This window comes from Columba livia, chromosome 9 (assembly GCF_036013475.1).
Source record: "Columba livia isolate bColLiv1 breed racing homer chromosome 9, bColLiv1.pat.W.v2, whole genome shotgun sequence".
In the NCBI taxonomy this organism is placed as follows: domain Eukaryota; kingdom Metazoa; phylum Chordata; class Aves; order Columbiformes; family Columbidae; genus Columba; species Columba livia.
Genome location: NC_088610.1, coordinates 18,671,360 through 18,928,895, shown reverse-complemented (window position 1 = coordinate 18,928,895; position 257,536 = coordinate 18,671,360). Strand labels below are relative to the sequence as shown.

Sequence of the window (257,536 nt, the reverse complement as noted above, 5' to 3'; positions counted from 1 at the left end):
TGATGACAAAGTTCAACCTATTAATAAATGCATGGAAAAAAATGTACCAAGGAAAATTTAGTTAGAATCTAGTTAGAATGTTTCACACAGAGACTGGAGGGCAAAAGATTAAGGAAGACCCTCCCTGTTGAGTCATGAGGCTCAGAGTGGACACCCTGGCTTTCTAAACTCCTTATGGAGCCTAGATGCAGCTAGGTCCAATCTTAGTCTCAGACCTGGACAATTATGTCTAATAGAATTATCTATACAAAGTTTATAGTAATTAATATTGAGTAGCTACATGGATTAGTAATGTTTCATTACTATAAAATCAGCATGCTGTCTGTCACTTACCAAAGATCTGCCATTGCTAAAAGGTCTCTCTGCCTTGAGGAGCAATGTTGAGAGGCATCCCAGCTCAGGGGGATATTACCGTCATGTAGCCATGTTGCTGAGCAGGGAGAGCTCAAAGAGCGTTCACTTAGGCTGTCATGTTTGTGGAATAAAGGGGTTGGCTCGTAGTCAAATCACATGCCATGGAAAGGGAGACATGAGACTCCTTGTACCCACAACTTTCTTTGTTCCTTGATAAATGAGTCTTGGAAAAGCCACCTACTATTCATAGGTTAATCACAGGTTGAAACTAGAGGAGTTCTTGGCCCAGCTATGGCTCAGGCCGCTACCTCCTTTGGAGCCTGTGCCAGTTTACTGCTAGTTTGGTTAAGGGGTCGAGTGCATCTGTCACAGAGGCCCATCAGTGCTGTTCTCCTGCCACACAAAGAGGTTTCAAAGTTATCAGGTTCCTGTCTGATGAGAGTTCAGTAGGCACCACTTTGACTGTATGTGCACCATGGGCATCAAAAGCCAGTGAAAGCTTCCAGGTGAACTCAAGGAGGTCTGGTAATACCAGACAAAATACCCAAAGTACTCACACTGTGCCAAAAGGAAAAAAAAATAATTGACTGAAGAAAGAAGACAAGAGCCAAAGTCATCTTGTGCTGGCTGAAATTACAACTGATTGTCCGATTTCTTAAAAACAAAGTTATCTTAGGCTACACTATTTAATATTTACACAATCAGAGTTAATTTCTCAGTTCCAGTGCTGCTCATCTATTGCTTTATTTTTCATACAGGTAACTAGGGATTCAAGATATCTATCAATGGCTCCAAGCCTGTGTGTACCAGCAGAGTGAAGATTAGAAGCACTGATCTGTGTTGTTTCTCTCTCTGTTTTTTGTTTTTTTTTTAATAAGTGTCTGAGGAGTTCCTGTGAAAGCTTTTAATGTAAGTGGGTCACAAAGAATGAAAGCTGTCCTTAGGCAGCCTTTGAACAGGTACAAGTATGTTTTCCTCCTCATTTCTTTTTTTTCAGCAGAATAGAAAACATAAACCCCTTTCCGTAAGCAGTGTTTCATTTTTAACAGGCTTTACAACTCCTCAGAAACCATAAACAGTGCCGAATGTAATGCAAATAGTCTTCAATATACACACTCTACAGAAACTCGCATGTAATAAGAAATTATTTGAACTGACTGAACACTTGCATACCTGGATGAGGCAACAGGGAGAAGACCTTCTCTTCCATTGCTCTTGGCCCAGAAAATAGGTTTGACGGCTCACTCTTACCAGGAAAAAGACCAAATAACCATTTGGTTATTAGGTAAGATGATGTTTTCCCAAAATCTAGTTTACTTCCTTGCTAAGCAACACTGAATTGTGTTTTCAGAGACAACTCTACATCCTTCACCAATGCCAAGCATCAAAATCTCAAAGATAACACATAAGGTAGAGACTTGCATGCAATGCATGCCCTTTGCTCTGCTGCACAAACTACGTGCTCTTCTCAGTACAGTTTTAATGAAAATCATGAGTACGGCTCTTATTCAGCCAAGCACTTAAACTGAAGTATTCACCATAAAAGCACCTCTCTTGACTTCCTCCGGATTATTCGTATGCCTGCCTTTGGCATTTAAGCACTTAGTTGAACAAAAGCCTATAGCATTATCTAATAAAAATAACTAAATATATTAGACACATACAAAATTTGTGATCACCAATCCTGTGGAGCCCATTTTGTAGAATAGACCTGATTCATAGAATAAAACAGGATGGAGGTTTCTATTGTTATATCATCTGAATCAAAATAAAGAGACTGAGGAGTTACAGAGTCACTGACTGGCTGAGGTTGGCAGAGACCTCTGGAGGTCATCTCATCCAGCAGAGTCACCTATAGCTGGCTGCCCAGGAACATGGGTATACTTGTTATTTTAAAAGCATCTGTGAATACTAGCAACATCTTCAAGATAAATACATGTGTATGTATATATATTTATATAAGATTCCTGATAGCACTGAAGTCAAAGCAAAAGCTCACAGGAGATGCAGTAGTAGACTTAACTGAATAAACTCTCCCAAGTCTCTAATCCGACAACATCTGATGACCTTAAAATCATAAGTCATCTTGGCCTAAAGACTTGACAGTGCTATTTTTATGAAATAATGTTTTCTGCAAGAGGAAAAAATCTTCTCTCAGTTTAATCTGTATACCTCTGTTTCAGAAAGATCATGGGGACATGACAGAAGACAGAATTCTGAAGAAAATAGAAAAAGTTGTGCAATATTTTTTTAAAGCAAACTGATTTTTTTGTTTGTGGAAAACTATACATTTTAAAATCAATTATTGTACTATAACAATTCTACAGTACCCAAAAATTTATTGTATGCAGCAGAATAATTCTATACCTTTATTATGGAAGGAAGAAATGACCCTTTGAAGGTATTATCTGGCACAGTACATCACCATGACTGTTGACAGGGACTTTGGAATAGAGACAGTCTATTGTCACAGGAGCAGGAATGCCACCGCAGGTTGTAAAGTTGACAGGTCAATATGGGATCTGACACAGATGGTGCTTGTACCTTCAATGTTTGACTCAAAGTCATGGCCAACAGAACCCGTGGCCAGGCCTGGGCTCTTCCCAAAAACTAAGCAGTTAGAAGAATTATGGGAGTGGAAATATTCATTTCTAGACTACACATGCTCTCCAGGTTCCCTGCAGCAGGTGTTTCTATACAAAGATGGAGTAAGCTACTACTAAAAAAAAAAAAATAAAATATCAAAATCTATATGCTACATAGTTCCTGTAAAGTTTCTGTGAAAATAAGCTTTGGTGGTAGGTTCAGCATACATGCTTTCCTTTTTGTCCCCTCTTCCAAGTGGAAATAAGCCTGATATGTGGAACTGTATTTGAATTTCTGGTTCATGCTGACAGAGAGAGGTATTAAAGTAAAAAACACTCTTAAAACTTCCTGGGTTTCCACACTTCTCCCTTGTTTAAAATACTAATGGATAAGGTACATCTTGTCTGGAAGAACAGCAAGGATTGATCAGTGTCCAGAACATGTTCTCAGGCAAAGAAGAAAAAATCTGGAGCAACTCCACTAAAAATCAAAGAGTGTTCTGGTGTACATGACCAACATATACCTCATAAAACCTTTCCCTGGGAAGAATCAGCATTTCACAGTTTCAGCTCAGTCACTGTAACTTCCCTTACCTACTCATCCAGACAACATTTTTATTCCTTCCATAAGGATGTTCAGTTAGAGCCTGTGGATACGTGTACATAACAGCGATAAAAATCACAAATACATTTGTAATCCCCGAGTGAACAGAGTTAGTCACAATAAATTCTTCATGTTCTGTACAATTCTTCTATGTGTTAAGTAACAGAAGCAATTGTTTTCTTTCCAACTGCACCTGTAAAACAGTCACCACATTCACCCTTGAAAACGTCTGCCTGAAAACTCCACATCTCCCAGGGTTAAAGAGCTGAGGGTTTTGCTGGTTGTTTTTTGATTTTTTGTTTGTTTGTTTTCTCCAGATCAAAATGTTTTTAACATAAAGGGTTCAGAGGTTTTCTTTGAGCTACCTTGATGGCTGCAGCCCTGCACAGGGTCAGCCACCAACAAAAAAACCCACTGTAATGGTGAACTTTCTGCTATTTCCCCTCCAATGCAGAATAAATGTTCTTTCCTCACTCTGTGGAGTGTTCGATTTCCCACAGAATGGTTTATTTCTGCAGAATTCTCCAGGCGCACAGACCATTCTGTTCTGGTGAGCTCTGTACGTCTTATTCATGGTAATTACGCTCACATCTTTGATCTCAGATGAGATCTCTTGTGCATATTTTGTTCTATTTATGTCTTTGATCTTGTTACTTGTTTTTCCCCCTTTTTTCCAGTTGCCTGTCTTTTCATTTGAAAGACATTCATCCTACATCACTTTAAAGACAAAAGGTGAAACACTGCTGCATGTATCCTGAGTAACCTTGCAGAATATACAGTCGTACCAAGCAATTTTTTGAGCAGCGTGCGTCTGTTTGTCTCCTAGTTTAAACGAGCAGCAGCCCTTCATGCTGCTGATGTCAAGAACACACCTAGGCAGCTGAAAGCAATATGTGGCACTGAGAAGAGTATATTAAAGAAAAAAAAAAAGCCTAGTTATTGTGATGACCGCGGTGACAGCAGGTTGCCCTGACAGAGAGGAGACACGCGGGACCCACTAGTGTGCCTGACAAAATCCGCTCTCCATGGCAACAGGCCAGTGGTGGGGGGAGCGCGGCAGGAGCCCTGCGCCTAGTGAGGGGGGGGACACCCATCCCGCCACCTCCCCGCTGCCAGGCTGAGCAGCTGCAGCCGATGGAAAGCTTCAGCCTCTAAAGCTCCTTTACAGTACACTTGCCCTACAACAGGCACTTACAAATAAATCAAAGGGAGCAATAAATATTTGCAGCTTCTCAGGTGCTTGTATTGTCTATACGAAAACACTAAAAGCATAATGGTTGCCCCACCGGTGTCCTGCACGGTGCTGGCTCTGGCTTAGCAAGGAGCTCTGCAGTGGGCTCATAAGCGGGTGCCAGCTCTGGCACCAGAAGTCAATGGCATTTGGATTTATGGTTGAGAGTAAAAATACAATACTGTTTTGCTAAAGCTGGTTCTTCACAAGCTATCAAAGCAGAATAGAGGAGTAAAATTTCCATGTCTCAGAATCACTATAGTAAGATGACCTACATTTACTACTGTGTTTCATGGGGATTAAGCTGAAGGGCTAGAGGGATCTTCAGTTGTGAGAGAAAAAGCATTGGTAGGTAAGAGCTACATAAAACAACAGCCTCAAACCCCACAAACACATCTGTACTGTGACACAATTGACATTTCTCCTTCCCTTCCACTGTGCTGTGTTGGCTGAAATGGCAGAGGACTGACAGAACAGATACATGTGTCAAAACCATGAGGAGTGTCCTCTGCTCTCCTTTGTCACCTCACAGACAAAATCTTATATCAATAATAAATACAGAATCATCACAGGAGGCTACAGGGCTGGCTAAGGGTGAATGACAGTTTCCATCTGATAATTTACATAGATTAATCAACACTTTTGTGCTAGAATTTCTCAAGCTATGGGAAACGTGGATGAAGGGCAGAAGAGTTCATCGGGATAGTTGTTTCTAAATGCCAAAGTCTATTTACCAAATCTCAATGCAAGCCTCAAGTGGCCATCTATGTTCATACTATGTTCTAGCACTGAAAAACTCCTAAATCCCTGTTTGGCTTCCTCTGAAGCACATGGAAGTTATGGTAAAGCTACAATGTTATGGTAACATAAGGCTACCAGAGCCATAGTCTCTGCTTGCAATGTACATGTAATTAATTTCTTTGAGATCTCAATTACCTCTCTACTCATCCTGTCGTGAAAGTGGAGTTATTATCTCAGCAGGGAATATAGCATCACATTGCTTACTTTGCACAGGTTCCTCTCCATGTGACTAATCCTTCACCCATGGATATAAATGTGCAGGTTTTAGTTGCTAAAAGCCCTGTGAAAACAGCAGGCAGAAACTATTATATAACTCCCAGGTCATTTCTAATCTAATACAGGTGTCACAAAAAGTATGAGTAAAATCTGTTTTACTGTTTTTATAATTATGTATAAACAGGAATTCATTAAAAGATGGAGATGGTGGGCAAAAGTTTCATTAGGATAGAGCTAAGAAGATATGCTGTTGTTGGAATATTACTATTTTGAAAAAGAGAAGACAGAAGCTTCAGGTGATTTCACTCTCTATATGATTGCCTTAAATCCAGCAATACAGAGCAAGCGCAGGTTTGCTTTGTACTGGAACTCATCTGACCTCCTCAGCAGCAGTGCTCATATTTTCTCCCACCTTCAAACTAGAAATCTCACTTTCTTATTGTGGATAAGCATTTTCTGGGCTGCTCTCTCTCTCTCTCTTTTTTTTTTTTTTTCCTTTTTAAAGCAGAAGCAGTGAATACTTTGCAATCAACACCTTGCTGCCGGCAGGATCCCTCCCCCAGCAACTGATGTGCCTTCTCAACCTGAGCTGCAAATTGTGCAGCAATTATATCATTCGTTGCCTTTGATGATGTGCAGACATCCCAGGTCTTTTGCAACCCAGCACAATAGGGGAAAATCCATTCTGTTTAAACTTAAGATAAAGGGAAAGGAAGCTCCACCTCTGTAATCCCTTTTAAAAAATAATTCTATGGCACGGGAGCCTGTAAATGCTTGTTTGATTTAAAATTAAAAAAAAAAAAAAAAAAAACCAAAGACGTGTTAAATACCTCCATACATGCTCTTCTATGATCCAAATAATATGGGTTACACGACCACATTTCAGAAACTATTTCATATGCTCAGTCATTGCTTGGCCAGACACATTTTCCTAAATCCAGCCCTCTTGCCCCATTTTAATCACTAAATCATTAAAAATAAATAGGACAAGTGGGATCTCTAGATGTCTAAACTGAGACCTCTGTCCCTTAGCAGGATCGCACTCCTGACAGACATTTGCTGACCTTTTCTCAAGACGATCTGCAATGCCCCATGAAGTGCTGTTTTAATACCGCTACCAACCCCTCTCCCCTCAGTACAGACACCTGCCATTTTTTGTATGTGAAGAACAACCCACTCTTCCAGTTAAACTTATTTTAACTTTTAATCATTGTCACTCTTATATATTGAAATATATATTTGTCTGCATAATACAGATGAACCTATATTCTACATTCATCTATATATTCTATATTCACCTATAAAATCTAGGTTAACACACTGCCATAACTTGCAAGTATTTCAGCGTCATTTTAGACCTTTGCCATAGTAGAATATTATCAAGAAACTGAACTCATTCAAATGAGAGAGAAAATTTAAGTGAAGCAGCTATTTTTTTTTCTGCCCAGGAAGAGTTGTGGTCATTTTAGACAAGATGAAAAACTTCAGTCTTCTCAATATGAAATTTTTTTACTTTTTCTCTTTTGCAGAAATATTCAGTCAAAACATTTTGGCTGCAACAAAAGGGGTTAACCACTGTTAATGCCTTTCAACAGCAAAGATTTACATCATGATCATTTCTTCACTAGGCAAATTTCATATCTTAGAAAAGTATCTTGATTTCAGATTGAATACAATGGTTCAGCACTATAATTATCCCCCCCTTTCCTTCTCTTATGGAAATAAAATTCATAATTCTTCCTGTCATTTTTACATATTATACTCATGTCATCAGGAGTTTTAAAGATTTTTTTTTTTTTCTTTTTTAAGGTAGTTACTGGTGGTATAATAAAAGAGAGAAAATTAATTTCCTGTAGTTAGAATCAAAGTGCCCCAGTGTCTCAAGATGCAATGTTATAGTAACACTGTAGAGTTAATGGAATATTAAAATCTGTCAGTTGAGCTTCTCAGGGATAAATAGTTCATCGTCTGAGGATTGAGAGCATGATGGTAAAGGGGGTATGGAAATCACCAATTAACTACTCAGAATTAAAATGCAAGAGGACCTGTCCTTTCTGTTTGCAGAAATGAGAGCTGTATCGTAACAATCAAAAGCTCTTTCTAATTTTTAGGTAAATAACAATTACCGAATCCTTTTAAATATCACATGGCAATAACAGTGTTCCAAGCACAAACAGTTTTTCTGTGCCTTTGCTGGGGTGATTAAAATGTTGAAGGCATCACAGCAAGTCCCTGAGCTCCTTGACAGCTGTCATTGCTATTGAACACTTCTATAACAGCCAGAGAGAGCTTTATTGGTAAACTGTTCTGCGTTGCCACAAAGGCAATCTCACCATTTCACACAAGCATCTGTTGCCATACTTTGGAGCTTTATTCCTTCCCTCTCAGACGGAGCCAGTGATTTGGTGCCATGTGCAATTTCTCCTTCTTTATCAATACCATTTGGTGAGGCTTGTGCCACCAGGGCTTGGAAGGTTTTGTTTCCAGGAAAATGAGCAAGGAAAATACATTTTTTCTGAGTATCATGGTCTCTTTTCTGCACTAGTCACCTGCAACAATAGAGCTGAGGGCTTTTCAATAGGGAATGGTGTGACTTCAGTGTTTAAATATAAATGCACAGAGTTCTTATGAGAAGTGCTGTACCCTTTCAATTTACATCTTTTTTATGGTAGGAAGAGGAGAAAGCTTCACCTCAATGAGCTGTAGCTTCAACAAAGACAGCTCAGACAGCCCCCACGTCTGGCTGTGCACAGCCGCGGCAGCACCAGCGCCTCTGCCAACAGCAGCTCCTCTTCCTCACTCCTCCAGCTGCGCTGCCCATCACGCCCCGGCACCCCAACACCTTTCATCCTCACAAATGATGCCCCTGGGTGGATGGAAGCACATTTTCTCTGCTTTCTGTATTTTACAGACAGCAAACTAAGGCAGAGTGAAATATCTCTTAAAATCCCCCCAGCTGTCTGTGAGAGTGGAGAGTGGGGAACTCGCTGTGATGCCTTCAATGTTTTAATCACCCCACATCCTCTGTTTCCTGGTGGGGCATTCCTGGCCTCCCTGCCAGCCTGCCCCAGCATCTTACCAGTGCCCTGGGCAAGCCAGACCTCAGAAATGCCCCCGTGCTGGGCAACTCTGTACTACGTGTCCTACCCCACTGAGCCACCTTCTGCGGGTCCCCACGTCCTCCACAACCACATCCCCAGTACACAGCAGTGGCTCCCTAGATGTTTACAGCACCTAGCCCAGGTACATTTAACACCCCTTCCTTCCTTCCCCACAGCTCCTCTGCATTGGGAGAGCCACGCAGCTGTAACAGGGAGGTACCTGCAGAAGGTGCCTTCGGGTAGTAGAGGGGACACAGTGCCTCAAGGAGGCTGTGACAAGAGTTGCACTGAATATTCTGGCCAGAGAAGAGGTGGTGAAGCCCAGAGGTTTCAAAACCGTTTGGATGTTTGTGCTGGATGCTCCTGGAATGATAACCAGGTTGTAGGGCGCAGGTTGCATCTGCTAACAGCGGCAGTACTCCTTAGCTTCCCCCGCTCAATGGAAAATTGGAAATGAGGAAAGAGCGATGTCAGTCACAAGACAATATCTAAAATGTGTATACATCTTTGGGTGCTGAAAGCAGTTAATAGCAACCTGTATTTATACAGCTCAAATAACCCAAAAAGAAATCTTAAGAACAGCATGATTTGAACAGACATAAAAGTCATTTTTATTCTCTCTGTTCAGATAATGCACTCCTTCAAATATCTTTGCACAAGGTAATAAGCAATTCCCTTTGCTGAAGAAATCCTCACTGAACAACATTTTTAAGCTGGAGAATTATGACACCTTTTCTATGTTCTGCACCTTTAAATCTGTCAGGCTACTACTATCCATTTTAGACTCATTGTGTTCATTCATGTGTGCAGACACACACATTGTGTCACGGAGACTGCAGCATGTTCTTGCCTGTTTACTGTTTTTAAATATAAAAGTTATTTGGATTGAAATGATCTATTTATTCTTTATTGAAATATGTAAAGCTTTATCCACCACTGCAATGCATCCGTGTTTGAGGTGCAGCGTGAGAGCTGCTCAGTGGCACAAAGGAGCACCAGAACTAGAGCTGGTTAGAAAATAGATTTTCTGTCCTGCAAAACAGTCCAGGATTTCTTCTTTGTTGTCGCTGTTCTGAATCAGGACAAAGAGCTACATTTCTAAATGTTTTCACATGCTGCATTTCTAGAGGAGGAAAATTATTTTTTGTTTGATATATCTTCATTTTTATGTAAAATGCACATTTGAAACCAAAGGCATTTTACAGCCACACATTTGCACTTCAGAATGACAAAACCCAGCACACTGATTCCCACTAAGTTCCCACTCCCTTTTTCTTCGTCAAATCCCCATTTTGTGAAGAAGGGCCATTTTGTCAAAGCACTATTTTCTATATAGGAGATGTTTTTTTCAAAAGAGAAAAAAAGACCAGATTCAGGTAAAAAGAGTCTCCGGAGAGTTAAAATTGTCTATTAACACAATTAAAATGCAAGCACGGGTCCTTAACATTCACTCTTCCCTAATTGCCAAGTGCAGCCCGCAACTTCTTACAACCTGCAAGAGGTATCTCCATGTTTTATGGCCTCCCAAGAGATCCTCTAACCCTGACTTTCAGATCTGTTCATTTTACTGTTACGAAGCATCATCTTAAATTTCAGACTATCTCAAAAAGCTCTAGGAAATCCAACACTGTTCCGAAGACTCAGCCCCACATTGGGTTAAAAAAAAAGTGAACAGAAGTACTGTTGCATTAAACTAAATGGCTAGCAAGTGGTCTAAATAAAGCATTGCTATCTGATGCCTGAAAACAGATTTGACTGAAAAGGTATGCTTTCAGACTAAGAAAGCAGAAAAAACTAATTAGACAAGAAGCAACCGTGAACAAACATGTTAGCAGAATCAATAACTGGAACTGATCAGCTATTTCTTTAATTGTGCCAGCTGGGCTCTAGCGATGTGCTTAGAGGAGCATAATTACTCGTTTCGGTTGTACAGCAGAGTTCTTTTTCTTCTCCTATCCTTTTATTCACCCTACTTTCTTTTCTTTTTGCGTTAGGAGCTGGTCATATGCCATTAGAGAAAGAAAAACAGGGTTGAGAAATTAGTGGAAAATGGGCCATCCTCATAGGTAAGATGATATTATATGAATAATTAGAAATAGAGCTGAACAGTTATGCCAAGTGTGACCTAATAAGAAAGTGAGCCATCAAGGAAATGTAACTAATTTCTTAATGTAAAAGTACATTGTGTGTGCTGTGTGCAAAGCAGCACGGTAAAATAAAATAAAATAAAATAAAATAAAATAAAATAGGGACTATTGTCTTTCATATTTTGACATGCGTACCAGGAATTGTTCTAATTTGTAAGGCTGTGACTGATGCGGACACAGGGTTCTGCTACTAAAGCACTGAAGTCCACGCTGTACAGCTGCCTGCTACTATTAGAAAGAAACCAGGACAGACATAAAATAAAGCACAGAAAGGAGAGGGAAAGCAGAGAGGAAAGAGAGAAGGAGCTCACTGATTAATTACCAAACCGAAAAAAAAAAAACCAACCCACCCTTCCTTGACTGATGTTTACCCGTCTTTAATTGACAGCAAAACAAAAGGATTTAATAACTTCAAGGCTCTTATGGGCAGCTCCATGGAAAATCCATAGAGGTGCAGAGGAAGCTTGGCTTTTTTGATCTATAGCAATAGCTAAATGGGTCTCCATTAGAGCAACGGTTACCCTAAAAAGTGAAATTTAAAAAGTGAAATATACATTTAATCAGATACAGGCTAATATATCAAAAGGGTTGGCCTATCCCAACAAGACGCCTGATTCAAAACACATTGACGTGAGTAGAAAAAAGATTCATGCCCCACAAAAGCTTAAGCTCAGAAACTTGTCCAAAGCTGATCTAAACCCTTTATACAGTTGAAAGCCTCAGAAAATCAAGACTGGTCCTATTTTCTGCTTGCAGGCAGGTCACCTCCCCATCATGGAACAGTCCTAATTGGTGACATGACCCAGCGAAGCCCAGCGCTGTGAGGGGACAGGCAACATGGGGCGGCTCAGCTGCCCGGCAGGGCTCGGCAGGCAGCTCCCACCGGCACCCAGCCACCCCGCACTGCGGCATTGCCTCCACACCCACCACTGCTGCTTTCCTCCTCTTTCCCGTGCACCTCCTCTGAAGCTGTAAACTGCACCCCTAAAGGGAAAACCCCTTCAGGAGTGTGGTGGGAAGCTGAAGAGACCTAGAAAGAAGTAGAGAAGAAGTGTGAGGCTTTGGACAGAGATGTAAGAACAGACCCTGGTAGCAGCCAGCAGCCTTAACCCACAACCTCCACAGGCCAGAAGGCAAATCAGGGCTATTTTCCCAGCAAAGCCATGGAGGGATGCTGCACATCAGGGTTCCTACAGCTGGGGTTCATCCTCAAAAGCCATCAAAATGCATCTAAGTGCCAGCAGTCCAGGGCTGGCTTGTGTATGCCAAAGAGGTTTGCATAGATTGGTATTTTATCTGAGGCAGTATTTCTTTAATTTCATTTTTCTAGCTGCAGTGATTTAGCTTTATCGTGTGACACATATATCTTTTGATATGGAAAAGAAACTTTTGTGAGGCGATATCCAAGAGAGTCTGCATTTCTGTGGGCAGTTACTTCTGGCAGACATCAATTCTTTACAGAGAGGACTAGCAGGATTTAGAGCTAATTAGTGAAATTATAAAACAAAAACGTATTATTTAACAATGAAAGATTCTTAAATCAAGATCAGTCAATCATCCTGACAATGAAAATAATTTAAGATTACTTGGTGAGACAATAAAAATGCATTACATTTGGTTAAGTCCCAACAACGTTCATGTTATCTTTTAACGTAAGAGTCTGTATAGGTACTTAGCATTATATAATACACATAAAACACTATCACAGAAGATCTCAGTTTCATCCTTCAGTCTTTCAAAAAGTATTTAAGTTTCTGATCATTTAAATTGTTGCTGATTATTCATCACTACCACTTTTTCAGACAGGAGATGGTAAATTAGCTACTTACTATGGATGATATTCACTACACTGCTGAGCACAGCCACAGAGCAAGCCTCACAGATGCAGTGGATGATAACGCACCTGTGCTCATCCTAGGTATGATGAGCTCCATTTTGGCACCAAACAGACCAGCACAAAAAGTGGTCATGAGGCTGGGATGAGGAAGAATGAAAGTATCAGTTATTACCAACAGCTATCAGCCCTAATACAGGTGATACAGAGCAATGTTCCAAGGACTTAGTCTTCAAACCTCCTGATTATATCAAAACAAACTCAGAAGGGAGAAATTTGCCCCAAATTAAATCAAGGCATTCATTAGATTTCACCAGAACCCATTTTTACACTAGCAACTGTCCTGGTTTGGCTGTCCATCCCTAGACCAAGCTAAAGCTCATTTCCACAAACATTTTAAGGGATGTCAGGAGAGCAGAGCCCAGAATAGCCTGAGCTCCAGGAAGACCCCACGTCCCCACTGACACACATGGGCCCTGTTGAGGTGTCCCAGGCAAGAGAGGATGTTGACAAGCTCAGAGCAGCCTGGAGGAGGATGTTTAGGCACACAGGGAAAAGGAGATAAAAGATTTCTCACTCGTCCCTTTCAGCAAAGATTCCTCTTCACTCTTGTTATGTGGGAGCTGACTTTACATGCAGGGAGGAGATGCCCTTGGGCAGAAGTCGTCCCCGGGAAACCTCATGCAAGGTGGCAGGCAAGTAGGATGCTGGTCCCTAGGTCCATGTCCCAGGAGAGCAGATCGGCTGACCACTGCTACAATGTTTCTGCAGAAAAGTGACACTGAAGGGTCTCGATCATGCAGTATCACTTTACCTTTGCAGTTTTGACTTTGAGTCAAAATTTCCTCTTTGACTTCATATCATTGCTGTTTGTATTGCCATTGTCCTTGGAGGCTTCGGCTGAAGTCAGGTCCCCACTGTGTCAGGCATTGCACCAGCATGTGGTTAGACACAGCCCCTCTTCCCAAGGGTTTCCAGCCTAACTGGGCTGGACAGACCAAATTAACCTCATTCCTACTTTCCAAGCAGGAAGCTGTGACATAGAAGGATTTCAACAGGAGCTGGGAACCTAAATGTTTACTAAAATATGACTTTCAAGCTTTCTGGGTCTCAGAAGCAGAATTACTCCCTCTCCCACTGTGAAAATACAGCCTGACTTTGGGATGACCTTCAGAGCCCGAGACACAAAGGAGCATTTGGCCATCGAGAGCATGAAACCCAGCCCTGGTCACACAGTCTCTGTAACAACCTGACAGGCTTTTACACCACTAAATGCCAAGGTGAGCATTTACTTTGAAAGGGAAAACATTTTAAAAACCAGAACAGCTCTGAGAACTGTTAAGCAAAGCTGTCATCAGTAAATTATTCCTTTCTGCTGGTACTTTTTTTTTTCCCCTCCTGTAGTATGATCTGAGAGCTAAGTACAGCAGTCAATATGTAGTAATCAGGCTAATGATTGTCTAATAGCTAAACTAGGAGAGTGACTCTTAATCATGCAATATGATGCCAATAGTCTAGCACCGAAATCCAGACATGAAGCAGAACTCTTTGATTACACTTCAGGTTTTAAAGACCTAATTAACTTTTATATGACTTCTTGATTTTTAAAATATCTTAAGTGAACCGAGTGTAACATCAAAACTCAATAGAAAGTGGCAAATGTGTTTCTTTGACATATCACTTGCTAGGTCTACACAGAAGGTAGACCTCTGTACAGAACTGTTAAAATTATGGAACCCACAAACATATATAATGTTACAAAACTTTTGATATTTGTATTAATTTTCTATAAAACTAAACTCCCTAATAAATATAACTTAAATGGTCTTGCAGAAATACAATCCATTAAGCACTATGTAATGTACTCCAGGACCATCTTACAATAAACTCTAAGTGAATTTGTCCAGTTGGAGTTCAGAGAAAAGGTAAAGGAAAGAAAAAAAAAGAAAGTAAAATATAGACAATATAAAACATGGACAAAAAGACAAATGAGCCTATGCAATCTCCATTCTGTGCACTAGTATATTTGATTAGCCATGTACCAGTTCTATCATTCATATTAGGAAAGAGCTTCCATTAAATTAGAGTGTTTTCAAATCCTTTATTACAAATCTGTTGAACTACTTCTAATGAAATAGGAATACAGAGGTTCTAATTTTAAAACAACAAAATCCCAAAATCTACTTTGCTGAAATTACTGACAATGGAACAGAGGAACCGTCTGGCCTCAAATAAGATTATAGTTCCTGATGCTGAAAAAAAAGAAAGGTATAACTATCCTACCAGAGAGTTACTTGCAGTCTGGATGAACTTGCAGTCTTCCTGCCAGAGAAGCAGCTCAGAAGCCAAGCAGAGTTTACCATAGTAAAAAAGAAATAAGCTATAAACCCTTCATCTAATGCTCACTGAAATCAGTGGACAGTCTTTTGGATGAATATAGAAAAAAATGAGTGCAATTAATGCAGCTAAAGACCATTTTTCTTACTTAGAAAAAAAATGCTGTTGGCTTCAAGCAAACTAACTGGATGGCTGCAGCAAGCGGGATTTGGCCCGTCACTGCTGGACAGACCCAGGGACCACGACGGCATCTGAGATCTAACGTGCTTTTCCCTGCCTACACATTGAACTTGCTGAAGTTTTGGCACTCCCTTCAATCATGTCCAGTACCCTTTCCATTGCGGAGAAGCTAAATGCACCCTCCCATTTTAAAGGAACTTTGGATTCCTCTCCATCTGCCTAGATAATGAAAACAAGATCCTCAGGTACCACATTTCAGAAATCAGATAATTAACTGAAATCATATATTTCAAGGATTAGACTCTCTCTGATTGAATTTATATAGGGTATTTTGCTGGGAGACTGACCCAGATTCCATACATTTTTTTAATTACTGGAAAATCACTTCAGCCAATTCTCCCATTATGGACGACATATTTCATCGTTGTTCAATATTAAATCATAAAGGGAAGAAAAAAATGAAGAGTGAGGTGTAGGAGTTAGCATTTCAATTCCCTGCACTGATGGAAGAATTCTACTGGATGCTTATACCTAGTCTTTATACGCAATTAGTCTGATGGGTCACTGAATTGCCTTTAGATTACTAGGTCCCAAATTCAAAAGCATTTCTTCTATTATTATTACTTTAAAATTCAATCTCCTATTTTTTTAACAAAGGTGCAAGTCAAAATAGAGTTTTATAATATGTTATAATATGTTTTCCCTGGCGCTCTGCCTGCAGTTGTTTGGATAGCTGGCAGCATGTGGTATCTGACAGTGCAGGAAGAGTGTGGATAGTTTGCCATTCCTGTGGGGATCTATCTTGGGTAATAAATTTGGACGGGATGTCTGTTAGTAGAGTGTGTCAAAACTGTGCCAAAAGCACTTTTGGATGTATAATAACAATAATAAATGAGTGTTGCACAGCATTAGTAGAGGAATTCTAATACAAGTTGTCCATCATTTCACAGTAAGTTCTTTACCATGTTACTGAATTTATGTCTCATAATAAATTAACCGTATCAAGTACTTCATCCCATAGGTTCAGAAAAATAAACATACATTAGTCTGGGTAACTTCCATGCCAACAAAACAATGCCCACATCCCTGCACATTCCTTTAGCCTACAACTCAAACAAACACCAGTCTAAAAGCCAAATTCATGGCTGGGGCAGGAGGGCACATTCAAGCACAACCCAACAGAGCCAGGCACGCTCGCACCAGCCGTCAGCCTCCCGCCAGACTGAAGGTCTGTAGAAATCCTCAATAATATACAAAGGTTTGTTCCATGTTACACTATACTGAGTCTGTACCAGCCAATCTAAAAGGGCTTATCTTTATGTAGTTTTCCAGTCTGATGCAGAAATGTAGACAATAAATCTCAGTAGGAAAAATATGACTTAATTGCTGTAAGAATCATGCCAACCCTTTATAGTACAGCAGTCAGTGTTTATAAAACAGCAGCTACCGTTCCAAGCAAACAAGCACATAAGAAATGTGTGTTTAGTGAAAGGCTTCCTAAACATGAGAATAGGTAAATATCCAAAAGGATTTTGGCGTCTTCAAGTTCTGAGAGCGTTTGTGAGAATAGGTGTTTTGGTATGATCAGAATTTCCGAAGATGCTGAGGTTTGGTACCCATGATGGCACCACCATGATGATCTTTACTACCCAAGGAGGTGCACGTGGTAGCCCAAACATTTGTTATGCTGAAGGAAAATTTAGACCATAATCTGCAGGTGAAAGAGTCAAAAAGAACTTAACTGAGAAAACAGAAAGTCACAGAAATCAAAACTTTGCAAATGAAAATACACATTAGTTTTAGCTGTTTTTTAAAGAACACTTAAGGAATTTGCTCTTTTAGAAGGAAGGACAGTCCTGAACAGGCTGTTATACCCATGATATAGTTAGTAATCTATGATTCATCTTTCGCCCCATAGCTTTCCTATCATCCGGTCTACAGACATGAGAAACATTTCACAACATTAGGTTTGAAAATGCTGGACAAATCTCAGGAATCAAACACTAGTCCAATGTCAAGAAACATCAAGAACTCATCCTTTCAAAGCCAATAGAAGCTACAGGTGAGCCTGCTTGCCAAAAAGCCTATTTTTTAAGCTGCTTAAATATGGTTAGGAAAATGCTCATGTTTGGGCAGTGACTTGCAGGCACTGACTCCCCAGGGGTGGCCTGAGGGGTGCATGCAGGAATGCGAATCCGCTGCATCAGAAATGCAACGTGTGCTGTCTTCTGCCAAGAGGTGTGTCTTCTGGAGGTATAACACAGCAAATAACAGGACAGGATGGCGGGTCTAAGATGCTATAATTCATACAGCAACATGGCCTATGGACAGCAAAGTTATCTGGAATCTCTGTTGTGCTGTGTAGAGCAACACATTTTTCCCAACCTGAAGCACCCAAGGAGGGAATTCCTTTCCACTTCATTCACAGTGTTTCAAAAACACTCTACATGACCTCTGAGGAAGACTCACTGCCAGCAGCTCCACACGGTGTATAAGACAGGCTGTAACTCTCCTCTACCCAGATAACAGCAGATACCTTCTGAGAGAGACTGCACACTGCAGCTCTCTGAATGGAGCAGCAGGTAGGCACCGAGCCAGGATGCAGCTGTGATTGATGTGCACTTTGTGTGCTTTGTGGCTCCCTCTATGATATTTCTAAAGGAAAAACTTTGGCAGAGTGACTGGCACATCAGTTGTGCAGTTTCTGTCACCAGCAACAGGAGCTGCACAGCTCAGCTCTTTCAGACCCACTGAAGCAGCACACCATGGGGCACAGTGACCCTCAGGCGAGATGGTGCCAGCACCCGGGCTTGGGTTAGCAAGCACTATATTTCGGAATAACAGCTCAGCACCACATAATTTCTATTTGCATAGGTGCTTTTCTTCATTAATTTATTGCACCAAGGAGGTGACGGTGAGGGCTGCACTGCGGCAAATGGCACCAATCCCAGTGAGAAAGGCAGAGCTGGGACCTCCCTCAGCAGCTCACGCAGCAAAGGGCCATGCACGGCAAGTTCAAAGGGGCTGACACGGAGCAGAGGGAAACTACGGTTGCCATTAACAGCCACCCAGCAGCCACCAGCAGCAGGAACCCACTGGCCAAAACACCACCACAGCCACTCAGGGAGCAAAATAGTTACAACTTTCACGTAACCCTGATTTTACTCTAGGAGAACGCATCTCCCAGGTCTGCTCTGGGGGCAGCATAGTTGTGTGCTGCCTCCTGCTACAGGGAAATGGGGAAAACGTAGTTAAGCTCTCTGCTAGCAATCATGTTTGGTTTTGTTATTGAGACTAGAAAACATCCTTTCTCTTCCAGTAGGAGTAAATGTACTTCAGCAGTTAAGATATTGGTTCAGCAAACCAAAATAGAGTAATTTTATTTCAATAAATGCTATTTTCCAACAGTTTCAGAGGGATATTTGTATTTCTCATAATGGCTTAGGAGAGAAAAGTCAAAATGTTATACTGTGAAAACACTCTCATTACCTTTATTTACTGTAATTTTAATTGACTTACAACTTCCACACTTTCCTGCAGAAAAAGCTACACATTTCTGAAATACATTTTTTTTTTTTAATGCTGAAGGACAAACAGCAGACATCTGAGCTAAAGTCACATTATTTCCACTTTTTCATCTAAACACGTATACTGGCTTATTGTGCCTTGAGGAGAGGTACGAAGCATAGAGTGCTTTGGCTCAGATGTTCCTGAGAACTCTTCTGGACATCTTTTACAGAGTTATTCTTGATAGCAGAGGATTGGTCTCGCAGTAGCCCACCTCAGCTTCAAGGTTAGTATTTTCCATAATCACTACGTGACCAATTCCTTTCTGTAACGTTTGTGTTGTGACCCCAATTTGAAGGGCCTCTGGTCATACCAACATCCACAGCAAGAGCAGGTTCTGGGGAAACCTGTCCCTCTGGGATAGTAATACAGGTATCAGCAAAGCAAGATTAAGATTCCCCCAGCAAGCCCTGTACAAGCTGCTTCAGGAAAACAAAGTTTGTACAAAGAGCCCACTCTACACTTGGGCTTCTGCTAGTGAGGATCTGAGTGCTTCGCACTCCTGACCACTTCGCCTGTACCAACAGAGGTCAACAGGAGAAACCCAGTCTTTCCTCTATTTTTTCTCTCTAAAAGAGCTGTGGAAAAATAAGTCCCCCAAAATCCTACTACATCAAATCACCCAAGCATTTTGTGAAGGAAGAGAAGGTCAGAGAGCTCTTTGCAGTCCCTCCAGGGCTGATGCAGCACAAGCCCTCCTGTTGCTGCCAACACTCCATCTCCCACTCGGCTCTGGTGAGACCAACATCTAATCAGCACATGCAGCCAACCGCTTGCTTGGGGTGCAGAGCCACTCCATCAACAGGACAGCCGCAGACCCAAACACCTTTGTGGTAGGTGTCTCTAATTAATTCTGTATCCACATGCATAAGCACTTTTTAATTCAAATCCCTGGTAGTTTGTTTTTCCAGTCATAAACAGAATTATGTTCTTGGGCTTGTGTCCATTTTGGTCTCTAGTTCTCTCCAGTTCCAGTTCTCAGGGCACCCGCATGCCCACTGACAGTGGGAAATGGAAAAACCTAAGCCTTGCTTCATAAATTTAAAGCCTGTAAAGGCCACCTAATAGCATTACAAATTTCTTAACATAATTCGATTTGTGTACAAGCAACTCTTAAAAACTCTGATCTTCCTGACAACCAGAGCTGATGTGTTTTGATTCTGCTTTTATTATGTATACTAGCTTCTATTAGTACCATCATAATAATATATGCAGAACAATTAATTCATGAAATAAAAGCTTTTCTTCCTTTTTAAAAGGCACTCAATGTAAGCTGTAAACATCACAAACACACTCATTCAGACTGATTCAAAGTTCTTAGTTGAGGCTGAGAGGCACAAGATGAAATATCTGCAAATGATGATGGATGGCTTTAGGCATGATTGCTCAAATTTGCACTGGGAACACTCCTAGCACCTTACTAGGGTACAGCAAGCTGAAAACCACCAGTAATCATCCCTGATAGGTACAATGCCTTGAAAGATCATGGAGTTTTTCTTAGTACAGCACCTGGTGTTAACAGGAATACTAAAAGCCACCTCTTCTCAAAGCCACTAGTCCTTTGCATCATTTGTGCATTCAGAATAACCTTAAGCAAATCTTGGTATTGTTCTTCAAGTGTCTCAGCATGTAGTGTCACAATGCCTCTAATTGTGGTCAAACTTGCTGTGTTTTAAGGAATATTCAACATAACAAATATTGTGAACATAAGTGGTTTTTGTTTACATGTAATCAGAAATATGGTTTCCAGTGATATGCTTTCCAGAGACACTTAATAAACTTGATCGCTTTAGCCAGAGATCAGCAAGGTACGTAAGAACAAGTATAACTTCAAGCATATGTGCTTCACCCTGACTACAGCTGGGCAAGTCATATATTTAAGTTAAGTACATACTTAAAGGCTTCATGGAAACATGAGTTTAATGCATGAGAGTTTGCAGTTGGGGTTTGTTTGGGTTTTTTTACTCCTCCTGTTTGGACTGATTTCTTCAGTACTTCTATCATTTTTGACTGATTATTACCCAATTTATTTTTAATTTAACTTCATACGTACCATATTTCCTTTCAGACAGAACACTTACTTTCTGTTTAATAGATTTCTGTCTTGAAATATTGACCTATTTACCACTGGAAAGAAGTAAAATATAGGCACTCGTATAATGCCTACTGAAATCGGTCTTGAACAGGTGCGGGATCTGACACACATAGAAGCCAGTAAAATGCAAATGGTATTTAGTTATTGAGGCAAATGGCAAGCTTTAAAGCACCACCTGTGTATATTTTGCAACATATCATGAAAGTGGTGAGAACCGTCCTCATTTATTCGTGCATTAACTTGTGACATTTGGCTCAGAACAAAAAGCTGTAGAAAAGGGTAAGTTATGAGATGTCAAGGAAAAATGATATGTCACACTGTAAGATGGTGCACTTTATATTTTACTGTTCACTTCAGTGTTATTCTCAGCCCTGTAGCAAGGAATGGGTCTGCACTGGGGGGAAGGACAGGTCATTTTCCTTACTCACTGAGAGAGCCCAGAGCTGACTTTCCCCTCCTCTTTGTTAGATCAGCACAGAACCAATTGCCTTTTTGTTCTCTAATTTCTGCAATGCAAGCTTTTCTATCTACCATCGCCCCCCAGGAAACTCAGCAACAGAGCAATCCGGTCCCTCCAAGAGGCCAGTGCCAGGCAACCCGCACCCAAAACACTACGCGAGGTCTGTGACCAGCGAGACACGTCCCCGCTGGTGCAGAACGTGCCAGGGACACCCGACCCCAGCCACCGGCAGACTGTCCCCACCTTGCGCTGACATTAATGCCACAAACTGCCAGAGAGGCAAACAAATCATCTCCCATGTCAGCATTTTATATAAAGTTGACTTTTATTTACTTATTATGTATTTAGGCTGTTTTAATAGCTACAGAGGCATATTACCATAAGAAATTGCAATGCTGCTTCACTATTTACTTCAATATATTTACCAGTAAAATCTGACAGCTGACAGCTTGTGAATGTGATGGTAATGTAATCATTACATTGATGCTGGATAGAACACAACTTTCTGAAATCGTGTGATATTTTCAGACTTAAATGATGGTTTAGGAATAAAGACATAAGTATTTGTTTATGAGTAATCTATCTTGAATATGTTCATTAGTAATATTCCTGAAGGCTTCCAGTAAAAGTTATTTGAGATTAATTAGAATAGAAACAACTAATTTGTCTGCCCGAGCAGTTATCACATAAACCCTGACTTGAAATAGCACCTAAATAAAACAAATATAAACCTGCCACAAAGATGTGAACATGCTGTCCCAAAAGGCACAACCACTTAACTTGTGTAATTGTCAGTACAGTCAAGAAAAGCTGTTCTAAGATTCGTTTTTCAACACCGGATTATACAGCATGTCCAAACAGAGCAAATTAAATTAGGCTGTGTCTAAATTAGACTTCTTCCAATGGCAAGATTACTTTACATCAACAGAAACATTGATCTGCATCAGCAACATCTACTAAAAATGACAGCAAAGCCAAGAGGATAATTTAGAAAGCCACTCTTAGATCTGATCCAACTTCCCTCATCTTTAGAATAAGACCACACACAACTCACTCTCATTGAATTCAAGGGACACCAAACAACCTTGTTGTTCTTGTAATACTAGGATGTTTTCATGAAAAAATTGCCTATTATAGTCTATTCTGTTCAGCTTATCTCTTCTTGACATAAGCCAAATCTCTCTATTACTGCATTTATTTAGAGTACTTGAGCAGAACTTTATCACCTAAAAACATCTCCAGAGTCTCAGCATCATAAACTCTAGCATGTAGAGATCAGTGTCAGTTCATACACTTATCGTTAAAACATTTTAACAAAAAGAAAAGCCTTTAAAGGCCTCTGCTCTTCAGCTTATTTTAGGATATAAAAAGATGACCCAAAAGGATTTAATTTGAACAAGTTTTGTTCTGGTTTTCTGGTAAGGTGCTGGAGGTGAACTGCGTTGCATGGACTTATGTCTCATCAGGCGGGACACAAAAGGCAACAGGTAAATGAGCCACAGGAATCATGCTCTATTTTCTTTAAAATTAATGAGTTTTTTGTTGATTAAAGCTTCATCTGACTAACATCCGCTTTCTTGTGTCCCTCTTATATAAAGAATACAGGTGAGATGAGGTCAGCTGCTCACAGTTAATTAAACAGCTAGCTGACTGCTAAGTATTATGTAAACGGTGCTAATGCCCAAACAACCTTGTAACATTATTCTTGGCACCATGAAGCCCCCACAAAAAGGCAGATCCCTCCCCAGCAGATGTATCACAGGTGAACGTAACAAACAGGCGGGGAGCTAAAATGGTAAAGCATTCAAAAGAGCATGTTTTGCATATATGAGAAAGGCACAAATGTTTTGTATACTGAGTATTACTGAATATCCGCCAGGGATCAGTAGATTGCTGTAAACTGAAAAAATAACGAAATATGAGTTTGCAGTAAATAGTCTGCATCTTTTCCACTAGCAAAAAAATCTTCTTTTTATTAAGTACAGAGCTTCATTATGCATCTAGGTAATTGCCTGGATAAATCTGGGACAAACAGAAAAGTTAAGAACTATTGGAAAGTTAATTTGAACATTCAGTGATGGCTCAGAAATATGTTCTCTAGTTTTTGAAACAGATGTTTCTTCAAGTAGATGAAAATCCCTCTTCATCGAAAAATAGGTCAAAAATAATCCAGGAGAAGCGCAACTGAACAAAAGGTCAATCTTTACTCAGTTCTGTCACCCCTGTTTTGTATCATAAAGAAAGAGGTGGCATAACGTGTGAAAAGAGAGAAAACATCAGAAATCTGCCATCAGAGCAGCCCAGAGATGTGCCATCCCCGCTCAACAGAGTCGGGTGTTGCTGCGCTCCAGACTGCAAACACAACCATCAAATGTACATCGGTGCTTTCTCCCCAACTTTCCATATTGCCAGGGATAAATAACAATCAATTAGCACTGTCTAAATCAATCACTGTGGGAAAATAATGCTGTATAACTCTGAGACTCATGTACAAGAAAATTTAAACTATTATTGTATTCTGCTATAAAAATGTTCATTATATTATTAATGAGACAATGGCTGAACGACTTAGTATAGAAAGTTGACATGCAGGTGAAAAGGAGGGGCTGTTGCCAATAATTAATTGTGCATATTTGGGGGGTGGATTATGAAAAAATCAGGGAGAGAAGAATAAGATAAAAATCAAACTACAAAACCATAATCAGAAAGTGAAAATGGCACTGGCTTGTAAATAAACCAAGAAAAACAAATCAAACATTCTTCTGTGCTATGGAAAAGATATTCAAAATGAACAAAAATATATATGGTCTCAAGAACTAACTGAAACCAACTGAATTCTCAGCAGATTTCTTCTGAGAGAAAATACAGCACTTCCTGACTTAGAGAACAGTATTTGAAAGGACAATTAAGGCAGCTCATGATGAGAAGTTCTATAGAAATACAGAGACATTAGACTGATAAATAATGTGCTCATGGAGATGTGTCTTATTTTCTGTGGAACCTATAAATTTTCCACTCATTTGTCATCTTATTTTGTTTCAAGAAGTTACATTTGTAATAATAATTTTATTAAGCACATTCAGAAAAATACCTTCTCTGCAAAAGGAACAATGCATCATATTGCATCTCACAGGCTACAGGAAAATTATTTTCAGGTACAAAAACATATCCTGTGAAACATTTTCCCATCAGGTTATTAGCATAAGTACATCAAAAAGGGGAAGAAAATGCAGGTTTGGGACATGGATCAGAAAATAACTTAAGCACTGCCTTAACTGAATTGGGATCTTAAGTTTAACTTTGTTGCTGTTGTTGAAGGAATTGCACATTGTTGTGGGACCTATGTAAAGCACACCAAGATTAATTCTTATTTTAAGACAACTTTTGCTTCTGCAGATCAAAACACAGGGTGTTACTCGTGACAAATCTCTTGATGATTTAAGTTAACTCTTCTGTAACCATGCGATGCCTCTTACTCCAAAGAGACACAGGAGAGGCTTGGGGCAGGATTACTACTGGTCAGAGCAAGTTTTAGCAGAGCAATGTGAGGTCCTGATTCAAAATCTCTATGCAAATGAGTCAATAAAGTGAATTAATCAATAAAAGAGCAAGAGCAAGAACAGTGTGTCCCCCATTCTAACAGTTGTGGAAACCAGCACAGGAGTCAGAGTGCATGACTGCTTTCTTCTGCAAAGGCAGGATTTGCACAGACCCATTAAGGAAGGCAGCCTGGGAACCTGCAAAGGAAGATCGGGAGTGCATAAAAGATTAACAGACTGGCCCAGAGCTCTTTGGCAGAAAAGATGCCATTTTCTCCAGCCCTGCAGAAGGAATATTTTCCCTTTGGTTTAAAATTAGGCTTCAAAGCCTTGATATTTGTAATACCTAACCCCATTAAGATCACTTAACTGTCACTCTCAGAGATCCTTCCTCCTGTAACCTCTGCATATTCGCATGGGCTCTTTGATGCCTCTCCAAAAAGGGCTGAGGACCAGATGTGTGGGCTGGCGGGCAGAGGCCAGCTGCACAGGGATTACCCTGGATTACAGCTGTGCTCCTTGAAGGCAGATCTTTGGCTGCTTACCTGCACTGTGGGGCTGGGCCCAGCCTGCCAGGGACACGCGCCCAGTAATTTCCCAGAGGAACTTCACAGAGTGCCTTGTCCTCAGCCTGGGTGTCCATTGCAGCGGTGACTGCTCTTCTGGCCACCCAAGTATCTAATGGTGCTTTATCAAGCTGTAGCTGAAATCTCAAAATACACATGTTTTTTAAACACAACTGTGCTTTAATTCCTTTTAACTCTACAGACAGCACACAGCTGTTTTGAGCTAATGGATGTTACTTCTATTGTAAGATTGCTTGAAAATATAACAGATCATTTAATGGCAAATGAACAAATACATTTTTATCAACCTCTGAAATGAGTCATTTATCTTCTGGGCTATGTACTGAATCATGACACCAAGTGATAAGTTTTATCTCTTTTACTGTCAAACTCAATCTCAGTCAAGCCCTAAATTGCTGAGAATACAAGTGAAGACCAAGCTTTACTCCTGAGTGAAAATATAAGAAGGGCTGGCTAGCTGGCCTTTCCCTAAATGGCTTTAATCTCTGGGAGGTTTGGCTTAAATGAAAACGTATGGCTGTGTCATCCTCCAACAGTAAAGCAAGAGACCCCAGCACAATTCCATGGGCTGGAAAGGTTATCAGTGAGCAGAGCGCCTGTCTCCCCTTTCTGCCTTCACCTCCTTTCTTTTCCTCGAAAAAACATTAAGCATTCTCTAGTTACCCAATCCCACATTGCTATTCAGTTAAACACATAAATTTCCTTTTATTACCTCTTTTAAACAAATCCAACTTTCCATCATACTGTACAATTAAAACTTAATTTTGTGTTAATCCTTGATAGATGATACTTAATATAAAGGCTGACCCCTTGGAATAGGCTAACATTTAAGGCTTTGATGAAAACCAAGCACTTATGACCTGTAAAGTAATGGCAGTAATATCTTCACTTAACTTATGGATAGCTGGCTCATTTAAAAGACAACATATCACAAAACTCAATCATTTCCTTCTGAATTGCTTCAGAAAGACCATGGAAGTTTGATGGTGACAAAGGTACCCTATACTGACATCCTAAAAATGACACTGCACGAAAAAATAGAAGCAACACAGCAAACATACTTTTTAGGTATGGGGCACAACTCCTGATGCTAGCCATCCCAGGAAAGATTCTTCAGCAATGTGAAGCTGAATTTAAACTCCCATGGTAATCTACAAAAATTCCTCTATGTCTATTTAAAATAAATAAATTTTTCAAAAATCGAAGACCACTTACATGGAAGTAAGAGCCTGTGGCAGAAAAGGAAGGGAAAGAAGATTTATGGTAGGCTAATTTCATTTGAAATAACCTGGTTTCAGCCAGCCGAAGAAAACAGAACCCAGAGGAAATTTAGAGGAAATAACCTTCAGGTCAATTTGATATCTGTTTCACTATGTGTGAAGAAACATCTTTCACAAAGCCTGGGCCCTCTAGTCATGGGAGAACTGATAATCAAAAGTAATGTGAAGGAGAAATTGTTGACTGTCATCCCCAACAAGAAGGGACAGTCACGGCTGCCACATCAAACCTGCAGCCATGGCACCGCCTGACCAGCTGCGACCCCTGGGCTGCAGGAGAAGGTGAGCAGGTGGGCGCTGGGCTGTGCCCTGGGCAGGGAGCTGGGGGGCACCACACGAGCACCGTGTCTCCAGAGCATCACTGCCCTGCCAGCTCTGCACCCCAACACACCTCCTCACCTGGGGCAGCTTTCCCTGCCCTCACTCTCTCCTCCCAGCCAGGCCAAGCCCGAACTGACCCCTCACCTCACCAAACGCGATGCTGTAATACCAGCACGGCAAGCGGCTACTGCCGAGCACAGACCCAAACTGCCCATTTGTGAGAATCCCCAGGTTTGGTGCTGCCAGAGGCTGGCTGAGGGGTGGAATGGGGTGATTGGCTTTTAAGGGGCAGAATCACTGATTTTTCCATCCTTGATCAGCCCTATACTCGATGTATAGACTTGTTTTTGGAGGGATGTGGGCTCCTTAAAGATTCTGATCAATGCAAGAACAGAAGAATCCAGTCATGAATGTTTTATTTTAATAAGTCACAATTTTAAATTAAGAATATTGCTCCTTGTTTTCCTCCTAAGGATTACAGAAGTGCTTGGAAATGATCTAGAGTTCAAAATATCTTCCAATGACATTTTTTCTGTGTGTTCCTTTATTTGTAAAATAAGAAGTAAATAACTTATCTGATCTTTCTGCCAACAACACCAGAAGAGAAACATTCTCCTGCTAATTTGTTTGTTTTTATCTTCCTGTAGTTTCTACAGAAACCAATGTCACCTGTGATCTATCTCTGTTCTAAACTCTTGTGGCAGTCTGTTTTGCATTTTTTGCCATAACCTTCCACACAAAATTGATCTGTCATGAATAATAGAAGTGCCACCACATTATATAACTCCATTTCATAACATGTGATTCTATATCAAGAATGTTGGCTTTCTAAAAAATCCATACCGTTTTAAAATGGCAAACCCTTGAAAACATTTTCAACCTGGATTTTGAGTGCTGCATAAGCCATTGCAAAACTTCTGATTAACTAAATGGACAAGAAATGTGGGTCCACACCAATGGGGAAATGGTGAAATGCAGGAAAAAAAAACAAAACAAAACAAACCATCAAACAAGCCTGTGCAGGAAACAACAACAGGTAACATATAGAAAAAGAAAGCAAGAACATTCCACAAACTTCTAATGAGAAACACCTTTACAATCATGCACTTAGATTATGTAAAGTAGCTCTAATTATTGATCTCAGTTACGTACCATGTAATTTTCAATTTTACCTACTTTGTAAGTACTGCTTCATAAAGAGGAAGTAGAGTAGAAGCTATTTTAAGTCTAACTATTTTAGGGGAGGAAAGACAGAGAGAATGAACATCTGAAGTAAGCTGTCAGGTTCTGCATGCTTAAAAATAACTGTGGGCCAAATTCTCCACTCATCACATGCTGTAGAACTTTGTTCTTTCTACACATCCCATTTCGTTAACTCTGCACTAATCGTGAGCCATCCATTGAATAAATGACTTTGGACTCAAGCATTGAAATTCCATTTCAGGTGATGCCAAAATGTCTATCCTGAAAGCCTTTATTCAAATATAATTTAATCTTTATAGTAGCTTCTTTGAGGAGAGATGTGGGTAGGATGCGCCTGTTCCACAGCCTTGCCTTAACTGCACATTTATTTTTGCATGAGGGAATTCCAAGCTGCACTTGCCTCCTGCTGGGAAATTCCTAATCCTGTGTAAACATCTTTCTCCCAGGGTCAGATTTTTCCTTCTGTAAGTATCCCAAATGCACCATGATTGGGATGGGACAAGGGAAAGGGGACTGCTCATCCTTCCCTTTAAAAACAAATTCAAGAGCAAGATCTGAGAGGTTCACAGGATCAGAGCTGCTGGGAAAATCCAGAGAGCAGGAATCCCACTGCACAATCCGCACCAGATCACAGCTGCAGTCCATGTCTAGCCTGTCTTCCTGATCCCAGTAACCTCAATTTCTTTCCCCCACAATTGTCTACAGAGCATCCTTCCAGAAGATGTGCAGCTGAGTATATTCTGGCAGGAGGAATTGATCATGGTTAGTCTGTTAAACTACTAAAGAGTGACGAGGCTCACTCTTCCTTTTCCTCTTCTAATTGCTTTTTTTAGAAGAAGAAAAATAAAGCAAGAAAAGGAGAGAGAAACCTGTTTGGTTATCTGAGAAGAGGCCCCTACCTCAGGAGGAGTTTCCAAGCTCTGGATAATACATTGCATGGAGCCCCTCTACAACTGAAGAAAATTACTGAAAACTCACTCCTTCTGCCATTTTTCTCTTTAAAGAGCTGGGCTTGGCATGTTGTCTGCTCCAGAGCCCGTTCTGAAGCAGCACCATACTTCTCCCATGAAATATCAGGGAGCCCGAGACATTTCAGCTACTCTGGAGCGCCTTCCTACTTCTAGTCCTGAGCTGAGAAAAGCTGCACCAGTGTTTGTGCAAATCAGGCTAATCACTGCAAACACATGTTGATTCTGCAGGTTCTAGTTAGCACAGACATGACAGGAAAAGCTTTAAGTGGCATAGTAGGAGATGAATGTTCAGCTTAAAAATTTTGTTTTACTGTTTCTTGACAATTTTCTTTTATAACATCAACAACCCTACTCCAAAGCAAACACAAGTTTTACTTCTCCTGTGCAATGCAGAAGCAGCTGGTCTGTGTTTCTTTGATGAGCTCTCACCACCCCTGGACCTCTAACCCTTTCTGCCTGTTTTCCTTCTCTGCAGCAATCAGAGGAAGATGGTTTTCAGCAGCCCGGTTACTCAGCCCCAGGGCTCACCTCCCGACTTCTCTCACTGCATGGGCAACCTCTGCCATCTGAATATTCCCATACACAGTTTTGAACTCAATTTCACCATGCACTTACCACATCTATTCTTACAGGTCAGGCATAGAAAAACTACCAACCTCCCTCCTCACAGCAGGCAGTACTGTGTTCAGTCCCAGGAATCACACATGTGAATTATGCATACCAATGGGCATGTATTTTGGCACAGCAGTTTAAAAAGTCGAAGAAAGCATATAGAGCCTAAGGTCATTGCTGTTGTAAAGCAAGCTTCAAAGATACCCATCAAAAGTCACAGAATAAACAGCAATGGAACTTGTCCTGCCTAAAGAAAAATGAAAGAACAATGATTAATATGTTGTAATGGACCTTTTCATCCTTATCGCTTCCAGACTGTGGAATGTTATTTCTGGCACAGAGATTCTTGGTCAAGTATGAAGAGTCATCGATTGGATAAAGTGCTTGATTTAGCCCATTTTTATTCTATTACAGAATGACAGAAAGAGGTTTTAGACAGGAATAAAATCAATAGGGGGAAAAAGTAGAACTTGGCAAAATAGCTGTAGCTGGAAATGAAAATTATATATTTGTAGTGTTGAATTTTAGGGTAAGGATTAATTTAAAAAAGAACTAGAAATCTACTGTCAGGCATCAAATAAGTATGACCAACAATATATTAGTTTTTTAAAAGTGTCTTTTATCCTTATCCTCCCTCAAAAAATAGCTTTGCAAACTGGTGCAAGCAGCTTTGATTTGGACTGTCATACGATGGTTCCTTCAGTGAAGTGCAAGAGGCAGAATCTCTGCTGGTCACCCCATTCATATTCTCACTATGAGACCTGGGTCCCATGAGACCCAGCAGGTCTGCACTGCTCTCCTCCCTTCCCAGACAACAGGACATGGTACATACCCCTCCACAGATGGAATGTGGAGAGGAGATTATCTTGACCACAGAACTGGTAGAAAAGAGGGACAAGACAGGGAAGAGTTTCCCTTTATGTGTGCAAAAAATCACAGTAACACTCAACAGGCTGAAGCCACATTTCTGGTCGTACATCTGAGGTTGAGAATATTCTCTTCCTCTTCAAAGGTTATTCATTGTTATTAATGTGAAATAATATTACAAGGTCCAGGTCAGATTTAGGGCCCCATAAAGCTATACACTCCACATATTATACCTTCAGTGGCTTTAAATGTTCAAAATGTATTTTCTAAGGAAATTAAATTAGAGCAGCGGTAGAAGTGCAACGTTAACAGTTGCAATACTCTAGGATACTTCTCACTATAATTTATTAAACAAAAACTCTCTATGAAACGTGTTGTATCCCAAGTACTACTAATCTACACAGAGTTAACTGGCTGCCCTCTGGTGCACAACACATTACAAATGTTTCTTGAGGCAGGATTTAAAGGTGGAGATGATTCTGCCTTTTCAGATCACCAGAGGAAAGGCATTCCTTTTGGCATGGACAGATCGGCAAGAACCAAGTTAACTGGATATTCCTCCCACTGAAATACATGATGGGAGGATATGATCTCACCTAGAGCACCAGAAAGCAGCCTGTCTTTAGAGAAAAGATAAGAGCAGTAAAAGTAATGTATTTCTACTAAAGGAAGAATCATAGCCTGGTTATGGTGACTAGGTTGCCATGGTCCCCGTGGCAGGCAGGGTTCACCGTCAAAGGAACCATCCTGCTTTGCCCCTGCAGCTTCTCCCTACTAAATGTGGGTGGTAAAACTGCACTGTGACCTCTGCAGGTTTTTCTCCCAGCACTCCCGGATGGGGGCTTTCTCCTACTCGTCTTCCCCAGCCTTGCACAGCCAACTGGGGCTGTAATGCTTTGGCACAGAACCAGCAAGGTAAACACTCTGCCAAACGTCAAGATCCTCAGAAAGAGTCAACACAGGCTTATTCTTCCTTCAGTTCTGTGATCAGAACTTCCACAGGGAGACTGATAAGGCAAGCGGACTGTTATTGTTAAATACAGCAAGTACACAAGGGGTAGATTAATCTCCACTTTACTCCAGGGTAACTGATAGCCTGAGTCAAGTTAGAGAGATAGCAAAATGAGTTTCTTTCTTTGCTTAATGTTACATTAAGTTTCTTGTTCATCAGAACAGGAATGCAGCTCACAGGGGAAAAACCTACTTATGAATAACTTAAGGAAGGGGATATATGACAAGTGGTAAACTCACAGGAAAGGGTGGAGAGCACAAATATCCCATCCATGGAAGACAGGAAGGTTTCTAGTGAATGCACGAAAAATTACTCGAAACTGGAACCACTCTGAAGCAGAGACATATTTGAAAGTCACAAAGAACTGCTTTTGCCCTTTCTTCCATGCTGCACCTTGAAGCACTGAGAACATTTCATTTTCCTCCATCTAGTTGTCTCCATTAATTGAATTTCTCCATAATCACAGTCCTCTGTCCTGAGAGCTCACTGGACAACCTTTTGCCCCCAGGCACTTCCCTGGGTGACAGAGGACAGCTTAGAGGAGCCCTGCAGGTCCTCATAGGTGCAGGTGAGCAGGGTTCAGTCCCAGCTCTTTGCATGACAAAGCTGTGGCCCTAGGATGCCATGGCTTGGTCTCTTTCAAACGCATTTGTTAGTGATTTTCTGCCAACCTCTTCTTCCCTACACTTCTCCTTCCAAGCTTTTGCAGCCTCTGTCCTCCAGCCATCCTTTACAGGAGGTCTGGGAGCCCTGAAGGTGACAGTTTGCCCTGCCCCAGAAACTCCACAGGTAAATACCACCACTTTTTTCTGAGGGCAAGTAAGAGTCCATATCATGGCTCTTTTCATTGTGCGCCAAGGCCAGAGCCAAGGACAAACTGCTTCTTTGTAAAATGGAGACCCAGGGGAGAGGGGGGAGAGGGTAAGTCAAGCTCTTATTGAAGTCAATGAGCAGGATCAAACCACTAATCTGGGTAAACAAAATACAGAAAATGACATTGATTGCAGATTGGCCTTAACAATGAATAATTGTGCTTTGATGTGCACATAAATGTGATAAAAATCAAGGCAATATATTCAAAACAAAATAAAAGAAAAAATACAAAGGGATATTTTACAACTAGGCTCCATTACCATCTATCCTAACAAGATTAAGTAGTAATTGCTGTGTCAAGAAAAAATATAGTGCGTTCAGTGAACGAAAGATCATGATAGGATCCCATTTTATTACAGGCTCAGATCTAGCTGGAGAGTGGTGATGGGTTTTTTCCAACATTGCTCTAACAATTTTTTAAAAAAAATTTTTATTTTCATTAGTATCAAAGACCCTTCTCTGGAGATATAATTCTTAACACAAAAAAAGCGTTCCTTTATAAACGTAACTATAAGCCCTGCTGAAGCTAGCAGCAGGCACTTCATCCCTTCACTTTAGTATAAAAGTACCTTGAAATCAGCAGTGGTTTTCAGCAAGCTTTTCCAGCTTCTTTTCTTTCTGAGGATGCAAGGTTTCTAGTAGTGATTTTGTTGTTGTTGTTGTTGGTTTTGGTTCGTTGGTTTTTGTTTTTAAGATATTGCACTTGGTCATCTCAAAGTGCAAATTTCAGTACCACCTAACATTAATAAACATAATAGTTTGCTAAAGTTATTTGAACTTGCATTGCCCTGAATGTGATACAGGTTTGTTTAGGCTCACAGGCTTCATGGAGTCTTTAAGAACCAGACACCAATATCACACTAGAATGCAACAAAAACTAAGAAATTACACTTTCAAGGTGTCTTTGAAAGTTTCTGGCTTAATACTTTCTTGGACCTATAGGTTGAGTAGAAGGTGAACAAAGCACAACAGTTGAACTGATGCATTTTCTAAAGTGACAGTATACTGGATTTCTTTTTTATAACATTTCATTGCATTAAAATAAAAATAGCAAGTATAGAATTAAATAGCAGGTAGAACAAATTCACATTTCCTCCTTGATCTCTTTGTTACTGAAATCCTTTAGGCAGGGGAAAAAATAAATTGTGACTCTCTGAGACACTTCCATGTAAAATAATCTATTCCACAGAAGGTTTGATGATAATATTAACAAGTGGTGACGTTACTTAAATCAGTAAAGTGAATGCATTTTGACACTAATGGAACGCTCTCTCTTGAACATGGTGATGGACACTAGTTGTAAAGCTCACCTTAAGACACATTCTAACAGCCCATTTGTTATGTCAATACAGTGTCAGCCAATGCAAATGTGGAACATGTTTCTACCATAGCTGGTTTCAGGCAGCAGGAGCAGTTTGGAACAGAAAGACCTGAGGAAAATATAGAGTGTTGAGCTGGTACAAAAGAGGAAACGCAGTTTAGGTTTGGCCCTCCTTGTTTAAGGGATGAAAGCTTCAGTGGCAAAGGCAAATAGAAGAGGAAAGAAGCAGAGACTGCTTCTTTTGTTCTACTGGGTCAGCTGGCACTGATGAACTCACCTCCCTCCCATTGTTCTGCTGGCTGCCCCTAAACAACAGTATTTGACAAATTATGTCAGCAAGTCAAATCTCATGCCTCATGCGTGAGGCTCCATCATTTGATCCAGTACAGCTGCTGCAGGTTGTGTTCCCATCTGCTCCCTGCTAAGGCTTCATGAGACAACAGGCTCTTCGTGGGCAGAAGCACCACTCTGCCAAGAGCCACCACGTCTCACAGTCGTGAATACTGGCACTTCTGGGCTATGAAATGCCAAATAAAAGAAAACCAGTCTCCTTATTTCTCATTGTGGTCCCTTCCTCATTGTGTGACCATGCCTGGTGTGTTGTGGGAACACACCTGTGGAATTTTCCCCTCTGGGAAAAATAAGTATGAGTGGTCTGCCTCACTGTACCAACATCCCTTTCAGGAGGTGTTGCATTAGCAGTGCTCCTTCTCATTCCATTAAAAAGCAAGACTTACAAACTGCTAAATTCACTCATCCCAGACTGCAATGGAACAACAACAGGCAAGATAAACAGATTATAATGGTGTCCTAAGAGCAACTTAAACCACAACAAACGAAAACAACTTGTCGCTTATTTGTTTTAAGGTAGATATCACAGACAGACTGAAGAGACAATGCACCTCCAGTCTACAGTATGGTACAAGGTGAGTGAAATAGAGCTACCTGCCATAGTTGACCCAACCAAGAACTGTAAATTGTTTGGGAAACGGGAAACAAAACACCTTAAAGATTCAGGGTCATGACAATGACTGTAACAAAATAATGTATGTTTTCTGTTATCCTAAATATTCTTATTGCTTATATACTTTTCACTAAGACACTTACATGATTTTCTATTTTTATGCACTGGTAATTGGAGTTTATGATTTACATATTACAGTGCAGTAGAATCCAATTATAGCAAATCTACAGAGAGATTGTATTTATTTCAGGAGAAGATACTGAGGAACCATGTCAACACATAGCAACATAATGACCTGCTCACTTTCTGGCTTTCATGCAAAACATTGTCATGATTAGGTTTCAGACACTGCACGAGGATACTTAAGGATAAGCTATAAAACCATTCCACATCTGTATTTGTTTTATTAGCAGAAACATTCCTGGGAAAACCAGGAAAGCAAATACTGATCCAGCTGCTAATTCTGGATAACTCTTTTATGTCACTAACTGCATTACCAAACACTACTTCTTGTAACCCTTTCTCCATCTCCTCCTTTCTCCATTAAATATACATTTCTTGTCATTTTCTCTATCAGTGCTGAAGTATAATTATAACTAATATTAATTGCATAGGTTTTGCATGTAAACTGAGTTATGGAGAAGATAGTTTGTCTTTGGTAGATTGACAGACAATATGTAATAAGAGAATGAATAAAAAAATAGAGAGTTCATATACCTTCTGGGACTGGCCAGGATGGAAAATAGTAAAATATTTTTATTTTTTTTTTTACAGATAACCATTCAGTTTATTGATAAAATTATCACAAGTGACAATCATCTTGATCTTAGTGGAGCTGCTCATATGCAATTGGCGCTCCATACCACAGCTATTACTAGTGCTCATCAAATCTCAGACCCAAAACTCTGTTTCTCACTGGACCAGTAACCGCAAGTCACCCTGCGTGAATAATGTTATGCAGGTATATTCAATGGGACTATTAAGTCTGCTCTGAATTAAGATATGCTTAGCTGATTTTCTGATGGACTTTGTGTAAACTGAGATTACCAAAGCCACTCAGAAAACGTGGGGATGCAACACCTTTAATTCATTTCAGGCTAATGACCTGAATATTTCAAATCTTTCATTCCCCATGTACCTGCTGTCTTCAGGAAAATATTTTCATATGCTACTGTTACATTTTTACATCTCTCTCATCCTTCCACAAAAAAAAAAAAAAGCTGGGATGATTGTTCTTTTGTCAGTCATTGTAACAAGCTTATGCTTGATTAATTAATAACCCCAGTAAAGGGTAATCAAGGAAGCATGCTACTCCCCCTCTTCTATTTGAAAATTGCAGTTCAGCATCGACTGACTGCAAAGCCAGATTGAACAATGACACTTTGAAGTCAATAACTGTCTGTGCTCTATTCCAGGGTAGCAAAATTAATCATGCTACTCCTAAAAGCTCTGTTGTATCTTTAAAGTACCAGAAAACATATAGTATTGTGAGAAAAATGAGTGCTGTTTCTCTGTCTCTGCCTTTCAGCATCCTGATAAAATTAAGGTCCTGTAGCAAAAGTGGCAAGGGAGCGCCTGTGGCAGGATTCACTAGAACTCATGAACAGCTGTGTGCACTCCCACTTCATGTACTTTTCCCACTAAAACTGTGCATAACTGAAAGTGATGCAAATAGCAATAAAGCTTGCATTCAGGGAGACTGTCATGTCTTCATAGACAGATATATCTTCCTCCCTGAGACTGATGAGGAATGACTATAAAATACAAATCTGATTCATTTCTATTACAAAAAAAAAAAAAAAAAAATCAAACCTGATGCTGCCAGCTAACCATTAACTGAAAAATAATGAGGGCTAATGAAATAGCAAGAGTCCAGATCTTTCAGTGCTCAGACAGGTCTCTTAAGGGAACTGAAAATGAATTAGCCTGAGTTTGACAGCAGAAAAAAAAAGGCACCTAAGACACTGGAAGGTGGGGATGAGGCTGTCAGAGAAGGAATAGAGAACAGATTGACAGACAGCCTTATATGAAAAAAAGGGTAATTTAGGGGTTAGAGAATAACTCAGAATAATGTTATAATAGTTAGAATTAATTTTAGAAAAGTAGCACTAAGCAGGCTTTTTTAATTCCAGCATTAGGACTACTCAGTAGCCCCATATCACCATGAAGAGGGTCAGAACAGATTATCGTAATGGTCCCTTCTGGCCTGGAAATCTATGGCTTTATTAAAACCAGCCAGACTATACACTGCTGCAATTCTGTGTTCCCATGTAAGTCAGTAAGGATTCTTCCTTTTCTGTGTTACATAAAGCTCATCCTACAGCGTTGTTAATACCCCACTCCATCTATTTGCTGGTACAAACGTAACACAATGGTCTAAACAGCTGAGCTTGGGCCTCTCAGCTGCTTAAAATAAAGGTCCAGCAAAGAGTATGGAAACTGATACAAGGATCTGTGGGCTATAAGCACTTAACCACAGGATCCTCTGACAGTAGCCCTGCTTTGAGTAGGGGATTGAACTAGATGAGATCCAGAGGTCACTTGCACCTGCATTTTTCTAAATATCTCGACCAACATCTCAGCACAGGAGCAGATAAATGAAACATCATGCTTCTCTATTTCACGTGAAAGTGGTCTCACTCCCCACAGTCTTGCTTCTACAATTATTCAAAACTGATCCAACCTGAACAGTTAAGGACCTATCCCACAGGCAAAGTCTGGTCAAGATCCAAGAGCAGACAGAGCAGCATGCCAGTCCCCCAGAAGGTGTCCCTTCCACTAGTCACATTCAGAGCATGTCTAAGGAATGAAGCCATCACAAAACTTATCTGTAATGGTTTTGTTTTGCAAACAAAAGTGGTCAGAGGGGAGGTAGTGTTACTGTCATCTGCAGTTTATACATCAGATGAGTGGTTAGAGGGCTTGCAGGACTTGAATATTAAGCCAAGACCTCCCACTTCCAAGGAGAGCACCGTAATCCCTGAACAACAGTCTGAGAAAGCTTCATTCCCACCCCAGAGGTTGTGGGACAATGCAGAAGAGATGGTGCAGTTCGTGGTGTCAGACGACATGCAGGATGTAGCAGGGTCCTGTTATCAGGGCCCTCAATTACTTAGGGCAGAATCACATTTTGGTGCTTGGACTTGAATGGTGGGTGCAGAGGAAACAGGAACTGGGGCCAGGACACATGAAAAAACAATTCTGGTTGTTCTGGCTCTATAAGATGTCTCATAAATCTCTGTCATTTCTAAAAGTCTGTCATTTCTAAGATATCTGACTCTAGGCAGGACAGCAAAACTCCAACAAACAGAAAAAGAAAGGATTGTAAGTCTACCTAACACGAAAAACACTAGGCAGCACCAGGTACTCTGGTGAGAGCAGGCTCTGTTTTAGATGGAGGTGCATGCAAGGAGGCATACACGTTCAAATTAACAGATCCTCATTAGCACAGAGAAGCTGTTTCAGAACAGATTGAGGCCTTGGAAGGATTGGCTCAGTACCTTCCAAGAGAAATAAATGGAGTACCAAACAACACAATGCATACAAATCTCTTGGATGAGACCCGAGAAGACTAAGAAAGGCAGGTCCTTTCAGCTTAACCTCTTCCTGTATTTTTGATAAGCAAAGAATATTACATTCTTGTGTTTGGTTAGTAAAACATCCTCTGTCACTAATGGGGCTCATTCATGACTTTTTTAGTGCCTACAAGGCTCTGCTTTTCAATGATGGGTATAGCATTTGCTCATAAAATACCTTACAGTCAGTTTTATTAAGAAATGATGCAGATACACAAGGCTACTCCTTGTTTATCGTGCACGCCCCCATCCAAACCTATCGGCATCTGAGTCTGTGAATTCCTTGGGAACAGCTGGGATCACTGAACAAAGCTCAGAAACCCTCTTGCAGCATACAGGGAGCAAAGAAGAAAACTGAGTAGGTGTAACCTTCTTTCAGAATTACTGCCCCGCATTATGGCTATTTCAGTAACTCCTTCACCCGTGGCAGTTTCATGCTTATTAGAAAGGTCATGCCAGTAAGCTCAACACCTTTTATTCAGATTCATAGGTCAAGATGTCTTAGCTAATTGAGAGTCTGCCTGGATAATCTGCTTGAGTACTTTATTATGATTTTGTATAAAGCTATCAGATGTTGCTCCTGCAGAAGAAGATTATTGCATAAAAAACTGAAATAAAAACCTAACTGTTCTGTTTAAGCACTTAGACACCTGCATGAGATTGCTATTGTATTTCCAATAGTTCTTGGAATTAGCTGATACTGCCATACCCTCTACTTGGGAGGTTCCAGCTGAGAGCCAGTGGGTATCCCATCTTGGCATGCACTGTGTTTCCAAGGTCCAAATGTACAAGTGGAAAAAGCTCTCCCCAACATGTGTTCCACTAAACTGGCAAGGTGATTTCAGTTTTTGGTCTCTTCTCAACACAAAAAACCCGATGATTTTTACAGAAAGACAAGACAGAGCAGATGACGGCACACAATTTGCCCTGTCCACACGGTGCTCTTAAGAGAGGTGCAGAAGGAGGGTGGAAGCATTACAGTCATCCAGACATGGGGCTGTTAGGACCAGCATGTTTTCTAGAAACCATCACTTGCTATTTGTGCAATGCACTCAGTGCCTTCTCTACAAGGCTTGCAATAATTTCTGGAGCTGACAAGTTTGGGATGCATGGTGTATGAAAAAAAGCAGGGAAAGAAAAATGGAAGATAAGATGCAAAAGGCTTAGGTTATCCTTGGTTTGAAGAAACAGTAGAAATTTCTATGATATCTTGCATTCTCAGTCCCTGAAATTAAGGCTTGCAATCTTTTATTTGTCATCGTACCTGGCACACAAAAACAGCAATTACTTTTAAGAGCATAAACTTGAATAGCAGCATCAGAGAAAGAGCAACATCTTGGGGTTTCCAAAGCTCCTCTGAAGGAAGGACCTGAAGTACAAGCCAGCTCATGCAGATGAGATGGACTGGCTTTCCCCAGAAGTGCTCTCTGCAGGGAATATCTACACACAGGTACAGAACAGGCACCCCTGAGCTATTACTTCTCCTCCTCCCTGTTCCCCTCTTTTTGGAGTACAGCCATGTCTTGCCCTTTCCAAGAGAGTTTGCAGGATGCCAGTACAGACTCACAACAGTATTTCAGCCAGAATAGCACGTATGGCAGATTTAAAATTCATTGCCAGAAGAAGGAAAAATGCAAAAAAACAGGATTATTCCAAGTTAGTAATTTTGCTTCGTGGGTACAATTACTAATCACTGGGGGAGGCAGAGAACAGAATGAAAGAAAATCAGTTATTATCAGCCTGCAACGTGTGGGCAGTTTCCACCTTCACAACCAGAGGGTGGCTATGCCAATACCTGGTCTGGCATTTGAGTCAGCTGATACACAGTCTGAGGTTAAAAAATGTCAGCATCTGTACGTAAGCAATTCTCCTCTTCACCCTTGGCTGGGCATTCCCAGCCCTGCACCATCCCCACAGCTGCCAGACTGCCACAGGTTTTGAAGCCCTTTGATGATGAAGTGCATGGCAAGATATTTTTAATCCAGATCATTCCCTTACCTGGTTCACCAGACAGCCCTGTAAACAGTAACATCAGTACAATCAAGGGGGATAAATAAGACAACTAAATTATTATTCTGAGGGAAACAAACAAGCAAAAACCAGTTACCAAGGAATAACTCTAGTTTCATGTGAGATAATTGCTGCCCAAATTTTTGATAAAATGTTTATGTTGAAATTTTTTAATGAATACTAAAGAAGTCTCTCTATAACAGTTCCAGGTCATCACATTTGACATTATCACTGGGAAGCACACCCACCAAAACCAGAGTATGCATCTCCATAGCAAAACCACACTCAAGTTAGGGGGTAGTTCTGAGGTACTTGTTTTCCCTTTTAAAAATACCTTTGTTTTAATAGCAAGATAAAAGACTGTAAACAGTACAGCACAAATCTTCCATGCAGGAAAGAATCAATGCAAAATCTCAGGTAAAGTCTGCAAATAGCAGTTGCGTTCCTCAGAGGCAAGTCCTGCTTGCTTTTACACAACAGCCTTATTGACAAAAGCAGGATTTTTGCTGTGAGAAAAGGGGATTCCAGATCTTCATTTAGAATATCTATAATTAAGTTAGTAGCAAATTATATATTATTACAATTTTATTGTCTTTGTACGTATCTATCAATTACATTTATCCCTGATGGAATCTTACTTAGAGATTCCAATTTTCGGCAACCTCAAGCCATTTCAGTGCTCCCATTGACTCTAACAACAGCAGGACTGGGTTCATGTATAATTAGAGATAATAACACAACAGGGCCATGCTGGAAGTGGGAGCTGCATGTTTGTTCCTAGGCCAGACTCAGCAGGGAGAACCTGAAATGCACATGGAAGAAAGCTGCTTTCTTAAGGATACCAGGTGTTGCAAGTGATAAAATCTCAGGCAAACAGCACAGACTGACTGCCAGCCTTCAGGTGAAGGTATTATGGAACCAGTGGGCATCACAAGTGCACATGTGTGGACAGAATTAACTTGTTTTATACTACCACAATACTGAAATCATGGGGGACTCAAAAATGGACTTCCTGGAACTAAAGTGAGAGTCAGATGAGGACAAAGTAGAGAGCAGTTCTCTTTTTTTAACTGGAAAGGACTAATTCTAAAAATTAAACATATATATTTAGAGTAAAACCTCTTCATAAAATATTAATGTTTAAAAGAGTCTTCTGTGATCATTTCCACCAAATAAAAATATCAGAAAAAATGTTTCCACCGGAAACTATTTTGGAAACCTCATAAATAAAAATTAATTCACAGTACTTAATGTTTCAGCTTAAAATAAAAAGAGAGGAAATACTAATGAAGCAAGCTCTGGTCTACAGACAAAAGTACAAGCTTGCTAAAACAGTCTTTATGTATCTATCAAAAGTACATGTGTCTCGGTGCTAATTCCTGTTCTCTCTGCTAAAGGAACAAAAGCATGATTATTGTTAGAATTTATTTCTAAATAAAGATGAGTTGCTAGAGATGCAGGATGCCCAGCAAACCATGTTTCAGAAAATAATTCAAATTACTTGTTTTTTATTGCCTTTTTCCCCCTCTTAAGTTATCCTAGGCTGACAAAACATTTCCCAAGATAACTCTGGAATACAAGGTGATATTCAGTTAGATCTGAGTCCATCAGAGCTGCTGTCTGCCTCCACTGACTTTAGTAAAAGTGCTAACTAATGCGTAATTTAACCTTCACATACAAAGCAAGGTGTTTGCATTGCATAAACTCTGGAACAATGTTTAGGGATGGTGAGGATGATTTACAGTTAAATAAAACACCAGAGAACCCAAAGTGGTCTCCCCTTGGGGCATTACTGGGTAAGTAGATGTTTGATGGTTAGCAGTTGTACCCACAGATTCACTGGTCCCAGCTGGCTTTGTACAGTACACTTCAGACTAAGTTATTTTGAAAATGTCTCTGTTCCCTATGAGTAAAATCATCTGTCAATAGCATGAAAGAGTTCTTTTTTGTGTGCATTTGCATTGTTTAATTAACTTTCTTCAATATATACCACATTCCTCACGCTGTGAGATATATGGGAGGTAAATCAGTACAAGATGGCAGTTCTTTTTCTCTCCTGGAAAGGCAAATTGCTTCTCTCAATTACAGGTTTTCTTCCTCACTGGACCAATACACACAACTAAGAATTAACTTATTGCAGATGTAAACACCATTGTGCATTCCCGGTCGGTTCTCTGCCCAAATCCCAGGATTTTGGGCTTTGTCACCACCCAGGTACAGAAAGCAGAAGCCATTGTCTCTCCCCATCTAATCAAGGTAATAATTACAGGCAGTGGATCTGGAGCTAAGAAGAGGGAAAAGGCTTTTCAATCACTGCCTCTGCATTTCAATCGAAGCCCCATGCTGTACAACACTGGAGAACAAGGTGTAAATCAGCTTAAGAACATAGCTCTGCATTCAATGCGTTGTGGTTTACAGCTCCCAAATGACCTTCATCTATCTTCCTTAGCTGTAGAGGTGTATAATTGAACTAAAGAGAGGCTTGAATAATGAGGTTTAGAGTGGCAGCTCCGCTGCTGTTGCTTAATAGTGTACCAGCCTTGCACTTTGTTTTCTGATATGTAGCAAAATACTGTAGTGGGTCCAATTCTTCAGGGTGACACTTGGTGATAGTCCCTCTTAAAATAGAAAAGAGCAGGGGTTTTGCAGGCAAAAGAACTATAGATCTTTGGCAGCAACTAGATTCCCAAAAATACAATTATATGAACCGTTTTCTATTCAATATCTGTTCACAAAAGCTCAGAGAGACAAATTGCAACTGTCTGCCCTTCTTTCAGTCATGGAATCTTTCTATTTTTTTAACTTTTCATCTTTCTTGTGAAAGATTCCCCTCAGCTCAGAGCAGTACAGCCTGACACGTTCTAGCAAGATTTCTGTACTGGGACCTTGACAGAATGAGCAGACATGAAGTCAGTGAGAAAGGCCTTTTAAGCAACAGGCCCTTGTTTTCAGATGATGCTCTTCCTCGATTTATGGGTGCTGGAGCCATCCTTTCTTGCTGTTGGTGAGGTTAACATTAGAGGGCTTCAGTTTTTTTCAACCCTTCTAACTCCTCCTGATCACCAGTTCATTACTGATAACTACACTGGAAAAAAGGTCTAGCAGTCCAATAATCCTGGATCAATGCAAGATGTCTCCCCAGTCAAACGGCTGTTAAAAACAAATGTTCCTCTTGTGGTATTTTTGTTGATTTCATGGACACTAAAAGACTTAATCATGCATTTACAGCACCAATTAAGCAGTCAGGCTGCTAACTGCCTCCCTGTTACACCAACAGTACTTCCAAGTCAGTACATGATCTAACCCTGACTGAGGAACCCAGAGGAATCTGGAGCAGGGGGTCCAGACCTCACAGATGTGTCCCCAGAAGCAGCCAGTGTCCCCAGAAGCAGCCAGCACCCTCCGTGGACCATGGTGGGAGCAGGATGATGGAGGTGCCAGCTCTCAAGCCAGTGAGGAAGGCCACAGAACAGAAGGAGCATCAGATGCAGCAAATGACTTTGGTAGAGGCATCTTCCCTGGCTGAGGAAGCAAGTTACAACCTACTTTAGTCATGTTTACATCTTGTGAGGGGAAAAAACCCCACTCTTCAATCCCCAAATCAAATCTGCAAGACCCCAGGAAATGGGGACACCTCATGTCTGACATGCAATGTCAGACAGAAAAAATGACAACATGCACTGTCTCCAGGATTTTCATTTATTATTTTTCTCCCCTCCACTCCGACTGTTGTTTACTTGACAGGGAAGTCTATTCAGGGTTGCTGGGCTGGCATTGTTCTTTTGCAGTGTTCGCAGAGATCACAGGAGAGAAGCGCTGCCTTTGAGAGCCCCATAACTGATCTCTCAGAGAATCTGATATCTCACTGTTTCATCCACAGTGAGGCAAAGATGGTCTGGGAAAACAGCAAGACTAAGTCCTATTGTCCAGAATAGCACCAGGAGGCAAAAGTCATATGGGTTTTCTAATGCAGCAACATTTCCTAAAGTGAGAGCCATATACACTTCAGAAACAGTCACAAGAAAAATAAACCACCAACCATTTGGATATTCCATGCAAATATCTGCCAAGCAAAATTGAACTTCAAAACTGAAATAGATTTAATATATAAATGACCTTGTCTGGCCTTGTAGAGGTCACTATTGCTTCCTAAAATGCACAGCTCTGAAAGGAAAAAAATTAGACTTGTCACATTCATGATTTTGCTGGCTCTAGCATTTCAAGTTGCCATTCTACCCCATGCTAAATACCTCCCAGAATATTAAGTGGTCATCATGCCTACATAACTTTATTGTACCTTGTAGAAGTAAGCTCCAGTTGGCTTCATTTGACTCATACATTAAACTGTTCTTTAAAATAAAATAGTGGCTCCAAAGCTTGCAGATGTATGAAGTTGTACTGTATGAAGCTGCAAGTGAAGTACTGTAATATGTAAATGTTTGGGAGATTAAGTAATAGTGAATTAAAGCCTTTAAGAGCAGTTTGATGTAAGTACTGACTTAAAAGAGTAGCTCTGATTATTTTAGTGGGCTTTTGTTTGCAAGTAAAGGTTGCCCAGTCTAGTCCTAAGTCTTATCTAAAACACAATTCTGAGCAAACTTCCCTCTTACTGAGGACCTGACTGACGTAACAGTTTTGTCAAGGCTGAATTTTTCCCCTTCAGAAAGGGCAGCATTTCCATGTTAAGTTTTAAATGCATTAAAGAAAGCTGAGAAAATACAGAAAGGCAAGAGTTACAGCTTCTGCTTCACTGTAAGGCACGTTGACCCATGCAGCAAATGTTGGTATCTCATTTGTGACATGAGATGTGGTTTTGCCACAAATCTGAAAAATCTGATTAGAGAGAAGGTGATGAAGGTGGTAATACTGTCCCTTGGGACTCTCGGCCTTTAAGTAAGTACAAGAAACCTGTCTAGAAAGAATAAGATAGGAAGCACTGGTGACTTTTTCAATTTCACACGTCCAGCACCTGCCTACTCTGGTTAAACAAAATACCGCACTCCAAGCGTGCTGGTCTCCTTGCACTTATTCTGGCTGATTCTCCTTTATAAGAAAGCATTACTGGATGTAATTTTTTAACACACTAACACTGGTGCATCTGCCTGGGAATGACAGAGAAACTGTCACTTTTCTTTTGGCTTATGTTACTGTAAAGCAGTGCAGAGGTAAACTTTATTTACCTTCAGATATCTGCTTGTGAGACAGATTATTCTCTCAGCTCTTCCCCTGAGAGTCTGCCACAGGACCCTTGACTCCAGCTCCGTGGAGTTACTTTGGGTGGACACCAGTTTACCAAAAGCACAAACTCTGCCTGTGGGCTGCTTCCCATCAGCCTACAGCCTGAGGAGAACTTCAAAGAAATGAACAGAATAAAACCTCCTGTCCCTTCCTTCATCACCAGCACCACTTGTGACGATAACCACCAGGCTCAGACACTGCAAATCTCACAGATCACAGTGAGTTTCTGAAGAGAAACTGTCCTCACAAAAACACTGGAAAGCTACTTGTAAGTTCAGGCACACAGGGCAAGAAACACATTTGAGTTTGCAGGACTGCACCTTGAACTCAAAAATAAGAGAGAAAGACTTTGGTATCACCACTCTCCCACACACACAAGGACCTCAGTAGTTTCCAGAATCCTGAGCATTGTAGATACTGAAATTACCCCAAATACAATGATACTGGAGAGGCTTGTGCTCTCTGGGATGACTACATTACCACCACTACCTTATTACTCATTAAGTTTTAGGACAGACCTTTAATTGGTCCAATTTACTACAGTTCTCTTGAACTCAGTGGGAAAAACTGAACAACTACAGAGGACATAATTCTTCTCTTTCCTGACAGAGGCAGGACACCCTGCACAGAGAATGTGAATCATGAAATGGGAAAACACTCCAAATTTGCAGAATCAAGGTGGATATTATATTGATTTGACTTTGGTCCTTGAAAAGTCTGTCCAGCTGCAACAGGATGCAGCAGCTCAGAGGATGTGCTGTGCCCCCAGCAAGAGGCTATTCTCTTTGCAGCCTGGCAGTAACGATCTTTAAGTCTTGATTATCAATACAGCACCCACATTCAACACTTCAGCTATACAGGTCACCTTAAGACAGGAGGGAAAGAGGGCTTGATTTCTAGCAGGCAACATCCGCTGACCACAGAAAGCAATTTTGCAGCTGTTGCAAGCTGCTCAGACCCGTGAAATCTCAATCAGCAGACTTGCTCTGGCTGGTAGACAGCTGGGTCACTGTCACAGACACACACATCTTGTTTAGTTGCACCTCACGTGAAGATTTTTCATTGTAGAAGTTGTTACCAGAGACTTGAGAAAGCTTTATATACCCACACATACATATTTCTTGCTTGCATGGGAAAAATACAGCAAGGGGAATTTTGGTTCCTGCTTTTCCCCTGGCACAAGCAGAGATACAGAGGACATGTCACTGCCCAATGAGGACATACAAGCAAAGATGTACAAAATAAATCTGGTCATCTATACAGACTGCAGCCAGGAACAGGAGGCAGCCCCATCAAACTGCTCTTTGTCACCCAGCTTACCCTTCTCCATTCTCACCTCCCGCATTGCATGTCACGGTGTGGTTCTCCTGAATGACTGAGCTGCTTTCTCTCAAACAGCCTGACCGTGACACACGAGCAACTCCTGCCTGCTCCCACCAGGCCCTATCAAGGAGAGGATGCCGGTGAGGTCTGTCACTACAGCTGCCCCTCTCCCAGCTTGCTCTTAAAAAGCCCACACCTACATTCATGTCTCCCTTGGCTCAGCGCTCACAGTAAGGCACAGAGGAGCATTACTCTTCCGACATCTCCCCCTCACTGGAAGAGCCACCAGGATCCAAACCCAAAGCTTCCTGCCTCCCTGCCAGCTGCACGCACTTTCCCTTGGTGAGCAATAGTGTCCCTTTGAGCAGTGTCATATCCCAGGGCTGCAGCCAGCCACCAGGGACTCCCTAGCACAGAGTAGTTCCCCTCTTTTTGCAGGGTGATCTCCATGTCTGAGCAGAACAGTTCAAACCACAGTAAAAGAGAATAAAACTTTATTATAAGCAGCCAATACTGTAATCAAAACCACCAAAATCTTGCCTCCTCTTCTGTGGAGAATCTTGTGATTCACTGCAAATAGCTACATGGGTTTGGGGCCACATGGGATAATGAGATCTAGTTATCTGAAATAATTAAAAACACCTCTCCCCTGCAAGGTCATCTATAAAAGAGTCACCACCATTTGGCAAATTGATCAAGCTTTGCCAAATGCTGAATGCAGGCAACTTGTCAGCAGGTCTGTCTGTTTGTTTTTGTGGGATGGAGACTCTGACTCAAGTAAGGAAGAAAACACAAAAGAATTGTTATATCTTTCCCTAGGAATGCTTTGAAATTGAGTGCCTTTTGGTGCCTTTTGGGCCTTTCCAAAGGCAAACAAGTTGCTCCTGAAAGGAAGTACCACAAGCACTCTCTGATGATTGTGTTTCAGCTGATTCCAGAGGCAGCATGAGCTACTCCAAAGGCAAGTGACACACAGCCCTCTCCATCCCCCCTTCACACCACACCCTTGGGCACCCAGAGGCCAAAGGGACACCATCCCACTCATTTCAGCACAGCGACCTCACAGCCAGAGCCATCAACTGAGTGGGTGCACTGGGTTCAACTCACACCACAGACTCACGACTTACGGGTGAATAATGTGCACAACAGGTATCTAGTCCTCTGAACATCCCAGGCTGATGGAAATGTGAGGAAAAGGCAGATGATTAGCTGACACTGTTAAAACCATACTCTGCAGCAGCAGATTGGGCAGGCCTGGTTAAGCTAATATTCTTTCAAAACTATTGTGTGGAGACTCACTGCAAAATGATTTATCTGGGAGATTACATAAGCAAACCACAAAAACAAAAGCAGCTAGAATGGTGCTATAAGATTAGGAAAATCTGATTTAGCAAGTCAGATCCTGAATTGCTGCTAAATTCAGAAATTCTACAATAGAATCTCCACAGTTTTACTTAAAATCTTTTCCTTGTTTGAAAAATCCACAGAAATAGAAAAGTCCTGTGTGCAAATTTCTCAGAGTTTCTACTTTCACTAAAACTTCTAAATAATGCTTGATTTCCAAATTACCTTCCCGTCTGGCAACATACTTTCAAATTGAAACCAAATTCCATGTGATCTTCTTGGAAAGAGCTACCATGCAAGCTAAAGCTGCTCTCAGCACTTGGTAGTGTCTTAAACTGTGCACTTAATTATAGAAAAGAGAAAAAAATGACTTTGCATAATGTAGGCGAGAGTCATATAGCTCTGCTTCTCATTCTAATTATAGAAAAAAATAGAGATCTGCATAGTTTAATTGTAGACGACACAGGGTCCTGATTGTGTTACTTGGGTATTAATCTGGACTAACTCTGTGCTAAATTGGCTGCCTGAAGTCGCTGTTTTCTAGCAACCCTCCCTCTTTTCCTCTTCCTGTAATTTGAAGACCTAAGCTATAACCTTGGAGCATCCACACACAGTTAAATATAATTTCTAAAGACAGAAAGGACTGAGAAGGGATTTAAATAATTATTGAGCCTAATTCTTCATTTCATCTCAGAGACACTGATCAATTTACTATTTTTTGAATGACTAATTACAGTTCCATGCCTAGAATTTACATAGCGCTCACAGACAGAACACTAAACCCCCCCAAAACATCCATAATCTTTAAATATTTTCTTATTTTCTTTAATGCAGGTTTTTTTCTGCAATCAGTTCCACTGAAATCTTCTGTTAAGCCCAGCAATGCACAAACAGGCCCTGCTGATGATATTTTCCCACCAACTAGTTTTAGTAAAGAGAGGACAGAGGAGTTCTCCAAAATCAACTGTGACCCATCTTTTCTCAGTGTAGATCAAGAGCAAGTCCCCCGGAATCAGAGGTACAAATTTCTAATTTATATGCTGGTACAAATTAGAAGAGTAAAGGTCAAAGATTATGAAAAGGTGAAAGTTATCAATTAACTCTCAGTGAGTGATTATTTGTACTACAGTAGTCCTTAGAGGCCAACGGAGACAGGCATTCCTTGTGATGAAAATCACACATTAAGAAAACTGACGATTCCAAGAGCTTAAATGAATTCACCATTATCAGGATTATGCTGTCTGAACTTCTATCACATTTAAACAGCAGCAGTTGTATGGCTTTGTTTACATTTTCTGAATATTTCCTCACTTTTTTTTTTTTTTAAATATGGACCATTGTCATTTCAGAAAATATTTGTCCTAGTTCCAGCGTGTCTGTGCCCCACCACACTCAAGCTCCCAGCAGGGTTGCGCAGACCTCAAACAAAACTATTTTGTCACATTTATCTATGAGCTTTCCAGCTGATGTTCACCCTGCCATAGGTAGCCTCTGTGACACAGCGTAAATCCATTTGCACCTTTGTTTTTCCTAAGAAATATTAAGATTCAGAGAGCAATGTCGTATTGTTATGAAAAGCAACATGTAATATAGCATTATCGTGGGAAGTCAGAGAGGGACACTCCTAACAGAGTATGAAAACAGCCTTCCTAGAATGTCACTCACATTTTTGATTCTTATCCACACTTCTGGTTAGACATCAGCAACAATTTTGAGGTGGTGCACAGACCACAATATAAAGATTGAAAGCAACTGATCTGAACTGATTGTTCTCTGGAGACTAAGCAAACAACTCTGCAGAGCAGGCTTTCAATACCAATGATAAAAAGTGCAAACATTTTATTCAGTAGACAAGTTTGTGAAGAGGCTGCCACATACATTTGTCAATTGTTAAAATTTCTCACTTAACTGTTCTGCCTCTCTCTGGTTAATATTTTCCCAGAGCAGTGAGTGAAAGAATTTAATGATCACAATGTCCTTTAGATCTTCTGAACAAACCAAAATTCTTGCCAGGTAATGGGCATCGGCCCCTGTTTACCAAATGCTCTTCAGCCTATAACCAATAAATGATTAACAAGGAACTTCTCAAGTCACTTTCCAGATGTTGTTTATTGAGACATCCTTGTGCTGCAATGACAAACAGGGCAGAAATAAGCAATGCGCAGCTTGGCAAGGTCCTGCCACTCAGCAGAACATCCCCAAGGCTGAATAATTTGGGTGAACACCACTGTACAAAGGTTAAATCTATTTCCCTTTATATGAATTGAAATGTGTCCCAGCTGGTACTCATTAGGTTTGAAGAACCCAATACTTGTATTTTCTAAAAACAAGTAGTAACAACAAGCCTTTAACACAAGAGCAAAGGGTAACACTTCAAGTAGCTCTTACACCGTTTGATGTGCCTGATGCTTTATTCTTTTTGCTGCAGAGGAAATCTTAAGATACCACAAAGTTTCCTAGAATGAACTGTGAAAAGTTACACTAACAACAAGAGTGGGAGGGAGGCTACTCTCTCCATTCTTTTGCACCTCATTATACTCCTAAAAATAACAGTGTTGCTATAATGATAATTCCAATACAAAGCAACTTATATGTTACAAAGCTACAAATGTACTGCACCAACATAAGGATAACTCTGTATTACCAGGAGCAGCCCAAGTGGCCACTAAAACCAGCAATACTTGGTACGGTTAAAATATCACAGTTCATGGTAAGGGCCATAATGGATTAGCATGTACACATGTACAATGCGTGTCTGTAACTATTCTGTATACACGAAGGGTGACAGAGCCCTAACCTCAGAACTACTGTGATGAAAATTCTGAAATCCATCAACAATTTTTTTTCACAGCCTATCAAATGAGATTGTATAAAAACTACACTGCATATGTACAGATTAAAAAAAAAAAAAGCAGACTCAGAATAATAAAACTATAATTGGAACTGATCTAAGAAAAAAAAGGTACGTTTTAGTGACCAGATTTGCAGATACAGCGTTACATTAAGAGAAGAAGTTGAGATCTGCTAGCTGGTTTCAAAAAATCTAAGTCTCAGAAGCCTGAAATCCTACAAAAATTTGCATATTTTTCAGTACGTTATGTTAAAATGTATAATGATTCAGGCACATTTGAATAAGAGACAAAAAGAAGGATAATAGAAACTGTCTGGTTTGGGATTCAGTCAAAACCTGGGACCCGCCCTTCAACTGGGATGTGATTCACTACTGTGCATCAGCCGAACAACTGTAACAGTTCTGAGATAATGGGTGTGTTTCGGCAACCAGAAAACAGGAGGGAAGAGCAGCACAATATAACAAAAAAAGAGGCTTTTCCTTCCCCTCTCCCACACCCTCCGTGCTAACACTTTGTATGTGACAATGGCCGTCTCTTTCCAACAATTACAAGTGACCTGTGGTGATGCTCTAACAAACCTCACTCTTATTTTGTCCCGTTTCAAATCCCTGTGACCCTACAATAACAAATAAGACTTGGGAGTGGGAGCAGCTGGAGTGGTGGGTGAGCCCGTGCATTCCTGTTCTCCGGATACACCATTATTTGCGTCCTGCTCCCCGTGGTCCCAGCCATATCCTGGCAGTTCCCCATCAATTTCACTGGCACACCCTAGTCCCAGAGGATTTAGGATTTAGTTCTGCTAATCTCTGGATCCCATATAGCATTAGATATTTAGGCTGTGATCTCAGGCAAGGATTTTTCCCTCGAGTCATATTAGATTACTAATATGCTGGGAAACCAAATAATTAAGGAAATCCGTAATGAGGAGTATTAGCTAAAGAGGTATTCCACGTCACAAAAAAAAAACAACTGAAAGGCACAAAATAATCTTGTTTAAAAGGAAGAAGAATTTCCTTCAGAGTGGCAAAATGGCCATGTCAGGCTGCAGCATCAGCTGGAAACGGCTGCAGGTCACTGGGCAGCAAGGGCGACTGCAGGACGCTGGACCACTCAGCTCAGCTGAGAGCCTGGTTTTCTGGGCTCAGTGGGGAGATGCTGGTAAATCCTCTGCTGCCCAGACTGGAACTGGGTAAACTTTACTTATCTGCATTCATTCCCAGCTACACCACCCTCCTGCTGTAACAGTGGTGTCAGCCTGCAGTTAGATAGGGACCTTAAGGAGGTATCACCCTCTTCAAAGTTAAGTAATCCAAACACCTGTTCAGCTCTTCTCCATCCAAGCAGACACACCACAATAAATTAGGCTCCAGTCCTGTCTTTGCTCTACCACCAGCTGCAGATTTCTTCTTGTTCACGCTAGCCTTAAAAGGCACTTGTACTGAGAACTGGCCCTTTCTCATTTCACTCCTGCAAACAGGCCCCAGGCACAGCCAAGGTCTCCCAGCACATTATTTATCTGGTGACCTCTAGATGTTGGAGTCTGATAGGTGATGATTTCACTACAAAGCAGTTAATTGATAAATCAGTTCAGCTTCTTTCCGAATCAGGTACTGACACAACAGCACACTGCAGAAGGACCTGAAAGAACTGAGCAATAATATATTGATTATAAACAATCCAAGAGCCATTGTCAAAAGCAGCAGGCATTGTTCTTCCCAAAAATCAAATCCATACTGTAACGATCTGTTTTCCCTCATTAAACATTTGAAAGGCTTTCTTAACAGCACTTTCTACTACACGGATGCCCTATTTCATTTTGACACATACAACATGCTCCTGTTATTTTCTTCATCGTATAATAGCTTGTTTTGTTTACTGTAAGACAGAGAAGTTATTTTGTGCCATATCTTCTCCTTTGTAGTGCCCATTTACAAATAGAAAAATCCATGTACATCTTTGTCTCATCTCTCTTTAGCAATGAAATGAACCAAACAAAACCTCTGAGCAGCAAAAGGAAAGTCACACCAGAAAGAAACTGGGGAAAACACCAGAATTTGGTTGAAAAATATTTGGCATATTCTGTTCTGACTTTTCTTTTGAGGTTCACATGATTCACATCTTTGACGGAAAGGTAATGACTGCAAACAAGCATGCAAGCAAATGTGATCCAAGCAGATCACTTTACTTTGATATATTCTCTTAAGAGTGTTTTCAGCAATATCACTCGAAAATGGCACTTTGGAAAGGTTGAAAAAGCAGGTTTCATTTCTTGCCTCACATAAGACTAGTCATTTCACATTGAATAGCTTCATGACCCGTTGAGGGGCCTTCAATTTTACTTACTGACTCTTTGAATCTACAATAAGAAGTTATTTTCTCTATGGAAACAGATCAGTGGGAATAAGGTTCTTGGAAAGGTAAGTGGATTTGGCATTAACAAAACATTAATTCCAGTATCAGACAGGACATCTCTCTCTTTCTGTTTAATGTGAAAATTCAGGAATCATCACAAGTAAAAAGTCCTTTCTCCCTGGCAGAAGCCCAGGTCACGCTGGGCTGCATCAGACAGAGCTGGATACTCTCAGCACTGTAGACCACTTGTCATTTCCACAAGAACTACGGCTGCCTTCGGTAAAAACTTGTATTGTGAACAGCTTAGACAGCTCTAATAGCCAACACTGACAAGAGAATTTGGTTGATACAGCTGCAGGATGTTTAATACAAACTTGAGCTGCTGCCACCTAATTACCCCTTGCGTATTTCTTATATAATGCTCTCAGGATCAAGGGCTGTTCCCCAGAGCTCCTGCTGAGATGCAGCCTCCCAAGTGTTTTTTGAAGTAGGCACATGTTGAAACCTGGTTTCCACAACCTTACGGATGAAATGGGCTGAAAAGGTACTTTATCAGCACAAGACATTATTGACCCTTACAACATATCATGCTATTTTATGGTGAAAAAAAAAAAAAAAATGCTAATTGTGAAATGCATATGGCGTGGTCAATAGAGTTACAAGAGTTACATCAGTACAACCAAGATCATGGTCTGGTCCATTATTATTAATTATTTCCAGTAAGATAGGTTTGTGTGTAGGAATACATTATCAAACACAGCTTTCTATTTGCTGACTTTATGTGCAGTGCACACAGTCAGGTCTGGCAGAGCAGCACAGATAGAAACAGAAAGGCTGAACGAGAGCCTGGGAGCTTCTGGCTCTGTTACCTGCTCATCACAGAGCCACGTGGAAAGAGCATAACAGCCTTTGTTTATGGATTCAAAGGCTTTTCTTTCCCATATATGAAACACAAAGACACTGAATTATTTTCAACCACTCCCACAGCTGTTCCAGAAGGGAATTAGGTAATGTTTGAAGGGATCTTAGGAAACAAAGCCCTGCATAGGTGCTAAGTGCTATCTTTATTAGTTTCACAGGCAGGTCTGCAGTAGAAAAGCCTTAATAATTTTATTGTTCATTCCTGCACATTAACTCTTCACTCCCATTTTTTCCTCACGGTAACGTAGCTGCTCACACTGCCCTTGTATTCACTGACTTTCCTCAAAGAGCTGAACAAACAAAGTGGCAGTGTTTGCCACAGTCCTGAACCTCTTGGGTTTACAACCTCCGAGTGGGCTGGCAACGCTGCCTTGAAATTATTCACTTTCCACAAGCACCCCAGAGAACAGATTAAGCCAGAAGAAAGGAAAACTGAAAACCAACATCCGTTAGTGCTTTTTTTTTATATTATTATTTCAAAAGTGTTTGAGAGAGTGAGTGCAAGGAAGGAGTCTAAAGCTCCCAAACTACACTTTAAAGTATTTTACTTAAGTGTCAGGGACCAAAGCCCAAATGTCAGCTCTTCAGGGCTTTTTTCATGAATCACTGCAAATAGAGCCTGAGACAAGAAGGGAAAGACAGTAAAGAGATGTCAGAAACATTCTCACGAGGTTTGCACTGCTTTTCTCTCTTTACGTGATTTATAGACATACCAGAGCATGATTTTAAAATAGTTTTGATTTGGTGCACTATTCGTAATACTGTTCTGCTTATTATTCTTAATTAACCAGTAATTCCTTCTCTTGGAATTTGCCTCAACTCTCCCGTCTTAGGAGTTAACTACATGGATATTTCCTAATAGCTTGTTCCTAAGAGCTGAGAGGTGCTCTACTTGATGAGCTTCCCAATGCCCCTTTGTGGTAAATAGCTACTATTGGCTTCATTTTACCCTCATACACACCAAAAACTGGAAACATTCAACCCTGCTGTCATTCTGATGTTAAGGAGCACTCCACCCAGGAAAAAAAGATCTATTAAAATCAACATAAAAATGAAGCAAATCAGCACCACTGCTGGGATTTAGCTTTTTGGGCCACAGAGGACAGAAAGCTATGCCAAGAACGAGGCTCCACTAACAATGGACAATTCAAGTCCTTCTCCCCATGGAGCATGGACAGCTCTCCAGGTCTTCCAAAGAGCTCCTGCAGCCTAAAATCCCAAGGACAGAGAGACTCTCAGCTCTGTTCCCACGACATGGAGTCACCAGTTCTGGTGGGAGCATGGTCTAGTGGTGCCAGCTCCTGCTCTCATCAATACGTGGGGACACAGTTACTCAAACTAACCTTGCTACTGCAGAAGAAGGAGTTGGTTACCCTCTGGAGCCCATCCTCAAACACTCCCAGGAGGCAAGGCCAGCTCCAGTGCTTGTATACACACCACAAAAGGTGCAAAATGGTATTTAAAAGGTTTAAGTTGGATCACGTTACAATTTAGAGAGGAAACAGAGAGAAAGAGACTGAGAGTGAGAAAGGAAATGCCACACTTCAGAAACGAAGATTTCAACATCAAATTGTAAGGTTGGCATAAAAAGTCTAAAAAAAAATAAATCAAAACATGATAAATTATCAAAAAAGCTAATCAAATTCCTGTTGGCTTGTAACAAGCTACAAAGGCTTCTTCTATTCAGTTAAAAAAGAAAATCTCTGTTACTATTTTACTTTGTATCTGCCTTATTTTGGCACATGTTGCTGGAAACTCAAACACAGCTCTGTAACCTAGATAGTAAATAATTTCCAGACTTTTCCTGAGGTCATGCAAATAATCTGTGTGTAACAGAAGTCAAAGGTGCTTTTGTGAGAAGAGCACTTGGTAAGACTTATTCAAACTGCACTCCCAGTTTAAAATTCTTTTAAATTCTGCAAATTCAGTATTCTTTCAGTAATATCAGTAAGAGATTCATTGCTTCATGTGACATAAATCAGAGTTATCAGTATTTAGCGAGAAACCAGAATTCTTTTTTAATATTCATTACTGGACTATTATCAGTCACATCATGTGTTTATTTGAATAGATCCATCTGTACAGTATCTATGGGCACAAACACAACACTGAAAGCAACTGTAATATGTACCCTGCTCTTCTATCCATCCTCCTCATGGCTTCCTGAGGTAGACAGGTATAAATTTGTTGCAGCATCACCTTCAGCTGCTCAAGTGTCAGACTGTGAGTTCACACTTGAGGAGTTTCCTTTAAGCTTTTCTGGCTCACTCACCAATATTATCAACTACAGAGCGTAGACACCTACTTCAGGATTGAATCTCGCCTAAAGACCTCTAACACGGCTGCTGGGACAGGACACAGCTCTGCTTTGTGACTGCAGAGGAAATATCCAGGAACCAAGCCAGGGCATTTCAGTGCTACCCAGGTATGTCAATCCTGGTGATACTTTCGATATTGAAAAATTAGTAGAATTGAAATTATTTTGATAAAACAGCTTGTAGATAAATTCCAAAGTATATTCTCATAAACATGAACTAACCTCAGTCTGCTAATCCCTACCTGGGCTGAGAAAACTGTTTTGCTATTAGCCTCAAAAACAGCAAGTCCTATACAGGGCACAAAGCTGCTATGGGAGGCAGGGGGTATGAAGTAGGTAAGAGGTTGTTCTGGCCACACACGCCATCTCCCTCTTCAGCTCCAAACCAACATACCTGGGGAGTCCCTGGGACAATCTCTGCCAGAGTCTGGAAGCAGAGGAGAGGGAGGCAGGAGTCCTGCGGAGGCAGACGCTCTGCGGACACACCGGTGTGTGCTCTGCAGGGCTTGGGAAAGGAAGTAAAAAGGGAGCAGGGCTGCAGCTCTGAGCTGCCTCAGCAACCCAGTGAACTCAAAGACAGCAGAAAATAGCACCGGCTAATGCATAGCAACATGGTCCTCTCCACAGTAAGAAGCATAAAGAGAGGCTGCACTAGTCAGGACACAATTCTTCCTCCGTCTTTACTGAGCATAATTTTGCTGTGAAGGGCTGTGGCAGGATCTGTGGCTGAATTCCTGGCTCTCAGTGGGAGCTGCACCAGCACAGACACAGCTTTCATTCCCTCACTTGGACTTTTCCAGACTATCTCATCCCAGCAAAATTAAATTGCACGGAAAACAAAAGCCAGTAAAAACATTAAACACAGTAATTAGTCAATAGAACCAAGGGTAGGAAACCATTTATTATGAGAATTAAGTGAATGATTCACAATGAATAATTTATATAGCAAATTTAGGTTTGGGTTGATGCTTTTTTCCCTGCTGAGAGAGAATTCAGCTGACAGTTTTGCAAACTGCCTTAAATATGTGGTTTGCTCCCCAATATTCAGCTGTTTAAATTAGTTATGACTAAGCAAAAAGTCTAGTTAATACAATGGGGCAGATGAAACTAAAATGAATGTTCTTATGCACCTGAATTTAACCATTTATGTTTATTTTGTAGGACTTGCTGGGCACAGGTATTATCTCATGGCCACATTGAGCATGACATGCCAGCACTCCTCCCTTCCCCTTCCTTCACTCAGAAAATGAGTGTGATGCTCAGCAACCTTCATGCCAGATGAAACACTGGAACCGAAGAAGAGTCATTATGATCTGCAATATTGAACACAAGGCACAAATAACTCCCACATAATAACACTATAGATCCCAACCCTTCCCTCATATTTCACTGCTCAAATGACAAATAAATGAACCTATCAGAGTTCCTAGGATGTATCATAAAGCGAAAATATTGCAGACAGAATAAATAAAACATTTTTTGTTGTAGTTAATAGCTAGTGGCTAGAGTTACATTTTAATAAAAGTGTCTATTATTTGAATCAGTATCGGACTCCATATGAGCGTGCTCCACCTTTCTTTTCTGCAGACACACTTTTCCCTTTGCAGGTACTGACAACTGCCTTGTACTTAGACACAGAAAAAAAAATCCCTTACATGTACAAATCTTGTAATAATCACTGCTGCTCTTTAGTAAGCACTCCCTTTTGACTGGCATGTCTGAAAGGCACATCAGCTTTCATATATGCTAAGCAGTCCTTATCCTGATTAGTCTTTTTTTTTTTTTCTCTTTCCCTATTCATAGATCAGATAAAATTGAAAATACCTGCACACAAACTGAAAAGACATTTGAAGGTTTTAGCCCTGCTTACCCGCCTACAAAGGTGATAAACTGCAATACAGCATTTCATTAGTAGCCTCAGCACATGTATTCCTGTATCAACAAAATGTTTCTGAAGTAGTAGAAGTGTACAGTTTTTATATATTCCCGCGTCATTTCTACAGAAATTTACTTCAGGTCAAAGAGTGCCTGGTTTGAAGTCCTCGACCTATGTGGTGTAATTTGCAACAGTGTCTTCATGTCAACACTTCAGTGCCACAGGGCACAAATGTATGGCTTGGCCAGACAAACTCAGCAAAATAAATTATTCCACAGCAATGCTTAGAAAAGTAAACACAGAGCAGCAAGCACTAGAGTCTCCTGCAGTGGAGGGTCAGACCAGAGTGTCCTCTGCATGCATGGGGCTTGGTGGGCTTTAAATAACAGAGACACAGACAGTGATTCTGCAGCTACACATCTGCTGCATCTGGCTTCTCTTCTAAGATTATTTTTTTCTTCAAATTAAAGGGACCCCTGTTGAAATACAAGGAAGGTGGGAAAGGCATGGTTAAAATGCAACGAAACGCACCTGCAGAGCTGCACACGAGTCCAGCAGTCCAGGGCAGACCTGTGGGAAAGAATGTCATTTTCTACTTAGAACTGAAGTTTGAGCCAAAAGATTGCTTTTGCTTTTAGGACTCAGAGCATCTTTTACCTTCTGAAATGCCACAGTTTGACCTTGGACTTTTCTCTAGTATGAATATTGTTAAAGGCAGAGCAGAATTGCTGCCAGATCCTGTACCCAACATGGGATGTGTCAAAGAAGGATTACACTAGTTACCCCCAAACTCTGTCTGAGGTCAGAAGATCTGCTTGAAAAATACTAGGAGAAGAACAAAAGACACTGTTTCAAAGAAACCAGTCACTGCAGGTCCAGTGGGATCACAAGGATCACTGTTTGGATAGCAAAGAAAAGCAAACCACTGCAGAAGAGGGAAGCGGAGATTCGCACTGAGCTAATTCAGTCAGAAGCGGAGCCTGAGATCCCAGGGAGCCGAGCTGTGCGACGCTGAGCACTCCAACGTACCCATGCCTGGCAGGCTGCTGCTGGCTGCAGGGTGCACAGGGCTCCTTGTCTGCGGGATAAATCATCGGCCAAAAAGTGTACCAAGAATGCCCATCAATTCACTCATCTCCTGCCATCCCAGGGCTGGTTTACCCCACATCAACATCAACTCTTTTACTACAATGGTGGAACACTTTTAGCCTGAGATTAATTTAAAACAGACACACATAGATGCTTTTGTGGAGACAAAGGAAAATAATTAGGTGATATCATCAGAGTCTTTTCCACACCCTCCTCTTTACACTAAAATGACAGTGCCTTGTTTTCATTTGGGTTTTAGCAGGAAGATTGCTGACACATGCTGGTTATCCCACAATGAAATAAAAGTAAACAAGGTTACCATCTTAAAAACAACACTGATACTTGGAACAAGAAAGTTAATTATTTAATTTCCAATACTTGCTTTCAAAGTGTTAAATGATGAAAAAAAAAAATCCTTTACAGTCAATGAAAGAAGATGGTTCTGTGACAGGATTCCTATGAGGCTCTGGGGAAAAAAAAAGTTTCTTATTTTTCTTATTCCCTTTGTGCCTCCCATTCTCGTAAAACATAAATCAAACCTTGGCACCCTTAACACAATTAACATTAGATACAAAAATAAAAAATGCTAATGCTTTAAGGCAGTTCTTAGGCAACTTAATCATGGCTATTGCCTCCATTGCCTTCTAGAGACAAACATACAGTTAGAGTTTATCAGTGCCCTGAGAATTAGATTTGTTCCCATTCTCATGGCAGCATGATCACTGCACGGTGTTTTAGCTGTCTGCCAAATCATAGACACTTTTTATTCTTCTATGTTATTTTATTGTCATGGTTGGTTTTTTTTGGTTTGGGCTTGGTTGTAGCGCCGTGTTTGCTGATCACACACCAGTTTGCTGTCTGGGCGTGCATCATTTGATTTAAGCATCTGCTGCTATTCAGAAGGGGTCGAGGAGCAACACATGGCTGCCAGGGATCCTCCTCTAGGTACCAGTTCCCCAGGAGCCCAGCGGGGCCATGGCAGATACAGGAGAAGACCAGGAGGTGGTCACCACCAAAAACCCGTGTGCGGGGGCTGAGACCCACTGGATGGGCACAGGATGCAGAGGAAAGGGCGTGGAGGGGATGGGGTGCATGCAACTCTACTTGGCCCCACCAGCAGCAGGATGCTGGGAGACAAAGGGATTCTTTCCACCAGATTAAACTTGCAAATCTCCTACCTTGCAGGACTGGCATTGTAATTCAAACTCTGTGCCACCGAAACTTAATGATTTACCACTCCTCACAACCCACACAAACTGACACCAGAGATTTGTGAGCAATTAATTGATAGCGCATTACAATCTGAGATAAGTAATAAGCACTTCTGCTCACAAAGCTGCCAACGCACATTGCATAGCTTCCTGATTTGGCCCAATCAGTGAAATATGCACCGAACTGCATCTGTAATAGCGTTATTCACTATCTAATTATCATTATTTGCATTTATTATAGGTTAAATGCAGTGAATGGGATCAGACACACAGGAAGCACTCAGCACTGGGGATACAGAAATAGTAAAAGAGAAATCTCAGTTTTGGAAAGTGACACCGCCAAATAGAATAGGTCCAAAATTTGGCCTAAAATGCAATGGTGGAGACAATAAAGCCAGAAAATAAAGCAAAAAAAAAAAAAAAAAAAAAAAAAAAAAAAATCAAGGAATGCAATACCTTGGGATGTTAGTATGCCTCTGGTTTTAATCAAGAGATACAGGTGGAGAAACAAGAAGCAAGCAAATGGAGCAACAGCCTAGGTCTTAACATAATCACCCTTGATGGCAGCACCAATTCAAGGAGTTCCCACCTACCCTCCCTCACCCAGTCCAGTTGTTGCTCTCGGGTCTCTATACAGCTCCCCTGTAAGAGATCAAGAACAAGTACTATAAACTCCATAACCCAGTAAGCATATCATAAAACTTATATTGTTCTTAACCATCAGAGTGGTTAGAAAATTATAGAAAGTGCAGCTTGGGAATCCCCTCTCCAGGCCTGAGGGCTTCCTGAGCAGTAGGGGTACAACAAAGAGCCTGGTGTTACAGCAAGAAAGAGGGTTTCGTATGTGTTCCAGTATGTAGCCTATATTGAACAATTTTGAAGAAAACACATAGGAAGACCATGAAGTGGGGACCAGAGTGCCCCCCGCCAAATAAAAATTCCAAATCACTTGGGCACAGAGCAATTGCCACTCTGTGCCTACCCCTGTGCATTGCAAATCACCTCCTGCGCACTTTAGTTTAAGGTGCTGAGGCCAAGGCTGAGGAGACGGTGGGTGCAGTGCTCCCTGTCTCCCCGTAGCCCCTATCAGGAAACCTGCTGAAATGCACCTCGTCTGCCTCACTGCACCCACCCCTGGATTCCCCATGAAGGAAACCAGAAGACAGGAAGAGACGGGTTTCATCCCCATGTATGGCTGCAAGGATGCCTGTGGAGTACAGGACTGCAAGGCACAGCACAGAGCATTCAGCAGGCACAGTCCAGTTGCCCTGGGCTGGCCCAGGAAAACACACTCAAACCCCTGAAAGAGAAATGTGAACTTCTGACTTCCCAGCAAAAAGAGAGAAACAGTCATCTTCCTCAGCCTAGCTTTCTAGCCACTGGGTTACTGTGCAAAAGGTCCATACCACCAACTCGACTCTTTTGGAGACATATTTCTGCAGGAAAAGGCTAAGGCAATTTCCTTCATGGGCCATAAATCCCAAGTAGAGAGAGGCACCTCCTGGTAGTTCCGAGAAAAGCACCTGTATGTCCTGTCTCTCAAGAGCCTGACTCGCCCTCCATGACTCGACCATGAATTTATTTGGGGTTAATGTTCACTCTGATCCCATGAAATCCATCCTGAAATATGCCCCACCCCCCGCCCCTTAATTCCCAGCACCTGACCCAGGGCTCTGAAGCCCATCACTGACCCCCGCTGCCCAATAATCAGTGGCTCCTGTACTGCTGGGTCTGAGATCCAACCTGCCTGCCTCAGTTTCCCAGCAGAAAATAGGAGTGACTCCATTCCTACCTCAGAGCAGTTTTGTTGCACAGATGTATATTCAAAGACTACTGGCCTTACAAACAGAGTAGTAATGAAAACTCTGCAGACACCAAGGGTAGCTGTCAAACCATTTTCATAAAATGCAGAAAGATTTCAGCCCCAAACCTGCAGAAAGCCCTGCAAGCAGGCAGTTTCGTCAAAAGCTGAAATTGCTATGGACAGGTCCAGTCAAGTTTCCCTCCAAGAGACCTCACAGAGGCAGCTGAGCAATGTTACATGACAGAGTGTGGACACAAGAGCATCCTTCACCAGCAACACTAATGAGACAAACAAGCGAGTCCACTGGGCTGACCCCAGCGCACAGGAGCCGAGACCCTGGAACACATCGCCTTTCTGATCATCTTTCCTTTCAAAGTTTACTAAATCAAGCAGGATTACCACGACAGGGGCACAACACCTCGAAACAAACTGCTTTTCATTTCTAGCTAGTCGCAGCAATCTTCACGGTTCTAAGGTATCAATTATGCAGTTCCATACTAATTTGCTTTGCAGGAGTTCTGCACTAATCTGTGTTTGATAACCGAGCAAAATAAATGCCTTTAAATATCCTCTCACCACAGATTCTGCTTTGGTGGTCAAACCTGCCATGGAGTTGTGAAGACAACTGTAAAAAACAGTGGTAAATACTACAGCAGGACAAATTCATCCAGGCAACAGCATTGATCCTACTTCAGCTCCAGCCAGTGACTACTGCCAATAATTTCAGTGGCAACATCAAGACATGTATTTCAATAGATAATCAGGTCCAAGGAGTTTTCTGTGGATCTGGATGCCAGGAGGCAGGACTACACCTGACAATCAAGGAAGGAATTGTCATTACATGTTTTCAGAAAGCAAAGCTTACCAGTTGGCATTAAAGAACGTGTATTTAACTCATTTTGAATTTTTACTTACAGAGCCAAAAAGGAAAAAGAAATCCAAAACCTAAACCAAAATACTGAATTTATTCCACTCTGGATAGTATAAATTATTTTGAAGTATATGATCAAGTCGTAGACTCTTTTCCCATCTTCACCTGAAATTTCATTCTTCCCAATAGCAGATAGTAGCAAAAACCCTGAAGAGGGTCTTCATTGTCATAGTAGGTCCCTAATGAAATCACTACAAGAGAATAGCTACAATTCACAGAATTAACCACCATCTGCTAGCAGCAGCATCTCGCAGTGATGGACATCCTTCTCATGCCAAGGTCTGAAGACCTGAGCCAGTTGCTGCTCTGCAGGCTGCCACATGCCAATAATTAACAGTTATTTTAAAATTTGCTATTTCTCATTTACCTTTGACTTTCAGGACTTCCTTTGATTCAGACACTTTCTCACAGCACTTTTTATGCAGCTAACGATGATGTAATTTTATAAATTTGAGATTGCCCACCTATCCAAATGTTTCCAGTTTGACTGTATTGCACTGTGGGGGTACATATGTGAAGCAGCTTACTTATCAGAGAGATACAGCTCTTGTCCCTTGGCGTGTTTACAATACTGTCCTAAGTAGTGGACCAGCCTCTGAAGCAGCAAAACCCAAGCTATTAGAACTCTGTCATGTTTTTCAGCATGACATGGTTTTCAGCATGTTAATTATTTCACTTTTAGGGATAACCCTGCACGTTCCAGTTTGCATCTGTGTTACATCATCTCTCACACAAAAACGCCCATGTCAAAGCTAGTGTGCTCTCTGCTTCTCTTTTGGAAGAGAATCTGTGTTCCTCCAGTGCAGATGTTCCTCTTTCCTTCCATGAAATCTCTGTCTAAAGAGAAGTCACAGGGGAAAAGGAAGAAACATCATAATTCTATTTTTTTTATTATACAAGAAGCCAGCTCTCCAGGATTACGGACTAGCACTCACCACTATAATGAATTATTTATCCTAGGAAAACAAAAATGCTTTATTTAAGGTGACAGAGAGCCTGTAAATTTGCTTCTTATATATGCATTGACTAATTAGATTAATTAAGCATGCATACACTTCTGAACAATCAAGCAGGTGGCAAATCACATTTAAGATGACTTATATGATTTATTCTATCATCCTCACACTTCACAAATTACATCCATTCCAACATGAAACCAGGGCAGAAAATACCCTATTATTTGTAATGTACAGTACCATTATTTTCACATTTTGTTTACTTCTTTAAAAAAACTGTAAGATAAATAAACAGTTCCAGCAGCTAATCCTCTTTCAAACAAGCACCCAGAAATATAATTCACTGTACTGCATTAAAACAAAATCTGGTAAAGCTATTAACACCATGACTGCAACTGAAATCTGTGAGACAAAGGAACTCTGTTGTAAGGCTAAAGAACTGTGCTGAAGCTCTTACACAGAGTACCGTGAAACTTAGCTATTTCAACCTGCAGAGATTCACACAACCTTTCATTTTTCTCTTCAAGCAATAAAACAAAGGAAGGGTAATAGCTGGAGATTTCTCCACTGAGTCTGCAGCTGTGCTGCTGCAGACAGCTGTGTCACACTCGGAGAGCCCAGGACGCTTTGCAGCCTGGAGCAGCAGCCAGCCTGGAGAAGAGAAACTGCAGCCCAGGGAACAAGCACAGAACTCCTCTCTCCTGTGTTCCAAGCCCTGGGAGATGAAAACCCTGGGCTGGTGCCCTGGCACGTCCCACGCCAGGAGAAGACGGAGCATGTAGCATCAATAAGCTCTTTGCTGGCGGTGCCGCAGCCAAGATCCACCTGTTCTGTGCTGGGTGAGTACCACCTTCAATCCAAACCTCAGGTATGTTCCAGGCCCCCCACGTCCACAAGTGATCAGCCAAATGACAAAGCCCAGCTTTGGCAAGCCTAAACCCCCAACTATGTCACCAACAATGGGGCCTGCAGCAGAAACTAGAGCAGCGATACCAGGAGCAGAAAGGTAACATAAGCTCAGCAAGACAGGAATATAAGCACTTCAACCAGTTATTTCCACAAAACAAGGCAGGCATCAAGACAACAACAACAAAACACTAAACAAACAAAAAAAACCCATCAACCTAAAACAGCCAAATCTGAACAGAAAGGATTTAACAGAGTCTTTCCTCATCTTTATGAACTTAAATGCTGAGGCTTTCACTATGAGTTAATGACTGGTTTGCACTACTCCTTTCTCTGTGCTCCCTGTCACTAATCAGGAGCAGTGAGCTACCTCAAAGCCTCATTACAAGCCAACAAAAAAAGCCAATGAATCCTCTAACAGAAGTTTTGCTGCAGTGGCATATTGCCATTTAGCTAGAGGGAGGCAGGAGAAAGCAAGTCAGCAACGACATATTCTGTGCATCCAGCTGGGAGAAAAAGAAAACCCAAGTATAATACTGCATCTTATCGGAAGTAGTTAATCTGACAAAACTAACTTAACAAAAATTACAGTCTATTAAAAAGGCATGTAAGCAATGCAGCTGAAAACAAGTCTACACGGGAATCAGCTAGCATAATTGTAGCTGGCTAAAAAACAAGAAAGACGGAAGAAAAAACTGCATAATTTACCAGCTGACAAACGCTAAAGACAAATAGAAGAAAACAGGTCCTTGACAAAGAAGGAATAATAGTTGCTTACTTTGTAGTCTGACTTCAGAACTCAAATATTTTCATCCAAGAAAAAAAATAAATAAAAACCACAACCAAAACCTTTGTGAAACTAACAGATCAGCACAAAATGGGGACGTCTCCACAGCAGGGGTTAGTAGTGGCTTCTGTTTGCTTGCTGGTTACACACATGTAAAGAAAATACTTTTTTTCTGGAATCATATTTCTCTCCATCTCCTAACAAGATAAGCGCACGCATTGCGTAACATTAAGCATATAAGCAGTACTTCTGGAGCCAGGCTTTAAATTCAGGACACGCTGAGCTCCTGTGCTGAGCTGGAGCGATGGGGAATGCCACAGGGATTGTGCTGTATGTCCTCTGCAGATGGATAAGAGGGCTGTGAGGATTTAAGGTCTACATCCCACTATCCACAAATATCTCTCCTAACAGTATGGGGAAAAAAAAAAAAAAAGTCATTGCCATTTTCAGGTGTTACATTTTTTTTGCTTAGTTTTAGGATTATTTCAGATATATTGGAATCACAACAGAGTAGTTCTAACACAACAGCCTTCAGATGAGCAGCTCCAGTATGGCCTGCGCAGAGGTTGGAGGTCCCGTGCTCCTTATTAAACCCTTTTTTCCCCCTCACATTAAAGGCAGTCAACATTATTCATCATAATGGTGTAGCTGCCACATGAAAATTAATCCTGGATGGGGATCAAGGCCACGCATTTGCAAGAGGAAAAAGTGTACTGCAGTTGAAGATTCTTGGGCATTAGGCACTGTATGAGACTGGGGTGATGTATGGGTATCAAAGTAAGAGAGCAATCGATTTCATGATACGGAAAACCCACAGTTATCATGGGAAGGAGACATGCTAGAAGAAAAAAATCTCAGGCCTGGACTAACTAGCAGCCTGATTATTAAAGCTATATTGGTGCCTAAGAGGCAGCTAGTAGGATTTTTTTGCATCATTAGGCCTCCAAACACCATGGCCTGAGGAAGCAAATATGCCAGTTGTGATCTTGAATATTGTCCATGTGCTCCGCCCTGGAATGCCTCCACAATCTGACTCCCACCTAGATGAACACATGCTTGGAGTAGATTTCCATTACATTTTCACATTTTCATCTGGTAGATGCAAGTGATTTGATAATACAAAAAAACAAAAAGGCGGGGGGGGGGGGGGGTAGACGGACCATTGCCTAGATATCAGTGATCAAATAAAAATTACTAGAACCTCATTTGTTATCTGAAAAAAGAAGAATCTCTTACGGCAAGTAATTATTTTACATACTTACATATTCACATGGCCTTACAGGGAGTCAATTTTCTATAGCCAAAAACAATTAACAATATTCACAAATGCTATTCATAATTAGGGTTTGTTTAAAAGTGTGTTATTAGGCACTTAAATGCACAGTTCTGTTTATAGGAAACACCTTTTCAGGTAAGAAATCTTGATTAGGAAAGGAACAAGGAAATAGGACTAAAAGCAACATGAAACAACCAGAAAGTCTGGAAACAAGTGCTAAGCAGAACAGTCTTTTATGAAATGTAATTTGTAAAAGAAAAAGCTGTCAATGAAATTTCATAACCAGGGGAAAAAAAGTAGCTGAAAAATGGTCCAGATCTGGTACAAAGCACAGCAGGCCATGGAGAGAGGAAAGGGCTGCAAGGCAGCAACACCCAGCTCAGGATCACAGTGTGGTTGTGTCTACCCAAGCCCCTGGACTGGCAAAGCAGCTCAGATCCAGCTGTGTGCACTCAGCCTGCAGCCTCATGTGTAGCAGGGCTGTGACAGTGTGGGTTAAATCACTCAGCTTCATTCTTCAGAAAATTCACAGCATTTCACACTGCTAAATCAGAGACTGAGGATTTCCAAGGGTACTCCATGCATCAGGAGAGAAATACATTGTCCAGTGTGCTTTTACTGCACAGTTCCTGTCTACCCTGGCTAAAGAACTGACCCTTTACTTTGTATTTTCAAGAAAACAAAATATGTTATTTATCACCGAAAGGTATTTTGGCAGAATGAAATATCTGATGACCACAAGAAGGTTTTTCTTGAACAAATGCTCCTCATGCACTGATTTGCCCAGCAAAGAATGAGGTAAGTAGGCACGGGAAGAGGAGGCTCTAGGTACCTGGTACCATCCTCTTTACCATCTTCTGCTTTGCCTTACTATTCTCATACTGCATCTTCAACATCTTTACCAAATACTTTAAAGTGTGTTTTGACAGCCCCTGATAAACACAAGCATTACAAATGTATGTCGGCACAACATGTGAAACAACACGTATGTAATAACCTCAGCAATTTCACTTAATATACTCTCGCTTTCAAATGTTGTTTCTCCATCTTCCCTGGGCAAGCTGACTCCAGCACAAGCACTGCAGGTTTCACTGGTTGGGATTTTTTTACATTCCTCCCCCCCACTCTCCTTTAGAGGTCATTCTCTCAAGTAATAGCTTCTGCATTTTAGCTGTCAGCAATATTTCCTCTTCTTTTCTCCTGCTGCTCAGGTCAATCATCCTTTTCCCACTGAGGTTGGAAAACCTGCCTGCTCCTTTGCTTTCTAATTATAATCTGCAATTCATCTTCCTTTACTTTCATTCAGTTCTTGAACCATGTTGGTCTGTCTTTCTCTGCCACTTGAATATGCTCTTTCCCTTGTCTCAAGAGTTTTTATGCAGCTAACCAGGATGATACAGAACCAGTAACTAGCATTTAGGTCTATTCATAAGATGCTTGCCCCTTCCTGAGTGTCACCCTACAGTGTAAGCACACACAGCTGCAAGTTCATTATGTGGAGAGAGCTGCTGGCAATTTCAGCCTGTAGCAGAGGACGACACATGTTATGTCTTCCAAGTCTCGCTCCTTCCTTCCCAGCTTCCTAAAACAACCACAAGACTGCATCCTACAAGCCCAGGAAGCATCCTGCCTTTCCGTTACTAACAGTGTTAAAAGCAGTCTTGCAAGAGGGGTTTAAAAAGAAAGAAGATTCAAGAAACCTCAATACACAGCAGCTATCTGTGCCAGAGGATTTAATGGTCTGATTTTTTTTAATAACTTTATCAATATAGATGTGTATTAAAGCTTTCCTGGGTATATACACTTCCATCTCATGAAGAAAATTAGCCTTGAGTATTGCCAATAGACAAATAATTCCTTTTAATCCTTGTCTTTTCAAGTTCTCATTAGTTGTTATAAATAGCACTACCAAAACATGGGTGTTATTTACGGGAATTTAATCCCTGAGTATTTCTCAAAGACATGTTATGTTTAATCAACTTCACGCATCACATTCAGAGCTCTCCAATATTATTAGCAGCCTGGCCACAGAACATTTGCTAGAAAGACTCTACCAGAAATGGCAGCACTACCCCCATGGCTGTCAGGTCCGGATGAATGCCAGGATTTCTCAGACAACTGTCATTAAGTGCTTCAAGTCTCTTCAGCAGTCAGTTTTCAAGCAGCTGAATCAATTCAGAGAGTGTGTGAGGGAGCTGTACTTTTAATGACTATTGCCTGAAAACCTTGGTTCTGAGGACTTGCTGGAAACTAAGATGAATTTCAACATCACAGATTTAGCCTAGCTACCCATCAAGGGACACAGAAGAAATTTCTATCATTTCCTCCTATGAACGCTATAATACCCACCACAGGGCAAGCATCTTCTGCAGGGCACGGCTTCTCCGTGAGATGTGCTGCTCCTCCTCACCAGCCTTATGAACCTGGTCCCAGCCAGCCCAGTAGGAACGGGCAGCGACAGCATTGTCTTGAGAGGACAGTCAAGAAACACCATGTCTCTATTCAGAGCTCTCTTCTGGAGCCAGCTGGACCAAGCCAGAACTCACTTTTCAATCTGCTAGGGCCGTTTTTCCCCTCCTGACAATTAAAGCTAAAATAAAGACTTTTATTAGCCCTTTGGAGCCAACAAGTCCAGAGATCTCAGTGTTATGACAAATACAAGATGCATTAGTGTGTCTATATGGATTTAAAGCAGTCAGAGAGGTCGCATGACTATCAAGAATCAGGAAATCTAGCCACAAGGGTTTCTTTAACCCTTTTTATTAAAACCCAAATTCTTTCCATGCTGCATTTTTCCAGTAAAGCAAGCAGAATAATGACACCAAATGTGGCCATAAAATGGAAAAGAGTGAAAACAAATTACATTTCTCTCATGGGTTCCCTTTCTGTCCTACAGTTTTGCACAAAGTTCTCATTAACACTCAAAGATTTGAAGTAACACCAGTTCACAGAGTGAGGGGAAACCAGAATTCATTCCATCAATTGTATTCATGAAATACAACATAACTAGACCTACAATTACACAGTGAGTACAAACTTGCAACAAGAACAACATTCCTTTGGTAAGGCCTGAAACAAAAATAGAGGTACAGTCTGCCAGAGATCAGAAACTCTAGAGAAAACCATGGAATGCACGTTTAAGTGAAAACTGGTGGACTGTATGGGGACACTGAACTAAAACATCACAGGGAGGTAATGATCCTAGTCCCAGCCAAGCCAGTAATAACATTCCTGATTATTTCAGTGGGAATAAGTTTCCACCCAAATTCTAAATGTTTCACAGATGCTAAAAATGAATATACATGTAAAATTAAAGAGCTTATTTTTGATTGACATATTTCAATAGTATCTTGATCAGAAACTTCCAACAGTTTCCTCATCACAAAACAGAGAAATAATTATCAAAATACATAATAAACTGGTCATCACAAGTTACAGAAAAGAAGCAAAGAAGAAACTCCAAGGCAGCATCCAGGAGATCTGCTCACATAGCAAAGAAAATGGAGAAAATTACATCAAATGCCTGCTGAGTTTTTCTAGTGGGTTAATTCTGAATGATACTAGAATTTCGAAATTAGGTTGTGCCGGCAGGTGTAATTATTACCAAGACTGATAGACTGTAAAGCACTGGTGTTCAAACCATCATTTAAATCTCTGGTAGAATTCATATTAAAAGACATATTAGGTGGTCTCTGTTAGACTGCTATGAACTTTCCATTATATAAAGTAGTCTATAAAATATTTTTCAGTAGACTGTTTGCTGTCTTTAATTATACAGTGTGATATATAATCTATATCATTTGTAGCTCATTCTCTCCTGGGCAATCTTCCAGCAGTAAAATAATAAACCCGTTGTATGTTTTCAAGTCAATAAATAGCTCAAAAAATAAAATTAAAAAATCTTTCACTTTAAAGTTCCATTTCTTCTCTTTTGTTTGTGTTTCTTAAAAAGAAAGCTTTTCAGTCTGATAGAGATTAAATTAAAACCAAAATCAACAGTTTTAAGTCTATCAAATCTGGAAAATTCTCTGATATTATAAAATATGATTTTGGGGTTTCTGCTTAAAGCTGAAATTGTTTGGGTTCAAAGGACAGTGAATTCATTAAAGAAGCTACTAATAAAAATCATTCAGGCCTTTTATTTAGTTTTAGTATAAAAATTATTTGACATTTGCATTACAAGCTCTGACCTCCCTAGGGAGGGAACGGTCATTTCTCTGTATATAGGGTATGCTCTCTGGAACACAGAAAGGTTATTGTGCAGGTAATCAATCACGCCAACAGCCCAGCCGTCTTGTAAACAGGGAGCAAAACTGTTCACTCCAGGCTCCCTTGTAGCTGTTTTTCCATTTCTGCAGTGTATAGATACGTAAGTATAATCAATATTGTAATCAAATTCCCACCCTCTAATACTACTGCAATTCCTGGCAGATTAATTACTAAAGTACTGCACCTGAAAAGTATACAGGATTATATTGATAGCTCCATACTTTTTAGGGCCATCAGAAAAATGCTGTCAATCATAATGGACTAGTTGTGCCACTGTGATGGCTGGTTAGTGGCTGCCTTATAGCTGTCAGGTGTTTACAGCTGGTCTCATTTCACGTAGATGCTAGGACTGATCACAATAACATTCCGATAATGATAATATTAATAATAATGGAAAAACAGGAAACACCCCCCCGGCCCAGGCTGTGTGAGTGAGGTGGCCGTGCTCCTGCAGCCACCGATTCCTGCGGCTGTGATGGAGGGAGAAGCAGGGAAGGAAGAAGCACTCTGCTCTGTGCCAGATAAAAAGCTTGTGCAAGTGGCAGTTCACCCTAATTTTTCAGGCAGTTTCTCAGTCAATAGTTCATGGTCCTAGCTCTGCTTGGCTTCCGTGAAGCTTTGTCAGGACATGCCTCACAGAAATGTCAGATTGTCTGCCAGGGTCAGTTTTTGGAGAAGCAAGCACTGTTTGCTAGCACACCAACACTACAGAGACAGAAAAGTCCACTCTTTCCAGTAAGGTTTTCATGAATCTGAAAGTAAACACAAAACCGTAATTACTTGAAAACAAAAATATTTGTGACACTATTCTAGGGTATCAGAGTAAAGAACAGTAAAAGCAATAAATATTTATTCTTCATGGAGGCAGTTGTTTTTGTTTAAGATAAAGCTTGTTTGAAAAACTCAGGAAGAAAACTCCTTTTCAATCCTAGGTCTCAAAGTACCTAATAAAAAGAAAAATCACCATTCCTTATTTTACAAGTAGGTAAATAGAGGTGTAACAGACTTATTGAGATCCAACATACAACTGAGAAGAGGTGGGAATAGAACACATTTCCCAGATCTAGTAAATGCTTTTCCAAAACACAGAGCTCTCAGTTAAATAAAAAAAAATAACCTACAGAATACTCTTAGACCTGTGTAAGTCTGTCCTAATCCTACGCCTTCTTGTGTCTCTTAGAGCCTACCCATAAGTGATAACAGTTATAGAACAACCTCAGCAGGTGAAACACATATGCTGAACCCAAGAATTTCTGCAGGTTTAAGTAGCTGCATTCTGATTTCACAGAGCATGAATGATTTGAAAGAACTGGGGATTCTTCTCATGTTACATGAATTATTTACCATGGTGGTGACACAGACTCAGCTCTTGAAGAGGAATTTCAACTTCTTCAGGTCACTGTCCTTAAGTTACTTTTATTTAAAAATAAATAAATAAATAAAAGAACCTAGACAATGAATATAAGTTTATTTCACTAAAAGTTCCATTAATGTCAACGAGACCATTGTGAAAATGCTGTAGATTTTCCAAAAAGGTTCAGAGATCACTGGGCTCCATTCAGTTCTAGGATGCACCTGCATCTCTAGGCATACGTAGGGCAATAAAGCCCCCGGTTACTAAAAATATGTAATATATTGGAGCAGGAGAAGGCATGCAGTGGTTCAAAGCTACACAAACACAGACTTGCCTCTTTCTCTCCTTCCTACACTGAGCTCAACTTTCTCATTCAACTCACAAGCAGCCTCCTCAGCTGAAGAAATCAAAGAACAGCACAACCATGGGTAATTTTCCATCAACAGATTCAAAAAAGCAACTTGTGAATCAGAAAAACCTGCATATGTACTGCTTGCTCCTTTTCGTACTACTCCTACACACACACTTATTTTCTATTCAGCATTACCACAAGCATTATTTTAAGAAGTGCCTTTGAACTGACCCACGTGATACATCTAGAGAACAGAGGTGGACAGACTGACCGTCCAAAGAGGCGACAGCGAAGCTGGGCAGCTCTGCTTCCCTGCGGGTAATGAGCTCTGCATTGCTCCAGCAGGGTCGCAGTGAAGTTTACGGCTGGTTGGCACCCAGCTGTGGTAGGCATTGAACATGTTTGCACTGTTAAGGCTGGAAAAGGCAGCTTCTCTTTCCTTTATTCCAGGAGATTCATATTCGTTAATTATCTTGGATTATTTACGATGCTGATGTGGTCATTAGTAACAGACCTCTTCACTGGTCAAAAACAAGACTCTACTTAGTTACGAAACCCAAAGAATCTCTCATGTAGGCAAACACCATTTTTAAAAACTTCTCATTCTATAATAGTTTTTCTCAGCTGACAGGAAAGAAACCATCCCATGAGTAACACCAGGAAAGAAACAAAAGGGTTCATCAAATGAAGGACTATTACCATTTTTTTTCCACATTAATGCCCGAATTGTACTAATTCATAAGGCCTCAGCATTCTGCAAAAGAAAACAGCTACAAAGAAAATGATCTGTCTTCTGCCATTCTTAGCCATTATCAGAGAGATGATGTTTCTCCCAATAAAATCAATAGAACATTCTCATTCATAAGCACTAACAAAGGAGTAGATTCTTCTAAAGGTATCCGAAAGAGCAGAGGAACAAAGAGAGCACACCTTTCATTACAGATGAGGCAAATAAAACACATTCATGGCTGCAGCAGCATTCTAACTCTCATCTCACCTGTGGCAATTGCACCTCAGAATAACTCAATTCCCTTCAGAGAAGTTTCTATAGTGTATGTCAATATAAATGAAATCAGAAACAGTGTGACATTGAACAACAAAACAGACTGGTGCCAACCACTTTGAATTACTTGTTTAAATTTACTTCTGGGAGTATGATTTTGCATCATGTATAATCATTAAATAGTGTTTTACATATTATTTATATTTTTTTAAAACTGTTATTTAGCTTTATACCAAAAAAAAACAACCCACAAGTAGGAATGCTATCTAGACAGGAAATGCCTCTAGAATTACTTAGAAAAATAATTTCTTATCTTTTCTCTATCACAAAAAAAGATACTTCATTTTAAAGGGAGTACATTCAGGTGATGAGTCACTGCATCAGCTGAGATTTTACAGTCCATGATTGAGTCATAAAAGAGAACAAAGCTGAGAACTGAGCCAGGGTAGCTGGCAGTTGAGCTGGGACAGAGGCAGCAGGCTACGGGTGGAAACAAACCAACACCGCACAAAGGATGAAAGAACAATGATCAAGGCCAAATAGAGACATTCAACTCTGGCAGATCCAACCCTGTGAGACTGAACATAAGCTTTTCCTTTTTTTTTTTTTTAATGATTCATTCTAATCTGATATTGACAAAGATTTTTATGTCCCCTGAAGTTTCACCTGGAAAAACCTAATGCTCTTTCAAAATTATTGTTTCATATTACTTATCTCTGTATTTTTCAGGAAACACAGAAATTTTACTTCTTCAAAAGCTTCACATGGGCTTTGCATTGTCCCAGATTTCAACTTTCCCATCACTTGAACAAAAACCAAGTGCAACTGACTTTTTTTCTTGTCTGTTTAAGTGATGTTTTAAGAATTGAAAGTCTGTCTTCTTCATGGGGTGGGGGGGGGTGTGTGTAAATTTTATATTTATGTCTTCTCAGCCATAGGCCTTCTCATTGCCCAATTTATTTTTCCACTTACTTCAAGCCATCAACCTATCTCTGCCATTAGCTCTGATTTATAATGCCTAGGAACTTAATCCAATCATGAATCTTCCTTGGGAATGCTATACTGGCATGAGAAAAGAACCCTGTTTAGTCCTCTTCCTAGGGTAGAAAACATGAAGTTTCCAGAGTTTCCAAAAACATGAGAGGCTCTTTTGTCTGATATTCCCATTCCAATCCTTGCAATGCATCAGCTCGGCAGAGAGCAGGTCCATTGGGCACTCACAGGTAGGGAGGAAAGGGATTTCCTGTACGGCACAACTAAGATTTCAAAACACTACCTTCCCACTACCAGATTTAGCAGAGACCTTTTAAACCTTTTCCCCAAAAGAAAAGAGAAAGACCAGTTTACCAAAATAACCAAAAGCTGGGATAGGGAGATGCAGAGTTCAAACTCGCAGCCTGAACCGGGCAGAGTGGGTCTCAGTTCTGCAAGTCAGGCGAGCAGCTCACTTGGGTCAATGTGAGGTCCCTGTGCAGCCACCCTTGCTCACATTTCCAACTTCAAATTAAGACATCTTACCATTTCCTGGCTTTTACTGGGAGCAAATAACTTTAACAAATCACCATTTTTCCACCCAAACACCTCTTGTTAAAATTCCACATCTTGCTTGTTGTCAGCCCGTGCTTTTGTCACATACTTCATAGGATTCCTATGGGGTGGGATATTCCATCTTTTGTTTTAAAACAACGCAGAGAAAGGCTGGAAAGCATTTCCCCCACTGGACCTCAAAGCTTGCAAAATCAGGATTGCAAACAAAGAGAGCTGGATTTATTTATTCAGTCCATTTCACGATCTCACTCATGTTATTGCTTACTTTTTCTTGTCTTTATCGGTTGGCCACTTCTGCTGTAAATCGTCTAAACAGAGTGGAGGAGGGCTGTAAAATGATCTCAGGATTTATTACACTGCTTTGCAGGATAAGGTTCTGCGATGCAGAATACAGAAGATTCCTATGGAAACACGAGCCCTCTTCAGTCATTTTGATCTTTTCAGCTAAAACTTTCTGAAGTCACATAAGTGACATCGGAGCCTAACCCCATTAGCTTCCAGTACAACTTGTGCCTAACCATTGATGTTGCTTTTGAAATGGGAGTTTAGAATAAACATATAGTCAATGCTACATAAAAAAAAATATCAAGTACAGTTCACTTAGAAGTTGTTAGAAAAGTTTTGCAATGTAGTTTTATAGCCAGGAGTCACCATTTCAGTCTGAAAAATTTGGCAATTTTATATAGGAAGTGTCCTATATTCCTGTGCATTTTCACATCTTGTTCTCCTGAATATCAATGAAGATTCATCTTGGAGACTGTAGTGCAATGGACAGCAAATTAATATGTACTGATATGCCACTTGTCATAAAAACTCTTGCCAACCATTCTCACACATCTCTATTGTTTTGTCTAATCAATAAAAAGACTTAGCTCTGACTTTTACATGAAAATGGAAAAGAGCGAACACTTACCCATCTTGCACAGCACAGTGCTCTTCTGAGAAATGTTTGGCAGATACTGCTTCTTACAGTAACACTTTGCTTTAATGGCACTTTAATGCTGAATTGACAGTGGAAGTCCCATAGAAACGTTCAAGGCATCCACATTAATGCTAAATAAAAGTCATTATGATTTTAGATGTATGCCAGGACAGAAATATCTAATCTGGCAGATTCCCTGTGAGCATGAGTGGGAGATGCTTGCTAACCTTTTGAAAAGGCTGTCAGCCTTTAGGTGCAATGATCTCTTACATGTACACAAAAGACCCCAACTCTCCTTACAGGCTGCTTCAGGTTCACCATTAAAATCAAAGTTTCTCTCAGGTCATTTTGGGGGTGAAGGGGCAGCAGACAGGCAGGCAACAGGAACATGATACATAAACAACACTGGTGGTAAAAGAGACATTTTGCCAAGGAAGAGCTCTGTGAAGGCTCCTTCAATAGCCTCAGAGCAGATAGAGGAGATTTTGCTGTTGAAAACTAATTGCTTATCTTGAATGTGCAAGAGAGAAATACAGCATAAAATTTGCTGAGATTTGGGATGGGATTCAAACTTAATGAGTTTAAATCATTCATGGTTTGAATCCCTTACAGAAACCCTGAGTCAGTTCCTGGATTTATTCCCTGCTCCTGCCTGCCTCTGCTTTCTCCCCAAAATGAGACAGTCCTTCAGATTCCCTCCAGCTTCCACTGCAGGGAGGGGGCATGTACCTTCCCAAGATAAATAGCAAATGTAACTCTACTTTCAGAGCCTTGCACACAGAAGAGATACATTAACATACTGGTATGCTTATTACAGCAGGAAAAAATATAAAGAGCATTTCACAGATGGTGAACTAAACTACAAAGACCAAGACTAGAGCCACTAACTGGTTGTCTGCATTTTACATCTACCTGTATTTTCCTTTCCCTTCCCTCCACAAACACCAGCACATGCACAAAGAAGAAAATGGCTTCAGAAAGGACCAGACAAGCAGGTGGTTCTCTCATTTCATATTTTCTTCTCCCAAAGTCAAAGGCAGATTTTCAAGACGAGAAATTGTAAATGCCTGCAACATGCAGAAGTGAGATCATGTAGCTATGCAGGGGAATCCTACCTTTGGAACAGAGATCAGGCTGGACCCAAAGCAGGAAAGTCAATTTTCCTTCCAAAACTTGTCCTTTAAATGCTTAATGTGATTAACCCCGACACCCATGTTTATATTCAATTGCACTTTTAATCTTACTCATCTCCTACTTTTTATTTAATAGTGCTTTGTCTTAAGCCAACCCTAAACAAAGCATCAGTCTTCTAAGTAAGCCATGTGTAAAAATCACCAGTGGAGAGCAGAAAAGCTCCAGGTGCTTGGAGCATATCAGCCTCATGTTTCAGCACGACTTCATGGGCAGATAATAGCCTGATGTGGGGTTTCCTATCATTTGCCTGCCCCATAAAGCTTCTCCACTGAGACTGCTGGACATTTATAGCTCAGATAAACATGAAAAAATAATCCCTACGTTTCTTCCAGGCAAATTTCTGTACCGAGAAAGAGAAAACTACCCAGGCAAGGTGGACATACATAGCCCTCACTTCAACAGTATTCAACACTATTTGACATCATTGGCTGCTATGAAAATATTGCCAGTTCTGAAGATCCAAGCAGCTTAATTAAACCATTTCCATTTCAAATCATCAAGCTCAAAAGTAATTAATAAAAAGGATGTGGCAATCTCTGCAATAATATTTCATATTTATTGTTGGAGAAATAAGCCCCTAAAAAGGTTAAATGGGCTCCAAAGGTGCAATACAAAAAAATAAATTCTTATGCAAGTTCAAATTCATTTATGGGCTACAGAGCAGGTTCCAGGCAATGTCTGTAAGGCCAGACAGCTTCCTTGCTTGCAATAACTACAGAGACAGTTTCTTCGTCTGCAAAAGAGATAATGGTGTTGACCTTCTTTGTGTGTTTCTGTGACATCTGATTAAAAAAACCTCCATAATAAATAGACTTTCTTCTTTGGCTATAATCCTGTGAAGTTTCTATACAACAGAGCAACAAGAATATAATCTTTTTCTGTCCCAGCATACAGAGACTGTCCTTGAAAACAGAGCAAGGAGTACAGAAAATAAAACATCTTACTAGAGAATTTAGATACGCTTTGTTAAACAACAAATAACAACTGGGAAGCTAGCGATGGGGGCAGCTGCCACCACTACCAGAGCTGAACCATCTCCATTTCCCTGGCCAAGCCTGAAAGTGAACAGCAGCTCGTGACTCATAGTTTTAGCTCCCTATATACTTAGCAAATGCTTGAATTTTAAAATACACAGAAGAAGTTGGCTGTTCTTTTCTGCAACCACAGCAGCCCCCAGTAGGTAACATGAGAGCTGTGCCTCTCACTGGACAGATTAAGGAGTAAAGGCCAGAATATCATTATCTTTCGTTTCATGAGTAGAAAACCAGGGCAAAGATTATTAGAAACATTTCCCAAAAGCAAAGCGTGTGTCTCTGGGGCATATCCACTGCAGACCAGGACCTTAGATTTGCCTTCAGCACAGGCCCAGGACTAGAAACTTCTTCACAAAGACAGAACTTGGTGTCAGGTATTCTATAACCTGCCTTTCTATAAATATTTTAAACATTTTTCTTTACTGAAAGGCACAAATGTCTTGCATCAGGGACTGACCATTAGAGTGCTGACTACTTTACAGACGTCACGACTAATTCCGTTTTTCTAAGCAGGCAACAGATATGGATTCAAAGGTTATCAAACCTCTATTGTCGTTAAAAAGTTGAAGCCACAAAGCAAGTTAATAGCCTAAGAAATAAATCATAAGTGTCATTTAAAATATACATGAGAAACTTCTAACTTATTTGCAACCACTCAGAGATAAGATCTCTCAGGTTGTCTTGCTGACAGCACAATCTTCCTTTGCCTTACTACTTAGGTGAAAAGTTGAAGCACCCAGTGATGGGACTAAAACTGCCTCTGTGCCCAAAGCATAGAGCAGCACTGACAGCAGCGGGGCCCGTGCTCCCCCACGGCCCCAGTGGGGTGTGCTTTAGCTGTGAACTGTAAGGGATCAGCACTTCTAAAGCAGGGAGACTAACCCATTCTTCATGCCTCTCCCAAGCCACAGTATACTTTTTCTGAGGCCGCCAGGAGTGGAGTCTTGCAAGTCACATTTTGTTATGCCCACCTAACATTTCTATTAGAAATGTAGGGCCTTTGGATACTGTAAGCCCAGATAAATTTCTCCTCTGAAAACTGCATGATTAATTTAACAGGAAACAATCCCCCCAAAAAAGCAGTTTATTTTTGCCGTGGCTTATTCCAGTCTATAGGATTTCTTCCTTCTATTTCAAATAGAAGGGGTCTAGGCTCCTAAGGAGAAAATTTATTTGCTAAGAACCTGACTTCTAAAGCTTTTCAAGACTTGAAGAAAAAAAAAGCCAATAGCAGAGAAGATGGAGAGAAAAGGCAGGCAAGCAGGCAAGTTAGCATATTTGGAATACTACTATCCCAAAGCATAGTTCTTACATTACAGTATTGCACGAATCCCATCCAGCTTCTGTGGATTATTAGGCCAGAATTTGATAGCTTAATAGCAGAGATTAGAAAAACTCACATATGAAACCAGCAGTTGGAAAGTACAGAAATTCATATATAGTCATTCCTTTCTAACATTAGCTACATTCTTGCGGAAGGTAATGTTAAATCTGCCAGGAGAAGGTCAAGACCACACAAAGAAAATAAATCATGACATTGCTATGTGGACCTGTCTAAAGGTTAAGGATCTAAAGGACAAGCAGATACTCTAAAATATAAACAGCCCCTAGGGGATAATTACTTAACCAACTCCATTTGAGCAGTCTTGAACAGATGGTTTAGTAGGTATATTGACTAGTGCTGTGTTTTTTGAAACTATTTATTACCCACTAAGACCAGGAACAAATGATACTGTAGACACGTAGCTGGTTATCTCTCTAATCCTGTGTATCCCTGTAAGATCTACCGACCCAGAAATATATTCCCAGAAGTACCATCTCCCGCAGGCAGTAACTACATGAAGTAACAACAAATAACTTGCTGTAGGTATAAAGCCTGAACAGATTAAGCACAAAACAAGTTGTTTGGCGGAATTGTCTAGCTGCTGTAAATTATAGTGACTGTTGTACAGTTAAATGCACCTGAGATAATACTGAAGCTGCTGGAAGTGTATAAAAGACTCATCAAGTTTATGCCTGGCTGTGAATGCAGATCTCGTGTCTTGCTCAGCTATTGGCCTGAGTTTCTTCACAATACTTTTCCACTTCTTCCAGCAGCACACATACCAATGTGTTACATTTTACCTGAACTTCTTCCAGTTCGTGCTAGGAATAGGCTTACACCAGTTTATGCGGGGTGAGCGTGACCATGGAGAGCATGCAACAAGGACAAGCTCTCCCTGCTGACCCTGGGAAGGGGCCACAGAGACAAAATGGACTCTGGTCTGTGCAGAAGGCCAAGCCAGGTTTATGCATCACTGACTTCCCACCCTGTTAGGACAACGCTGAGTAGTAAATTGGGTTGTGCTCCTGTCCACAGTGTAACAAGCAATGATGCTTGAAATAAACCAGCATTTTAAAAAGGGTGTGTGATAACTGCACTTGGTAGAAGCTCAGAACTTGTCAGCACAGAGAACTCTTACTGGGACAGTGACTTTTCAGCAGCGCTTTCAAAAAACCTGTACCAATATCTTGCAATTCAACCCTACAATATCTTTCTAGGATCAGGTCTTTTAGAATTACTAATTCTCATGAAATTCCTACCATATGCAGTTTTGCTCTCTTTTATCTGTGCTTCAGGTTTGCAAAACTACACTGCACCAAAGTTCACCCCTCCCCAGCACATCCATGAATGATACTTTACCTCCTGACACAAAGCCAGCTTTCCCAAGGGAAAATTTTGATCCAATAATATCTGAGAGCTTGATATTTGGTCGGGACTTTTGGACATCTGGCCTGCATAAGGGTCTGCCCCAGACCTGAGAGCTCTACAGCGTGCACACAGATTGACTGCACACAGCGCACCTGAGCCTGTCCAGAAGCACTGGATTTACTGTGCGAGTGCAAAACAGATTCACGTGAATGTCATGATCTGACATGTCCCAAAAGCATCATATTCACAGCACATGTGTTGACCATATGTGTTGTGTGACAGTGGGACCAGTGCTCCCTGGAAGGGTCAGGTCTGCTACAAATGAGCTATACAACACATGTACAGAAGTACCTGGACACAGCAGCCCCAGCCTTCCTCCTCTCCCAGACCTCACTCCAAGCTGCAAGTTAGCCAGAGAGATGTGCTAGTGATTGCAAAAAGAGCCATACTGTTGTCCTCTGTCACACAGAGGAATGATCGCAAGCTGCAGTCACTTAACCCCTGAGGCACTGGATCAAGTCACCAGAGAGTGAACCTCACTGTCATTTCATTTGCTCCGGGGACAAGGCTTGCTTCTCACTACAGCTTTTGCATCTACAACAGGCCCAGGCCTGCGAGTAACCCTCCGTGTTCCCCTGAACAAGGAGCAATCAGCAGCACTTCTTAATAAAAGAGAAGTGGTAATCCTGGCCCTTTCCCAGTTACTTCACTTAATCAGGGGGATCGTTACACCGTGGCACGCCAAAGCGTCACTGCGGGGGACAGAGGGGAACGAGCAGAACCTGTGAGGGCAAAAAAAAAGAAAAAACAGCCAGAGGATAGTTTGGATTAGCAGGAGAAAATAATTCACAGCTGGAGAACAAAATAAATGTCTCCAAAAACCACCCATGTAATCAATGTAAGATGAAAAGATACATAGTTCATTTTGTTAAACCTAGAGGAAACGGCACTGAGAAAGAAGATCTCATGGAGTATTTGGGTTCCTTGGTTTTAGGCAAGTACTAAGAACAAAATATTCAAAACTCATGACTTAGGTCTCAAAGAGCTGGGTCAGACACTCAGGTCCCGAACTGAGAAACTGGGCTCCACATAGGCTGCAATAAGCATCTTATACAGAGGGAATGTCACCATTCCTGCCTGTTTATCCCCTTACCCCATAAACAGACTTTCCTTTCTCTTTTCTAAGCCTATGCAAGAAAACGGTTGCTTAAAAAGAATTCATAACCCTGACAATTTGCACAATCTTCCACTAATCCTCCCTTCAGGGTGCCCACAATCCTTTAAAGCATGACAAACTGACAGAGAGAGCTCTTTTATAGTGGCTGGGCTCTATATCTTTATAAACTGGGCTCTTCTGTATGCAGCAGAAAACCTGGGAAGGCAGACACTGTACAAAGGAAGGTGGAAACAGGCATTTTAAGAGTGCTTAAGGGGCAATCAGATGAAAGGCAAAGATCTGGGTGCAATAATAGCCCTGGGTATAGCACAAAAAAAAGCTACTATGGCCTTGTTGGAAAAGAATCCCACATGCCTGCTAATCTACCCACCAAGGGTTACATGACACTTGAAAAAAAATTTTGGAAGGCACTCAAAGCAAAAAAACAGCTTACTAGAGAGCACAGCCCTGCCCTCATCACTTTTCTGCTGGTTTAGATGTTATTTGTAATACAGCCAAACTGATATACCCTTGACACGTGCAGAATGTTGCAGCTCCAGGCAGCTTTTGGTTAAGTGGGGTTAAGAAAAGTGTGTGTGCGTGTGTGTGTGTAAATTCGTTCTTCCCATCTCTTTTTTTTTTTTTTTTTTTAAGGTTTATCTCTGTTTTGACAATGCCACCCTGACTGCTTCCAAACTGCCACTGTGGGGAGAACACACAGCAACACATCAGCCATTAACAAGCTCATTCTAAACTATAACCAGGCTAGATAAATTCTTCTACAGATCGACAACATGTATGTCAAATGCCTCATCTAAGGAACCACCTCTGACATATTTCCAATTACAAATTTTACAATTATTTTTTTACTGGTATTTTTAACTCAGACCTCAAGAACAAATGTTTTACACAAATTAAACATTCTCTGTCATTTCCAACAGCACATTTGCAAGAAAAAAAAAAAAATCATATGCCCAAATCTGAAAGCTTTCTTTCCCACCCTCAATTTAAGATTAGGATTATCATGCACACACTTGGAGGACCAGAAACAAGATATACATGAAACTCAGAAGTTGAATTGTACTACTAAATATGTAGTTTTTTCAAGTATTACCACATATAGTAAAGTACATAGTACAAAAATCATACATAGTACATAAGAGTAAAATTGTTTCCAAATGGACTCATATCTGAACTCTAATAACATTCCCAATTGACACGATTACATATTTTATTACAATAGGCTTAAACAAAAAAAAAAAAACGAGGACACTGATGTCTGAAAACAGGATCTCTTGGTTAATAAAACAATTTCCAAACCTATTCGTTTAACTTGTCTTTTTTTAATTATCATGGCAATAAATTTTAAAGTATGTCAGTAAACACACGTGCAGCACTCATGAGAAAGCAGGATTAAGGCGAACACCTAATGTTTAAAAAAAAAATCCTTTTCAAGATTATAATTCACAAGCTGTGCATACTAATGCTACTCCGTCCTTCTCGGCAATTAACCGAGATGAAAAGAGAGACTGACTAAACAAATATACTTTGAAGCATCCTTTCATCTATTTTAGAAACTGTTGGGATCTTATTGCCATCACTTTGCTGTGTTTTATAACTTCCTGAGATTCTTAAGTAAAATATCAATCTGCTTGGAGCAAGTCCTACAGGTATTTTTCAAATTAGAAATACCTGAAAGTTTATCATATTTCTTATTCATACAGCTCTTGACAAACATGATTGGAAAAGATTGATGTTTTGTCTCCTTGTTTCCTGTATGTGAAGATGTTTTCTCCATGAGTCACTATATCAGTGCATCACTATTCCACTCTGAGGCAAGAAGGAACAGCTCAAGTCATCAGCTGGCCCCTTGTCCCAAACGGCTGGGACTGGGACAGGCATCCACAACAGGGATTAGCGGGGAGGAGCACACCGGGTAAAGTCACCTGGGAAAGGCTACTGTGAGCCAAATCAATCCTGAGAGAAAACAGTACTACTATAGCAAATTTTTTAAATGTTAGCAACAACAACAAAGTAAAGTCACCTGCTTTGTGTTCCAAGATGAGCAGCGATTAAACTACCATCAATTAGACTAGCAGTAACCACTGTACATGCATACACACAAAGATACGAGTAGATTAATGGCAAGGCATAAATATCCATCTCAATGGGAAAGCACACCACAGCTGCTGCTACCCACCCGAGAAAGTAATTAAAAACCTTAAAATGCATTGCTCCTATTTGCCTTTGTCCGGGAAACTTTTTGGTTGGGATTTGGGGAAAATTAGCATTGCAATCCATGTAAGCAGTTAACAGCAGAAAAAGGGGAAATAAAATTGTTCTTAAAAAAAAAAACAACACCTAACTCCCTTAACCTCTTCCCTGCTCCCACAAAACGTAAGAAGACTTGAAATGAATCTTCAAGTTCACACTGTATGTGACTGAGAGAGAAGAAGGGAAAATAAAATAGAAAGAAAAGCCTCAATGGACTCTGACACTCTTCAGAAATTCAAAATCTCTGCAGTCTGCCCAGGGATGCCAAATGCATGTTACCAGTGTGACAGGTGACCCCCGTGCACCTCGGAGCGCAGGGCAAAGCCCAGGTGAGAGCTGGGCAGGGCTGACACAGGGATTCAAAGCTGGGCACTGCTGAGCTGCTCCAGCAGAGCACTTCGCACTGAGAACAATTTAAGCAGTCCCACATTTAAATGCTCTGCAGAAAGAAGGCTTTTGTTTTGAAAGTTCCTGTCAGTGCTTTCTTTTAATAGGAAATCAATATATCATTTGTTTTCTAGAAAGTAGACACCTGTCCTTCAGGACTTGTGCAGCCAAGTTTAGCTCTGGTGGAAAATTGAGTAGTTTTGACCTGACTTCTTTTTCTGTGAATGTCACTTTCCTTGCCCTGGGGACAGGAGGTGAATGAAAAGCAAAGGGAATGAACATTATGGTATAAGTTACACCTCATACTAACTATGGCTGAATTATCAGCTCTTAATTTTTTTCAGTGATGCTGGAAAAGCAGAAATCCCAATGTGACCTAAAAATTGATAAAAAGATAAGAAAAATGTGATCTCTTTCCCTGTGTTTGGCTTTTAGACCAGCAGCAGGAGAAAGAAGAAAGTTGGCAGGGCTGGTTGCCAAGAACCCTGCCCTGCAAGTAGGGACAAGTGAGGTTTGGCAAAGACTTGGTAACAGGAGGACCTTGGGGTCATCTTTTCCCTTAATATCAATTCAGGTCACAAGAGAACCTTGACCCAGAAAATAAAGGAGTGAAGTGTCTTACTCTTCCTCAGAGTAAGGCGAGGCATTCCTGGGGTTTCTAGAAAGAACTGGAATTGCAAGAAACTGGAAAGGAGACAAGGAGCACAGTCTGGCCTGTTCCCAGGTACACGCAGCTGGGAATCACTTAAGGCAGATTGTACCATAAAAGCAGCCTGAAGAAAACAGCTTGAATCCCTCTTCTCTTCCTTCCTGAATTAAAGACGAAAACACGGTCATGTTGCAAGATGTTTATTTACAGCTGCTTGGAGTAGAATGCAAACAAACATCTCGTAACAAGCTGCTTGATGGCTTTCCCGTTACATGTACAAAGCTTAGCACTGCTTCAGCAGGTATTCAGCAATGCTGCTGGAAGGCCAAGTCACTGGGAGAATATTCTGCTTTAAATCTAATGGCATTTGCCCACCTTCATTCCTCCAACAGAAAACTAATATTGAAGAAGACTGAACATCTGATCTGCAAAATTAGTAAGAACTAGAATTAACAGTAAGTGATAAAAGAGGAACAATTTCAAAAGCTGCAGTTTGCATTCACATGGTACTAGAGTTGAAGGAGTAAAAATACAAACAACAACGGTTCCACAGACACACTTAGGAAATCCACGCTTAAAAAGAAGACACTGAAGATTAGATTCAAACACTGAGTAACTAACACTGAATTGTGTACATGGAGTACTGGATCACTCTTCAGTCACAAGCTATTTGCTTGCCTGATTTTTTTCTTTTTATTATTGATACTATTGAAATTCATAAAGCAGGATATCCTGCTTTGGTATGACTTCTCCCTTTACATAAAAGCAAGTATGCCCTTCTATGACACCAGAATGTCTTTGAAGGGAGAAAATTCAGCCCTTTGATCAAGAATGACAGTCCCTACAGATGGGCAGAGGCTGTGCAGACAGAACATCTCCCTTTGGTTCACTGACCACATCATGCCCCTTGTGCAGCAGGTGTAAATATCTGCTGCTACTTGTGCTACTGTTCACAGCATGAAGCTCCCATTGCCGTACACTGTGCAGCCGATGGCGTTACAGCTGCTGTGAACTGCTCACAGTCCAGGTGCCAAGTAACTGACATTTCCAAATGCCCTAAACCTTGGCACCTGAAGGTATCTGGGTTTCAGTATGAAGACACCGACTAAATTCCTTGTTTTGAAGAAACTTTTCTTACAATTAGAAAATGCTCAAGAGCAAGACATTTCACCATTAGAAAGCATATCTGTTTGCTACACAGTTTGTGAGAATGTGTATCTTTGCCTCCCCCACAAAAGCACGACAGGGAAGGCCACCTGATGTTCACTTTTTGCAGCTTGGAGAAAGGGCGATGCATGGCAGCAAGGGGGAAGGGGTTTCGTAGCACACACCAGACACCTGAAGGGGAGGCAGCAGCACAGATGGGTGACCCTGCCACAGTTCTGCTGCTGGAGATGCTGCAGCACCCAGCCCAGCACCCACTGGTACCTACTCAGAATGATGGGGGGTCTGCATGGAGCTGAGACGAGCCAGCTCAGCAGCTGGCCTGGATCTGCTCAGGGAGAGAGCAGACAAACTGAAACACCTTGCAGCATCACCTTCCTAAGAAGCCCAACCTGTGAACGTAGGCACATTTAAGTATCACATAAAAAGGAGGTTTAAACCATTAGGGTTAATTTCTGGAGCTGAAGTTGGCAAATCTGTTGTGTTTATGTGGCTGTACCAGCAGGATTGTATCCATTTAGCCCAGTAATTTAAGAGTCAAACTAGTTAGCTTGTGTAAACACAGATGCACCTAAACGGTATTGAAACAAGCTTGGATTTGTTTGTCAGAACAAGTTGAGGTATTTAAATGCACTGGCACTAATGATCCACACCAGTTTACCTGGATGAGTTTTTAAGCCAATTGTTAAACTAGCTTCATTTTTTTTTTTTTTTTTTGCATACCTACTATAAAATATACATTTCTTTACCTTTCCTATACAAGCACTTCCATCACTCCTGGCAAAAACCTGATTAACATGCCAGGACTGCCATGTTTCTACAAGCTTTTTTTGTATGGTCTGATTGCAGCTCTTAAGTATTTAGCCTGGGTTCACCTTACTGCTGCCTTGCTCTCGGCTGTTCATTCCCAAAGTAATAATCCCTGACCTGAACTTGTTCCAATTTCTTTCTTGTTTTGCCTCAGGTTATTCACTTTCCACTGCTACACAACTTCTCATGGAATAATTTCCCCTCCCAAATGTCTTCAATAACACCATCATACAGTAATTCCAATGGAGAAGAAGAAAAAGGTGAAAGTGCCCTAGATGCCATACAGTTGCATTCTAAATAATAAAGAATGATATTTTCAGTATTCCAGAAAGCTACCATTCAAGACTATGACCTAATTTCCTTTTCAAATGGACAAATAGAACTCCCTTTGATCCTCAGAAGAGAGGATGGATCCAAACTGTCTTTGAGAATTTTAATCATATCAGCAGTTCCCACAGAATGTGTTTGTTTTTTATATTGTGGACAGTTTATTTTTAATTTCGACAAAGACTATTGTAATTAAGACTCAGGGGACTCTGAACAGGCCCTTAAATACCTGCAAAGAACAACTTTTGGAAAAGGTCTTTCTTTAACACTATTTCCTTACGCACACTGAAGAGGAAAAAAAAACTAAAATATTTTTTTGTTAGTTGGTTTGAAAATCCTTAAAACAAACAAACAAAAACAAAAAAACCCCACCAAACCTGTAGAAAGCAAATTGTTTAGATTTACGATACAAGTATCTTGTTACATCATCTCACTTGATTAGAATCACACTGCTTCAGACATGAGCCTTGAGCGACTGACTTCTACGGAAGTAATTTCATTTTTCCAGTAATTCAAATAATCCATTTTATTTTTGTCTTTTTTTTAAAGGACTACTTCAAATAGAAATCAAAAGCAAGAACCCAGGAATGCTCCTTCCTGTCCCCCTCTCTACTGTGTACTCAAATAATCAAGTATTGTAAATTGGCAAGTATATCATTGAATCATAAAAACAGAATTCCCCACTGTATATGGAGAAACAGAGAGAGAAGCTTCCTACTGTTGCCTAAAAAAAAAATAATTAAAAAATAAAAAATATACACACCACCAAACCACCTTCCAGAATTTAATAAGAAGATAACAAAAGGAAGCAGGCAACTGTCTCCTATGGGGGGGTGAGGGTGAAGTAGCAATGAAACAGTTCTCAGGTCTTGTTTTTAGTGTACAAAGCCAGGAAAATCTCAGAGGAAATGACTTCCAGAGTCCCTGATAAGTGTTGATACATTTCTCTGGTGGGCAGCAGGATACAAATCCTTATTCTTTTTCTTTGTAGGTGAAGAGGTCGCTATCATGCATCCAAACAGCCTCTTCTTAAGCAGAATGCTAAGGAAAGACACTAAGATCTCAGGAGTGGTACTCTCCTTTCATGGTTAAAGGAAAGTGGCTCCTGGAAGCAAGCCTCTTGTTAGGAGCAGGTTCAGATGTCTGTGTGCATAACAACTAGTTTCAGTCTGGTGCATTCGTTTACTGGGGAAGGAAAAAACAAAGCAAAAGGTTCTTTCCCCAGAAAAACATGAAACAGAAAGAAAGACTATTTTTAAGGACCAATTTGTTGTTCCTGCTGCAACTTGTGAAGCCACAGCCTCTGATCAACATTGCCTGCAGCCTCCTGATGGGAAATGGAGTATCAGTAACGGAGAGGTGAGAGTAGGAGAGCACGCAGATTAAAGTGGAAGTTCCTTTGCTGCCCAAAATGCTAGAAAACGAAACAACAACAAAACAAATTGTTCCAAAAACTCTCTGATTTGTGGCAGACATTTAGCTCTGTATTTAGTGCATTTCTGCCTTCCAATTCATTCAAGAAAGCTTTAAGATCTGTCATGTTTCACCCAGCCTGAGCAACGCTGAAGGAAAGACACCTTTCATATGCCTGAACAAAGAGGCAAGAAAGCATTTGGTACCCCATGGCTCCTGTATAGAGCTCGTCTTCACCTCACAACAACCTCTCACTCTACAACTTCTCATCTCAGAGGTACTTGCAAAAGAATCCAGCCTTTGTTGGCATTTCTTGTTTCCTGCAGCTAACCATACCCGTACCTGTAATGCTTCGGCTGACACAGTTAAAGAGATGCTGAAAGAGAGTTGAGCAGATAAAAGCCAGGAATATATATCTTCCCTAATTTTTTAAAAAGTTTTGGAACTTGGGTCAAAGCTGATACAGTGGATGTGAATTGAGAAAATAGTCTCTTAAGGGGGTTCAGTCCTCTGCACAGGCAGCCACGTAAATGCGGACCAAAGAAACAATCCAGAGCTGATTAACTGAATAATCTGCAGCTTTGAACAAAGAATCTCTACATAAAGGTGCAACAGGGATGTCTAGTGAACTTCAAATACTTCTATCAGCAGTTTAACAAATGATTCTTCTGTTTCTACAGAACTTGATTTTTCCAGGTTTGGAGAAGGGACTAATTTTTGGAAAAATCAAGACAGCTACAGAGGTTTTTCTGTGCAGGACCATTCAAGCCACCAGATTTGGGAATTAGTCTTCACATAGTTTTTCTGGAGAAGATTCATGGTCAGATGGGTTGTTTACAGACCCAGGCAGAACAGCAATGCTAGAAATCATTCTGTTTTCAGAATGGTTGCATTTGCTTTAAGAAAAATGCAAGTTGAACAAGAATTTGTTGTTTTTGTTTTTGGTTTTTTTTTTTTTTTTTTTTTTTTTTTTTTTTTTTTAATTCCCACCCAGGAAACCTAAGAAGAAAATAGCCATGTCTATTATCTGATGAAAATTATTCCTTTACACACAGAATTAAACTGAGAGTCATCCAGTAAATCTTGTCAGTTTTTATTGGGTCTGTTTTCAGAGGCTTAATAGATACTAACTGCAGGGCAGAATTTACACCACATTTAGTTATTTATTTTTCATACTAAAATCAAAGGCAGGGAGAGTAGAAAGAAGAATTAGAGGACTTCAGAACGCTAGGTAATAGCCAGATAAGCAAATCCCTTTGCCTGTGACATGCCACTATCTGAATCGTAAATCTTCATCATTCTTAGCCATGAAAAAGATCTAAGCATGAGAATAATATGAGGAAGCAAGACAATTTGAATAATATCTCTTTAAACAGAAGATGACACTGTCAAATCAGGCTGTAAAATCTGGACTCAGCTACTGCTATGCATACATGCCAGCACATCGCCACAGAGCATTTCAGTTCCTCAAGCTCCCACATCCAGGAAATGTCAAGGCTACAAGTTCTCATGCACGCAACTGTCCAAGGCAGCATCTTCCTAGTCACCCACACCAGATGATGTGGATTTTTGCTGGGCCTATTCTTTGCACCGTGGTGCACATTTAAACTTACAGGCAGAGCTGACCTTGGCCCCCATTGAGCCTGCCTCCAGAAAAGGGGCTCACCAACAACTCAGTGATCAGCAACAAGGCAGAGGAACAGAAAGAAATGTTAGTGGAACCACAGTAGCCCTGGCTAGTGCCTCTGAGCTGCTGACTGAGTTGCCAGCAGAAGCAGAGTGGCAGGAGAGATGGGCATCACACTTATGTCTTTGCTTCATCTTTCACTGGGAATGTCAGGCCTTTAGGATGCCCATTGGCATCTCCAGCCTCTGCACTGAGTCAGAGCTTTCCAGCTCTCAGCTCCCAAGCATAAATGGCATTTTCTTGTAACATTCTCCTTGGACTCAGGAAACTAAGACACGTACAGACAGGAACCCCAGCCATCCTTCACAAGAACAGTTTGGCTTGTTGTTTTTTTGGATATTGCTGCATTATAAACAGGTCTTTCCAGGCAAGTCCTGTTCTATTCCAGACCTCATTGAGCCTATTGTCTGCGGTGTTTAATAAAAACTTTGGTTTATAAAGGCATGACCAAAATTACAGACCGTTGAAATGGTCTGAGAGACCAGTCCAAAGCTAAGGTGAGCAGAGGGGCAGAGCACTGCAGCCAACAAAGCACAGGCTCTTTCTGTGCTTACCCAAGAGTGCTGGGAATCAAGAAAGTGCACTTTACACATTTGCTGTGCTATGGGCCCAAATGGCAGCATAGTGTCTAGAATTCCAATAATTTTAGAGACCCCTTTTCGTTTTCCTGGCTTTTTCCCCCCTCTTTTTCTTCTTCCTTGTAAAATCATCTCTTGTCCACAACTTCTTACATCAGATTTGCAGGAACAGAACACAACTGAAAACATAAGGCACAGGAAAAATGTGAACAAGTTTCAAGACCTTCTGTATGCAATATAGAACAAAATTAAGTAACTATGCCAAAATGTGAACTAAATCCCACCAGTTAATCACAACCAGGTAAAGTTTTTGTGATGTAATCAAAATAAAAAGATCAAACGAACAAACAAAAAAATCACAACATATGTAAACTTTGAAAGAGAAACGTGCACAGAATTTTTGATCCAGTTCTGTAGCTAACTCTTGTAGCCTGGCTTTTGATTTATTCCACATTTTCTGGGAAACTTCAATGTTTACTTGATTGTATTGACATAATAGGTAAAATCAGACGTAAGCCTTCCGGTCTGTTCTGCCATCACTCCCTTAAGAAACATGACTCGACTGTGGAACTCTAATGCCTGAGCTCATAGAAAAGAAGTCTAGGCAGGAGTTCAAGAGGTCTGCCAGTCAGTCTCTGTGTTTTATTATTACAGGATCAATTATTCCACCATCATTCTTGATGAACATTTAAGAACAGGTTAGACAGATCTCCTTTGGGTGGGAGCTCTACAATTTTTCAAAGTACTCTATTCCTGCCCTGCAGATGTTACACTGAAACCAATGTCATTGCTACCAAATGGCACAAGTGACAGAATGAAGAGCCATTTGACAAATGTAAGTGCAGTTCTTGTTAAAAAGGCTCTTCATCTTACTATTTTAAGAGCATACTTCTTGCTTTGTTATGCATTTACAGCAAGACAGTTATGCTTTATCTGAACAATTCATCTGGTTCTCAAGTCAGATTGATAGTGTAAACTTGAAATAGTAATAAAAAAACGTGAGGACGATGTCACTCTCACAGTGTTACTATAAAACCAACATCTTAAACACCGTACTAAACTGATTCTGCAACCTTCTCTTGTGTAAGCAGTCCCAGTGAAAACAACTGAGGGAAGAATGTTGGTGTTATTAAATACTGCGTCATTACACAGCAGAGGGCACGGTAACTGTGGTCTATCTGATCAGGAAGGTTAGACCGAATACATCTTCAAACATGCCTTTATAACATCCTTAAATAAATAAATAAACAAATAAAAAATCAGTGTCAGAAAATTACACTTTAGTGTAACAGACTTTTTCTCTTTTTTTTTTTTTTTTATAGAAGATATATAGCTGTTTTGTTCTTTGCAGAACTGCTGTACATCTTTCTGACTGCTATAAAATAAAGCCCGGTTTTTGTCAGTTTGCTTATTACGGTTCTTTCCTCCCCACCCCCCCCTCCTTTTTTTTTTTTCTTTTTCAGATTATTCAGAACATTTTAGCTTCAGGGAAACTGTTCTCATCATCGTTCTTTCCACGTGGAACTAGCTGAAAGATATTCATGAAAGATTCACTAGGGCCAATTTTCTATGAGTATAAGCAACAGCAACATCAATATTTCAATGTCTAGAAAATGTGGCTATTCTCTTGCCTTGAGTAGATTGTTAGAAATCATTGTATTTTAATGAATTCAAAATTTCTTGACAGATTCTGTAGGTACCATGCTTATGAAAATTCATGGGGGGACATTTTTTTCTAAACAATATTTGGGGACTACGAACCTGCTCATGTTTTACAATATACTGGTGGTGGTGTAGGTGGAAATGTGACTGCTGATCTTTTCATCATGGTCCTTGTAGACTGCTAGTTTCCCAGACAGTTTCAGCTGTCACAGTTGCTTAGAGTCCACTGAGCTGTTTTTAGTTACTCATTCAAATATTCATAAGAACCGAGGGCTGCAGTTTGCTGTCTGGTAACAACTTCATTTTCTGCTCACACTGAGCTTGTCCTTGTGGGCCGCCTCTTCCCACTCACATTGGCTTTTTCGCAGCCACGTGACCCTTGAAGGATAATGGAGTTTCCCTGGGAGAAGGCGAAAGAGGCATGTTCTACCTTTTATCTTTGCTTGGCTGGACGATGAAAATAATTGCAGAAGACAGTTATGGATTGCTAAAGAGACATGTGAAATGATCAAACCTGTATCAAGCACTGGTTTCTGCTACTAGAGAAAGAACATGCTTTAATTATTTACCTTCTGGGACAGCTCACACCTTAGGATGGCCACATTTTTGTGCAAATATTTACTTAACAATATTGTACTTGAGCAGAGTAATGAAAATAGGTGTAATTTCATGTAATGTTCCTGGGAAAGACCAATGGACTGTGACATTTCCCTGCATGGGGGAAATCACTAGAGTGCAATGTTTCTATTATTTCATTAAAACTCTTGCTAAAGAACCCTTCAGGGCAGCACAATTTTGCATTTTTAGCTGAAAGAAATAGCTGAAGAAGAGGAACCCACAACTACTGCCAGTTAATAATAGTGTGTGGTAGGTTTTCGAAGAGAAAATACTACTTAAAACACATGAATGCCCAGACACACTACAATTAAAGCACTATTTACAGGAAGCTCAGCAACATCCTGCCGTCAATGAGGGCGGCTTCCAGTGCCGGGTACTTACAGGTCAGGAGAGCACATGAAGGAGGATGCTCAGGCACAGCCTGTGCCTGTCTGAGCCCATTGCTCCCCTCTCGCTTCTTTGCGCCAGCTCCTTGCTAGGAAAAGCTCATGGGCAGCCCCAACATTATCGGCTAAACAGGACAGAACACGTGCCTTCTACCTTCATCTGTCCATGTGATTGCAGCCCATAATATGAATTTTATAGAGCTTGAAATGAATGTAACGGGTGTTGCCCTGAGAATCAGTTAAATAGGGTTTATAGTGCTCATGTTTTATGGAAAAAGGCTTAGTTTCTGTCAATACAACATACTAGATACATAACATCTTAAAATGAACATTCTTTTAATTACACTGTCACGGCACTTTCTTTAGATTGTCTCCTTCAAGGCCTAGATTGAAAGTGTTTATTTACACTGCCTGTCCTTTTCCACTCCAGATTCAAAGAGGAAAAAAAAGGGAAAGAAAAAAACCCACACCACACACACCACAGACAAACAAAACACAACAGAGCAACAAAAAACAAACCTCTGTCACAGGTTAAGCAAAAAAGATGACAGTTTCATAACTAATGAATGATTAAACCGTCTTCGGAAAAAAGCAGGGAGAGTAGAAAAAAAAAGAACCCAATAACACCATTTGTTTACATTAGATCAACACCCACTACTGCAGACATTGTTAAGATAATGTCAGTGTTTCTACTATGATCCCATATTTCAAAAGCCTATAACTTGGCCATGAGAAGTCACTTTTAAAATTGAATCCAGAATATAGAGTGAATTTAGCTGCATTCTGTATATTATTGTCATCAGGTAGACACCAAAAATATGTAACGAACGTAAATAAAATTTAGGGGGAAAAAACAAAACAAAACTAACAACAACAAAATAAACAGCTACAGCTAAATCAAAGCTACATGTATTGATGAGCTATTGATGGACATCTAAGGCTCCAGTCATTCAGGTCCCCCTTGTGCCAGTGTCTTTAAAAGAAAACAATGGATTAAAAAAAAAGAGATACATTTCGGTCCCGATTTTTTGTTTTGCTGTTAAGTCATTACTATAGCTTTCATTCAAGAACAAGAAAAAAATCTGAACAAGCAAATCATGCAAGACCACTATAAAATACATGAAAACAAAGAGGAATAAGCACTGAAACAATCTCTGCTTCTGCAACACCTGCAAGACCTACTCCTTTCTTTGTGGAGACACGGAGCAGGAACTGTCTGGTTGAGCGGGGTCTAGAGTATCAAACTTCATAGATTCTGACCTTCCATGAAACCTCTTCAGCTTGCTCCCCCCAATCTATTTTTCCTTCAAATATTTTTCCTTTCCAAGGCTTCCAAAGAGCAAAGGTTAATGAAGTAATCTATGACTGAATGCTAACATATGCAACGTATGTACAGAAAAATGCACGTCCCATTTTTAACATTTTTCTGGAAACAACTATGGTCTCTTATAGCTGCAATTTTGAAAGAATGCAATTATAGTATAGAATTTCAGCTACCTTTGGGCTGAGGCCTCTGGAGACACACAAAGAATTAGTGTATTGTTGTGTGATACACTTGTGAAATCATGTTCCTCTAATATTCTCCTCTAAAGCTACAGTGCAATCTCTCTCAGCTAAAAGTCATGTCTGTCTTCCCTTCTGTTTGTAAAAATATCTATTAACAGCCTAAAGGCTAATTTTCTCTTTCCAAAAATCAAAACTGTATAGCAGCTAAATTAGCATTAACTGAGAAAAGAAAATAACTACTCTGCTAATGACAAAAGCATAAACTGAGAACCAAGCACTGAAGGTAACAGACATGGTGATGCTGGTCTACTGGAAAAGAATGAATCTGAGAGATGAGGGTTCTCCACCAACGTGCTTGCACACACCAGCCAGCTCCGACAGTCTTTGCTGAGCTGAGGTATGAGCTGAGAGAAAACATGAGGAAAGAGGCTGGACCCAAGTCAGCTGAACATATCTAAACGACAGGCATATCTAATGTGCAAAACTGCATCTTCCATCATGATCTGACATAGCTTCTAGGGTGTTAAAAACAAAACAAAAAAAAAAAAAAATCAATGACCTTTTGCTGCTTTCCTTAATGTGAATAACAGTGTATCCAGTGATTAAGGTCACTGGCAGGAAGAAAATCCAGGCGTTCCTCTCTTGCCTGTGTAACCCACTCTATGAAGCTACATCAAGAATATATTTGTCTCAGAGAGGTCCAAGTCTAAGACAACTTAGGCTTATCATATTGCTAGGGCAAAACAAAGGTGGGCTGGAATCTGAGAGGCCAGATATATTGATCAGAATAGCCTGAACCCCAACCACGGAAGCTGGAAATCCACTTCACAGCCAAATTATTCCTGCTACCTGTTTTAGTTCAGCTAAGCTTCAGCTCAGGATGTTTCTTCAAGCTTTTATGAACAACACTGATACTTATGCTGTCTAACAAGGCTAAGTCAATTACTACCATTTGACTGATAAAACTTCAAGTCAGTTCCTTAACACAGTTTTCAGTACATTGAATTGCAAAGTAACTAGAGAAATTTTTCTTTATCATACCGAAAAACATGACTATTACAAGCAGTTAGTCAACTGCCAAGGAGAAGAGACTTGACTGCTAAAGATACCGTACATGTTATAAAGCCCCAGAAGAGTGAAACCAACATCTAACAAAAAGAACTAAGAAAAAAAAAAAAAAAATTACACTTTCACTGAGCAGTATCACTGATCGTGCTAACACTTTGCCATGCCTAAGCCTGAGAGAGCTGAAAATAAAGCCTGGGATTCAGACTAAGGCACAGCTGCTGTACTTAAGCCAAATGCCAGCACACCAGTGCTTTGCAAGGCACGGCTGCCTCTGCTTGCTAAAGATGAGATGAGCTTTCTATTTTGCTCAGTTCCCTGTGCATCAAGTCTTCAGAAATTCTCCAAATCTGTTCCCCATTCCTCCAAACTATGAAGTGTTGCAAGTTAGGTGCTGAATTCAAACCCATATTATTGATGTAGATTCTGCCAACCAGTTTTAGCCAGACCCTGGTTTGGTCAGAGCTCCTCTTTACACTGGAAGAGCAAGTTTACAAGCTTTAAGGAAATTTTCAACAAACCTGACAGCTTGTTTAAGCCTGAAGATTTGTGGGTAAACTCTAGCATGTATCTTCTAAGTGAAGTCTTCTATATTCTGAGGCAAGACTATCTGAAAATTCATTTGAGATTTCTGAGTTGCAAGACCATAAAACACTCAGGTACCCACAGCCCAAAACACCACACTAGCAAAACTACATCACTTTTCCTCCGCTTCTATCCTGTAGTCACTCCTATAGTCTGAGCTCATGCAGAATCCAAAGCTCTTCCTTCCTTCAAGTCTACATTTTTCCACATAAATAAAGAATTCCCCTTTCACTCATTTTTCAAGACATATCCTCCTCCATACTTGTATGAGGTCCCAGATAAACCCTGAGTAGCCTAATCGAACAACTCTATAATTCATGTTTTACATAGTAAAACAGCCTTATCGTATTTTCAACAGTCACCTGCAAGACCCACTATATTAAGAAGCAGAAAATTGCTCTCCCTTCACTCACCCAACTATGGCACAACATCTGTATTACATCGAAGTTTCTTCCTGTAGCGCCTTCCTTCACCCCTGCCAGAATTATTTTATTAACAGTAGCCCAGAAAATGCCTTGTTGCTCTTTTCTACTGTTTTTAAAATAAGAAATGCAAAATTATGCACTGGCAAAATCCCTAAAAAATAAGTATTTGTATGTAAGACTCTTGGAAATTTTCATCAATAAAAATCTTCATAGGGAAGGCAGTGTCAGAGAATGTATACATTGTAAGCAAAACAAAAGAGCTCTGCATTTTTTTTTTGTTCCTAAACTATAGACATGTAGGTAAAGTAATTATCAAAATTTCCTTGCTAGCAAGGATTTAACTTTAAGAACTTACTCCCAATAGCTACATTTGTTTTTTATGTACACTTGGTCCTGAACCGCAACATTTTATCACCACAGTATTACTGTGTTTAAAATAAATAAATAAATAAAATCATACTTGCAATATGTAGAATCTTCCTAGAAATACTATATGGGTCAGACTGCAACCCTTTTGTTCACAGCACACAAGCTGGCCCATGGCAGGCACTGTGCAATGGGCACCCACAGCCATGGGACAGGTGCACATGGGCTGAACCTGCGCTTGCACCTCACTGTCCTTACAGGTATGGGAATCGACACCTGGAACAGAACACGCCACATGTCCCTGCACACCCTTGCTCCCCATGCTGGCAGCACAGAGCACAGACACACAGCCACACACCACTGTCAGCAATGTCAGACAATTCTAACAAAAATAAAATAAAACACATAACAGGGAAAAAAAACCACCACCCCCAGACAACGCACCACGCCACCAGCATCTCTGAACAACCATTAAAACCACATTTATAGTAAATACAGTTGAACCCATTCCTGTAGAGGAAGCACCTTGTGCAGAAACAAGGCATTTTCCAGCACCACCAGTAAATCCTCCAGCACTACCTAAACCCAGCACAGCTGCCAAACATTTCCCTTCTCCTTTACAGAGTTTTCCAGAAAGAGATGAAGCATTTTCAGCCAGACAGCCCTAACCAGAGTAGGAGTTCCCCTGCTCCCTCTTAGTGTATCCTACAGCTGGCCTCACACTTAAACACACTTTTCCAAGAGAGACGACGCTTTCAGTGCATGTTTGTTTTCCTAAGAATTTTACTGTTCGCTGAAACCCAGCGGCTGCAAAGCTGTTCACCTCCCAGCGCTGGTTCTGGGGCCGGCAGGCGCGGTGCCGGTGGTAGCGGTGACGCTGGCGGTACCGGTGATACCTCCGCTGCCGGCGGTACCGGTGATGCGCGGCCGCCCCCTGGCGCCGGCCCGGGGAGGTGCAGCCCCCCGCCCCCCTCACCCGGGCTGAGCAGGTCAACGTGCCAGGAAAGCAAAACAGCTCCAGACAGACACTGCCCTTTGAAATGCCAGGCTGTCGCGGGGATAGCTGCGTGGATAATTACTTGAAGCGTTTTAAGCTTTTGCCCTAAAAAAGGGGAAGGAGGGAGGGGCAAATGGGAAGAACAGCACAAAAGACTCCACAGAACGTCTCTTTCCTGTGTTTCTATTCATTTAGAGACTGAATTTCAAAATAATATGGGAAAGCAAACTTCTGAGAACTTTACCTCCCCACCATGCAACAATTTCAGATACTTCAAACCACAACCAGAAAGCAGCCTTCCCCCTTGTGCACCCTGCTGTGCCAAAAAATCCCCAAAATCTACATTAAGCAGCCTCTTCTTGCATTTCTCCATTAATAATTGCTAATCTCTCAAATGATTTTATTAGCATATATTGAATTTTATAGCACTTTGATTAAGACAGATTTCTTTTTTTTTTAATAATAAAATCAGTAGTCAGAACACTGACTGCAAGATGGAGCAGCCTTACCAGAATGACACCTTATTCCCCAGGGAGAAGCGACCCTTTGGGACTCTCACTTGCACATTCTCCAGAGCAGCCCCTCGGCAGTGGTGTTACAATAGGGAGCACATGTTACTCTCCTCATCTGCTGCACTCCCTGAATACACACTTTATGAACCCTAGTTCTAATCACCACCTCAAGGACTTGCACAAAATAAAACTCTTGACTAAATGATTACACAAATCTCTGATTTACCTCTAAACCAAGCACAAACAACTCCCAATCTTGATAAAGTTTGTTAAAGCCACCTTTGAGGGCTGCTAATCAATCTGTCCCTGCCATTCACTAGCTGCAATTAATTTCCTGCAACATGCAGCTGACATGCAAATTAATTTAGCCCTGGCACTTCATTTCCCTCCCTGCCGTCAGATGTGCCCAGGGCTCAGCCTGCTGGGCTGCCCAGCCAAGGGGAACACCCGGGGCACTGCTGTCAGCCCAGGCTGGAGGAGGAGATGACTGGAAATGAAGCAAGAGGGTCCCTGTGCTGCCCCTATCCGAAAAGGACAAACCAAACCCCTATTAACATTCTGCAGGGAATTTTTCCTCTATTAGAAAGAAGGTTTCAAGGAGATTGATCACTTTTGTGGTTTTCAAGCAAACTCTATTCTTGCCCTCATTTTTGAAAGGCTGTGAGTTATGTAAATAATTTTTAACAAGAAGCAAGAAAAGCAGGGTTCCCCACCCACCCCCCCTTTTTTTTTTTTTTTAAATAAAACACAGCAACCTCTGATAGAAGACACATCTTGACCTCAGCAAAAGGATCTCTTGCCTCCCATACTCAGCATGGGAACTGAGCTTTTTCCCCCATTTCGAAGGATCAACACAGTTACAAAGAAGGAAACCTCAAATTACCTTTGCGATGAGTTCTGTTATTCTAGGGGATGTTTTCCAGTGGCAAAACACTACAGGTTGCTCAGGTTTGATGGGCTGAGGTGAGAGAAGGGCAACTATACAGATAAAGAGATGTTTGCTCTGAAACAGCAGTGATCCAGGTTTCTAGAGCAGCCTCATTATTAGCACAAGAAGCAAAGAGGATTTATTTAAAATTACCTGAAAATTTGTTCTGAGGTTTGATCTTCCATACTTCAGTTAAATCCACTTATTTTAGGCCCATTTTAAGCTGATTCCACACGGACTAATAAGAGGCTTTCATCCCCTTCATTTTACACATTTTTGGATTACACTGTTGCTTTGTTTCTGTGTCTAGTGAACTGAGTCTCATCTGAATAGCTTAAAGAAACCTGACAATAAGAGAAAATTTGCCCTTAAATCACTCTAAATATACTTTTTTAAGAGTTGGTCCTCATAGCAGAAATTCCTTTCACAAAGGATACTAGCAGACATCAATGTCTCCAGCTGCAAGAGATACATCCATGTTTTTCACTCTGCAGCATTAAAAGGCAATAGACCCACCAGGCAAAACAGCTAAACTCTTTCAAAATTCTTCTTTCCAACTCATAATTGCATTTGAGCAAACCTGCAGCAATGCAGCACTTACTCAAGGAGCCTTCTTGTTTGGTCACTACTCCGAGGAGCAAAGACAGTGGCAGGGACACAGCTCTTGGGCAGTGAGCCTCTGTCCTGGGCTGATCTCAATAGCAGAGCGTGGACCCTTCTGCGCAGCAGAGCACGGGGTCCTGCGAGGCTGCACCATGGCTCTCCCTTCCTTCCATGTCCTGCCAGCAGGGCTGCCATGGGGAACAGCACCCTCACGTTCTTGGCATGGGCACCCTCCCTCCCCAGGGCAGGACAGCCTAGTGAGGGGAATCTTCATCACGCTGATCCCTTACAAGTGAAGAATTTGCCAAGGAAACCAGGTTAAACTGAATTAGAGGGACCTGCTCTGAGAATCAGATACAGATCTGACACTGCCTTCCTCTGAACAGGTTTCCCTCCGCTACTGTGCACTCAAATATGAGAGAGATGTCCAGTCCTCCTGGCCTTGTGCAGATCTGGCAGGTCAGCCTTCAACTCCAGCCTCATTTAAGCCTCAGCTCTTTTTCCCCTCATTCCCCCTTTTCTTGTATTTAAAACAGAGACAGGAATGCTCCGTTCAAGGAGTATTTAACATTTGTAAAGTGCTTCAGGATGCTCAGACCATAAGGGTTACAAAGGACAAAATTTCATTTTATTCTCCATGTGTTCATTTGATCTCTGTGTACATTTGTTATCCTTGAAGTGACAGAATATCTCCCATGCAAAAAGTTATTTGGGGAGACCAGGATGATATAGGATTTTAATCAAAACATCTATGATTCTAAGAAAAGGTTCCACTCTGGGAAAATCTTTGGTACATCAGCAACAGCAAAAGGAATGAATAGCTGAATGAAGAGCAGCACTATTAGGGGACACCTAATTAAAAATAAAAATCTTGAAAAATGGACTCTTGTTACTGGTCTTCTTACCATAGGAGATGGGTCTTTCCAGCAGCATTGCCTAGGCAGATGAGATTCCATTTGTTTGTCATACAAAAGACATTCAGCACAAGATAGTGCTATGAAAAGAGCCTTAGACAGCTTTGCTTCAGTATCTCTATGCCATTCATCAAGTGTTTTACCACTATTGCCATCTGTGCCAGCCATCTGAAGCCCCTACCCAGGTCACAAATTCACTTCTGCAAAAGACCAGCTCGGTCTTCATCATGAAACATTTCATCAGCTGAATATTTCAAGGTTTTCATTACCGTCATAAGGAAGCATTAATGGTGATAAAATAATCAGTCAGCAAAAATTCTATTACTTCTCTCTTAGTGAATGTGATCATTACATCCTCACTCAAAAGTTTCTCATTTCCTGAGGGATCAGAACAACTATTAGCTAAAAAGCACAGAGAAGGTACAACTGACACCCATTAAATGCATAATCCCATTGCCATAGAGAAACCCCACTGAAATTGCACCCTGAATGTCTGTTTCAGGTAGGTGGCTCAAAGCCTTTTGCTTTTATTCAGATTAAGAACAAAAAATGTAGCAAAGATGTAGCTGTATAACACAACCCTTCTCTTCTGCTTTCTTTTGTATTTTGTCTTTCTGTGCACTGAAAAATCTATTCTTTAAACTGGATTAGTTAAAATGCACAGTATTCTTTTAAAATGGCTCTCCATATTTCTCTCCATGGATTACGTTGAGGCACAGCATGACTATTCTTTTAAACAGGTTCACTCTCTTCACAGGTGTTCATTAAAGTGTGCTCAACTCTAATCCCCTTAGCACTGAAGTATGCAGCTTTTAAAAAGGACCTGTGCTAAACCAGCATTGCCAAACTCTCCAATGCTGTAAAATTCAGACTTTCAAAAAAATAATTTCTTCAGTGTCTTAAAGACCACACATGCTCATCCTGGAACAAATACTGACCTACTTAGTTAACCCGCTTTTAAAATGGCATTTTATCTCTGAAGTTCAGAGAGTAGAAACGGCCACACCAGAACACAGTCAATTTGTGTATCTCTAGTTGTCAGTGAGAACACACATTGGAAAACCCACCACCCTATAAATAATAGAAGTGATTCTCTCAGCAGCTTGCTTACTGAAAAACTGACCTCATGGAGGAGAAAGCTTGAATAAACAACCAGCTTTTTAGGTGCTTTCCTTTGCAAAACAGTCATGGAGCATTTATAAGAATGCGGTTTCTCATCTACCACCCTTCACAAACTGTCCTAGATTTAGTCCAGACATTAGCATTAGGCTAGGTCTACATCAGCAGGTACTTTGGCACAAAAGTAATGGATCAGTAGGTGAAAATGTTTGGTGCTTGGCCACCTGACATTTCCACTGTATGTATCTCAGATTTACTTATGATTAGATTTAGTCTGGCCCCTGGACTAAATGCCCTCAGTGCTCATGTGGTTTGATTCTTTCACCTCTTGAGTCTCCTTCTCTGGAGCAGCAACACACAAATGACATTCTGGCAGTTTTTCTCACGGCTGTGCTGCCAATGGACAGCCAGAGACTTTGGGCTCAAGAGACAAGCTCAAACTGATGGAACTGCAGATGCAGCATTACCAATAAGGGCTTGAAAACTTCCAGCTTGGGGGGAAACACTGAAGCCTCTACTGTGAGCTCAGCCAGTGGATGAATAATACCTCCCCAAGACAGCTATTATCAAAGGACCCCAAAAGTAGAAAGCTAAAAACACCTCTTGCCCAGTTTTGCTCAGATATTACAACTTTTTGCAATACAGGCATTTTTATTGACAGAAAATAGTGAAAAGTCAGACAACACTTTGGAAAGTTTCCCGTCTTTCGCAACTGTTCCAACATCTCCTGCGTGTGCCAGTTTACTCAGGCTGGCAGTCTGAAACATGGCAGGAGGCACCTGCTACATGTGCCAGTGCAATTCTGCACTGCAAATTCATTTTATAATTCAATAAACATTCATAGATCTTAGTGAAGTGCATTCCCTGTAGGCAGCAGCAGGAGGCATCCACCACCAGCTTTCAAAATAACCCTTTGTAGTGCACAGGCGGTGTTGAAGCCCTTTAAAACTGAATTTGTCTCACTTCAAGTTCTCACACCTTTCTTTGAATATTTCAAAGCACTTTGCAAACATGAAATAAATTTCTCTTATTTAGGGGAAGTATTAAAGTCCACTTTTGCAGAGAGGCTGCTAATCTTGTCGCATTCCCAAAACTGAAGGCTAAAAGGTTAATTTTTTCTAAGTATTGCATATTACTACAGGCCAAGAAAGGTGACTATCTTGTTTCTGAAGCAGAGTGTTGTGCTCTGTTATTTCATGAAAAACAAGCAATTGACATTTCTTAAATCCATGTATTTCATTGACATTTTGATGAACTGACTTAACCTTATACTGAATTGTGACTCCTGAACTTTAAGTCCCATAAAGCAACAATTTTCTTCACAACCAGTTAACTTCCCAACACAAACTGCCTCTTGCCCAGTGCACCCTGTCATGCTTCTCTCAATAAACTCAGAGAAATCAGCGCCTTTCTTGCCATCAGACTCCATTTTCTTTCATGCACTGAAAAATACAATGTCAATGTTTCCATAAGACAATGTCTACAAGGTAAACACATAATTGTGGATACAGTCAACAAAACCTTTTGTATTAGATCAGATTAACTTAAAAATAGAAGAACTCACAAAACACCACAACCTTTCTGAAAACAACCCAAGGTAAATACTTCTTTTTACTCAACAGAAATGTTTGCAAAAACATACAGAGGAAATATTGACTTTGACAAAAACAGCTTTCCAGCATAAAGTGCACAACTGTACCCGCTAACCGATAGCTTACATCATAAGGATGCATCAAGGGCTTTTATTGTATTAAGAATTTTCCTAACAAGGTTGTGCTTTTGTATTGTAACCCTCAATAGTCTTTCTGCTTTTTTTGTTTTATCTGATTGCTGAAATTAAAGTGTGAAACCATAATTCCAACCAGGAAAGATGTATAAAATTGAAATGCCTGTTCCACAACACTGCTAGTTCACAGAGCTCACTCTTATGAGCTTTCTTCACAATTTTGCAGGCTGTAGAAGTGCAGAAACATATTAGGATTCTTGATGTTAAGCCAAAATCCCCGATCCGGGGTGGGAGAGGAATGATCAGCAATTTGATGCATCAAGGCTCACATATTTTCTAACTTTAAAATGAGCACATTGTTTTTGCTTCTCAAAAATGATACTAATTCTAATTCAATTTAAAGCAATCCAGATTTTAATTTGAAAAGTAGGAAGGAAAAAGATCTCTCCATAATGATACAGGTTAAAAAAAATCCAACACACACCAGTACAGAAGAAAAATACCCCAAATCATAGATGTTGATAGGCCTCTAATTTCTAATAGACATTGATCCAAAAACTTGGCCTAAGTCTAAAATAATAAGCGTGGATCTATTATAAATGTGTCAATAACATTCTCCAGATAAACGTGTTTCTAATTACAAAAAGTATTTGAGTCACTGCGGGATTTATTTTTTGCACCAATTAGTTTGAAAACCAAAAAGTATCTGCATTTTGTTTCTCATCTCATTAACACAGGGTTATTAATAGTTGCAACGTATGCTGGTATTTAAAATATGTAAGATGATTTAAATGCACAAGCTTAAGCAAGACAAAATACCAAGACTATGTCCTTTCACATGGAATTTTGTTCCTGTAGGTACTCCTTGAAATTATATCGCTTTTTAACATCTTACTGAACAGCAAATTAAACCATATCTCCACCGTCAACATAAATTAAATCAATTTAACTTTATGCTCTCTTAAAACATAAAATATCAATTTGAAAATATCTAAGAAAGCAAAAGCCGTGGATTCTGATGGTCTGTGTTTAGAACCACAGGCAACAGAAGAGTGGCTTTATATGTATTCATTCAGTAGTTAAACACTAAACTATGATTACTGAGCAATTTTTTCTTGTTTTGCAATGAAGGTGGAAAAAAAAAAAAAAAAAGCCAACACATTCTTTAGTAGGACCAGACAAAAATACTACATATGCTTTATTCACAGAGTGAGTGCAAGTCTTGTACAGTGCTCAAATTCTATATGCACCTTCAAATTAAGGGTTAGATTAGACTTCAATGGGTTTTCGACTCTATAAGGTCCTTCTGTCAGAACACAAATTTTATGATGATAGTAAGGTATGATCTCAAGTCTGTTCAAAGAGAGCATCTGCAGAGGGTCCTAATCAGATCTCAGCATAAACCAATATTTTACCTCATAGGTTAACTTAAGAACATATTTTACTTAAACAGAGGGAAAACAGGTGGTTTTGTGTTCACATAACACAGTCAAGTGGGAGCCATCTCCTCCCCAAATTTACAATACGTATTTATCGGGTAAAATAAGGGTAACACACCATTGTGACTATTGATTTAGTTAGCTGAAATGTCCCTTCACTAAGGAATTTTTAGATTCCTTTCGGAGTTCACCACAGTCAGGTGTGCCACCAGAGTCTGCAGTTCTTAAGCAGCTTTCTGTACACTGTAGAGGGCAGAGTTAACAGAAAGCATCCTTCACAAAGCAGCACATTCGTTCCACACTGGTGTGGTGCTGCACGTTAATCTCTGCTCCCCAGCAAAGAGCCAGCTCTGACATCTGACTAAGTTTGCATAGGACATCCTTCTACAAATTGTTTCATGAATTCTTACAAAGGACATTTACCTTTCCACACTAGTATGACAAAATCAGACCAGTCAACATTTAGCAGACATGGTTATAGTTTTCCTAAGGAAACTGAATTCCCTATAATCCATCTTCACTCTATGATATGCCCTTATCCTCTCCTTTCCCCCAGCCTTTTCCCCATGGTCTGCAGAAGGTTATAAGGTTACACTGACTGTAAGCCAATATATTACCAGTATACAGCTTCCATGGTTTCTGCACTGGTTTTGCTTCTCCACACTTCCGACACATGGCAAACCAAGCAGCTTCCTTGAAGTTTATTCCATGGATATATAATGGTTTCAAGAGGCAGCCAAAGAGCCTGGAACTAATCCCAAGCCAGATACCTTCAGATTTTCTACGGATTGCTTTTCTAATTACGGTAAGAAGTAAACATTTTCCTCCTGGCGCTTTCCCACCAGACACTAAGACACAGAACTGCTAATGCTAATGTCACCATCCACTAATTCCACATACTCTCTCATCCTTGAAATGAGAAATAAAATTATCACATACCCTTCTTAGTATAAGCCAGGTCTGTGCTCCTTCTGATACAACAAGTAGCTTCGCTCATTAGCTTTCCCTGATTCTAAAGAATTATTGAAATTGTTTATGAAAAAGTATTTCCTGCCCACACTACCTCCAATGCCATTAATGACAGTAGCCTTGCCACCTACCATATGCAGTACCAGAAGGTTCAGAGAGTCCACCAATTTCTGTCTGAGCTGAACTGAGTTGCTTGAAGACACTCTGTTCACCCTCCACCTCCTGAAGGCAAGTGAATGGGAAACTTATTTTCTACAAGAGAAGAAAGAGTCAGCCTTGCTGATGAGTGGTGTCAACTCCAGCCAGGCCATGCAAACACAAATAAAAAGCTGTCTGTGCGTGTGGGAAACCAGGACAGAGGGAAACTATTAGCCAACTCATTTCAGCAGAACATTTGTGCTGTTTTGGTGAGGATACTCTATACTCCCTGCAGCTGCTCAGACGTGCTCTCCCAGAGCTCTGGTTCTGCATGTTGTTTACCCGACAAGTCCAAACTCCTCATGCTACCTCCAGTAAGAGGGGAAGCCTGAGCAACCCCTGCCATCTTCTGCTTTTCCAGCTGTCAGTCAGCAGCAGGAATCCCCTCTCTACAGTTCTCTGTGGACTGGGATTTTGCACCTGGTTGACTCCCAGGAGCCCCCATCTCTGCTCTAAGCAGGAAGGAAAGCAGCAGGAAGCAGCTCTTCCTTGTGGATTCTTCTCTCAAAGATGCAGGCATTTTTTAACTACATGTATTCCTATGCCATCAGAGCCTGCAGGGCAAAGCCTAAAATTATCAGAAAATGATTCCTCCATTCTCTGCATGGCCAGGAACACACTAGCTCCACACCAATCTTCTGCTTCACATGAACCAAGCTGCAATTTGACCAGCTTTGTTCTTTTAAAATGAGAGGTTTGCTGGTTTTAATCTGTTCCATACAACAAATGACTTGAAAGCAAATGCATCTGTTTCTAGATCAATCTGGAGATTTTCTTGACTTGTCCTAAAAAATTAACAGACTCCTTTTCTGCCCCCCCACCACCAGACAGGGTCCCACACATGCTTACAATCTCACCCAAGAGCTCTAATCTTTCTAATTTACCTGACCTCTAACTCCTAATATCTGGCTTCACACACATAACATCCCACACATGCAAAAGCACCACTCTTCCAACAAACACCCTTTCAAAAAGGACAACTCCTAAAGTTTTAGAATGAGCACCAGGTAAGGGGTTTCAATGACCATTTTAGCCACTTCTTTTATTATTTGGGTACATGTCATTAAAAATCTTAAAAAAAAAAAAAAAAAAAGAGAGAGATTGAAAGAGAGAAAAAGAGAAACAACACTACCAGTTACAAAGCATGTGTCCTTTCCATTAAAACCACAAGTGCTCAGATACTCTTTGATATGTTGCTGCAAATACTGCTGGAAAATGAGAGAGAATAAACTGATCTTCACACCTGCAGGACATAACAGGCCTAATGTATAGCAAAGGTGACTTAAGTTAGCCATCAGGAAAAGCTTTACAGTGGTGAGGATAATCAACAGATCACTAAGAGACTGTGATGTCTCTGGCTTTGGAGGTTTTTCATTACAGCTTAGACAATATTAGACAGGGATGGGCCACCACTGCCAGTCCCATTTTCCACAATTCTGCATATCTGTATTTGGATACAGAAGCCACATTACCTCAATTTATCTAGTAGGCATTATGGAGTATCACCAAGTATGATATGATATGAAGCATCATCAGATTAATACATGATAGTTCAGTAGCACTGAGTAGTCATGGGAAAAGTAGACTGATGCGTTACAATGAGGACAAGGCAAATGTGCCTTTATACATGGCTCATCACTCCACTAAACTCAGCTTAATTTCTGCTTGGGCCTCAAAATGCCCTCTGGCCCCACAGCAGGGTAAAGAAACACTGTATCTGAGACCGATGTGCTACTTATGGCTGTTATTTAATAAGCATTTCTCATTTTTATTCTTAACTTGTTTGTTCATATCAATTTATAGCCACCAACACAGAAGCACCAGTAAAATGCTTGGACCAAACTAAATCTTGTCCTGCAGTGAGCATTGCAGAGGCGTAAGTGAAAACTTACACTAAGCATAACTTTGGTCTTTGAATGTGACAGGCTTTCTTCTGCTAGAACAGCTTAACTTCTGATTCCCCTGGAACTCTGTCTCTCTGCTGTTCCCTGCCCTGATGAAGAGGATTTCTCTCATACAGAACTTTTAATCCCTGTCAACATTTGCAGGAATGATATGACACTTTGCTTTTCTTTTTGCTTACTCCTATTAAAAACAAAAGGAAAAAAAGTTTCATCTTGGCATGGCCCAGAGCTTCCAGTCACATTCTAGCAACTTGTTGAGACTGGCAGGAGGATTTAGCTTTTGCTAATCGTTCAGAGATGGATTACCACCAAGTAGACAGCAAAAATCAAGTAGAAATCGTAAAATATCTCAGAGTCTCAACAAATATATCCCCTGAAATTCCCTCCATCAAATTGTTACCACCTTTGCTAGTCAAATAAGCTTAAATCAAATTCAAGTGATGACTGTCTGCTGAAACGTGCAGGGTCCATGACATCATTTCCAGAATTACTCCATTCCTGACCACTAGAGAGCAGCCTTTCTCCAGCATATTAAGAACTGCACACTGCTTTTCCCTCTGCCTTCTGAAGGCAAAAGAAAATTAACCCCTATGATGAGAATTCAGTGTATTTCACAGACCAAAAAATATTCAGAAGTGTGATCAGACTAAACTGAACTATAAATATGCTAGATAGCATAATCATGGCATTTCTTATGGATACCAGCTGCTGATAGTTTGCACCCAGCCTTCAGAGAGTCACACATTTTTATTGCGGATTTTATCTTCTCATCTGGGTTATTTGTATTACTGCAGCACTTAAAACAGGCATGACTCCAAAGAGAACTTGAAATCAGTAGGGAGATGCTCATGCCTGTTTACAGCCTGCAGCCTCACTTTTAAACGGTTATGTAGTTAGTTTACAACAACACCAGGAATTAGACCAAAATTTCTTTAGCGCTAACCCTTTTCAATACTGTGTGTGTCGAGCCCACATAGCTTAGACCTTGGAGTACTTAGGCTATGCACTGAAATAGCAGCACTGGAATCTAAAATTAATTTCCTACCTGCAGGATATCTAACCATCAGGACTGGCAGAGAAGCAAAGTTTCTTCCACAACCCCCACCAGTGCTTGGGCACATCTCTGACAAGGCCTTTTGTAAATCTGGGGGAGACTGTTGTATCATACTCTGCAGAGATGGCAGAAAAAGACACCCATTAGTCCCGCTCACAACAGCAGGTCTGTGACATGTAAAGCCTGTCTCCTGAGCAATGCAGCAGCTCATCTGCCAGAGCCCTCAGTCACCAGGGTGAAACACCACTGGTTCCGCTGCTAAAAATCTACTGGCAGCTTCATTGCATTTGGAATAGCTTTAGTAAATGCCATTCAGTTCAAGACACAACTTTAAAAGGCACAGAATGGAAAGACATGTCCCTTACTTATCATAATACACAGATGTTCTATCCCCAGGTGATAATATTTTTTAATATATCTGGTGTGAGAGCCCATTGAAATAAGATGTATAAATGTATGCTATGGCTATACATATGTATTTAGAGCAATATTTTCTACAGTTCTTCACACTTCATCACTTAAAGAAAATCCCTGGTGTTGATAAGAATGCTTACTGACTTTTAAATTATGATCATTGTACACAATTCATCACCATGACCATCAGATAACCTACATTCAGGCAGCAGCAAAGCGTGGCAACACTAAGATAGAAATAGAGATTTTCAATAGCAAACCCACAGGTCTATCACTTCAGTTCAAAGGGGGATTATCAGATATAGACTTATTAGGGCTATTACTCTCTTTGGGGTTAGACAGCAACAGCAATTCCTTGAACCTCTGCCCTTGCATCTTGTCATTATTTCTATTTGTTCTCTTTTACAGAATTGAAATGTTCAGTACAGGGCAGCGTATTTTTGCTGAGTGCCTATAAGTTGCCTAGCACAGGGGACTCAGGGGGTCTCTGAGTACAGCTGCAATACAAATCCTTAATTGTATATTTGGTAGAAAGAGCACTAGCCAGCCCTGCTTCACAAGCTTTTCATGACATTTTTCAGGTTAACTTATAACCATCTGTATTTAAAAGTAAAACTTTCTATCCAAAAGTTCATTTAAAAAATAATAAACCATGAACATCACTAGCAGCTAAGTCATAGAGCAAGGCCAAATTTTGCCCATTTGCAAAGATATGTAACAAACCACATAGGATTCATTGTAGACTGCACCTGACAGCCTTTGTTTGCCAACAACAGCTCAGTTTAATTGAGTGATGTATTTAGAAGTTTCTCTCTTGAAAATAAATACAGCTAGTCTATTCTGTGATCCAGCTCCTTTTTCTCCAGAAGACAATCCCTGCTAAACCCATCTCACTCCAGAGGAGCATCCAAGACTGGCCCCAGCAGAGTCCCTGCCCACATCTGGCCAAAGGAAGAACCACTGACTGCATGTCATGCGCGGTACAACTGCCCGTGAAGGTGCCAAAAAAAAACTGTGAGGCAAAACAGGTATTGGAGGTTCATAACTGAAGACAGAAAACACAAACACCGAAGAATTTACTGATGGTTGAAGTCTGTGGAAAGTCAAGACCAGAACCAAAGCTTTCTAGACACCAGTTTATAATGCTGCTCACAAGACCTTTGATCCCTTTGGTATTATTGAGCCAGTAATATTGATAATATTTAACACTCATCCTTTTCTTGCTTGAAATACTTAAAAGTAAGAAGATATGTTGCATGCCTCAATAAGCAGCATTCTTTACTTCAGAGTTCCTTGTATCTTCCTGGTAGCAAAACCAATGGAACTCAACTCATCCACATTTTTACTGTTCCAACATACAAAGAAATAGAAGGAGGAAGGAAATGTCTAATTTGCATAATTTTAGTTCTACAGTAATTACTCTATGTGAGGAAACATTGTTTGAGTGTAAATATGAAGAACTGTGGCTATTTAGTTTGAAATATGGCAACAGAAGATAAAAATGGGATACAAGAAAAAATTAGCTTTAATAAAATAAGTTTTGTCTTGATTATTCACTCATTGAAACACAGATGTTAAACATTCCAGATTAGTCAAGTTTCAAATTCAAATAAAACTTTAAACTAATTCTACAACTGTAAAACACAAAACAACCAAAGTTGATAAGAAACTGTAAGTCCTCTTGTGGCAAATGAAGATAGCAGAAAACAGCTACTCATTTTTAAAGTGTTGTGAAGTGGGTATCGGGAAGGGGGGTGAAATTTCTTTCGTATGGTTTGTTTTTTTTACTCTGAACAAAAGAACCCAATAACTCACTTTTGTCATTTTCTTTCTCTCCCTGCTCAGCACTTTTGGTGCTAGATAGCAGAAACTCTGAACCAGAACATCACTAATCCAGTCTTATTTTCTTAAATTACAATGTTTTTTAAAATCTCAGTGCTGAGAAAAAAAAGAGACTGTACACAACAGGTTTTTTGCAATGAAAAATGCAGATTTGATTAAGTTAAAATATCCCACAAAAAATGTCTTTTCATACTTACAAGGGTGAACTGTGTCACTTTTTAAGTTCATGTTATATGAAAATAACCATAGCAACATTATCAAATATTCTGATAAGGATGAAAAAAAAAATGTCTGACTATTTCTTTTGGTAAACATTAATTTTGCTTTCACTCAGGTCGAAACCAGTGGACAGAAACTTGAATTCTCAGCCACTGTTAGCAATAACTTCGCTAAATTTTTATTAGTTTAAAAAGCTCCAGATCGGGGCATAGAAATGGAATACAGAAGAACTATGTAGTGCATGTCTCAGTCTTAAGGCTCTTCTCCAGAGTTAAATCCTCTCCAGTATCTGTCCAATACAGGACTACAAGGTCCAGGCTACCCATCTCAAGTTCTGCTGTCAGTTCAGTTCTACAATCAGCATAGGGTCTGATCTTTCTTAGGCAGTTTTTGCACCTAAAATATTACAGGTCTGATAATAATGGATGGGCAAGATCCTGGTCCTTCACTGCTCCTCACCCAGTATACTGAAATAGAATACCATGCAAGATCCATCAAGCAATATTTAAATTCCTACTCTGACTTTTTCTTGACCTCCTTTCTTGCCTTTACATATCACTCATTGTCCATGTTCTCTTTTTCCTAATTTGGTGCCATTTTACTTCCATGTGCAAAAAGCTAAGGACATGTAATAACTGTTACAGGATCAAGCCAGAAATGCTAAATTTTTTTCTGTAACATCCAGATTAATTTCAGTAGGTCTTCAGGACCTTTGTCACTGCAGGTTCTTTCAGCAGACAGAAGAGATGTACATATGTGCAGGGAATTATTCAGTCCTCCTTAGGCCGGAGTAGAGATCTTTTATTGCTTTGTCAAGCGGGAAAAGCCTGGAGAGACTTTCCACATACTTTAGGTGCCTCAGTGTGTCTAAACTTAGATGGGATCTCAACTTAATGCCATTATCTCAGTGTAGTTCAAAGCACCAGTCACTGTATCCTGCAGATTGCCTATTTTAATCCATCAATATCTGAAATCTGTATACCAGAGCAACAACACAGGAGTAAAAGAGATGTCCTCTTATCAGATGAAAAGAAAGACAGCCCAACCAGATACCACTTATAGAGAGTAAGCTTCAGAAGTGACAACTGAAGCCAAGACTCCTGGGGCAGGGAATGTTGCTTTGTCCTATAATTAAATTGACCCTGCCTTTGCCAAGCTTCCCTAATCCTGTTTTGAGTGGGAGTCACTTTCCGACAGGGAAAATAATATATATGGAATCAAGCAAGTTGCTTCAGGCAGAGCAGAGCAGGAGGGAAGGGTGGGAAGCACACTCTTCAAATAGTTTCCACTCCTGCTTTCTGCCCACTGACCACAAGCTGTTGCGATGTGAACTGCACAAGGGGCTGCAAGGAACTGCTCCACCAAACACCATCCTGCTGGGGCCTCCTTTCTGCCTGCCTTGTCTCCACCGAAGGACATTTCAACACAGCAGAAAATGAGGCAGCCTGACAGTTTAGGTGCTTAGTTGTTTTACCCAAAATAGCCTCACCCTTCACAAAAAAAGGCATGAGACCTTTCAATACAAGGGTATAACCAAGGCCCCTGAAGTTCTTCAGGAGCCTCAGGATTAGGCTTTAAGACTGGACACCTATTCCCAGTCCTCAACTTGCCACTGATTTCCTCTGTGGTTTTGAAGAGTCTTGTCTCCATTGCCCAGCTGTATGACAGCACTGATAAAATTTCTGTACGTTAAAGAGTTGATACACAACACTGATATTCTAAATCCTACATGATTCTCTTGTCAGGGAAACACATAAACACATCTGAAAATACATCAGCTTTCCTGCTAGGCCAAATTTAAAGTTCAGTAGCTCATAATAAAAGGATTGAATGCAAAACTCGGGTTAAAAATTTCTCCTCTAAGTTTGAGCACATGCGGTTTTGGGTTTGGCCATTATCTCCAGCAAAGCTTCTCTTTGCTGGCTAAGTGCAAAATGCTATACAGGTGGTTGTTAAGATGGAGTTAGATGGCTCCCCTTCTTTCCTCACAGAGAAGCTTCAGTAGAGATTCTTGTTCCAACTCTGAAAAACGCTGATCATTAGATGCTTCCAAACAGTTTTATGGAAGTGTAACAACTTATACTGAAACTCTACTGTGGGAGCGCTCCATCTAGAAACCTACTGCTGAACTGAGGACAGTTCGGAGCTTTTCCTTGAGTCAAAATAGTTTGAGGATCCTTTCGAGATGGCTCAGATACTTCTACTGCTGCTTAACTGAAAAGCTAAACTTCTTCAAGTCCATCAGATGACTTGGACAGTGAGGCAAAGGCAGAAAGACCAGATTCAGAACTGCTTTCCAATATTAACCATCTAACAAGAAAACAAGTTGGGTCCTCGCTTCACGCATGAGTTGTTCCAACTGTTTGTTGGCTAACATTTAGTTGTTTAAGAGTTATTTGGCATTTTTCCAATAGAGCTGACAGCTAAATAATATATAATCTGGTTTTCAGCAAAGCAATTACTAGGTAAACCTGAATACACTGAAGGAGTAAACGACAGGTTACAACACCTAGAACAAGACACCACACCTGAAAAAGCTAATATTACCTGAATAACTATTATCTATAATCACCAGAATATGCTGAAATTATTGCTTTATTTAGCAGAAGATTAAGCCACCTGCTCTTAAAAATACATGCTAAGTACTTGTTTACTGCTCTTCCCCCCCCTCACAGACAGTTAAGAGATTCCATAATTATTCTCATAGCACATTACTGGAAATGATGCGTGAATGTCAAGTTTCAGGGACAGATTGTACATAGAGACAAAGTACTCTTAATTGAGCTACTCACCCCTCTTGAGAAGCAAAGCAGAGAATCTGATCCTGTGTCAGAGCTCGTAATTAGAACTGTGCAAAAACTAGATTTTCAGAAAAATAAAAAGATAATCTAAACTTAAAAGTGTTCTGTCTTTACACTGAAATGAACACTCCGACTCCTCACTCTCAACAAAATATTTTGAAAGTGAAGTGAAATATTACATTTGAGACAAAACTCTAAAGTTCATGTCCTGTCCAGCTAGATGAATAGAAGTTTAAAATTTAAATTAATTCATTCAAGTATTTTTATTTTCTCCCTCATATTTGTTTGAAAAAATAATAGTTAAAATGTCTCAATGAATTTTAATCCATGTGTTCAGGAAGAAATGTATTTAAGTACTTTCCCACCACTGAATCTTTTTTTTTTTTTTTTTACTTGTTACTATCATACATTATTTTCTTGTGATACTTAAAATAAGCATGATAAAGCCACCAAGATTTTTCTTTAAGCTACCATCTCTGCTTTGAATTTCACAGTAGCAGTATTGAAAACAAGTAATAATAACCATTATCAATGGATCTCCCTAATCAAAGGTGTTCATTTAGAAACAAATGGTAACAATTATAACCACAACAACCAGCTGTAGATGGAGAAGGCACAAATGACTCCTTCCCCTCTATCTTCTGTGTTAGTCCAATGTTTGTGATAATGTTGCATCCACCATTAAGCCGTAGAAGAGCCCAGAACATCTTAAGACCATGATTACGATAACCGAGCTATTTGAACATACTATATGTGCCCTATAAAAAGAGCGTCTAGTTTCATTAAGGTATTGTTATGTGCTGTAGGACTTTACCGAAGTTATGTGTCTGCAATGAAATTCACTACAAAGTAGTGGTGAATACATCTTAAAACAATTAAATGTCTTTGTGCAGTCTTCAAAAACAAGATATTCTATCATCTCATCCATAAAATAAGTATCTGGAATAAATACATTATTGGAAAAGGAGTGGAACCAAAACCAGATCCCAACATCTAACCAGGTCCAGAAGAGTTTTAACCCAGTTTTGCAATTCCCAGCAAACATCATATCTCTAATAAGCCAGTCTGAGGATATGTGCACACAGCCTTTTGCAAACAGATATGAACAAGCTTTGCCTTCGCCTCAAGCAGCTTCCACACTATTCCTGTGGCATAAGCAGGATGCAGTGCCAGTACAACACCTTGCCCTTCAGCAGCTCTCATCTCCTCGGTGTGAGCGTGGTAATAGCCGTGGCAGCACCACTTCTGATCCAGGAATTGTGCGCACAGGGCTGAACGCCTGAGTGCCTGCTCCACATCACTGCCAGACCCGCTCTTCGGACTCCTCTGCCAAACACCCTTGTGCTCATAAAAAGTTCCAGCTTACATCCAAGCTTGGCTCTCAGCTCAAGCCTGCTTCTGAGTGACCAGAGCCAAGTGCAGGACACAGCAAACACAGCGTACATTGGCGCTAATCCTGCACGCACTCGTACATGGCTCCACCAGAGTCAGCTCTGATCCCCCAGCCAAGAAAGGAGGTCAGGGCACGTGAGCCTTTTCTGTCAAAGCTGACAGTGCTGGGAACCTTACTTCTGAGTTGTTATCATTTCTTTGTATGTCTTTACGCTCCACTCACTGCAAGCATCAGTAACAGAGTTCCTGCATTTATATATATATATATATATTTTAATTCTCTGCTATTGTGGCCAATCTTTCTATTCCTCATGTGCTATTTAATAACCTATTTTTATTTGTACACCCTCCAGGGGTGCATGAGCTGCCATTATTGGGGACTGAAGGAGTCCTTTCTCCCTTAGACCTTTTAACTATTTTCTGTTAACTTGGATGTATTTACAATGGGTTGAAAGGCTGAATATTACAAAAATTATAGTCAATAAGCACCAGTGTGGGCCATTTGTTTCAGGGTATCTAAACAGTTATGTATAAAAGTTTTATTCTATGTATTAATTATTGTGTGTATTGATGTATTTTTTATTGTATGTGTTAATGTTTTATTGCATGTATTAACGCATATGCACATAATTCTATATTAACCCAGATATATTTATCTTAAGGGAAGCCTTATCTTTCCTATGACCAAATTTCTGAATGTCACATATAAGCCACTGTAATCAAAACTTTTCAGGCTTTATTGAAGTAAGGTTTTATCAAAACTAACAAAATCAAAAGCTTGACATGCCCACGTTTATACACAAGTCAGTAGGGCCGCTAAAGGTTTTCATAAACCCCTAGCAGAATATCAAAGCCCCCTTTGTCAGAATATTCCTTTTGACACAAACCTCCTCACCTCACTGAGGTCTTCACAGTGCGAACGGGAACAGTAGATGGTGCTGTTTGATGCTGTCTGCTCCTCTCAAATTTTGTTATCACTGGAACTAACACGTTACTCTTATTGCATTTTTACAACAGGTATTGGGGAAATTTAATGTTGGGACCTTACTGTTACATCACCATGTCTATGAAATATTTATTCTATAATGATATTTCTCTACCGCTGTCCAAACTCCATTTCAAGGTGTATTTCTTAGAATATCCTACCCTCCTCAGAAAGTGAGGATTGTCTGTTTACCAGTCAGAACATCATTATCAAATGCACAACAGAAACAATCTTCGTCATAATTTTGTCATGAGAGAGACACATCCTACCAGAATTAATTTATCTTGGGGCTGGGGGTCTAGGGAGCAGGGCAAGTCATAGAAAAGCCCAGCAAAAATATTTAACAGGCATTTCAAGATTTTCAAAACTGCCAAAATTATACCAATTTGCAGAACTCCTAGTACATGAACCCTATAGAAAGTAAAATTAGTTGTAAGTTTAAATCTGACAAGCAAATTGTTTGTTCAACCAAGAAAGGCAAACAAACAAACTTAACCATATAAAATATTCCAGATTTCAATGCTGTTGGTTTCCACGAGGTAACACTTCTTCCTCACAAGGGGAGGAGGAAGAAGAAAAGGTGCCAAACTCCTCTCTTTAGCGACCAGTGACAGAACCCAAGGGAATGACAGGAAGATGTGCCGGGCAGGTTTAGGTTGGACATTAGGAAAAGGTTCTTCAGCCGGAGGGTAGTGGAGCACTGGAACAGGCTCCTCAGGGAGGTGTCACAGCCCCAAAACTGACAGTGTTCAAGAAGAGAATGGACAACGCCCTCAGACACATGAACTGTGGGGTTGTCATATGCAGGGACAGGAGTTGGACTCAATGATCCTGTGGGTCCCTTCCAACTCAGGACATTCTATGATTCTATGAACACTTTATTTCTAATCAAGTGTAATTGTTTTTCTTCCTATTGTTAAAAATACAGCTCCACTCTCTTGCCTGCTGGACACCGTCCTCTATTTCTGTCACTCTCCCTTGACTGCCTTGCTCAACGTCATGTTCAAGCTTCTTGTCCTCACATTGAAGTCCTTCACAGAAATAACCTTCTGCTGCCACTTCTATTTATAACTACTTCTCTGACTCTTAACGATTCACCAGCTAATGGTGAATTCACCACTTAACGGATGTGCCTGTTTTGCCCCTATCTACTCTACACTTTCCTCTGGGCTGCCTACAGAATCTGACATATCTGTACAGCAACACTTTGGTCTCTTCTACACATTCAGTTGTCTCTCCTTGAATACCAAGTCTTAGCTAAAAAAAATAAAGAAAGAGACAATGTGGCTGAAATATGTCTTTTAAGACTGAAAACTTTTGTATTTATGTAATATTGACATAAAAATACTATGAGCTTGGTATACACACATGCATGAGTGTGTCAAAAAAACATTCTAGGACTATCCACTTACTTGAAAACAGATATACACAGAAGTCTTTATAGGACCAACTGCACAGCTTGAACATCATCTGCATGCTATATGCTACTTGTGCTTCTAAATCACAACAGCAGCTCAAATTGTGAAAAGCAGCTGAAGTTTTAGATGCAGAATTTCTTTGAATGTCAATGCAGAGAACAAAAATCCCCAACAGAAAGTTTGTATGGTCAAACAAACAAATCACCAATATTGCACAAGGCAATAAGCAAACAGGAACCAAGTCTTGCATACAACTTTTCCCAAAACATAGCCAGGTTTTATTTTCAACATGCATATTTTTCCACAAAGATTTCATGTCTAATTTTCCTATCCCGGAAAATGGACATTTGTCAGCCTCCCCACCATTGTTTTCCCTCTCTCTATTGCTATCAGAACTTTTCAGCAGTGAAACCATTTGGAAGCACTAGTGTTGGACCAAGTAAAACAACCCCATTTCTTTCCTTCAGTGCAGGGAAAGGAGACACCCAGGACAAAAAGAAACACCCCCACGCACCCCTATCCCTACACACACACAAACCCCCAAGCTCCTAGCTGCATTCAAAGACTGGCAAATCTTTAGAATCTCAGAACAGCTTTTGCAAAAGTCCTCCAGCTTGGGAAAAGCAGAAGCAGCATTCCTGCTGGAGGCAAGGACCTTCCCACCGCTTCCAGTGCTGTCTCAAAGGCAGCGACACAGCAGCTGAGCTGGGGAAGCCCCTGTGGGGGCTCTACCCCAAGCAGCCTGCACAGCCTCCGCCAACAAGGAGCATGAAGGCTCAGCACAATGAGAAACATGTGGCAAAAACAGTGTCAATGTTTTTGAATGAATGCTGGTATCAGAGAACTTCTCCAGCCCTTGCTGGAGATTTAATTGCATAAACAGAAACAGCAGGAAGGTCATGAGGAGCCGCAGTGTGAAGAGAGAAGGAAGAAAATTGGATGAGGGGACACCTGTGACTTGCTATCTGAAGGACAAGGGTGATCACCCTGTACGTACAGCATAACCACTGAGCCATGTCCCTGCCAGCTCCCCAGAACCTCAGCAGGGAGGGACTCCTGATACTCTTACACCATCAGCCAGAAAACCGCATGTGCTGCACAGTGGTCTTAGTCATTTACTAGCTCTAGGGTTGGGGTTTTTTTCAAAAAAAAAAAAAAAATGATGTTTTTCCCCTATAATTTTTTTCGTGCCTTATAAATAAGTATGAACAAATTCACCCTCTAAGACAGAGACACATATTTCAACTCAGGCAACCACTGTGAAGAAGGGTAGGGAAACAGCTCTTCTTCCCAAGGAGGCTCCACCGAAGGAAGACAGCTTTAAAATTAAGCCAGGGCTCCAATCTATTCTCAGGACATACATTGAATTTGCAAGCAAGATCTGACACCACCTCCATTTGTAGCAGTCTCCCCTCAGCAGCCAAACACATTTAGCATTGCAGACAGCTTGAATCAAGGTGGTTTTTTTTCCCTACAACTACCTGGACTGCAGCCACTTCAAACCAACTAAATGGCAGGTGACATCTCTGCAAACAACTAAAGAAACATTGGCTGCTTCTCCAGTACAAATATCCTGTTTTCACTGTCATCTTTTGCATATTCATGCTTTGTAATCATTCTCTCTGTCTGTCCATGCAAATTCCTCTTGCACCCACTGCCACACAAAAGTTCAACTGAATATACTGCACACATGAGTTAACCGGCAGCATGGACACAGTTATTCATATGAAGGTGAACTCTTCTGTGGTAGGTCCTGCTAGGGTGGCTCAGTTTACTGCATGGGGCTTGCCTGCCCTGCCATGACATTCACCATGTTCCTTCCATAGCCTGTGGACTGGATGTTGCCTTACGACATGAATGCAGGCAGAGTTTCTCCTGTGCTTTGCCAAGGCACTCTCACTCTTAACAGAAACACTTGAAAGCTGCTATATCAGAGAAGGCTGCAACTATCTCATATTCTTCATCCCCTATAATTCCTGGCAGAGGAAGTGTCTATTGTCCTGTTGTAGGAATAAGGCCTTGTTGTCTTGCTGTTTTAAGACACTAGGCACAGCCATAAAACCTCCAACACCACTGCAAAACATTAAGCAGTTTCCCAGAGTTTCATCCTTGCCTGCTTTTTTGCTTTATGGTTCCCTTCTGCAAAAAATTGGAGCAGAATAACACACAACCTGACCAGAGGCTTCTAGCTCTGTTATTCTGTCTGATGGAAAGCACAAGGATTTTAAAGATTTGGTGTTTTATATATATATTATATATTATATATTATATATTATATATTATATATTATATATTATATATTATATATTATATATTATATATTATAATCTTCAGTCCTACATTGACAGCCTCAATTTCCTCATCGTGGAGTGCTTACTGGGATTTGTTTGGAGTTTTGTCAGGCATTAAGGATCCTCCTTCCTGGCACACACCTTCCCACTCCACAACAGGGAGGTCAGCCTCCCCTCCTTTCATCACAGCCTGCTGCAGCGAGGACAATCCCTTCTCCTGCCCCTCCTTTTTCTTCTCCCAAACTTCCTTGTTTTTCAAACCCTTACTGAGACACCTCTGCCAATTGCTTATCCCATTTGCCACTCTACTCCCCACTCTTCAGAGCAGGCTTTAACGTATTGCCTTTGTTCTTTGCCATCTTCACACACCCTTTAATAATCCAGGCAGATTTCTTAAAGTTTCGGTGTGTCACGCGAGCCTGCCTACTCACTACCAGGCATAAACATGACTCCCACATCTCCTGAGAAATACAAACTCAGAAAGCTGGACATGGAGCCCTGCCACATTTTTGACTAGAGCACCTCTCCAGCCCTGCTCACTATGTAGCTGCCTGAAGGTGTGTGGCACGGGGGTGGCAGGAAAGAAGAGCAGTTCTGTCCCTGTGGCAGCAGTATCTATTGGTACTGGCTGAAACAACTCCATTAAAACCCTTTCAGACCCCAAAAATGGACAAGTGCAAGCAACACAAAGGTACATTGACACACTGCAGACAAACACACACAGCTAAACTTTGCTTTTACAGTGCTGCTACAGATCCTGGGTGCTTCCTACCTTTCTCAGATGATTCCTGCCTACCTCAGACATTTTGCTCTGAGATGGAAAGAGGTGATTCCTCTCTCAGCCAAACTGCCCAGTATTACAGAAAAAAAAAAAAAAAAAAAACTCCACAATATTTTTAATCCAGTCAATGAGAAGCAACTTCTTGTACAACTGATTCTTATTAAGTGCCTTTGAGTTCTCCCTAGAAAACCACTGAAACTAAGTGGCTGTGACATTTGGTCTTTGCATGTTTTGCTGGCATTTCATCTTCTGATTATTACATACCTTCTTTAGATAGCAAAATGAAGGCCATGAGCTCTCATCAGCCCCCTGTGCTCTACCACAATCAGGAAGAACACCACTGCACATTTGGTGGTGTTCCCTTCACTGAACAAACCCAGTGTCCATCCTGGAATTTCCTGTAAGCTCACCGCCAGCTGCAGTGCCGCAGAGTAACTCAAGGGTGAATTATGCATTGCTTGGCTTTGCTCAGCACAGTTCTGGGACTGCTGGTGGTGTGCAGCACTTTAGACTGCATGTGGCACTCCAGCACTTGCAATGTGAAATGCTGTAGCAAAAACATGCTGACAAGATCTGGCAGCTGACAGGATGGAGGCCAGAAAAAAAGAGTGACAACCTTCTCTGAAGGTAAATTTTAATCTGATTCTAGGAAAATATTTGAAGTATCCAAGACATATTGAGGGTTTCAAGCAATACTATACTCGGTTTACAAATTAAGTCCTTCAGCAGGGTTAACTGTGAACTGTGTAGTCAGTAGTGAATTTGTGACTTCCTTAACTTTTCCTACCAGAGCACTACAGAGATGAGAATAAAGGAAGAATTTCTGCTCCCATAAAGTACACAGGTATTTGTAATGGACACCTGCCTTCCTCCCGAGACCTTCATAAAGAGCAATCTGCTAGTATCACTACAGTAATTATCCCAGGAAAAACTCATGCAGGCTGGCATCTGGTCCAAGCACCATCTTTATTCAATTTCTTGGAGGTCATCTATATATACTTACAGATACATGCACCTATAGACTGCTGCAATATTGCTATCCAGTAGCAGCAGCGCTTTCTGACACAGAACTGACTAAACACTGTGTCCAAGTCCCAAACATTAGCTCCTGGTCAGCCAGGATGAAGTTCCTTTGAAATGCTGTCACTCTGTCATCACTGTTCACTGCCACTCTGCCCTAACACACCCCAAGAACGAAGTGTCAGACTGTACTTTAGATAATCTGTCACAAAGAGAAATCTTTTTGGAAGAAGCAGTCAGCAATTCTTTTACCTTGTTACAGAGAGAGTCATGAGACATTCATTTGATTCTAGTGACAGCTGAACTTTGAGCTGCAATTTTTAAAGTATTAATTGATAATGGGATACTTTCTGCTGTACCATATCCATTATAATTGTTCATATTTTTATACATATGAAGTAGTACCTCATCAGAATCCACTAGAAGTGGGTTAGGAGGTACTCACCTGTGGCAATCAAAATTTCTTATTCAGAAAGCATGCACAAAAATAATGACTCTGATAATGCTATTTAGTTTACAAATCATTCCCATAAAAACTAGGGAAAGTGGAAAATGTCAATTTTAGGCTGAATTCTAGTTAATTTCTTTATTCAGCCTCTCTGAGGAAGGAGGAGAAAGTAACTCGTGAATATGTATTTAAAGATCATCATTTTGCATATATGCACCTGGGAAAGTTAAAACAATAGCAAATTCTATTATATATCTGGAAGCCACTCACCACCATGAGCAGTTTTTTAATATTAAGTTATTATCCAGGACTAATTATGATAGTCAACAACAGGGGAAAACCCCCCTACACTATTGCAGAAACAAAACTGTGCTGACCTCCTTACATTGCTAAATCTGAGATTTAATTTAATGAATGTGGCCAAGATCTCCTTTGCTTTCTTCTGTTCCCAGCTCCTCCCAAAGGATCTCATAAGCGCATCCAACCTTCAGATGTAGGTAGCACTTGAAGATCCTCTCTCTGTAGCTACATTAACAATTTTCAAATACTGTTAGGCAGTACCTGTTGCTGATGCCACTTTCAGGTAACTGTATTTGTCAGGATATTTGTAGTCTGTTCTTATACAGGCAAGAAGCCAAAAGAAAAACAAACAACCCACCTACCACTACAAACTGATCCTGGACAGGAAAAACAATTGTCAGCGTTACATAAGTAAAGGAGTATTTTCCTCCTGCCAAATTTCAATCCTGCTAAACAACCCAAAAACTAACAGATTAAAACTAACATAAAATTAAGATGCAAGAATGGAAAACTTGAGCTCATCTAAATATAGGTGTTTTTTACTGCATCCTCGTGTCACAGGTCTTTCCAGACACACACACACACACACAGGAAAACCTTTCATCTCCCTCCTAACTCACAAAGTTCTCTAGTTAGGTAAATGAAGACTTCTACAAAATTGAAGAACAAGCATTGACCTATTTTAATTAAATACAATAAGCGTTGACCCATGCAACATCACTGAACATAAAAAAGTGCTGTCCTCTGAGAAACTAGTTCGTGTATAACAAGTGTCCTTAGTGGCCACAGGGAGTCAGGCCAGTCACTGTAAAAGCTAACGAGCCTGCTCACAGCTCTTGCAGAAAAAGCACCTCATGTGATGTTGTTTTGCTGCAAAGAGAAGTTGCTGCACACCAGCCGGAGATTAAATATGCCCCATAATGCTTCCAACAATTAAAACAACTGAGGCCTCCAGTCCTTGCCAGCTCCAACAAAGATTTACTGGGAGGCTGCACAGAAGTGTTTCCAGGGAAGCAGTTGTGATTACATAGTTTCACAGTATCTATAGACTTCCACCCCAAAAGCAAGCCCACCCTCGTGTGAGTGAAGGGCCAGAGCTTCCACAGATATTGGCCTGACCCTGACTGCTCTACTACTTCCCATAAGACACAAGGGGAAAAAAATAATTAAAAAAAAAAAAGTCACCATACTTGCATGTTCAAATGAGATCACAAGGAACAGGACAGGGAAATATTGAATATTTCTCTTTAGTCAAGGGAATCAATATGCTAGCCCTTTTACTGCATGGGTGTACATGTGCAATTTCTCTGGCAGCTTAAGCATCACCATTCATCTAAGAAGATATTCATTAGTACTTCAATCTGTACCAATCAGCCAACTGGGAGATGGGTCTGGGAAATGCTGCAATAAGAAACTCTGCAGTAGAAGACACAGAACAACTGCAGACTACAAACTATAACAAAATCAATAAAACCTGCATTTATCTCTTGTTTTGCTATAATGTGACTGCTAGGATTTATTACCCTGGGCATATCTCATGTCATGTGAGAATCTCTACGCCTGGGAAGAACGTGGCTGTATGGTACACCACAAAAGCACAATGGCTGATGAACTGATTAGTCAGAGCACAGCATTTTTGTTCTTTTCCCTGAAGCCTGTTCTCCACTTTTCCCAGACACTTAGCACCGTCCACACTAGCTTATCTAAAGATCATAATCATATGTTGCAATGCCATCAAATACATGGTCTATAAAGTTAAAATGCCTTATCATAGCTTTTACAGAGCTACTCAAATATAAAACATTCAGAATCTATCTGTGCCTCTGAAAGTTTCTCTGTCCTCAGTGAAGGTAATTCCACACAGGCCATGGAAATACACAGACAAGTTTTATTTGTAACTGTCTATGACACAGGAGTGAGATAATCAAAACACTCAGACTTTTTTAATGATACATATTTTTGAATATTTAAAAATCTTGTAAAGATTTGAGTTTGGCAAATATGAAGTCACATTGCCCACACGGATATACTTCTGTGAAATAAATTTTCCCATCATCTGAACTGAAAAACCTCAGTTGGTTCATATGTTTCACCTGCCTTTCCTCATGAACTTGCAGTACCCACCTCGCCCTTCTGAGGTCCAACTGCTTTTAATCTTCAGCAAGTAGCAAAGTGACCATGGGTACAGAATTTCTAAAACACATTTCCAGTGGGATTCGGTATATTGATTTAAATTAAATCTGTGTTTAAACTTATCTAAACCTATTCAAACATTTGCAACTACATCATAGATGCTTAACTCAGATGAGATTACCCACACTTACCCAAATGCAACTCAGTTCTGGTGCCTTAACAAGCTGTCTCTTGCCAGCAAAGCCAAAGCCTAAATTCCAGTCACAAAACAAAACAAACCTGTTCCACCTCATCTCATAATTAAGGAAACAGAGAACATAATGGACAGTTACAAGAGCAGGTTTTTTGGTGGTGGTAATTTGCTTAGAGACTACAATTATATCAGGTATGGTTCCGTGTCTAAGACACCAAGAAAAAAAACAAAGCCACCCAGGCTTATAAGTGAAGCAGCCTTCACCACAACTTCATTGCATTGGTTAAAACTGTGTGCTATACCAAACCACTGCCAGCTGCTGATACAGATGGGCCACTGATTTTCAGATCCCCTCTTCACAAGACAAACAATTTTTTTAGGGAAAACAATTCTGTACTGAGAGACCTTGACAGACAAATGAGGTGCCTAAAGTCCTACTGCTAGTTTGGAAAAACATTTATCTCTAAAAGCAGGAAGGCACTGAACTGCTTATTACAAACACAGGGATTTACGATGATTTTTTCCCTTCTGTTAATAATGCAGATCCAACACATCTTTGAGCCACTGAGACAAAATTCACCCTGTTTCCTGTTTTATCATCAAAATCAACACAAGAAAAAGCTCTCAGAGTTGCACAAGTACAGCCAGGGCTTGGAACAAGCTCTTCCAAGCTGTGGTAAAACTAACAGGATGCCAGAAGGAGCAGTTACTCTTCTGCCTCCCAAAGCAGAATGTCAGTGTATGTGGAACCAACGTACAATATTTGCAAGATCATTTTTCAGCCCTGAAGAGCAATACTTCCCATCTCCATAAACTTAATTTATGATCACACAGAGTATCTGTCTGAAAACCCTACTAAATGTCTTTAGAAAAAAAGAGTATAAAACAGTATCAAATTATTTTCTAGCCACATACTAGAACTTGATTTTGGGGTTGTTTTTGTTTGTTTGTTTTTAAAAGAGTACAGCCAGCCAGTTCTGCTATTTGAGCACAACGTAGCCATCCAGCCCAACACACAAAATTAATAGCATACACTTATGTCTCAGAATATTGGTAAATATCAACATCTTGGTTCTTTTATCCACTCTTTGGTCTTCAACCTTCACATTAAAAAGCAATGCAAATCTTCCAGACTTTAATAAGAGTGAGAATGCAGTGAAAATGAATTAATTGTTGGATTTGGCTCCTCTCTATCATTCAAAATCACTATAAATTTTCTGATTTTACCACACTACAGGAAAATGTGATGTTAAGTAAAACTAAATATTATTTTGGTGAATTTTTTGTACAGAAAACTTTTCATTTTTTACAAGAATCATTCTAATCCAAGTTTTAGTGAAAACAACAGAACCGCTCCTATTGACTTCTCTCCACTTTGGCTCTCATCTTAAGTCCACAGTTTTCTTCTACACTGTGAAAAAAAGACTCAAGATAAAGCTCTCTGCACCTCTATTTATTCAGCTTGTGTCATGACAGCTTGAGGGAAAAAATCCTAGTCGCTCCTCCAGTGAGGAAATAAGCTGAAAATAAACAGCTCACCAGAGCACCAAAGCAAAAGGAAAAATGAGATTAAATGCCAGCATTTTACACCTCTATTTTCCCTTCCTAAAACCACAAAGATTTTCTAGCTCAGCAGAGATGCTTCCCTTAAAAAAAATCAATAGAAGTATCACCACCAACCTTCGGGGGAAACAGAGTTGGGCCTATACAAGGTTCTTTAGAAAATCCCATTTTAAACTCCAAAAGAAGCGTTGACAGCTTGGGTCACTAGAAGCTTGAAGGCCACTTTTGAAAAAGCCAGCCTTGGTATCTAAATACACTGCAACAGGAGTTGGTCTTGTCAGAAGAGGAAAGGTAATTCCCAGTTACTGTTTCCTCTGTCCCTCTCTGCAAACAGCCAGCGCAGTGTGCAACCCACATGCAAACAGAATTGTTAGCCAAGGGCCAGGAAACATCAGGACTCAAGGTGGCCTCAGACTTCTCTAGCCAAAACACTTGTAATTCTTCTGCCTAACATGGAGTTGCAAAGCTAGACTAAAATCAGTGATACTGTTACTTCTAGTTTTCTTTTATTCAGTAATTTGAGTGCTAATACTTTCCCCTTTCTCTTGTACAAAAAGGAGTTTATGACCAGTCAAGCACCAGAGACAAGGCTGACCTGTGTGCTGTAATAAATCAGGTGCCAGGACCAGATGGAGAAGGGTTAGGAAGAGTACTAAAGTCATTCTTGAGTTACACCTATGGTATATGGCCTGCTCAAAAGATTTTTGACCTCATAGCACAGGCATTTGTTTTCAAAGCCTGCAACAACAGCAACAACAAAGGGGGGCAGAGGGAGAGAGAACATGAGCTGTTGTAGGTCCCGTTTAACAAGAGAACGCATAGTCTACAGATTTCCATGGCAAGGATCAGTCATTCCGCATTTTTTTTTTCCCCTCAATGTCTAAACAATTATTAATCTGATTCTTATTTTCTGTATATTGTTCCTGTTGCATTATGGAAAAATGCTGCTAGAACTAAATTCACCCTTTTGTTACAAATTCCACCAGAATTATATCAGGAAGTTATAACCAAGCTTTACAGATTATGGGATTGGTGTGATTGCTCGAACTTAGCATTTCCATTGTGGTCTAAATTTATACAACTTATTTGGTGTCCAGACCACACTAATTTTCCTACATTCATTTCCATCTGTCATATCATCTCCATACGTGACATTGAATATCGTTGTAACTTCGGAATACAATGTTTCTGTGATATTTTCTCAGGCCCCTACTTAAAAATGTATTTTTTTATGGTCTTCAGACAAACATGAGGCAGAACAGGCAAGCTCCATACTCCCACAAACAAGACAAACCAAATACTGAACCCAGAAGCTCATGAAGTTCCACTGAGGTCAATAGAAGCCACGTTTGGCCATTCACCTGTGACTTGGCAAACGTTTCTCTTAGTCATTATCAGGATCAAAACAACATAACCACCCTGCATTTGTCATAGATCAGCTTCTAGCAACAGAAAGTGTAAAGCGAGTGCACGACAATGACATCTATGTGAAGAGCATCTGTTCAGACATCACTAAGCAATCCTTCCACTGGCATCACACTCAGCACTCTTCAATTCTAATATAGCCTCTGACGATGCAGGTTTCCTTTTGCAGTGTCTTATATTTTCCACTAACTTAGGACATTTAAACAAAGAGGTTTGCTTGACTTTTGGCCTGAATACTACTTTTGTTTCATTTGAGTTTTTGAAGAGAGTATGTTAGGTTGTTGTTGTTTTGTTTTAAGGAAAAGAACAAAGGAAAATAATTGTATTTGACATCTGTTCTTTTGACTTTGAGCTAATTACAAAAGCTGTATTGCTGAGTGTTATTTGTTTTCTGTTGTTTTTCTTAAATATTTTCCATAAAATCCTAGTCTAAAACATCACTTAGCACATCACGGAATCTGCTCATTGCTAAGAAGATGGCATTCACTCCTTAGAGGAAAAAAGACTGCTCTGCTTTAGATATGTGCATATAAGCATGACAATTAGAAGTGACAAAATGTATTGAGATAATATTTAAAAGGAAATAGCATATTTATAGCAGAAAAATATGGTTTATTGTCTTGACTGTCTTGATCAGGACCTGTTTTCTGAAACCAACAGGAGGCTAAGTCCATGTTGCCAGTAGAAAAGTTGATCTTACGTAACTAAATGGTCCAATAGACAGCAACACTTCCTTGCTGTTTTAGGATAAACCATTGCTGATATTAAGATACCAATGTTATGGCATGCCTATGGTAGAATGGAATTGAAAATAAGCGAAAATAAGATTTCTAAATAGATTTATCTAAAATAGGTAATTTAAAACCACATTTGATTAAAAAAAAAAAAGATATTAAAAGCACATGAATTCTCCTTTAGCTCCATTAATAAAAAGAAATACATTATCTTACGAATGCACTGGCACATTTTGTCAAACTGCAGTTTCTTCTTTCTGCTGCGTTTACCACAAAGAGGGCTGGTCATTCTAAATTTGCCAACATTTTGCTTTTGTGCTTAAAGAGATGAGCTGAAAACTCAAGAGACCAAACATGCATTGTTTAAATAGACGTAAATTAACATCAACAACAGTATTACAGGTTTGGAATTTCTTGAAGGTATTGCTTTGGACAGACTTTCTGTACTTACTCAGGTTTTCTGCCAGGGTCTGCCAAAAAGTTTGCAAGTATCAGCTGTGAAGTCAATGGCAATTATACAGAATAACGACCTACAGGATTTGACCTGCCAGTACCAAAACATAAGTGCCACTGCATGGTAAGGTGCGCGTGTTTGTGTGTGACAGCAAATTCTAGTAAGTCATTCAACAGTGAAACAGCTTGTTCAGATTACTATGTCCCTGCATACAAGGCAATTTTTTCAGCACCTGAAGCACCCTTATACTAGAATAAGTGCTATTCTTACTAATGGCGCATGGCTAATATTTACAACAAATTTAAAACAAGATGTTCTCAAACTAGCTCTTTAAAGTAATGATTCCTTTCCACATTAATGATACATATATCTCTGCTGACTGACATGCAGACATTGAGTCTAGTGGTTGTTCCTCTTATCTCTGTTTCTTATTGACTTATATCCTAGCTAAGTCACTTATATGATTTTCATACAAATATAAAACACAGCGAGGGCCTAAAATCCAAAACTCACTCTTATTGTCTGTCCTTTATTGTTGAGTTTATAAGAGATAAAATAATAGGCAGCAAATTCAGCGGAGCCATGAAGAGAGACATCAGTTACATAGATTACATCACTGGCTGATTTCATCTTCCCAAAACCAGAGTATGTTCTATTGAGTTTGATGTGCCAGGACCAGAAATTGGGAAACATATCAAGGCAAATATTTTAAAAAGCAAGTACACATTGTTGCTCTGAGATAGGATTGTTTTAAATATAAACAGTTATGCAAATAGGAAACATATTGCCTGAAATACATGAAATGCAATGCATAGTAACCAGAAAAAGTAAAATCAGGCAGTCGGATCCTTACTTGGATCTTCTCAGCCTAGCTACTTTGGCATCATGCAGCTAAGCCCTTTCTACGTGAACTAAAGTTTTGGCCCAGATGTGAGTACAGATATGGTGTGACTATTCTTAGGCAATACTGGAAACCTATGATGACCAGTAAAACTGCTGGTCTACATTTGCAGTTTCTTTCTTGCCTTTTTTTTTATTTAATTATGCTTTCTTCTCTCTCTTCCCAACAGAATTCCCTTGACTCCAACTGAAACACAGACTGTGATCCACAGTGCATCTGTACAGCCAGTCAGAACTACAGGACTTGCTGTATATTCAATAAGTTATCCCTGATTTAAGGCAAATGACGTTTATGAGACAGTTCTTCCAGGATAGCAGTAAAGCCTTGCAGAGCTGCAAGAAAGTTAAACATACACAATTCTTCTACCTTTCCTTGGAATTTGGCACTCACTAGTTTATCGTGTCATTGAAAATCTCCACCAGTACACACAGTCCCTGTAGGCTCTGTAAATTAGGGAAAGTGTCAGGCATTGTGGAATAAACAGGAAGAAACCAGGAGAAATTACTGGTCCTCACTGCAGCTTCCTTGGAGCTCTGGCTGAAAGGCTGAGCACACCACAGGGGACCACCTGAAACACAAATGTGAATGTTCAAACCTGATTCAACTGGATCAGCACCAAGACAACAGCTGCCAATAAAGCCATGGTGCTCGTCTTGTACCCTGGCCGCTGCTGGAGCTGATCTCACTTGCTGGGCTGAAAGGGAATTCATGAGTGTGACCAACTCAGGTTAACTCTGTGGTGAAGACTTATATCCACATATAGCAAAATCATATGAAGAAATGAACACAGCTTCTCTGTGTGAATACCATGGTATACATGCATTAAAGGAAGTTAACAAATTTATGCCAGTAAGTTGTTTTAATTAATAAAGGAGAAGACAGAAAAGTTAAAGATGAGGCTGTAACACACAAATCAGACAAAATTTATCCACCCATCAGGTAGCTGAGATGGGCAACAAATGAACATGCCCAGCAATGAAAGTAAACAACAGTCAGTTCAAAGGAAGCTTGGATCCATGTTTGTGGAAGAAACCAGAAGCCACAGCCACCAAATGAACTTGTTAGTTCACAATGGTGATGGATTGGTTGATTAAATTTTTTCAGGGTTAATAAGGGCAGGCCTCAAAGGGTCCATAAGCTTCTTTCATCTTGTATTCATTCTCCTGATATGTAAACTAACAACATTGAATAGTCAAAGCAACACAGGAGAGAGAAGAAAAAAAAACAAACAAACAACAACAAAAAAACCCAACACACAAAAAAGCCCATATACACCCCACAAAACACACAACAAAAAACTGCAATGAGGCTCATTGGTTCCTCCATAGCTGCTTTTCCTTGTCATAAGGTTGATGTGATAAGCTGTGGATTCTTCAGCAAAGCTTGAATGCACAACAGTGAAGGGCAAAGTGTTCAGTTTTGACCTAGGCACATTTGGGTGGTATAATGGTGAGAGACAAGAAGTAAAACTTAAAATGAAAAGTAAGGAGACAACTGAGAAATATAAACACCTAAGGTCTTCACCTTTCTCCTCTCTTTTCTGAGTAATGAAAAAACAAGTCACAAAGAACATGACACCATTCAAAAGAAACATGCCCCACAGCGCGTCAGGGGAATCAATATATTTTACTGAAGTCTTGCCTGACTGTAAATGGACAGAGTGTGAAATCAAAGCAGAACTGCAGCAGAAGATTCTCAAGAGGGCAAAAAGGCACAATGTGCAGAAATCACTTGTCCAAGAGTGATCAAATACCCCAAAATTCAGACCTTCAGGAAGATGCAGATCCTTGTATCCTCCTGGGAAGCAAGTCTGCAGTAACTTTGAAAAAGAGAAGATTAGTGCAAGCAGCCTTCAGATAGGTGAAAACGAGCAGAAGACATACATCCTTCTGGCACTGAGAGTGAAAGGAGAACAGGCAGGAAAGCAAAAGGGCTGAAATTTCTCCATTGTACAGAGGTAATAGCAGGTGGTAGAAGCTAGTCAGATACTTAGGTCATAAAGAACTAGACTCTGTGCTGATTTTCAGGGAGAGAGGCACTGAATATTGGTCTTCAGTGGCAGAATTTGCACATAAATTAAAGATCGAAGCCCGGTCAGCGTAAACAAAACTTCTGTAACTGAAACCAACTGCAAGCCTGTGTAACATAAATGGACTAAGCGGATTACATGGCTCATAGCACGTGTGAAACTGGAAGGATTTTTAGAGGTCCATTCCCAGCTCTGGTCTACCCAAAGATTACCAAATGTATTCTTAAGAGACTCCAGAGAAGCAGATTTTTAAGTCTTCCTCTGTTAGCTGAACTATTCCTTGTATTGGGAAGTTTTTCAGAGTATGTAAATCTTTCTATTAAAAATCAAAATACAATAAAACTTTACATTCAAAGCAGCCCAAAATTTTACAACTATAATCCGTTCACCCAATCGGCTGTTACACTTTGCACTGTAACAGGTAGCTCTAAGTCTTAAAAAAAAAAAAAAAAAAAAAAAAAAGTAGTTCTGTTAAAAGTAACTAGATTCAGTGACCACACTTCTGCAGTTGATTCCAATTTTCTATAACAAGGAAAGTGTTCCTGGAAATACAATTCTTATTGTTACTTAATGTTGATGAGTTACCCAACCAAAACTAATTAGTTCTAGAATGGAAAAGTTGTATATGTAGGTTAGGCACGGCCTCTGGAAAAAACACTGGTATGGATCAGCCCTCCTTTGTGCAATAAATGCAGGAAAGGCAGATAGACTATTTTTGGAGTTTAAAAAGTCTGTCTGGTTACTACTGCATCTTCACCCTTGCACTCTGTATGAATACAAGGAGAGCAGTGTAATCGCAATTATTTTTAAAAGAGCAGGCAGCAAGAACAAAAGAACTACTTCCCAATTTTAGAACAGCCTTTGAATTGTTTATGAAATGTAGGTCTTTCAACTTCTCTTTACTTAGCTTAAGCACCACAGGGCTGATCTGCTGAAGTGATTTGTGTCAGCAGGTAACAACAGCCACTTTGGACTGTCTTCTGCTTTGGCCTTGACCACACCATGGACTCAGTCCTATTTGAACAAAACTAGTCATGTGTTTAAGATACTCTGCAGTTTGCTAAATTACAGTGGAATGAAGAGGCATAAAACTAGACAACAGCTAGTGGATATTTAGCAAAATATTCTCCTGTATTAAAGATGCACTGTCAGCTCTCAAGAACCAAGCAAGTGCAAACTAGTGTTCCAGATCTCAGAAGTCAAAAACTGACTGTATTCCTTAATGCCACAAGCAATTACTATGTTGATTCAGTTTAGTATATAAAGGAATGGATTATGACTATGAAGCAATCTTAGACAAAAACAATCTGCTCTTTTAATTGTTACATACTACTGCTTACTTTTTCATATATAGAATTTCTTTTTATCAAGTTGATGAAATGAAGTAAAGAGATGTTAACCTAACTGATTAGTGGGCAGAGAGCCCCCAGAAGCTGATACACCAATCTTAAAATAAATGTTTAAACAAGTAGAGTTTAAACACTTTCAGGAGCACTCACAGTTCACTTCATTAACCACAGAGGGTACCTAACCTGAGTAGCTTTGACTGCTAAGTGCTGAGCAGATGAAGCCCCATCCTAATTGAAGGAAGAAGGAAAAAAATAATATATTTTTTGAAGACTCAAAACCTACACACAGACTGAGCGACAAATTTTCTTGGAAAGCCTAGAAGCTGTAGCTCAGTCATCAAGATGATTATCAGGTTATTTTCTTTGTCATTCCAGAGATGCTTTAATTTGGAACAATTTCTTCTACATTGCATGTAAAAATCACCATGGAAACTGCAAGAAGACATTTTATAAATGGCAAAACTTGCTACAGGCAAAGTCACCCATTTGCAGCCTAACCCCATCCAGGGACAAACAAATACCAGAGGGAGATGTGATTCCAGAAGTTGAGTCAAACTATTGTTATGGTTATTTTCTCTTGCCCAAAATTTTCCATTTGTGGGTTTTCCATTTTTTCAGCAGGTTTGAAAGGTATTGTTTTCATGGCAACTTTTTTCAGGGGTTGGGGAAGGGACACTCTTTTACCAGCTCTCGCTAGAAGGAAGGAAAGAGAAGAAGAAAAAAGAACAAATTCCCAAAAGATCTAGACAAGTTTAGCTAAATTTAAACACAGTTGAATTATATTACATCACTGAAACACTGAGAATTGTTCATCAAAGCACAACCATGAAAGATTCCTGAAGCCACAGTTCTGTGTCTTTAAACACAGATTCCAACATGAAGCACCAAACTATTTGAAGTAGGGGTGAACACAAATTTAGAGTCCCTGAGGTTCACATTTCATCCAGCAATACCATGTAATGGAGGAACATTAGATCTGAAACGTGCAAACAAGGGTAACATCCAAGTGGAGAAGACTGATGATGAACAGACATTACAGAAACAAATCCTTTTGCATCAGGGACTAATGTGATGCAAGCACAGAAAGAGGTCTGCGTATCCAACCAGCAATAAACTTGGAGGAATTTTGAGACTTTTGGAAAATGCTGAGTGTCTAAACCTGAGCACAAAACTAATTGAAGAAATTTAATTTAAGAAGTTCAAACAAACAAAGCACAGACTCTCCATATTTTTAATTTGTGCAAATGCAGAAAAACACCGTGAAATTAATCTGTTCTGCACTGGGTGGTACCCATGTCCCCAGAGCTTTAAGCACTTTATGACCAGTCTTTCTGTAAATTATAGAAATTCAGCTCACAGTTGGCTGACAGGTGTCCTGTTTACTGATTCAAAAAGGATTTTCAGATGTAAGTTAAAAAAAAAAAGAAGGAAGGAAGGGAGAAATAAAGGATGGATATATTTTTTTAATAAAAACCAGCAACAATTACCTTCTAGCAATGGTGAAATATGATTCAGATTTGATTTAATTTTTCTATAGATTCCTGCAAAAGCAAATACAATCCTTTTTTCTCAAAAACATCATGTGATGTTTCATTTTCTTTCCTCAAAGGCCATATACAGACCTATATAAAATAATTAAATTCAATGGAACTGAATGAAATTTCTTACACATGCATATAAGGAACACTGGGCAGATCCTTAACTGGTATAAATTGATGAAGAAACGTTGGCTTCAGGAAAAGGAGACTGATTTGTAGTAGGCATGGATTTGAGCAAAAGAGATACCCCTACTAAAATAATCGTAGACATACACCTTTAATAAACTTATTTTAGACTATTTCCTATAGTAGGTATTTATACAGGAAGACATTTTCAATCTATGCTGATGAAATCTAGTGGTCAGCAACAGATCTGGTACATAAAACTCACGGATCAAATTCCTCCCTCAATCACACTCCATTAGCCGAAATGATTAATGTTCTGGATTTGAAACCCTCACGTTATCTGGCACACATAATCCTACATCTCATCCCTTTAATAAGTACCAAATATTCCAGGAAAAAAAAAAAACGTACAAGAAATGTGAAATTTATATTAATTGCAACATGATAGAATCAGACAGAGATGACCTCTCGAACTCACACTGTCCATTCCAGTAGAAATGTTGAAAGTTTAAATAAAAAAAAAAAAAAATGAAAGAATCCAAAAGCACTTCATCAGATTAAACAAATGAAACTGACACAGACACAGTCCCCTCTCAATTCTCACATGGCTCCATTGACTGCAGGGGAGTTTGGAAAATAACCAAATGATAATAGAAAATCATGTTAACCAAGTCCAGTTGGTTAACTGATTAATCAGGATAACCAGTCCAAGTTTAATCAAGGTGGCAATGAGAGCAAAAACTGCTGCAGCACTCCTACAGCTGTGATCTCCTACCAGTGAGCTGCTCAGTTCAAAAGCAGTAAACAGTGTTTAAATCCTCAGTTGCTGTTCACATTTACTGTAGGCTGTACAACTTAGACACTGCGATTGCACACAAAGGACGTTTATACACATGACATTGAAAGAGTCACAAAGCACTGGGTTCCCAAGCAAGTCACGTTAAGAGCAGCCTCACAAGCTTCACTTCCCAAGACATGATGTTGCCAACCCATCTCCAACGGATCAAGATAAAAAGAATAAAAAGAAACTCTCACACCTGTAAAATGTGAGTTGCAGTCCCACAATCGGTGGGATAAGTTTTCATTCCAGCTTGGGTGATACTGACTGGGAGAGAGGCAGGTAGAGGAAGCCCAAGTCTGGAGGTGACCTCAGCTGTGGACTCACACAGAATCCCGGCAAATGCACAGGGAAGCCATAACAGCACTGCAATCAGTTCTGAAAGAAATAACCAACATTTTCAAAGATCTCTGTATTCCAAACACAGGAGAGGACCTGAACATACTCAAATCTATGAAAAGATAACTAACCAGCAGAACTGTAGAAGCACGGAACTGTGAAATCCCACGGTCACACACATAAGAGGCAAAGGTCCCATCCAGTCAAAATATCTCTTTTCAGTGTGTATATTTACACAATTTTCATCATGACTCATGCCAGGACATAAACACAAGCAAAAGAGAAATTAATTTGTTTAAATTGTTTTAAAAGGAGCAAGAACACAATAGAAGTGTTGGGATTTTTGTGCTTCTTCTCAGTGTGATTGTGCCAGACACAAATCATAATACCTGTGCAATGGTTCCCTTTCATCCTGTCAGTGTCCAGCTGTTGAATTCTCTTGAGCAAAAGGAAATTTGTTTTCTCCATGAGACAATGGTGCAATTTAGAGCTGGCACATCATTCTCACAATAATTTTTGCTCATAAGCTTAAATGACCAAACATGTTCCAAACAGCACAACAGTGTTTTAGGTGGCATGGCTTTCTGAAATGAGGAACATTTCATTTTGTGCAGTTGACTGCAGTCAAACAGTGTCAGGAATGAGAGTCTGGAGAACTTTTATTCGGTGAGATTCTTTTGATGCAAAGTTGCTTGCTTGCTTTTTTATTAAACCCATTAGTGTATCTATATATATATATATATAGATTTAGAATAGCTATGTTTAACAATGCAGGTAAAAGCACGTCACATGCAGCAGGATACAGATTATTTTTAAAGTATCATTTTAAATGTCAATCATTAAAAAAATAAAAATATGGATATAAAAGTTTAACGAAAGGAGCTTTATCTGTATACTAGCAGGGATATATTTAAGTTTAGGCCCTACCTAGAGAAGTAAACTAGTAGGTTTTGTGGGCTGTGTTCCCAAGCTGATGTCAATATAAAGCTAGAGAAAAAAGTTCGTTTATATCCTCTACATCCTAATCTTGTAGGCAATGAAACAAAAGCTCTGTACACACACAGAAGGAGGATCAAAACACAGAGATGAAAGTTAGGGGGAAAAGAAAAAACACAAAAACACCACAACCAAACCAACAACAACAACAAGTTACTTGAGAGGGCAACTGGGGTCAAAACAGATTCCGTTTTGCTCATGATTCCAGGGCTGGAGCCAGACTTCACAATTCAGCAGAGCAGTTTTCTTTAAACGACGACGAAGTGAGAATTGTCATTTTCTAGAGAGCTCTGGTGAAAGCCAGGAATGCTGCCAGGCTCATGGCCTCATTGCTGAGAGCAGATCACACCCTCTCCCACGGAGCCCAGCAGGATTAGCATTGATAAGCAAACATGAGAGAACCCAAGAGAGGCTCTGACTGTGCCACCCCAGTGCAATTAACTCATTCCCTCAAAATACAACACTTTAGATATGTCTGCAAATACCAGGGAGACAGAAGAAAGAAGAGACAGAAAACACTTCATCAAAACTTCTGACTATATACCTTCAATAAAGCCACTACATGACCAAATCATTTATCTGATTATCTAATGCTTCTGTGCATCAAAAAGTTTCATAGATTTCTTCAATAAAAATGGAAATAAAACTAATACATCTTTAAGTAAAGACATTTTATTGAAGAGATATAAAAAAAAACAAACACACACACAATAGTAGAGTCTTAGCATTATGTCAAACAGATTTTTTTTTCCCCTTTCCTCCCACTAAAAAAGTGACAGTGTGGAATTCATTGGTTAGTCAAAGTCACTGTGGACCACAAATCTTAGAGGTTTTGCTGAAGTGGGGATCATGCTCAGCACATTAGGAGACCAGGGTCTGTTTCAACAGTCCTTTACCCCTACGATCATGCCCTTTACAAATCACTGACATGTATCTGTCTGTAAAATCCTCTGTACCTGATTCTCTCATAGTGACCCTGGCTAGTCACACCATGCATTAAATACAAGTTTAAAAGTATAACCATACTGATACGCCTCAGTGACTCAAGGCAAAAAGTGATCACTATAAGCTTTTGACAGTTGGGCCAACAAAACGCAGCCAATATGAGTCCTCTTTGGGACACACGAGGTGGAAGTGATGCCATCAGCACGCAATGGTTGCCACTAACCAAGGAGAGTTTCTCCAGGACAGCAAACAAGGACGGCTACCCTGGCACAGCATGTTGGGTCTGACCACAGGCTTCTAAATGAGCAAAAAAAATTACAATTTTCTTTTGGATTATTGAACATACGTTGAGTATCTTCTTATACATAACTAGGATACCTAGCTATGTAACCTCGGTTGTCAAAATTTTTTATCTTTGTGTTAATTTTATTACCTCTTTGGTTCTCCTTCTGCTTGCAGGATGAAAGCAAATCTACAGAGGGGAAGGGTCACTGCCAAAGGTTGTCTATATTTAATGCAGTTTCATGTGCTGGGTCACGTAGCATTCCCAGGCTGAAAAGATGGCTCTGTTGCTGGGACTTCAAAAAAAAGATGAAGGTAGTGTACAGTCACACTACAAGCAGCTGTCAATCAGCTCTTACTGAGCCTTACAATTTTTTCAGAACAACTGGAAAAGATGGGAAGTTTCCTCTAAGTGTGCCATTCTGCTATGGAGTGGAAAAAAGGTCTTTGAAGGGTTCACATTCATTTCAGTAGAAACAAGCCCACAGGATTCACTTATTCCCAGTAGTATGAGCTCTGTTAATTCCCTAAGCTTATTTACATGGCAAAGGATCTGCTATTGCACATTCCATACCAAAAAGAAAAAAGAGTCAGCCTATTTCAGCTGCTTAAGATTGTAGTACATATTGCTGTATTTACTGAGGTTCCAAGTCAGGGAACCATGCTTGCTCAGGAAAACATGGCAGCATGTGTTTAATTTTAAGCATGTGCTTTCCAAGTCCCCCTGCACTCATACACACAACTGACAAAATACTTCAGCATAGACTGGAGTGCTCCCCTGAATCCAGGCCAGAGGATGGTCTAGCAATTCCATAAAGTCATTGTAGATGTTCCTCCGAGGAGAAAAATGTTTACTATCAAAATATCAGGCTCCGTCTATACGTGCAAGTATGTCACAAATGAAGAGACAAAGATTTGCAGCAGCTGGCATGCAAATTAGAGAGAGAAGGTAAAGACATGTATAGCATCAGGCCTGCTTTAATTCAGGCACACTTAATTTTTCTGGAATGCAATAGTGGTCACTGCCATGATGTTTTCCATGCATGAATAACTTAATGTCTACAGCTGCCTAGAGGCTCCAGGAAAGCTTGGTCATATACAATGTGCATTTTAGACTCCTCATGGAAGCAGAAAGCTGAGTTTGTAGAGATCAGAGCTGTAAATAATCAAAATGGACCTATAATGTAAGATTCAGTTCTAGACATGATTCATGTACCAGCAAACACCAGAACTTAAGCAGCCAAATCAGCTTACTCCAGATTTACAATAGAATCGAGAGCTCAAAATATCAACCATTTTAGTGGTCCTGCTTATCTGTCATAGTCTGTCATTCTCTGAATGCCAAAAGTAACACACTAAGACACATATGCACGTGTGTATACACATCCATGTGTTAAACAAGCTAATATTTATCAGTAGGTGTTTAATCAGAAGTAGACTTCTCACAGACCAGTTTGAGAAAGCTACAGTATTCATTCACAAAGGGTAAGTGGAAACTGCAACACGCCTGTATTTCAGTGAAGCCTTTGACAATTTTGAGATACTCAAACTAAATTCCAAGTGGATTCCTCCCCAAAAAAGCAAAAATAACCTCCACACATCAGGTGCAATGCATTACAGAGGGTCACAATAATTAGCCAAAGAGGCAAGGGAAGTAAAGCAGTATCCCCAATCTACTTTTTTAAGCATGTTTCTTAACAGCAAGGAAGAAGGAGCAAGAAGCTGCTTACTAAGATCCCCAGATGAATAATACTAATTCAAACACAAGTAGAGAGAAAAACACATTCACAAAAGAAAAAAAAAAAAAAAAAAAAAGGAAAAAAATCCCTCTCTCTTCTTGTGATGCTAAATCTTTTAAAATTAAAGGCACTTAGTGACATACAGAACTGAGTCTTGCAGGTGCAAACACCCTCTTCCAGTTCCTACAGCATCACAGCCCCTTGCCTTGGCTCAGTCCCTGTTATGGTACTTTGTCCTGCCCCTTTCTCCAGGGCTTAGTCTGGAGCCGACTGGGCACCTCAGAGGTGTAAATTATACTTCAGAGCCCAGGGCTCACCATGAATGGGGTTATTTTGGCTCTCCTATTCCCGTTTCACAGCCCACATGCAGAAAGCCAGAAGTGGCTATAAAGGAGACTGACAAAGTTACAGATCACAGGCTTCTGTGAGCTCTGGAAGCAGTGTACAAATACCAGTTTCACACATAGAAGAAAGAAAATGAGGTGGACAATTCTTACATTACAAGCAACACGTCAACTGCCTCTGCAGTTTCACATCATAGTGTGTACGCCATTTAGCCCTATCCTCTCCACCCTTAGCCGCTTTCATTTCCAGTGCAGGCAGGCAAGGCATCATGCTACGGAGAGACCAAAATTTACAATGCCTTGTCATGTTACCTTCTGTTCAGAGGAAAAGATGCATCTTTTGCCCCTTATTGTCTCCTCACACCAATTTGTCTGATAGAGGTCTTGCTTATCATCCAGAGCAGGCATTCAACTCCCAAGGCCACACACAGCGTTTGTCCCACACCTCCAAACCTAAAACTTTTCTAACGCTAGCTAGTTCACCGTTTTGGATGCCAGGAGGTGCAAATCAACGTAGCTGCACTGAAGCTGCAGAGCCACTGTCACGGCTGAAGATACGCCGGTGGTGCTGTAGTATTGAGTCCCTTCTCATTTGTGAGTGATAAGCAAGATGGCCTGAGCAGGAACAAATGGGCTTTGACACACAGAAGAAAGACTAATGATGTCACCAACATGCCCTGTGGCTAACATTTACAAAGAGACATTTTTACTGGTGCATGGAGATAGGATAGCAAAAAGCCTGGTCTTGTTGGCATACACACACATGCACACACACAGGCGCACACTGTGCACAATTGTTTGAAGAGCTTGCGGTCTTGTTGTTAAATGAGTTGTGAATGTTTCCAAAAAGTCTAAACATTAGACAATGGCAGCACATTGCTAAAGAATGTTTAAGGGATTTAGGCTGATCTGATAATTGCCTGGTAAGACAAAGCAGAAACAGCTTACAGAAATAAAGGACATGAGTTTGAATGAAATTTTTTTTAAAAAATTATCTTTAATTTTTAAGATGGCATAACTTACACTGCACAGCATCAAACAACACTGACCACAAGACAAAAATAGAAAGGATCTTCTGTCAGGACAGCAAATCCACATTTACACACCCTTTCAGAGGACAGACATCCAGAACTCCATATTCAAAGGAATAAGTCTCCCCACTTGCTTTGAGTCATTACAAAACATCCAACCAAGAGCAATTTTCCTTTCATATACTCCAGTCAGGTGTATGATGTGAACACTCATGACTTGAACTTTCATTTTTTTCACCCTAAACTTTCTAGATGAAGCAGCCAAGACACGTATAACATAGACGAAACACCGATTTGTGTAAAAACTGCAACTCTGGTCTTGTTTCTGTAGTCAAAACCATTTAAATTGGAATTGGATGAATCCAGCAAAAATACATCTGTGAACATTTTCTGGCCTGCTAAAATGCTTACATTCATACACATCCACATCAGTATTCTGCACATATCCCACTCCCACGTTTAGACAAAAGGAGTGGCCCCCAGCTCAGATGTTCCCTGACCAACAAATCCTTAAGGCTGGGCAAATACAACCAAGAAGTTATCACCTTATTCTCATTATCTTCCTTTGGGACAGCTATCAGAGACAGAGCACTAAAATCTGAGCCAACATGACTATTTCTACAAACATGGATGCTGGTAAGAGGGATGCAAATTTTAGTTTTACGAGAAGAGGGTTATGTATAACATCGACCCCCCCCTGCTCACACACACACCAGAAACACTTAACACATCCCATCAGGAAACAGGAACAACAACATCTGATTGCTCAGCCCAGGCTGAATACATATAAAAACTTTTTCTAAATAAATTAAAAATCTACACATCCCCAAAATAGTCAACATGTAATCACGAAAAATACATGCCTAAGAAAAATCAAATTCTTAACATTATAATTCCACTAGCAGAAAAACAAATGTTAATACATTCACGAAAATTTATTTACTTTGTTTTCATATGCATACTACAGAAAAATCAGAGTCTACCTACCACCTGAAAACAATTACTGTGCTCAGATAGCCCTCTGAGCCACAACTGGATCTGTAATGCAGATACATGTAACGTATCAAAGCAGTTCTATAACAAATAAAGACCATAAATTGAGAGACCCCAGATAAGGCGGCAAACAAATTAAAGTCTCAGAAGACTATACACGTGTGCTATCACAAAACAGTGTGTCATATCACATGCATAATATCACAAAGCAAAATGCACCGTTCTTTTATATTAAGCACAACAATATGTTCTATGTCAGAACTATTATTTTATTTAATACTTGTCCTATTAAGTAGAAGAGGAATAAATCAGATGCCAATCGCTAGGACTGAAATATACATTTCAATGCGAAACTGGCAAAGAATATACACATATAAGAGATGGAAAAGGCAAGGACTCCAAAGTCACTGAATACACAACCTGTTTTTCCACTAGATGCATTTTAATTACATTTTGCAGATGTTTTTTTGAATCTTTTTCCATAGCATGTGAAATTAATTTTTGAGAGGAGGGAATGCAAGAGGAGCTTTTCTATAGTTACATGTTAAAGAGTTTTTGCTGGTCTAGGCATGGTAAAATGCGTTCTGCTGTTCAAGGGAGGCACTTTCAGGGGCACTATGCACCAGTTTCCAGGTCTGAACAACTCGGTAGCAACAGCATTCCCCTGGAGTGCCTATGAGCACACAAACTAGTCCTCTGTCTTTAATAAGTTCAGTCTCAATATAGGATGGATTCCCATTCTTGTTCCACCAAACTGGAAGCGAAAGCTAAAAATGGCCACTTTTCACTGCCATTTCAAAGTTTACAAGATTTCTCCATTATTTAGAAAAGGTACATTCCAGCAACAAATGGATTACAAGAAAAAGAAAGAAACGTCTCTTTCCGTTACCTATTTTAAGCAATGCTTTGATTTATTGTGAGGGGGACAGCCGAACAAGATAAATGTGTAGATCTTCACTTGAGATGGAGGCAGCAGAGACAGTCCTGTGTGTTTTGCAGAGTATTTTACTTTAAAGAGTTCAAAGAATACTTTCTTCTTCAAAGTCAAATTTCACCACCACTGGCCGGGTCATGTTCCACTTCTTATTTCGATTCCTATCCTCAATGAACTCCTGGTAAGGATCTTTCTTTGAAATAGCTTTCTTCGAGCGTACATAACCAAAAAAGACAGTTAATGCCAGGAAAGAGTAAAACAACATGACAAAGAGGATGAAGAAATAGGCGTTGTCATATGGTTTGTATTGTGGCTCTTTTTGTTCCGTAGTATTTTTCCTTGTGTCCAGGTTCCTTTCCAGAAGTTGCAGAACACATTGTGAGATGAGAGAAGCTAAAGCTGTTTGGTTCATGTTGAGGAATTAAAAAACATGTCAGAAAAGACGGAGAGGAGCGAGCATCTAGGGGCCCCAAGCGATGCTTCATTGAAGAGGGAATCTATCCACTGGCTTTAAGAGAAGTTGGATCTGGCCTGTGATCATTTCCTCTTTTGGTAAGGAATGCTGTTATTGGGTCTCAGTCATTTGATAATGAGGCATTTGGCTGATAAGCCTGCCTTGCCTGTGAAGTCTATTAATAAAAACAATAATGGAACAATAACAAGTCCCTGAGACATGCATCTGCCAGGGAGTTTTAAATGTGTGATTCCTATATTTTGTCAACAAATCTGCTCAGGTCACTATGTGAAAGAATTTTAGAAGCACTGGTGTGACGTAGTAGGGTTGCAGGGGGGAAGGAGAAAAATAAATAACTAAAAATGAAAAAAATCACACCTTCAGTGAAGGAATGAGCTGAAGTCCACCTCTGAATTGAAGCATGTAAACAATCTCACACATTTTCTAACAAGCATCTTTTCATGCCATTCTCAGGTGCTTTTCTCTCAGCATTACAACTGGCAGGCTGTGCAAGGGGACAGCCCAGAGTCTGATGCCTTTCCACAGGGTCCCTAAAGAAAGGCCATCAAAATACATTGCCTGTGGAGCGAACCAACGTTCAGGATAAGAAAGGCTTGTTGAATACTGATACGGCGTTTCAGTCAGTTGCTTTCTATAAGTTAAACGTGAAAACATAAATTACAAGTCAAATGTGACAGCCTCAAAGCTTAAGTGGGAAGATGTTTTAGTGCGTCTGTGTTTTAGGACTGGCAGACTGTAGCTGCATGCTGCCACAAATTCACACCCCCACTGGAAATGTGCAAGAGACTAACAACCAAACTGAAAAGATCTGCCTATAAACTCATTCTGAAAAACGAAACCCTTGACTGCCACTGACAAGTGGACTACACTGAATATTTTTCAGACGAGGAGCATGGGGGTTAAGTCTTCTGCAGTGCAGTTTGTCACAGGTCATGTCTACTTGCATGATAATAGCAGAGCGGTGCTCGCGGATTCCTGCTTCCCATTGTGTTTTACAGGCTAGGTCACTCTAAAGTAAATTGTTGTTCTACAAAGCAGTGAAACCTTATCTCACTACAGAAAAAAAAGTCCTTGCTGCCACAAACGACAATGCCAGCTGTTTCTTTCTGTGATCTGAATTCTGGGGAGTAAGCACCATGACTTTGAAGTGGAGAGCACATCACCCAACAAGCAGTTTGCCAACTCTGCACTGTTTCTTTAGGCCTGACCCCCTGAACTGATTGTATGATGACTAATTCACATGCTAAGATTGCAGTATATCGGTATCACTAAACAGCCTGCATTTGTCATTAAGGGTTTCTTGTAAAAAGAAAGATGAAAGTGAAGTCTGTAATTTTATATGAGCAGCAGACTATGGTATAAGTACATTTAGAATATGTAACTTCTAGAAGAAATGTTCAGCTCTGCATTTTAACTATTTGTTTTAAAATCAGCCTTTAAAAGAAAAGAAAAAATCCCATAAAAAGCAATGCCAAACCCTGTTCTTGGTTAAGGTCAAGTTATGGAAGAGATCTTATTCACCTATTCTTGTGGGTAAAGAAGAACAGATTCTGGGGACCTAATATTGTTTTGAGGAGAGAGGAAAAAGGCTTGATCATCAGTTTAAATACAAATAAAATCCATTCCTTGAACTAGTATAAAATCTTCAGAGGAACTATGCCCAATTTATATTCATGTAACTGGAAAAGGATTTTCATTTAGGTTTTGCAACTTTTCCAGAACTCTGTAAACCCTTACTGTTTGTTTTTTAAAGAAGTTGCTTCAGTAAAAAGAGCATGTGATTCTATGTAAATTAAATTGGACGTGTGCTAATACCTCTAAATTTCTTGCCAGCTTGAGATACACATGACCTCTGTTGACAAAGTTTATCAAGCATTTTGGTATGGGCAAAATAAATAAAAAAAGGGGAGGTGGGATAGGACACCACAAATGAGCAGAGAAACAAGTGACAAAAATTACACCAGTGAAGTCGGTGACAGCTTTGGGTATGCCATGAACAAACAGTGCTGTGCTTATTTCACCATGCCTCTGAGCATAGAGCTACAACACCCTGCTTCTTGAGATGAACAGTCGTTATTTCTTAAAGTGAACTGATAGCCTCACATTTCTAAGCGGTTTTTAAATGCTTCTTAACGAAAGGCACACGAAGATTTGTACTTTCTTTCTTCACCTTTCAGACAGTCAGATCCACATCAGTCTAAGCCTGGAAGCTGAATTGACTGAGTTAGCAGTGGGCCACACTTGTCAACACATGGGTTTCATCATACAGTTACCTTACAAACTCAGAATCCAGGCACAACAAACTCAGCTCTACCCCTTCCTTTCTGGATATGCCCTGAGACATCCAGGTCTCCCAGCAGCAGGAGCTACTCTAGGCAGAATAAGCCACCTTTAACATAACTGATATGACATTTCACCAATTGCCACATGACTACTCATGAAGTAATCTTCACACCACCTGAAAAAGGATGATGCTCAAATGAAGACTTGTAGCCTTAATGCTGCCTACTGTAGGGAGATTTAAAGGTTTTGCATACACGTGTACAAGAAAACCACAAACAAAGAAGCACACGTACCATAGCAGATAAACTCTTCTGCCTCCAAACTCAAATGGTTAGACTGGGTCTCCAGGGATACTTCTGTGTAAGTGGTGGGTCCTCAGCCACATTCTGATCAGCCTCAGGGAGCTTTGTGCCTTCCAGCCACAGCACAGCTTGTTCCCTCCAGCTTTGGGGGAGCTGTTCCCTGATGGTCTATGGAATTCACCTGTGTTGACTGGCCTTGCCTTTCCTGAAATGCTCTTGCCCAAACACACCTGCATCAGGAGCTGGATGATACAACCCAACCCCAGTTAAACCCATCTGCTCCCCTAGTGTAACCTAGTTTTATTGTGACTGGGGGTGTTTCTGTGCACTGTTTCAGCATCTAGTTGGGCAGACCAATGTTCTGTTAAGCTACACAAACAAACACTGCTTTAAAGTTGCTTTTTCTCTCCTCTTTTTTTTTCATCCTCCCCCAGACAGCTAGCAGTACATAATGGTGCTTTGAACAAGATCCTAAAGAGCTATTTCTATAAAGTGGTCCAATTCTTTTTAGAGATGTAAGTACATGAAATTCTTCAACTGTGGGGGGACAATGAGTGAAGATTAAAAAGAAAGTAAAAGATTAAAAGGAAAAGACCATAAGAAAAACTCAAAGGGAGGGGGGAAAGATCAAAAAGAGGATTAACCATGTTACTTGTTGTTTTTCAGAAATTAAAGAAGTATGGAGGATAAGGAATTTGTTTCCTTTCGGCCCTAGAAAAATGCCAATTATGGTAGCTAAATTGCCAGGATCACATATCAGTATGCTTTGGAAATGTGAGAAATGGATGGGAAATATAAACACAGGGCAATAGCTTACAGTTATGTTATGAATTAAGCCACAAAAATATCAAGATTTAGTCACTGAATAAGCTGCCAAAGTTAATCTTTCCTGATGAACTTGAGCAGAATCAGGATAGAAGCACCAGAACTGTAGTTGCACAGATTGAAATTGCCTTGTTCACTCATCTTTGCTATCTCTGGATCCTCACACACCTAAAATTTCCATTAAAATGGAAGGAAAGTGCCTGGGTGCACATGGTCATAAGATCAAGCTCTTTATCCACTGTGTGTATTCATTTTAGGAGGATTTTTAAAGCTTTAGGGATTAAAAAACTAACTAGTCTGAGTCTCTTTTTGGCACGAGAGATTGTGATACTATCTGCACTAGCACAGCTTTTGTTTTCTGTTAAATCTTTAGGACACCATAGCAGAATTACTTTTTTGGGGGTGAAGAAACAGCTTCCCCCAGGACACCTGGAGGGCCAGGCCAGCTGTGAGACTGAGGGACTTCACACCTAAGCCTCCATCTCAGTGTCGGTACTGGCATGCATGGTCTGAATCCAGACTGGATCCACCAAAATGCTCTCAAACCAAAACCAGCCTAAAGTGAAGGCTCACAGGAGCTGTCTGGGTTTGGATCCCAAGTGCAATTACCAAGCAAATCCCCAGAAGCCACTCACCAGCGACCCTGCTTCTGACCACACCATGTTGCTGCTCACGCGTAGGTCACCTGGGACTGCCACAGCACTAACGTAGCTCCGCCACATTCCACATCTGCAAAGGGTGAGGGATTTAACTTCACCCAGTGCTCCATGCACCAGGAGCTGACTTCAGAAATGGCACACACTGTTCCAAGCCATTCCCAAAGGACAGACAGAACTCTGCCCAAAGGCACCCACCTCTGCCATGGCTGCTCCCCTCAGCCACCCACTGCTGCCCCCACACGCTCCAGGAAAATGTGCTTTTAGCAGTACCAAGAGGCCACAGCACCTTCTCCCCTCCCCACCCACCATGGGCCTTCCCTGGGACAGCAGCACCCCTGTGAAAAACTCTGTTTGGCTTCACCTTCAGGAGAAACTACTCCTTGGGTTTCTCAGAGGATTTCCACCATGGTTCCTGCTGCCTCCCTTACTGCAGGGAAAGCTATTGTGTTTTTATGGGGCATGGCAGCCAGACACCCTGGCACCGAAGTGACAGAATAGCTGACCCCACAGCCCTCACACCCCACAGAACCCAGTCCCACTGCCTCTTGCAGCCAAGCGCTGTTGCTTTCCCCAATCTTTCCCAGGCCCAGCAAGTCAGAAACTCCCTCCCCAGCAGTGCCTGTTTGCTCTGCTCAGGGCTGCCTGCTGCCACAGCCAGTGGAGGCCACGTCATGGCTGCTCCCCACAAGATGGGTGCTTCACAGTGGCCCCCGATGCCCCCCACCACCCCTGCCGCATCTCTCCACAGCTACACTGCACCACACTTAGAAACCCCCCTAAGCTCTAAAACAGAAGCTGAGCTCCATCTTACTTTTTAGCACATATCCATTGTTCCCTTTTCATATGAGGCAACCCTGACTGCTTAAAAATTTCCCTCAGGTTTCACTGCCAGGTGGAACTGTGAGGAGCCATTTTGGAAGGGCTGCAATTGGTGCGGGTGCCCACTGACTTGTTCTGCCCCGACGCCATGGTAGCCCCTGCTTTCCTTGCCCCAGGCCCATAGCATGTGGCTCTGGAATTTGCAAAGAGCAGGCAAGGGAGAAACTCTCTAAGCTGATGTGGGCACTGGGAAAAATGGTCTCACTGGCAGGCACCTGTGGAGTGCTAGAGCTCGGGGTCAAGGTCACTAGAGAGCCACATGGGAAAGGGATGCTAAGGGGAACAGCCATGACACTGAGGTAAAGGGAGTGTCCTCCACGACGTGGAGGTCTCTGATGGAGACAATGGACAAAAGGTTTGGTCAAATGCTGGGTAATGAGCTCAACAGAGGGACAAGACCCCAAGGAGGCTTTTCCCCTGGCATCGTGCAGGAACTGGGTGATCCCTGCCAGCCCCACCACCCTCAGTGTTGATGGATGCTCCCCCAGGATAGAAGCAGCAAGTCTAAGAGAGCTTTTCAAAAACTTCTGGAGATTTGTATGTTTTGTAAATTGTTCTAGTACTGACCATGGAAATGCTCACACAAGGGTAGGCTCCAAAGAAATTTTATTCATCTCTGAATTGCTGAATTATAAAGTACTATGGGTTAAGTGTGCAGAGTACTTGTAACAATCACCCTTAAAAAGCTAAAGCACTTGAGATCATTATAGAATCATTTTGGTTGGAAAAGGCCTTTGTGATCATCAAGTCCAGCTGTTAACCTAACATTGCCAAGTCCACTTCTAAACCATGTCCCCAAGAACCTCATCTACACATCTTTTAAACACCTCCAGGGATGGTAACTCCACCACTTCCTTGGGCAGCCTGTTCCAATGCCTGACAACCCTTTCCATGAAGAAATTTTTCTGAACATCCAATCTAAACCTCTCCTGGCACAACTTGAGGCTATTTCCTCTCATCCTATCACTTGTTACTTGGGAAAAGAGACTGATATCCTCCATGTTACAACCTCCTTTCAGGTAGTTGTAGAGAGTCATAATGCATATATATGAGGAGAAAAATGTTTGTGTAAATAAAACGGAGTCTGTGCAAAAAAACCCCAAGGATAATTGAATAGAGGCATAAGAAAAACTGAGAACATAATTGTGTACAGCTCAAGCAAAGATACCCGTGTGAGCGCTGGAAGGAGAAGAGTGCAGGAAGAAACAAGTAGCTTAACATTTGCTTATGGCCTAAGGGACAAGCTTTGCTGAAGATGAAGACACCAAATAGTTAATAAAGCGTCTGAACTGTTTCCAATTCTCAGACAAGGAAGCAATAGTTCTGCTCTTATCAGCAACTGCTCTTTCATATTTGTGTATCAAGCTAGCTTTATTAAATTATTCAGCAAAGGTCAAATGTGATATGTCTTCCTAGTTTTATTATGATTTTTTGTGACATTGCCTGAGTAGCTGAATAATAAACAGTGCATGTCAAAACGCTGCAGTGCTCGAGCTGTCCGCGGGCACTTTGGATTATGAGCCTCCTCAGTCATTGGTTCTGAGGCAATATAAATGCATAAGCGAAGATTTAAACTGTGTATAAGCGCTTCAAAGTGTTGCTTGTGGAACCACGATGGCAAAACAGAACCAAGCACCAGTACTGTGTATATGTACCGATTTTGAAGCCTGCTTGTACGATAAATACTTTGTAAGTTTTCAAACCTGACTAACCATCTAGTTAAAGCACTTTGCTCCCTGTGACTGATGAGAACGTTCCAGCCTGTGCCGAGCTGCCCAGAAGTGCTGGGGAAGGACAGATAGTCAAAGTCTGACAGACCAAAGGGCCTATCACCTACCATGACCACAGATGCAAACTGCAATTTTAGTTGTTTTACAACAGACAAATATCTTGAACAGATTCAGATCAACTCATGTGATTCTTTAAAATAACCCTATGACTCTGTATAAATATATGCGCTGATTTATGATGACAGTAGCTACAGAATAAACTGAAAGACACAAGACTTTTTCAGACAGTGATAAATGAGCATTTCAATGTCATATATATAATCTAAACAAAACACCTTTCTAATATTAATTGAACAAAAATTTAGCACTTTTGTGTATATTGTTCCAGATTACTTTTGTCTGGCTCTAGGCAATATGTAGATGTCATTGGAAAAGCCAAAAGAAATTAAAAATGGGACTGTCTAATCAGGATGCGGGTTTTCTTGCAATTACTAAGCGAGCAAGAGAACATTGAAGTGAACAACATGAAGTAGTTTATGAATTCAAGCTGTTCCAGGTTTCTGATGGACTCATTGATATTGCATTAAATTAATTTCTTGTTATTTTATACAGGGATACTTTTTAGCAATCCACTTTATAGGCTTAAAGTCCAGAGGAATTTGTGGATAGGAATCATTAAGAAGTTTCAGGCTTACTAACACAGCAAAAACATATGCATTCCACATCAGCAGTAACCAACAGCACTCTGACAAGAGACATTTCTTACATATTTGAGAATATATCACAGAATTCAGACTTGCGTGCTATAGCCTGTCATACTTCCAAGAAAATTCAAACATATCCTTGCTACATAAATTATTAGTAGCATATGATAATTTGTGGTGGGGTTCAGGTTTGCAAAATTAAGTAACTTTGTATTTTTTCATTAAGTTGGATGATCAAGGTTACAGGCCTGTAACCAGAGTTTTTGAAATTGAATTTGCACAGATCTTAACATATGGATTAAAAATCTAGCTCTAATATCGCATCTATGCAGAAACAGACTTCTGAGGACACAGATCCTGTTTAACAATCAGCTATTTTCAGTGAATATTTGTAGGTTCAGATAGGCATTTTGTGCCTTTCAAAATAGCTTTAGAAAGATATCGTTCAACAGCATTTATCATACCGACTGAGAGAAACGCGTCAGCAATATTGAGTAGAAAACCCTGTGTGATTATTGGAGAAAAATGTTTATTTATAGGTGTTGTTTAAATTTGATATACTGAATTATCCAGGGAAAATGGAAGGAAAATAGGTGCCATTAAAAATATTTATTTTCCTGGCTCATTCATTAAATATTATACATGCTCAAAGGAATAGTAACTTATACCAATGTAAAGAAATGCCGAAATGCATATACTGGGTATTTTGGATGGGAGTAGAGATTATCTATTGATAAAGGATGATTTAAAAGCAAAGAATAAATTAAAAATCACAGTTGTTCCACAAGGACTACATTTTTTTTTTTAATTAAAGCCTGTATCTTAAGAATTTCCAATTCTTATACATATGAGATGATGGTTAAACAGCTGTTGTTATTTTTTTCCATCTTGTAAAATATGCAAACCTACCCCTGGAAAAAAAAAAAAAAAAGAAAAAAATGGAAGGACCTTGAAATCCCTTCTTTCTGCGCTCATCAGCAGGGCGGTTTTGGACTCCATTGCCAGGACCACGTTCCCCTGAGCTGTTCCACAGCATTTCTGTCAAACACAATATCCATGGCAGGCTCGTGCCCCTTGGACTTCCTGAGCACCCAGGATTTGTGTTCCAGAAACATGTGTGGTTCCCAAGAACCTCTTCAGGCTTGACAGTGCTAACAAGAAGAGATCAACAGTACCCCAAGTAATCCTTGTGGCTCTGTCACAGATTCCTATGGCACACCATAAATCAGGGAACTGTTTAGTCCCTCAGCCCGGGCTCCTCACGTCCCCTGGCAGGAGCTCATCCCGCGGTCCCGCTCACACGGCTCTGCTGCAGGAGGACTGGGGGATTTTCTCCTGATCCATCCTGTTCACAGGCTCTCCTGCTCTGCATTAGCCTCTCACACAAGTTCTTGGGAGACACTTAAAAAAGAGGCTGGAGCAGGCAAAAATCCTGCTCTTTAACTTCAGGTGGGGAACGCACCTCAGCAGCGCTGTGGGGGTCACAGCTCTGTCCCACCCCACAGCTGCTGTGATGGGAAAGGACAGAGAGGGAAGGTGGCAATTTGCAGTCATCTTGTGACAAAGATACACCCTGCTGGGAAGGAGCAAACTTACAGATATCATCCACTTCCAACCAACATAAGCAAATAGGCTTTGATCCTGCACTTGACAGCAAAGGGATTGCAAGTGGGAAAAATGAGGCTTATTCGGCCTTTGCAGCAAAACCAGGGCATAAGACAAATACCAAGCTCCAAGTCCTTGGGGAGAGGAAACAACAATGAAAAAAAAAAAAACAAAATAATTAGTAGTTTAGAGCAGGGAATAGGTATTAGTAAGAGACTTCTAAATTTTGATTGTCGCCAAAATTAAAAGCATATCAGAGAAACATAAACTGGAACAAAAAAAAAAAAAAAGAAATCCGCATTCGCTTTTTTGGAGCACTTTTGTAACATCCCTGTCTCAAAAAGTATATTCCTTCCTTTCTCCAACAGAAAAGAGATAGAGTTAAAAGAACAAAATAAAAATAAAATGCATACAGAAATAAATTCAAGGTGGTTACATCCCCCACAAAATCATGAGGAAATTAAATGTCCACCAAACCTAGTGTGAAGTAAAATCTCCTCAGGCACTGCTGTGCCACTAAAACTTGCTCCATTTGTTTTGAAGGGACTTCCCCATGTTTTCATCAGCTTGGGTGTAGCCAACTAAAAACTCTTGAGGCTTCTAAAGGAAAAAAAATATATATATTTCAGGACACATACCACCCATAACTGATTACAAAGTTTGTGAATTGTATGAAGCCATCTCAGTTGCCCTACTCGTGCTGAGTTTAAACCTGTTTATTTTCCTTTAACTGCACAGTATATGCACAACGTTTTTCTCTTCTTGGGAACGTGTACTACTGGTACCAATAGCACTTGAAAAATGCAAAGTTCATTAACAGAGAGCAGCATAATGGCAGTACCGCAGTACCGCAGTACCACATACCTGGGCACAGAGGCTGCCCGAGGCTCCCACCGCCCCCGGGCTGTGTGCAGGGTGCACTCACACAACAAATACAGTCTGCTTTGAAGATAACATGGTTTATTTCTTCATGATATTCAGATTAAAATGTATCAATGTATTTAGCACAATACTACATTTTAGGACAAAAATCATCAGTGCTTTGCAAGTCTTCATAATGTTTATTCATTATAAATAGTAAATATTTACTGAACTTTTTACATGAATGACTTTTTTTTCTTTTTTTTTTTTTGTTGTTATTATTTTTGTTTGGTTTTTTGTTTGTTTTTACAACACCTGTGTTGTTGTAGAGGCTGCAACACAAAGATATTTTTCCATCACCCTTAAGACCAATGTGTGAACTAACCTCTGTACTGAACCTAGTCTAACTCACTACTTCATAGTCCTTAACGCTAAAAGGAATGTATTTGTGTTCTGCATCCCTCTTTGTTCCAAGAATAGAGAGAAATAAATAACACCACCTTTCATCTTCCTCTTCCTCTCAACATCACAAAACACAAATTTATTGACATTCTAAAATGTCACAATGCAAACTTCTTGTAAACCTTGGTTCCTATAATTATAATTTCTATATTGGATATCACTGTATAATTTAAACAAATGTGTCAAATACAGGTCCATCTCAGTCCATGTCCTGTACATCACTTAAAAAAAAAAAATGTAAACGTAATCATTTCTTCGTATGGTTTCCTGAAAATCACCTTTAAATCATGATAAGCAAGTTGGATTTTAGTTGTCCAACGCACTGCAACATTTCCGTATTTTATAATCAGGAATTATGCACTGCAAAAATAAAAGTACCTGCAAAAATATAGTTCTGATTCTATCTATATGACTTTGGATGATCCCAAAGTTTGTGTGAGGTACACAGTATTGCACATTGATAAGCAGTTGTGAAAAATCCGTCGTGGTGGTGGCGATTTTTTTTCTCCCACATTTGTTCGAAAAGAACAACGGACCAAGAAAACTCCACATACAAAAAGGTAAAATCTGGTTCTCATGTTACACAAGATCTTGTATCTTGGTAAACCAAAACTTTTAAGTGACATTTATTGACAACATGATTACAAAGATAACCAATGAGTTGCTCAGGAAGTCTTTCACACTCATCCTAGTACCTATGGACTGTGACATTTCCTCTTGATGACAATCTCCAGCATGTAAAATGAAAGAGGTGCTCCTGCCCTTGCTTCAGAAACTGAGTGGTTTTCAAGTTAGACTAGAGTCAGGACTGTATGTCAGATGAGTCAGAGTATGCAGAGCTCAACTGCTCCAAGTTTCAGAATGTTCCATTTGTCCCAATCAATGCACATTAATTTCAACAACAAAAAATGGAATGTTTTGCCAGGCAGTGATATTAAATACTGCTTCGTTTTGTATACCCACTCATAATGAATCATGTTGCATTTATTTATTCATTATTGCTTTTGGCCTTTGTCTTCTGTATAGCTTTGTCCAGCCTTCAAAAGTCTACTAAAAGCTATGACTGGAGAGAACATAACAAGCCTGCTTCTCTCAGTGGGACTGCCCCAGTTTAGACTGCAGTGTGTTGAGAAGATCCATCGTATCCAAGGTTTGGAGTGAGATCGGAAAACAAGACCAGCTTTAACTTGAAGTGGACAGTTCATTTATGCGATATCTGGCTTCAGATAATGAAAGGCACCTGCAAAAAAAAAGCAAAAGAAGCTTTTTAAGTCATGCTGTGACAACCTCACAGCATGGGGCCATGCCAACTACAGGTTGACATTGTCATATTTAATACTGATATATCAAAGGAAAGGGACTAATATTTTTATTCCTAGAACAAGTTTGACAAAACTCTGTGTATCTGGGATTATATACTGTAATGATTCTTGAGCTGACCTCATTAAGAACATGTGTTTCTAATAGTGGAATGCCAGTGGTTATTTCATTTTGGACAACCCTTATGTTTTACCTAATGGCAATCAGGTTTCATGTCTCAACAATTAATAACATCAAGATGTTGTTGACATCACTTAAGAAAATAATTATGCAGCAGAAATCTTGCTCCAACCACCAGCTATCTCACCAGTGCACTCCGCTCAGCTTTAGAGAGAAGCAGTAGTCGGCCATTAGGATCTCTGCTCATAATTTTCTTTGTTATGGACAGAACATACAGACCATTGATAAACAGGTACAATATTGCACTTCCCAGTGCAAATGTCCATGACTCACTTTGTCCATACTGTCCGTACTGGTAGCCCGTGACGGGGTCCATGCTGTAGCCCGTGGTGCTGTAGGTGGGTGGGCAGTAGGACTGGGAGGTGGGCAGGCTGTCCAGACCCTTCATGTGGTCCAGCCGCTGGCTGCAGCTGGCTGACCCCGTGCTGGTGGGCTCCAGGCCCCCCGTTAGAGGGGACAGGGCATAATCAGTTTGGGGCTGGTGAGGCACACCACCATGGTTAGTCAGGAGTCCCATTACCTAAAATAAAAGGTGAAATAATAGAAATAATTAAACCACGTGAAGAACTGTATTGCTTACAGAGCCACAGGAGTTCTCAAGTCTACCATTTCATTTCCTAAAATAGGTAGGCTTGGTATTCAAACTATGCTTTGAGTATCTAATCCAAATAGAAAGTGGAATTTGGTTGCATCATACACCAAAATAAAAACTAATTACTGACAACAAATAAAAAGTGATACCAAGGGCAAATAAGGAAAAATAATTTTTAAAACCTGCTATTTTAGAGTGCCTGATCCTCCCATGCCTTGGCTGGCATGTGTGCAGATGTTTACTCCTTGAGCACTCAATTATAAGAGAAGCAGCAGCAAGCAGCAGCTCTTTAGCCATGTTGTCCTTTAATATCTACAAACACAGAAAATCTATAAAAAAAGCTCAGACAATTTTTCCCCCCCCAAATCAGCCGTCACTACAACAAAATTAATTTGAAGCAGATTGCGGCAACACTGCCCCAATGGAAGTAACAGAGAATCCCAGCACCCAGAACATTAACATTCGGGAAGGGGCAGAGCAGCTGCAACTCCTGCTGCTGCATGCCCTGGGAGCTGGCCTGGGAATAAAAGAATGTGAAAAAGAGTGAAGTGCTGGTCACACACCAGTTCTCAACTTCATCCACCGAGTTAGGGGACACAGCAGAAATGGTCCAGCGTTCCAGACTGGCTTCAAGTTGACTGTGGCTCCCTTAGTAAGCTCCTTGTACATGAACGGTTATGAAATCAGCAGTCAAGATTAGTTGAAAAGAGATTACTGGAAAATATGTACTTGTCCCTATAACAGCCCAGCCCTCCAAGCCATAATTTCTGGTAGAAAAGAGATTCAAAAGCACCTGTGCTTTCAAGCAGGAGTGGAGGAAGCTACAGTGATAAGTTCTGGTGGTACAAAAGTCACTCACACTACAGGTTGGTGTGTTTCTTTTGCCAGCACATCTCTGTAGCATATTTTGAAAATAAGTACTGAGAGAATGTCTTGCTTCTGCTGGAATAAGTTCTGCTTCAAAGCCTAAGAAACAGTCTGGAGCTTATAACAGAGGGATGACACAGAGCTTCTGCCAAAACAGCATATTCTGATCATTTACAGGTTCTTCTTCCTCCAAAAAGATGCTACAAATATCTAACATATGCTATTTGATAATCATTTTACATTACTGCACTTCTTACCATAAATTGAAAAGAAATTATGAAAATTGGTGTTTATTTTGTAAGGAATAAATCTATGCTTATATGAACATGTCCGATTCCTAAAGTTCAGATGGTCCTTCTTTAATTGTATTTATTTTCCATCACAAAAGAAAAGGGATTATTATTGTAGGGAGCTTGTGGTCCCAGCTCTGAGTTTTATTTTTAATAAATAAATGACACAGTCGCAGAAATCACAATTTAAGTAGGAAATAAGACCTCTCCAGGTCTCACATGTCTGACAAGGAAAAGAACAATAGGCACAAGCGGAGTACTTTGAAAAGAGACACCCCGACACCTGCGCCAAGAACACTAAATGTTTCTCCATCAGATGCACCCAAGACATCTCACCAGAAAAAAAATGCTGAGAAGGAAGTTCAATTACTACTCACAGCTTTAGAATGTTCACTTGTTTCACCAAGCAGAAAACCTGAGTTTCAAAAGATGAAGTATTCATGCAAAAGAAGTTTCAAAATATATCCAAAGATTTCATTTAGATGCTGAAATTCACTACTTCTAAGTTAAAAACACAAAAGAAGAATTTGGATTCAGGCTATAAGATACTTTATATTTAATTCAAATAACCTAATAAATAATCCTATTAAAAGCATTTTAGGTTAATTAAAAAAAAAAAATCTCTGGAATCACCACAGGTTGAAAAATCACGTTATATGCACAGCAACGTGTACAGCATTTTGTCTGCAAAGCCCCTAAAAGCTGAAATAACTGGGCACTCCACTTGTTCTTCTAAAAATTCATTCCTGAAAAATATTAAAATCTCTCAAGGTTATTTATTAAGTTTTTTTCTGGTTCAGAAATTACAAATATTTTTCTTGTACCCTTGGAAAATGATATGGTCCTGAAAATTTGGCATGCTTAATGACCTGACATTGCATCAGCAGGATACAATATTAAAACCCATGTTCGTTCAGGTTAAATTAACCCTTGTTCTTTAAACTGAATAGTAATAGAGTTAAAAGAAGAGAAAGATCCACAAAGAAGGTAGCTCAACTTAAACATTTACATTGAAAATTACTACTTCAGAAAACATTTATGTTGGCACAGGTATCCTGGGTTTGACTACAGTTTAAAACACAGATGGTTTATCAGAAATCTGCAGTGGGCGCAGAGCAATTTCCATTCCCACACAGCACACACACGAAACCCGTGTTTACAGGCCTTTCCCATGTCCTGGTCCAAGTTCAAGTGCAGGGAGAAAGTCCAGCTCGTGCTGCCCTGGCAGCCCCAGTGGAAACCTCCACCCGAGAGCTCCTGCGTCACACCTGCTCTCCACCAGGACTTTGAGGAGCAACGGCTGAGTTGGGCAAATAGCTGTTTTACCAACTACGTGCTTTAACTGAACATCTTCTGTTTAATATTTTCAACAGAATAGAGCCCAAGACAACATTATTTGGACTTTGCCAGCAAAAACAGTGAGCTCAAAAGCTTTGGGACTGGAAGTTATTTCAGAGTTGAGATTAGCCTTGAAATGCAAACCTGGATGCAAATGTGATATCAAAAGCCACTCGGATTCTGCTAGCATCTATATTTGGACGGACGTTTATTTTCTCTGGCAAACTAAAATTAGCATTTCATGAGATTTACTTTAAAAATTTTTAATTAATCAGATAATATAAGTTTAGTTGTCTTTTTATTAAGCGTATATGCACCTAGTAGACACTTTGGAGCAGAACTGACACAACCTCCTGTCTCTGAGATGGAGAAAACTGAACAGTAACCATCTTCTCAGAAATGTCTTCTTCAGGGGCCTTCAAAATCATCCTGCAGTTGATTAGTGTCTAAATAATTAGATTTTTGGTCATGTCTGTTTTGAAAGCTATAAGGGAAGTAGCCTGAGGGCGGAAGTCTCTCATACAGTCTGAGCCATGACCTTGTCACCCACACAAGGAGTTACAGGAAGGGCATGGCTTTCACCTAATCAATTAGCAAATCATTAACGGGCCACAGCTGCAAGACGCTCAGCACCCTCACCTTAGTGCTGTACCAGAGAGATGTGAAGATCTGGGTTTTGCAACTCCAGTCTTCTGCTGGTATAAAACACTATAGTTATGAATAAGTAAAGAGATCTGATTGTTTTACCATAATAAAGAAGAAAATAAACTTATTCAATCCATATACCTTCCAAATTACTAGAAAACACATACTTCCCTCTGAATTACTTTAATAAAGCCCAAGTAGTAATTGTCAGCCACACTGAGGCAGATCCCAAAGAAGCCGGAAGAAAAAAAGTCAAGGGCTGATCTAACACCTAGAACCAAATGCTGCTGTAACTACTCTGTTTTAGAAAAGAACTCCTATAAATGCAAGAAAATCATGCTCCAAGCTTTTTGGCTACATATATTTTGTTCTGTTTTTAAAAAAGCACACACAAACGTTGACACATAGCCTCTGAGTTTGTACAGTAAGAGACAGCATGTATAACAGATAACGTAGTTCTAGTCTATTAGAGAACAAAGGTGCAATCAGAAATAAGCCAAGAAAATACTGTGAAGTGCAACAGTGAAATTCTATGGAAAAGTTTTCAGAGAGCACATCCCAAGAAATCCAAAATATGCATTAAGACAAATTCCTCCCTGGTGGGATCAGCACAGCATCACTAGCTGATGATCTGATTCAGAAAGCAGCAGGGGGATTCAATGATGAAAGACTTCAAGACCACGTATGCAACCTCTGGGCCACTATCAGCTATCAGAAAATACTTCTCTTATCAACAAAATAAAGGCCACTAAACTAAGAAAAAGCTTATTCCATTCAAATGAAACATTATGCCTGTTAATGTGGTTGGTATTTTAGGATGTAGGACCTACCATAGGCACAATAAAATTCTCATATGTTTTAATTCATTTACGCATGCCTGCATTTAATATGCTTTGTGACCATGTCTGCAATTAATATGAGTTATGAGAAAAGAACATGTGCAATATTTTTGGGTACAGTGAAACATTTTTTTCTCCTCCTGCAAATGAAAGATTTAATGAAACAGCTCAAGGAAAATCGTTGGCAGTTAACGTATTAAGTTGAACTGACAGAATCATGAGTAAACTTTAGTGGAGTTAATGATATCCTCTTATCTGACCCTGACACATTTGCAGCATGTAATTTACAGAAGCTCTGTCCAGGGAATCTTGACAAATGCTCCTAACGATGTCAGGGCAATGTTCCATTCTAACGTAAAACAGATGTGGGTCCGATACCCCCATTCATCACTAACACTGAAAATCTCAAACTCCTTCCGAGATGAATGGCATTACCTGCTGTTAACTCTCTTCAACGTAGAAAAATCTCTCAAAAACAAAATACTACACAAGAAAGAACACAAAAAGGATGGTCCTAATGCATTAGAATGAGAGATTTTAAAAGATTAATTACAATTAATTAGCTACATGGTACTATACCTATAGGATCCTAGAGCTATGTTGCTGATTCATTTTACATATACGAATATTTGTGCTGAATATGTGAAGAGACCCAACAGAAAGCATTTTTGTGACAAATGGCAAGCACTGGGAACCACATACTTGGTTAATGAAAATAGGAGCAAACACACTGACTTTGAACATCTGACGATCTGACCTTCTGCAGACTCATATCAAATGAGGCCTCCTACTGATTTCACACCACCAGACATCAGTGGCAGCGACACTGAAATTAGAGAAGGTGCACTGGTGGACATTTAGGGTAATTAAGACGATAACTTGATCCCGCATGAATTATATTTTTATCTACAGGAGATTACTCATGTTCACAACATTATCAGAGTCTGTCACTGAACTCGCATCTTTTTTCAGGAGTCACAGGACTAGGCAACTTTATCAAAATAATTCAAAGAAAAGCTAATTATCTAGCTACTGTTTGTATGGAAAAGCTTCAAAAATGTCAAGACAACTGAAAACGTAAAACAAAGCTCAAAGAGGAACATATAGTCACAATTTTTATATATGTATATATATGAATATAAGTGAATATATAGTTAAACATCTCAAAACTTTTTCAGGTAGTCTCAGAGACTGTAGACGCATGAGTTTAAATACTTAAATATGACAATATTACACACAACTGTTCATAACAAGCCTAAATTTGACATTATATTGCTCACTTCCTGTGAACTCTTCTCCCACCTTCTGCTCAATCCAAGACACAAAAGAGGGATTCTGACCATCATGAAAACCAGCCCCACTGTTTCTGGCTGGGCTCTCACACACCTTCCCTCCAGAACTGAACTGGGATACACAGGTTGGTTCCCTCTCAGGAAAACAAGCAGAAAAATACACCTCTTTTTTCCCCCTCAATTCAAAAGCTTTTTGTTTTTCCTGGCAGAGGACCAGGAGATAGGATCTGCAAAGCTTTCACAGGGGACTCTCAGCAAACGCAATGTTTGTCCCTACTACAGCTGTTGTATGATCGACACCTACATGGCTGCATTTACCAACAGGGAACTGTTACAAAATAGTAGTCACTTAGGTAAAAGCAAATAGTTATCCATAAATGGGAAGGAAAAAATAGATAATGGACAAACATAACTGGAAGAATCCAACTAGTAAGGAAGTGTTCACTCATGAGGTTCCCATTAACGTATATTCCAGGGCCTCTAATCTAACCAGCACTAGGGAAAAACAAGTATTTTGCTATTTTGACTAAGGGAAGCCTCTTTATATTCTGGCTCAGCGCTCAGTCTTTCTTTTGTAAGAAAATTATTACTATTACTGACGTCCCAGCAAAAATCAAGATAAAAATAAAATGGTTGTCTTTAGCGAGGTAGGAAGATTTGAAGGACACAGAGTCCAATGCATTTAAAGATGGATACATGGGCTTTCTAGAGTGACTTTGCTAGGAGTGAAATTCTGCTGTTTCTGATCCCACCGCAATATATGCTTTTCACTGAATCATGCAGTGGTATTTTTAGTACCTCTCCTTGGAAATCTAAAATACAGAGCGTAATTAAGGACTCAAGTGAGCCATCTGTGATTACTCATGGCAAAGCCTGCATTCATATATCAGCGCTTAACTGAAAAAACATGCAAGTATTCAGATTCCTGTTGATATTTCTATTTTGTAAATTCATTAAAGAATTAGAAGTTTACCAATGCATGCTAGTCATATACTCTATGAAGGGCTGACTCTTATTTTCACTTAACTGGTTTAAATTGAACTTCTATGTGTAGCAAAAGCAAAACATTATTTTAAAGGTTGTGATGACATTGAATATGTTCTAAACAGTACAGGTTATTATGGAGGAAGATAAGTCACTTTTGTGAGCAATACCATTTAAAAAGGGTTAAGAAAACCTAGAAACTGATACTTTTTTATATATTGTATCATTTTACTATTACATTGTTTATATATTTTATTTAGCTTTTTTATATTTATATTTCCATTGTATTCCTAAACATTTATTGTCATCAAGTTACAGTACAATTGGTTAATTTCCCAGAGATGCCAGGGCTTTTTATATCTCCATGTAAGATTTCTCAGCTGTAATAGAAGACCTGTTTTTCTAAGGCTGAAGCCCCAGCCACCCACCACTCCAGCTTTTTAGGCAAGATGGGGGTGGAGGTGGAAATAGGCCCAGAGAGTGAGAAGCTAAGGTGGACACTCAACATTTAAGGCCATCTGTTCGTTGTTGTTGTTATTTTAATATATTTTATTATCTATGCTATAATATTTATTATTTAAAATATTACAATATTTACAAAACAAATAATATTCTTATTCTTGCATAATAACAATTACAAAACTATTGATCCCATTTATTTCTACCCACTCCAGAAACAGAAATAATCAATCCCATTGGCTGAACTTCTTTTTTAAATTAAAAAAAACAACACACAAACCAAACCAAAAACTCGTGCTCATTAAAATAATATCATGTGAATTAACTTTCCTCCTCACAAAGAAATCCCTGACCCTGACCTCTGTCTCATGTTCTTGGGTCATTAAGCAAGAAGTTCTCAAAGCCAAGATCATTGTGACAGAGATCATGAGCTTCTCATTGGTGTGAGACTTAGATCCAAAAAAATGTTTCTGCGGGCGACCAGTCAGACAGTAATCTGACGGAAAGTACAGGGAAAACTATAGTAAATTAACAGCTGTTTGGTCGTGTGTTTTTTGGGTTCCCCCCCTCCCCACCTTGTCCCTCTTAATAAGGGCCTGCAAGATTTTAGCCACTGATGCCTGTGTTTCCCTTAAAAACAGAGTTAAGACAGTATGGACATATCCCACTGATTCGACAGCTGCCATCAGATCCATACTTCAGGTTAATGAAAACCAAGTGCTCTCAAAGACTTAAAAGAAGCCAATTGACTAAGATCTATCTCACCAAAAAGAGTTAGAGGGTATTTCTTAAACTCAAGCAGTGAAATGTTTTGACAGAAAAAGAAAGAAACCTTGAAACAGCATGCATCTTTACTACTGTTCACAGAAAAGTTTGGAATTTTCTTATCAAGATGATTCCTGAGCTCCAGGTAATAATAGCATAAGGACTGCAAAATTCATTAAAGACTGTTATGATCTTCTACACAACCATTCAGCATTCAATCCACTTCCCATTTTGAAACTGCAGCCTTTAAAGCTGCAGGTTTGACACAAACACACAGGAGGATGACAAGAAAGAGGAAAAGGTAGAGCTCAGATGTTTTCTAGAGGGCAAGGAGGAAAAGCCGCAGAAGACAGGTTACTCATGTTTATTCTTTTTCCAGGAAAAACTTACCACTACAGTACCAGTTAAGCCTGGGTACCCCATGGCTTAGATACAGGCAGTGATGCAAGCAGAGCCCTGCCGCTCCACCCAGACCCATGAGCAGCTGGAACGGCACAATTCAAACCCAGCAAACTGCCTGAACCGCCTGGCACAGGGCAAACTCTGCTCTTTCAGCTCTAATAAAAAGCACATGGCAAGGTCAAGAGATGCCCGTGTCCACCAGAAAAGCCTTTTTCCTTATCTTAAACAAAGCAGTTCAAAATACTGATATTCTGCCTTAGAAGCAATCTGCTCTCTAGTAAGACCCTACACCTGCAGGTGCAAGACAAGTGTTTTTGCAGTCGCTCTTCTGGCTTCCATGGCAGAACCGTCTGTCAGTGACTGTTAATGCTGGGATCAGAAAGCGACGTGCCAATTCAGAGGCACGCTTATAGTCTCGCGTGCACATATTAACACACAGATATGCTACTCCCTAATAATTTTGAGTTAACAAAGGTTTGTTAAAAGAAGATGCACTGAGCAACTGAAACCTAATTTGAAAAGGAAATACAATATTCCTGTAAATGTATGCATGAAAGCCAAGAAGCTGCATAATAGGCATAGAAAACATAAAAATATGCAATTTACATATATTACACACTACTAATCTCCATTCTGACATTATATTTAAAGAGCTCTGGCTGAGATGGTGTGCCTGCAGTTTGGTTGCTTTTTCATGAAATACAAACAAGGACACTCCTGGCTATCAGTTCCCCAAGACATTAATCCCCATCTTATCCCTTCCAAAGTCAACCCCTCACAGGTCTGTAACACAGAGGTTCTCTCACCACATCCAGTTAGCAATGAGTAAACCAGATGAACAAGAAGAATAATCAATCATCTGGAGATCTGCAAATCTTGTCTTGATGTTAAAAAGTGCTAAATAACATTGACAAGGCAGGACTCTTTCTATTCTCTTATTTATAAGAGCAACATTTTATTTCCCAGCCTGAAAGACAGGTAAGTTATGGAACACACTGCTTTCAAAAACTGAAAGTACAGTCTTTTCTAACTTTTGATTTCATTGCTAACACAATAAAAATGTAGTTACAGTACCCTAGCCACTTCCTCTTGTCCTCTGCCTTCACCCAGTGCTTGCCTTAAACAACATATTTGTCCATCATACTCAAGAACAAAGTCAGAAAGGAAACACCCTGAATAGAAGATAAAGTTTTCCTAAGGAATCTGCCTCATTTGAAATAAACTGAAGTCAAAGTGGGAAAGGAGGTTTAAGTATGGTAAGAAAATGATCCCTTGAATCTTAAAATTAGATTTTGTTCTGCATGTTCTGAGGGTTTTTTTTTTTAAATCACAGAAGATTATTTGGGCTTCACACAAAGCCTCCCTTCCCCCCTCCCGCTAAAGTTGCCATAAATTCAGCTTTACGCACAGTTTGTCCAGAGCACTTGCATGACAGAGAGACAGTGACGGGTGGAAACTTTATGTTAATTGCTCTCCCACTCAGATTTATTGTGGTCAAAAATCCACTGGGTAGTAAAAAGAACCTCTCAATTTCTCATCTAAATTCCATGCACACAAGCAGGGCACTGCAACATGCCCACTCAGCATGAAAACTCCAGTTTCTCTCTCTTCATGAAATCCCCAGCACAGAACCAGATTTTGACTTGTCAGCCGCTGCTACCTGAGCCACTCAGCCGGCATCTGGGCACCTGCAGGAAGAGCCCTGAGGACACATGACATAAAGATGCCCTGTGACACATCCCACGAGTAAGGGACATTTCACACAGTAACATCACAATGTACATCACCAACGTATGAGGCTTTTCTTTCGGTCATAAAGCACAATCACTGTTTTGCTACATTCCCACAGTTTGTTGCACGTAATTTACATACTTGTGGCTGTATCACTCCCTTATATAAACGCAAACCTAGGTATGTCATTTGATACATACATGCTTTTTATACATGTCTCTAAGGCATTGTTTTGGCTCCAAAATCGTTTTAGAGGAGCTGTTGGTAACATCGCATAAATTTAGGGCCGGGTTTTTGTTTGTTTGTTCCATGGAAAGATCTGCACCAGCCAGTGAGGGCAATCATTCAGGGGCCAAAAAGCAGTTTAAAACTTGATCAGCTATAAGTAATCTCCTGTATACATTCAGTGATGAATGCAGGACGTCAGTCTTTGAGGGACTGGCCTCCTCCTAAACCTGTGGGCAGAGGTGCAAGGTAAGGCCAGGAGCTCTAAGCACTGGAACAGGAAAAGGTTTCAAAAGTCTAAAGAAAAAAAAGCCAAAACAACAGAAGTTTCATAGTGTAAAGACAGGACTGGGTGTAAAGCAGCACAGCAACTGATTAAAGACATAATCAAAAGGGAATCCCAGAGCAGATTAGACCAAACCTCAAATCAGCAAGAATTTGGGGGGAGGAAACCTGGCCTCACTTTATTGTCCCACTATGCCCAGACATCACAAGATTTTTTTACTGTTGTGCTCCACTTCTGTGTCACAGACAACAAAAGCTCTGTGAAAGGAAAAAAGATCACATTTTCCATAGCCAGAACCAACACACATTTAAATTGACACTAACAACTACTTTGCATGGATTAATGCTGAATCCCAGAAAGATATTTATGTCAAAAATGTGGAAGCCTTGCACACTATGAGACTGGCCTTTTAAAAAAAAAAAAAAAAACAGCTAATATAGTGTCACGGTTTTTTTTGGAGATTGCATTTAGAAATCAGAATTCTTTAGAACAAAAACCATTCAAGTCTTGTTGGAAGTACATCCGTTTGGTTTTCTGTTGGTATTTTCTTCCTGAGGTTTCAAGCCATAAAGTTTTGTACCCCACTCTAAGCTATAGGAATCTGTGAAACTTAATTACGTTTACTGTTACAAAAAAGGGTTTATGAACTTTTGCCTTTGGGCAAAAATGTTTATTTCATTGCCTTTGTTATTCATTCTTTTCAACTCCAGTGCCTTTGAACTTTTCAGCTGCACAGAGTTATCACCGTTGCACAGGAACCAAGAACTGCACTCCCGAGATGCAAACCACAAGTTGAAGAAAACGAAGGAGGCAAAGATATACGAGTCGTTATTTTGGCCACCCTTTGTGCCATTAAAATCTCATTTTCTGCCTATTAGAATGCCCTCTCCCTGCTTAGGCAGTGGTGATAGTCAGTGATTAGTGTGTAATTGAGTATAATTGTCTTTTCACTTTTCATTTGTGTCATTCTGAGCTTCCCTCTGTTTTTCTAACCACTGAGAGGAAAAAAGGGTAGAAAGAAGATAAAGCTGTTAAAACTCTCACTTTCAGCCCTGAAGAGATTCCTGATTGTAATTATAGATTGCATCCTCTTTGTGACTTCTCAGAATTTAGTGGACATCTCTTTCCAAGCACCTGGGCAAAGCTCTCACTAATGAAATAAAGTACCATCTATTCAAGCTTTAACTAATAATGTCAGCTTCAGACAGATGCCGCGTCTAGGAAAATTTAACCAACCTTTTGACACTCAATTATCAAGGCAATTTATTAACATGATTTCCTAAAAAGAGCTCATGCAAATTAGAAAAACTATTATGGTATTCATGCAGTTATATATTGCCAAAGAGCAGTAATACTCCTAATTTATGTATTTATAACTCGATTATAGCTCATCTCAATGTGTGCTGCTCAGCCCTTGGAATTCTCCTCATACAACTTGCCTATAATTTTCCTGAACTATTTGGTAAAACCTTGGTGATGTTTTTTATCCACAGAAAAACTACGTCACCTACTTTCTGTACCTAGCCATGGATCTTCAGGAAAATAGCAGAACGTTACAAACGCTCGACAACTAAATGTAAACATGAAGCCTGCATGATTACATTATAAATCACTTGAAATTAAATATAAGCTATGACTCTTGATTCAGCCAGTAGGAGGAAAAAAAATAGAAAAAGAAGGAAACTAGCAAACTGAAATCATGTGGCTTGTATAAAGAATACATTATGGTTTAAATTTGGTAATTCATTATACTGTGGCCTGAGGGAATAGACTCTTTGGTTCGGGTATACAGCAAATCCTCTGTCTGAAAACACAGGACTGACCTGAGGTGAAAGGCCATTGCCAATGGCAGGGTTCATGGGATTGGAGGGCCCGGACGGAGGCACAAAGCTGTCTGTATAGCTGGAAAATCCGTGCCTGGTGCTGGGGAGGCAATAGGCAGAGCTGCTCTCTGGGTTTGAAGGGAGACTGCTTTGGTGCACGGTGCTTGGAGGAAGAGGCTGAGGTCTATGAACGGTGCTGCTCGGATCAGACACGGCTAGAAGCAAAATAAACACGTTGATATGTTTTCCTCCTTTTTTCTGGCATAATAAATTCATTATGTGAAGCTCAACTTGACAGAATTGCATCAGGACCTGCATTTAAGCACTGGTTATATAGAAAGGAAAATTTTTTAATATTGCTAGGTATTTAACTGGCCAGTGAGATTACATAAACATTATTAACTAGACTGTAAAAATCGTAACAGGCACAGGCACTTGTCAGACAATCCTTGGTGAGCGCATATTGTTCAGAATTGATATAGCAAAATTTTATATATATAAAAAAAAGGAGAAATTTCTTTTGCTTAAAAGACCGTTAACAGGCTTTCCAGTCCTGGTCACAGTACAGTAATTCTGCCACAATTTGTAATGAACCTAGCAGTGGATGGGGGAAGTCCTGGACTCTGAAAAATTCCCTTGATCAGAACATCCACCAGCAGTTAAGATCCAAATCTCAAGGAAAAAGCAAGAAGAGTACAGTAACTTGTTTTATAGAATCTCACCTGTAAGGTTTTTCTGTAACAGTAAAATCTAGCACTACCTATATTTGAGGTTCTGTTTCCTCTTCCCCCAAATCTATCAAAGTTCACAGATTTTCTAATAACATTAGTTTTTGCCATACTGAGACTTGCTGCTATCAGATATGAAACAAGATGGTCTGAATAGCAATTTTTTTCCACCATCAGCTAAATATTCAGCATACTTACAGAAGTTTCCAGTCCGTCAGCATTGAAAGCAAAGACAGAACACAGCTGCTACCTCCTACCCCACCACACCGGGCACTCTCAGCGAAGGAGACCAGTGCGGTGGAAGGGCAGGGAAGAGTGTCCGTCGCTTCCCCAACCTGCACCTCTACTGTGCAGGAGACGATTATTTCTCCAGCTAGCACCCTTCACACAGAACCAGCCCTTTCTTGCAGCAAAACAAACCCCAGTTCCTACACACTGGAAACAAGCAGATTTACAAGGTCCTTGCTGACTCAGACCCTAAATTAACCAATGCCTCTTTTTCTACATTAGAGAAGAAAATATTTCTACAATGGATCAACACAAGAAACTCTCCAATAACACTGCTTTAACCCAGTACCTGTTGGCTACTGTACCTTGTGGTATGGAGGTGGGTTGATAGGAGGGCTCGGAGAGCTGGTAGGTCGGCAAAGTCGGCATGGCGCTGGGTGGAAATCCTCCTGGGATCAGATGGTTGAAAGCCATCAGTTGATTGGCTCCTGCCTGTTTCCTCCATCTAGCTCGACGGTTACTAAACCAGACCTACAAATGTTTTAATTAGGGACATTTGATTTTTGTACATTTAATATGAGTGCATCAGAAATCATGGCATATTTCAAACGCATTCAGTGTCTGAAAAGAGAGATGCAGAAAATGTGCACTGTGCTCAGAGCTCCCAGACAAGAAAGGAGCCCTTGGCACATACTTCCATGGTTTGACGGACAGGACATGGGAATCCCAGACCCCAGTTTCCTCTCAAATACAACCTCTCCTGAGAAACAAGCTGACTAATGCTTTCAAGCTTTAGTACTTTTAATAGCTATCAATCAGTATCCTTATTGTGCCAGATTTAATGAGAAAGGGAAAACATCCCTCCATTTGATCTCGGTGCCAGCCGAAACTGTTTAGTCTGGATTGGATTATCTTTATATTTATCTTGCTGACAAATTAGCAGCATCATTAATGTACTGTTGGAACGTGCTTATACTCACATATTGTGATACTATATTGTCCTAATGATCAACAGAACCTTAAGATTTTAATTTGAAAAATGCAAGTCCCACGTACAAAAACCAGAAATCCCTCCCAGCAAGTTTTCGCATAATCATGTATGTACAAAAGATTTCTTCATAAACTAGACAGTAACAGCAGATCAGAATTGCAATACTAGACTGGCATTTCAGAACCACTCTGAAATCTGTTCCCAGAACAGGGTACCACACAGATGGGGTTTGGATTAGTGGGACATTTTAGCTATAAATCCACTTTCTGCCAACAAGCGATTCCTTCCTGTCATTCTCAGTTCACGTTTTAAGTTTTTGAAGTCTTGGATGGCTCTTACTGCCTCCAATAAAGGAAGAGGCTAGACTTCACAAATACAGACATAATAAGAGTTGCAAAGCACATCAGATAATATTGTTTTTATAGCAATTACACCTGCCACAAATCTGAAGGGCAACCTGCAACAGCAGGGGTGCCTGGACCAGCACGTACCCACACTGCCCTGCTGCAGGGTTACAGCAGCTCTAGATTACAGCACATTACACTGGCCCTTATCTGAGGGTAAAACGTCATTTTGGGCTGTGCTCTGGGCTTCTCTTCCACTTGCTCTTTCATAGCAGGAATGGCAGGACTCACTGGGCCATCTGGTTTCTGATGTAGGCCATCTGTCACCATGTAGTTTGATCCTGCTTCATCCTCTGTTCAGAATGAGATGCTCAGTTCACACAGCTGCCTTCTCATTTGGCCACAACATCTCCTCCTTGATTACTCAATGCCACTCCAGTTCAAGATTTAGGACAGAGGGATAGGTGGAGCCTCTGTTCTACCTTAGGTTTTTGTTGTACATGCTAACTCTCCCTCTGCCTCCACACGAACCATTTCTGAAAGCAGCTGGCAGGAACAAGGCACCAGGGTGGAGAAGTGAGACCTGCATGAGCAATGATTGAGTATGCATCCAGATCCAGCAATATTTTCCACTTTTTCATCCTACAGACATCTATATCCTTTCTCACCTCTCTCCTTACCCTTTGCTTCCCTCACTGACATTTAAGTCTAAATTTCTTATTTACTTCTTGCAGGCTCCTTCCACCTGCTTATGCCTCCCAAAGCCCACCAGTGTCACACTCCTGCAACAGTGTCTGTTGAAGATGATGAAAGAAAGGGAGAAAGAGGGCAAGACATGCTGAAGAGGGAGAAGAGGCTCTGCTAAAGAACATTTAGGAAGGATAATGGAGGTCAGAGAGGGAGCAGGGAACAGCAAATGCATGTTGTAATTAGCCTGCCTGGGTCATTAACTGCGGCTTTCTCCATGACACTCTCCCTTCTTCAGGTCAAGAGGGTTATCTGATAATCTTCAAATGCTTTGGGAACAGTAACTGAACCACACTACATGAGAGGATTTCACTGAAGAAAACGAGGAAACAAGATTTTTGTTTCCTCTACAGATAAGCAGTTGTCTTTGAGCCCTAGATCTCCATTAAAATGTGTCAGATCCCAAACTTTAATTCGGTAGTGAGTGATTAGTATCTATGTCAAATTTTATGCTTTTATTTGCAGATAGATTTCAGCTCATTTTACAGATCCGCATTTTTCCAGAACTGCAAATATGTATTAAACGTCCCTGAAATGGACACACTTGATGTCAAAAAGCTTACATCAACCCCACAACAACTGTACTCGCACAGAGCCCAGTTGCCACGTGGAGCCCCATTAAATTAAATGAGTGCAGGGGTGCAGGAACCTGCCCGGGCTGTGTGTTACCACCTCAGTCACATGCACCTGGGACGGGTTTGATGGGCACTATATGACTGGCACCCGTGGCACTTGCTGCTGGCACAGCCGTGGCTCCGGCCACTGCTGCCCCATCTGCCACCTCACACCCCTCCTGTGCCAAAATCAGCCCACCAAAACCCCCTGAACAAATGCAAAACACCTCACCAGTAAGTACCACGGGTCTGATCCACACATCTATTTGTTTCCCTTTGATTTCAACAGGCTCCAGACCAGACTTTGTAAAAATGCTAAAAACAATTTATCTTTAAAATGACCGTAACTCTTACCATCACACATTTTTACAAAGGAATACACTGAAGCTCTGAATCTGTCATTCTTGATGTTTTAACGCAATAGTTTTTACTGTAAGTACTATTTACTATCACAACCTCACCCTTTTCACATGGCTCAAGATTTGGCTTGCAAGTGTGTTTAACTCCCATTTTACGCCAGGTAACTGCAGATTTCATATGTTGTGTGTGACAGAACACAAAAAACAGAAATAACGTAACAGTAGGACAGAAATAAAAAAAAATGCAAGTAAAATTAAATGGGAGAGTTAGAATGTTGAAAGAGGGTTTTGGAAAGTCCAGAAAGGATTACTCGAAACTATGTAACTCAAATCTAAATATTTTCTTTACATTTTATGTAATGTTTATTAAAATTAATCAGATCCCAAACTTTATACAGTAGCAGTTATATCCTATGTTAACTAAAATTATTTATTATTTTTTAATCATATTCTTTCACTTGGACTATGTCCAGCTGCCCTGACTTAGGCTCAAGAGTTCAGGATTGTTTTTTTATTTTTTAAATCAGCATATACCATGAAGAATCCATGTGTACTATTACCGCTAATTAAAGAAATCTTGAAAAATTTTGCCAATATCAAGTCAAGACTTGAAAATAAATCTGGTCACCACAAGCCAACATGGCTGCTTAGAAACATACTGTAAACACCTGGGGAAATGTTGTCTTTTGTTTGTACATCTCCAACATGATCTAATAAACACAATGTCCTATTATATTCAGCAAATTTCAACTTCCACCAGCCTGATAAAATTCTATCTTTTGAGAGGTGTTTTCAAATCTAGCAGGTCCCCATCGGCTGTTTCTGTTCTGCCACCCCCCTTCTGAGGAGGAAGCGACTGTCACCTGGATGCAGAAATGCTCTGGGTATCACAGTATCACAGTGTGTTTGGGATTGGAAGGGACCTCAAAAGATCATCTAGTCCAATCCCCCTGCTGGAGCAGGAACGCCTAGGTGAGGTCACACAGGAACATGTCCAGGTGGGTTTTGAATGTCTCCAGAGAAGGAGACTCCACAACCCCCCTGGGCAGCCTGTTCCAGTGTCTGTCACCCTCACTGAGAAGAAGTTTCTTCTCAAATTTAAGTGGAACCTCTTGTGTTCCAGCTTGATCCCATTACCCCTTGTCCTATCATTGTTTGCCACCGAGAAGAGCCTGGCTCCATCCTCATGTCACTCACCCTTTATATATTTATAAACATTAATAAGGTCCCCCCTTAGTCTCCTCTTCTCCAAACTAAAGAGACCCAGCTCCCTCAGCCTTTCTTCATAAGTGCAGGTGTCGGACTGTGAGAAAGTGCCACCATGTAGTGGGAGTAACAGCAAACCAACTCTAAACAATCCATGTCTGCTTCATCTGATGAACCAACATACCTTGAATGTTGCCTTCACCAGCAAGAGCACGAATCTGGGTGGAAGACGAAGGCACTTCAAATCACCACTACTGCCCCGAACTCTCGCATGGAAGCAAAAGCGGTGACAAGCAAGCTGCTGCATTTTGGAGACTCAAAATACAGCGTTCTTACACAAGCAGCGCTGTGTCTGAAGGAATGGGATCTACTTGTCTTGGTGTAACATGCAGGAGCTCTAAATTAGGTCAGCGTTTTGCTTGGTGCTGTGCAAATGCAGACATGGACAGAGGAAACAGGGCTTCCTGGAGGGACCCCAGCATCCAAAAGTGATGTTGCACCAGGAGCCAAGTCACGCTCATCTTAATGAAGTATTGGCTCCCCGGTTCCTGTGTCACTTTCAAATATGGAATGTAAATTACTCAGATGATTTGGAAACAAAATTGAGCCCCAGTCTATGGCTGAAATTTACATCTCAAGAGTAGAATCAAAGAAGATGAAATTTAGAGCAAAAGGAAGGGAATAAAAAGGCCTGTTAAGGGAAGTAACTATTGGCGGTTCCAGTTTTTCAAGCATCTGAAGCTGTACTGACCAAAAAAGAAATCACACCACAACAGAATATAAATATATATATATATGTATATTTTTCACTGATGTAGAATGGATGAGGTGAAGTAATAAGTTTCTCCCATCTCTATTTTCTAATATTTAAATGCTGTCTTATTATCATTTTTCCTTTAATTAGTTCACAAGTTATCATGCCAACATCTTATTTTGTTGATCTCAACAGGATGTTCTTTAAAAGATGCATTTATTCACTTGGGAACATACTAGTGTAATTAGCTTTGACATTTCAACAATCTGATCATAAACACAGAGTGCTCTATGTGCTTTTAAGGCAAAAAGATCTCTGATCCAACAGGGCAAAACATCTGAGATGTGAATTTTGCAGGAAACCCATGGATATTATGTTAAACACAGTCCTTACCATTGCAAGCGTAAGTGCCAAAAATTCGGAGTCAAAAGACTGATGGATTGTTAATGGCACTTCTAACTTTAGACAGAGGGAGGGTAGGGTTTTTTTTCCCCTCCGCTCTCGCCTTATGATATTTTTCATGGTATCTTCCTCCCTACTCTCCCTGTTCCCCACCTCTCCCTTCCCCTAAAATTCACATTTTAAGAATAAAGTCTGTCCATCCTGACAGCAGGCATCCCTGGTGGGTGCACTCTCAGGGGGGTGCCAGAAGCAAACTGGGGAGGCTGAAGAAGGAACTCCTGCTAATGAAGCTGGGCTGCACCAGCCTGGACAGAGCCAACTCCGTTACCTTTGCAAAACACAGCAACACAGTTTCCAAACACAGCACAGTGTCTGCTCCTGCAGTCCCTGCTGATACCCGACCTATGTTTCCTTCAACTGCCTTCAGAGCAGCCTGGGCATGAGCTCACATCCTCTCGCCAGGCCAACAACTGATATCAGCACTTGTGCCTGCCTGACCCTACCAGGAATCCATTCAGAGAACACAAAAAAAGACAGGGCAGGGGGAGAAGAAAAGTGGGTTTTCTTCTGTTTTTTACTGCCCAGTGATACAGTACCAGCTGAGCTCCAGAAGAGCATGGCCAGGGACCAGCCACAGAAAGAAGCAAGAGTGGCAAGAGAATTACCTTGTAGCCAGTTGGCAAAACAGCTTTGCTGTGACATCTGCACACACCTGGCCCCGCAGGAACAAGGTCTAACACGTATGCACAGAGGCACACCATGGGAAGGACACTTTCCTCACAGCATCCCAAGGCAGCACTGCCACCCTGCCAGAGCGACATGTCAGACACTGGTGGGAACGCCACAGTGATGGGAAGTCATCCCAGTTGGGACAGACCAAGTTAGCAACCTGATGGAAACCAGGGTTCTTCTAAAACAAACCCTAAATAAATAACATATTTTTTTTTTTTTTTTTTTTAAAAAAAGGTAAAGTTAAGAGACATCAGACCAGAAAACCACCAGACTCTGCCAAAGGGAGCAAGGACTCAAAACTACCTTCCAGTGCAATCCAGCATACTCAAGTCTCATAAGTTTCTTTGAAAATACTTTGATTCAGTACCACACAAATACTTCTAAAACATTGCAGCTGAATAGTTCTGCAAAATATTGAGTAATAAGTGAATTGAACTGTGCATTTATAAATTAAAGCATCACTAATTCAAGCCCTTAGGCATCAGGGACCAGAAAAACAGAATCAAAATCACATCCCTTCTTTTCTTTTATATTTAAAAATGTCTTGGGCCTGCATATGTTCGTAGTTGGTTAATTTACCCATAAGAATTTCTCCTTTACCCGGGGCGGGGTGGGGGAGGCGGGGGGAATAAATCCGCAATTACAAGGTTATCTAGTACAAGAATGCACACAGCATTTTCTTTCTTTATCCTATATGTGATTCAAGAGGACAGCCTCCAAAAAAAAGGCACTATAAATTCTCCATAAACCACATCAAGAATAACTGTAAGAATCTGCTGAAAGCTCTTAAATGTTCCTGAATCTGTCTGATGTTCCTTTACCCCATCTCCCCATAGGACTATGCAACTCAGCGTACAAGCTCAAATAGTTTCAGAGAAGCTGAGGCCGAGGCCAAATAAAGACTTTTTTTTGGCACAGGTCTTCCCTCCCCCGTGATTTCCCAATGAATGCTTTTCACTGTTTGCTACTGAGAAGAGACTATTAATACTGAGAGACTGGACTTCAGAGCTTTCAAACCTTACTACCAGCTTAAGAGTCATTATTTCTTTTCTCACCTCTCCTCGCACTATCTTCTCCAAACTGCCTCCTCCCCTCCCTGTACCACAGCGAAACAAACAATATGCAAACACAGCACATAAATTTTTTAAAAAAAGTCTATATAATTTTTCTTCTGGCTACTCAAGACTTCTGTGCTCTTGGGACTTTTTTATTTGCTGACTATATAATAAGCTTTTTAGACAGGCTTACAAGCTGATTACAAGTTTGACATGGGAACATCCAAACCCATCCTAGTAGCCTGGAGAGATGTGCCTGGATTTTCAGACATGTTCTTTTGTTAAACAATGTTTTCATTTTTTGAAGTTTTTGAGCAAACCAATTTAAACCTGGGACTTGGCTGAGAATACTCTTTTCACGACAGAACATACTCATGTTTCAGAATTCTTCCTGACTTTCCTGCTTTTTCACCATTATTCATGGACTAAGATAGTCCAGACAAATTTCTCCCATTGATGCTTAGGGTTTGGCAGGAAGGCCATGTCCCAGATGCTTCTCATGGCGGGACATCCTGCTCTCCATGATCCAACAGAACCAGAAGCACATCCTCAACATGGTCCAACATCCAAGTCTCGCATATCAAATCTGATAATTTGGGAGGCCAAAGAGATTTAGCAGAGATTTGTCTGACTGGCCAGCCCCCACCACCCAAGGCAGGATCCTGGCCCTTCACCTGCCATGGGACACACCTGAACCTTATTTAGAAATCCTTTACCAAAAGATGGAAGTGAACACCTCGCCACTGTCGATCTGAAACAGGCTCCAAGCTGCTGCCAGGTTTCACCCAGTTTATTCAGGTCTAAAAATAAGCCTGATGTGAGAATCTAGAGGTGGCCAGAAGAGATGCTACCCACTTCATTCCTTATGTGCCATTTGTTACAGAAACCATAACCATGCTGCTCCAAATCTCAAAAAGAACCTTTGATCTTTATCTACACTAGGGAAAACTTCACTTTTAGAACTTGCCTTCAGATTGAGTGAGTAAAAATAAGCCACAGAGCTTATAGGTAAGTTAATTCTGGTTTAAATGAGGTTTTTGAACTGGACCAGTAAAGCACTGCACATCTGTGATTTTTACTCATAATACATGACGCTTTAACTTCATACTTCCAGGTTACTACCACTTTTTTTTTCTTTTTCTTTTTTTTTTTTTTTTTTTACTTTTTAATAAGCTGTCATCCTTTGGGACTCTACTTATGTTTCTGAATTGTATCTGATGAATGCACAAGACCAAGAAACTTTCCCCCTTCCCGCTGCAACTAACATGCAAGAGGGAGCTGGGTGACTTTGGAAGAGGCAGCAGAAGAGGTTCTCCTGGCTCCACACGCAGGGAAGAAAGCCTCAACAGTCCTTGAGTAGAAAGATGCTGCAAGAGGAATCGCAGGCAGCATCTTAACTCCTTATTATACCCAGTACTGAAGTATCTGCAATGATTGTAACTATACATCTCATTACTCTCACAACATGGAGTTTGTTGTAACAAACGCTTTTCCCCAAAAGATTTTCCTGTCTCCATGATTAAGTCTACAAAAAACATTTACAATGTAAAGTTTCTTCTCAGTTGCTTGCAGCTTTCAAAAAATCCCTTCAGGAGTTGAAATGTTCTAAATTTAATCTCAGCCCAGAGGCAACTTTTTTTGCACTTCCAACAACCAGCTTAGAAACATGCATTTGGTTACCCTTCAGCAGTGGGAAAGTGAGAAAATAGATGGTCCAGCAGTTTAAGACTCTTCCTTTCACGGGTGCTCAGAGATCGCCTCAGGGAATAGAAGGGAAGGGGAAGCACGGGGGCGGCAGGGTAGAAACAAAAAGAACAAAACACGAGATGCAAGTGCTACATGGAAGGATTGAGGGAATAGCAAGGTTGGTCCAGTTGTAATCAATTAAGTAGCTTCCTAGACGATGCAAAACAACTCTATGAAATTGGGTCTTACAGCTTCAGAGAAAAAAATAATTATCTGGGCTGCAAAGAACCAGCTTTTAAATGATATTTGGTTGTGAAGCAGTCAAAGAGATCTTTGTGTGTATATCTACGTAAAATTTGGTATCTCTGATCTCTATCACACTGTTACCAAAAGAGAAGTGTGACTAAGAAAGCTTGAATGCTACATCAGTACGGCTGTCCAACCCTCCAGCTCTCTCATAGGGTTATTTTCTTTTCACAGGTCATCTTTTATTTCATGTCCATCATAGGTGGCTATTTTAAGGGGCTATAGAGAGGTGCTGAATGCTGATAAGGCAAATCCTGCATCCCTTAATCCACTGCTAAACCACACTGCCAGGTTTCAAGGGTACCAGACAGATGGAGTGCTCTAGGAAACTGCCCACAGGCTGGCTACTTCGACCCCAGCTGATCTTTAATCCAGAAAGGTTTTGTTCTGGTATTTTAATCATTGATCAACTGGGAACTTTCTTCCATGCTGGGTTAGGTAAAATATCCATATGTCAGAAGTACCGGGGAATTTGTGAGACTGTAGATCATAGGAATGGTGTGAGACAGGATGCGTCTCAAGGGAACCAAGGAAGCCATAAGGAATGTAAAAAGTCACAGGGTTAAAGCCACATTAGGACAGCTGTTATGTTAATGAGAGCTCTGCTTTTCTTCTAGCTGTGGGTCATTGATTTAGAAAAAACATGAACAAGGTCTTTTTCATTTTATCATTTTTTTCCATTGAAGCTAACATAGCCTGAAACGTCATATCTTAGATCCCATTCATCTTGCTAACAGAACTTGTGTAGGAACTTATCTTTATTATGTCTGTGTGTGGATGATTCCCAGGGCTTGATTAGGCCTTACCTGGCCCAAGTCTGTACATGAAGCTGTTTTGCAAGCATTTTGCTTTGTATAAATGTTAAGAAAAGAGTCATGCACCACTGAGTTTGCCTTCCAGACAAATTCATCCATACATCTGGTTTTCTCCCAGTCATAACAAACACTTACAAGAAATGCGGTGTGAAGCCTTCTGCAAAAATATTTATCAGGTAAAAGTGAAAAAGTCTGGATCTTTTAAGACAGATACTCAATCATACAGCCATGCTGCAATATGCATGCTTGTCTTATACAGGCAGAGGAATATCTTTTGTTGCTTATTTCAGCTCTTAGCATATGAATGCCTCATCTGAGCTCCAAAGGTCAAAACATAACAGGGTTTCACCAAAGCAACCAAATTCACTTATATCCTTGGCTAGATCACAAGTTACTGTTCATTTCTCCTCCTTGCTTAGATCACAGGCTGCAACATTTTGCTTGTCACCCAACAGCACATTTGATTACGAACACTTGCAACTCCGACCAATTCAAACAGGGCATTGTTTTTCCAAACAACTCTTAGATGTCAAGAAAAGACCAGCAGAGGATTCTGCCTGTGGTATTGAACATTTTACAGGACATGCTTCTGTGCCATGAAACAGATTAAGACCTAGTCTGAACCTGAACTCCAGGGTGCAGTTTATTCCAGAATTATTTGGGTGCTATTTGCCTGGGTTTGGACATCTGAAAATCCAGGTTCGTGCCTTTTTTTTTAAATTTAAATCAACACTATGGTTTACTCCTCTAGCACGTTAGCTTGTTTTAGACAATCCAGATCTACATGAAGTGGTGAAGATCTAACAGTTATTTGAGGGTTATTTTATTTTGGGTTAAGCCGACAGCAGGGATTAAAAAAAAAAAAAAACATTACAACGTTTAAATCAAGTGAACTTCAAAAGCTAATCTAAAAGTAAACTGTAGATAATGCACCAGTAACTTGCATAGCTCTACAGACACATTGTCCTTTTTAAAATATTTTTCTCTCCTCTGTTAATGCCTGAAAGACCCAAACAACAACAAAAGAAAACAGTTCAATAACTATAAACTGGCATCAACAGCTGACTTGATTACATGAAGAGTGCTGTACAACGCATAAAACAACAAACTGGGATAATAGACCTTCTTCTCCAAAGGCTCAGTATTATATTCATGGTAGGTACGGAACAATTACTGTGGAAAACACAACTTTTTTTTTTTTTTAAGTAGTGTTCTTAAGCAGTTGAAAAAAATCAATGTCCATGTACAGATACAAAAAGCCCTAAGTTTGTAAACAATATAGCTTCACGTTTGCCTTCTACCCAAGAGTATGATCAAATAAGAATATAAAAGGATGGACATGCTAACAGAACAGGATATTCCCTTTGTCAGGCAGCTTTTAAATACGTACCTGGACACGAGCCTCCGTGAGCTTGGCTCTTTGCGCGAGTTCTTCCCTAGTATAAATGTCAGGGTAGTGTGTCCTCTCAAAAGCTCTTTCCAGCTCTTCCAGTTGCTCTGCTGTAAAGGTTGTCCTGCTACGACGCTGCTTTCTTTTTAAAGGTAAATCTGGTTCAGAATCGATGTCAGAGCCTTCATCAGACTGGGGTGCTGATGCTCAAAAAGAGAAAAAGAAAATTAAAGACAAAAATTAGCTTTAATAGTGTAGAAAGAAAAAAAAAAGGGGGGGGCGGGGTGCAAAATATTGGATCAATCGATGATATCTTCTTGTATGGAAAAGCTGCTTTTGCCCCCATGACTCAGAGCTAAGTTGGCAGACTTCAAAAAAGTAAGAAACAAATCAGAGTTACACATTACGTTGTGCAAATGTGCTCAAACAAATAAACACTTGTCAAAATCTCAGCTACGAGTTTAGCACCTTTTCCTGGCCCAAGAATATTTAAGGACCTCCAGAAATCTTTTTGAGTAAATGAATTATTCAATTTCTTTGTTCTAACTCCTCCAGCAGTTTGCAAGTGTTTCAAAAACTTGAGTAGTCCTGCTTAGTCCCAAGCAATCAGACAAGCAATGTGACCTCATTCCTTTCCCTGAATGGTTGAACTGACATAAATATTTGTCACACTGGTGTGTGTATTGTAACTTAAACATTTCAACTTCATAGACACACACCCATGAGACCTTCCCTATAGATCCATCACTGAGACCTTACTGCTGAAATTGTTATGAAAGTGAATACTAAGGAATGGGGAGAGCTATTGAAGAAATTAATTCTCATATACACGTACGTATTTATTTACTTCATGTCACACATAGTATTTGTCCTATACTCTGAACAGTATTTTAGCTATGTTTGTGTTAGTATATCTCAGCACATTTAAAAACTCCTGCTCATCTGCAACTTGCCTGCCTTAGGACCACCTAATATAACCTTAGGACAGGCCAGGCAAGTGTTAATATGCAGAGGAAAAAAAAACAAAAACAAAAAGCACAACAAACACACGCACACCCAAACAAAACACTACACACAAAACCACCACCACCAAATAAATAAATAAATAAATAAATAAATAAATAAATAAGAGACACACATTGCACAGAGAAGCCCTGTAACAACAGATCAGAGCAGTATTCTGACTTGACTCTTCTAGTTATTATGCTAAAGCGAGGAGACTCCAGCATGTGTAATGACAAGAGTTGAAATACACAAACTGCATTGCTCCTTCTTCTAAGGTTTCATCATTGTTCCTCATCACCTTGGGAGGTTTTCCAGCACGGAGTACAGCTACACACAGATATGTTGATGCTTGGCCTCCAGGGAACGTGACTGCAAAACAGCCGGGCTGCGTTGGACCGAAGGCCCCTCACACCACACCCTGAGTCAGTACTTTAGGAAAGTCAGCAATAAACAGACCACATACAGCACGTCCATGACCCAGGAAGGGGCTACCAGTTCTTGTGATGAGCAGTTTAAAGATAAATCAGAACTGAAACTCTTACTGGGTGCCATGGCTGTGGAGAGGGGGAGGTCCCACACAGCCAGGTGCTGGTGTCACTGCCCGGTGTCCCTGTGCTCCTGGGCAATCAAGTGAACTCCAGCTACAACCCAGCCACTGCTGAACCCATTGCTACAGCTGTGAACACAGCAAAGCCTCTGCCCGTGCTCAACCACATTCTTTCTCCAACACACAGTAGCAAACCAAAGGAGTAGACTTGTGCAGACAGCTGCTGTCCCAGGCGACAAGCACTCCCCGAGTCTTCAAGGGAAACCACCTAAAGAGGGCAGGCACTCCCCAGCGATGCTGAAACTGCTTGTTCAGTTGAAATACAAACATTGTTTCTACTAATTCAATAATGCCAAATGAATTACTGATATAGACATTGATTTAAAATAATCTTCTTAACGTGATTTATTTGGAAGTAACTGAGAACACAAAGCCAAAAAGAAATCACTGTTTCTCAAGCTCCAGCTAAAACTCCCTACCATGTTCATTCCCAGCTATCTTACATTTCCAATTTCACTCAAGCTGTTTGAACTAATAAATACACCTAATCTGTTTACTTAGTCTTACAGCATGAGAAAGACAAAATGTTTTTTCAGAAAATTCAGCTGAAGAGTTTATGAATTTCTGTGTACCAAAGAAAGAACAATCACTGCTAGACCAGAGGCTCTTATGTGAAAGCTATCTTCGTTGTCCAGACATCATCGATATCTTGGACCCCACAAACACAGGACATCAAGAGAAGCTCCCCTAGAACTCAGCATCAACCTACTGTGAAAACATCCAACTCCCGGAGTCTCTTACTTGCACAGAAGTTTTGTGCCAAGTAGGACTGGATTATGATGTTGTTCATCTAGAGAATATTGTCCTCAAGAATAAATGGGAATCAGCACAAAGATCCCATTCCAAACAGTTCAAGTTCATTAAACAGAAAATCTAGGGTACCCTGAAGTGAACATAACACATTGTCTGAGTTAGTAACAAATCCCAAATCTTCTCAGTTAGGGTCTCAAGTGACACCTGCCTTCCCCAGGAACTGCCAAGCTTCACGGTGCTGTTCAAAAATAAAAAGAAACACAGGATATTTAAAATATAATTTCCCTATGTTAGCCTCAGATACAGATCACCCACCTTAAGCAGAAGAGCTGTTGCTGACAAGCTGGGCTGTTGGAGGAGAGCACACTAGCCAGGCCAACAGGGTCATGTTGGCCAGTAGTGCACTCTGACCACTCCTGACACAGTAACATCTCAAAAAGAGCTCAGGAAGGTCCCTTTTGGAGACAACTTCTCCAATGAAAGTTGCCTTCAGTTGTGTACAATGAGTTTAAAAAAATTAATTCCCTGATCTCAGGAAATCTTTATATACTCTCTTTCAGACTCTACACCTATGTATGTTACTTCTTCAGACAAAACTAAACTAAAAAGGCAGCTTAAACTGTGCACTCCACTTTAAATAGTGGATCTTTATTGCTAAATTTCTGACCTGAATTCCCCCACCAGCTGGATAGGGAGTAAGTCTTTCTGAAAAGATTTTATGAAGACTTAGCAAAATCTTGTGAAGTTTCCCTGCACCTTGCATTCATACAGCAATGGGAATGCACAACTGAAACACTGACAACTTAATTTTAGTTTTACATTTCATTAAGCAGTATATGAAAGACACAAAGGCAAACCAGTCAGAAAAAACAACTAAACAAAGTATCTGAGAGTCCAGGACAATGTATCTAATCAAGTGCAAACATTTAGAGATAAAATAATAAAAATAAAGTACAGAGAAAACATTTCTTAAATGAAATGGTTTCTATTTCTATCTGATTTCATTGGTGTTACCCTTCACTGGGCCTGGCTGCTATGTGTGGCTTTATGGAAAACATTGAGTTTCTTTGTCTTGTCTGATCTGCAATATTAAAATCAGACAAATATCATCTCAAATGAAAGCTGTGCTACAGATTATGTTGGTTTTATTCCTAAGTCTTAAAGATTATTAGTTTCAAGAAGGTTTTTAATTCTTATTTTTCCTTTTTAAAATAACATTATTAAAATGTTATATAGGTAAGAAGCCTATCAGAGTATTTGCTAAGCACATAAATTGGATACACCTCAGACTTTGATAAAAGCAGTATTTGTTTTCTATATGTTCAATAGCCATAGCATATTGCCCCTTTTGCTAAGCAGTATCTCACGAAGAGATCCTCTGACTTCCATGATACAACAAGATACTATTCAGCACAGATAAAGGCGGTCACATTTTAGCCGAGTTATTTTTGTCTCCATCACCTCCACAGAACATACAACATACATATCAGTAATCTTTACAGTTGTCTTAATGATGTTAATACTCCAACCCCTCCAGCTACAAACAGGAGAAAGGAGGAGACTCCCCAGCATCTGGGGGATCCCCAGCCAGACCCCTGGGGATCACCACTTCCCTCCTTACTGCAGCACCCAAAATGGGACACCCATCTGAAAGCACTACCAGTAGCTGACCCATGAAGTTTAATTAAAGAAGGAAGAAATTACAGAATTAAAGAGTAGTTATTTGTCCTTTAACCCCTTGTGACCTGTCTGGTGGCCCGAGGAAACACTGCATGGCAGTTATCACCATAAAATGAAAAAAATCTCTGCACAGTGTCGTAGGTATTTGATCACCTGGAGCTCTGAAATGGTCCCTTTTCCAAACACTATAAGTAGACACATCGGGACAAAAAAAAAGAAACTAACAAAATAATGCACAAGAGGTCATTCTGTAGGTTGTTCTTCCTCTCAGCAAGACATTTCATTTGAATAATTAAATAACAAAAACATGACAACCATTTAAAGCCCATACATTACTGGTGCAGCACAGTGCACCTGACAAACACAGGCAGAGGTTGTCTTTCTGAAACCCGTGAAGGCACAGCTTCTCTGGCTATCGTTATGTCACTGTGAAGTTTTAAAAAAAAAAAAAAAAAAAAAAAAAAAAAAAAAATATTACTGAGCCTCTTCCTCTAAGCATAAGAGCCTGCGGTCTGCCCTAGATAAATTCTGCGTAGCTATGGATCTTGCTAAAATAAGACCAAAAAAAAAAGTCAAAGGCTAGGGTGGGTTCTGGTGGCAGTTTTATTTGCTAGCTACCCTTCTTGGATCTTCCCATTTCTTTATTTGTGCATGATTAATTTCACAGGCTCCCTCCCTCATGCCACATCTCTGTGACTCAAGGCTACGGCTGTGACATCCCCAGCTTTGGGGGTTCGGCAGCGGGTCCCACCAAGGGCTGTCTGATCCCACCGCCTTTCACCCCAAAGGGATGCGGGTGACCTCCCTCGTGTTTACTCGGGTGCAGGCGAGGAGGAGCGCAGGGGCGCCGCTACCCCCACACAAACCCGCAGCAAATGACAAATGACACTTTCTCTTTGTGATCTTCGGGGATTTTTGTTGACTTATTTGGAAGTCTTTTGTTGGGTCCTAAGAAACGGCCTGTGGCTGAGGCCTATTCGGCCGATTTCCACGCTCCATCTGTGGTATCCATCAGCGGAGCCTTTGCCCGCATTCAGGGCTCTGACACCTGCCTGGCAGGATGCAGAGGCACAAAGACGGCTGCAGCGGGGGCCAGGGGGGCGGTGGGCTGGGGGGGCGCGTGATGCAGGGGATGCACAGCAGGGGTTAATCCAGCCACCCCAAACTGCAGCACCTGGAGGGGGTCCCTCCCAGACTGCCTCTCCCTGCCAGAGGTGAGGGGCCTCGGGCACAACCCTCCATCACACTGCAGGGGGAATTACAGAGGAAAGGTGGGGCGAGCTGGGAGAAATACCCCACTATGGGGGCAATCAGTCACCCCAGGCACCAGCTAAATAAACCACCTACGCTGGCTTGCTGCGAGGCTGGGAGCAGGGGTAGGTGGCCATCAGTGCATTCCTCCCTTCACCCGTGTTTGTGTTGGGGGAGGCTCTCAGCAGCTGGCCTTTCAACAGGCAACGGGCTAGAAACACATCAGGCATCCTTTCTTTCCTCAAAATAAAGTCCACAGGAAAATAAACCAGCATCTTCATTTCCTACTTTCAGCATTTCTCCTCCCCTCTGAGCAGTCCAGTTTAGAAGCAGGCTCATATTTGCATACAAAATACAATGAAGACTCTGGAGCTGACCCACAACCTCCCCTCCTAGAGCATCAGCCCTTCTTTTTGCTGTATTTGCCTGGGGAAACTTGACGCCAGGCTCCCCTCTCCTCCCAAAACCTCCCTGTCACAGCAAGAAGCCATTGCAAAGAAAATACGCCCTGCCAGGTCGGTGCTAATCAAAACAGGACAAATAAACTCTGACACTCAACAACTCCCTGAGTGCCCGTAGCCCTGGGTGGAGACTGCAGATCAGTTATGAGTATGGCAGGAACTCAGGGGGCCTGGAGTCACCCCCCAGCCACCTGTGAGCTCTTTAAGACACCACAACTGAACGCCATATTTATCTAAGATAAAGCGTGCTCCCAAGGTTAGAAGAGCACCCCTAAGTCTGAGGTTGTGGCGCTCCCACCCAAGCAATTTTAGCAAGTTTACCAGGACTCAGAGCTGCAATTTTATCCATTTCACTGCTCACTTTCTGTGAACAGCAAATATACAAGAGAATTATCAGTGTTGCTAGAAAGCAACGGAATACTTTGTACAGCGGTAAATAATCACCAGTACTAAAGTTACTTTCTACTGTCATTTTGATTATGATATATTAAAATACAAGAAACTAAACCAAAAGAGCAAACCTCTGTTACAGATATGAATATCGCTCATCTAACAAGGATTGAGTCACACTTCAATAACCCCTTTGAAGAATGCTATTTGCAAAGGCCAAACTTGCAGAATCATTGTAAACGGCTTTCTTTTAATTTCACGGGAACTTTACAAAGTCTGCAGTGAAAAGATGAGAGAAATGTGAAGAAAATATGATGCTGTTTAAGTAAACTGATTAATAAGAGTAATTAACCTATTACTGGAATTGGAAAAGAGCAATCCCATCTCCTCTGAGCTCTAAGCTGGAAAAAAAGTCAGCACAGAAAAGTAACAACCGCCACATCACTGATAAAAGTGATTTTCCCAAGATAAGTGGATGGCATTTTTATTTTGTTTGAGCTGATTCACACAGAGAAATGTGCTTTGTACAGCGAAGTGAAAAGGAAAACAGTAGCTGCAGTAAAAGGAAATGGCCAACAGTGACTTTTATTTACAATTACCAAGAGACAGGCTATTATTGACCATATGTGCCACAATCACCCTCCTTATCATGGGTTGGCCATCATGTCCATTGGGAGCTGTTAATGAACTGAGTAATTGAGCTGCTGACATGTGTTACCAAAACAAAACAATAGGAAGAAGAGACAAATGAACATTTTATTTGCCAATCAGAGTAGGTTCCGCTTTTCAGAGAGCTGTGCCTAAGTAAGTGGCTGAATACATAAAACAGTGCATTGAAGGCAAGCAGATGCATGCACAATAATGGTTAACTGACAGCCTATGGCCCATCTGTGCTTAACATTTTGTTAAAGAAATTACTTGACTTGCTAAAGAGACAAATCATACAGCTGCCCCAAGTGCTGCATTATAAGAGATAAATCATTAGCTAAACTGTTTCATGCTTAAAATGACAATGCATATTAACAGTTTTGCAGGGACATTTTGTCAGCACAGCTTGATGCAGTTATAATTTACAAAAAAATGTGACAGCTCATAGCTATTAAACGATTTCAACTTAGAAGAGAATGGCAACAATGTGAAGACAATTTCACCGCACAAACAATTCACAGTCTCTTCTTTTTAGAAATATATCTAATTTTTTTTGAATGATGAAATAATATAGAAAGAAAAAAACAAAACCAGCCAGTATCTAACTGTTCTGCACCATTAAGCCGCTAGCATGTACTTCATTCAAAACCACAGAGCATCAAAAAGGAACACATTCCATTTTAAATATCAAAGACTGCATCGCCAGCATTAAGAATAAATGGCTAATTCTTAACTGTGTGTGAAAGGATAAAGAATTTCTAGAGTGAAGAGGAAACTGCAAATACAACTACAAAAATCTCTCCTTATTCCCCCACCTCCTATTCCAAAAAGAGATTTGTTTTGTTGACACAAGTAACATTAAAGGATTTACCAGCATTGCATGTGGGCCTGATCCCACTCTCAAGTTTCACTGCTGTGAATTTGCACTGGGAATTACTATCGTTATTATTTTATGTTGTAAACTAAAAGAATTGCAGTTAGCACTCGGATCCTGTTGAACGGGTAGTGTAGACACATGAGTGCAGATAGCCCAGGAGCCCGCCTCCCCACCCAGGCACACAGACCAGGGTAAACCAGACCCTAAAACAGATTTACCTGAACAACTGTGCTGTCTGACACAAACAAACAAACAAACAAAAAAAAACACAACCAAGCAAACCCAAACAACAAACACACCCACACCTGTGGAACCTTTCCCTGTGGTTTCAGACACTGGTGCCTACATAAGGGTTCTCTCAGGTTTAATGACTAAATAAAAGTTAAATTGCTACAGTTTTCCTCACAAAGACAAGACTGCTGTGCTGACTTTTTGTGGTTTCTATCCACTGGCCTCAAAGGACAGCTCTGCTGTTTCCACCAGTGTGAGAGCACAGCTTGGTCTGGGCAAGCTTTGGCCTTTGCTCAATCTTCTCAACAGATCCAGGGAAGGGGTTTGGCAAGGGGGAGCTGGCACCGTAATAACCCCGACAAAGTGCTCCAGCACCAGCCCATACAATCCCACTGGCACTGGGCTCCCAGTCACTCCAGACCACCTCTCAACACAGCCTACTGACTCAGAGAAGAGGGTTTCTGAAAAGTGCAAAGAAGAGTCACATGTGGGTCCTATTGATTTCCACCAGGAGCTCATGAGTTCCCACAGCTGGGGGCTTTTCCAGCCCTTCTCACAGGAGCACTCATGGTAACACTGCAAACACAAGCATTGAAACATCTTGTCTTCTCTCTTAACACCAGGAGATTTTAAGGAAAAACTTCCAGAGGGCTCAATAAAACTACTTTGTTTCCTAAACTTAGAAGAATGTGAAGGAAACTAAATAATCAAATCCAAATGAGGTTTGCTCTTAACAGCCTTTAGGAAGTTGATATTTTAGGCAAATTTTTATATTAAAAGACAAGAAGAGTTAATAAGAAAGCTAGATTTCTCTTGTACAAATCCCAAAACATACCAAGGAAGGATTGGCATCGTATCTTCAGGCTGGTATCAGCTGATGGAAGAGCCGATCAGTAACCAATTAAGACTGAAAACACTGAGTATCCCAGGAGATGGAATTTATCAGCTGAGAAATTAAATAAAACAAATGAAGTAGTCTCGAGATAAATAATGAGACTGTGTTAGCGGGTTAAAGCACTACTAATAATTGAGCTATCAGCAATCTCCCACTGTGTTAAGCAGCGTGGATTCTTCTAAAGGAAAAATATATATATGTATATGTCTATGAATTGTATTTGGCTCAACCCTTTGCAACAACAGCATGCAAACAGAACTCCTGAAGTTATACAAGCTGATCAAACCTACTGGGTACACTGAGACAGAAAAAGCTTACAAGCATTTTTCAAAGACTGCTGTGTGTTGCTTCACTGGGTTTTGATCAGCTCGTAGCATGGATGAAACATTTTGGAAGAAGAAAAAAATTAAAAAACCCACACACACAGCTGTAGTACAGACACTTATGGTAAAAAATTTTGAGAATGTTTTAATACATTTCCTTGCTCTCTCAAGTAGTTCTAACACCTGAATTAATACATTCTTTATTCAACCCAGACAAACACTGACAGAGCAAGCTGTAGTAGATAGTTTCATCTCGATGTCAACATTACAGTCCTCAAAGTCTCTATGGGAAATTAAGGCTATCATCATCTTCCTAAACCCACAGCTGCAGCCAGACCACCCCTCAAGCCACTTTTACCTACTGGAAGGCTAAACTGAGTTAAATGACCAACTCTATCACTCTCAGGACTTGGAATGGTCAAAATATTTTCAGACTTTATTTTTTTTTTTTTTTTTTTTAAGACAATAGTCGATTTTGTCATTGAACGCTCCATTTACTGTAGAAATCACTTTCCTTTGCAGAAGATTGCTGGGTTTTGTAATAGAAAACTAAGAATGCTGATTTTTTTTTTTTTTTCTTCCAGACTTCAGCCAATAAACAGGTTGCATTTTTCACCAGGTATTTTTCCAGTGATTGATTTTCCAAGGTACTACCTACTCCTGCCAATTGCCTCTTTTTCAGCCAAATCTGTTAGTAACTCAAGGTCACTCCCATCACAACTACATAAGAATTGGGGTGCTGACCTCAAAATCCATCATCTTCTGTCATGGGACCTGGTTCTACAGGGTACTGAGCCCTCCAGTCCCACTGGCCAAAGACAGTCTCTGCCCCTATAGTTGTTCCAGGATCTGGGATGAAAGGCCCCTTTACAGGGTTACAATGGGACAGCAGCAGGGTGCTCAGCACCTCCTGGGTTACATCCTGTGGGGTGTTTCATTCCCAGCCCCTGCCTCAGGCACTAGCACAGGGGTGCAGGACTCTGTGGCACACACAGCACTGTTTCAGTCATTATACTGCCTGTGATGCCATTACAGTAATTAACTGGAGTCCATCCAAGAGCTGATCACCTGCAGATTCTCCTTGTTTCTTGCCCTGTGGGGTTTGTGTGCCAGGGAACTCCTGGTGTCATCCTTTAATTACCCTTCCCAGTGATGGTCACCCAGGAGCTCACAGTGCAACGCCTACACATCACTCAGACTGCTCCAGTGAGGTGAGACGTGAGCAAACCAACCTCACTAAAGCTGCTAGAGCTCACAGATGCCACTAGACCATACTGTTGCCATACTGCAGGCTATTAGTGGACATGAGAAATTAAAGCAAGATATTTTCTATTTTATTTTTTTAGGTAGACATTGAAACAACTGAAATTTGGGTGATTAAACAAAAAGGAGTTCCAAGTTCCATGCACACGCACAATGCTATAAAGAGATTATCACTGATTTGCTAATAATAAGGCAACGTATACAGCTTGCTGTGTATTCAAAAGTAATATGGAGAGCTCAGTTTCTGAAGAAAACACACAATTCTTCAGTCCAACAGGAAAACCAGAAAAAAGCTGAACATCAGCCCAGCTCAGAGCAGTCAGCAGACAAGACTGATAGGCTGTGCTGGGCTGCAGCCAGCCCCACAGCACCTTTACAGCACAGAAAATGCATCCAGCTGGGAGTCACTTTTGATCCATTCTCTACACCACAGACATATGTAATTCCCATACGTTTGCCCTCACTTACTACTTGTTGACAGATGCTGATAAATGCTCTTGAAAGCCTACAAGAATGATGGGTGCTGGTGAATGCTTGACTGTAGAGATGTCAAAAGTTATTTGACTAAACATATACACATTTACATCACCTGCTTTGAAACATCTACAGATATGAACAAAGTTATAACAATCTCTGAATTATTAGTAGCCCCCAAAACTGAAAAAGTAACTGCCCCAAATACTGTGTGATATAAACACACGGGCTTTTCTGAACTATTCTAGTCACACAAATAAGACAGAAGCACAGGATACCTGTTAGAATGTCCTGTAGGCTTTGCTTGGACACTAACATTGCAAAACACATTATAACCCTATTATTTCTTTTCCCCCCACCCCCACTATTTATTTTGAAAGAGTATTTGTTCAATTTGAATTTGTCCAATTTGATTTGAATCAAAATGAAATAAAGTTTTAATTAATATCAAGCCCCATTATATAACCCCAACATTAACAGAGATTTCAAACAATGAGAAATGAAACGTGCATGTTGATAAGCATGCAATTCACAGTGTGCACAGAGCACAGCTTACGTAGTATTTACATTATTATGCTAATATAAAATGTTAGCCTATCTATTACTTTCACTATATTAATTTTAGCAGACTTCACCATGACACTTTCTATTTTGTAGCTGTTTAAAAGAAACTGTGATTTGAAGCACTTCAACAAAATTTGACTACAAAACATTTCCTAGAAAGCTGTAAATTAAACAAAATAAACCAGAAAAATTAAGCAACAAATAAGGTTGCTTTGATTTTTTGGGGGATAGGGAAGTAAGTGCCTTCACTCAATTTTAAAATATAATTCCCACAGGCATTCAAAGAACTGTTCCACACCAGTGCTACCCAGCCTTCATTTAACCCACAGACCACCACAGTCCCCAGGAGAGTCAGAGACAGTCCCAGCCCCTGCACAGCTTTTTGCAAAGGGTTGTGATGAGGGTGTTCATGGGTTTGGAGGGTTTTGACCACCCTCTTTTGGGGGAAAGGGAGGGCAATGGGCAGGGTTCAGTGGCTGGCTATTTAAAAAATTATTAGTTATTAAAACTAGTTGCTACTATATTGTCAATTTCCCAGCTTTCTCTGCTACAGGGCAAAGTAGTGGAATATAAACTCCAGGGGTTTTCCTTAAAAGTTCTAGGTCAGCCTTTAAATAAACAAAAATATTGAAAGAGTCTGAGCAAAGGGATAAAATTTTAGACTGGGATTTAGATATTTTTTTGGTTTCTAACAGTCTCATGAATTTGAGGCTGGCTTGGCCCATTTAGCTAATCTACCTGGCATTTATTAACAGCTGTGAAGAAGTACAGATCCAATACTACACCCCTGTGACATGTCACACATGAGATAACTCCTGCATCCCACTGTGATTACAGCCTGCCAGGTCTGGTACCCAAAACATGCAACCCAAGGTGCCAGATCCCCCACTGTCACTAACTTCTCCTTCCTGATTATTTTCCACTCTCGTGCCCTCTCACCCTGCCTTGTTGTTTCCAATTCGAGCTTACAGTTCTTCACTCTTGCACAATGCAAGCTGTTATGGGATGCCAAAATGTCTTGGAACTCTGCAGTATTGCACTTGCTAACACACCTGACAAAAAAATTCAACATATTATTAAGCACTCTCAAACAGAATCTTTCTTACTACAAATCGGAGTCGTATTTTTTGCTGTCTCAGCTTCCGGAGACTTAAGGAGCACAGAACATGCTACACACACTATCCTCAACATGCAGATCCTTTACACTGCCAAAATATACTACAAGCACACTTCACCTACAAACTATGTGTGTAAGTGGGTACAGAGTAGGGCACAGTCTGCAAACAGTGCGTGCATGCATAAAAATACAAAACACGCCTTCTGTTAACACCAACAATGACAATCATCTGGTACGAAGACAAGGAGAGAAAAGGCAACAGCTTTAATATTATAAAGGTGCAGGTGTGCTGTGGGATCTTTCATATCCTGAGCACACAGGTCAAGGCAGTGCTGTGATACATGCAACATGTACGTAGTGACCCAACAACATAAGCATCTGGGGTTTCCATGACTTGAAGTGATATGATTGTCTAAACAGAGAGTATTTAAGGCATATGTAAGGTACAAAAGCACACGTACTATCACTCACTTGCTCTTTGCCATTCCCAATGCTCTTTGCCATTCCCAATGGCAAAGACACTTTAGAATTTAGTTCTTCATCCCAAATATTAAATGCCAGTCTCATCATTTCAGTGGACTTTCTATCAAACTTCTAGACTCAGATGTAGCCCTCAATCACCCACAGGTACCAGGAATTTCCACGCACAGAAGACACAATGTAAATAGACTTTAATTAAGTTTTTTTCCCAGATAGGAACCTAATGAAACTGCCTGTGCTATTCTTGGAGCATGAAGAGGAGTTCATTGTTAGATGATATTCCACACACTGAAAAATCAATAGTTTCATTAAAGCTGACTGTTTTACCCTCCAGAAATAGGGCAAATTCTCTAAGATAACAGTGAAAGTGGTCCCAAACAGATCTGCAATGTTTAAAAGTAGAAAAAAAAAATAGCAAAATGCAAACACATGAATTCAGAAAAGTTGTTAAAATGCCTAGCTTCTTAGCTACAATCTTTGATCTCTGTAAAATCAGCTATCTTAAATTGTTAGGCTGTAGGGTTAATTGATAACATCTATTTAAAGGTCCTCTTTATTTCCCAGAGGGGAGAGGTGTTTAAAAAAAAAAAGCATTATGCCAACTATACAGCTATAAAAATTCTGGCTCCTCCTTCATCTTGCCTTCCAGTGCTACAGCACCGCTGAGCTGAGTCCGTTTGTTCCACTCACATGTGACAGAGCACTGCAGCCTGAGAAGACACATGTGTGATGCTGGGTGCCCAGTAATACTGCAAGGGACAGTCTTAACAGGAAGACATGTAATGAGAGAGCTTTCTTAGTTCGCAATAAAAGTAATTCTCGTTTCTAATTTCTCTGAAAACATTGAAATCCTCCTAACACTGCACCACATTCAAAAGTAAGAGGGTTTCTTGAAAGCAGCTTCTTCACATCTCCAGGGTGCTTGGCATTTGCCTGCCACTGTACGAAGCCATAACAGGTCCTAAAATGGGAGCTTGGGTTTGGTTGCATGAGAGCCATCTCTCGTCTTGTATGTCCAGTCTGGAATAGAAATACCCCCATGATGATTACTGGAAGAAGCACAGCCACTAACACACAGCCCACCTCTCCCTACCTATGCAGTCAAGAAGTATGTTTTTTGGGGGGCTTTTCTAGGACACTCTGAAAAGACAAGTATCGAACACCCACTGAATTCCAGCAGGATACGTACTTGTTTTCTATTTGTCAGCAAATGTTTAAATGTTAATTTTTTTCCTTTATTCACACCCTATAGATTGTAAGATGCAATTCTCTGTCTGCTCTGGGTCAAATCCTGCTGAGAGCCACACCTAAGTGTTAAATACAAATTAGGAAGTCAAAACCTGGCCTGCAACCCAGCCAGCCAGAGCTGGCCTGACAGATGCCCCAGATGTCTATAGGGCAGCCTCCGAGAATGAACTCTGCACAATAGCAGAGAGACAGAACAGAATAAAAGCTGCATGCTCCCAGCCAGCCTCCTGTGTCTGCGAAGGAAAACAGAGATCAACTGAGAAATAAGCTTTTTGCAGCTTTTCTAAGTGTCTCCTTTTTAATATTGGAGAAGCGGGGTAAGAAGATCCAAGCTCTCAGGTTTAAAGCTATTCAAGGGGAACTCAAATCACAAAAACAAACACAAGAGAAGCACTCTGTGAAAGCCGTGTTTTTGAACTTTTTGCCTTCATCTACTGTTGGCCAAGCATTCCACATTTCTCTGTCCCTGGTGGCACATAATGTTGTGCCTTTGGGCTCACAGCAGAAGTCTAGAATGTTCATTGTCGCTACAGAGATTGTATTTGATAGGAATGAACAGAGAGGCTTCGTTGCTGTGAGAGCTTACTCACATCTGTGCAGCAGGTCGGCTGTCAGGGGGCTGAGACCACTGCTCACCACTGAGCTCAAGAGTCTCCATCTCTGCTTTAAAGCCTAAACTTGTCTGGTGCACTGTCATGTCCTTACACCATCATGTCCTTCTCACAAGGGCATCTTAAGCTCTGTGTTGGTACAGCACCCAGAACAGTGGCAATCCTGTTTACCATAGCACTACAAATAACAACAAGAGGCCTGGAAACACTTCTAATGTTTTCAGTGACAATTACCTTATTCAGACACTCTAGTTAGACTTTCCAAATCATGGTCTAAGGGCATTTACCAAATAAAACATTCCACTCAAACTTCAACCCAGGCTGTGCTCTGGTCAGCATTCATTCAATTCTAACATACATCACCAAATATAAATGGATTAACCAATAAGTGCAGTGGATAACAGTGAATGCTCAGATTGCCATCTTCAAATAAGAGCCTGCCTCTATCATTAAAATTTTTAACAGCCATGTTGTTTTGTTAAGATAGCAGAATCGGTATTGCTAAAATCCCTGCACTGCTTTGAAAGTCTCCTTCAAACATCCAGAATTGTTTTGCAAAATCCAAACATGCAGATTTTTCTTTGGGATTTGACTGCCCAGGATAAAAAAGTTTGAAAAGGTGGTTCAATCAAAACAGAACCTTGTTCTGGCTCCCACAGTGACCTTTGTCTCACTTTTTTCAATTCCACATGGCTCAGAATCCTTACTGTGTGTTTTTATAAGACACAAAGCCAATATAAGGACCACTGAGAATTTTTATCAGAACAAGAATAATAATTAAGATCTCTGTGAGGAAGAGTCTAGGGCATCTTTTGACCAATTCACAGCAAGTGGGACATTGTTGCCTGTCTCAGAGCAGTCACACATTTAACTAGAGTGACAAAAAACAAGTATTGTTCCCTCAAGGAATATTACTGCGTTGGAGACTTGAATTTTCATTGCCACCTGGGACCATCAAGGTTCAGCAGAAGGTTTGTGAACTTTCTAAGCAAGCCTGGACTTTGTTTTGAATTTAAAAAAAAAAGATCTATTTATGGTTTTGCATCAAAGTCATGTGAAATGTGTGGTTTTGCATGGCTTCAATTAGAGACAAGCCTGAGGCACAAAAATCTCAGATCCTGATCTGGATCCAGACCCACCCAAAGCTGAGGGACATTTAGACTAAAGCACTTGGTTCTTGTCCATCTCTCATTCCGGCATGAAAACCAGGTGGGACTCACTCTCAAACCCCTGCTCCTCCACAGATTTTTGCGGCTCCTCCAACTTGACGTGACAGTGCCAGGCTCCCTATGACTTCTGATAGGATCTGAAACCCGTAAGACACTATTTGATTCTCTGCAAACCAAAACCATGGCATCTTCCCAGCTCTCACAATTAAGCTTTAAGCCATAAGAAAAAAAGCAAACGAAAAAACAACACACACAACAAAACACAACACACACACACACAGTCATATTGACAGTTTTATAGACCCCCGAGGGCTGTGCCTACATCCAAAGAAGACAGTGGGGCTTTTTTAAATTAAGGCGAATTAGCAATCAAGTTTCTAAGAAGGATTCAGTTAATAAATTAAAGGGTAGAATTCAAAACTATTTCAAAAGTTTGAATTCTTTGGCCAGAAATCGTTCTCCGTACAGCGGAAAAATGGAACATTGTCATTCTGATGCTTGTCTTAATTGGCATTCAGTTGTTTTCCTCTTTTAAAGTAATTTTTTAATACATTAGTGGGCATCATCTTGGCCTGATGTTGCCATTGGCTTCATTGAGAACAAGATAAGCTCCTAATTCTTTTCTGATAAATCCAAGGGCTCATTCAGTTAATTTTTGCAACAAGAATCAGGGAGAAAGACTTAGAAGCAAATTTGACCCTGTGAGGCCACTGAAGGAACCAAGATTCCCATCCCATCCTCCTCCTCAACTTTCGAGTCCACCAACACACTGAACAAACTTTTGGCTTTCTGAATTGTGCACCCCTCACACAGCCTGGCATCAGGCGCCTGTTCCCGTCAGGCAGGGTGAGCACTCAGCTCACACGAATTAGCAGAGCTCCATCAGGACCAGGCTCTAGCACAAAGTATTTTATACAGGGCTTAAACTCACAGCTTAGCAGCACAGTCATTCTCACAAACAAAGTTAAGCCAATCCTGCAAATTCTTTTGAGTGTTTATATCAAACTCAATGCAGCTACCATTAAAAGTGACGACTTACAGACTCCTAAAATGCCATTCCCTTTAATATGATTTCCTATGGTAACACACAATTCATCGGAAAGCCTTTGCACCTATTTACGGACAGACTTTCAAATTAACTTCAGTGGAGCCCTGACAGATTATACCAGCAAAGGTTCGGCTGCTCTGTCGTTGGGGTATGTTTCTAATTCATGTCATTTCATGCTTTCAGACCATGGTTGTGACTTGGTGAGGAAGGGGATATTTGCCTTTCTCGTTTCACGTTTCTCCTTCCAAGCTTTCTGCCCCACCTCCCCCTCTCTGTGCTAGCAGAAAAACAAAATCTTGTTAAAATCTTTCATGAAAAATTGGAAAGAGAGAGGGAATTGTCAGTCTCTAGAGGGAGAGGCATGTGGTCATGGCACTCAGGATGCCGCAGAGCAGAGCCCAGCTGTGCACTGGGCAGCCTCTGAGACCAGAGATGGACACACACCTGCCCTGCAGTAGCTCCTTCTCTATTCCCACTCTTGAAGAGATCCAATGAGTGCTTAAAAACAAACAAATCAAAAAGCAACCAAACAAAAACCCAACAGTTCTCCACTACCCACCCCCAAATAAACCCCAAACATTAGAATTTGGTTCTCCCACACTCCAAGCAAATGTCCTAATGCCCATGGAGGGTAGTTACACAGATGAAGTGGAGGAACTCGGAGATGTCTGGTTATGGTTCTTCCCTCAGGGCCAGGGAAGCACATCCCATCCGTGAGGCAGGGTGGACAGGCACTTTCTCCCCCTGCTTCCAACCAGGAATTCCAGCTGGACTCAGGAAGCTTCTCCTAGAAAATAGGATGTGCTCCCAAGAAACGTCTGTTTTGTCCAACTGCCAGGGCTCAACAGTGTGGGGTGGGTTTTTTTTGGTTTTTTTTTTGTTTGATTGGTTTTGGTGGTTGTTGTTTTTGTGTTTTTTTGTTTTTTGTTTTCCCTTTAAAAACAAACAAACAAACAAACAAAAAACAACACCAACATTGAAGCTTGTCTGTTACAGCTCAAAATTTTTTCATGTGACTTTCCTCATGTACTTAAACAACACAAAATTCAGATAGACTTACCAAAATATTTAATTGAGAGCCTGGAACTATTCTGGTATAACTGCACTGAAAAGCAGCAAACACATTACTGTTTTTGTGAGCACATGAAGGTTTTCCATTATGCTAACTAATGTCTTCGGAGTTTAGGACTTTCCAGGACACAATGTTACGTACTAAATGCATAATTCAGGGCTACAATATCCACACTATGCAAGTAAAATTCTAGCAGATAATCTCTTTTTTTGTCATCTCTTGTCACATTGGTTCTCAGAAATGCCAAATTATTGTTGCACATTATATTTTAATCACCATTCAATGCAAACATAATCGGCTTTAGTGAACAGTCATATTTACTATTCCTACAACTACGGTCCTCTCCACCGCCCCCCCCCCGCCCAAAGCACAACCGAATTTGCACCATTCAAACCAATTTCTTTAGAAAGTCAAGCAAAGTGCCTCCTAAAGGCACCAGAATTTAAAAGAACCATATTCCACCTTCTTTTTTTTTTTTTTGCATGTTTCAATGGGGAGCATCTTAGCGTGGAACTAAAATAAGTCAACACCATGAAGCACAAAAGACTGCAAGGATTTTCTGCAGCACGGGCTGGTCAAAGCGGGCAGGCAGGCTTTGTGTGCTCCGGCACAGCAGGAGCATCCCTCCCCACAGCCCTGCCCGGCGGAGCGGCCGCGGCTGCCCCGGGCGCCGGGGTTCCCACAACCAAGGTGGTGGGAAGAGGAGAAAGCTGAGCTGCAGAAGCAGCGTTGTAAATGGGATGAACTGGTCAACACGCTTCTTAGGAAATGCACGGCTTCCAGGAAGAACCACGTGGAAAGATTTACAATACCTCCGCATCAAAAGGTTTGATGTTGGCTACACTGGTGTTTTCAAAAGAAAGCTGCGGCTGTCCCCTATAGCATCAGCTCTACTGACTGAGGAAGGAGTTTACAGACATTGCTGGGGATCCTGCAGGTCCATACAAAAGGATGGTTTAGCTTTTAATTTGAAAAGGGAAAAATAAACCCCACACACCCCACCAAAACAAAAACAAACAAAAAAAAACACCACCAAAAGACAAAAAGCCACACACACTATAAATAACCTAAAATTAAATACAACTCCCATTTTCCTTTTCTCCATTAAGGGTGCCTCAATATAAGTCTCAATCTTGGAAAGTGTTCTCATAAATTATTGTTTCTGCAGTTAAAGTTTCATATTTCTGTTTTCCCTTAACACCTTGCACCAAGGCGGCTTTAAGGATAACGCCTGTGTCAGGAGCGTGAATGGGCGACCCTCCGGTACACACTGACCCAAAGATAAACTTTGACCTGATGTTTGCTAATAACACTTCTTCTTAAGATGCCTTGTTTCTTTTATGAACTACTGCCTGACTCTAGGATCTAGAAGCTGACATGCATTAATATACATCTCTGGGTGCCCTTTGACTTGGCCATCAAGACCTATTGACCCCAGACTTGGTTCTGAAACCCTGTCAATTGTTTGCAAGTGGAAAAAACTTATTTTCTAGTAATAATTAATTTTGGTCATGTTTTATTAAACATTTCTCCTCTCTTTCTAACTACTTCTTATTTGGGTTTAGGTACAATGGATATTTCGTTTAGGGTTTGGTTTTTTTTTTTTTTCAGTCTGCAAAACCACTACACCCTAAAGATACTCCTTTAGAGTTTAATCTTTTGTTTTCAAGCTTTGTAAAACTCCCAGTAACACAAGTGCCCTGGCATTTTGAAAAAGCGCCCAACAAACAATAATATATAAAAAAGCCTCCATTTGTGCACTGCTTTTCAGATAAATCTGTATATTTCTGCAGCTTTGCAACTTTTTTCAGATAACTTTACAGCACACGCTTCAGATGTAATCCCACGGCTGCAAAAGTCAGTGGCAAAACTCCCATCTACTCCCACACCGGCAGGATCCGGCCCCTTGGCTGAGGCACTGTGACAGTTTCTAACCAATGCCAGCAATTTTTAGACTTCTTCTGAAGAGGAGAAATTTCTGTGTTTCCACAACAATGTATATATATTTAAAATTATATAAACATATTCCTACACTCTCTTTTAGCAGCCATACACACATACTATGCACTAAAGCAGAGGGCAAGCAGCCCGCACCAGCCCATCCCCACTGGCCAAGGGACGCTGCCGCTTCCCAGTACGTTCAGAGATGGAAATTTCTAATTCCTGGAATCATGTTACATTATGGCAGGAATTGCTGCACTTCTGCCTGTTTTACATCAGGACTGCGAGATTGCACAAGGAGAGGGAACGCTTTCCAGCACTTAGATGATGTATCAAGTGTACATCGCACACTTAGCATTACAGCAATCAGCGTCTGGTAAGGAACACCATCAAATAAAAGGCCGCCAAGTCTCAAGAAGCAGCACTGGGACATGGCAAATGAGGGGGTTTAGCAAAATGTAGCAAGTAGCCTTTATTTTTGTTCATAAAACATAGTACAGCCTCAGCAATTATGATGGTATATTCTTAGAGATGCTCTGTTATCTCGCTAAGCAAAAATATTTCCCAAAAGCTCCAAGAAATTGCAGTTAAAAATTACATTTTACATTAAAAAAAAAAAATCCACCCACTGGCCAACACTCACTGGAGAAATCCCAGTGCAGGGTCACATGAGGCGGTTGCACCAACAAGGAATGGCAGAGGACAGTGTAGAAGATTACATGCTCTTGCTACAGCGGGGAAGATTTGGGGTGCTGGAATAGCTAGATGTGACATTTTGTGTTTCCACACACCCCACCACTGCCCTAAGGGGCACATCCCATGCACTCACATCCCTGGTCCACAGGCTGACAGGCGGGAGTGTCCCCTTCCCTGCTGCCCCCCCTCCTGAGGCAGCCTCCAGCCTCAGGCCACGGACACCTTGGTCACAAACAGAATCTAGGACCGATCTACCAGACAAATAGCAGCAGTCACGGATTGGGTATTTTTAATCCTTATACATGTCAAAAAGACCCAAATCACTCTTCCCCACTTCCAGAACAGAACATAACCCAAAAAATGTGGGGTTTGGATGCATCTTTTGGGGGGTTGGGGCCTGACTGCTGCCCTGGATCAGGCTACCAGACAGGTTTCTGTAGGACTAAACCATGAATACGGACAACTGCAGCAGGATGAGAAGACCTGCTCCAATCAAGACATGCAGCATCCATCCTGTCAATGTGCTCTTCAGCCAGAGCTCGTTTTGTTTGAAACAAAGTCTGAGGAAGAAGCAAAGTATTCCTGAAGCACATGGCACTGAGACCAGTGTGCTGGGAAGGTATCCCAGCTTCCCAGGTTTCTCTAGGAAAGGGTGTTCAAACACCACGTTGGTTTTGGTACATTCAAACAATAGGTAATGGACACCACAGGTCTTTACAGTAGCGCTTTATCTTTTCCCAGCTCAGCTAACTCCTTCCAGCCATCCTTTCTTTGCTCTAGTCACAACACCAGACTGTTGTTTCCTTTTTCAGCCCTAGGCTCCAAATTTTAAAGCAGCAGAGCCAACTGAACTGGTATGCTACCTAGCAGCACAGAGAACAACCCCTGTGGGACATGCACTAACCCTCCTTGCTCCCGGCACATACAGCTACTCCTGGGAAGCCAGGACAGAGCACTTTCCATTTACAGCAGAATAAAGAAGTTTATATAATATTTGGAAACTGCTGAAAATCAAAGGGGAGAGAAAGCAAAACTAGACCAGCTAGCTAACTAGATCAAACAGAATTACCGCTGCCACTCTTCCTGGTCCAAGCCCAGTTGGAGGTACGGAGCAAGGCAACTTGCACCAGCTAAGGCTTCACTCCCTTTCTAGAAATCCTCTATCTTCAGCTGATGCAATGATACTGATAAGCAGTCTTGATATATTCAGGGGGATCCTTATAAAAGCCTTACCCTCATCAAGCTTTAATATTAATACAGTTCCCCTGTAAGGGATCTGGTCCAAACTCTTAAAACCAAGCAAAACCAATTAATGGATTCAATGCCAGTGGACTGTAGATAAAACCCTATGGACACCAGGAGCAACCCATACCAAATAAGAAAGAAGCCATTCGTTCTGTACAGTTATTCCAGCTGGAATTCTTAGACAGTGAAGTGTTCACATAGTGCCATTTTTTCTCTTAATGTGTAGCTTTGAAACTATGCTCTGCCTGACATATACAGGAATTCCTCTTTTCTCCATCTTAAAAAAAGTACAACAGCCACTATAAAAGAAAAGTTGATATTTCTTTTTGTATGATGGCAAAACCCTCCATACAAGCATAACCACACTGAATACTCTTTTAGATTATTTGTTACACTGAAGTTCAAAGAAGGGTGAGGATAGCCAGGAAAAAAAAAGTCCCTCTGGTTAAAATTTAGCATGCAAGATCTCAACAAAAGTGATTTTTGACTGTGCCAATGCTTTTGTTTTCTCAACAACAGCAACAAAAAATTACTTCTTCCTTCTCTCCCACAGCAAACTATTACCAGCTGTTGATGGAGTATTTTTTTAATATGCGTTAAGTCATATTGTATATTGTCCACTTCATGTGCATTTTTTCTACAAATTCTTTACCATGTTACACCAATAAATCCAAGAATACTGTCCAAACTTGTTATACAGATTAAGGCTGATTAATGCAAATGGGATTCCACCAATCAAGATCACACTAGAAACTAAAGTTACTTTAACACAAAGGTGATTGCAGCATCATGTTCCAAATCCAATGCAAAGCCTTTCGGCAGATTTTGGCCATACAAACCAACAGCCACACTTTCCAATTAAAATGCATTATGCATTAAAAATAAAATTATGAGTACTTAAATAATGTTGTAAAACTTCATGTATTTCAAGATGGTTCTCACCACACACTTCTGTCCATGAGTCTGTTATTACACAATTCTCTGCATCAGCTGGATCACAACTAGAGCACTTCTCTCACATTGCAAATAATTACCTCCTTGTTTCAATAATGGCAACAATTAAGTGCAAATATGAAGATAAACTCAGGAATGTTTTCTTATGCCAGAACCCTAAAATATGCCTCTTCCTGGGCACATCCATTTGTGCAAATAAAATCATGCATTTGTTTTGTATGTGTAAATTCAGGCCAGCGGAAAATTAAGCCCCATGGGGATAATTTCTCCAACAATACAAAAAAATTGCGAGGAAAATCTGAAACTTTGTCCTTAATTTACCCTGCTAGGGCAAAATAAGGCAAGAATCTCATACCACGTATGCTACAACTCTTAGGTACAACAGCATATGTTAAGCAAGGAGAGTTGCAGCCTCAGCTCTTAATCTCATTGTTTATTGTGGTTTAAAGTCTGACCCTTAACATTATATGTGGTTTAAAACTATATTTGGAGGACAGAGAGCGAAAACAACTCTCCTAGGTTTGTAAATGTGTTTGTCTTTAAGGTTTGTTCCAGAGGAAACCATGCACGCCTTAGCTTGCTCCATATGCAAACTCTTACACGATTTTTAAACATGCTAATGCTCACATTCTGCATCTCAGGTTAATCGCGAAGGGTTTTTTGTTGGTTTTCTACTAGCAGCTTGCCTACAATCCACCAACCCACCACTCTTTATGTATATACGTTGAATAATTATGAAGCAGTGAGTATTTATCACCTTTTCTGAGCAGTAAGCAGAAAGAAATACAATACTATTACTTCCAGCTACTGGCTTTCCCAAGATAATTAGATAACACAGTGGACTGAAGCCTTGGTTAGTCCAATGCTGTTCAAGTTAAGTGATTGACATGCCTCTGTCTGGCTGCTCTATTAACTGTTTCATTTTGTTGCTATTTGCAGTTTGCTTGGCTAATACTTCGAACAAATACAGACTGTTTCTTTAGCCCCTTTTTTCTCTTTGACCTTCTCCTGCCCATTTTCTTTGAGTCACTTCAAACTGCCTTGAAAAGGCCTGTTGAATGCGCACAGTCCATCAGAGTCCCAGGTTCATCCCATTCCTTGCCCTGAATGCTTTACTTCAAAGATGGGCCGCATTCTTTAATTGCCCTTTGAATTAATATCAAAGGGTCACAATGCGAGTGCCAAAAGAGAAAGAGGCTTTAATGAAGCAAAGAGCTGCCATTCATTTGCAGATAAGTACGTTTTTATGCCTGACTGGTCACCAGGGCTAAATGCTCCATGAAGAGGAGGCAGGGAGGCAGCCAGGCTTCTGCCTAAGTGGTGATTAGTTCAAACAAACAAGAGTAAACAAATAAAAAAACCAACACAAACATCCCGACAACTGAAAATACGTTAATATGGCTGAATGTCTTACAAAACAACCAACATCCTATTGTGTTCATAAGGCCATTAACCCTTTGCAAAATGCTGGGGTTCGGCTGTGCAGAGCTGCAGCTCAGCCCCTGCTCCAGCCCACTCCTTTCCCTGCCTTGCCACAAAAAATGCTTTGGGGGTTAAACTTTCATCCTTATACTCAGACCAAAGACACAAATTATTTTAATTCAGTCGTTTAAATTAAAAAAAAAAAAAATATATATATATATGGTTTTTTTTTTTCAATCTATCTGACTTAGCAATAAGGAAGAAAAGGAATCAGCAAATCAACTTTGCCTGTTTGTTTTGTTTTTTTTCCCCAAGACAGGGCATATTCAGTAGTTTGCATTTTAGTACATGTAGAATAACAAACTCTATACTGCAACTATTTATTGATTTACATTTTGCTATTGCGTTCAGTACTGTGTTAAAATGTGTGGGTGTTCGGCTTTCTTAATTGCCTGAAGATCTCAGATATTTTGTTTTAAATTCCAATACTTGGGGATTTTGTTTGGTTGACCGGCTGGTTTTGCTTATTTGAAATCCATGAAGCTGCACGAAGAAAACTTACTCAGCTTCCTAATCCTACCTATGGAGCCTTCTATTTTGTCTTCAAGAATATAAAATTAAAATGAGAAACTGTAACATATATTGTAATGCAATTACAGCCACAATGCAAGTATGCAGAAACAAGAAGTTCACAGGTGTCCTCTTTATAAATTCTGACTCATTATTTATAGACTCAGGCTTCTCTTTGCACAGAAATAATAACTTACTTAACAAATACAAGGTTGGTGTATTGCAGTAGAGTTATCCCCCCATGAAAGAGGATTAGCTATACTCATAACAGTATAAAAGTGCCTTATAAGTGCATTCACATCAGGAATTGTACTGGTATCTCCCATAACTAAGAAGGCTAAAGGGGTACAAACAACTCAGAGAAACACAGACAACATTTTTAGCCCCACTTCTTCAGAAAGGATTTCTCTTTAATACTGCATACACTCAGCCTAGCCCTGTGTGCAACCTGCCACAAGACTTTCCCTTACAGATGCTTCCTGTGATTTTTACTTTCTTTATTTACCCCTCTGCCTCTACCCCATCCTGCCCTGCTCAGCAAGGGTGCACATCACCCCGCTCCCGGCGCTGGGTCTTTGTTACTCACCAGAACGTGAAGAACTTTGACCTTAAACATCCAGCTGGAAACTCGGTACTGACAAGCACTGGAAAAGCATCTTGCGCTTGTGAAGGGAAGAAGCACAGCAATGAAAAACATGCAGCAGAACGGAAAGGTGCCGGCTGCAGAAGAGGGACAGAAGCAGCTCAGAAGTTCTGGTGCCAATGCTAGTGTGGCTAAATTGCATCTCTTTCAGAATATAAAGCCATATGTCAAGCAGTCTGCTAGGAAACTGCTTAATTGTAGTGCCTGAAGTTAACAGTACTACTGAAGCTTCAGTTTTGGTGCGTTTTTAAGCTAGCCTGATTTACAATCCTATCTCAACACTAGTCAAGACTCCAGAAGCTGTGGATTAACTCTGAGATTTATTTCAGTAAATGCCAAACACCACCACAGTTATACTATTCTTCTAACACTTGATGCTTTTCTGTTTTGGAAGGGTCACACTTTCTAACACATTTTTTCTAAAAATATTAGCTTATTTTCCTCATATTTTCCACATTTCAGATGATTAATTTCACTCTCCTTCAAATACCCGCAGAGAGTTCTGTACATTAGACTAGATTATGGTAAAGAAAGATGTATTGCTCCAATATAATTCCTCTTTGAGAAACCACAGCACAGCTGACTTCTCTGCAACAGCAACATCAGCAAAGTATCAGAAGTAAAACTGCATCACGCTACATTCAGAAGTAGTGACTTATACGCCACCTCCACTTGTGTAGTGAGAATGTTTCCTTGTGGGCACATGCAGTGTGATTCAGAGCAAGGCTGTGGGGACAGCGAGTCGAGCAGCAGGTTGACACATGGCACATCTCAGGGCTCAAAATGGCAAAGACATAGGTCAGGGTTTGCTCGAGAAGAGGGGACCAGCTGCTTGGCCAGCTCACAGCACCAAACCAAAGCAGCCTCCTCTGTGCCCCGACCTCACAGAAAGAAGCAGGGGGCACACCAAGCCAGGCAGCACCAGGTGTGTTAACTTCATAAGCAAAAGATGCAGCTCAGATACAGAGGTGGCGGCCCTGACTGCACCACTGGGAAGGATCTCACAGCTGTCCACAGCCACGAGAGACACCACGGCACCATTACAGGAGCTGAGACCATACATTTGGACCCACATCAGGTCAAAACTATCGCAAGTCAAACACACCTGCCCACACACTGATTGCCACAATTATTTTTGAAATAATGAACAAACATGTGGACTATCCTCTCTTGACCAGCGGTACAACAGTGTTCACAGTTTGTATCTTCTTTGATACAAACCACTCTTATTCAGTAGCACACAGTCTAGAAATACAGCGAGGCGACTCAATTATAATCCTTGACTATATTGTATAAATTGCATATGCAAAGCTAGATCCAGACTTACAGCACAGATCTCCAAGAAGGCTACTTCCCATTTGGAACATGCTAAAAATCAATCTAATAAAATAAAACAAATAGCTTAGACACTTTCCATTCTCTATATTTAGGTAACGTTGCTTTACCCTTATGCATTAAAAAAAAAGCCACATTAAAGCAGTAAAATTATTTCCCTATTAAATTAATTCCTAATTTTGTCTGATCTGTCACTCCATCTTCTATCAGTACATAAAGTTTATTTAGTGTTATAGTAATAACTATTCTAAAATAGCCTAATTGATGGGCAAAGTAGAAAAATATTAGTCAAACTACCTTATACATTCTCTATCATAAAAATAGTTAAATCACTGTATTTTGTGAACCATAGAAACCCTTTATTATTATTATTATATTATTATCATTATTGAATTATCAAGAACCACCATAAAATTTAAAACATAAGTATACTGATTTCTTAGTGTTTTGTATTACATAAATTCTTTGCTGATATAAGGCAAAACAGCACCATTCTTAGATAGGAGCCAGTGCAGACCTAAGGTGCGCGTGCACATAAGCATCACTGCTCCTTGTAACAAGTCAGCTGTCCATCCAGTACTGCCTGGGGCTCCTGGACAATATTTTCCTGGAAGTTTTGAGACAAATAGGACAGAACCATTTTATGATAGCTGGATTCAACTATTTTCTACTTTTTGTCAGCTTCTCAATATTATTTCTGGTTTTGGTTGTCACCTGAATAGCTTAACCATCAGGGCTCAAACTCCGATTATCCAGCTTTTTCTATTACCTGCAACTGCAGTAGTAAATGCTAAATGAAGTAATTCAATACTGACAGTGGGTTTATGTGATTCTTATTGTTACTAAAAAAAAAAAAATAATTAAAATACTTTAGTGCTTAATAATCACCATCTAATCAATCTTTTATTTGGGAAACTGAGTGAAAGCACCCAACTAAAACTTGGAAGAACAGCATTCCCCTGCCATCTAGGTACCACACACACAGAGTCCAAAACCAGATACAACCTGCTCTTTGCTACCCAGAGTGGTCTCCGGGCCATTTCAGTAACTGCTGGAAACCCAGCGGTTCAACCTGCATCCACGCATTCCCTATACCATACTTGACTTAATGCAGAGTTCCCAATACAATTATACTATTGTGAAGCCAACTTAAAGTTCACATGGACATCATGTTGTGGAGAGCACCATTCACAGAGCATAATGCAAGTGGGAACATCCCCAGTCATCACCCGCCCAGCTCCCACCTGCTGCTGGGACATTTTATCAAAATATTTAGGTCTTTCTTAAGAGCCTGGGCAGTTTCTGGGACTCAAGTTCAATGAAACTGGAGTTAGGCAGCACAGACAAATTAGCATCTGACTTAAAAAAAAAAAAAAAAAAAAAAAAATTAGAAGAACATTGAAAAGCAAATCAGATCTTAGAAAACACAAAAATTAGAGGTTGAATTTCTAACAAAACTGAAATCCATGGAAAAGCACTTAAACTGAACAGTGCTGTCAGCATTCCAGCTCCTCTGCCGCAGGGCAGCTGCTGTCCCCAGAGCCTCCAGCTCTGACAGAACAGTCCCTGGAAATGCCAAAAGACTTTGGATACATTTTACTAAGTGTTCCATATTGAATTTTTATTTTCTAAAGTTCAGCCTTCGTATTTAACTTTCAACCATTCCAAAGTTGTCAAGAAGAGGATTTATGTGTGTTTAAAACAAACAAACAAACAACACCTCTCGTTTTTCCCTACAAGTTTCATGGTACATCTGCTTAACCTTAAGTCCAAATTAACGAAAGGGTTGGAGGGTTTTCGATCTGGAAACGTTCAGTGACAAATTTATCAAAGAACAAACACTTCAGACAGCTAAAGAATAGGGGCTTCTGGTTTTCACACATACAATACAACCATCTTTGAGGAAAATTAGAAGACATATAAGAGAATGAAAACATGACCATATGTTAATTCTTCAATCTCAAAAGGCCACCGCTGTGACCCCACAGCACATGCTACGACGTAACCTACCCTGCAGCCTCAGCCCAGCGCACCCGGTTCTCCTCCCCTTAAGGCAGCAAGAACCTCACGTTGGCTTCAGCAGAAGCGGCTCCACGAGCAGCACCCAGCCAAGGACAGCAGCACTCATTTGGTCTTGATTGAACCACCCATTCTGAATCTCAGGAAATATTTTGCTTTTCACTGTGATCAAATGAAATATCACCATCATTTCAAGAGTGAGAGGACAGGCGAGAGGGACTCACCTGAATCACTGTTCTGCACTTACTACCTCAGAGACCCCCAAAGCACGGGGATTTTAGACCAGCCCTACCACCCCCGCTTAGTGCTTAACAGATCCCAAAACTTCGAGGCCACTTTTCCCGATCCACCACAAAAAGCAAGCAGCAACTGCTATGCAAGCTAACAGGATTTAAAGAGGAAAATAAACAAGATCCAAATGAAATTTCCAAACAGCTATCCTGCTGAAGGTCTCAATAGAAAACATTTGTTATGAAGTAATAAGAATTTGCATAATGTTGGGGAATACTTTGTTTTCAAAGTAATTCTCTTTTTCACCTGCTTAGGACTTGACCATGTATGGCTTTAGTTAAGTTTGTTGATGGCAGCTCATGTTTAACCAACTGTTTTTAATTTACAAATTAAACTTGTCAGAAGTAGAAATCCTTCCCTTGGACCGCTTCCAATATGTCAAGAATTAATTCTAATGAAAACGGCATTGCCTAAATGCAGGATGGCCAGTTACTTACTTTATTTACACAAAGTCCTTCTCAGTTTCTTTGATAAAAGCAGCTAAATCTTTTTCCTCTTTCATGTTTTGTCAGCACTTGATTCCTTTTGTCCCCTGGCTATTTGCCTAGCTGTGGACAATAAGGCAGGAAGAATAGAAGCAGATTGTTGGAATGGCCCTCAATAAACCTAATTATGACATGTTGACTGCACTCACCATGACATATTCAGGAGATCCAGGCTTATTCAATTACCCTTGCCAGGTTTCTCTTTCAGACCTAAAGTTATCCTTTGACTGTTTGTATTTCTGAACAGTATTCATGTTCATTGTGAAAGAAAATCCCCTGGACTTTGAGGGGTTTCTAAGTTGATGCTGTTATTGTAGCTAATTTTTATTAACTGAATGATAACATGATAAAGAAATAGACTTTTGTTATGTAATAAGAACAAATCAGTGTGTGCTTAGAGTTACACCTTTCTTTCCTTCTCCCCCCCGCCCCGTGGAAGACTGACAGCACCCACAACTTGAGTTAATAAAACTGTTTTCTCGACCTGTATTTGAATTTCAATGACACTGAATATAATCTCACTGAAAACTTCTGGCAGCCTCAGAAATCTTCCTAAAGCAAGAACTGCACCGTTCTTCTCCCCACAAACCTCTTTATCCCCCACATCCAACTGCAGCAGAGCTGCCCAGTGCTGTTGGCACCACAGACCAATTCTCCCCCCGTACCTCCACGTCAACAGCCATTTCATCATCTATTTGATATAGCATACACAAAATTTTAATTTAAAGTTGGGCTATACATTGGGGAAACAGTTTATTCCATGGAAAGACCGTGCAAGGACTGCGCCAATGGTTTCGGCAAAGCCACTTAAGAGAAGCTGCATGTCAAGTGGACAAAAGAATGACAAAATGAAGGAAAACGAAAAGGAGAGAGAAATAAGCAGCCCCTGATCGAATTCAGCTTATATGTGAAGCAGCTCCAAAAGAATTAATATTCATGTCTTTATTTCAAACCATTGTCCATTTTTAATTAAATTAAATGTTAATTAATCGTTTTACTGCTCTGTCGTCTGTCATTTCTCTGAACAGCTCCTATGGCTTCAGATTAACAGAAAGCCTGCAAAACAAACTGAAAAAGCTTTAAATCACTTTCCTTTCTAAGTTAAGTGACAGACAAAATTCACTCATTACTAACACTTCACAGGTGGGGAAAATACATTATTCTAATAAAAATGAGTACTTTTACCATTTGCCATCACTTCTCTTACTTTTAGGGACTGATCCAGCTAGTGAAGTCAGATCTAATACTGCAGGTCCGTCCTATCTGCTTTGGTGCCCCATATTGCTCTATGTACTGTGCACAGAATCACTGCAGGAAACCACCACAAAAATTTCTTGTCACTTCACCCTACAAAAGGCTGCCGACTTCTCCACATCTCATGGACTAACTGGTCTGTGTAAGCTAGAGACCGAAGAAAAAAATTGAAAATATTGTTTCTAACATTTTCCTCACACGCAGAGCATATTAATAGGATTGAGTTTTGTTTGAAATTTGGGATTTGGGGTGGGTTGTTTGTTGGAGGGTTTTTTGTTTGTTTGCTTTGGGTTTTTTGTTTGTTGACGGCAAGCCCCGCAAGCAGGAAAAGAAGCTTTTATTTAAATATGCATAAAATCTTCCGTTTGCAACATTTTACTAATAAAAGCCGGTACAAGCTTTCCTTAAATAGTTGAAAACACATGTATTGTAACAAGTACCTGCTTTTCTTCTGGCTGCACAAGCAACGTGCCTGCTCAGACTCAGATTTTCCCCAGTCCTGCCCAAACAACCCTAGAGTTCCTGTACATCTGCCGTGTGCGTCTCTGTGCTTGTGCATGTGAAATATCCAACATGCAGAAGTTACAGAGCATCTTTCCTTAAGACTGGTAACATTTTTTAACAATGCATTTGGGGGAGTAATATCAGATACGTGCATACACGAGACTCAAGTGTCTTTTTACAGAAGCTGTATTAAAAGTGACCAGAAATCTTTCAGATTTACCCAAAAACATAGCATTATTCATTCCATAACTTGTTTTATATAATTAAGCAGAGTAAAGATCCTGTATAAATATCAACTAATTTTTTAAATCTCCCTTTGGGGATATAACTAAGCCATACAACACAGATACCTGGTGGTACATCCTACAGGCCTTTGCTCAGGAAAAAATCCTCAGTCATTCAAACAGTGCAGAATTATTCATAAAGCCAGATTCAGATCTCGGTTGCACTGTTGGAAATTAAGGGACTTGCACAAAGGAACCACTCTGATTTGTTGAAAGCACCTGAATCTGGTCTTAAAACATATTTTGTATTATGGCACTAATTCCTGCCAGTTTATTGGAACATCTGCATGGAAATATAAATTTGTAATGCCCCAGTCCAGCATTTCTTCTTTCACAAGAGTAATCAAGTCGGTAACTCAAATTAAGCTTGTTTCCTCTTTGTCACTTATCAAAATATACAAAAGGAGATCAAAAATTGTTCTCTTAGTAAAATTTGAATCAGTGATACACAGTAACTTCAGAAACACACGGGAAAAAGCAGGTGACAGTGGATAAATCCAAATGTACTGAACCTGATGCTGCGCTCTTTACACAGTTGTCTTCCCTGTGCAAAGACAGAGACAGATAAATGCCCAAGTACAACCTGAATATTTGTTTAACAGAAACTTGTCAGACAAATTTTCAGATGTTAATTCTGTTTTGGTACCTGTAAAGACTCATTCTGCAAGTGCCTGTGGCAGTTATTCCGCAAGTGATTGACGTCTTATGAAAAGCGGCAGCAAAATAAGAATCCCTCCTGGTCCTCACTTTTCCCTATCTCAATCTCTCGCAAATTGACAGTGGTTTAAATTAGGAAAAGGAATAGGGTAAAAATAATACTGTGAATTTATCTAATACTTTTCTGCTAGGTAAATCAAAGGACATTCTAGAAAAATAAATAAGTACCTTGGAGATGACAATACAGAAACATGGTCATGGTCAAAAAATGTTATATTCAAATTGCAAGAGTCTCAAAGACTCAATGACTTTTGTTCCACAGAGGGAACACAATTCTCCTGTTTCCCAAATATGTTTTAAGCTCTGTACATGACATCCCAAAGTTTTGGTTTCCACTCTTGAAGCTGTCAGCTCAAACAATATGGAATAAGTGTTACTGAAACACATTCTTGCTAAAGTAGCAGTACATTTTTTGGCATGCCTCCAGAATACAGCCTTGCAGGTAACACTAAATTACTGCTTAAATCCATTTTTAACCTAGGTAAATGACCACTACACTTAACATCATATAAAAAACCTCCCAGCTAAAAAAAAAAAAAAAAATAAAGGTTTCAAAAGCCACAAAGTGATAATGCAAGCTTATATTGAAGACCTTCCTCTGGGTGTTATTTACATGACAGATGTGCAGCTCAGAGGATAATTTAACACACCACAGTTATATACTTCAACTCTTTATATTAAAGCACATATAGGCTATCTTCCCACCTTAAAGGTGATATACAGTATATGAATAATGACTGTTTTCTGGAGGCAGAAAAATAGATCATCTTCCCCAAAAGTACTTTTAGAAAAAGAGCTTCCTCTTCTGCCTGGCATGGTGCCTTCCCCGCAAGGCAGAAGTGCAATTTCTGACACCTCTTTATGAATAAGTAAGAAAAGGCTCATGAGATGTGATAGTTTAGTAGCTTCCAAACAGGCACATCAGCAGGGGACAGAGACAGTTCAGGCTGGGTACCTCAGTCTGTACATGATCTGTCGCCGCCTCTGCCAGGGGAAAAGGGAGCCAGGTCCCAGCACCAACAGCTCTCCCCATCTCACCTCAAGAAAAACCTGCCAGGAGAGAAAGCCTGGCAAGTTTCGAGTTTGGCCTTTGAAGTTCTGCCTTGGCTGACTGATGCTCACCCATATATAACTAGAAGAAAAGACTTCCATTGTGCCGCTCTTTACACCAAGTGTATTATTCTCCAGACAAAAGCTTTTGCGGCTAAGTTTTAAACACACCTCTCTTGCGGGTGTACTGTTTCTAGGCCATAAAATCCTTTTTGTTCATTAAAAAAGAAAAAAAAAAAAAAAAAACAAAACAAAAATAGACAGCTTTCCCTCCTCAGGCAATCTACTCCGCTTGTTTTTTGTATTACTTCTTGCAAATGGATACTGCAGCCACACAGCAGTTCAAAACACAACAGCCAGTTCTCATCCTCAGAAATACAGTATTTTTCCCCAGCATAGCCTCCAGTGGCTTATCCAGCCCAGCTTTAAATGAGAAATACAACCATTGTAGGAACTCTCTGGTTTTATACAGGACCCGGAGAATAATCGCTCTCCCTGAAAACATCTTCAACATCTGGCAACTTGCTATTTGCAGGGTCTGCACAGTGGGTCAGGGCAGGGGGTTAAGCAAGGAACATGCTCAGCACCTGCTCACTCTCTGCCTGATTCTAATCAGTATTCTCCTCTCATGCCCAGGAATGCCAGAATTCCCCTGTTCCTTAAAAAAAAAAAAAAAAAAAATCACTCTTTCCCCCTCAAGGAAAAGCGGGGGAGGGGCAGGGAAACAGAGAAAAAAAAACTCTCTTAGTTTAGAGTTAGACCCAATTTCATTAAAGACAATGCAAGTTTTGCCATTAAGTTCAATAGGCTTTTTTGAGCTTTATGAGAAATCTCACATGCTTGACACTATTAATTAGAGGAATTAGTGGTGTTTAAAAAAAAAAAACAACACCCACACACAACACACATCCCACAATTTTACCGTTTAAAAAACTGACTGTAACAAGGCCATTTCTCTTGAAACTCTATAAATCAGTAAAAATTATTTGTATCAAACACTCTGGAAATCAAATCTTGTCTTAGGACAAGTTGTACTGCAACTGCACTTCTAAAAACTTCTATTTTCCTTTTTAAGACCTGTTGATGAGTTCAAGCCAGTCTATCAGCTGGAACTGGCCCCTCAGTTTTTTGGCTTATAGCTTTATGTCCAAGTCCTTAGACCGTTTCTCACTGTTTGGAAAAGCGTTTATAAAAGAAAACACAGATTTCATATTTAAAAAAAAAAAAAGTTTTAAACCAAACCAGTTCATCTCTAATCAGTCTGTGTGACACAAAACCCCACCACTGAGAAGTGCATTCTGTTGCAAAAAGATTTTGAAAGCTACAGATTTAAACTACAAATACAAGCAATATGCAACAAAAGAATGTTTAAAGCATGGGGTTTGTCTCCTTTTTCTGCTCAGCTCATGTTCCTATTTTTAAAAGTGCATTAGTAAAAAAAACAAACAAACAAAAAATTTTAAAAGAAATAAAATGGTTTAAGTAGTTATCCAGAAGTCATCAGAAGTCATGATATGTTCTTAGTGAATGCAACAGCAACACCCAGTTCTAGAAGATAAAACAGTCCAAGACCTGCATGCCCTGTCACAACCACATAAATTTCAAGCATTAAGTATTTATTTAGAACCAAAGATTATTTGCATATATTATTTAATAGATTTTCCACACCACACATTTGAGAAAATCACAGGCTATTCATGTGAAACCCAGCAAAACCAGTGAGAAGTATGTATCATTAATTGCTGTACTCCAGCAAACATATTGTGGCTCAGAGCCTCAGTGCAAATTGAGGCAACAGCTCTGAATTCATTAACTTAATCCCAGACCATACTAGCTATTGATCTGCTTTTACCATAAATAATAGTAATAAAAATATTAGAAATAAGATGCTGATTCTTGATGCATTTCATCAAAACACACTCGCCTGCTGCACGGAGCCGGGGCTGCAGCATCACTGGGGTCAGTTCAGAAGTGCTCCGCACCACTGGTCCCTCCAGAACAACCCAATGTTCCCCTGCTCTGCCACCCCAAAGGCTGAAAGCCCAACTGCTCTTCCAAGGGTAGGTTTACAATCCTTTCTAACAACAAAGCCTCATTGTAAAACATCATTTCATCTGGATTTGCAGTTTTAACAGGTGAGCTATGGCAGCTGAACCTATATGGGAGTTTTGACTTCTGGATCTCAGACATTTAGAAGTAACACTGGGGGAGGAAAATACTGGTTCCAAAAAAAGACAAATACGCCACAAAAAACACTACAACCCACAAAGATACAAAGACATGATTTGGCAGCTGACACAGACAGATGTCCTACACTCCAGCCCATTTTCCATTACACACACTGCCGGGGCGCACAGCAATGACACAGAAAGCAAAAAAACCCAACAGCTTCTTCCTGCTCTGTGGCTCTCGACCACGCAGAGGCAGAGACCGGTAACCAGGGGGAGAGCAAGCAGTCCCATCTCAGCTGGCTCCAGGAACAGGCAACACAGAATGTCTCTCTGAGAAACACAGAGAAAATTATACCAAGTCCAACCAGTTCTCCAAAACAAACTCAACTCTTTTAGCACTAATTTTATTATGACTGCTTTTTTTCTTGATTGTTTGTATTTAGAGGTATCACTTACTTATAAACATGTTGGTCACCAAGGTCACTCTTTCCTACTCAAAAAGGGTATTAAAAATAACTCCCATTTCCTACCTCAGAGATGCAGAACCACGCTCACCGCAGCCCCATCAGAAGGCTGGTAAAGACCATGGGAAGCTGCCTTTGGCAGCTGCTTTCCCCCATCTGCAGGAACTTCAGCAGCAAACCAGCACCAGCTGTGCATGTAGGGGGAAGCCATTTAGCCCAAATCACTGGGACTTAAGGCATCTACTCAAAGAGCTGAACGTCACCAAGTGCAAAATACCACTTACAAAGCACAACTGCAACCACAATATCTCCATCTAGAGAACACAAGAGCCCTGTGGAAGCTGTATGCTTCATATTTAAAGTAATGAAAAGCACTTACAGGTCTCCCAGAAGAGAATGGTAGAGGCAGAGCAAGGCTGGAAACAGGGAGACAGCCCTGAACCTCAAGGTGCTGCCCCCAGTCCTGGTCCCTGCTTCCAGCTCACACTCAGAGAAGCTCAAGGACCTGGCCTTGCAAAACTGATCCAATGCACTTCAAGGGCACCCCAGTCATCAAAACCTCAAAAGCTAAAATGGGAAGATCAACATAGCAAGAAAGCAAAGCACATCCAAAAGAGTTGCCCTTTGCTGTCCTCAGAAACTCACCATTCTGCATGTCCTCCCAGTGCTACCCAAAAATAAGTGCCAGGTGACCTATTTCTTTAATAGAGGGACTTTTTTTTTGCATTATGACATCCAGGATTGGAAACAGATGAGTCTCCACTCCACTCTGTGATCACCTGGAAGACCTTTTTTTCATCTTATAAGTCTTCTCTGGGGTGTTTTACTTCTAGTATCTGAATCCAGATAATAGTAGTTACAAGTAAGATATTTTTAGAATTCTTTTCATAATAATTCTAATTTTCTGTCTCTGATTTACTCTTCAAGGGCTGACAAGTCTGTTCCTGATATCAAATTAAGAAAAATATTTCTGTCATCAATCATCAGTCCATCTTTTCAGCTGCCAGCGCAGAAATACAGTAACTTTGAACCCTGCGTTGTTCTAAGTTCTTTCTTGGCCAAGTGACCTCTAACAAAAAGACAGAGAAAAATCCTCTTTATGCCTGTCATAGTGCAGGATTTGACAACTGTTTCAATTAGAGCTCCTGATTTCATTCCCAAAATTTCATTTGCTCTATTGATGAGGATGAAGGGTTGAGGGGAGGAATGTGGTGTAGGACATAGCGTGCCTCCCTTCGTGATACCCTTCAGCCAGAGAGAAGCTGCAGACAGTTTATTCCTCATATGATTCAAACCACAGTGGTCTATGTGACATTATATCTGATAAAGAAATTACTGCATAGTTATTTTTGGATCACACATCCAACATGAGCCATACCGTAAATACAAAAATCCTTAAGACGGGTCCATATATGGACTTGTGCATGATATAAACATTGGTCATGTTTGGCAGAAAGTCTGCACCCAGACAAATATCTATTTAAAAAAACCTCAAAAGTAGAATATGTATCACTGTCCTCACCACAGCTCTCCATGGAAATGAACAAGTTGAGTTCATTGACTTTAATTTGCACCTAAAATGCTTTCAAACAATTTTAGCTGCTCCTCTGCAGCAAAATGTCTCCTAAATTAGCTGGGTACTTGTAAAGTATGAACGGACTGATATTTTATTCAGAGATAACCAGATAAAATAAAAACAGAGTGTATTTAAAAAACAGAATGTGAAAAATCCTGATTAAAAAAAATCTGGTTTAGTCCTTTACTCTGCTGTTGGTCACTACAGCAGAAAAAGCTCGCCCTTGTAAAATCACCATGACACCAGGAGAGGATCTTCGGTTACACCAGGCTGCTGACCACTGCTCGTGAAGCTAAATTTCAGTGTCCAGAAACGTCAGTGGAAGCAGCAGAACCACGCTCCCACACCCTACAATTCAGCTGAAACTCCATATCATAATTACAAGCCGACATAACACATCCAGATCGCACCGCCACTCCTATTGAGGATGTCGTGGAATATATTTTACTATCTCTGAAGTAAATACAACTTTCTATAATGCAACAAGGAACTGATTATTCGCAAGGACACTTGCCTGCCATTCAGCACAGCCTGGCTGACCTGACTTTACACCCTCTTTTTGAGAGGGGACAGTACATCTGTCCTTGCTGATGTGAGGTCTATAAAACCAAATCTGAAGAAAACGCATGAAGAAGTGCTGCAAGCTCATTTGTGTCCTCTTCATACTGAGAGCCCAACCTGGAGGGCTGGCTGGCTTCTCAAATTCCCTTTCTTTTAGTGGCAGCCCTGGACCATTTATCTCCTGTATGATTTGGTACTTTTTTTAAAAAAAAAGAACAAAACTTTTTTTTTTCTTAGACTACACTCCTCAAAACTATTACATGCAATAAAATTACTTTGATTAAAATTCAGTGAAATACCACCTATTTTATCTGTTGTAATAGTAATATTTCGGTGCATTGTATACTAAAAAAGAAACAATTCAAACTAAACCAAATCAAATAAGGCTAAACAAAAATTTCCCACAAAATTGTAAGGGCATACAGTGCATACATCCAAAAGACCATGCAAAATAGGGATTCCATTCAAATTTCACATCTCATTAAAGACAATTTGGCCATTAATCTGTATGGGTTTAGCAGCAAAGAAGGATTTTCCAAGACAGATAAACTGAAATGATCCTCCTTTGATCTCCGAGGTTAAGAAACAGTGACAATGGAAGATGAACAACAAGGGGCAGAACTACTGGCCTTTTTATGTGCCACAATGGCATCAGCAAACAACTGCTTAATCAATATTTGGCCAGGGACACTGAAAACTTCCTTTTCAAATTTTAATTCCTGGTTGTAAAACAACTGTAGGGCAACCAGCAAGATAAGACATTAAACTGACTTCTTAATTGCCTTTTACTGTCTTACTAGTTATATATGCACATTCTTAATAGTTCGTGAATCTTTATTTACTAGGATGAATAAATGACCTGTCAACAATTACGTCAAACTCCACTAACCAAATAATCTCAGCACATGACACACTTTAACGCTAATGTGTCCTCAGTGAGCTTTAATTTCATTACTCTTCACTTTTTTTTTTTCGAGGCAGAGTGATTTAAACTGAATTAGTTTAACAGCATGGGGCAGGAGTACTTCAGGGCAAGTAAAGTAAAATGCCGCAGTCACACTACACTAAACAAGGTCTTGCGGTGAATTATGTTACTGTACATCATTTTTATTAGCTAGAGAGCTCCGCGTTTGGGGAACACTTGGAAGTATCCTGCATTTCTTTTTTTTCTTTCTCTAGCCACACACATTTGTTATGTAGGATTTAAAGTGACATTTACATGGAGAAATTCACATTGACTGGGTTGCTCTGATTTATTGCTTTGCGTTTCACTCAATTTCTTCTTAAATTAACCAGAGAGCACTTTGTAGTTCTGCTTCATTTCCCAATGCAGTTTTATTGCACAGCCCTGGGGACTCCTCATAATTGATCACTATCAACTTTATTAGCTTCACTCTTATAAACCCTGCTCCAACTCTTATCAATAAGTAAGCCTAATACCAAACTAAACCTCCCTTAAGTAAGTGTTAGATAAAAGTGTTGTCTTTGACTGATACAACAGAGAATTACTCTTCAAAATCAGACCTGGAAAATAATCTCTTTTAAAGATTTCATCAGCATCAACTTTCACTTTCAGCATTAATTTCTAATTTTTTTTTAATCTAATTAAAATCTCTGCCTCTTTGTCCACTGATACCATCACTACCTTTGTGTAAACACAGATAGAGAGATCCTTACCCTCAATGAGATTTTTGCCAGAGACTTTCACTCAGGATTAGAGTCACACTCTCGTTTAGTGGGTACTTTCTATTAACAGAATAGAACAAATTTGGGCCCCATTCTTGCCTGCCCCAAACCACGTGAGTAACTTCACACACATGAATAGGCCCTTTGAGTGGGACTCCTCGCCCTCACCCGCATATGATAGCGTCTGCAGAACTGGAGGTCTGATACCCGATCCAGTAAACCTAAACCTGAGGATTTCCTCCAGAGCTGCAGTTGCTCAGCACATTACAGAGTTGGTTTCAAGAAGAGCCTGGTCCCTACCATGGTAAATTCCCACTGACGTCAAGGATTTTGCAATAGTAGGAGAATCCAGAAAGCCAAAGATAAAAATCACATTTTCAGAGCAAGTCCTAACCACCCCGATTTTCAGAGCAAGCAAATCCAATACAAACTTGGGTATTAATTCAAGTAAATCAACTGCTGTGTGCAAAGCAATCCTGATATTTGCTAAAATACCGTTTGCCTTTGCTCTAGATGCAGGCACGTAGAAGAACTGGAAAAGATGGCCACAGTGGTTCTGTTTGAATAGGTGCTGACTCTTTTTAAGGTAAGAAAAGCCTTCTAGGATGGTGAAACATGCAAACCCGTCAAATGAAATCATTATTTCAAGAACAGGATATGGTGTATCTATATATTACTTCAGAGAGACACTGCTAGACTGAATGACACCCTTTCTTCCCATAGCTGGAAGTACTAGTAGGGCTTGCACAAGGTGATTATTGTGCAGTTGGTCTGACAATTACCGCTCCCTTCAAAGTCCCCCAGCTCACCCTTGAGACAGGAAGGCACGGGCTGCTCTGGTACCTCTAGAGCAGCAAACTCTGCTCTGAAGTCACTCAAAATGGAAGATATTTAGTACCTTTCTGAAAATGCTCTGCATGCTGGGACATCACACTCTCGATTGTTGGCGAGTTATTGATCACTGAAGTCATTAGTTTTTAGCTCAGAATAATTATTTGTAAGGGGGAGCCTGGCCCAGAGCCCCACAGCGACAACAAGTCAGGCAGAAGTAAAAAGAGCTCTGAGCTGCAGTCCAGGTAGAAGAGACTTCATCAACCTATTTCGATTTGCACTTGTGCAGAACCTGGCTTTTCTATCCAGGACTGGACTCACACACTACTGAGATATGAGGAAAGAAAGAGAAAAGAACACACAGAAAATACTATTACTACTACCTTCCTTGAGCCAAATCCTGGAGCCACTAGGGAATTTTTCTTAATTAAGCAGTATTTTCTTGCCAGTTCCAAGAGCCTCAGAAACTAAATTCTGTTCAAGTTACACAAGCTGATTTTTAATACCTGCTAGTGACCAAATAGGTAAAGTACCGTATGAAATTCCAGAGTCAAGATGATCACTGCCTGCAGCCACAGTCATCACGTTTCATTCAGTAAATGAATCTTTACTGGGAACATTGAGCAAGGGAACACATTGTGCTTCTCAGCCATAAGACACAACAGTATTTCACATGACCAGTAAGTCCTCTTACCACTGCGCCCCAGGAGAGGACACTGGAGCAAAATCACAACAAGCCCTGTATCAGAAAATCACAACCAAAATCTAACCCCGCATCTGCCTCCTCCCATGCTCCAGCCACTAACTCAACAGTCTACGATGCAGAAATGAATGGGATGACTCAAACTGATATCTGGTGCCTGCATGTTAATCCTGTCCCTTAATAAACTGCCTTTATTAGTTTAACAACCTAAAAATAACTGGCTGCCTGATACTGACCAACCCTAATCAAAACATCTGCAAGCCCACAGTGCCCGAGCTACCCTTCAGATCATGTGCCACCACTTCAAAGCCTGTGCATCAAGTCAGTAATTGTAACATTGCATCTAAATATTTAAGCTAGGGGCTGGTAGTCGCGTGTCCCATTTACAGTCAGCATCTGTCTTCTAATTCCATTACAGCACAAAGCAAAAATGTTTCCCAAAACTCACAAACAGGAAAAGCATCGCACAGCTAGAGAAGGAGCAGCAGCTTGAACTTTCCAGCTGCTGAGCAGGGCTTTTGTGCTGAGGTCCTTTTTTTTTTCCCCTCCCTTCAAACTCCCCACATACACACACAAAAATAGGGGTGGTGCCGAAATTGTATTAATGTGAGCCTCAGGCACACAGAAAAAAGAAAAGAGGAAGGGGAGGGAGAGGGGGGAAGGGTTTGGTCCAAGATGAAAGTAAGAAGGAAATAAAGGAGGCAATTTAGTCTGCTGTAGCCTGAATTGCTCTCAGTACAGCCAAGGGTAGAGGCTTGGGATGAGTAGGGCCCTTTTTGGACGGGTGCGCATGACTGGGGGAGGATCCGCCAGGACAGGGCCCGGGGGCCAATTCCGCCAGCCGGGAACAGAGACCCCTTTGAGGGCAGGCGGGGGTGTCCCAGCCCCGGCTCCCACCCCTCGCAGCGGCCCGAGGACCAGCTCTACACCCCATCGTTTGAGTGCTGAAAGCCACCAGTTTTTGCCAGAAAACAACAGCTATCTTATGAAGTGGGGAGTTATCAGATTAGTCAGCAAACCATGCCGCACATAACTCCTGCTAAAGGTACAAGTGACTCCCTCTTCCGTAGCGGTTATGCTAAAAATATGCCCTGATGTGCCATATAAAGGCACAAAAGTTTCTCTTTCATGTTCTTTATTTATGACTTATGCCTTTAAGAAAAATATATCAAGCATGCAGAATACAGATATGCTATTATAGAATTATCAGCTTCCTAATACATGTTGTGATAATCCAGGTTTTCTTTAAATATATGTCCAAAATCAGGGTAGAGAGTGACACTGACAGGAATACCAAAATACAGCAAAGCGGGCTGTACATGTGCCATCTCTAAATGCCTGAGAGAGAACAAGATTTAAGTGTTAGTAAACAGAGGCTGAAACAGAAATATAGCAAGGTATATTAATGTTTGCTTATACTTACATATGTGATGGGAGAAATCCCAAACCACATGATATACTGTTTCTATCACACTTTTTTCAAATATATCATGTTTCTCTTCCCTAATCCCACTCTGCTATAAATACTGCCCAAATCCCAAATCTTGAACTAGCTGCCATTAAAGTGACTACAATTATTATCCTTTCCCTTATGAAAAATGCCTCTCCCTGAGCCACCCAAAAGCCCATGGCAAGGAGGGGATTTCAGGCAACATGAGCAAACATCCAGAATGATTCCCTGCTCCGCACTCAGCCCCAGGACTTGCTTCCTGATCCGTCCCACAGCCTTCCCTGGCATCTCCCTGCACCCACACTCCTGCTACTGGGATACCTCAAATCCCTGAGACACCTCAAGCCTCTGAGACCAGAGCTTTAAAAATTACTCAAACTATAAAAGACTCCAAAATACTTCATTTTTTTCACTCCGTAAGGTGGAACACTCCCACAGAGAGCTGTGAGAAGTGAGGGTTTTGCTGTGCACCACCAGGATAACCTTCAAACGGACTGCAAGCAACCCCAGCATCAGAGGGGCACACGAGATGCCCTATCAGCGGGCACCCTCTGCCACCCCAGGCCTCACAGCCAGGCTGGGGGGACACTGGCAAATACGATCCTGCAGCATCAAAATCGTCAGGAGCACTGCCAGTTATTTCAGTAAGAGAGCAGGATCTGATCTGATTATTTTTATAGACAGGGTGAAATCGAAGCTCCTCTGCTGGCATTGTGAGTTGATGCAGAACCTTTTTTGTTGAGCGGGTACAGAAAGTAGTGGTGGACTTAGTTTATGGTTGTTTTTTTCCTTGTAATGAGCTCACTGGTGTGTTTTCCCTATATTATCACACCATACATAAGGCATGTGTAAGGTAACAAAACCTTTCTTGAGCAGCAGCTCTCTTGAACTGCAGCATCCCAGACACTCCAGTAATAAGATTAAGCAACAGCTTGCTAATCAGGGAGGGGAGCAGGCGGTGCTGCAAGGAAGAGCATGCTCTCCCTCCAGCTGCCAAACCTTCCCAGGCGCTGTCACAGAACAGACAGGATTATCAAGCTGCCATTTGCACACAACTGCCCAGCCATGTTCATCCAGCACAAACCTGTGTGCACAAGGACAGGATAGGGCTGCACCACCCCATTTAGTCAAGGGGAATTTTGACACCAACTGAACTCAAAAGAAGCAAAGTAGAACCCTCATGCCCGCAGAAAGTGAAGGAGCGGGTACGTTGGAAGACAGAACACAGCCTCCTCGCACAACTATGCTGGGGGGCACGAGTGAGCCCCTGTTCTCAGTGAGGCACCGCCAACCCCTTCAAGAGTCATGTTTCAAAGAGAAGCAGATGGGTGGGTTATATTGATAAAAATATTTTTTCTTTTGCTGTGTCTATTAGTTGCTCTGTGTTCCGTAAAGCAGGGATATTATCAAGGCTTCCCATCTTCTGTTTCTAATCTGTATCGAACAATTCAGGAAAGCAGAAAAGCTAGTTGTTTTAACAACTAGGGCACTGAGTTTAGCTATTTTTTCCTTTGGTGTCAGATCCCTCTCAGAACAATTCTCCATTGCAGGAGGTTCTGGTGGAAACTCTGTGACCCATCACACAGGAGCAGCTAGACTGAGAAATCAGACTGTGCCTTCTCACTTTAAAATCAATTACTTTGTTAGCATCTTGTGCGTGGTTATATCCACACAAACACATCCACACAAACACAGACACACAGATGAGGTTTCCCTGAAAGCTTTAGTAACAGAGTTGAAAATTAAGTTTGGGGAGTGACTTGGGACTTGTTCCTACACAAAAAGGAGACATCCTACTTTTAAAGAACAGGTTTCAGTTGTCTTTCTTGAACAGCACTCAGCATCTCAAGATGTCTAGAAATGCTAGCAACATTTTCTAGGTAAAACCAGCTACTTTTTCCTTGGTGGAGAGTCCATAAAACTGCGTGGAGCATCAGCTATTAGGGGCTCATTGAATAATTCATCCCTCATTGCAAGCCCATAATGTCTTTTCTCAGCCTTTTGTGGAGCTGTTTTCTCTTCTTTTCTCCTTGAATTATAAAAAGGTTGCCTTCTTTTGTTCACATCAAGCTGCTGCTAGCTGAAGCTTTGTCTGTGCAAAGCCAAAGTGTGAGTTTCAATGGACTCCCCCCTCTTTGTTTTCCAAGTTCATCTCCAAGTGTAGATTGTGTATAGAAGGCCTTCTTTGTAAAAGCTGGAAAAGTTGTACAAATGTTTGACCAGCTCATTTGGTACTTTTGTCTCGCCTTCTCCAGTGCCTGTGCATGTGCTGGGCAGCCACTTCCACGCAAAGGCTGCCCAGCTGGGCCTTCGCCTGCCCCTCTGCCCCGGCCCAGCCGGGGACCGGGGCACAACCGCACTGAGGGCTGCGGCTGCCCCCCGACCGGCCCTTTGCCTCTGCCTTGCTCAGGTTGCAACCCCCTCGCAGCCAATACAAGTTTTTCCCAGCGTTTTTTTTAAGAGGAAAAGAAACAAAACATGCAGCTCCCTGCCCTGCCCACGGCTGCAGAGACTCGAGGCTCCACACCCTTTGGCTACAACTGCCCCTTCTGTGCAGCTGAGCCCTTTGGCTCAGCTCGGGCTGGGAGAGCAGCGGCTGTCCCTGCTCTCTGGCCCCCGTCACTGCTATCAAAAGCCAAACAGGTGGTGACCCCCACCATTGCCCCACCTTCACACCATTCCCATACACTGCAGGGTCACAGGATGGGATGGGACACAGTAGACACCCCGTCGGCACGAGCTCCTCACCCTACACCTCCCTGTGCACTGGCCCCAGGATGACCTCCAGAAACAGGGGAGAGAATGGGGAGAGAAATACCCACCAGTACCCTGGGCTGGCATAAGCTGGTCCCAGGGCTCCGCGGAGAGTGGGGGAAAATGGGACTTTACCTCTTTCGCTGAGGATGCCATCAATGCTGTGCTTGGCCTTCTTGTCACCTTCCTCCACCTCCTTCCTTTCCAGCTCGGCTTCCTCTTCCTCACCTTTCCCAAACTTGCTGCGCAGGATGCGGCTGATGGAGCTCACTTTGGGGGGAGCACAGAGCTGTGACCGGGCTTGTCCCCAGAAGCCCCCCACAACAGACAGACCGGGCAGATGAGCCTCACCTCACATCAGTGCCACTACTCCATGTACCCCCCTGGCTACTACCAGTTGGGGCCTCCCACTCCCCAACCTGCGGGGGGGTTTTCACAGGACACTGTCCCACACAGCACTCCAGTGCAGGCACAGTGGACCCCCAAGTATTTTTTTCCCAAATCCAGGCAGTGGGTGATAAGAAAAGGCAACGGACACTAGCATAAATACCGCACCACCTCCATTTACCCCCCCGACAAAGAACCCACCGGCACAGTGAACTCCTCCCCAGCCAGCTCCAGCTTCCCATCTCCGGGTCTCCAGCAAGCCCCGAGCCCTCTTTAGGCAGCAGCCCGGTGAGGACGGCAGGGGGAGGAGGAGGGGATGGGGATGCAGTTGCAATTTAATTGAAAACACCCCCACCGAGCGCAGAAATCCTCCCGGGATGGGTCTGCTGGTAGCAGCCTGCTAACGCTGACCGCTTCAGGGTTACCAGCCCGGCTTGGGGCTCTCCCCGGGTATCGCGCTGCCCTCCCCGTACCGCCACCCGGCCGCCGGGATGTGTCCAAGCCCCCCGCCCCGTACCTGACGGCACCGTGTTGCGGTCACACACCCCGTCCTTCAGCAGCTTGTCCCGGATCTCCCAGCTGAACATGCCCGCGTTTTCCCGCTTGTATTCCTCGATTTTCTTCTCAACATCCGGCGTCGTCACCTGCTTCAGTAAAGACAAGGCGACCGGGCACAGTCTGCAAGACCCCGAACGACTGCCACCGGGATCCCCGGTGCGGCCGGAGCCTCCCCGCCTAGCCGACCCGCACCACTGCCAGCGAGAGCCGACACCATCTCCACTTAGAAACCCCATTTGAAGCACCCCCAGGAAGGTCAGGTTAAAATCAGAGGGGATATAATCGGTAGCAATGGGCTCTCATCAGACAAATACCCCCCGCGTTAAACGAAACTTCCCAGGGGTTACCCCGCCGAAACCCGCCGGGGTTACACGAAAGGTGGGATCGAGCCCTCGGCAAGTAAAATCCCGAATTAGGCAGCACCGGCTGCCGAGCGGCCGGGAAAAATCCCGGGAAAATTCTGTGTCGGGAGTAGAGGAGGACGCCGTGTGAGCGAAGCTCCCACTCAGTAAAGTTTCGGTTGAACAAAGTTTGCAACCCCAAATAAAAAGTCGTGTACTAAAAACGCTGAGAGCTCCGAGTACCAAGAGGTTTCTTCGATGGCTTCGTGATTTAAAATAAAGCCGAATTCAAACAAAACGAAAGTCTCCTCTTTGGGAACAGCTTTTCGGTCCGGTAACACATATAAAAAATATCTCTAGTCATAATACCGAAAGAGAAAGCTCAGGCATTGCCACTTTAGAGGCAACAAAGAAAAAAAAAAAAACTAGCAGGTAACTTTCAATAAAAACGCAAGTCGTTACTTCTTTTTTGTGGGAAACAAAAGCCGGAGTAGGACGAGGAGGCTAATCTTGAGAAAACGATCCATATTTGTATGCATTATTGTGAGCACAAAGTTTTTAGCGGTGTAGCTATAAATACACGCAGCTTTGGAGCAGACAGAAAAACAAACAGAGCAGGAGAAGAAGGAAGTGGGCAGACAGAAATACAGGTAATTTTTCTTTTTTTTTTTTTTTTTGCTTTGCAACGAAAGAAGCGAGGGCCCGATCCCGCTTCTCGGTGCAAGCCCTGCTATCCGACCGCGAGGCTGAGCGTGGGGCGCTCAGGGCTTTGGACAACGAAATGTTCACAAAACGACCCCTTTCTCCCTAGTTTCGCTTGCGAAGCTTTTGGTTTGTATTTTTTGGTTTTTAAAGAGCATTTTCTTAATTTAAAAAATGCCATTAACTCCAACAATATTTTTTAAAGCCTTGGTAACTTTTGGAGCAACAGGCAGGCGGTGTTGGGACCGGTTGTTGTCTGCGCCCACCCGCGGCCCCCGCACGGTCCCCCCGGCCCTCCCGGGGTGCTGCCTCCCCGCCTGCAAACCCCGGAGCCACCCTGGGCTGAATCTCGGCTGGGTTTCGCTCCCCGCCGCCGCTTCCGGGGTTTGCCCAGCTCCAGGCGGGCGCAGAGGGGCTCACCTTGGGCTTGCTGCCGCCGATGGCCCCCGGCCGGATGGAGCCCGTCTCCTGGTACCTGCAGAGAATTTTGGAGACGCAGCCGTGGGACACTCGCAGCTGGCGAGAGATGACACAGGGCCTTATGCCATGGTGGGCCATCTCCACTATCTTGTGTCGGATATGGTTTGGTAAAGGCCTGCCATTGATAAACACTCCTCCGAGTTGATTGACTCTGCCCTGGCCTAGAGGAGTAGAGACTAGAAAAGGAGGGGAGGGGAGGCAGGAGGGGGAAATGGCGTTAACGTCTCCTTCGGATCCTGCTGGGTCTTTTTTTTGTTGTTGTTGTTATTGTTTTTTGTTTGTTTTTTTTTCTTTGTCTTTGCTTTTCTGTAAAACAACTCGCTGCCACCCGCCCCCGCCCGTCCCGCCGCCCCGCAGCGCGCCCGGGGCCCACCGGCCCCCGCGGAGCCCCGCGCCGCCGCTTTAGTGGGCAAGAAAAGGCGGCGGGGCGGCTTCACCTGTTGCACCGGCACCGGAGCCGGGTGTCAGGGCTGGCCTGACTCTAGCAGAGAAGCGGGGAAACGGTGCGGGAAGCCTGCGGTTTCCCCGGGGGAAACCCCGGGATGCGGCGGTGGGAGCCGCCGCAGACGCCCGTCCTCCCGCCGGGCAGGGGGCAGCGGGGCTCCCCGGAGCTGCGAGGCTCTCGCACCGCCACAGTCTGAAGGAAGAATCACCAGTTGCAGCAGCCCAGCACGGCCGAGACAAGCGCTCGTTTCTAAAGTCCCTTTCGATTTCGTTTATTTTTTTTTCTAACTTTTCCCCCACCTCTTTTTCTAACTTTGGGGGTCCCCAGATCACTGCCCTGGTACTCTGCTGAACAGTGGATTCAGGGTCCGCTGCGCCGCCGACCTCCCGTCCGGTTCCCTCCGCTCCCGTTGCCGGAGTGGAGCGACCATTCCTGCGGTGCGAGGCCAGAGCCACCAGCCCGCAGTGTGGCATTCCCCGCACGGCCCCAGCCATGCCCGTCCCAGGACAGGGCCCAGCTCCAGCCCCGCCGCGGGACGGCGGCTCTGGCAGCCCGGGCGTGTGAGCCGTGCCGGCCGTCCGGTGAGCTTTCCGTGTGCCGGCCCTCGGCGGACCGGGGGAGTTTCTTTGTTCCAGCCTGCCGGCACGGAGCAATTCTCACGGTTCCGAGTGGGAGCAGACCGGGAGCGGCCTTACCTTCCAGCGGGAACCCGCTGCGGGGGTAGTTCTGGCCAGCCCCGGGTCGCATCATCCTGGGGACAGCTCCAGCCAAAGTTGTCATCGCGGCGGCGACGGCCCGGCAGTGTTATATCCAGGTGAAGGCTGATCTAGGAGAAATCCGCGCTGTCAGAGAGTCCCACCGAATCAGCAGCGGTCCCGGGAGGGGGTGGGGGATGCCACCGGGGGGCGGGGAGGAGGCAGCTCCGCCGCTGCCCCTTTGTCAGTGACCCGCGCTGCCCCGCACCGGGAGGGCAGGGGCCGGGGCCCGGCCGGGCGAAGCCGGGGGTGGGGCGGGCGGCGGGGAAGGCGGCGGCGCTGTCCCCGGTGCGGCGGGAAGCGGCAGCCGCGGGGCCGGGAACATTTATCGCCTCCGTCCCCGGCGCGGTTCCGCAGCGGCGCGGCCGCGATTGGCCGCCAGCGCCCGGCCCGGCCGCGCCGCCCCCGCTGATTGGGCGAGAGAGGCGGCTCTCCCGCATCGCCCCGGCCGGCGCGGCCGGTACGACACGGCCCGGTACGACACGGCATGGCCGGGAGCAGGGAACTGGTCGGTGCCCCGACGGCCGCCCCGAGGAGCGGTGCACCAGACGGAGCGGCCCGGGCCTCGCACCCGTGGGTCCCATGTCCCTCCGGGGCTCCGCGGGGCCTCAGCCTTGCCCCGCCAGGCAAGAAGGGGCAGTTCCTCACTGCCCGTAAAGTGCTTTGTCTCCTGGTTCTACTCCTCCGAGCACGAGTAGCGGGGACCAGGGGGAACAACCTCTTTTTTTATATATATTTTTTCTTTTTTAATTGAAGAAAAAAGCTTCTTCCTTCCACCGAAATCTCTCGCCGTCCAGAAGAGAAATATCTGGACCAAACGGTGCTAACAGCTGTGAAAGCGAGACCTGCCATTGAAATCTCCGCGGGGATTTCTGCTTTTAAAAATCGATGACACCAGTGTGTCCCTGCATTACACGCGTGTGCGTGTATATGCGGGTGTGTACGGGTGCGAGGTGGTGCGTGTTCAAGTCTTACTAACAAGCGTTTGTTCCCAGGAATTTATTGTAGTATTCAAACTAAACTGCTGGAAAAATAAAAGAGGTAAAGTCTGCCTAGGAGTTGAAGTGACCACAGCAGGATATGACGCCAGGAGTGTTGTAAAGACTGTCTGTCCTTAAAGAAGGTACTATTGTGCATGGCCTTTTATTTATAACTTGGTAAGTGCCAGCAAACTCGCCTCCTTTACACTCTGCAGTGCCAGCCCAGCTTTCCACAGTGCTCTTTATTTGCAATAGTCTATTCAGTAACTGTCACTCCAGAGCTTCAAGTTATTCAAGACCTTAATCAATCACAAGGATGAGAATCGTTCAGGTTTCCCCCTTTGAAATGAGGGAAACAATGTTTGCGAGGCTCCCAGTCCGCTTCTTCTTTACGGGCCGGTACATCGTTTCGGGGCCGGTACCGGCCCCAGGGCGGGCGAGGATTCGCGTTATTTGAGCAGAAATCCGGGGCCGGAATGACAAACGAATCGGGCCGCGGCGGGAAAGGCGGCAGCGGCCCGGCGCAGGAGGCGCGGTTTGCCGGCGGGCTCCGCACCGGAGTGCTCGGGGCGGCGGAGTCCGCAGACGGAGCCGGCGCACCCGGTCACTCGCGGCACCCACCGCGGCGTCTGTCCCGCCGCCCGAGAGGCTTTGAACCGTGGTCCTGCTCTTTCCAACCTCCGCGCCCCGGCAATCAAACCGAGTGGTTTCCACCACTTTTTAAATGCATAAAAATAAACCCAAAATCCTGTGTGCTCGGCGGCCGCCGGCTCTGCTCGAGAAAGCTTTCCACACGCCCAAGAAACAGTTTAGCAAGGAAAGTTCACACGGCAGGAGAAGCCCCCGTGTATTTTACACAGCGGTTGTGTTACAAAGCATTCCAATGAGCGAAGCTTTGAGAAACCCTGTAGCGAGCCCTGTGAAACCTCAGTGCCGTGAAGTCCCGGCCGTAGCGGCGCAGCGGAGCGCGGCCGCCAGCCGAGGGAGCGCCTGCGGCGGCCGCCCCGCCGGGCACACCGCTCTCGGGAGATAATCCAACGGCACTGGTCACACCGCGTTACTTGCCACGCGTGTTTTACTAGAGGAAGGAAGGCGGAAGAATTGCTATTAAGAAAAAATGGCGAAGTTATTTAAGATTTAATTCTTGCTTGGGAAGCGCTCCTCGGGAAGCAGGGACGCGCGGGAGCGCACAGGGCACAAACAGCATCCCCCGGGCCGCCCCCTCAGAGCCGATATCGCCGCGGCCACGAGTGTGGGAGAACCGCTTCCCACTCGCGTCTGCGGCGGGGGCTGCCACGGCGAGCCTCGGGCCGTAACCCACGTACAGACGAGGAGGGGCCGCGAACGGGGACTGACTCGATCCCTCACCCGAGCAGGGGAGGAGCGGAGCCCCTCGCCCCCGGCAGCGAGCCGGCCCCGTCCGTTATTGTCCGTTACCTTTCCCCCTTCAACGCCGTGCGTCCGTGTGCGCGGCGTGTGAGCGCGTGTACTTGTGTGGGCCCGCGTGCGACGCCGGGGACATCCAGGCAGGCGCCGTGCCCTCCGGTGTCAGGAGACGTTTCGGTCTTCCTGGAGCTGCCACCGCTCCCGCAGGGGCCAAGGACCGGTCGCACCGGAGCAAAGCCGGCCGGGGCGCACACCCCCGACGGGGCTGGCGGCTACGCTCTGCGGCCGCGGCTCCCGCAGCACCTCCCGTGTAACCGGCCCCGTGGGGGTCGCAAGGAACGCAAGAATTCCCCCAGATTCCTACGTCTGTTGCCCCGCTCCACCAGGACAGGCTTCGGGACCGGACTCGCGTGGGCTGGAGGGGAAAGCCGTGAGAAACCCACCTAAGTCTAGTCCTGCGCTACCAGACACCGAGTGCTCCAAGATGAAACAGCCGCATCCTCCCGCACGGGAACTGTTAAAAATTCAAGGGAAAAAGATTAGGCACGAATGCCTGGCCCCGCTCCTCCCTCCCCTCCTCGCCCCTACCCCCGCATTACAGTCCTTTAGGCCAGCAGAGATGATTTCACGGTTTTCCAGTGGAAATAGCTAAAAATGCTCCTGCTAATTACAGAGTTCTTCCAGGCCAGGTGCACTTTTAATTGGATTAGTAAGAGCTCTATATTAAACCTGCAGCACATCAAATGGACAGTGAAAATTAGAGCTATTAAGAACACAGGCAATCATTTCTGAACGGCAACATCACTGGTTTCTCCTCTATTAGAAATAAATCAATTATGCCGTTTCCGGGTTTGTGCGAGTACATTAATTTCTCATAAGGATTTCAAAGGGGATTCTCCGCCTAACTATTTCCAAGGGAGACGGAGAGGAGCGTACAGCTTCGTAAATATAAACGTTTATTTGAGAGGGAAAGGAAAGGGGAGGAAAGGAAAGGCGAGGAAATGAAAGGTGAGAGGAAGAGAGAGAGAAAGAAGGAAAGAAATATATAAATAATGTATATGGACGTCTCTGTTTTGTGCTCCACGCTGTCCCCGCAACAAACAGCTCGCAAGAAACTTCTGGGTTTGGGGTCTCTGAGCGCAGGCTGACCCGGGGTTGGCCGGGTTCGGTTTCACCCGATGTATCTCTCTTTTTACAGGTTTCCCTCTTTCTTCATCTCCTACAAAGCGGGTGGATTCGTGACTTTGGGGGAACTCGTACCGCCCGAGAACAGAGCGGGACAGAGGATGCTGCGGCGGAGCGTGCCCTCGGAGCAGCGCGTCCCCGGCGGGGCCCGCCCGGCGGGATGGAGAGCCGGGGGCTGCCGTGCTGGGCGCTGCGGGGTCCCAGCAACCGCTGGCCCATCGCCACCGTGTGCTCCATGTTAAGAAACTCTCCCGCTGCAAGCGAGTCATGGGGTGATGCGAGTCTTGCCAAGGACCAGAGGCGTGTTAAATCAAACCGAGATGGACTGTTTCGGAAGAGAGTGGTCTGACTACGACGTCGAGTTGTAACACAGAAAAAAAGACAAACTTAATACTGTTCTAGTAATTTGGGAGTTATAGTGATACGAACGGTTAACAAACCCTCTGCTTGGAGCAGGGGACGCGATGGTAGGGGGGCGGCGGGGAGCAAGAGTGGAACAGGGAGGGAGGCGGTCGGTGATGGCACCCTGCGGCATCCCGCGGGCGGCGACACTAGAGAAGCGACCAGTTACAGCGACAAACAGCCCCGTACAGTCCAATTTCTCTCTTAGAAATAAGCTCCGCTGATGAAGCCCTACCAAGCGAAGCCACTCCAGGCCATTCTTCTGCAAATCAATTCCTTCCCGTTTACGGTCCCGGAGGTGTCCAGCGACAATACCTGCCGAGCCGGAGCGTGTGAGGGAGCCCCGCCGCCGCGCCCCGGGGCAGCCGGACGGGAAACATGGCCCCGGCGGTGGGACGTGAGCTCTCGCCCGGTTCCCGTTCAGGTCCCTTCCCCAGCCGCCGGGCAGGCCTAGTTCCAGCGCCGGGGAGTAAGCCAGACCCCATCTTCAGGTTTAGAAGGAAAGATACCTGCTCGGACCCCTCCCCCGGCTCCACCAAGCTCCGCACTACGTGTGCAGGGGCTGCCCTGGACCCGCGCCGAGCCCACAGACGCCTCCGCCCTGGCGGAAGCCGGACCGGGGGCCGGTGTCCCGGGAAAGCCCCGGGCCGGCGGTGGAGCGGGAAGGGAGCGTCGCTTTCCGTCCGGCTCCCGGGCCCGAGCTTTAGAAAATATTTCTAGACAAGTAGCCTTAAGATTAATCGTTTTAAGGGCTTTTTTTTTGCTTTTTTTTTTTTTTCCGAAACATAATACTATTTGGCGAAAAAAGAAATTACCAGCAAAGGGCCGGGGAGATTAACATTTGGAAACTTATGAAATGTAATCTGCATATCCAATTGATTCCCAGCATATCAGTTGAAAGGATAAAGATATATATCTCCATGATGGATATTGCATTAATAGGCACATAAATAAAGGTTGAAAAGTCATCACGGAAAGCTTTGAACCTTTTTCCATCACTTTTATGTCCCATCCGCACGCCTCAGCACCGCCTTTTTTTTTTTTTTTTAAATTGTTATGTTTTCATTAATTTAGAGCCACAGCGCGCTTGGCAGCCCGACAAGGGTTCGGTGCGGGGCGCGGAGCTGGCGGGGCGGCTCGGTGCCGGAGGAAGCTCTGTGTAAGGACAGACAAAGGGGACTCCAGAACCCCCTAAGCACCCCCGGCACCCCGGAGACGACCCACTCTGGAGCTTTGCTGTCCGAGTCGAGGGGAAAGGAGGGTCTCTGCCGCTGCCCCGCGTAGGGAGGAGTTTTCTTCCGAGGGGTCCGTGGGGATCGCCTTTGCCGGGACCACGGAGGAAAAAGAAACCGGGAGGGCGAAGGCAAAGCACTTCCGTGGGTGGGTAGATCCGAGGTAGATCCCACCACCGGGGCCCAGAGGGAGCCATGGGAGGGAGTAAACACCCAGGGGAGCCCCAACCCGTCGCCCGCTGCCCAACGAGTCTGGCCTTCGGGGGCACCTGGCCCTGGCCCAGGGACCGGCTGTGCCACGGGCTGGGCGGTGGTCCACGGGAAGGACGAAATGAAATTCCTCGCAGGCCGGCGAGGCTGCCAGTGGGACAAGGCTTATAACATTTAACCCTACAAATGACTCTCTTTGCGGTACCGCCGGCCCTCTCTCCCTGTAAACTGGCAATAAATACAACATGTATTTCACTAACTCCTCACCTTTCTGATTACTACCAGATCCTCCAGTAAGCGATACTACAGCTGCCACTCCACGCTAACACATGCCTGCCGGAACGAGGACAGAAATGCGTCTGCGGTCTCAATGGCAGAAGGGAGCGTCGGGGTGGGCTCGTTCCTGCGGGCCACGGCGGCAAGGACGGTCTGGTCCTCCCGTGCAAAGAGACACATGTATCTATAATTTAAAAGCTCCCAATCGAATTTCGGATCGAGCTCAGAGAGGGGAGGAAATACCCCATCGGGCTGGGCCGGGTCCCCAGCTCCCACCTGCAAGTCTCACCCACGGGAGGGGAAATTCGCCTCTCCCTTCCCCATCTCCCCCGTAGTTAACAGCCACATTTCAAAACGAAGCGTCTAATCCTCGTTAATTACTTGTAAAAACACCAGTGATGATTAATTCCACCAGTATCACAATAGATTTCCACCGGGAGTTTTACTGCAGTCAAGAGACCGTCAGGGTTTTTACGGACTGATCAAGTCCATTTGCCTTCGGAACAAGGGATTTGCACAGCAGCGGAGGTGAACGATGAACACTCGTGGACCTGCGTGTCCCGCTCCGGGTCTGCCAACAGGTATCGGAGCACCGGCAAGCACCCAGCCCTCGGTCCTCAAGCGTCACTCGGGATATTCCTCCCTTCTTCCCTCCCGCTCTCCATCTAAACGTGATGGAGCCAGGAATTAACGATATTAAGAGGAAAGCGGCCGTACTGGCACAGACATTGAATTCATTAATCGGTATTTCGCCCGCAGCTATATGATTTCACCAATTATTCTTTTAAAGAAGAACTGGATTAAAACTGGGAAGAAAGAAACGGATAGAAAGAGAAAAAGAGGAGAAAAAGAAATAATGAAAGAGCGAGAGGGAAAGAAGAAAGCAAGAAAGCAAAGGACATCAGACTAGAAAACAAAACGGGGGAGAAAAAAGTGCATGAAAGGCGAGGTGAAAGCCGGCCGAGGAGGACCGGCGGCCCGCTCGGTGTGTGCCCGGTGCAGCGGTGCCCTGGCCCGGGTCGGGGTCTCCTCGCAGTGCGAGAGCGGTGACCCGCTGGTGCCGGCGGCCAGGGGCCGTGCGGGGACCGCCCTCCAACGCCCCGGGCCAGTGCAGCGGAGCAGGGCGGGCGGCGGGCGGGAAGGCTCCGGCTCCATCCCTGTCCGCCCGCAGCGGGTCCCCCGCGCCGCCCAGGCCGAGCTGGTGCCGCTGCTTCCCGGCCGCTCCTTCTCCGCCATCCCGCTCAAACGTAAGGCTCCTGCCCCCAAGCCGCCCAGCACAGCCTTTATCAGTGCCGGGCGCTTATATTCAACGCCAGAGCGTTTCTGGGTTAAGTAAAACATAACGGGAACAAACACAGCGGAAGACTCGGGGCATTTCGGGCTCCTTCACCACGGGCCCGCGGCTGTGCCCTTCAAGAGGGCCCCGCTCCCCAAGGCTGGTGAGACCTTGCCCCTCCCCGGAGGGCACTTTCTGTGGTCGTTACCAAAGAGAGACTCTTCTCTCGCTTTCAGAAAGAAAGCACAAGTAACTTCTAGAACAACCAGAATGTCACCTTTTTTCATGCGATTTTGACGGTTAAAAAATACAGAGACGTCTAAATTTATTCTCACAGAGAAACGTTTGCTATCTGACTAGAAGAAAGCCTGGTGTATGTTTTATATTTAAGCTTTCATTTTCTTCAAAGTTTTCAATAGTTACAGCTTTTTTCTATAGAATAAAATTTTTTCTGTCCCCTAATATTAATCTAACAAGTCCTTTTACACAATGTGGAAATCAAGCCAGCATTATTGCCTATCACCACATTCTCTAAGTCATACAAAGTTTAGTTCTTCCCATTTTTAAAGGAAAACAAATTTTGATTTATATGTCAAGCATATTTCTCAAATTTCAGTCATTAAAAAAACCAAAGCCAAACCAAATGCTGTTATTGCTATTCACTGTTAATCAAAATACAACAAAATAAAAACCAAAAAGGATTTGTTAGATTTTGCTAAATGATTAAATAACCTAGAAACAGGATGGCGAAACGTTGCTTACATCTGGACCTGTAATGAGCTGAAGTGTTAAGATTTAGATGCCTTGACAAATCAGGATTAGGATTAGGGGATAAATTATAATAACAGGGAAAAAAAAAGTCCTCCCAAATTTCATAATCCAATGAGACAAATCAACCTCACAATATTTGTTTACTGTAATAATTGCCTTAAAACAGCTGAGATATTTTGCAGCTGAAGTGATTTGTAAGAGATTGCATTCACCAAAATCTCCCAATCTGCCTGAGATGTGAAACACACACCTGAGACCAGCTCAGAGCCAGGGCTGTGAGGGCAGTTTCAGACCTGGGTGTTTTTAGTAAGAGGAGACACACACCAAATGGAGGGCCAGCATCACTCCTTCCCCGTGACACAAGCAAAAGTATTCTATGCTGCACTGACTGAAGAACAGCGTAGTTGAATACATCTAGTATGAATATACCTATCCCCCATGATGGAAACTGTGTTTTGTTAACGCTCCTGTGGCATTTCTTCCAAATATCTCAATTTCTACACCAACCTGAATAAAATGTAGAAGAAGGACAAGTTTCAGGGTTTTCTAGCTTTAATTAAAGTGATTCATCCAATGTAAATACCCTTCAGAAACATTAGAAATCATAGCTATGAAAGATCCATCACCCATTTGTAACACAAAGGAAAGATTTGTAATGTGTGTGTGACGATGTTGCACCAACGGGCAACTGACAGGAGGCCACCTCTGATCTGGTTTAAATAAGTAGAGGTTAATACAAAGAAAGATGTAAGTTTTCTTTGGCAACCTAATATGCTAACAAAATTAACTAACTTGTGGTGAGATGAAGCATATTCTCCAAACCAGCAGAACAGACAGGGACATTATACCTACAAAATATCCAGAACACAGAGAAAAGGACCATTGAGCTCAAGAGGATTTAAGTGCACACTACAAGCTCTGTCAAAGTTAGGCACACAATTTGCCTATACTTCCAACTTGCCTGTATTCCCAATGAATATTAGACACTCAATATCATGTCCATAAACATATCTCACACCACATTAATATCAAATGCATTGTTTATGTTCAAGCCTGCAGGTTGGAGATGATTAAAAAACATTCCTCTGAATGATGTGCACATTCATATTTAAATAATCTTCAGCAGCTGTTAAATTTTCACTGATACACAGAACACACTGATACAGGAAAGAGACTGGTCTGTGCCAGGCATGAACACAAGCAAGGAAGCTGCAACAGCAGCCTTTGGGATTCACAACTATTCCTCTAAGGAAAGGTTTTCAGCACCAGGTGTGATTACACGATTGCCAAGCTTGTCATTCACACGCACCCAAAACTCCCATTCAGCGGGACTTTGCACAACCAGCAGCCTTGGCCTGTTGGAATAGTTCCCCCACTGCAGCAGAACTGCTCACTGAAGTAGGACTTCAACTGAAAATTCACATTAACCCTATAACTACACCTGTATTCTTCAGTCTGTGGTAACTGCCTGCATGAAGGCAACTCACTCTTCCATCATTTGCAAGAGACATTTTATATAAAGTGTTATACACAATAAGCTACTCCAGGATGTAAGCCTTGAAAGCAAACCTGAATCCCTGTGAACGGTAATTTGAGCTACAAAATAAGAACACTAAGGTAAGAAACAACAGTATTTCCATGGACACCTGTAATCCACCATATTTTAATAATGTATCTTTACAGTGCAAAGAAAAAATACCTGATGTTTATTCTTTCCTGTTCTGTAAAATATAAATGCAGACAGAAATTCAATTTTCAGCGTAAGATGGCCTTTCGGGTTCTCAGCTCATAATGTTAAGTTTGATATTCAAAACGTGCTTCTAAAATGCTGTCTCCACCCAGACAAAAATAGATTGGACCCAAACCAGCAGTCACTTCTGGAAATTCAGGTCATTGCTCTAACTTGTAGGGGTGTACAACTCAGCACCCATTGGTGTTAGTTACTTCTTTATTATTTGGCTTTGTGGTGCATTTCCAATGATCATAAATACAAGAGTAACTGCTATGTTGCCTTTTGCATGATAAAGGAATACAAAAGTATCTCTGCATGCAGACCTTTTAACCAATCCAACTGGATAATTGAGGCTTTTATTCCTTCCATGCATTTGTGAAATACTGAAGTGTTTTCCTATCAAACCTGCATTTCAAAAGATGAATACCTGCCATTATGTAAATTAACACTGTATGATTACTTAGTACTTGTGGGCTAGTGGTGTAGAAAGGAATCATTTCTTCCTCGGAGCCACAGTATTTACAGAGACACTTTCAAAGGAGAGAGCAGAAATAAAAATTACTAGCGTTGCACCGAAGGTACATGGTATGTGTTAAAAATAGAATAGTGTGCTTTAAAAATATGAATTCTTCAGAAGTGATTAAGAGGGGTAACATGAAAGAACAAGAGTTGTAATGTGGTAGTGATTGTCCTAACACATCTCCAAGCATCGCAAAGAGCAGAAGCTCCCTGCAAATGGCATATACTGAGCTTTCTCCTGCGGCTGCTCCAGTGAGAACTTCCCTCAAGCAGACATAGGAGTCACCTGTCCCAGGTGAGATGGACAAGAAGTTTACAGTACATGACTACACACCCAGGTTCTGTGCTGGTAAGCTGGGCTCTGCCCTCCTACCTGCTTTTTTCTCCCTCTCTTGGACTAATACCACTGAAGTCTGTCAGTCTATTCCAAATCAGGAACTTAACATTCAGTCTAATCTTCCAGTTTGGAGTCCGGTATGCTCCACTCAGGTAGAGCAATATGTTGCCACACAACATTTCAGATCTCGCACGACTGCAAACTACAGATCTTTCAGAGTTCACACAGCCTGTGATCTCACAGAGATCAAAAAATTTCTGAGAAAACTCCAGGCCTTTGCTTGCTTTCCTGGTGCTTCCATTTCTTGGCTGTAGCTGCTTGTACTCCAGACTGTGTAATGCAGAGAAAAAAAAAAAGAGTGCAAGTAAAAAATCCCAGCAGCTTGTATTTCCCATGATTTTCCCCCTGGTGCTGTGGCATACCCTGCCTTCTCTGCTTTCCCACACAGCGCCCCAAAGCACTTTTTTTTTCCTCTGTAAAACGTGTGGATATGGTAACTGTTGCATACTTCTTATTTTTTAAACAACTAGAAAACACAAGTGTTAGTTACAATAACAAAAGACCACCAGTCATACGGATTTTCTCTTTTTTGTATTTTACTAAACTTTTTTTACTGAAACTTGAGCGAAGTTTGGCTTTGGACAAGCAATTTGTACACTCAAAGGAACCCAAAACACAAATATAATACTGGGAATCTACAGTAGCCAGAGATGCATACAATGGATGACTTTTTCTAACTGGTACTATGATGTGGATCGAGACTAACGCTCCTGAAACCAGTGGAGTTTCCCAAAATTTGCATAAGCAGAGAGAGGGATTTGGCAGACGGTCACACTGTCCATTTTAATTTGGCTCTGAAATATTTTCAAACGTACGGATAGGAACCTGATATGTGATTGTTCAGTTGTGAATAAACCTGAAAATCCTGTTTAGGCCTGTGATCTTCAACTGTCTGTAATGTGCCAACCTCTGAACATTTTAAAGTTGACCCTCATGGAACAAAATTTAAACTTCTGATGATCTATTTGCTCTTCTTACTTACCTTCCGCAGATCCTTTAGAAGTAGTCCACAGATCCCAGATGAAACCATTGGTTTAGTCAAAATGGCAAATACTGTTTACAGAGAAAAGGCAAGAATAAAACTATGATGTGGAAAGAAAAGATGGAGTATACATTTCTTACTGTAATCAGTATTTCAGGGCATAGCTACGCAATAGCTTCTGTTGCGACTGCAGCTCCTGTAAACATGGCCAAGTTGGTGCGAGCTCGCTCGCCCAGACAGCGCCGGCACTGTGTCTGCCACATCCACGCTGCTCACTGCGGTCAGAAAGCTCGCAGGAGTGGAGCAAGAGCCCGGCAGTGAGCTCCGGCGGAGCCCCACGAGGGCTCACAGCTTCGGCACGGCTGCACGAGAGAGTTAGTTACAGCAGCGACTGCTGGGCGCGCCCATCTGAACTGCAAGGTACCGGAGCTTACCTGATTTAACAGAAATGCTGAAATGCATGCTGCATTTGCAGTAGAAGCACAAACAGGTAAATCATATATTGGTGCATATGATGTACACATGTACATATTTCATATATTTATTTTTCTTAGAAAACATTGCTGCTGTTTATGTCCAATAATTTACATATATTTATTCTTACTACAGTATCATTTATAATAATACTTTCACTTCTATAGCACCTTCTCTTCAAGGATCTCCAATTGCTTAAAAACTTTAATAAATAAAGCCTCACATCTTGCCTGTGAGGTAGGTCAACACTGTTATCAAACTTTACAGATGCATTAACTGAAGAACAAAGAGGTTAAGGCCAAAATTTTCTAATATTTTTACCTGAAGTCAACCATCTAAATTATCATTTAGATGCTTAAATAAAAGTCTCGTGATTTTCTTTGGTGCAGAACATCCACAACTACTGCTGAAATCAACAAGGGCTGATAGGCCTGATTTTAGGAGGCACACACCTTTTATGTGGCTAATGAGCAACTCCAAGTTTGAAAACACTGGTCTAAACACACCAACCATGGTCAGAGCCACAGTTGATCCCAGTAATTTATCTCCTCGGGGTCTTTATATTATGGTATATGATTTAAAAGGCTGGTGCAGATCTTTTTAAATACACACAAGTGACACAAAAATCATATACTGTTTCCACAAACTGTGTCCATCATAACAGAGTCTGTATAAATACTGCTTGGGTATGTGGGGTTTTTGGGGGCAGGGGGTTGCTTTTCACAGATTTGTGATAATCAAGACAACGCACAGCACACATCACTTGTGCAGTCATAAAACACATCACATACCTTCACCTGCTGTCTTTACATTTCTACATAATAAATTCCTTTGCACTCGTGATAAATAGAAGTGGTCAAGTAAAGGTCTATTAAGAGGATACTTGTCAGAATATCATGCAGACAGCTTGCAAAACACACATACTAAAAGATCACTTTTAAAATTCTTGAATTGTTAAGCACGAAAATAATTACCTCATTCCATTACAGTACTGTGTAGAAACATGGAATAAGCAGCGTTATCTTATTCCAATAGAATAGATTATAACAACTAATTAAGTTAAAAAAAATTCAGGCACCAAATGAATTATCCTGCAACATAGAACAGTATCTATATAGAGTGCTCTCCTTAATATACTACAAAACCAGCTGTATGGCAATGTTTTTCCATTTCATATTATGAGCATGTCATCACATTTCAGAGATAACCTTGATGTTCCAACCTTGCAAAACAGAAATATTTTCTACTGGCCTTTACAGAAACTCATAACACAGAAGAGAAACTTACCAAGAGGGGAAAATCATCGTCTCATCATAGCTACCTCGATCAAAGGTAAACGTTCAGTACAGAAATTATGCTACTGCGTTCCACTTTTACAGTGACGCTGAAAGTCTGTACTTTAATGTGGGCTTCTCTCACTGTGTAAAAATTGAGATCAATGGTCAGTGAAACATTACTCCCTAATGCAGTCTATTAGCTCTATTTTAGAGCTCCATTAATTAAATCATCCTCTATAAATTGTTTTAAGTGTGCAATGTAGTGTTTCAGTCTCCCACATTAAATGAGAATTTCAAAGAATTAAGTAACAAAGCTTATTTTAAGCAACCAACAGAGGGCCCAATGGCCTTCTAATAAAATTATAACAAAACCGTTCTCAATACATTGTAGGGAAACTTTGGCTCAGTTTCTTTAAGATAATACATTTCTGTTACAGCTTCTTCTGTATGTACTTGTTAACTTCACAAAAGGGAAAACACAAAACGCATTTAACATCGTGATCCTCTTCTGCTCCTAACCACAGTGAATCTCTCCAATTATCTTCCAGGTGGGGGCAACAGTAAGCCAGATTTCTTTAATCGAGATTGCGTCCTTCTGCATCAGGGAGCACAGAAATGAGGGTACGCTCCCGACAGAGGCGGGGAGGAGCGCGCTTCCCAGCCTCAGTCAGAGCCCCGGCTCCTCAGGGACGCCCTTCCACACATCTTTGCTACAGACACGCGTCCTGCTCTCCCTCCAGAGCGCACGGACCCTCCGCAGCCCTTCGCCCGGTCATCCTGCGGACCACCCCTGCCACCTCGGGCCCCGCCAGAGCCGGGCGCTGGCCTGGCCGCACGGCCTATCGTGCCACCGTGGCGGGCCTGGGGCGTCACCATGGCCGGGCAAGGTCCTGCACTTGTGACGGCGGCGGGCCCGGGCCCTGCTGCCCCCGCCACCACAGCAGGCCCAGCCCCACCGCTGGCGGGCCCGTTACACCCGTGAGAGCCGCGGCCTCGCCCGTTCGGGGCTCACACCGCCCAAAGGCGGCCGAACCGCTCCCCGCGCTAGCAGGGCCACCTGGCCGCGGTGTCCCCTCACAGCGGCGCCCGGGTCCCTCCCAGCCCGCTCCGCGCTCTTGCCCCGCTCGCTCAGCCCCGCAGCACCCTTCGCCGCCCGGCCCCGCTCCGCTCCGCCGGCGCTACGAGTCGCTCCGGCGGGCAGCCGCAGCCCGGCCCCGCGGGGTGCCGTTGGCCGTCGCCCCGCCGGTCGCCGCCTCGGGCCGGTACTTGAGCCAGCAGATGAGCCATGTAACGACTACGGAGAAGAGGGCGAGGATGCTGGCCACCGACAGGCAGATGGGCCCCACGGGCGACGGCGAGGCCGAGGCGCCGGGCCCCGCGTCGCCGCTGTACTGGTTGACGAAGATGAGGCCGGTGAAGAGCAGCACCACCATGGAGAGGAAGGAGACGACGACGCACACGCAGCCGGCGCTCAGCGCCGCCCGCTTGCAGCTCTGGCAGCTCTCGTAGCCGCCGCCCGAGGAGCGCGGCCCGGCGCGGCCGGCGGGGGCGGGGGACGGCGGGGCGAGCGCAGCCGCCGCCTCCCGGGCGCGGGGCGGGCGGCGCGGCGGCAGCGGCGGGAGGCTGTCCTGGGGCAGCGGGTCGCGGGCCCGCAGCTGCGGCGGGCAGGCGGCGGCCAGCTTGGTGTTGACCGGCAGGCCGTGGACGCGGTGGTCGGGCAGCGCCGTGCGGTGGCGGCAGAGCGGGCAGGCCAGGGAGCCGCCGGCCGAGCGGCCGGGCCCCGACTCGGCGGCGGAGGCGGCGGGCGGCTGCTGGGCGGCCCGCAGGTGCAGCTGGCTCAGGCACTCCTGGCAGAAGGTGTGCAGGCACTCCAGCAGCTTGGGCGCCCGCCGCTCCAGGTCGAAGTAGTTGTAGCAGATTTTGCACTCGTAGTCCTCGTAGCTGGGGGCGGCCGCAGCCGCCTCATCCTCCCGCCGCCCGCCCTGCCCTACGCCGCCCTTCTGCGCCGGCTCGGCCATAACATCTCGCCGGAGGGCGGACGGAGAGCCGCGGAAAGGCGGAGAGTCCCGGGCCGCGCCGTGCCTGGGAGGCGGGCGGGGAGCCGCGGCCCCGCCGCCTCCTGGCCGCGCCCGCGGGCTGCGGCCCGGCGGGAGGGAGGAACGGACGGCGGGAGGACTGCTGGCCGCCTGCGTGCACCGCCCGCCCGCCCGCCTCGCTGGCGGCTGCTGCGGGCGGGGGGCGGGATCGGCGCCGCCCGCCCCCGGGAGCGGCCGCCGGTGCGCGGTGGCGGGGAGCGCGTCCCGGCCGGGGTGGCGGCGGCGGCGGCGGCGGCGGGGCTGTTTTCCCGGGCCCCTCCCGGCCCTGCGGCGTGGGCAAGGACCGTCGCCCTGCCCGCCGCTGTCCCCGCCAGCGGGGCTGTGGGCCGGGGTTCCCGAGCAGCCCCATCGCCCTGCAGCCCCCGGGGTTGCCCTGCTTCTAGGAGGCACTCACAGGTGGGAAGTGCCCGTAGCTTTTTAGTCCTGAATGGCATTTTTTTAACGTTGTATTGATTTTAATAGTTTATGATGATTCTTCAATGCGATTAAGCGTTAGGACCAGCAGTGATGATTAACATAATATTTGCTGGGTAGCGAGCGGTGCCAAGCAGGGGTTAACACGAGGAGGCCTGTACAGTGGCAGGATAACATACATTGCAGCCTGCAGGCTGACATGTATTTTGCTTCTCCGTGGGAAGAAGCTTTTGTGCACCTGATTTCCCTTTGTGATGCACAGTGAAAATAAAAGCTGGTTTATTCTGTAAACCAGAGGCCAAAGGAGCTACTGATGTTTTTATTTGCACCGTGATGTTGTGTTACAAGATTGAGAGACTTTGCCCAGTGTAATTAAAAACAATCCAAACAATAAAGCATTCATAGCCTCCAATGTCATACTGTTCAGTAGCCTGATAGATTTCACTAAATCAAATTCTGCTCTGTCACATCAGAGGAGTCTGGAGTAACTCCATTATCTTCAGGCCATGAAAGTAATTATTTCTCTGTTGCTACAGCTGCATCTTGGGAAATTCAGCTCTGGACTGGGAGCTGTCCCAACTCAGGCATCTTCCCCTGTGCCATGTGGCATGTGGTATCAGGTGTGTTGCACTGCAAATGTTAGGGGAAGCTCCCTCTCTTCCTCTGTAGTGCACCCTTCCTCTGTCTGTCTGCTCTAGGACTTTGTTTTTGAACCCTGAGCGTTCTTGAAGAGCTAAACAAAATGGGGAAACTTGTACAGAAAGACTGACCCGTTGGAAAGATGCAAAGGCACATACTGCTAAATTGTAGTGACAGATCTGGAGGTTGTCCACGAGTTCCTGAACAATAAAATGGGTAAAAGAGAGAACTTCCTTTAAGTTTTTTCAGTTTAGCATAAACCCAAATAATGTGATAAATTTGAGCAGAGAAACATAGGGACATTCTCTATATAGGAAGCCAGATCCTTTTTGTAATTTATCTTAGGAGACGACTTAAGTCTGTTAAAAAGGCTTAGTCTCAGAAAGAAAGAAAGAAAGAGAAAGAAAGACAGACTTTTGCTGTCACTGTTCATAGTGCAGAGCTGCTTTGGCATGTGGAAACAAAAATCAGCCCTTTTTAAAAGCCCACACTGGTTTGCAGCCTTAGGGCTAATCTACGCCTGTCACCTGAAAGCTTTTTCTGTGTTACCATTTTCCTGGTGCTGTATATCATCCCTGATGAACTTCGGCTGTTTTCGTCTAACTATCCTATCTTCCATTTTTTATGCTAAATCTCATCTTATTTACTCAGGTCTTCTTAAGTTTTTAAAAGTATGTTTCTGGTGTTTGTTTTACCGTTTTGTTTTGTTTTCTTTCTTGCTATTGTTGCCCAGTTCAGCGTCATCTTCCCATTTAATTAGTTCATTGTTAAAAGATGTATCTCAAATTATCCCAGGCACCACCCTTTCACGTAATATTATTGCCACTTTCGTAACCTGACGACTTCCAGTTAGTTTTCAAAACACATGGAAGTTCTTAGATCCAGGAAAACCTGAATTAATTTTTCAAGTGAAATTTTTTGAGGCACTGTATCAAATGCTTTAATAAAGTCCAGATTCATCAACTGCATTTCTGGTTCAAACTGCTTGGCCTCTGTCTTTTGTGTTCTGAGTTTTCTTATCTGATGTGTATCTGCCTTGAGGTCAACTGAAACTCCACCTAAGTATATGAAAGTCGGCATTGGGAAAGCCTCCTGTAATCCTGGCATGAAAACTGCACAGAATAGATGGTAAACTTTAGCATAACTAAATAACAATAATAAAAAAATAAACATGCTAAATGCAAAATTAGGATGAAGTTTACATTTTTTAATAAAACTTAATAAGAAAAAGTAGTGTATAGTCACAGAAACTTCTTTGCTCATCGTTCCCCCTGTGAACACAATACTGTGTAGCTACATACTGCACAAGGAAAGTTATCATGTGTGGTGCAGCCCCTGGAGAACATTATTTAATAGAACCTGTAAGCCATGTGAATGGCCTTGTCCTCACACCTGGTGAGATGCTGCTTTTTTCTATGGAAGGTGCAACTCCTATTTACCTCTTTGTGTGTCTGGTGACACTTGTGGGTTCTGTCCTTAGCCGTTTGCCAGCACAGGAACGCATGTGGCGGCACAGTGGGTCGGTTCACAGAGATGATCCAACAGAACACTGTTCACTTTTTTATTAGTTTTCCTGCTGGAACAGCTCAGTGAGGCAGGTCGCTGCCTGGGCGCATGAGGTCTGCAGCTAGTGCAATGAAAACTGCTGGTGTCTGTGTGGTGAGCAGAGGAAATAAGGCTGGGACCACAGTGACGGTGACTGATGTACACTTACCGCGGAGCAAAGCCATTAATGACTTCAGCCCTTTTGTCGTAGTCCAGCTTGAGAGCCTGCACTGCCAGCCTGAAGACCAAGCTGTGTTCGTGTATCCTGTCAGCCTGACCCGTGCAGGACAGTGTTCCGCTGCAGCTCTCCGAGGGTGCACAGACTGATGGGACACGGTGCGTGTTTCACCCTCCCAACTCCACAACTCCCTGCGCTGAGGGGCTGCCCCGGCTCCTCAGTCCCCTGGAGCTGCTTCTTGGCCGGATTCCTGTGGTGACTTGAATCCATGATTCTGCACCAGTGAAGGAGCTGGGCCATGAGTACTGGAAAGCGTGTTGAATTTAAAGACTTCCTGAGCTGGGATTTAAGAGAAAAGAAATTTCTTCAGATTTTGGAAGCATTACAGTATTTCTGAAGATCCAGAAGTATTATCTCTTTTAGTCACTTTAATTACAGTGAGCATCTTTTCTTTGGATTATCAACTTGTAGGGACAGTTCTTTAGTGGGAAAGATGTATTGCAAAAAAAAAACCCCAAGCCCTGGAATGCAACTGAGCCAATTCTGAGGGCTGACTTTTGTCTGAACCACTATCAGAGACTTTGACTTTGGATGTCATCCGGAAGTTGTGTTGTGAATTCTGGGGTAAAAATGTGGCAAACAACCCTTACAAAATACACTTTTTTCCACTTAAAACAATTGTCCTGTGGCTGGTAAGAATCGATTTCTAGTGTTTAAAATATTTGGTCTGATTAGCCCAGTGCAGCATGCCAGTTTTATGCAGGTGTAAGACTTGATCTAAGAAGAGGTGTAACAGTGTAAAACGAACTCTGATAAGAGAAACCCAAAACCCCATCAAAGAATACTCCCGTTTTTCACAAAGGGTGTGCTGGCAATACATCTCTGCAGCAATAAAGTCTTGTTTAGCTGGATTAATTCTTCAAAATTCCCGTGTTGTTGTACAATTGGTGTGTTTAATGAAACTCAACATCTGGCTTTTTATTTACAGGTAGGAAGAATGTTCTCTCTGATGGATGCACAGGACAGGAATGGATCAGATGCCAGCCTATTCATGGTAAGAAAGTTAAACCTCTTTTTTTTATGCTTAAATTTTCTATACTTTTCAATAATTAACTAGCTTGTTTAGCACTGATACACAGGTCATTGAAGTTAGACAGCTCTTTGGACAAGTCTTTGTGGTTTAATATGCTATTATGGTTGACATTAGAAGCTTTTTGAGTATATTTTAATATTGGGTGTTTTTTACTTGTAAAAAGTCGGCTTATTGTGTTACTTTCTAGAGTGCATTAAGTAACTAAGCTTAGTGCTCATTTGGTAAATATTTAGAAAAAGAGGACTTTCTTGCTTTTCATCCTTCCACTCAAACTCATATACATGAATTTCCTCCTCCAACCCTATGTCCACTCCATTTTCAGGGGTGGCAAAAGCTGGCTATTATTTGTATGCCCTATCATTTTGTTGGAGTATGCTGCAACATCACATTAACACATCACATTAACATCTTATTTCATATAATGTATTTCTGAATAATTTATAATTAAAGTGCTTTTTTACCTTTTCTATCTTGGAACTGCTGTAAAAGTTATTGCATGCGCAGCCTATTGCAATCAGTACAGAAAGGAATGTTAATTTTCAATAATATTTGCATGCCATGTCAGGGAACTGAAAAAGGAAAAGGAAGGATTACAATTATGAGCTGTTCCATGTCAGTCACAGCCGGATACAAAATGTGTTGTTCTCTCAATGCATGTAATAAGAAAGATGCAGAGGTATTGTATTTGACACCCCACTGGCCCAAAAATACACTTTATTGTATTGTAGCTGCTAAATACGGTCCTACTTCAGTTGCCTCAGGCCACGAGGAATGTGTGAAAGACAAGAGCAGAGGTGAACACCTCTGCTGGTCAGGTCTCTGCTTTCTCTTCTAGGTTAAGCTTTAAGCTTCTCTTCCTCACCCAATGCTGACCTGAAGCCCCAAGCACAGATACACCCTCATTGGCATCCGTCTGATGCTGAATTGTGCAACAGGTTTATTGACAATAAAAGGGTGAGAGACGTGGCATTAAAGCTGGGGATGTCTACATAATTTCTGATGGGAATAATTTCTGATTATTCCCATACATGTATTTTCCACCATCCTATGCTTTTGGCACATCCCAAACAGGTAACTGCATTGTGAGCCAAGGTTTAATAGCAATGAGGGGCATCACCACAGACTTGCTATTGCGGAGCAAACCCATCTCAGAAATGTTATTCAAGACGGTGGCAGACATGAGCTAACCCTACAGTCGAGGCAGAGGTGACTCCAGTATTACCCATGCAGACCCATGTTTAATTTAGCTGATTGGACTATCAAGATCGATAGCTCAGGCTCCGGAGCCGTGTCCCCCGTGGGTCCCTTGGGCCCTGCAGTGGGGCCAAGCGCATCTCTTCCTATACCGCACTTTGTTCACAGCTCCCTGAAGCAGGAACTGTGTTTCTGTGTTAGGACAGATCTGCCCCGGGTGTTTGCAGGAACTTAATTAATCTCACAGAAAACAGTATTTAAATTGCTGCAGTCTTCTAGGTTGGTTGCAGCTTTAGGCACAACTGTATTTTTATAAAATTTACCTTCTACTGAGCAAACTGCACTTCTTCAGATCCTTTGTTGGTGATATAATTGATAAAAGAATCCAGGAATTGCATTGATTTAACCATTGTTTTTTGAAGAAGGACCAAGCTAAAGAGAGAATAAGAGAGACAAGCTCAGATAAGTCCTTTGTTCTGGCCAGCACTGTGTTTTCTGCACGTCAGTAATAGTGAAAATGGAATCTGACAGTGGCTGCTGATTTTGGTGGCAGCGTGGGGCTGTCAGAGCCTGTCTGGGCTTGCTGGGTGCAGCCTGGGCAGAGCAGGGCGGTTCGGGGTGCAGGGCTGCCGTGCCTCCTGTGACACCCTGAGGATTAACATTAGCTGAGCGTTATGGTTGTCCTGCCCACATTAAAGCACCTCTGCAGGAAAATGTAGCCAAAATTAATAATTACTTATAATGGTGATTAGTCTAATTAATAAATGCCAGCATGGCTGTTTTCTCTTGGGCAGCTACTTTCTGCTACCCAAATTGTCCTTGGATTATACTGAGAAAAGAAAGCTGTTCCTACATGGAATTACTTTAAAAGATGATTTATTGCTTGGGGAGCTCTGTTTGAAGTACATAGTACATGTTCCAGTTACTACTTTTATTGCAGCATATCATTGGTAATGTTGAATTAAAACAGGGATGATTATCTCTGAAGCAAAATCCCGTAATCTAGTGAAGCTGGTAAGAATTTTTTCATCAGTTTCAAAGGGGACAAGTTTTTATCTCTGATAATGACAGGAACATATTTTTTAAGACATCTTGGAAACAACTACTATTGCTCAGATAACAATATTATGTATATGTGCTTAAATACATTTTTTTTTCAGAATGAGAAACAGATGAAGGGTTTGGGGCTTTTTGCATTCATACTATTGCATATATTCAGACATTAAAATAGTTTTTGTTTTGTTTTGTTTTGAGCTGAAGTGAACACATGGGAGTTTCTTTTTTTAAGACAAATTTTAACATTTTCTCACATGAAATAACAAATTTAAAAATCACTTGATGTGACCCTAAACCCTGATCTACAGCTAGCTGACACCTAAGGGACCATTTCTATCAATTTCTATAGTCTTGAGTTTTCAAATAGTATCATTTTCTATTGCAGATGTACTTCAGCTTTGTGCTGAAGAGGTGCCTACGTAAGTACGAAGAAACTTCATGAGGTTCATCTGAGCTCAGGCAGCAAAACTGGGTTGCCTCCAGAGTGCCACCCTCCCCACGCCCTGCTCTCCCCACCTTTTGGAAGCCTCTGCATTCCCTACCTGGATTTCTGCAACCACGGAGGAGCCCAGCCTTTGCTTTTAAAAGAGGTGTCAGTCAGAGAAGCAAACCAAGTGTCAGAGGTAAATGAAGAACAACTATAAACAGAACAACCAAACGGAATAAACAAGACAAAACATTGTTTTGCCAATGTATCAGTGACGTACTGAGCACTGTGTGTGCTTCTGGTGCGTCTTCTCTAAGAAGGCAAACTAGGAAGGAAAGTGTTCAGGGCAGAACAAGAAGGATGAGGGACTGGGAAGAACTTCCTTACAAAGGAAACCCAACAGACCAGGACTCCACAACCTCCAGAAGAGGCAGCTCAGAGGGGATGCAACAGCCGTCTGATTGTCTCTGCCAAACAAGCCAAGTGACTCAGCCCCAGCAAACGGATCTCCAGCATCACAAGGAGACGGAGACGGCCAAAAGGGATTCTGCCAACTGCTAAACTCACCCTGCCAAGGGTGACTGGGACTCTAGAAGGAAAGGGATATCTGATTTGTTACTTGGCAGACTCCTGCTGTATAGTCTGTTCTGCTGGCCCACTCATTTTCATAATATTGGAAAGGAAGATGAGAAGCTTGTTTCTAATGGGTTGATTAAATATTTTGGAACAAAAACAACTAACAACTGGGATGTCTTTCTGAGAGGGGTGAGAACTCAAGATGTTACATTTGGAGAGAAAACTTTCTAAGTAGCTAAAAATGCCATTCTCGCTGAGTCAAGAAAGAGATTCCTTCATCCTAATTTGAAATCTAAATTACTTTAATTGAAGAATAAATGGTTCCTGAGTTTTATGAGTAAGAATAGTTGAAAATTGATTCAATTTCCATTTTTTTTTTTTTTTTGTTCACAATTGTTTTCCCCACAAAAATGTGGACTAAATTTGTACTCCCACTGGTAAATGCCAATTTGGAAGAATTCCACCGGATTCATCGCAGTTGCCCTACTTGCACCTTCCTCAGTGAGTACAGAATCAGGCCCTGAGAGCATTATTTTTCCACTTTTAGACCTGAGGGAATATGGTCAGGAGCCAGGCTGAGGTCCCATTCCAGATCAAGTCTTTCATATGCAGGTTATAAAATCAGTGGAAAACAAGCTTGGTTTGGCAGTTACTTTAAAAGAGACCTCTGGATGATTTTATCAACAGCAGAAGAGGCAATTCAGCCTTCATGCTAAAAATCATCAGATATCTCATTCTGGGAGATGTAATCTATACTGACTCTTTTTTGTGTAGAGAGAAAAATACCATATTTGGAGAAAATTTCTTAGGGCCACTTCAGGTCTCTGGAAGCACTTCTGCCCTCATAAAGCTCATCCCATAATCTCAGATAAATATTTTTACCCAATGTATTTAGATCAATATTTTTTTTTTAAATTTATTTCCATAGTCTTGTCTTTTTGACTGTCTGAGGCTTCAAATAAGATTTCAGAAGCTCATTCAAAGTTTCTGTAATTAATTCTGCTCAGATGACATCTCATATTCAACAGTTTGATGCAGAGGAAATATATTTGCTAAAAGAGTTACAAATAAGGATTATTAGAACAGCCATATAGGCAGTTAATAGAGTTTGCATTAAAGGGAGATGACAGTATATGGCCATATTTCTCTCCTGCAAAAAATACTGAAAATGCCTGCCATTTGGTGATATTTAAATACATTTCAACAGCAAAATGTTTGCTCTGAGAGTGAGACAAGGCAGAAAATCACTCCTGCTATGAGTTATTAGAAGTGAAGGATCAATGATGACTCCATTCTGAAGAGGGATGAGCTGCCCAGGCAAGTCATTGCCTCAGTCTGCCTGCACTGGAATTCAGTGATGTCTCCACAAAGAGGTCCATAAGTGCAGGCTAGCCTTACATTTTTGTCTTCCTTATGGATCCCTTTCCCTTTCCCTTTCCCTTTCCCTTTCCCTTTCCCTTTCCCTTTCCCTTTCCCTTTCCCTTTCCCTTTCCCTTTTCCCCTTCCCTTCCCTTTTCCCCTTCCCTTCCCTTTTCCCTTTCCCTTCCCTTTTCCCCTTCCCTTCCCTTTTCCCCTTCCCTTCCCTTCCCTTCCCTTCCCTTCCCTTCCCTTCCCTTCCCTTCCCTTCCCTTCCCTTCCCTTCCCTTCCCTTCCCTTCCCTTCCCTTCCCTTCCCTTCCCTTCCCTTCCCTTCCCTTTTCCCCTTCCCTTCCCTTTTCCCCTTCCCTTCCCTTTTCCCCTTCCCTTCCCTTTTCCCCTTCCCTTCCCTTCCCTTCCCTTCCCTTCCCTTCCCTTCCCTTCCCTTCCCTTCCCTTCCCTTCCCTTTTCCCCTTCCCTTCCCTTTTCCCCTTCCCTTCCCTTTTCCCCTTCCCTTCCCTTTTCCCCTTCCCTCCCCTTCCCTTTTCCCCTTTTCCCCTTTTCCCCTTCCCTTTTCCCCTTCCCTTCCCTTTTCCCCTTCCCTTCCCTTCCCTTCCCTTCCCTTCCCTTCCCTTCCCTTCCCTTCCCTTCCCTTCCCTTTTCCCCTTCCCTTCCCTTTTCCCCTTCCCTTCCCTTTTCCCCTTCCCTTCCTTCCCCTTCCCTTCCCTTCCCTTCCCTTCCCTTCCCTTCCCTTCCCTTCCCTTCCCTTCCCTTCCCTTCCCTTCCCTTCCCTTCCCTTCCCTTCCCTTCCCTTCCCTTCCCTTCCCTTC

The 257,536-nt window shown here is 41.6% G+C and overlaps 2 protein-coding genes and 1 long non-coding RNA gene across 17 annotated transcripts; all 3 read right to left on the bottom strand.

Moving 5' to 3' along the window:
* Positions 1-57,871: 57,871 nt before the first annotated feature.
* LOC135580196 (uncharacterized) lies at positions 57,872-150,471 on the bottom strand. Its single transcript, XR_010474508.1, has 3 exons — positions 149,465-150,471; positions 59,399-59,437; positions 57,872-58,304 (listed from the first exon to the last, which is right to left on the bottom strand). It is a non-coding gene; the product is annotated as an uncharacterized LOC135580196 (long non-coding RNA).
* A 6,344-nt stretch (positions 150,472-156,815) lies between these two features.
* Positions 156,816-237,540, bottom strand: PAX3 (paired box 3). 15 transcript variants are annotated; one of them, XM_065074108.1, is made up of 10 exons: positions 235,844-237,540; positions 232,975-233,105; positions 231,775-232,010; positions 230,271-230,400; positions 229,502-229,636; positions 183,594-183,799; positions 172,558-172,723; positions 171,237-171,451; positions 158,972-159,218; positions 156,816-158,438 (listed from the first exon to the last, which is right to left on the bottom strand). In XM_065074108.1, the coding sequence occupies exons 2-10, from the start codon at positions 233,057-233,059 to the stop codon at positions 158,404-158,406; spliced, it is 1,455 nt and encodes a 484-aa protein (XP_064930180.1). In that variant the 5' UTR covers positions 233,060-233,105; positions 235,844-237,540; the 3' UTR covers positions 156,816-158,403. The 15 variants fall into 15 exon arrangements, with proteins under 15 accessions (XP_064930180.1, XP_064930184.1, XP_064930182.1 ...); XM_065074112.1 differs by having other exon boundaries at positions 183,594-183,793; XM_065074110.1 differs by having other exon boundaries at positions 230,271-230,397.
* A 6,376-nt stretch (positions 237,541-243,916) lies between these two features.
* On the bottom strand, positions 243,917-248,337 carry RNF228 (ring finger protein 228). The gene has a single exon (XM_065074122.1). It carries the CDS (start codon positions 248,149-248,151, stop codon positions 247,312-247,314), a length of 840 nt encoding a protein of 279 aa, XP_064930194.1. The 5' UTR covers positions 248,152-248,337; the 3' UTR covers positions 243,917-247,311.
* Between the last annotated feature and the right edge of the window lie 9,199 nt (positions 248,338-257,536).

Coding starts and splice junctions, on each gene's coding strand:
- PAX3 (XM_065074108.1), bottom strand. CDS start 233,059: ATGACAACTTTGGCTGGAGCTGTCCCCAGGATGATGCGACCCGGGGCT. Junction 229,637..230,270: donor CCGCAACACGGTGCCGTCAG/GTACGGGGCGGG, acceptor CTCCCCCCAAAG/TGAGCTCCATCAGCCGCATC. Junction 183,800..229,501: donor TGGCATCCTCAGCGAAAGAG/GTAAAGTCCCAT, acceptor TCTCTTTTTGAG/CATCAGCACCCCAGTCTGAT.
- RNF228 (XM_065074122.1), bottom strand. CDS start 248,151: ATGGCCGAGCCGGCGCAGAAGGGCGGCGTAGGGCAGGGCGGGCGGCGG.